This window comes from Pagrus major, chromosome 16 (assembly GCF_040436345.1).
Source record: "Pagrus major chromosome 16, Pma_NU_1.0".
NCBI lineage: Eukaryota > Metazoa > Chordata > Actinopteri > Spariformes > Sparidae > Pagrus > Pagrus major.
In genome coordinates this window covers 14,643,868-14,929,792 of record NC_133230.1, presented here as the reverse complement: position 1 = coordinate 14,929,792, position 285,925 = coordinate 14,643,868, and the positions used below count along the sequence as shown (strand labels likewise).

The 285,925-nt window shown below is 41.6% G+C and overlaps 17 protein-coding genes, 1 long non-coding RNA gene and 3 other non-coding genes across 27 annotated transcripts in view; 13 read left to right on the top strand and 8 right to left on the bottom strand.

Annotated features, from left to right (window-relative positions):
- LOC141010154 (dolichyl-diphosphooligosaccharide--protein glycosyltransferase subunit STT3B) overlaps positions 1–27,254 on the top strand; it is an 88,003-nt gene extending 60,749 nt beyond the window's left edge. The window contains exons 5-17 of one of the 3 annotated variants that reach the window (XR_012180179.1): positions 2,857–2,956; positions 4,481–4,579; positions 7,463–7,609; positions 12,159–12,207; positions 12,903–13,057; positions 15,036–15,247; positions 17,835–18,022; positions 18,773–18,944; positions 19,439–19,612; positions 20,709–20,822; positions 22,400–22,606; positions 23,220–23,294; positions 23,685–23,771. Coding sequence is in view for 2 of the 3 variants with exons in the window: in XM_073483019.1 (XP_073339120.1) it covers positions 2,857–2,956; positions 4,481–4,579; positions 7,463–7,609; positions 12,159–12,207; positions 12,903–13,057; positions 15,036–15,247; positions 17,835–18,022; positions 18,773–18,944; positions 19,439–19,612; positions 20,709–20,822; positions 22,400–22,606; positions 23,685–23,759 (1,692 nt within the window). In the remaining variant the exon portion in view is untranslated. Of the gene's footprint in view, positions 1–2,856; positions 2,957–4,480; positions 4,580–7,462; positions 7,610–12,158; positions 12,208–12,902; positions 13,058–15,035; positions 15,248–17,834; positions 18,023–18,772; positions 18,945–19,438; positions 19,613–20,708; positions 20,823–22,399; positions 22,607–23,219 lie in introns of all 3 variants that reach the window. The other 2 variants (XM_073483019.1, XM_073483020.1) reach the window with 2 other exon arrangements.
- A 1,446-nt stretch (positions 27,255–28,700) lies between these two features.
- On the bottom strand, positions 28,701–98,339 carry osbpl10a (oxysterol binding protein-like 10a). Its single transcript, XM_073483021.1, has 13 exons — positions 97,790–98,339; positions 86,825–87,000; positions 77,814–77,893; positions 75,681–75,749; positions 70,213–70,410; positions 61,577–61,817; positions 56,807–56,937; positions 38,892–39,041; positions 38,309–38,807; positions 33,414–33,600; positions 32,064–32,246; positions 31,832–31,985; positions 28,701–31,446 (listed from the first exon to the last, which is right to left on the bottom strand). The coding sequence occupies exons 1-13, from the start codon at positions 98,041–98,043 to the stop codon at positions 31,402–31,404; spliced, it is 2,367 nt and encodes a 788-aa protein (XP_073339122.1). The 5' UTR covers positions 98,044–98,339; the 3' UTR covers positions 28,701–31,401.
- A 109-nt stretch (positions 98,340–98,448) lies between these two features.
- LOC141010158 (uncharacterized) lies at positions 98,449–99,334 on the top strand. Its single transcript, XR_012180180.1, has 2 exons — positions 98,449–98,645; positions 98,731–99,334. It is a non-coding gene; the product is annotated as an uncharacterized lncRNA (long non-coding RNA).
- Positions 99,335–109,225: 9,891 nt separating this feature from the next.
- tmem42b (transmembrane protein 42b) lies at positions 109,226–111,533 on the top strand. The gene is made up of 3 exons (XM_073484442.1): positions 109,226–109,402; positions 110,507–110,653; positions 110,922–111,533. Exons 1-3 carry the CDS (start codon positions 109,226–109,228, stop codon positions 111,063–111,065), a joined length of 468 nt encoding a protein of 155 aa, XP_073340543.1. The 3' UTR covers positions 111,066–111,533.
- Positions 111,534–116,445: 4,912 nt separating this feature from the next.
- On the bottom strand, positions 116,446–128,987 carry LOC141010907 (palmitoyltransferase ZDHHC3-like). Its single transcript, XM_073484063.1, has 7 exons — positions 128,631–128,987; positions 123,640–123,971; positions 122,384–122,508; positions 121,476–121,572; positions 120,936–121,017; positions 120,578–120,708; positions 116,446–118,737 (listed from the first exon to the last, which is right to left on the bottom strand). Exons 2-7 carry the CDS (start codon positions 123,940–123,942, stop codon positions 118,579–118,581), a joined length of 897 nt encoding a protein of 298 aa, XP_073340164.1. The 5' UTR covers positions 123,943–123,971; positions 128,631–128,987; the 3' UTR covers positions 116,446–118,578.
- Positions 128,988–130,929: 1,942 nt separating this feature from the next.
- Positions 130,930–133,339, top strand: exosc7 (exosome component 7). Its single transcript, XM_073483863.1, has 8 exons — positions 130,930–131,046; positions 131,218–131,319; positions 131,503–131,597; positions 132,145–132,310; positions 132,395–132,465; positions 132,549–132,672; positions 132,761–132,916; positions 133,174–133,339. Exons 1-8 carry the CDS (start codon positions 130,990–130,992, stop codon positions 133,276–133,278), a joined length of 876 nt encoding a protein of 291 aa, XP_073339964.1. The 5' UTR covers positions 130,930–130,989; the 3' UTR covers positions 133,279–133,339.
- A 1,489-nt stretch (positions 133,340–134,828) lies between these two features.
- Positions 134,829–138,137, top strand: LOC141010902 (tetranectin-like). Its single transcript, XM_073484056.1, has 3 exons — positions 134,829–134,925; positions 135,108–135,206; positions 137,086–138,137. The coding sequence occupies exons 1-3, from the start codon at positions 134,829–134,831 to the stop codon at positions 137,475–137,477; spliced, it is 588 nt and encodes a 195-aa protein (XP_073340157.1). The 3' UTR covers positions 137,478–138,137.
- A 201-nt stretch (positions 138,138–138,338) lies between these two features.
- On the bottom strand, positions 138,339–150,110 carry cdcp1b (CUB domain containing protein 1b). The gene is made up of 13 exons (XM_073484482.1): positions 149,877–150,110; positions 147,087–147,311; positions 146,262–146,591; positions 145,942–146,157; positions 145,504–145,854; positions 144,114–144,329; positions 143,673–144,029; positions 143,203–143,562; positions 142,895–143,092; positions 142,435–142,791; positions 141,174–141,530; positions 141,000–141,081; positions 138,339–140,186 (listed from the first exon to the last, which is right to left on the bottom strand). Exons 1-13 carry the CDS (start codon positions 149,938–149,940, stop codon positions 139,685–139,687), a joined length of 3,615 nt encoding a protein of 1,204 aa, XP_073340583.1. The 5' UTR covers positions 149,941–150,110; the 3' UTR covers positions 138,339–139,684.
- A 5,238-nt stretch (positions 150,111–155,348) lies between these two features.
- On the top strand, positions 155,349–159,325 carry nrm (nurim). Its single transcript, XM_073484047.1, has 4 exons — positions 155,349–155,499; positions 156,638–156,831; positions 156,933–157,109; positions 157,618–159,325. The coding sequence occupies exons 1-4, from the start codon at positions 155,349–155,351 to the stop codon at positions 157,921–157,923; spliced, it is 828 nt and encodes a 275-aa protein (XP_073340148.1). The 3' UTR covers positions 157,924–159,325.
- On the top strand, positions 155,806–155,878 carry trnak-cuu (transfer RNA lysine (anticodon CUU)). The gene has a single exon. It is a non-coding gene; the product is annotated as a tRNA-Lys (tRNA).
- A 12,749-nt stretch (positions 159,326–172,074) lies between the features above and the next one.
- Positions 172,075–183,522, top strand: cratb (carnitine O-acetyltransferase b). Its single transcript, XM_073482740.1, has 15 exons — positions 172,075–172,453; positions 172,779–173,003; positions 174,195–174,313; positions 174,821–174,874; positions 176,169–176,334; positions 177,911–178,085; positions 178,391–178,481; positions 178,926–179,013; positions 179,099–179,199; positions 180,025–180,144; positions 180,703–180,825; positions 181,263–181,398; positions 181,515–181,577; positions 181,664–181,801; positions 182,520–183,522. The coding sequence occupies exons 1-15, from the start codon at positions 172,403–172,405 to the stop codon at positions 182,721–182,723; spliced, it is 1,854 nt and encodes a 617-aa protein (XP_073338841.1). The 5' UTR covers positions 172,075–172,402; the 3' UTR covers positions 182,724–183,522.
- A 1,422-nt stretch (positions 183,523–184,944) lies between these two features.
- ppt2b (palmitoyl-protein thioesterase 2b) lies at positions 184,945–192,177 on the top strand. Its single transcript, XM_073482742.1, has 8 exons — positions 184,945–185,399; positions 186,586–186,739; positions 187,294–187,389; positions 187,802–187,909; positions 188,121–188,204; positions 188,466–188,550; positions 188,783–188,837; positions 188,983–192,177. The coding sequence occupies exons 1-8, from the start codon at positions 185,205–185,207 to the stop codon at positions 189,124–189,126; spliced, it is 921 nt and encodes a 306-aa protein (XP_073338843.1). The 5' UTR covers positions 184,945–185,204; the 3' UTR covers positions 189,127–192,177.
- Positions 192,178–192,958: 781 nt separating this feature from the next.
- rps5 (ribosomal protein S5) lies at positions 192,959–196,045 on the top strand. The gene is made up of 6 exons (XM_073483377.1): positions 192,959–193,069; positions 193,973–194,076; positions 194,332–194,541; positions 195,073–195,201; positions 195,647–195,745; positions 195,933–196,045. Coding segments are annotated over exons 1-6 (612 nt in total). The 5' UTR covers positions 192,959–193,068; the 3' UTR covers positions 196,002–196,045.
- On the top strand, positions 194,129–194,261 carry LOC141011309 (small nucleolar RNA SNORA3/SNORA45 family). The gene has a single exon (XR_012180280.1). It is a non-coding gene; the product is annotated as a small nucleolar RNA SNORA3/SNORA45 family (small nucleolar RNA).
- LOC141011308 (small nucleolar RNA SNORA3/SNORA45 family) lies at positions 195,433–195,565 on the top strand. Its single transcript, XR_012180279.1, has one exon. It is a non-coding gene; the product is annotated as a small nucleolar RNA SNORA3/SNORA45 family (small nucleolar RNA).
- Positions 196,046–196,312: 267 nt separating the features above from the next.
- Positions 196,313–202,419, bottom strand: ddah2 (DDAH family member 2, ADMA-independent). The gene is made up of 5 exons (XM_073484085.1): positions 201,860–202,419; positions 201,001–201,189; positions 198,920–199,039; positions 198,422–198,565; positions 196,313–197,513 (listed from the first exon to the last, which is right to left on the bottom strand). The coding sequence occupies exons 1-5, from the start codon at positions 202,157–202,159 to the stop codon at positions 197,394–197,396; spliced, it is 873 nt and encodes a 290-aa protein (XP_073340186.1). The 5' UTR covers positions 202,160–202,419; the 3' UTR covers positions 196,313–197,393.
- Positions 202,420–208,346: 5,927 nt separating this feature from the next.
- Positions 208,347–211,820, top strand: LOC141010273 (prostate stem cell antigen-like). The gene is made up of 3 exons (XM_073483150.1): positions 208,347–208,398; positions 209,474–209,593; positions 211,609–211,820. The coding sequence occupies exons 1-3, from the start codon at positions 208,347–208,349 to the stop codon at positions 211,818–211,820; spliced, it is 384 nt and encodes a 127-aa protein (XP_073339251.1).
- Positions 211,821–213,492: 1,672 nt separating this feature from the next.
- clic1 (chloride intracellular channel 1) lies at positions 213,493–220,910 on the bottom strand. Its single transcript, XM_073483692.1, has 7 exons — positions 220,807–220,910; positions 220,430–220,494; positions 218,755–218,864; positions 218,356–218,481; positions 217,759–217,865; positions 217,194–217,375; positions 213,493–217,075 (listed from the first exon to the last, which is right to left on the bottom strand). Exons 2-7 carry the CDS (start codon positions 220,469–220,471, stop codon positions 216,914–216,916), a joined length of 729 nt encoding a protein of 242 aa, XP_073339793.1. The 5' UTR covers positions 220,472–220,494; positions 220,807–220,910; the 3' UTR covers positions 213,493–216,913.
- Positions 220,911–240,271: 19,361 nt separating this feature from the next.
- On the bottom strand, positions 240,272–253,846 carry lye (lymphocyte antigen-6, epidermis). The gene is made up of 3 exons (XM_073484049.1): positions 253,707–253,846; positions 243,199–243,309; positions 240,272–242,184 (listed from the first exon to the last, which is right to left on the bottom strand). The coding sequence occupies exons 1-3, from the start codon at positions 253,756–253,758 to the stop codon at positions 241,952–241,954; spliced, it is 396 nt and encodes a 131-aa protein (XP_073340150.1). The 5' UTR covers positions 253,759–253,846; the 3' UTR covers positions 240,272–241,951.
- Positions 253,847–261,280: 7,434 nt separating this feature from the next.
- On the bottom strand, positions 261,281–267,499 carry csnk2b (casein kinase 2, beta polypeptide). Of its 2 annotated transcripts, none has more exons than XM_073483922.1 (7): positions 267,379–267,499; positions 266,722–266,803; positions 265,745–265,847; positions 264,901–265,016; positions 264,564–264,639; positions 264,061–264,250; positions 261,281–263,330 (listed from the first exon to the last, which is right to left on the bottom strand). In XM_073483922.1, exons 2-7 carry the CDS (start codon positions 266,791–266,793, stop codon positions 263,240–263,242), a joined length of 648 nt encoding a protein of 215 aa, XP_073340023.1. In that variant the 5' UTR covers positions 266,794–266,803; positions 267,379–267,499; the 3' UTR covers positions 261,281–263,239. The 2 variants fall into 2 exon arrangements, with proteins under 2 accessions (XP_073340023.1, XP_073340024.1); XM_073483923.1 differs by having other exon boundaries at positions 267,439–267,485.
- A 1,677-nt stretch (positions 267,500–269,176) lies between these two features.
- Positions 269,177–285,626, bottom strand: prrc2a (proline-rich coiled-coil 2A). 4 transcript variants are annotated; one of them, XM_073482793.1, is made up of 17 exons: positions 285,520–285,626; positions 281,457–281,608; positions 280,205–280,382; positions 279,940–280,036; positions 279,496–279,580; positions 279,254–279,397; positions 278,822–279,063; positions 278,551–278,639; positions 278,220–278,371; positions 277,519–277,621; positions 277,240–277,429; positions 276,937–277,029; positions 276,157–276,703; positions 275,787–276,043; positions 275,319–275,625; positions 274,988–275,210; positions 269,177–274,844 (listed from the first exon to the last, which is right to left on the bottom strand). In XM_073482793.1, exons 2-17 carry the CDS (start codon positions 281,569–281,571, stop codon positions 271,790–271,792), a joined length of 5,877 nt encoding a protein of 1,958 aa, XP_073338894.1. In that variant the 5' UTR covers positions 281,572–281,608; positions 285,520–285,626; the 3' UTR covers positions 269,177–271,789. The 4 variants fall into 4 exon arrangements, with proteins under 4 accessions (XP_073338894.1, XP_073338897.1, XP_073338896.1 ...); XM_073482796.1 differs by having other exon boundaries at positions 279,496–279,577; XM_073482795.1 differs by lacking the exon at positions 285,520–285,626 and adding an exon at positions 285,294–285,393.
- Between the last annotated feature and the right edge of the window lie 299 nt (positions 285,627–285,925).

The window sequence follows — 285,925 nt, the reverse complement described above, 5'->3', positions numbered from 1 at the left end:
CAAACTCAGCAGGTGCAATGGGGCTCTTTCTGACAAGCTTCTTCGCAAAGGAGAACACAATTTGCATATACGCAAACCCCTTATCCCATTTAATTCCACCTCAATCTATTCTGTTGCTTTGTTTCACTTTCCAGCACGTTTTTTTCTTTCTTCTCTGTCTTGCTCTCTTTCTCTGAACACTCCTTTTTTTTGTATTCTTTCATTCTTTTGCTTTGCTCTCCTCTTTGCCTGTCTAGTGCTCTTACCGTTTCCATCTGCCCTTTGCAGTAGTCAAGTAGAGGCAATTGAAAACTTGTCAGGGATGTTTTTGTAGAGTAGTTTTTATTGCCCCCACATCCAGCGTTGTGAATACTTAGCGGACCTCAGTAACGGGTGAGGTATAATTTTAGTGGAGCTTTTTAAAGTTATTGGTGCGTCTCACAATTTTACGTCTAACATGTAAAGTATGATTGCATAGTTTTTATAGTTTCTATATAAGTCTGTTTTTTTATAGCTTTGTGCTTGTGTCTAATGGTGAAACAGCAGCAGCAGGATGTTTTTACGACCGTTCTTGAACGATTATACTCGAGGTGTGAGAGGTGATCTTTGTGCAGGGGTGTATGCATGTAAGAAGGGCTGCTTGTATGTATCTACTACTATCTTGATTGTTGACGTTTTAGACATTTTTAACTGAAAGTTACAATCATTTGATGGGTGAACGTTCTAAAATGTTAGGGTCAAGACATTTAGAAGACATAACCTAAGACCTAAATTGACAAAGTAACACCAAGTACAGCTCAGTAATCTAAAATGAAAATAATCACTAGTGGCAGCCCGAGAGTAAATTAATTCTGTTCTTTGAGGGCAGTGGTAAAATCTGAAGTTATGTTTAAATTAGAAACCTGATTCCAGTAAACCTCTTGAGTGTTGCCAGAGGTTAAACATTGATTGTGGTGGTCGACCTTTTGGGAGATTGGGGACTACAAATGGCACTGAATTCACAAGCTACAGTTACTTACAATTGCACATGAATGCACCATTGTGGCAGACCTTTAAATTGGCACTTTCCAGAGCTCTGGAAGCAAAAAAAAAAAAAAAAACACAACAAAGACTGGCATGGGGACCCATTTGGGGTTTGCTGCCTCAACTAATTTGACATATTGCTGCTGTTAAAAAAAGGCGTCTTGCACACTGCAGGGCTCCAATATTCCAAATTATTTAGTACACCAAAGTAGTGACGCTTCAGGCAAACATGCTCTTCATCAGAGCATGCACGGCACCATCTTAAAAACACGTGAGAAAAGTGATCACGTGAACAGAAAAACATAACAATGTGCATATACAAACATACAAATGATACAAATATGCAAATGATGTTGCAAATAGTCCCTAATAGTGAGATGATATACATAAGTGTTGCCTTCTAAAACAAATAAGTTTACGTTTCTATATGCATTGATCCCAACAAGGCTATCCTAAAAGGAAAACAGTGCATGAATATCTACAAGGCATCCCCACACTCGAGAAAATAGCCATGATACAGCAAAAAATATACAGTACTATATAATGAAATGTATCATCTGTGAAGACCATGTGTCTCCAAAACATCCAGAAGGTTTTTAAATGTTTATTTAGCTGACGAAGCCAAAGGAAAGAACCGTTAATCCCCCAGTTTATTTAAAAAATAAATAGATAATCAGGGCTGCACAGTTAATTGAAATATTATCAAAAGCTAATATGTCCAAGTGTAATATCCAAATCGCAGAAGCTGCAATTTTTTGATAAAGCCAAAATGCGTAACAAAACAGTATTATAATGAAGCACTGTAGTGCTGCAGAGATGTTCTGACCTACAAATCTTGTTCTCCAGATGTGAGAAAACAAGTTTGTTCGGCACAAACCCCAACAAATGTCACATCATCAGGATTTTAATTGTTTTTCTCAGTGTAAATTATTAAAACATTAGCCCCATTCAAACTGCCCTTTCAGTGCGTGAATCATGCGCCAATACTCCGCCTCGCCATCTGTGTGAAAGTTACAGATGCGGAGAGGGGGGGTGGCAGTTTCGCTGCAGCTCTGATCCACCTCCGGAGGTAGTATCAGAGCAGCAGCAGAGGCGAGACGGCGTCTGTGTGAATGGAAAATCTGTAGGCGCGGATCAGGGGTGTGACAATGGTGTTCACAGTCTGACAGCTAAACAGATCCTTCACTCATCAAATAAAAGAGAAATATCCCACACTTCAACCCACAAAGAAAAGTTACAGGACCAAACAACAGTAATGTGGTAACTGGTAGTGTCTCTGGCGACTTATATGAGGAAAAAAATACCGCAGTTATACGTGGAAACGTGTCTGTCATCCTGTATGAAACGACACACTGGAGTGGCTTTAAGACTGCACTGATTGGTTCAGCCTTCGTTGCGGCGATAATGCGGAGTCTCTGTGAAAAGGGCTTGTGATGCAAAAATAATCACTACCACTAATTGTGAATCATATCGCAATCTCAATATCTGTTAAAAAACACAAAAACAATCACAATAAGATTATTTTTACCACATCATGCAGCCCTCATTAAAATAGAGACATGTTTTTTATTGGACAGTGACAAAATGAGAAACCTATGGTGTCTCAGCTGGAGTTGGTTTCGAGCGGCTCCCATCACTGAGGCAAACCTGACATCTTTCCTGGAAAGCTAATTTGTATAATTTTAACAGGAAAGCCTTCACTCAGCAAGATTACCGCCTTCCAGGCAGTCAGACAAAATGTAGAATAATTGATCATATGAGCCAGTAGTTTTTAAATGAAGAATGTTTCAGATAAAAGGATTTCATCAGTCCTTATCGGCTGACTGACATGTTCTATGTGTGTGTGTGTTCCAGGTATCCGCATGGGGAGGATATGTGTTTATTATCAACCTGATTCCTCTGCATGTGTTTGTGCTGCTGCTGATGCAACGCTACAGCAGAAGAGTCTACATCGGTAAGCTACACACACACACACACACACAAACAGAAGCACAAGCAATTAAACCAGACAATAACTTTTAGTGTGTGACTGGATGTTAAAAACTCCCCCACAAAATGTACAGTAGCTGAAATGGAAACTGACTGCACCTCCAGTCGGCTCCCATTAGAATAGAAATGTACGCTATAAACAGACAAACCACCACTCCTTCGTATGTGTCTCCCAACATCGTTGCCCAGGAGTTTAACCCTGAAACGAGCTCAAATGCCCAGTCACGCCTGTGCTCATCTCTTGCAACCGTAAGCATTCCATCATCAGCAGTGCAGACATCCAAACCACCCACACACCACTTAACAGTAAATGCAGCCACCTGCTACCTGATCCTCTTTATTTTTTTTTTCCAAACACCAGAGGCAGAGCACTGGGGAAGAGGATAGCCTTGTTACTCCACAGAACATCCGAGTTTCATGGAGCACGTGGCAGCTCTGGCACATTATCCGTTGGCTCAGTCAGTCAGACCCTCTGCCATCCACACACCCTCTGTCAGCTTAGTCGTGAGCTCGCGTCAGGCACTTCTGTTGCGGTTGAGAAAAATGATACCATGTCAAGTATCATTTATACATGATTATATGTTCTACTCATCGTAACTGCAAAGCACAGTCTTTGAGAGCGCTGAGAATAAATGATGACCTCCTCACAGTGAGAGGGATTTGACCTACGTCTGCTCCGATTCTTCAACGATGAAATTGAAATGAAATTGTACTTGAGATGCCGTCTGATGAAGTGTAAAAATTTCAACTTGTCTTCATTGTTCTTCAAGAAATATGCAGCCAGAGCGTGATCCAGCGACCTCATGCACCTTTTGGTAGCAAAAGAGTTCGGATAAATTCAATTGTAGACATATTCTGTTTAAAATGTTCGGTCTCCTCACATTCTCTCCTCATTACATCCTTGAGCTCCTCGTTCCAGAGCCAGGTCTCTCAGTCACAACGAAGGAACGCGCAAAAAGGACAGAAAAAAGAAAGAGAAAAATCCGGGTTTAATAAAATGCCTCGCAGTCTATGTTCCCTCACAATTCATCTCCCTCTGTCTTGAGTCAATAGCAGATGTGTGAGAAAGAGATTGCTGAGGGCGGTCACAACTACTTCAAAAATGAGGCACACTCTTCAGGAAGAGTATGAAATCTTAATTAAGCTGGTGCGTCTGTGAATCGGTTCCCCCCAGCTACAAAGGTGGGAGTCGCACTGTTCTCAGCACTGTCGTCTCACTCCAGGCCTCACCGCCACACTGCGTCGAGCCAGCTCCCATTTTCTCAGTAAATGACATTAGATTAAGTATTTTGTATTTACTCCCTCTGAGGTGCGACAGTGAAAATCAATAGACTTTAAATACCTCTATTGAGGTTGATTTCCCTTAGTGAGACCCACGCTGGAGTGGTGGAACAGAATACAAGATTTTTTAGGAGTGTAATAGTTTATTTGAATTATTTGATGTCTTATCTGCTCTCTCTCTCTGTCTCCGTTTTTTCCCTCTTCACAGCTTACAGCACTTTCTTCATCGTGGGTCTGGTATTGTCAATGCAGATCCCTTTTGTCGGCTTCCAGCCAATCAGGACAAGCGAGCACATGGCTGCTGCCGGTAAGTCCCACCCTCTCTACATCGGGAGTGTCTGATCCTGCATTCCTCTACAAAGTTTCAGTATGAAATCCGATTAGAAAGCCTGTGGTAGTCGATCTTTTTGGTGTAACCTGGTTTAGCAAAAGCAAATGTGCCTAGCTGGTAGTGTTGTCACGATACTGATACTGAAATTTCAGTACCTTGAAAAATACCTATTCTATACCGATTTTGATTTTATCGGGAAAATTTGACACAACATTGAGGGAGAGAGAGATGAAATTTAAGATGTTTATTATAAGATAAACATAACAAGGCATGACGATGAGATACAAGTTTTCGTTGTAAGTATCAGAGAACAGCAGAAAGACTTTAGTAACCATTAAATATCACTATTTGTTCTTTTCTCTTTCGATTCAGCCTTTTGAAATAATCTGTGTCATCTTGCTGTTGGAGACGAGAGAGTGAGAAAGTGCAGCTGGTACTGCTGTATCGATACTTCAGAAAATGAGTACTGAATTTGTTTCAAATATTCAGTATCAATATGTATAGATATTTTTGCATTTAGTTTGTTTTTTAGCACTCGTAGGTGGCAATATTTTGGATTTAATCCCAATGCCAATAGGGAACTTGATAATGTTAATGAGGAAAAATAAGTTGGTTACCTTGCTCAGAAGTTGGAGGTGTGCAGCCTGTCGCCTGCAGCTAACTGGCTGCGCCTTCTTGTGTCATTACTGCCTGTTTTATATCAAACTGATGTAATTTTAATAGTGATACAATAACAACAGTGCTAAGTGCTAACCTCACTGACAAACATTGCATATCCTGGGCCTACTTTAATAACACAAATCAACTTGTCTTTCACCAGTGAAATGTTTTTATTGTGAAGCTGCAACAGCTGGAAATCTTTCCAACGTAATCTGTAACACTTGTGCTGCCACAAGTTTATTAACCGCTGGAAACATTTCCTCACTGTGGCAACTCTATGTTCAGAGTGGGATGATGAATTTTCCTCCTAAATGTATGACTCTGTCTTACCTTTCTCACAAAATGTCAGAGCCTCTACAACATGGCATAGCCCTCAAATTTACTCTTTCCTTTCACTCTCACCAGCCCCCCTCGCTGTGCACTACCTGCCACTAACAAAGTGGTCCACTAGCTGGTAACATAATGATAGGTTTAGCGGCTAAAAGGCCACATTTTTCCTTGATGACTTGAAGGGTGATTATTGGACTTGTATTCATCAGGAGGCAAAGAAACACAACTCCAAATGAATGCTAATGATGCTTTGTGTCGGCTCACTGTCTAAATACCCGACTGTGCAAGTAAATGCAGGTTTAATGCTACATTTACTTTTGTTGAATTACAGAGAAATTGTTTGCATTTTAACACTAAATCGAACATTCCTGTGTAAAGTTAAATCAAGTTTCTGAGCTGAATGTCTGTCTGGGTTTTGTACGAGGACACATTGATTCAGTTCGTATTTCACAGCTTCCAAGTCAACTTCTAACCTGCCCTGACCCTGACAACAAATTTGTGCTGCAAAACACAGGGGAAGGTTCAGGCTGACTGCTGTAATTCGCGTATTAAAGGGGTCACTTTACATAAGCCACTAGCTTGTTTTCAAAGCACCTTCCAGCACCGTGGATGCACACAGTTTAAGATAGGTTGGCTACGGCGGGAATTGAATCCCCTCTGACAGAGTTAGTCATGCTCTGTGTGTAGAACAACACAGGACCCTCTCAGAATACATTTGCAAAATAAAAAAATAAGTAAACAGCTTCACATGCCACCCATATGGGTTTAGCACTTTAAGTACTTTTCATTTTTGGCTCGTGGGTGGTTTATTAAAGCTTGTTCAGTTTCGCCTCTCAAGAGTGGGCCCATCTGCTGCCCGACAGCGCGGATGGGTGCGTATGTATGTGTGTGATTCTTGTGTTCATTTACATCCAGATCGGGAGAGGACTGTCGTTGGCAGCTTTATGAAGACTGAGCAGCACCTTTTTTTTAAACTCTCTCAACACTGCAGCAGGCGTACATTGAAGTGTCCCTGTTTTCCTGGGTGTCTACAACACAAACGGCATTATGAGTGGCTTTGAAGAATGCACCACCAAAAAAAATCCGCTCTGCCTCTCTCTCTGTTCTTGGCTCCCCCCTCCTTCTATCTCTCAAAGAGCGAGTGTGTTTTCATGTCGCCGAGGTAGCAGCTGCTCAGAACATCTGGTGGTAGCATTCGGGGAGCACAGTGGGAGACAGGAAGAGAGTGACAGTGCCACGGTCGGTACCCTTGAGATGTCAGCCCCTCAGGCAGGCAGGCAGGCAGGGTGGCATAGAGTGACAAGCGTGTTAGCACCACGGCGGCTCTCCAGGAGGCAGGCAGGGGCTTAACCTTGGAAATGGGTGAGACCTGCCGTGGGCCGGAGGAGTAGGGCGAACACACACAAGTTTTGTCAAAGGGATGGCAGGTGACGAAAGAGAGGGAAACCAGGCCTCTATTCAATTTTTTATGTCAAATTCACCATACAAACAAAGATACACAGCGGAGAAAACAGCACTGAGAAAGTGTCAGAGCAAAGAAATGGTGGAAAGAAGTGTGACCAAAGGGGGGCTGCAAAAAGAAAGACAAGGCGAGGGAAAGAGAAGGGCTTATTCACACAAATCTGTCTCATGCATTTGAGATATGTTGTCCCGCAGTATTTGTCTTTCACATCTGCAACCAAAGGGGGCTATCCCAAACTGCTTTGTCATGATTTGTGCCTAACTGACGATGGCACTTCTTAACCACGTGAACCTGCTTTGTACCCTGCAGGCGGCAGCATGAATCAGGGCCTCCTCAAATATTCAGCGCGAGTTTCCTTTTGTATGTTTGCTCATGCTTTGGTGTTTCTGTCTGTGGCTTTTTCTCAGGTGTGTTTGCACTTCTACAAGCCTACGCCTTCCTGCAGTACCTGAAGGACAGGCTGACCAGACAGGAGTTCCAGACACTGTTCTTCCTCGGTGTCTCACTCGCTGCCGGCATAGTCTTCCTCACCGTGATCTATCTCACATACACAGGTCTGTATTTGCGTCTGCTCACATGGTTTCATAGTAGTGATTAGTCAAGATATGACTGTTAACAAACTCTAATTGTATTTCTTTTTTGTCCTTGTAAGTAGAGCTGAAACTGTTGTGTTATTAAGAGCATAAAAATCATTTCAGTGAAATTTTTAAAGGTTAAGTTCGCCCAGGAACTATAATTCAGTCATTCGTGCCGATGGAAAGTAGGTGGATGTTTCGTAGTCCACAAAACATTTCTGGAGCTTCACAGCAAAACATCATTGCAGCATTCTCCTAAATAACTGAAGTAGATGGGGACGGCAACCAAAAAAACATAAAATGGCCCCATACAGCTCATTGGGCATAATGCAAGTCTCTAGAAGCCCTGAGATCTCAAATTAATTTTGAAAAGACGTTATTTAAAGCTGAAATCTTCACTGTAGCTGCTAAGCTACAGCACACCCCGTCTAAAGTGGTTACTTGAGGGTGTAAAATAACATCTTTCGAAATTAATTTGGGATCTCGGGTAATCTTAGCTGTGAAGCTCCAGAAATGTTTTATGGACTACAAAACTTTTCTTCGCCATGGGGGTGAGCAGATAATTAATGCATTTACATTTTTGGGTGAACTTATCGTTAAAGCAAAAATGGCTTCAGTTTTTGGGTTTCAGCTTCACAGTGTTGTCCATTTTTTTGCCATTGCAAATCACATGTTTTTGGGTTTTAGATCGTTAGTCGGGCAAAACAAACAAACTGAAGACATCACCTCCAACATTTTTCACAATTTACTGACGTTTAATGGGCTATTTGATTGAAATAAATAATCAACAGTCTCATGTTTTTGACACAAAACATAATCATTGGTCATAGCTCCCCTTTCTAAACAATTATCATCATTTGCAACCAATGTCATGGCTCTGCAAATTGGTTGACCTCTCATTAGTCACTATGCATATTATTCAACATCAACAAACAACAACATTTTAAATTGAAAATAAATTGCAGTCCTGTTTTAATGAATGCTCCACTACTGAATATCTTGCAGTTAATATGTTTACACTGACAGGCTGTTACAGATCTCATTATAGTTAACCTGGCTGTATGCATTATTCCCTTATCAAAACACACAACTACGTACATAATAATAATCAGCTTTCAGCGAGTATTTCCATGTAAGCTAACACTACTAATTAATTTTTACGAAATTAATTTGTCTTGGAAATATGGCCGCACAATCCAGAAATATATACATCTTTAAATGCAGCAAATGAATGTAAACACATTTAATTAAAACCTCCTTCATGTTGTTTTAGTTGCACTTTGAAATCAGTCAGAGCAAATATGGGAAATGATTAAGACGCTGTTATGTTGGCTTTTCATCTTTTAATAATGTGTGGATGTTTAAACCAAGCTACCGTCAACAAAAACCTACATCTAATATCCCCTAGTGTCACTGCCAACATCACTCATCAATCACAATGCAACTCATATCACTTTCTGAAAAATAGTTTGATACTACACAACTGATGATTAATGTTTTCACCCCCATCTGTTTGTGTGCCTTTTTAGAACAGTATGTTATGAATTTGGCGAAGATTTGTCCACAAATTGCCTTTTGTGCAGGGATCAGTTGATTAGTTTTTGATGGTGATCCAGATCCGGGATTCGAGCCATTTTAGATTTTGTTTTCCGTTTTCTTAGCCAAAAGTTTACAACATGTTCATACACTATCCCCCGATGATCTGACCCCCAGGCCTCCCCACTGGGTCGCTAATCAGCATTTGGTTTAAACCTGGAAGCCAAATGATAAACAAATATAAACTGCTATGGATACTGCAGCTTGTTGGAGAAGTTTGAGAAACACTGAGGATTGTGCTCCCCCCGAGTGCCTTTATGTGAACTTGTATTCGTTTTTTTTTTGGCCCGGCTGCACCCTGAAGTGCACAGCCAGCTGGTTGAACTTTGTCCTTGTTAATGTTTTTCTCCATTATTTTCTGCTCCGCCTGGGTTTTTGGGGCCTCAGCGGAGGCCTCAAGGTTTCAGACCTTTCAGTGTTGCCTCCTTGCAATTTATTGATTTGTGTCTCCTGCTGAAGTGTTCAGATTTAAGATGACATACTCACAATCTTGACCTATTCATAAGATGCAAATAGCTGCTTTTCGTATTTCAAAAGCAACAATAGATGGATAATTTGGTGCAAGCCATTTTTACACACCTTTTTATAGCAGCACACTGGCTTAGCTTCTCTTTTTCTAGTGGTTCATTACCTCGGAGTGCTCCCAAGAAAGCTAAAGTAGTTTACTATGTAAGAAGAGTGCTCCCTTATCCCCTAAGGCTGTGTATACACACATCTTCTGTAGTGAGTAATGAGCCTTAACAAAGAATGTGACTGTTTTTTTTACCTGACATCATATATCAGTTTTCTCACCTTGAGTAAGGCAGCAGATAATTTACTCGCCCTAACCAACAATCTGACATTCTGTCACTGCAGATTATGTAAACACTGCAGCCAGGCCTTTCGCCCAGTGCAGAGGGATGGTGGCACTTCACATCCACAGTAATATTACAGTCCTTAGATTGGTTGCCTGCCTGTTTTAGAACTGATTGGCTCTCATGTGAATACAGTCTGGTGAGGATTCTGCCTCCATCAGACGTCTGGTAAACGTTGTGATCCATCAGCCATCTGAATTGAGCAGTGGGAGCCGGTGACTATTTGGTAATGTGCCAGTTTTGCAGTGAAACTGCGCATGTCCTTCTCCGGCTGTCAGACTTTTTCATCTCATAAGAATCTCTTAGAGTAGCCGGGTGGGCTTCCTCAGTGTCTTGAACATGGAGCCAAGTATTGATTGGTTAAATCAGTGTCATCCTTTAAATCACCTCTAAAAAAAAATATCTCCTTCATTCCTCTTTTACTGCTTTTTTTACATCTTTTCCTTGCTGCCTTTGGTTCAGAGGTTTGTAGCATCTTATTTTAAACGTGTTCTGTTTGTACGATGGCAGGGATGATTATGTTATTATACACATTAAGGCATCAAAGGACATGGTGCAGCTATGTCACTGCAAACGTCACAACATTTAAAATATGGGGCTAAAGCTTGTGTTGTCTGTGCACATGTGAGTGTGTGAGTGGCTGCGTGAGCCCCCAGGCAACAGTTCAGAGCTGAAATGTATTCGAGATCAAAGCTTCACTAAAATAAGACATTTGCATGCGCACATGAAATACCCAGTATGGTCTAATTTGCAGCTTAAATGGTTTCAGTTACATTTGTAAACAAGTCAATTTCTGTAATTAAGAACCATCAATAGAATACATTTCAGCATTGACACATTTTCTCTGAGGTTTTTCTTGGTTTTGAGCTACAGTTGAGGCAGAAAGTTCTGCTTTTATTTTTTATTTTTTTAGATGCTGGACTTCATGTGCTATTCAAGGCCCTGAAAACCTGAAGTATTTTCTCAGTAAGCTTCCGAATACATTATAAAGGAGAAGGTTAGGGTTATCTGATTATTTTTTTTTAACATTAGTCATTTCTGTATTTCACATTTTTCTGTGCTCGATGGTTTAAAGTAGGCTCAGCTCAGTTAGTAGGAAGTGATGTTCAGCAGCAACATTGCAACTTGCAGTTGTTTATAAATGATGGCCAACCATCAGTCATATCTGATCAAACACAACTGTAAAGTCCTAATGGACCGGTTTCTCTGAGGTTTTGAGTCTTAAAGTTGGTCTGTGGAGTTTTCTCGCAAAACAAACATGTTTACATTTAGTGTTTTTCATCAAAATATGGGTCCTTGAGGCCCGAACATGTACTGAAGGCATTTCCCTCCTTATAAAACATTTGCAGAGCAGATTTATTTTATATTTAAAATGTAATTTCCTTACATCCATGTTTGCTAGTTAGCTATCTTCTTCTTCCCCACTGTTGTTATTGTTTTTGGCACATTACGGCTCCCACCTGTTCATGTTGATCTGCATAAATGTGTCTTTTCATGCACAAAAGAAACAAAACAAAGACTAAAACATGATCTCATTGGGCTCCCAGTGGGCTCCACAGGGTCCCTTTAAACTCTTAAAATATAAAGACAAAAAATTTCTGTTTATTTTCTGAACTCTACCTTGATTGCTGCTTTTTTAGTCATGAATATTTATTGTTCTAGAGAAATAAGTAACATCAAACATTAAGTATCCAGGGGCTCTGAATAAGCAGCTGCACATTACCACATTATTCAGTATTTTTCGGTTTAGTCCATTGTAATGTCCTTAGGCAATCTTTGCTACACATTTCTGAAGGCCTGTAGGTCAGATGGTGCTAACCAATTTATTTTTTATTCAAAGCTGCACAATTGGGTTGAGTTTGCCTTGTAAATAATTGCACTTTGCTGTGACAAAGAACAATCTAATGGAAGGATTTCCAAGTTGTATTAATATATTTTCCCGTGATTTACGACCTTCATCCGGCTTTAATGCAATTTAACAAACTTCTTACATGTCTACCAACAGTTCTCGTAGCAAGCAATAAAAAGAAAAGCGTTATTCTTTTTCTTTATTGATTGTGTTTTCTCTCTTTCTTCAGGATACATCGCTCCGTGGAGTGGTCGTTTCTACTCTCTCTGGGACACCGGGTAAGCTCTGCTGACCTTCACACTCTCACTGTCGATGGAACACTTGTTCAATCGAGTGCATGTGTGTGTTTTCTATGGCAGCTATAAACCCCCTCCGCACCATCCCAGAGGGGGGAAACAGCACAGCACAGCACAGACGTTGTGTTGAACCATTGTCTTGCTTCCAAATAGCACCAGGCACCCTGTGTTCTCCAAATGCACTGCAACGTGTTTGATATTTCAGCACACCCAATCAATTCTCCCCCCCCACCTGCCCCCCTCGTCTGCTGACTGAAGCAGTATGGGATAGTTTTTTCTTTCCTCTGGAGGCTGATACTAATTTCTTAATGTGCTGTGTGTTTTCTCTTTCCCAGCCGTGATCACAAAACACTTTAGAGAGAAATATTTAAAATTGTGTAGAAACTGCTGTGTAAAAGAACGTAATGAATGCAGGGAACAACCGCATCTGACAAACTAACAGCAGAAGAAGAGCATCTCTCGTCTTTAATGCTAAATGTGTTCATGTTTTAGCATAAGCATGCTGGGGAGGTAAATTATCTTTTTTTTCCCCTTCATAATTCTCGAGTTAATCAGGAGGATCTATTGTATAATTTGTCTCGACATTCCCATTGCGCTCAACCCAACATGAATTACATCCTGTCTGTCTCCCCCTCCCCCTCTATCTGTCCTCCCTCCCTCCTTCCTTCTCTCTCCAGCTATGCTAAGATCCATATCCCCATCATAGCATCGGTGTCGGAGCACCAGCCGACGACGTGGGTGTCTTTCTTCTTCGACCTCCACATCCTGGTCTGCACGTTCCCCGCAGGCCTCTGGTTCTGTATCAAGAACGTCAATGATGAACGAGTGTTTGGTAGGAATTTATTTTGTTGTTCACAGCTCTGCAGTTTCTGAAAATATGTTTTCAAACCTTAATTTCCACTGTGGCAGAGAGCTGCTGTTTCTGGAGGTGTTTAGACCTCGTCCTAATTCCCATCTGTATTTTTTCATTTAATGGTATCCTCTATCTAAATTAATATATCAACGCAAGACCCAAGTGTTTGTTTTCATCACCAATTTGGTCAACTGGACTGTCATGAAGTTTCGTACAGACAAAACATGTTTCCCAGAAGAAGAATCCTACTGACTTTTGTGATCCCCTGATTTTTCATTTCGGGCAACCATGATGTTGAAATTTTGGGTTTTCAGTGAAATATCTCAACAACTGTTGGATTGATTGCCATTAAATTTGACACACACAGTCATGTTCCCCTCAGGATGAATTGTATTAAGTTTGATGAGCCCCTGACTTTTCCTCAAGCTCCATCATCATCATTATTCTCTTTACAAGCCGAAATCTTCACTTGTAGCTGCTAAGCTAAAAGCATTAGCACACACCCCGTCTGAAGTGGCTGCACAAGCTTGACTGCATGTTGAGGGTATAAATTGCATCTTTTCAAATCAGTTTGGGATCTCGAGGCTTCTGAGACTCAGATTACACCGGATGAACTTCATGGATCCATTTTATGCTTTCAGTTGTTTAGTAGAATGCTGCGACACTGTTTTGCTGTGAAGCTCCAGAAATGTTTCATGAACTACAAAACTTCACCCGACTTTCCATCAGCGTATGGTTGAGTAGATAATGACTAAATTTTCATTTTTGGGTCAACTCATCCTTAAAGTGCAGCCTCATAGAGCTGCAAGGGTGGCTAGAGGCTCTTCTTGATTCAGTTAGGTTGGCACTAGGGCAGCCTCCAAATACCACAAAACCTGTGAGCCTTGGACTCTGTTGAAAGCAGTCTTTAAGTAAATTAATTTAAGCTGCAGATTTTATTATCAGTATTCTCAACAGCATGCTTTTTAGCTTCTGCCCGCTGTTACCGTCAGATGTAGTCGCTTTTACACTCTGTGGTTTGATTTTGTTTACTAAAATGCACCAAGGGAGACGTTGTTCACTTCCCACCTGTACACAGGCTTGTCCCTTTTGACTTTTTATCAGAGAATTAGATATTTTCTAACACAGTTTATCGTTTATTATGCCGATGAGTCAACCTGGAGAGTTTAATATTTCCAACCAAGCTTTTGAAGTGCTCCAACTGTCAGTCTTCAGATATGGTCTATGGAGAAAATTAGCTTGCCATATGACTCAATTTTGTCATTGCCTATTCGTCAGCATGAGTAGTATAGTTATTTAGTCACTAATTCTTCTGTTTCAGTCATTTATCTGCTTAATTAACAGCTTGCTATGATTAACATTATTTGTAAATGGTATATCATGAGACAAACGAACCAGCACAGTGCTGCCTCTCTCTGTCTGCAGTATTGTGATGTGCTCTGAACTTCCATCTGCCTGAAAGAAAAAAAACACTGAGGGGACTGAACTTCTTTTTAAAAAAAAAAAAAAAAGGAAGAAAAAACAACTCAAAACTTTTATGTTTTCAGAGTAAGACAGCCACAATCAAGGGCACAGAACCTTTGAGCACTAGAAGCAGTCCTTCAACAGTCTGTTTCTCCCTCAGACTTAATCAGCCTATTACAGCTATTGATTAGACATGCACCTGTTGAGCCGGGTCGGCTCTTTTCAAGGACGGAAAGCAGCCAGCGCTGTTTCCATTTAGGGTTTGAGTTGTGCCGAGCCAACATAGACTGATTATGCTGCGTTACTTTAACAACTCAATTTCTCTCCGCCATGTCTTTATCTCCGTCTCACACTCTCTGCCCCATTTCCCTGTCTCTCCTTTACATTCATGCCGTCGTTCTCCTGTCTGACCCTTCTCTGTACTTTGTTTTCCCTCTCTCCCCACACCCCCGCCTCTCACTCACCTCCTCCTCCTTTTTCTATTTCCTTCCAGTGGCCTTGTACGCCATCAGTGCGGTCTATTTTGCCGGTGTGATGGTGCGACTGATGCTGACACTGACTCCGGTGGTGTGCATGCTGTCAGCAGTGGCTTTCTCCAGTGTCTTTGAGCATTACATGGGAGATGACACGAAGAGGGAGAAGCCCCCAGCCGAAGACAGCAGCGACGAGGACGACAAGAGGAATTCTGGGAATCTTTATGACAAGGTCAACCGAGACAGAATAATTGTCAAAATTCATGTGAACATCTATAGAAATGTCATTCTTTGCACTTAAAGCTCTGCAGCAGATGTTATTAAAATGCTGACAGTCAAATGCCTGAAGTTTAATGCTGTAATACCACAGCAGACAAGAAGGGACAAAACAAGTCACTGGGAAATTTTGTAAAGTTTGTTGTTGACCTTGCATCGTCTTTTGAAGAGAAGTTTTACACTTGCCATTGCATGTGTATCAGCTTCCCTCTTGAGTTATGCATGCCAGTTTGTGTCAACTGTGATTTAACTGTGATTCAGCTGCAACTGCTTGATATTGTTGCCATAATTTTAGTTGTTGGACTGCTCCCAGTCCACCTCGTAATCACATCATTTTTATGTGGCACCCACAAATATCCCTCCTTTGGAAGGTGATTCTGAAGCAACAATTTATGGTGTGTAACAATTTTGTGAAGTTTAAAGCCAATTTTTGAACATCAGGGCATCAATTTTGAAAGTCTGCTCGTGGGGATAGTGCTTGTAACACATCCCTGCTTTAAAGCTTTGGGGTCACGCGGATGTACACTATTGCACACAATGTGACACAAATTCTGATGCACATTTTTGCTGATAGTTGTTGGTACTAACATGTTTAAAAAGTTCAAATGTGCCAATCATAGCTCAAAAGGGGCACCAGCTACTAGCCAAAGTGATAGTGAGTGAAAATCTATGAGTGGGAGGCAAATTTTTTAGCATTCTCTCGCCATTTGCCAGTGGGGAAAAAAGTTAATTTTGCACCCTGCTGTCAATAATGGCAAAGCTTTTCATAAGAGCCAGCTGCCAGTCAAACTGTCGGCTACTTTACTATATTAATTTTTGACTCTAATCAAATAGTTTTAATTGCCAAGTTGCGATCTGCTGTGTGAATGGGAGGTTGTGTCCTGCTGAGTAGATAATGGAGAGTCGTCGTCAGTGCTTGACAAATGTTAGCAAAATAATTGGTGACAAAACACATTAAGAAGGGCATTGATTGCGCAGACTGGGCACATCCTCATTAGACGAGCTGCTTCAGAAAAAAACTGGTGGCAGCGACTAGACAATTGTGCAGTAAGTATTAAGAAGTCCACTGTAAGTGCTGCATTTCCCACATATGTCACACTGACGTTTATTGGCTCAGTGAGTGAAAGTATGATTGAATTATCTTTATTTACTTTCTACAGCAGAGCCATCACTAAGGCACCTCAAACACCATCAAAACAGACAATGTTGTCAGAGTAGTCGGCCCATGTCTTATGAACTGTAATTTTTACAGTTCAAAATGTCCTCAAATGCTTTTGTACTTTTTGTCAAGGACTAGTTATGCAAACTAATGTCAGATGCCCCAAATCATATTAGCTATTTATAGACTGTGTGGGCTAAAACACACAAGCTGCCTCATTCTTCCTTACAATGATTCACAACATGTTTGGATTAAACAAACTCTTTAAAATATGCAACATCAAGATCAGGGCCACCGAATTTGGGCTTGCATGGACAAAATCCCCCCCCCCCCCCCCCCGACCTCCTACCTGGCTACTTTCTCCCCCCTGGCTGGCAACTACATATCCTTGTGAAAAGCCTTGTAATGGGGAAGTCTGCGAGCAACAATGCAGGTTTTTTAGGTCAGAAATACTTTCAGTGTTAAGTCGTGGGCGTAACAACAATGACAACTCTTCAGGGTACCTTTACACGTCTTGGCATGTACTCCTTTTTTACCAATGTCATTCCTACAATATTGTTGCAATATCGATATCAAGTTATAACCGATTTGGTCAAATATATTGTGATATTTGATTTTGTCGTCTAGTCCAAACATGTATGGAGCACTGTTGAGAAGATTTCAAAACATGAGGTATATATCGTATATCGCAATATGGCCAAAAATATCATGAAATTATTATATTTTAAGGCCAAACCGCCGAGCCGTACAAGCAATATATCCAATGTCTTCAACGTATCATGTTTAGTGTTAAAAGATTTGTTAGCGAACTGATTTTGTCTTCTAAAATAGTGATAGTGAGTCAGTTAATTAGTTGGACTTTATTTATTCACTAGGTTCATTAAGAAACAGATCTCCTTTACAAGAGGGATCTGAGGGAAAAAGTACATATATATCTTCACACGCTAATTAAAACAGTCACAAATTTTATTAAAGATATTAGGAAGTACCATTTTACAGTCCCCCGCTTTGGAATTAGTGTCTGTGACTTCAGTTTAATGTCTCTTTGTCATCATTTTTTCCACAAAATTCAAATAATTTCCTCTTGTCTACATATGTCTCGGCTCATCATTAGCCACAGTCAGCGAGTAATTGGAGGTGCTGGTAAAGAAAAATGTTCACACTGTGCAGATTTCTTCCTCCCCGGAGATTTCACAGCTCTAACAATCCTCTGCTGCTTGTATAAAATAATATTAACTCATCACACAGCATGGAAAACTTGAGGATGCTCGAAGATACTTTGCTCAATTAGTTCATTCAATAATTTATTGCACTTAATAATTCATCCCCCTGACACGCTGCAGACTTTGCCGCCTATCATAATAGAGTTTGTCTCCCCCTGCAGGCTGGCAAGGTGCGCAAGCATGTGTCGGAGCAGGAGAAGGCTGAAGAGGGTTTGGGTCCGAACATCAAGTCCATCGTCACCATGCTCATGTTGATGCTGCTGATGATGTTCGCGGTCCACTGCACCTGGGTCACCAGCAACGCCTACTCCAGTCCCAGCGTGGTGCTTGCCTCGTACAACCACGACGGGTACTGATTACACATGCATGCACGCTCTTCAGTTGTAACGCCGTAATGGATGTTAAATAACCAGGAGGAGCAGAGTCTGTAGTAGTTTGTAATGCAGACGGACGGCTTTGCTCCACCTTGCATGCAAATGTGCACATGTGTGAGTATGAAGGAACACACAGAGCAGCAGGCGGCAGGGAACAAATGTATATTTCATAAGATTTGTGGAAATATTGATATGTGCACCTTTTGAGCATTAATATGATTGCTTAACTTAGTGTTTCTAGGTCACAGAAAGCATCTGTGGACCATCTCTGAATTCACAAAAAGCTGCTACATTATTCTCTCAGAGTCTTTACAGGCATAATTATTCTCTTTAAGCATTATGGAGGAAAAATTGAAGGCCAAGACTAAATGCTAGACGCAAGTTCTCATACATATATTAATGAAACCATGGCACTTCTCAGACAATGCTTTAGCCATGCTACAGGGAGCAGCGTGGATGTCACTCTGCCGTTTTCTCTCCCACCCACACACTCATAATATGATTACCATACCTTCTGTTAATTGGTTGCCTGGCTTTATGTCTGTGCCCGCTCCTTGAGGAGAATTTAGGCCGTGAAACGTTCAAAGTGTGAGGTGTTTTTTAACCCTCGGTTTATTATGCATGGATGCTCTATTTTGATTCAAAGTCTGAGCTGAAATATTAATAGCCTCCGCAGCGATATGCCTGTCAACGCTGTTACCTGTCAACCTTTGTTTCCTCGTTAGGACGCGTAACATCCTGGATGACTTCAGGGAGGCCTACTACTGGCTGAGACAGAATACAGACGAGCATGCACGCGTCATGTCGTGGTGGGACTACGGCTACCAAATAGCCGGCATGGCCAACAGGACCACACTGGTGGATAATAACACTTGGAACAACAGTCACATAGCGCTGGTGAGCCCTTTTATCTGTTTCATCTTCATCTCTTTGCTCTCCTCCTTTTTTTTCAGAGGAACAAATAATTTCTTCTAGCAGCAACTGGATGATTAGCATCCTCTTCAGTGAATTTTTTATGTAATTGCCACATTGTATAAACCCTCTGCTTCCAACAAGCCTCACATTCTTGTTTGCTTAAACTTTTTCCATTGACTTTTCACTGTAGGGGGATTTCAGTTAATTGCTGTCAGGTTCTGTGGCTTTGATTTATTTTTTCCTATCTTCTGCCGAATGTAGGGGAATGTTTTTGTCTTGTAGTTAAGTCTGTTGAAGCCCTACAGCTTTCGTCTCTCTTGCTTTTTACCTGCTGATTGTTGACTCTTCAGCATCTGTCCACTAGAAATGCAATTACAGAGACTGCAAGACGGATCTGTTTAGTAATCCCACCGCTGTATTGAAGCATCATGTCTGTGAAACACCAATTAAAGCACCACTTGTCTTTCTGTTTCTAGGTGGGGAAAGCCATGTCGTCCAACGAGAGCGCAGCCTACCAAATCATGAGGTCGCTGGACGTGGACTACGTTCTGATTATCTTCGGAGGTGTAATCGGCTACTCGGGAGACGATATAAACAAGTTCCTGTGGATGGTGAGGATAGCGGAGGGAGAGCACCCCAAAGACATCAGGGTGAGTGAGAGACACCTTCCCTCCACTGCAGAGATTCTCCAGGAGATCATGTACCAAGCACTTACACAGCAGAGAAATCAATGTTTGCTCTTCGTTCTAACACACTGAGACTTTATATTGAAGCTCAAGGACAGACTCTGTCTATCCTGCTGTGCTGCATCCAAGACGCATTATCCACGAGTCGGAGGCACATTCTGAGCAGCAACCTCTTTTTCAATAGAGATAATGTCAAATTCACATTTTAAAGTTCCAGATGTTCCTGTTTTCTTTTTTTGTCTGAATTCTCAACATATGAATGCCACAGCTGACACTTCTCCAGCACACAACTATGAGTTAGAGCCACAAAAACATGCATTCAAGAAATCAGGCTTCACAGAGAAAGCTGCGTGCACATGCAGCAAGTCAGTAATCAGATTGCTCCCCAGCCTTATCTCGGAAGCAATACACAGCTCTCAAGGCTGCTTTGTGTTAGTTTCATTTTTACCTGTATCACTGTGCGTATAACGATTTTTCCTATCAAGACACTTCAGCTGTCACCACCTTACTTTGCCTGTGTGAAGCTTTAAGAAGCTGCTTAGAAACCCGGAGTATAGATGGCCAAGGAAACGTCTCTCCAGGAGAGATGTAGCTGAAGAGACCGTGTTCTCCAGTCTCCCCCAACTGTGATTATTAGATAGCAGTAGTGGTAGGGTGTTATTTTTGGTAGTTGTTCCACATCCATCCCTGTCGGTCTTAGTCTTGAATGAATGTAGAGGAAACACTTCCTACAATGATTACAGAATCAGTTTTCAGTTATTTGACATTAAAGGAATCAGTTTACTGGACCAAATCAAGTGCAAAAGACGATAGATACCACTCACATTTCTGTATGGCTAATATGATGTCACCAGATGGTTAGCCTAGCTTAGCATAAAGACTACAAAGCCTACAGATGTCCAAATGCAACAAAATCCGCAACAAAACAGCACCTCTAAAGATGAAGATAACTGCAAAGTTATATCTGATTAATGTAATCTGTACAAAAAACGCTATGAAATTACTTCAGCATCTGCATTACTAACGTTCTCGACTTCTTCTTCCTTCTTGTCTTCTTCAGGAGAGTGACTACTTCACTCCTCAGGGAGAGTTCAGAGTGGACAAGGCCGGTTCACCAACTCTGCTCAACTGCCTCATGTACAAGATGTCCTACTATCGATTTGGCGAAATGCAGGTGAGGAGAGAAGCTCTGTCGAAAGGCCTGATGTTCCTTTCTGGCCGAGTTAACATCCTGCATATCTTCGATCGATTTTTTTTTTCATCTGCAGGTGTGAGGGCACGGCTAGAGACAAAGATTTTTTTTCAGGGTTATGATCCCCTTCACAGGTACAAATAATGAGTCGCAGCTCTGCGCCAAGATCAGAAAATAACAAGCAGCTGCTGTAGCCAGAGAGGTAAAAAATAAAATGGAGCTACTGTATTATGCAGCTTCAGCTGAGAATAACAACCAGCTGCCATCACCAAAGGTGTAAAAGTTGTTGCCACTGTATCTTAAAAGCAGAGATGGCTGACACACAGGTGGAAGAGGATTTAAGGGGATGCCTTTGGGAGCTCCTGAGGTTCGGAAAGGGAGCGGGTGGGGGTGGGGGTGTTGGGTTGGAAAGAAAGAACGGATGAAGCAGAAGGAATGTGACGGATTGGCGTAAGCTTTGAAATGTGCCACGGCTACTTCTGGCAGGTAGCAGAGAAGAGATGAGAGGAATCCTTCTTGCTAGGTGCTTACATCCCCGCTGTAGATGCAGCCCGGACAACAGCTCAGCTCGACAGACAGCTAATGCTCCGTTGTAGCTCTGTGTTTCAGGGGGAAAGCGATGGAGAGAGTAAGGCGCAGATGGAAACGGAGGACAGGAGGGAGTGAGCCCAGCGAGAGAAGAAAGAAAGTCAGAGTAAGAGTGGGGGTGGATTAGCTTCACGGAAACAGGATGTGACAAGGTGAAACGCAGGCTTAGAGGACATCATGAAAAAGACAATGAGTAGAGTGGGGAGAATCACGCAGGATAGTTGAGGATGGAGTTTGCAGCAGTGAGATTAAAGGATAATACTGACGATGCATAATACATGCAGAATACAAAGTATGTAATAATAGAAGCAAAAATCTACTCCATTATTTCTTTTTCCTAACGTTTACACAAGTTGGACAGCGCTAATAAATACAAATCGAGAGACTAAACTATTGTGACTAAAAATAATTTAATGTCTCACACACTGTCCTCGGGAAGCAGCCTGAAGGCATAAACGAGATGCTAATGTACTGTAGAAGTGGTACCTGAAGGGAGAGTGAGAGTGGACACTGAAGAGAGGAGAGAGAAAAAGGGAGGAAAGGGAAGGTCGATGGCGACGGTAGCTTTTAGAATAGAGGTGACAAGGGCGAACCAAGTGTGAGGAGGACACAGTCAGAGCAGCGGAGAAAGAAGTTGCAAGTGGCTCATACAGAGAGTAATGTAACAGTCGCCAAAGGGCAGACGCTGCTCGGTAATTAAAAGTGCTATTAAACTTTTGTTTTTCTTTTATAATCGTGTTTGTTCTCGTCTTTATCTCTTCCGCAGTAATGTTTGAAATGGCAACACTGCAGTGGGCTGAGATGAAATAAAAAGAGGAAACTTTTTCAGACACGATGTTATAATCGTCTTACAAAGAGAACTCAAAGGCAACTTCATTTTAATCTGAAGGAAGGAATAGTTCACATTTGATGAACATTTTAAACACACAGCTAGCTAATTAGTCTAATGACGACATTTTTCCGTCACCCAGCTGGACTTCAGGACGCCTCCGGGCTTCGACCGAACACGCAACGCCGAGATCGGCAACAAGGACATCAAGTTCAAGCACCTGGAAGAGGCGTTCACCTCGGAGCACTGGCTGGTCAGGATCTACAAGGTCAAGAAGCTGGACAATCGAGAGCCGCTGGACCACAAGCTGCGCAGTGTGGTGCCCAAGCAGAAGTACACCTCCAAAAAGGTAGCACTGATGTTTTGATGCTCAGTGGTTAATTTGCCCTCCAGGTGTGGAGAGATTCATTTAGTTTTTGTTAGTAAATAACGATCCTGCCTGTGTTGACAATCTAAATGCAAATTGTGAGTACCATCGAAGAGCAGCTTAACACATTGGTGTAGTTTGGAAACAAACTTGACAAAAAGCTTCTTTTTCCCCACTGGTTGTGACTCCACCTTCACTGACGTCCACGTGGTGATTCAGAGCTGGTTGAACTGCTGCTAACTTAACTTACAGAGGCAGAACAGGAGCAATGAATGAGGGAGGATATACATTTCTCTGAAACACTCACTCTCTCTGTCTCTCTTCTGATCTTGAGGACAGAATCACCTGATTTTTATGCCTCCGCGCCAGCGAGGGTCGTCTGTCCCATTCTTATCTGTAGAGCATCTTGAAGGAATTCTTCAAATTTAGCACAAACGTCCACTTGGACTCGAGGATGAACTGATTAGATTTTGGTGGTCAAAGGTCACTGTGACCTCAAAAAACACATGTATGGACATAAATCAACAGTTTATATGATGAGTGCAACAAAGTTTTACACAAATGTCTTCATCTTTTATCATTTTTTATCCCAAAGGTCAACTTCACTGTGACATCGTAATGTTCTGCAAAATATGTTCTGGCCATTATTCAACGGCGTGGCTCAGGAACGGTAACTTGACTGGTGTGCAGAGGCATACAACCGCAAAACAGTCATTCTAGTTCAGATTTAATTTTATCTTATTAATTTAATTTCATATTGAAGACAGAATCAACTGATGTTTTTCTGGGAAAAAGACCTAAAACTTGTACATTTTCTAGCAAAGTCACTATAATTTACGAACTTAAATAAGGGTCTCTTGAATTATTATTCATGGTAATAAAGTCTCCATCATTTCTGTCATCGCAGTCGTAAAATGATACGAGTAGATTCTGTTTGATGAGTCAGAAGTTTAATCAAAGTCATATAAATAAATCACATCGCATAAATTCTCAATGAAACTCTTTTTTTTACCTTCATTGTTTGCCGTTTGATTTATTGTTTTTCTGTCCCTCCATCCAGACGGCCAAGAGGAAGCGAGGACACATCAAGAACAAGCTCGCCCTGAGAAAAGGCAAGAAATTACAAAAGAAATAATGATGATGAAACTCTTCTGGGAAAACAAACGAAATGCGAAGAAAACCTCGAACAACCAATGAAGAAGAACACAGGGGCCGTTTATCTGGCACTTGGTCTCAAGCGCTTCCCATTAGAGCGCCCCCGTGTGTTGAGGAAGTTGAAGTGTCATATCTGGCTAGCTCCAGAACTGTTGTCTGTTTTATCCTAAGGATCTTTGTCTGGCTTTTTTTCTCCTGTTTTTGTTTTTTCTGTTTTGTTTTGTTTTTTTTTACTTTGTACTTGAATGTGTGGCAAGGCATAGGGCTGCTCTACTTGGTTCGGCGTCGATTAATTTTTTTTTGTGGTACGTTAATAAACTGCTTATCAGTACGGGGGTGAGAGGAGGCAGAGGGGGAAACGAGAGAAGACTAGGAACATTTGCACCAAAGACCCATCGACCTTGCTCCATGGCACATGTGAACTCATTACTGAGAGTGAGGAAGCGCAGGGGTGAAAAGCTGAGGACTTGTTCCTGACACGTGTACAGAGGACAGTATGCGGTATGGAGGAACGTCACTGTCTTTCTAGACACAGTCCATCTGTAATATTAACCTTTTTATCATCATCATCATCTCCTTTAATGTCTGCCTGGCTCCCCCGACCTTCTTTTTCAACAAATTCTTTAGACAAAAAAAAATTGGCCTAATATGTAAATATGTTATGTAAAGAAAATGTCTAAAAGGATGATAATATATTGGATTGTTGTGGTGATTTTTAAATATGCAGTTTTTTTTGTTTTTCTCTTAATTTCTCTATGTGATTGTTTCGGGTTTTTTTGTACGGCAGCAAATCGAACAGTGAATGCAATAATTCTTGTACAGAGGGGCTTGAGATTTTGTTGAAAGAATGAATGTGAATTTTTACAATGTTCCCCCCCCCCCCAGCCCCCTCTTTTTCATAAATTGCATAGATTGTACATTTCTGCTGCTAGGGTTTTAAAGACAGAAGCAAGCAACTGTGTGTAAAAAGTAGTGATAATAAATTAGGCCTCCCTTCCTGCAGAGGGAGCTCTTCTAGTTCAGCGTGCAAAGCCTAGTGCCTCATCACTGGTCATCGTCGCCTCATGATTTTGTGACTGTCTCTGATTTGTTAGCGTTTTTGTTTTTGTATCATAGCAGCGGGTCGGGTGCTTCAAACCAGACTGAGGCATTGGAAACTGGACGTTTTCTTAAGATTGTCTGGAAATAGACTGGTGAACTGTGAAGGGGGTGTAGTTAGTACACAGGCACTGAAAGTGGAACTAGGAAAGACGAGAGCTTCCATCTTTGTCTGTGACGACGGTGGACTAACAACCATCTTTAGAGCTGTGTCCTAATTCCATACTGCATACGAGTCTTAAAAGGTATCTGCTAAGTTGTTTATTCACACTGTAGAAATTACCGCTGTTCTCAGATATGTTAGTAAACATATTAGGGCTGCAACTAAGTCTTATTAAGCAATTATTTGTTTGTCAATAAAATGTCAGAAAATCAGTTTCCCGGAGCTCAAAGTGATGTTAAATATCATGTTTTGTCCGACTCAAATCCAAAACGAAGTAGGGCTGCAACTAACAATTATTTTATCTGCTAATTATTTTCTCAATAAGTTGATTTGACTCTAAAAAGTTGGAAATTAAACGGGCTTTGTGGAGTTTCTGTGTCGTGCTTGAAGCCGGTGGTTAGTTTCTGTTAGCAGTTTCTAAACTAATGTCAGCTACTGTTGCTCTCTGTTAGCAGAGCAGAGAGTGGACACGCTTGTATAGGCAACTGAGAGAGACGGGGAAGGTCTCATTTTTCACGGCACAATCTGCTCGCATACGGCCAACAAAAAAGTTGCTACAAACTAGTTTTTAGTCTGACCAACCGTCAAAAACCAAAAATATCCAATTTACACTGATATAAAATAGAGAAAAGTTGCAAATCCTCACACCGAAGAAGCTCGACCAACAACTGACACGATTGATTAATAATCAAAAGCTGCCCATTAAAGAGGTATTCCACCAGTTTTGTTCATTAAAGTGAGTTGACTTAAAGGTGCAATATGTAAGAATTGGCATTTTGTCGAATCCATACTCAAAACAAATAAGGGGCAGCATATCACCAAAATAACCACTGACTGTAGCTGCCGTTAGCTGTGCAGCTAGTGGTCCGAGCTTGGAGCACCAGGGGATTGTTTGGTGTTGACACTGCTAGCACAGCTGTAGACTGAGACAGGTGGGGGCTAACTGGTTAGCACGCTGACTTCAGTATATGTTATTGTCATAATGTCGTATAAACATTGTTGATGATTTTAGTCAATTTTTTTACGTTTTCAACTAAAATTCCTACATATTGTACCTTTAAGAAAGACAGATTTATAAATGGGTAAGTTTTAGATAATCTGTGGTCAAATGAGGGAGAAAAAAAATCCTCCTACATTTCCCACGATGCACCTCTATAGCATTTTACATTATCCCTCCCAAAAGGTTCAAATGGCCCTTTAATTTTCTAGCGTGCAAACTAGATTTGATCGATTTTTGAGAGAACGTTTCATGGACACGGTGGACAAACAATACTCAGTCTTTACAATATTAGCATAAAGTAGTACTGCTAATGATTCATTTCTTTATTGATTAATCAGTTGATTATCGTCTATCCATAAAATATTACAAAACAGGAAAATTGTGACTAGGAATTTTCGTCCAAGCTGATATTTAATAAAAAAAGACGAAGAAAAACAACCAACCACTTAACCGGTTAATAAAAAAACAGTTTATTAATTTTCTGTCACTTGATTTATGGATGAGTCGCCCGATTGTTCCAGCTCTGGCGTACGAGGTGGTATAACGTTAGGACACAGCTTTAACGAGCTGTAACCTTTGACTCGTTACTCTGTGGGCACTGCACTGTTCTTTGTGTCTGGGGTTTCTTCAGATGTCTGAACACTAAAGGAGTTTCTGTGTGTGCACGCTTCAGCAAATTTGTTATCAAATAAGTGACACATCAAAAGACTAACACATCATACAGCTGTACTTGTTTTGTCACATCTCACAGAAAGTGACTTTTATTAGTATCACCTGCTTGTTTTTTCCTCCGTGTATTTTTATTTTAAATTGTGTCTGAAATGCTTTGTTCTTTCTCACTTTGATCTCGTGTCACCGTTTCAGGCTTCAGACCTTCGACACAACGCCACATTGTGATTCACACAACGCCTAAAACTGTGTCGCGTCCTTTTTGATTTCTCATTTGTCGAGAGAAGAGAGTTCAGACTAAGCCTTAATGTGATGTGCAGTTTGTTTTTGCCCTCTTATGTTTTCATCCTTTCTTACATTTTGTGTCACTTAGGAGCGGCGGAACAGTTCTTCCTCTACTAAGTTTTACTCATCTCTTAGTAGCTCAGTGCCGTCTGACCCCGACACCGTTTTATGTTTGATGAAATCCCTCCCTCACCTTCAAAGTTTACATTTTTACATTGTTGTTCTGTTCAGCCATCTTTAAATATACACTTTAATGAAAACCTGTGTGTATGTTGTTGTTATTGATGCATCCTCCTCCTGAAATCAAAGCATTTTAAGGAGTAATTAATGGACAGCACATTAAGTATATTCACATTTTGCAAACCGAGGTGAACAGGAAGCCAACCACTTGATGGCAGCATTAGCCTCTGGATGAAGACATTAGCTTCTGAGTCTACAACAGCATGTGTAAAGCCTGATGTAACTCTCACACTGGTGAGGATGGTTGGCGGTGGGTTAAAGAGGCATGTGACTGTACGATCACGAGCTGGAATCCTTTGGTATGTGGGTAAATAAGGGTGGGATTATGTGAAGTCAAGCTCTTATCTTGACATGAGTGAGGCACTAAAACCCAGTTTTCCCAGAGCTAAACTATGGTGCGTAGGTATACTTACGAGGCAGCATGCTAGCCCTGAGTTGAATCTGTAAAAGCTGAGGGTGTAATGTCGTGAATAACTGCATCCAAACAAGCGTAAAATAAGATATCTCTAACGAGGTTGGTGCTGCAGGGGGTCGTTATAAAGAGTTGTATGAATCAAAACTGAAGAGACAAACTCAAGTATCCTCACGTCTTTAATAGGCCATTACTGCTGAATTTAATTAATGTTTATGCCGGTTTGATTTATTGTAATAGGTTAATAATGCTCTTTCAATATGTCATAAATAATTAATTTCTATAATCTGAGCACAGTGGATAGTGTGTGACAGTTGCGTAGGAAGTCAGCCGTGGGAACTTGGGATCCATTTTTGTATCTTAACAATACAACAGGTGCTTTCCTTTGTCCCGCGGTCCACTATTACATTTCCATTTTTGACCCTGCAAGGGAAAAAGTTTGGGCACACCTGGTGTAAACTGTATTTGCTAATCAGCAGTCTAAATGAGCCATATAAACACGTGCCATGTGTGCATGTTAATGTCACGGTACCATGTTGATACTCAGTGTGACACGATTAGCCTCTTAGCCCACGTATAGTAAGCATGCCAAATCAAGCTTATTTTTTTTTATTATGCTAATGTTATGTAACCATGCAATCATTTGCATATTTTCTATGTTTGCATTAATCACCAGGTTGAGGGGAACTTGGTCATTAGATTTAAAGTGTCCTTTTGAGAGAGGAGTCTTGGGATATCGCTGGCTGTGGTTCATTATCAGCTGGTGGTGTGTGATTTAAAGGTTAGGGGACCACCAAAGTTGTTACAGTTTGTCCTCCAGGTACTGTACAGTGACTATTTGTGCTAAATTCATCTTCCATCCTCTTCAGGATTAGACAGGCTAGTCCATGTTGGAGCTGCACCACTAACGAGGGTAAATAGTGCGATTGTGCTTTGTCCTGCGATATGGAAGATAAAATGCTGCACAGGTCCTCGGGCTGTGTGGTGAGTGAGTAGTAGCAGTGTTCAGTCGAATGCAGGACATTATGAATTCAGGACATCACAAGAAGACATGTTTAATTAACAAAAAGATAGAAGGTCTTTATTATTAATGAACAATCCCTCCTTTATCCACAATCACTATCTACTTCAGTGAGTCTGAATCCTTTTGGATATAAAAACAAAACATCTTGTCAGTTTCATGTAAGGCGAGTGTCATAAAACAGTAATGAACAGTGGTTTGCTGATGGTTTGTTCTCTCTACTGTCATGGCATAAGCTACAAATAGGCATACGGTAAATTCATCTGGTTTAAAATATGGATACTATTTGAAAATTAAAGGGAAATTCCGGTATTTTTAAAACCTGGGCCTTACATTTACATGTTTAAGTGTGTAAATGATTCATACTTACCAAAAGTTTTGGAATTGGTCCCGTAGGTCGCCTCAGCCGTGTCGGCGGCAGTGTAATCCGACCATCGAAGTTATGTCCATTAAAAGTGCCTGTTTTTTTGCCACTGACATTACGGTAACATTTCCATGAAGATGGACCTTTTTGTCATTATAATGTCCTTTTTAAGTCTCTGAAAAAGTCTTCTGAAATCACGTGAGAGGTGAGTTGTTGCAACAAGAAGATGGTGAAAAATGGTTGAAGAGAGGCATCTGGGAGTTTACTCAGAGCAGCTGCCGGCAATAATTTATGTCCTCAGTCATCGCTGCAGCTCTAACAACTCACCACTCACGAGACTTCTCCTTGAGCAAGACTTGTGGTGTTTCTGGTTACAAAAGGATCTCAGTATTTAACAAAAAGGTCTGTCTGTGTAGGAAAAACAACCTCATTCTGTCAGTGGCAAAAACCAGAAAGACTTTTGGTGGACGAAACTTTGACGGTCACAGTTGCCCCGAAGGATTACACTGCAGCCGTGTTGCGGCTGCCAGCTGAGATGATCTACCGGACTGATTACAAAGCATTTGGTAAATGTGAACTATTGGCTATTTAGATACAGACAATATTCCTGTTTCTGCCCTGAAAAAGACAATATTCCACTAATATTCCCGTTTACATGCGGCCGTGCATACTCTGAATTACTGCACATAGGCGCATATTCCTAATGCATATACAGTGCTCCTAAAACAAGAACAATACCGGCACATTGATCAGAAAATGCTACATTCGGAATAAGACCTGATTATTATCCAAACTGAATATGCTGTTTACATGACCTGTATTTGGAATAATAGTGGAAAATTAGTAAACGTAGCCATTTACACACCGAAACATGTAAATATAAGGCCCAGAGTTTAAAAATACACCGAATACCCCCTTTACAGTGAAGGAACAACTGAAAGAGCAGGCAGTGCAGAGTTTTTGAACTTCCTTTCATGAAAAAAAAAATAATTTAAGGCCATAAGAAATTAAATTTCAGTGAAGAACAACATCAAACTGTTACTCGCTATTCCACTTTTTCTGTATAGGGAAGCCATGAAGTTTGAAAACTGGCCACACAGATATGTCCATGTCAGATATGGACTGTGAAGACATCAGTGCCACAGGAGTAATGATGCATTTCCTTTTTTTTTTTTTTTTAATCCAACAGGCTGATTACCCCAGTTCCCAGTGATTTGTTATTCTGGTGGATTATCCTCTTCACAGAGGCAACCTTCCAGCGACCCCCAGATGTGAAAACATGGTTGTGTGTTTCCTCCTCATCCATATTCATCACCACGGGCAACCTAAGGAGAAGTATTAACTTCAGGGGGGGGGGGGGGGGGGGGCGCGAGGCTGGGTGAGCAGCGGCAGCCTAATTACACAAGTGCCATCTTCGGGGCACAGATCCAGAAAGGATTTAGAAAAGACCCGGGAGTGTTTTTGTTTTGGAGGAAAAAAAGTGGCTAATGGCTGGAATAGCTGCATAAGAGAGGCAGTAATGGAAATGTGAAAGGTCTGTTATGTGGAGGCGTCGATACTGTAAATGGAGCGGCGTGGTGAAGTAAAACACAAAGAGCATGTGTAGCCAACAGTACAAGATGAGAAAAGTAGCATACTATTAAAATGTGCCCGAGTACATTCATAGTGCAGACGAAAACAATCAGGACTTTCTAGTAGCTCGCTGTAAAGTTCTGTATAATAATATATACTAACACATAAACTAATGTCGTACATTTGTTCCTTTTACCTCTGGATTTATATGGTCAGGTGTTCTTCTTTCCCCCCGTAAAGCTCTTAGAGACCACCCTGATTGGTAAAAGCCATAGATATAAAATATTAAATTTATTTCTATGGTAAAAGTGCTTTTATAAACAACTCTTTTACAGCTACAGTATTATGTGTTACAGGGTATCGATTCATTCTAACGCTGCTTTACAAACTAAAAGCCTGGAAACCAAATATCGACAATGTCTGAGGAAACATATTGATCGTAAAAACAAAACGACGAAAAAAAAAAAGCAAAACACCAGTGGCAAACTTCATACTGTGCGTGTGCAAAAAAGGCCTTTGCAAGGTGAAAAATAGAAATACTCTACTTTGAATAGTAATACTATTAACTGTATATAAAAATGTACTTTGTCCCCAAGAGCTGCGACCACCATCTTGGTTCTAACAGTGGAGATCCCTTTGGCACCTTGCTTGTTTCCTGTTTGTGTGTCACTCTGGGAGTCTTTAGCTCGGGTCCGTGTGTCTCTGGAGGTCACCGCTCCCTTTGCTTGACTTCCTGCCCTCGGCGCCGAGAGGCGGGAGTTCAGTTATTGTCCGTGAGAAGAGAGAGTTGTTCTGCTGTCAGGTCGACTTCCACAGGGGTTTGTTGTAGATCCAGCCTTCTCCCTGCAGGAGCGAAGGAGAGAAGTGAAAAAAGAAAAATACTTTGAAGAAAGTTACAGCTTAAAGCTTTGATCGTCAGATAAAAAGGGGCAGTTCACCCAAATTACCAAAAGTAGCACAACGAAAAACGACTTAAACACTTTATAATAACCATCATTAAAGGGTAACTGCACCCATTTACTCCATAAAACTGCCCAGTTAGCACCACAGGTAAGTGAAAAATGTTTTGTTTTGTTTTATTTCTCAGCTGTGTCCATCACTGCCTCGTTTTCCGCTCTGTAGTGAGCAGTTATCTCAAAACTGTAGATATTTTGCTTTCGAGGGCTGTTTGAGGATTAGGCTCCTGATCGTCTATCACAGTCACAACCTTCATCTCCCTCCTCTGTACCTCTTTAGTGAAGTATTTGGGCGTCCATGGTTTGTTATCAGCTGCTCTCTGCTTCTCCTCCCCTCTCTGTCGCTCCTCCAGCCGGTGTTTGTGCTCCGTGGCCTCGTCCATGTTTCCTTCCTTCAGCGACTTGGTGACATGTTGCCATAACCGCCTGCAAAACACATTAGATATTCAACACCTGGCACTATTCTACCTTTTCAGAGACTTCCAGAGCGCCGAGCTTGTTTACCTGGACTCTGTCCTCCCCTGTCTCTCCACAGGCCGCAGCTTCTTCCTGGTGATGGGCAGCTTGGCCGTGTCGATCACTTTGGTTTCCCCGCTGCTGTAGGTGAACTCCAGCGTGCCGTTCCACTCGCCCTGCGCTTTGCACACGATGGTGTTGGTGTGGTTGTGTTTGACCTCCGCCGTCACTCTGATCACCAAACACACAGATTGTTGTTGGGAACATTTATATGTCATATGTTATTTTACATTTCAGGGAAAGATACTTATCATCTTAAAGTGACTGTGTGAGGATTTTCTTTTTTTTTGTGGGGCTTTTATTAATAATCGTTACATCATAATCGTTCATCATCAATAAGTGCTTTAGTTGCTGAAACACAACCATGAGATCTAACTGTGTCGAACCTGATAATGTTGGAAAAACACATTTAATGTGAGTGAACTTTGTTGTGTGAACTTATTGTGTGTGAAACATGATTTCTAGGAGAATGAATGTCATTTTAATTGTAGTTTTAACCCCAGTGGAAACTTGCACCATCTGTACGTTGATGTCCGCCACATTTTTACATCGAGCGGCTTTTATGTCATTATTATTTTACCTCTGAAGGCGTTACGTCCCCACATTAAACCGTCTTTTAATGGCCACCAGTTTTACTGCATTTATACTGTACTGTGCCAAATTTGTGCCGTTTTATGGCAAAATCTGTTGTTTTGCTTTTTTAGGGCGCAAGTCAGGAAGAGTCCTGCTGTTCTGTCATCACACTCAAGAGGCTGATGGAGTATTTGTGAATGTGTGTTTCAATATGTGTTTATCGTTTGTGATGAAATAAAATCATTGAAAATGTTTTCTGTGTTCAATCTTTTCTGATAAAGTAGAAGAAGAAATCATGAGACACAGACTTTGCTTTAAATATACAGTATCTATATATTTTTTAATAACACTACTATGGTATAATTTGATACCATATGTAAGCAAAAGTACACAGTATGATAACATCAGGTTTCACACCTTGAAACCAGTATATCGCTGCAACCCTAAACAGGAAGTGACTTTTTTAACAGCATGTGACACATCCCTCATATGTATTGTAATTTAAGATTTTAAGATTTTTATTAAACGGCATTTTAATTTGCAAAAACTGCTGAATTTACAGACTGTATCAATGCAGCTGTTGTCAGGGAGGAACCTTCATCACAAAGTGACAAAACTGCCACATTTATTATCTCAATTATACTGTCACAACATGCAATTTAATAAATGTAGGCGAGGAAATAAAAAGTGAAACTTGTCCGTAACGTTTGCTGCCAAAGTCAGATAAAAGTGTGCAGGTGGGAAGGAGTAAAGAGAACAACTCACCTGTGCACCTTCCCTCCGTAGAAAGGCTTGGTGTGGAAGGTGACGGTGGCAGAGTAGCCGCTCTTCACACAGTTGATGGAGACTTTGCCCCCCAGCTCCACCCAGGGCACGGTGAGGATGGAGCGGGCGTAGGCACAGGGCAGCGTGAAGACGTACTCCTCGTCGTGCTCCAGGAGACAGAGGACGCCTGAGGAGGAGATGAACAATGAGAACAAACAAACGCACAGAAAAAAATGATAAAAACAGAAAAAACTCTTAAATCAGCCGAGGCGAGGCGAGCCAGCTGACCTCGCTGCACACTGCTGCTCTTTGTCTGCGTGAATCATCATATGTTGGAGTAATAAAAACTGAAACTGAACAACAGGTGCAAAAAAATTAAATATTATATATATATATATGCACATTCAATTAAATGTGTGGTGCTCTCATTTAATATCCTGTAAAGAATGAAATCGTTGCCCATTAGAGCAGCTTTACATCTTAAGTGATGTTCAAATGTCATGTGTGCATAGGCTTTAAAAAACAGTTGCATTATTTAACCTGACTGCAGGCAGCCATGATTGTTTCTATTATATATAATGCACCCACTGTGGAGAACGTGATACACACCAGCTGATATCTCCTGTAGGCAGCTTGTGTCTGCAGGGAGACCCATAAGAGAGGCTATTATAACTTTAAGCTCATGATCGACTCTCAAGCGTGTGCAGCTCATCACCGTCATCATCCTCTGCGTCATTCAGTGCATAGAGGATTTATTATGTGGTAAACAACAACACCTCTGCCTCTCACATGTCTGTGAATAGCACCACGATCACATGTTTACACGGGATCGATTGTGCAGCTGCACAAAAAAAGGGGGGGGGGGGGGGAAGCCCCAGTGTGGTGAGATCGTGACACAGAGGGTTGACATGGTGAGAGAAAAACATCAATAATGTCCTGTAGCCATTATGTGACTCTTAATAGAAAAATCTGTGCATTATCTGTCCTTTTATCCAGATCGACGCCAAAAGTCAGTGGGGTCTATTCTGGGCTGAGACGCAGCCTCCATCCAAGTTTCGTGGAAATCAGTTGAGTAGTTTTTGTGTAATGCTGGTGACAAACCAACCAACAAACGGAGGAGATGAGTAAAAATATTATCTCCTTGGCGGAGGTAATAAATGATTGATCACTCCGTAAACACCTGAAAAACCAGTGGTGGATAAAGTATTCAGTATTCTGAAAGTAGCCTTCTACCAATAAGTCCTGTATTTATAATCCTACCAGAGCAAAAAGTTCATGTTTTATAAGTAAAATGCATTTTAAGCATCAGAAGTCAAAATATATTTTATGCATGACTGTTAAATTATGTAGCTCCCTAAATTCTGACAGACGATATTTTTAGTCAAAACTTTTAGAAATAAAAACATTTTCAGGACTTCGGGAGCTCCGTGTCCAATATATTATTTCTATGTTTGACGCTCCCAACAGTATTCACCGCTTTATCACCAGACTACAGAGCAGCGTTTTCCTCAAGGCTGTGAGGCTCCTGAACTCATCCTGCACACTCAACAACACACTCGCTTTCACACGTTATTTTTTTCCTCGAAAAATGTTTTTTCACTTGGTTGGTTGATTTTTTTTCTCCTGAAAATAAAATTTCACTTGTTTTCTCGCATGAAATTGTGCTATCTCTATGAGATTTCCGACGAAAAGAAATTCTCCCAAATAAATATTTTTCACTCATTTTTTCTTGAAATTTGTTTTTCCCTCGGTTACACGTTTTTTTTTCTAATTTCAGTTTCTGAAAAAAAAACGCAGTTACACACGTTTTTGTTTTCCTGAATTTTTTCTCGAGGAAAAACAAAAACCTTCATTTTTTTTTCTGGAAAAAATTATCCTCACTGGTTTCACTTTTTTTTTTTTTTTTAAGAATTTTTTTTTCACTTGGTTTTATAATTTTTTTTCCTCCTGAAAATAAAATTTCACTTGTTTTCAAGCATGAAATTGTGCTTTATCTTCACATTTCTAATCACCCGGTTTCACACTTTTTTCTAGAGAAAAACAAATTTCACTTTTTTTTTCTTGTAAAGAATTTTCACTCGGCCTGTCAATTTTTTTTTTTTTTTAATTTCCACTTTCCACCGTTTTTTTTCTCCTGAAAATAAAATTTCTTGTTTTCACGTATGAAATTTGTGCTCTCGTGAATTTTTTTTTTTCACTTGGATTGACATGTTTTTTTTTTTTCCCTGAAAGAAATTTCATTCAGTTTCATGTTTTTTTCCTAATGACGATTTTTTTTTTCTTGGAATTTTTTTTTTTATTATTGAAAAAAATGGGTTTTTTATTGAAAAAATGTTTTTTACCTTGAAGTTTTTTTTCCTTTAAATTTTTTTTTTAAGTTTTTCCTTTAAAAAAAATGTTTTTTTCCTTTAAAATTTTTTTTTTTCTTTAAAAAATGTTTTTTTTCTTGAAAATTTTTTTTATTCGCCTAAAATATATTTTTTTTCACAGATGGAATTAATAATAAGGAACTTATAAAGATTATCCTGGCAAAACTTTTTTCCCCACAAGTTCAAGTCATAAACGCAGGAGATTACCCTAGAAAAATTTACAGTAAGCCTGTGAGAGTCAAAGGTCCATCATTCCAGCTCCAGCTGACCCGAGCAACTCATCACAATGTCATACAGTCAGAACAAAATCCAGCTGGTCATGAACCTAAAAACTGTCCGTCTGCATCATCAGCAGCTGAATGTGCTGTTCTTTATCTGGCGCTGACTCACTGCCAATCAGTCCAGTCTGAGCCATTCATAGAAAAATCAGCCAGCAATAAATCCTCGCTGGGGTTCAGGTCACCATGTTCCCTGACAGCAGCATCAGCCTCCACACGCCATGATGATGAAGTGCAGCGTCATCACCTGCCGACAGGTAGTCAGAGGTACTGAGGAGGCTGTGATGTCTGACTGAATCAGGTCATGTATCCAGATTCAGTCGATCGGGCTCAAGGACTTCCTGTGTCTCCACTCAAAGTGACTCATCTCACACAGTCTACTGTACATCGTGTTGTGGTGCTGACGGAGAGGACGGGCTCATTGATCGCCACGGGAGAGGTCTCATACTCTTTCACACAGGACGGGTGAAACAAAGAGATGTGTTCGGGGATTTATTTACACTGTGTTCCTCCTGATAACCTTAAAAACAACTCATGTTACAAAAAGTGAGCTACAGTGTCAATTCGGAGGTGTTGATCCAACTCAAAGTGGCTCATCTTTGGATCAGTATCACAGTAACTGAAAGCTTTTAGTTCAGTTTGGGCCACCGTTTTTGTAGTTCTCCACCTGGTTGTGACTTCTTTCACTGAGCCTGTACATCATATTCTGTCTGATTTCTGTTTCAATCAAACATCTATCCTGCTTTCTTTCTCTCTATAACAGGACGTTGCTGTAAAAGAGCAAGTAAGCTCGGCCGATCTACCCCGTGTAGATAAAATTTGATTACCATATTTATGAAGAAGCATATGAGAGCTTTAAGGTGCACAAAAAGGTTTTATAGTCACTTTAATTGCTTCATGTAAACTCTGATTGACCTGCAGTGTGTTCAAATTGTTGTGTAAATCAAAGAGAAAACAACAGTCCCAGAAGGAGCTGATTCAAAAGAGAATGTGTTTTTTTTCTGCTGAAAATAAAATTTCTCGTTTTCACGTATGAAATTTGTGCTCTCTTGAATTTTTTTTTCACTCGGATTGACATGTTTTTTTTTTTCCCCCGAAAGAAATTTCATTCAGTTTCATGTTTTTTTCCTAATGACGATTTTTTTTTTCTTGGAATTTTTTTTTTATTATTATTGAAAAAAATGTTTTTTTTTCTTGAAAAAAAAAAAAATTCTTGACAAAAAAATTTTCTTTTAAAAAAAATTCTTTACATTTTTTTCTTTAAAAATTTTTTTTTCTTTAAAAAATGATATTTCTTCTTGAAAAATCTTTATTTTTAAAAAAAAAAAAAAAAAAAAAGAAGGAGCTGATTCAAAAGAGAGTATCCCGGGAGGAAAGTGCCACTAAATGTTGTAAAATTAGAGATATCACGAGCGTTTGGACAGGTCACAGTCGTCTACCTTTCCTGAGTTGATTCAGTGTTTTAGAAAATTAATCATGCTGAGTAGGAAAGCAAAAGATGCAAAGTTCTCCCAGCTCCTCCTAATTTATACACCTTTAAGTATTTTTTATGAATATTGTTATATTTATATTCCATTCCATTTTACAAATGTTACATATTTCAATCTATATGATTATATATTTAAATCTTAAAACATTTCAAAACATTTCTTTGTCATTATCACTTTCACCATTTTTATTATCATTTTATTTTATTCTGTACTCGTAAACTGTCATCTTGATCTCAGTGTGACTTCCTGAATAAATAAAGTATATGTAAGTGTTTCTGTTTCATCCACCCTCTCTGGATTATAATGTCAGTACAGCTCATATATTCTATGTCAGCACCTTGTCAACACAAAGACAGTTTGAATTGCAGGAAGCTTTTATTCTCTGTAAATTAAAGTCGGTTCAGAAAAACCCATTTTCAGTCAATTAATATTCATTCATGCAGCTTTGTATTTCTACTCCACTGCACGTCAGAGCCAAATATAGTACTACAGCTATCTGACAGTCATAGTATGTAATTGAGTTTAAGTAAATTTCAGCATTAATACTTTTGTTGTTTTTCTTCAGTAAAGGTCCTGAGTACTTGTTCCACCACTGAGACGACTCTCCGCCCTGCGTATGTTTTATTTATGAACGTACTGTTATTTTTATGTTGCCCTCTTTTGTCAGCTCTCCGTCGAACAAAGAAATCTAAATCACAAGGAGAATTTCAGATGGTTCAGATGTGTTCGTTTCCTCTGTTGTGCTTCAGCTCACTCACCTTCTCCCACCATGGACACTCCTATCGACATTCCCATGAACTTGCTCTTGGTCCACACATGAGCGTTGACGCACATGCTCCTCTCCCGGCACTCGCAGTAAAACCCCGACACCGGCGGATGATGAGACACCTGCTCGGCCACGAACCGGACTCTGTAGCAGCCTCCCGGTGAGTCGTCGCCCTGCTGCGTGTTGTTGGGGCCCCTGCTCGGCTCCCTCGAGGACCCCTGGTTCGATCTGACCAACGGTTTGACTTTTTCCCGAGGCACTTCCCAGGAACAGTGGAAGGTCTCCCCCAGCACGGGGTTGTAGGGCTTCTTGGCCACGGCGCCTTTCCTCCCCTCGTGGAAGGCGGTCAGGTAGTACTCGACAAAACGGACTATGCGGTCCTCGGCGGTGGCCCCGGCTGTGATCGACAGGAACATGTCGGGGTGGGCCATGAAGTTGGCGTACATCTCCAGGAGGGATCGCTTTTCCAGAATGAAAGTCGGCAACACCACCTAGGAAAGCCAAAATGTTAAAATGTGACCCGAAAACCCCACATTTGTGACAATAAATTAGTCTGCAGTGTTTCAGCGTGTTACCCGAGTGAGGTCCATGCCCAGTTTGAGCTGGGAGAGCAGGTGGAGGATGATGCTCCGCTGGTCGTCCAGGACACCCAGGTCCTCCTCTTCGTTATCCTCCGTATCCGTCACCTCATCACTGGGGCTGATGTCTTCTAGCCCGGTGGGGTGCTACACAAACAAAAAAAGACAACAGAACATTTTCAGCTTTTGGATCTTAATGAAAAGCTTGAATGGAGCATTAGCGGAGGTAGTGCTGCAAAAACAACCCCTAAATGTGAGTCTGCTATTATAATCTAATATCACTCGGGTTAGGGTTGTGAGAATACAGCATAATGTCAATAATTCCCCTGAAAAGACCAAACCAACAACGTAGTCATTTTGACCCAAATCTCAATGTTCTCCTAAACTAATTTTGGTATCTACATCTAACCAACCAGCAACTGGACTTCACAGCAAAGGTCCGGTACACGTGTGTCGCTGTTACGCTGCAACGGTTATGTTGTTTTGGGAACCGGGAAATATTTTATTTCTTGTGCAGCCGCTCCGGGCGCTTGGAGTTGGAAATCTCTCCGCTTTTCAGCAAAAGGCGTCACTTTTTCTTTTTCCTGGCATAGTTGATAATATTCACCATATTTTTTGTCTCCTACAGATCATGCACCCAGTAAAAAATAAAAAACAAACGGATAATAAACCGGTTTCACACGTTTTTGTTTACCTGAATTTTTTTTTTTTTTTACTGTTTCAAACTTTTTTTTTTTTTGGTTCTCGAGGAAAAAAAAAACAATTTAAAAAAAAATTTAAAAATTCTGGAAAAAATGTTCCTCACTCGGTTTCACTTTCTTTTTTTCCTCAAAAAAAATTTTTTTTACTTGGTTTTATACATTTTTTTCCCTCCTGAAAATAAAATTTCACTTGTTTTCACACATAAACTTGTGCTTTCTCTTCAAATTTCTTTTCACCTGGTTTCACACATTTTTTTCTTGAAATGTTTTTTTCCCTCAGTTTCACGTTTTTTTCTTTAAATTTTTTTTTTACTTGGTTTCACACTTTTTTTCTCTGAAAAAGAAATTTACACTTGGAAACACATTTTCTTTTATTATTTTTTTTTCTTGAAAATTTGTTTTTTCACTTGGATTTAGAAATTTTTTTCTACTGAAAATTAATTCCACTTGTTTGCATGCATTTTTCATTCTTCTTTCTTCAATAAAGAAAAAGTCAACCAGCGGGGAGTTTCAAAATAAATCTGAGGGGTTGCAAGGGGACTGAAAGACAAGGTTGGCATTATTCTACATTTGTCTTAATGTCAATAATTCCCCTGAAAAGACCAAACCAACAACGTAGCCATTTTGACCCGAACCACAATGTTCTCCTAAACCTAACCAAGTAGCTTCGGTACCTACATCTAACCAAACAGCAACTAGACTTCACGGCAAAGGTCTGGTACGTGTGTCGCTGTTATGCTGAGATGGTAATGTGGCCGCTCCAGGCTCTTCGAGTTGAAAATCTCTGAAGTTTTCAGAAAGGTGTCACTTTTTCTTTTTCCTGGCATCGCTGATATTCACCATATTTTTTGTCTCCTATGGATCATGTCATGCACCCAGTAGAAAATAAAAAACAAGCGTTGATTCAACAGCAGCTGTTGTCAAGACGTTGTTGTCAAAGAGACGAGACACAGCGCTCCTGAGCTCACCACCAGCACTCTGCCTGAAAAAAAACAAACACTATGTGGACACGAGCCCAAACATAACATTGTTTACAAGGAAATTCCACAGGGCGCCTTCAACGCGAAGGAAAATAAGATAATCTGCTTATTCTGTATCTGAAATCCGAGATATTTTTACATCTTCAGCCACTTTGAAAAGATTCATAAGAAACAAATCTACGAAATAAATTTGACTCTTGACTCACAACTCCGACACACAGTATGTTCCTGTAACAATCGGTCCCAAACTACTGACATAACTGCAAAAAATACCCTACATTTTATTTGAAGTGTGTCTTTGCTCACCGATATTGAACTACACTTGTAACTTGGAGCAGGCCGAGAGAAGGAAGATGAAGCCATCCTCTTCTGTCAATACCAACAATAAGGCCACACAACTCATTCAGGCCTATAAATACACAACCTCGTTTTCAGCCCGTTCACAGTCCATTCAGCCGTGTCATCTCGCCTTTCACGCCACTTTTCAGCGTTTCGTATGGCGGTGGGAGCACTATATTTTCTTTAAGTACCCTCAGTGCATCCTGCTCGCCTCCAACACGACGCCTTCATGGCTGTGGGACAATCGGCACTGGTCAAAAAGCAGTTGTGTCCTTTCATTTGTGTTCAAGCATTCGACTGGAAAGGGATCGAGTCAAGGTTAAAGAAGAGCTGATGCCTTTGATATTTCCTGCAGTAACTTGGGGCAGGACGGAAGGAAAAAAAAACAAGGAAGAGGCTGATGTATAATGCAGAAAGTGCTCTGGAGCCTGTGGGCAACAACAACTCTCTGCACACCCCCCTCCGCCATCCTGCTCTTTATCCTCCATTTCTATCTGTAACAACATTCAATGCATGCGTGTCCTTCTTCCAGCTCGCAGACGACTCGTTTCAGTGAAAGCAAGCGAGAATACAGAAGGAATCTGAACTCCTGGCAGCATGATTGCACGCTACTGCAGAAAGGGGGAGGAACACGCTGAAGAAATAGAGATTTCTAGGACCAGAGTGGCTGCCTGTCACCTGAATATTTCATCGCATGCATGCATGCCAAAAGCCCCGCACATCCACTCACACTTTAATCCCACACCGAGCGCACACACTCTTCTCTCTGCACCAAAAAAAAAAAAAACATTTCACACAAAAGATGAACACACACGCGAGGAGCATGCTTGAACACACGAGTACAGGAGTCCCTGGAGCTGCTCGGTTCTCAGAGCAGAGTGATAAATATAGAAGTGAAAGGGAAGAGAGAGGAGGTACTGTAGGGGGAGGAGGTCTGTTATGATTCCAGCGGTTCTAACTAATTAAAGAAGCTCGTGACAGCAACAGGAAATTACTGTCTGAGCCCTCCAGTGGATAAGCTGGGTGGACTGAGAGGTTTGTCATTAGCTCAGACTTTTTAATGCAGTTTTAACTTGTCGAGAAGGAGGAAATAACGTGTGTCAATGACAAATAAGTACAAAGAAGAACAGAGAGTGTTTGGATTTGTGACTTAACAGTGTGAAGAGGAGAAGAGGGATACAAATACTGGTCAGAACAACATGAAATACTTTTATTCTGACATTTTGTCGTGTTAATATCGCTAATAAATGTCTCAAAACATCTTCAGTATCATGCAGCTTTTATCAGTCATATCACATTATTTTTACCATCCACTGTTGCTAGCAAGCTAACACGGTGTTTAATATTAAAAGAGAGCTTGTGCTATAAAAAGTTATAGTATGAACAAATGTTTTGAAAGAGAAAAATAGCTACAACATTAAAAATATTGGTGTTAAAGGGTTAGCTTACAGCTAAATTCGGTGCATACAACATTATTTTCACGATTAATTGTTCAGTCTTAATGTCAAAAAGTCGTTTTTAAAAAATGCACACAATTGTTTCTTTTGTTTAACCAATCAATATGATATATTTTAGCTTTTTTTCAGCCACCATTCTCCCTGCTGCTTGTTAGCGCAGTATGCTAGCACTATGTTTACATTAAATGAAAAGTTACAAGAATATGACGTTTTGGTTTTGGGGTCATTGTAATCATTTTAAAAAAGAACGTTGTGACATTAAAATAAAAGTGTAAACGGCTACAACTTTTTAAAATATTGGCGCTTAAGGGTTAGCTAAGAGCTAAATTAGCTAATCCTTATGTTCGGTTATGTTCACGATTCATTGTTTAGTCTAAATGTCAAAAAATTTCCCAGAGCCCACAGTGACGATGTTTAATCAATCATATCATATTTATTAGCTTTTTTTTACCATCCACTGTTCTCCCTGCTGATGCTAGCACAGGATGCTAGTTAGCATGACTGCTCGTACTATAAAAAGTATGAACATGGTTTGAAAGAAAAAAAAAGTTCAGGGATCATTGCTTTCATTTTCAAAAAGAAAGTCTTGACCTTAAAATAATAATGTAACCAACTAGCTACAACTTTAAAATATATGGCTAATAGCTAATTAAGCTAATCCTTACATTCGGTGCACACAACTAACAATTAAACGCCAATTAAACTGTACATCAAAAGACTAATGGTACAACAAAAAGTTACAAGAATATGAATGTATATTTTACAAAATAATAAATAAGAATATTTGCCTCCAAAATCTGTAAATATACATTACATCACTGCATTTATAGGTGCATTAAAGGGTAACTCCACCAATTTTATACTTTAAAGTGTGTTGAAAGGTCTTAGGAAGTACTACAGCATATGTGGGAGAGAAGGTAGTATAAAGCCCTTTGTGGCTCCAGAGAAAGCTGTTGCATTGTGGGTAATGTAGGCGCCACGTTGGATCATTTGTTTTTAAAGGGTTCGTAATGAGTCCAACAGTGTTTTAGGAGTGCAATGCTAGATCAGTGGACTGCTTTTTTAAACCTGCCGCCTACATTACCCACAATGCAACTTTATACTTCATAAAACTTTTTCATGTATGCAGCAGTGCTCACCACGACCTGTAAACACACTTTAATGTGTACATTTGGTGGAGTTTCCCTTTAATACAGAATAGAGATGATAAACAACAGCCAGGGAGATATTTAGAAACCTGGCAACCCAGAAGGAGTTTCTATTAGCTGCTGATAATTGATCTATAAAGAATGACTAAATATCAATTAACCAATATAATTAGTTACGCCTATTTATAAATGGTGCCTTTTTAATGAAACCCTCTCATATAGACATCCACGAGGAGAAGGAGAAGAAGAAGAAGAAGAAGAAGAAGAAGAAGAAAAGGTTTGGTATTCCACCTTTTTCTGTAACTTTTAAAGATGCTGTTCACGTTGAAATGTTTTTCCACAGGAATGAGCAGCTGCTGGCTATTTTCTTCTATAATTCATGAAGTCAACAACGACTCTCAGTGTGTTGGAGGAAAACGATGCTTTCCATTCCAGATAAATGATGTTTACTGCTAAAATGCCCCTCAGGCTGCAAGTTCACTATTCACCCCTGATGCAAAGACAGATAGCACACCATGCACAAACAGCTCGTAAACACTCACGCTGCATTGCTGTGTAGCTACAGGCTTCACCTGCATGAAACTGGATCTCATCTCCAAAAAGGAAGAAAGTGGGGATGACCTCAGGTGAACACGAGCAACATAAAATCCAGCGAAAAAGTCAGAAAAGTTAAAGCTCCTTCGATCGCCCCCTCGCAAGGCTTTGAAATCCAATTAAAACAGCTGTACTCTCAATGGAAAACCTGTCAAAAATATTTTCTTGAAGGGTTGTGAAGCTCTGATGGGAGACGCAGGACGAAAACAAACTCTCTTCTTCCGCAACTGAGTTTGCTGACTGAGTGAGCAGCCTTTCTTAAAGGAGTCCTGGGTCTTGTTAGAGAGTTAAGGTGGTGGTGGTGGTGGTGGAGCTGCCGTGCTGTGCGTGACTTGCAGAGAGAGTCTCTCTCCTCTCTGCCCACCACCGCTCTGGAAAAAAAAAAAAAAAAAAAAAAACAGGGAGGAGGAGGAGGAGGAGGAGGAGGGGGGAAATACAGCTCAGGGAAAGTCCCAGTGACGTTTCCCTCCGCATCCTCCCATCATCCCTGTGGCGTGTTTCCCTGCATCTCTTTCCATTTTTACATCCTCCTCCCTCCTCCCGTCCCCCTCAGACATGCCTTCATCCCTCCTTCTACACCTCCACCTTTCCCTGCTTGTATCTGGAACATGTTCAGCGTCTGAGCTCCTTTAGGAACTCACGGGCTGAACTCCTCAATCTCGTCTCCTCTCTGTCTTCTTCTTCCTCTTCTCTGAATCCGTTCCAGCCCTTCACCATCTTCCCTTTAATTGACTCCAATCTCATGTTTGATTCATTCTCCTCTCTCTCTTCCTCCGCCCTCGCGCTGTCATCTCCTTCATTGTTTCTTCCATTCAGCCCCCCCCCCCCCCCCTCGGCTCCTCGCGCAACGCCATCCGCTATTCTGTTTCATCACCATCACCATCACCATCTTTCATCCTTAACTGTCTTCCTCATCCATCCTGTTCTTGTTTGTTACTCTTTGTCTTTTTCTGTCTCTCACTGTCTCACAAGTCATGAGGGGGGAATCGTGGGCGTCTGCAGAAAGGCGAGTCTGCTCGTTCTCCCACTTCAAAGCCTCCTCTTCCTTCCCGTTTTTGAATGGGTTAAACTTTGAGGGCTCGTCCTCCTTCACTGTCCATCACCCATCATCATCATCACCGTCCCTCACACCCTCTGAGAACCTGGAGGTACAGCGTAGCGAGGAAGAGAATCAACTCTTGAACCTTTTTGCTATGAAATCATTCCCCGACAGAGGTGTCCTCTTTCTCACTCTATCTTTGAAGTGTGAGAGTAAAGTGGATTTCTCCTCCTCCTCCTCCTCCTCCTTTGGGTGCAGTCAACAGAGAAGACGTAGAACGGTAACCCACAGTATGAGTCATCACCAGCACCAGGAAGGGCAGCTTTGTTGTGCGGCTGAATTTTCTTTTAATCTCCGCCCAGCTCACACGAGATTTTAATTAGTTGCACGTGTTTCCTGCTGCGATTCCTTAACACTTCAGGTTCAGGGTCAAGTCAAGCAGGACGCTTGACTTGACCCTGAACCTGAAGTGTTAAGGGGTCAGTATGCTTCTTCAGAACTGCTTGTCAAAAGGTTGATCAGCTCCAGAAACCACCTCCTCCCCCCCAAAAAACAAAAACAGAGTCGAGCAAAGTCGAGTAAAGTTTCATAGTCCACAAAACATTTCTGCAGCTTCACAGCAAAATGTTGCCGCTCCGTTGTGGAAAATGGTGTCCCTCTGGTGCTCATCAGTTTTGGGATCTTGCTCTTTCAGAATCGTAGAAAAACTGCCTCCGATTTTTTTTATACGATTCTGCAAAAAAACATAAAATGGCTCCACACAGTGTGATCCAAGTCCAACGCAGCAAAGAGATCCAAGTCTATTGTTTTCTTTTTATCTGGCCTTTATGGCTGTTTTGTCAGCTTGAGAGACGACAGGAACTGTGATGAGAGAGACGGGATGACATGCAGCAAAGTGCCACAGGTCGGACTCGAACCCTGGGCCGCTGCAGCGAGGATACAGCCTCTGTAAATGGGACGCACACTCAACCAACTGAGCTACCGAGTCCAAGTTGCAGAACTCATCCAAGTTGATTTGAGGATGTTATTTAGGCTGTAATCTTCACTGTAGCTACTTAGCTAAAAGCGTTAGCACACACCCTGTCTGAAGGGGATGCACGAGCTCGACAGTACATCAAGAGTGTTACGTCTTTTCAAGTAACATTAATTAGAAATACATAAGTTAAATAAAAGTACTGCAAAAAGTACTAGAGCACAATAACCCAATCCTAACATGTCACGACCTGACAGGACTCGACAGGCTGGGACAGGTTCGGACAAAAATGTAGAAATGATGTCAGGGTTCCAGTTGTGTTCGGTCATGTCAATTGTCACGGTGCTTTCAGGTTCTTTTAGGGAAGATGTGGTGTGAAAATAAATGAATACAGCGTAAAAATAAGCGGTAAGTAACTTGGCATCAGTAACAGCCCTAAAAATAAAAAATAGATCGATTATTCCCGAATGAACACTTTTGATTTCTAACACGGTCGGCCAACACATCACGAAAACTGGTTCTGACCTTGTTCTGTTGCATGTTAGGGTTTTAAATTTGATCAGCGTCTGATCCGAGAAGTGTTCAGAGGGCGGATATTTAGGCATCGAGCTCTAGCAGACAAAGAAATTTAAAAGAGCTCGTGCAAGCTGCAAACGACTGCAATTTTAAATCCAGCTTGCTTAGTGAACGAGCTGGAAGTTACTTACTCTTTATAGGTAAATCATTGCAGAGAGTACCTGCACGATGTGAAACAGGATGTCTTAACAGTGGAGATCCAGCAATACAGCATATGTAGCGATGATTGAAATGTACGCAGCTTTAACGACGTCTCTGACTGCCTGAAATGTTGATTTTTTTCCTTCCCACCACTGAAGTTCGACTGCGACTGAAGGATTTATGTCGTGCCTGTTAGCCTCTGACCTCTCTCTTATCAACGAGCCATTTTCCCTGTCAGGCCTGCAGCCGACTACAAGTGTTTTGTTTCACATCGTTCTCAGCAAACCCCTCAGGCAGCCACGTCTGTGCGTGTAACGCTAACAATCACAACACATTCAGAATCACTAAGAAACACCTCCTGCCCAATTTTGACATTTATTCGCTTCACAGTCACTTCCAGACACTGTCTGTGTGCTTTATACTGATCCTTTATTTGAATAAGAATCGCCGCCTGCAGGAGGAAGATTTAATAAAGCGATGGTTTCTGTGTTTATGGAGCCGCACTTCCTCGGCTAAATGTCAGGTATGTGTTGAATGTCAGCTTCCAGAGAGATACTGAAAAGCTTCTAAGGGCTTCCAGTGTGGCATTTATCTCAAAGCTACAGGATATTTTTACCTTACTTCTGCCAGTTTATGTGAAGTGTAGCTGTTTAATTACAACAATGTGAACGCTCTGGGGATGGGGCCTCACTTCGCTTTTCAGGTAAGCTAAGCTAAGGGCAAGATTTCGTTACCGCGCTCAGTTTAATCAGACCAGTCGTCAGGATGAAAGGTTGGCAGGAAACGTTTCTGCAAACCACCGATACGGTCACATTTGTATGTGTCATAGACCTACGTACCATATTGACATTTCAACAATACATTTAAATTCACATCACATTCTCATTATTTCTTAATGAGATAACTGTCATAATCAGAGGTGGAGGAATGATGGTGGAGATATTTTAAGACTGTCTTTCTCCAGAATCACCAATGTGCAATATGTCTGCCCAGAGACATCCAGACAAAAACTACACAAGGGTGCCACATTTTTCACTCAAAATGGCAAATTCCACTTGAAGGCGATGAGTTTGCAGCTGTGTAATAAGACCTGTAGTAATTAAATGTTAATTGGCAGCTTTAGAGGTATTTAAATGGTAACAGATGTCTGAGCAGACTGCACTGCATTTACTGCTTAGTCTCAATTTAGGACATAAATGTCTAAAACTATTTTGTGCACAGGACTACAGCACAGACTCAACACTGGGCGGATGATTAACAGCAGGTTTTAAGGCTATTTGAGCATTTTTGGCTCGGGGGGTGTGTATTGCAAATCACCTCAGGGTTTTCTGTCTATACTGTAACTGCAAAATCACAACAAATCTCTGAGTTAGAGTAAAATGTTACTGAAGCAGAGGTGTAATCTACCAGACTGAAGCAAAAAGCAATATAGTGACTGCATGGAAGCTGACAGGAGAGAGCAGTGAAGTGACAAAGTCTTTTCTCAGGTATGAAAAACAGAAGAAAACTGTGATCAGAAGTGTCCCCAGTGCAACGAGCGACGCAGAACCGCCACAAATAAAGAACAGGCTGAGAAACGCGCCGCCTGACTGGTTATGAATGAGAAAGCAAATCAACACTGAGCCAGAATCAGACCCCCCAAATCTCTCCCACTTCTTCTTCTTCAAAAAAATGAGGCAAGTGGGGCTGAGACGTCGAGTTTCAGTGCCTCATGTATAAATCATAATGAGCCGTTACATCAGAAGAACGGCATCTAATGAGAGGATATAAAATACAGCTGGTGCAGACACAGCGCTTAGATACTCACTGACACACACAGATGAAAGAAACTGCACACCATTACAGTGAGTCATCCGGAGACCAGTGCGACTTAAAGGTGGAGACTTATGAGTGAAACAACACACAGATACAACATGAGACACCAAACACTAAACCAAACAATAGTCCTGTTGTTCGTTACAGTGATCTGAAGTCAAATCTTCACTGAAGATTGTAAAATATGTTCAGCATTCAAAGGTAGCTCAAAAAATATAGGAGGCCGCATTTCACCAGAGTAACCGACAACTGCTGCAGCTAACCTTGGCTGTAGCTAGCCACCGTTAGCTCATTGCTCAGTTAGCCTTGGAGCTAGTGGGGTGTAGCAGCCTGAGAGTGAAGATGGCTGGACACAGGAGTGGGTCTGAACACAGCCTCTAAGACTGATGGAGGTCCGGTTGAAGACCCAGGACACGCTGGAGTGACTATGTCACCCGGCTGACCTGGGAACGCCTTGGGATCCTCCCGGAGGAGCTGGAGGAAGTGTCCGGGGAGAGGGAAGTCTGGGTATCCCTGCTCAGGCAGCTGCCCCCGCGACCCGGCCCCGGATAAGCGGAAGATAATGGATGGATGGATGGACGGTTGAAGACTGAGGGTACAGTATGGAGGTGATTTACAGCGAGAGAGAATCGAATCAAATTTTGTTTTCAGCTGAAATTCACATGAATTGCCCCTTTAAGGCCTTTTTCAGCTTCGTCTGAGGCTCCAGAGGGAGCTGCAGGAAATCTGATAAAATTACCTCAAGTGATGTCATTTAAGTCAGTTGGAGCTGAAGATTTGTAGCGTTACAGCAAAATCTGTCTGTGATAACAACACTTTGCCTTCCTTGTATTTTGATGAGTCTGCGATGTTAGAGGATTGACCATATGCCGTACACAGACACCAGTTTATATCACAGTAGCAAGCGAAATACAGTGGAAAACCAGTTTTTCTTACAGCTGCTTTAAAACGTTTGCAGTGGCTACAAACAGCAGTTTAACTTCCCATCTGGGTCACAGTAGAAGCACCAGCAGCCGAGTGGGAAAACAGTTCAGGTCAGCCACCGACTTTTATTCCTGAACTGAGATAACGGTGATGTCCGACTCTGACAAGATCTCCAACTGTCCGTCATGACTCCTCTTGTAAATGCTATATTAACATTTTGAGTTGAACTGACATAAGAAACCGAACACAAGCCAGCACGACATTACTTCTGATCTCATGCTGTACTGTAGCTCTGTGGTTTTCTTCAGCTTCTGTTCGCAGCCGGAGTTATCATTCAGCGAAGCATCAAGTAACATCAAACCACAGCAAAATGTGAGGCTAAAGGATAAAACTGTACAGTATATAGTAGCCTATACCCGATAATCCCATACATTTACATTTTAGCACTTAAGTCTTTAATCAGAGGATAATGGAAAAAACTGCAGAACCTTTCTTTTCTCTGCTGGAGGTCTTCAGAAACGGAGAAACTTTCCGCAACAGACGTCTTCGTCTCAGCGCTTTGAGAAAGATTAAAAGCAAAACAAAACTTCCTTGCAAACTCCACCTCGCTTCTCCCCAAACACACACACAACCACACTAACCTCAGGGACTTCAGAAGATTGCAGTGTAGTTCTGTAGACGAAAAACCAAATAATTAATCAAGAAACTAACAGCCCAATTAATTGATAGTTAAAATAAACTGCAGCTCTCGTACAAACATTACAAATTAAAGTATGTTTCTGTGGCGTTTCCCGACTATTGTGGTGAAAAATAGCGAGAAGTTTTCATTTAAAAGACAAAGATGTTTCTCGTGTCTCTGATAGAAGTGCCGTAAGAGACAAAGGAGGAAGTGTTTTCTGACAGGCAGACATTGTTTCCAGTTTCCTGAAGTAAATCTAGACTTCAATAATAAAGAGAGAGTGGATAACCGAGCGGAGAATGAGTCATGGGTTGATATTTTCCACGCTGAGCTCAGACCGGAGAACACGCAGCTCATTATTGAATGTTTTCACTCAGAGATTGACAAGACCTTTATACCTGCTAATAAGCCTGAGGAAGAATACAGTCAAAACAGAGTTTGGCTGAAAGTATAGAAGCATAAAAATCTTATTAATTTAGCTCAAATAAACATTTAAGTTCGTTATTTCACTGGACGTTGCACATTGACCACAAATACTACCAACAAATACAAAGATTAGACACTGGTGTTGGTGTTGAGTATTAAAATGACTCTCGTGTTCACATGTTAAACGCCCTGTGACAGTTACTGATGTACTGAATCTTACAGAAGAAGAGCTGCACATCAGAGGACTTTGCTGCCATCTGGTGGAATAAAGAGCAAAGAATAAGTCTGAGATTTAAAGAGATTTTAGCTTAAAATGCAGCAAAGAAGAAAAGAGAAAGGAAATAAAACCATCATTTAACTATTAAATCTTCGTTTTTTTTGCTTTTGTAGCCTTTCTTTTATAGTTTGTATGGAAGAAAGTGTTCAAAAATCAACCCAATCTAAACACAAATGAGTAAAAAAGTGCAAAAATCTCATAAAATCTGTCTTTAACAGATAAATATGGACGTCAGACAGAAGGAGGAGGGAAAATTCCCTCTCCTACTTCTGACTGCAGGTCTGTCATTAACTTCCTGCTCTCCAGCAGCGGCTTATATCTGTGGTAACACAGTGGACAAGTCTGATATGTGCAGAGGAAGTGCACTGGTGCTGCTGCAAATGCATTAACCCACCTGATTTCTGCAAGAACCAGCAATTTTTCCTCCATTTTCACCCACAGTCACGCTCCGGCTTCGTGCTTCCCCCCGTGTTGGCTGCGTACTAGGACCGAATATCAAACGCCGCTGAGGTGCTAAATAATTCAAAAAGCAAACCTATATTATTCTGTGGGTAATGTATTTTCTTGCTGGCGCCCAAGACGACTCGTGACATCACAGGGAAAAATGGTAAACTGAGATCAGAAATTGAAGATTAGACCAAGAACAGACCCTGAGCACGGACCCTGAGGTGACATCTGAGCAACAATTACTGACATTTTATGTAAATCATTAATAATGCAGGTACAATCTCGTTTCCAGCATCAAATAGCAAACCTCCTGATTCAGTGACCCACAGATTTCTGCAGTTTAACTCTGTCTGTACTTTGTTTCCCGACCACCAGGTGGCAAAACAACCATCTCAGCACATCCAACTTCACCCTGTCAAACAACACACATTTGATGAATCATTACTGCTCCAGTCTCTGCTCTTCATTATCATGAAACATCACCTTCAGTGTGTCGAGGTTTAAGACAGGTAAAAATCTCTCGACCCCTCCTCAACCTTCCCGTCTCCTTCACGCCGAGACAAAACTTTCAATCACTCCGACTGGACGAGGGGTAATCAGATGGATGACGGTGCTGCTGAATCTCATTAAAAGATGAATAAACGTCAGTGTCAAGCTGGACTAATGCGCCTTGGCAATCTGCACTGCATCTCCTCCATCTCCCTGCTCTCCTTTTTCTTCTTCTTCAAACGTCGGCCAGAGCATCTTTGAAGGCTCAAATGAAATCTGGCTGGAGCTGCGGGGCAGAGGCGAGAAGCAGGCGAGAGGAAAGTGCAAAATCTTACAGACCAGTGATGGGAAAAAGTCGAAATTCAAATGTGTTACTGCAAAAGTAGATGTCCGCTTTAAAAAAAGAAAGACACCTGCACAGATTTTCTTGTGCTGAAGGTGAGGTCCGCCACTGCTCATACATCCTGCAGCCACAACAAACACTGAAACATTCAATTTGAGTGTTTCTGGCAGCTTGAAGTCAAATATTTACACTCTTGTGGGAAATATCTGCCTCTTTAGCTGCTAAATGCTCCACTACTGTATGTTCACAAGCTAGTTGCTAACCTTAGTTTAGTGTACAGGGAGTTTATCAGAGCTTTTTTGAAGAAATTAGTCTGATGTCAGCAGTTAGAGTTTACTAAAGCGGTAGAGTAATGTGCCCTAAAACCAAAACAATTAGCCGAAAGATGCTAAAATGCGACACTAATGCAAGTGGGTGAAGAATGTCTGTGAGTCTATGACCACAAGCGACAAGTTTCACATTAAACATAGTCCTTACTTCCACTGTTAATATAATATTATATATATATAGCATTTAAAATGTGTTCCTGTATGTCCCTTATGGGCCTCCGTAGAAATGTTTGTATCATCTAACCCCTGACAGTCTTCTTTATATTTTCCTCAGTGTCTGCATCCTATTTTATGACAGCCCTGACTTTACATCACTAATTATTGGAGCACAGTGTCCTAATAGCACACCGAGGTGGGCAGGAATGTCAGTGCACGCAGTTGGCTGAGGCCCCCTGAATCATAACCGCCATAATACTGTCAGAAATGTCTTTAAAGGTGCCAAATCACCATTATGAGCTGCCTTCCCTTCTCTGCTCTTAATTGTGCGCCGTGAAGTATGTTGAACAGCTTGACAATTAGCTGTAAATGGGTTGACACTGCCACGCCGTAATACCCATTTTACACTCGTATGTCAATAGAAAATGATCATTAACGTGACAGATTACATCTCTGTGCCTCCGGATTAGTCCGCTGCCGGCACAGCGAAGTCCCTCGCGGCGGTTAGGAAGGGTGCCGATTCGGTGCTCCCCATCAAGGGTAAAATGTCCCTCCCTGCGCCCCATACTTTTGTTTCGTGTGTTGGATTTAAACAAGCCTCAACGAAAAGTGTGTAACAGGCTGTTTCCTCAGACAAGTATAACATTTGACAAAAAAGCAATTATGAGAAGGTGAGAGATGAAACCTGCCCCATTAATCCTCACCTCGTTATTCACAGCCGAGTCTATTATTCTGTGAGATGTTTGAATAATAGGATGACAGAAGCAAAGATCAATGTGATACATGTGACAGAGCTGTTACAGGGAGACGACGTGTGTTTACATGGAGCTCAGATGAAAAACCTTTGCACCGCTGCAGTCGGATTTTAATTGAATATCCTGTTGCTATAGCAACCCCTACTGGCGGAGCTCCTCGGCAGTACGACTGACATTGTTACGTCGACTATTGTGTGTGATCTGTGGACCCCATGGGACGTTTGTTAGTATCTGCGAGTTATCCTTTAAAGACAGAGCATGAATAGAGGTGCTGCAGCAACAAACTGTATGAAAAACGTGTTTTTTGAACATAAAAGCGTGTAAAAACCTTCCAGTATGAACCTGATAATGAGTATAATACGGCACCTTTAAGACAAAGCCAGTCTTGCCCTCTTAGCTTCACACTTTCACCCACCCCTCCCTCCCTCTCTCTCTCTCTACCGAGACACATTTACGTCAGTGTCAGCTGACCTCCATTTCCTGTCGCTGACGCAGGGTGGCCCAGACAGTCAGACAGCCCCTCTCTGCAGCGAGGCAGGCAGGAGAATTCACCAAGCGCCTCCTGGGATCCACTCGGTTCCAGCTTTATACTGTGTGACCCACTTATTTGACAGCAGCTCTGTCAAAACTTTCACAAACTGAGTGCTTCCCTCGCTGGGCAACCAGGGCAAACATAAGAGAATGAAAAGAGAGTGAAGCACGTCGTCGCCTTCACATCATCACCGGCACGGATTTATTTCAGTCCACTGGCAAACAGAGGAAGTTTGAGTATTAAGAATGAATGAATGTTTTTTTTCATTCAGATTTTTCATACCATTTCCTATCTTGCAAGCAGCCTGTCAGTTTTAATCACTTCACTCCAGCAAGAAAATCAACTTACAGAGCTTTAAAAAGATAAAGGTAATCCATCACAGTAAATATTTAGTCAGTTTCATTCGTTTTAAGATCTGTTTTCGAGCATTTCAAAGCAAGCACTGCTTTGAAATCGTCTTTGTTGTTGTCTTCAAGGGCGTTTTGAAAAGTTTGACATCAAATACTTCACTGCACCGTTGGTCCGTATCTGTAAGCGTTCAGAAAACATGCAGAAACACGGACGAAATCATGAAGCCTCCGTCTGAATCCGCATCTAACGTGGGGCATAAATAAGCCAGAAGAGCGAAATAAAGCTGTGTAGGGAGGAGGTCAGGGATGGAGGGTCAGGGTAAACAAGCACGGGACTTTCATCCACGACACGTTGAGTTATTTTGACCTTTCTAACATAATGGAATTGCAGTAATGTACGTAACAAAGGTCTGTTCATAACTGATATTAAAGAAATAAAGTAGCTATTTGAACCTAAACCAGGATGTTTTCCTCAACCTAAACTAGTAGTTTTAGTGCCTGAACACAACCAAATAGCGACGAAATGACGAATGTCCAGTTCGCCAAGAATATTTCAGGTAAACAATGTGGTTTTAAATGGTTTAAATATATAATATGTAGCAATTCTAAATGAAAATGTCTAAAATCAATGTTTCCACCACTGTTCAAACCCAAGGTAAAGGTGAGCTTCATGTGGTCGCCTGTCACTACTTCCTGGATAGGGAAGTCGCTGACCGAGACTAGACTCAACACGATAACATTACCTCATCTGTGAACGTTTGTGCCTGAGTCGAATCACATTTTCATCAGCAGGGTTGGTTGTTAAATGGTGTTTACAGCAACAGTGAAGCGAGATTGACAGCAGGAACATTCGTGTTTATTTGTATTATTCATGCAGTGTTTATCTAACATTAGCCGAGGGTGTGTGTGTTTATTCTGTCCTCATCTAATGTTCCATGTCAGATTAACAGATAGCGAACAAAGTGGATCCGATAATGACGTGAGGCTTGAATAAAGTTCAGTTCTTTACTCAGTGCCCTTGTTTTTCCAGCTTTTTTTAAAGAGTCACTGAATCTTTTCTTTGTAAAACTGAAACCAAACAATATCAATTCGATTTGAAGTGAACCTGACCAGCCACGGCACTGAACAAGAACGAGCAATAAACTAGCTGCTCCAAAACACATTCAAATCTTTGCAGAAACAACTCAACAGGGATATATTACATATATATATATATACATCCAACATATTTTCCCAAAACTTCACCGAGGAAATGCTGAAATGCACACTAGCTCAGCCATGCAGCAACTAAAATGGAGACTGGTGTAATGGACTTTATGTAATATTGACGACTAGAAGGAGCTCAACATCATGAAATTATAAACCTGCCTGGATTTGGATGAATCATATGAACTACCAGCATAGTGTGTCCATGTGGTTTAGTTCAGGACAACTCTCGGTGAATTCATTCCTCACAGGAGATTTTGGTTGTCGCTCTTCTTTTCCCCTCTCCTCTCTGTAACGTTACGTTCATGAAGTAAACTACACTTCCCCTCCAGCTCCAGTCAGCGATCAACAATACAGAACATAAACACCCAAAAAACGGAGGTCAGCTCCGCGGATCGCTGCCGCAGTCAGGTTGATAAACAGGAGTGAAGATAAATCCACTTTTTTAATCCCAAAAGTTTAATAGTAATTTCTGAGCTCTCCTCCCGTCGGTTAACGGTTTCGGATCGGAGCAGAATCCAAAGTGACTCCAGGTGTTTATTCCTCCAGAGGGTCCGGCTCTAATCGAGACTCTCTAGCCGGCTCTAAGCAGCTAGCCCACTGCGCCGCCCGTCCCTTTTAACTGCCTTTTTTCCAACCAGCAAGTTCAAGTGTACGCTAATTCATTCACTAATGTACTTGAGAAATTTGATCAATTGCCACCTTGAAAACAGGAAATCAATCTTAAAATGTACATTGAAAAACATTAGCAGTTGGTAAAACATGCATAATATTCATCACTTTATTGGATCCAGCAAAAATATCATGATGAAATGCTCTCAGGGGCATCTGGGAGACTAATACTTAACACTCATATAAATGCAATTTTCCCATTTCAATTCCAGTCACTGACCTTTGCTGCATGTCATATTTCTCTCCATCTCCCAAAGTTTCCTGTCTAACTACGTTCTCTGTCCAATAAAGGCAAAACACAGCAACCATGGCTTACACAATGCCATCTAGCTGCATGCACCTGCAACCTGGCAAGTGCCAACAAAAACAGCCGGAAACTCTCTCTCCCAGTTAGAAATCACAGCAGACGTTAGACAATATATCAGTTTCAATATCTCCTGGATTAACTGTGCAGCCCTACATCTGAGACTCTATAAACTCAGATCGCTAACGGGCCGAGACAACAGGGGGAAGGAGAAAGAGCAAGTAGGCGATAATTGAATATATGACGTAAATGTTTCTCACCTCAGCACCATGGGACGAACTCCTTTTCCTGAGGGCCGGGGAGGGCTCGGCTGATCGTAGAGGAGTCAGACCCCCGTTCTTCAACAGTTCCCCTGAGGGCGACTTTGGTACAGTCCACACAGGAACACCATCTGAAAGATGACAAGGCAGCGTCAGAGCCGACTGCCGGCTAGTTTACCACAGTGAGGAGGAGATACTTGGGATTTACTACTATGTATTTTGTATTGCTTATTTTTAGTGTATTAATGCTCAGTTTGGGGATTTTTTGGTTAAAATTGGTTGATAAGTGGAATCAAAGAGGGACTGGGGGAGAAAACCTGTATCACACTCTACATCCTTTCATTTCTGACGTTCAATATTAAGGTTCTCATGAATAGTCCTGAAATAAGGGTGCGTGATTGACAGAGACTAGACAGGAAATTGTGTGTGAGCGTCTGTTTGAATTTAATATTTGTTCATGTGTGATATCCTGGCCTGTTTTACTCTCTCGTCTCAGGTCAGACACACAGAAATGATTAGAGTGATGATTCATTTCGACTCAGGCCCACAAACAATAACGTGTTCTGCAGAAATATTATAAATCTTAATCCTGCACCTTCGACTACTTCATGTCTAGTTGTTGCAGGCTTTTAAAAAATGGATGGACTGTCAGAGGCAATGATTCAACTTGATGGTCTGTTTCGTTTGCTGTTAGCAAAATCCCTTTAAATTACACTTCAGTCAGTATTGTAGGTGGGTTCATTAACCGTTTCTTCTTGCTTGTGCCGTTTCCTCAACTTCATGAGGAATATAACAAACTACCAAAGGCATCTTTTTCTGCATTAAAATTGCTTAAAAAAAGTTTTCATGATGGTGCATATGGGACAATATTTACACCAGTATCAATGTGTCTGTGATCAGTCTATCAATCGGTTTGCACTAATGCAACCTCGTGGGGGCGCTGGCAGAAAAGTGAGGAGATTAATAAAGTTAATCGGACGTCTGGACCAAATTTTTTGCCAATCAATCAAGTAGATGTTGAGAAAAGTCCGTGGAGGTCGGTTTCATCCTCTGGGAACCATGAACGCATGTACAAAATTCATACCAACCAATCCAATAGTGTTTGAGATGTTTTTAGTTTTGGACCAACCGACTGACAAACCAGCATCGCTCTCTGTAGCCACATGCTGCTAGCATGGCTACAATTGTTTGGAAGCTACGACTATAAATCAAAAGTTCAGTTATAAAGTACTGCATTGAGAAAAGTACCATCTAAATGTATGAAACTGATTTTAATCATCTGCCTCAGCCCTACATGAAGCAATCGTTCATTTTAAAAGTGTTGCAGCCTGAACTAAAGGTCCAGAAGTCACAACCTTATGTAATGTGGTCGGGTAAAACACAGGCTCCTCACCACCAGACACAAGATTCAGTCACCACCTCTGACAGCCCTCCAACGTTGTGCTTCACTAACTCTGTATTTAATGCAGGGCGATTGCATTTTGTGTTTCCTGTATGAACAGATCCATCAAAAAAACAAAACAAAAAAAAAGTTTCCTCACTTAAAAGCTTCTCATAAAGATCACACTAGTAGATCCCATTTCAAATCACTGTAAATGGAGCCCTTCTCATCTCCAGTCCCGACACTCAAATTGGGTTAAAAGTCTAATGCACCAAGAGGCCCGTTCTTTGATATCCATTAGTGTGAGGCAAGCTGTGCTGACAGAAGTCGACATGCTGGTGAGCCTGAGGCGAGGCGGTCTCGTCAAAATGTGGCTGAAGCAGCCCTCGGGCCGGGCCGCGGCTCTGGTCAACTGACAGTTTGACTGACAGGAACCTGAAACGTGGACCTCCTCCTACGATACTGGACTCCTACACAGTGGAGAGCAAGAGGGTGGCTCTGCCCGAAGGCGAGTCAGCTGTGATAGAGCTACGACTACAGTGAAGATTGAATTTTTTGAAAAGGTTATTTCTCGAGATGTTTGGAGGTCAAGAGGTTACCGAGAGCTTATTTCAAGATAGAGTTGTGGGGGGGAGGACATTACTGGAAGTAGTTCATGCTGGTAACTATGATTTCTCACATGTTCTTAACACAAATTAAGACGGATATTTCTTTTGATTCTTTCTCTGAGATGTCACAGTGAAGCACCAGAAGTAGAAACACTCAGTGAGCGGGGGGGATGTTCGGACCATTGGATAGAGGCATGCAGGTGAATCAAAAGGCTGTCGCAAGATCAAACAGTGGAGAGACAAACATTCATGCAGTCGATGTTTCCAATGGCTTTACCTTCCATTTCTGGGCTGTGACATTGATTCAGATTCAGAGAACTGTTCCTCTTGTCCCTTTTATTTTCTTACATTTTCTTTCTACGTCTACATGTTAAGCTGCAGGGGGACTAGTTTGCAAAGTAAATTTCCTTTATGGATTTTTGTTTCCTTAAAGGAAAAGGTTCTGCGTGATAGGGACAGAGGGTTGGGCTTCAAGCTCTTTATGGCGGTGCCGGTGGAAGGGAAGGGGGATCCAAAAAGAGCTAGAGCGAGCAGCAAAGATCCTCCGTGACATCAGCTGATAATATGCTGTCTGGTGTGTGACTGGCAGGTTTTTGGTGGGAGTTTACAAAGATCCTTCAAGTTCCTTGTCTGTGTAGTACGAGGAGCCTGGAGGGACTAACGTGCCAGCCAAACTCAGTCCAACCTCATGCTTTGCTCCTGCCAAAGAGTTACTTCCCTGTGTGGACGAAACAAAACCATTCAACCAGCCAACCGACCAGCCAGCCACTCCTTTTATCAGCTGCATCAAATCTGGATGCTGCCCATGCCGGTGAGCCACACTACCCATCACTCGGCGAAACCGAGCATCCTAACAAAAAACTCCTCACTGAGTTGTGGGGGGTACATGCCGGAAGCGGGGAGCAGCTGATCCCCCACAGGACTTATCAGCCAGGCAGCGGAAGGAAAGAGGTTTGTACTTGCGGCCCGGTGGTCCCACTCCACACCACCCCCTGTCTGATGAACAGGTACAGGGTAGGGTGACTGTTGGCGCAAAGAGAAGACCAACAAACTGTGAGGACCGGCAGATTGGCGGGGATCTGGCACCCACACAAAACCCAGACCCCAAAAGACCTTCCCAAAGATGAGGTGGACCACAACTTCTCTTAGATACTCCACCAAAAAGATGCACCTGTAGGGCTTAAAAGAGGGCGGCAGTCTTCAGTTCGGATTCACAGCAGTTACAATCGATTCGAATGAGGACGGAGAAGTTACAACAAAAACATGCATCAGAACCATCCATCCGTTTCCCCCTTCGGGTTTGAGACATGGTGGGAGAAGGTTAAGCAAGGTAGCCCTTCTCCCTAGCCTTGTCTTCGAGCACTTCCTGGAGGATCCCGAGGCGTTCCCTAGCTTTATCGGAAATACCGTCCCTTCGGTATCACCTGGGTCGGCACCAGGTTCTCCTCCCAGTTGGATGGGAGGCATCTCAATCATTCAAATCAGATTCTTGAACCACCTCAAGGAGCGGCGGTGCTACGCTGAGTTCAGTTCGAGCTCATCATCTAAAGGTGTGTTCAGACAGAAAGCGAGGGCAATTTTAGTATGAGCCGAGGCACCTCGCACCTTTCTACTGCTTATATCTGTAATTCAGTTATTAAGGTCATTACCCTGAAAGAACAAAAAAAAAAACATCCACAGAAACTTTCCAAACAACTACTGCAGCATAATCCACTTCTTTCTTGTTTTGCCGGCGAGTCGAAGTAGCACATTTTAGTGCTTTATTAGCCATTTAGCATCATAACAGGTCAAGAACAGCGACAAGTAGATTGTGCTTCAAGAGTTTGAGAAAAATCTCTACAGGCACATTTTTTGAGTTGCCAGTGGGATCAAGTGTAACTGCTGTGAATCCAAACCGACTTAATCTGCCATCTTCCGCACCTTTCAAGCCTACAGGCAGCGAGTGTTTGGTACTTTTCAGTGTATCAAAGCATTACTTTAAATCATCTCCCCCTTTTCTGGAGAGATTTTTGCTGTTGTTCCCTCTGTTCCTGGGAAAAAAAAGGATTACACGATTACATTATCTTAACATCTATCTCTGTCCTGTGTTTGGGGTCTACCTTCCACCTTTAGGAACCGATCCCTGATCCTTCTCCTTGGTGTTAAGCCAATAGAACCACCCTCAGGCTGCAAATGGTTTAAATTGAAACAACTTTATTGGATCCATAGCGACTTGGCACACAGTGTGGATTCCTTTGGCAAAGACTTAAACCCTTTGAGGAGATTTATAAATGCATAGTATATTTAGGTTTACTCATTCACACATAAACCCTGATTTATTTTTCTTTTTTTTCTCACACATGCATGTTGGAAGACAATCTGCAATGCTTTCTAGGGACTCTGTAAACAAGACTGACAATACATTCATGTTCATACACACTTCACATTCAAGCTTGTACTTCGCCACCATTTTGTGAGACTATTGGCATTTCAATGCAGTCGACGACATTGAAGAGACACAATAATGAATGAAAAACAACACAGAACGCTAACAACTACTATGGAACAAAAAATAAAACAATTGAACAAACAAATGCAACATTCAACAGCATTTACTACAAACATTGAAGTTCATGGTGGCCATCAGGCACGGACAGGAGCCGCAGTCCAGCTGCCCCAGCTGGACCTTGCCGCTGGTGCTGGGCTCTGGAGGAGGGGACTGGAAAGACAAGAGGGGTGGGGGAGATGGAGGGGTCGGGGGCTCCAGTAGCAGCACTGGAATGGGGCCCAGGGCAGACTCACCGGAGGGGGCTCTGTGAGCAGAGTGATTGTGCTCAGAGGTCTGGGACTGAGGCGGCGCCTGGCCGTGGCTCTGGGTCTGTTGGAGGATGTTCAGGCACTCTCCCAGGCAGCTGAGTGTGGCGGCCGACGTGGCTTTGAGCAGCAGCAGGTCCTGGTCCAGACAGGAGAGAGGGCCTCTGGTGGGGAGAGAGTCGATGGACTGGACCAGGTTCTTCTGTTGGCCCTCTGCTTGGGACATCACCTGCGAGAAAGACGTGATGTAAAGCTTTTAAAATAAAAAGGTCAACCGAGAACAGATTTTTTTTAATATCTGAGCCCACAATGCAACATTAAAAACATACTTACAGTCCTTTTACATTCAAATGTGCTGGATTTAAATACCTTAAATCCTCCTATTACTCTTTCCTGATGTTTGCGATTTTATCTCCATGTCTGATTTTAGTTATGCACTGTAAGGAACAAAGCTTTAGTGGGTATTTACATGTATTTGCCTTTGAAGGCTGGTGGCATGTTATATTTTTCTCATTCCCTTGTTCTTAATCCTGGGAAAAGATTATTAAAAGTTACTCCTCTCTACACCACAGGCCTGTAAATGTTCCTTTATCACAACAAACATGTGAACTGTCATCATAAATGTGTATTATCCGGCAGATGAAAATAGTCCCCAACAACTGCAACCATTTACTCCTCTTAAGAGATAAGTTTGCTAAAAAACTACTGCCCAGCTAATCACAGTATTTGGGCCTCTTTCGATAACGATGCTACAGATCTGAGGCTGCTTTTAAATATTTATGATCTCAGTAGGAAAGATTGTGCCTGGAGCTGAGAGCCACAGATGGGGCAGTAAAGTCAGGGAGCAGAAAATAACTCCAGCTTCATCCCTAAATGTCTGTTTTCTCTCCTGACTCATGAACTGCAGACCTCATTAGTGATAAAATGTGTCATCAAATCCATAGAAAACTTGAAATCACTGAGGAAGAAACTCTCATAATTGTCATTACTGGGCATTTTAAGGCTGGTTGTTGATAATAACACCTCAATCTAAATGTTGAATGTGAGGAAATCAGATTTAGAGGTTGTACTGATCGATGACGTCCATCAACGCCAACCAAGACCGTGATGCTCACATGGTAGAAACAAATGAGACACCGTATCTTCCACTGACTCATACATCTCTACTTTCTTACCAGCGCGTAGGAGGTGATACACCTCGACATTAATTCTGGAGGTGTCACCTCCGTCTCGACTATAAGCAGCGACTGATCCACACGACTATCTGCTCCGAGCCGAAACAGAAACTCTTCAAACAAGAAAACTTCTCCCCTGTGCTTCTACAACATTTCTTACTGAGACTTATTTCTGTGTGAGTCACCTATCAAGAGTCTAAATGTATCACAAAAAGAAGACGTCGCTGCTAGCCGGCGGGTAATAAACCCCTCTCGGGGCTAATGAATCTGGGTTGTTTATCAGCCTGGAAATGTTGTATTCATTAATATTGTATGGCTTCACACACTCGTCCTCTGCACGCACTTCAATAGCACATCTGGTCTCCCTGCGTCGCTGCACAGAGCTCACCGAGAGCTGTTGCGGCAGGTTATGTGTAGCATAGACATTCACGTAAAGGAGTGGGTTTTTTTTAAAGCACAGCGCTCTTCCAATTATTCAGCTATTTACTTGGGTCGGTGGTGAATTCCTCAGGCAGATGCAGCTCAAATTTTTGTCTCCTGTGCTCGTTATAAATAGATTCTCAGTGTTCAGCATGCTGATACCAGATCATTTTTCACTGCGCCCTTCAAAAAAAAAAATCACGACTTGCTGTTTCATTCAGTTTTACAGTTAAAGCCCTCAAGAAAGATGTGTCCCACTTTATAATGAACATAGAGGTCATGAACAGCTGGATATTATCATTAACTGTCTTTCTATGTTATGGATTATATCAAGATATCATGATTAACAGATGTATGCCTATTTCTCACGGTGGCTTACTAAATTGAAAACCACGTCCACACAATGGTGAGACTAAACGACTCTGTAATGACGAGCGAGCGAGCGAGATTCATTGTAGACATTTATGTGAAAACATGACGGCAGAGAAGTGAATCATGCTGCAGAAGTTTCTAGAGATGTTCTGACAGCTTTCTTCTCATGAAAACTTATAAATAAATAAATAAACAAACTTACAGTACAGCATTACCAATACTGGACTTTTGAGACAATTAAAGGATACTTGAGAGTTTTAAACAATCAAACAATGATATGATTTGCGACCAAGATGCTCGACAGTCAAAAAATAATGCCATCATTTTCTCTTAATCTGTGATTAACCAATGTTAGCTGATAGAGCTGCGCAACATGCTAAAAATTATAATATTATAAAAAATGTGAAGAATTGTTGTACAATATTGAGATTATTTTGACAGATTAATGAAAATGATCCTTTTTGCATCACGACGTGACGTTCGTTGGGGTCCGCAGCACGACAGCACTTCATTATGATGCAGTTTATCACATTTACCTTTTTATTAAAAAAATGCAGCATCTTGAGATTTGGATATGCACTCGGCCATATTACAGTTTCAACTATATTTTGAATAACTGTGCAGCTTTACCAGCTAAAATAACAGCCGGCTGAGCTGAGCCGCCGTGTCTGCTGTGAACTAGTTTTTGTGAAGTACTTTTTACAACCACCTGTTGAGGCTACAGGAAGAATGTTTTATACTAAATGAACACATTTTGGTTGGGGTGTTGCTTTACAGTACAGAAGGTCACATACTGCCAACATCACTCATCTTTACGTACAGTAGATATCCTGCAACATGAACCTGTAACAAGAATTATAACTGCGTCTGTAGCGCACTAGTAATCAGTCAGTAATTTGTTTATTTTTAAAAAGGGGCAACGGCCTCAATCCTAACCCAACTTAATACTAACCCTCACCTTGTCGTGGGAGTCTGAGATGTAACTCTATCATGAGATCATGGGAGATAAGCACAGCAAAATGATGATTTTGCATGTCTCTGTCCTGCAGATCAACCACCTACCAGGAATTGACTGTTGTTGTAGCGCAACATCACAGTAATTTGGTCATCACCATGTTCAAAAACAACACTCAGAGATAAATAACACAAGACAAAGACATTAATTTGTAATTTAAAGGGGAAAAAAGGAGAAAACCAAGCATGAGGTCAGTAAGATCCAACAGCCAACTATAAAAAGGTATTATCTCTAAGAACGTCTGACTGAATAAAGACATAAACACACACTACACACATACACACAACCTCATAAAGGGTCCTTGTTATAAAACTGTCAGCAGGTGAACGTAAATACAACCTGACCTCATGTGGGCGACAGGGGTCACCAACAAGGTCCCAGAGCCATCATTCATCATACACACACACATAAAGACACATTCAAACACTCTTCCTCCTTATATTCCAACACAAACTAGCTAATAAAAGGTTTTTGTATACACACATACAGTACATAAGCTGTTGCTCTCTGTATGTGAACACAGCTGATGTTTCTTTGTTTGGTTTATAAGCAGATTACACTGTTAGACACGAGCGTAAAGGGAACACAGAATAGCAGCAGACCTCTACAAAGCTAAGTCAGTGGGCTTACAGTAATGGCAGCTCCCCCCCGCCACACACACACGCACACACACACACCCACACACACAGCTCTCTGGAGCCAACAGACCAGCGATGCTTCCAGAAATAGCCTAACCCCGGCGATCCAGCCCTGCTGCAGCAGTCTAAGTGCCCAGCGGTGCTGCTGCACTGCGAGTCGAGGCGTTTGATGAGTTCACATCAGCCGTGACAAGCTGGCTGAGGACAGACGGTAATGTGGTCTGACTCCCAGCGTCACACGTTCAGAGGAAAGACAGATGTGCATGCATGGATGGACAGATGGATGGGAGGTGACAGCGTGACGACGGCCAGGACATTCAGCCCCAGACCTCCTCGATATACCGGTGCTTAAACGCTAACTGCTCGGAGATGTCAGAGTCCGATTTGTTATCTTGTAAAAATGTTTTGTTGCAGAGTGAAGCCTCCTTCATGAGACGTGGACGTTTCTGTAATAACCAGGTTCAAACATTTAGTTTATCGAGTGTTTTTCTAGTCTCTTAGAGATTTACAACACCACAGCATTCACCCCTTCACACACACACACACACTTACGCACTAGTGGCAGAGGTGAAGGTGCCACCTGCTCATCAGGAGTCATAACTATTAATACGCACTCTGATCGAAGAGCCACCAGGAGCAATGTGGGGTTCAGTATCTTGCCCGTGGACACGTCAACATGTAGACGTTCATGTCAACATCCAGGTTATAATGACCAGTGAGGAATCTTTTTTAAAATTAAGATGTATCTGACTTAAACTGAACAAAAATGGACTAAAATGGACTTCATTCGAGGTACTTAAACCCAAATTCAAAGGATAAGTTCACCCAAAAATGAAAATTCAGTCTTTGTCTGTTCCATGAATCAAAAGTCGAGTGAAGTCGTGTCGTCAAAACATTTCTGGAGCTTAAAAGTGTTGCAGCCTTCTGCTTAACGACTGAAGTAGACGGGGATTTGGGGTAGAAAAAGTAATCCAAGTCTCTGGAAGCCCCGAGATCCCAAATTGATTTGAAAAGCTTGTGCACCCACTTCAGTCGCTAATACTTTTAGCTCAGCAGCTACAGTTGTTCTGGATTAAAAAAGGGGAACTGTGTAGTTTAAAGAGGAAATTCAAACTCAGAATTTGAATATTTACAATATTAATTAGAAATGTTGATCTTTTCCATAACTTAATAAACAAGCTGCTCTCAGAGGAAAATAAGGTCCCAGAACACTGTTTGAAGGTAGAAAGGTGGCAGGGTCCGCCACATGTAAACAGTATGATATTGTGTTCCCCTTTAAAGGCCACTTTATGTTTTCTTTCAGTTGTTGTGTAAGACGCTGTTTTGCTGCGAAGCTCCAGAAATGTTTCGTGGACTACAAAACTTCACCGGACTTTCACCGGGTGCAGCTGCTTGTGTTATAGTCCAAAGGTGCACCACACCTGGCTTGGAGACACAGTTTGTCTGTGTTATAAACTTTTGGCGTGAAGTTTTTGAATTTAATCGGCTGCTGGGCTCACACAACGCTCCAGTCCTCCTGCCTGGTGTGTGGCGATGGTTCAGTGAGTGCTGGCGAGACGTGGATCAACAGAGCAGAGCCGAGGAGGCAGATCATGTGGAGAGTCACCGAGCTGCAAAGACCACTTTCCCTCCACGAGTGTTTGGAAAAAAGTCGTATACATCTGTAGCTGTGTGTGGGAAGCGTGTCGTGTGATGTTTACGAATATCATCAGCGCTCGTGACCAGAGAGTATACGAGACGTACAACGCGACACCCCTCGACGCTGCTGCTTCGCCGTAAATCCTCCGATAATCAGCAGGCGGCAGCTCTCTGCTCTCTGCTGCGTACAGTGGTGCGTAAATCACTGCGCAGGAAGACTCCTTTACAGTCGACTCCAGCGTCCTCCGACCTGTCAGACAAGTTTACGAGCCTGTGATGAAGGAAGGAGGGAGAACAACGAGGAGGGAGGGAAGGTGGACGGAGGCTGAGGGAGTACAGTGATGGTGAAGAGAGGGATGGAGATAGAAGCTACATGACGGCAGTGGGGCTGGAGTATAGAGAGAGCCGGACGTCACCCCTGCATCGAGTCTCTAAATCAGGGCGACACGTCTGACCTGAGGAGACACCTGGTCAAACATCAGATATATCTCAAAGATACAGAGCTTCAGCCGGAGAACCGAGCCGTCCCACGTGAACGACGAGGCATCCACATCTTTCTGTTATTAATCAGCCGGTTGGAGAAGTTGTTGTTGGAGATAAACGGGCCTTTTTCACTGTCTTGGTTGACGTTATCTTAGCTTTTTTTACTAGCGTTAGCCAAAACTCCGCCGCTGGCTGCGTCCAAAATTTCTTATCGACATGCTGTAGTGACAACAACAGCGTAAAAGATGATGTATAGATGATATATCGTATGATGTGGACAGCGCTCCTACTTTTATTACTTGTTTTTTTTGCCAAACAGTCAAAAAACAGTCTGAACGTCGACAGATCTGCAAAAAAACCAGACAAAAAGCAGCAAATCCTCACATTTGAGAAGCAGGAACGAGGGAATATTTGGCATTCTTGCTGGATAAAAGACATTTTGTGTCTCTTGATAAACTGCTTCAGCACTAATTACCCAGAAGCTTCTACTTTTCTCGTGTAGCTGTTCGACCTTGCTGCTCTTGTGAAGGTTGCGGCGATGAGTCGACGGTCTTTCACCCGTCGACTATCTGATCCTCCAACGTTCCTCTGCTCGTCATCCTGACGCCACTTTTAGCAAGAGCGTCGTTATTTCATGCAGAAATCTCTCTTTTCATTGCGTCTCGCTCGTTGGAGACCTGGCTGGCTTCAAGTTGTTAAATTCCCCGTTCAGAGGAGCCCCGCTGTGCGTCTGAGAATATCTTCTCAGCCTAAGTGATTCACTCTGTGACAGAAAGAGAGCAGCGAGCGACGGGTGTGAGTGGAGGATGATTTCTCACCTCTCAGGAGCAGAGTCTGTCTCCTCCAGTGATCCGGGGACAGTCTGAGTAAATACCGAGCAGATGGTTGTGATCGTTAGGCAAAACAAACACGCCTCTGTGCCTTGTGTTTCTCTCTGCAGACGGGAGGAAACAAGGCCCTCTGTGATGTGCGATTCATTTTCCTTTTTAGCTTCAGAGGAATCTGGTTCCTGCTTCCCGTCACCTGATTTGAGATCAGAACCTGAACTTTACTCCCTCCTTGGCGGTGGTGTTTCTTGTCTGCGGGATGCTAACGTGCGTTTGTCTCGTTCGTGATGTTGTCTGCGTCTTAGCCGACCTTTAATCAGACAAAAAGACAGTCGTTTGAATGTTTTTGGACCTGTGTGCTTGGTTGCGAGCCGTCGTAGACCCAAACAGTCACTGATTCAGACGAGGAATTACGTTTTGTTTTGTTTGTAGTAATCTCTGTATAGATCTGGTGACGTCCGTCTGATCCTCTGTGAGGACGTCAGTACGAGGGCCATTGTTTCTGAGGAGGACGTGATCAGTATTTGACAGCATTGTTGTTACATGACGGTGTAGAAAGTCCAAACAATCCCGAGAGTCTGCTGGGAGGATTACGCTTTGGTCTTCTCTCCATGCCGCATGTTATTTAAGAGATCTGACTCATCACACCGAGTCTGTGACTCTTCAGAGGATTAACAACTCTTAAAACTTCAAGAAGGAGGATTCCCCTACTTCCTCAGTAAGTTACGGCATGCGGTGCGGAGACGAAGACGCACGAGTATTTTTGTGGGGATAAAACAACATTTTCCACGACGGCCGACTTCACCTCTTCCCCTGTCATCTTCTATTTCCCTCCTCTGTCCGAACAGGTCACGAGCGTTTTACATTTAGAAAGCCTCTCGTCTCTCCTCGTCCGTGTTTCCTTCCTCCCTCCCAATCTGCTAAATCATCTTATCTACATAATTCAGCGGCCAGACGCACATTTCATCTGTAAAACCAAAAAAAAAAATGCTGCAGCTAACGCTCCTGTCAGTCACGTCTTCATCACGTCTTCATCATTTTCCCCAGCTTCAGGCCTAATCTCCTGCAATTAATCACTTCAAAAAATCAACTTGCAGACAGGCTGTTAGGAAGAAGAAGACGGGGGACGAACGCCGTCCCTCTGCAGACAGATAAGCAGCGACCGACTGTGTCGAGTGTGTGGAGATGTAACCAGAACCGACAGGTCCGGTGACTGAAGGCGCGGAGAATTAATGAGGACTTCAACTTCAAGCTGAATCAAAAAAAAAACTGATTGGAAAAACTCAAGTGGCGGGATTCGTGGTTAACTCAGGACGTGGCTGCAAATGTAAAAACTATTTAAACGTAAACGTTCAGGGGATGAGCAGGACGACACGGTCGGGAATATGAGATGTTCCACGCTCGCTGTTTATCTTCTCTCCATCGGCTCTTCTCCTCCGTCACCGGCCGTGTTAATCAGTATTGATATATACCGTAAAAATGCCAACGAAGCTGAACTTACAGGGAAAAGACCGAGCACGCTGCAGTCGAGTGTCAAGCCTGAAATATCTGCTGAACTCACTGCACCAGCGTCCCACCTGAGATCAGTGAGAAGACAGAGGCCGCGTATAATACACGCTGCAGCTGCTGACATCTGAGAGGGCAACGTTTCTCGATGGAGAAGAGATATCCAGATAAATCCAGTTTATTCCAGCTTAGCGTCGGTCTTATTTTGTCCATTGATCCGAGTTTAATTGCTTTGGGATCCGGGAAATGCAGCAACATCCAACAAGCACACAGTTATAGAGGATTTAAACAAACCTCCTCACTGTTTAGGAAGTCTAGCTGAGAAGAACATCTGATAATGACGACTAAAAAGCTAAACGCTGATGTGAAATGATGCATTTTGTTAAAATACCAATTAGTATTTAACCTAAAGAAATGCATGAAACAACAAAACACACCAAAGCTATGAAAACTGGACCAAAAGTGCAACAACATACATCCAACTCGTCTGCTTCGAGCTTCACGTCTCCGGGTGAAGCTTTCATAACGTCTCCGCGGCCGTGACACCCACCTCTTTGACCTCCAGCAGCCGTCCCGGGTACTGACTCCTGGCCCGCCGAGCCGCAGCCGGAGATTTGTGGTGGGTGATGGTGACGATGTTGCTGGGCGAGGCCGCGTGGCTCAGGTGCCTCTGAGAGCCCGGGGATGAAGATGGGGTTAGGTGAGGGAGGAGGGAGAAGCTACGGGTCCGACCAGAGGATGAGGAGCCCTGAGGGGGGGAGGAAGGAGGGGATGACACAGAAAGGGAGAGAGAGAGAGTTGTGTGTGGGAATTTAAAATGTGATGTGATAATGTGAGGGAAGGACGTGCACTCCTTTTTATTTAGGTTTCCTGCACTTCAACTGTCTTTACTTCTTCAGCATAAGCAGAATAAGACGTATGAATTCATCAAATTATGCCGGTTAAATGTCAGTTGAGGCTAATTGTTAGCAAGAACATGTTTAAACTTAGTTTCACTAGTTAATCACGCTACTATAATGTTAAATTAATGTAAATAAACTAGTAAGATAGGGCAGATAATGTAGAAAGAGCTTCAGAGAGTATGCCTTCGCTCAGGTTTGGCTTTCGGCTAATGATAATGCTAGCTGACATTAGCCATCTTTCATCTTTTCGAGGTGATAGAAACGCTAAAGATAATGCTAACGAACATTAGCCAAACCTGAAAGCCAGTAAAGCTGAGGCTATTTGGTTTTTCTGCTACCAAGGCTTGAAAGAATAGCACTGACAGCGTGTACATTTAGTGAAAACAAAGAACTAGCGTTAGCTTTTAGCTAATCAGAGGAGAAATCTGCTGTTTTTCAGTTATACATGCTCAGTTCCATGTTCTTTATATTCATTTATTTACTTGACTTTAGGCTAATGTAGGCTAAGTCTCCAGTAGCCTAACCACGCTTTGGCTAACCCAAGATGTTAGCGCTCTAATAAGACACTCAATTGTCAGTTTTGGCCGACTGTTAGTAAGAAAATAGTAATGTGGTCCAACTAGCATACGGCAGATAATGTAGTTCAGTCTTTCGAAAACCTTTTCTTATTTTCAAGTCGATAATAGTGCTAGCTAACATTAGCCAAACACGTAAGTCAGTAAAGTTGAGGCTAACACGTTTTTCCTCATTTTACTAACATTACATGAGTGACTTACTCAAAGTTATTAAAATTAGATAGCACTATAGCCTGGAAATGTTGCGTAAACAAAAAACTAGTCAGAGGTTAGCATATCTGCATTTTTTTCCAGTTAGCCAAATACACAAGGCTCAGTTTTAGTCTCCATTTATTGACTTCCTTGTGTCTCAGACGTCAAGAGGATATTACCAAACAGACACACACAAATATCTCAATCACAGCAACACAATAAAATTACAGAAACAGAGAGCAGCCTCTTTTTTTCTGTCTGCATGAGCTCATCAACCTCACAGTCGTTCATGAAACAGTGAAAAAAAGCCACAATTACTACAAATTTTAATGGATTATCATTTAATTAAGCTATTAAAATTAATTTACCTCACCTGTAGGTTTATGGATGAGTGCGTCATTGTGTTTTTGTGCTCAAAGTATTTAGGAAAACTAATTATTATTATTTTTATCAAGTGATCAATAAAGAACCACTTGTTCAGGGTTAGAGATAATAGAAAAGAGAAAAATCTAAATGATCTAAGATAAAACTATACCTACAAATGTCTAGAGGATTATTGTCTGTCCATCCTGACAGTTTTAACTGACCGACACAGACAGCAGGTGCCACCACCAGGCTTGTGAACCGAAAGAGAAGTTGGACTGGGTCTAATAAAAAGCCCATCGTCCCTTTTGTTGTTGTGTTTTTCACTTCTCTGCAGCCGAAGCTAAAGTCACATCGCGTTCTTCATTTTGATGCCTCCTCCGCTTCCCCTCTGTGACTCTTGTCTCTTCAGTTCGCCGACCTCTGCGCTCACACGGGCAGCGATGTCAGAACGGTATCTCTCACTTCTGCCTTTACTCTGCACTAGTTTACGGCGACGCGGGGAGACAAGGCACCAGAGATTTATCCACCAGAAGAGCACAGCGGTCTGGTAACTGCAGCAGTGAAAATAAAATAGATCAAACAGACAACACCGCTTACCGAGAGGGGAAACAACCGGCCTTTCTCTATGTGGTAACACCAGGAAATCAGACCTACGATGGGAATAATTGCATGATTAGGGGATAATTGCTATTGCTGTCATTATTTGGCTCCGTTTGGTCGTTTTTCAAGGTCAAAACTGCACGAAAAACACAACATTTGTACAAAAGGGAACTTTTTCCTCATGATTAGATGCATCCAAACCCTAAACAGAGGGAGTAATAGTGGGTAGGGTTCTTGTGTAATCATTTTAGCAGAACATAATCAGCTTACAGGAGAGAGAACACTGTTGTATTGTGTGCAAAAAGCTAAGCCACGAGCTGTGAGTAAGCAGAAAAAGGAACAGCATTTCAGGAGTGGGAACACAGAGGAGACACGCTGAGGTTTTGTGTGCTCGGAAAAAAAACTGGCACAAAAAGCCCCCGAGCGTTTCGACGAAGCGGAACGGAAAGAAGATGTCAGATCGAGATGATTCGAGAGGAGGAGGAGGGGGTGATGCGGGAAAGTATCGACTATCACAGGTGTGAGGAGCATCGGGGTCGTGATGCCTCGGATCTTACGTGAACAAACCCTTTTCTGATGTAGCAAAAGGGTCGATACGCGCCACACGGGGAAGAGTTTCTCATTAGTTTTCGTGCTAACCCCCTTGAAATGAATCGATATCTAGTTGTGACTGCAGGATATGAGCTGTGTGCAGTTTTCTTTCTCTTGTTGTTTTATTTAAATGATTTTTTAGAGGCCTTAAGATGTGCAGATATCTGGTATTTGACTTTCAGCTTTACGTTGGGGTCACCATCAGCCTCCACACAAACACATAGAAAAGTACAATTAAAGATATAACTCTTAAGAAATGGCCAGAATTCAAAGATAGCTCCAAAACTGCTCATTATACTCTTTGCTGTAGCGACTAGCTGCCGTTAGCAAGTAACTCGGGTAGACTTGGAGCTATGGTATGGAGGCGATTTACAGTAGGGGTGGGCATGTCAATCAAAAATGCTATTCAATAGTCATCGGGAACTATTCAACGATTATTCGATTGTTCGAAGACCTTTATTTACTGCAGCACACAGAGGCTTTTACTGACCTCGTGTGGAAAAGACCGGAGCCTGGCAATAATAACACTAATCTACCGAGGCCTGTTATAACACCTGGTGGTAAGGTGATCTTTTTTCTTGTACAATATTCCCACTTTGATAAAGTAAGAAAGCGATACAGACACCAGAGGAGACTCACACTGCAGCTGTGATACTTTTCTGCAGAATCCAAATAAAAAAATCTAATTAAATCTCACATAAAAGGCAGGATGTGCCTGGCAGACTCAGCTCAGGGGGTTAAAAAGGAAAAAGTCCTGACGCCTACTGCTTCACAGGTGCTCAGCTGTCGCTCGACCGTGGGCGGATTTGGCCTCCGTGTGAGGCAGCGTGGGTGGACGGTCCAACGGTCAGCTGCTGACCTGTCATTCTCCACAGTACAGGGAACCACGCTAATTACACACAATTAGCTATTCAGTAATAACCTTAGTTAGAGGGTTTGAAAATAGCTTTAAATACTGAAACACAGGAACTTTGAGCATGAAATTACAAACTACACAAATTACAGACACAAGCAGCAGCAGACAGGACACACACACACACACACACACACACACACACACAGTCTATCTTCAGTCAAGCACTAAGTAAACAACATTACCAAATCAAAGTCCACAGTTTGACTCTTAGTAACCTTCCTGTGTGTGTGTGTGTGTGTGTGTGTGTGTGTGTGTGTGTGTGTGTGTGTGTGTGTGTGTGTGTGTGTGTGTGGATTCAGCTTCCCTCCTTCACTAGCTCCTGACTCAGTACCCACAGCGGTTTGCACCATGCTAACAAGACTGAGGTCATGTCCTCTGTAAGGGAGAGTTTATATACATCCATTACACGCCTGAGAAATTTAGAGAAGCCTTTTAAACAACACTTTAATGCAGGGAGAGGGGTTGAAAAGAAAATATGAATCAATGCTTACATTGTATGTTTTGTGATTTTTTTTAGAGGTGTTTTTGATATTCAGCCACTCAACGTTAATTTGCTAACACTAGCTAACGTTAACGTCCCAACCACTTTAGATATTAGATATTAATTATAAGATATTAAGATAACATAATATAAGGAAAATAATTTGTAATTTGAACCCACCTTTAAAAAGATAAAACAAAAAAAGTACATCTAAACTGGCTAAACTCTAAATGAAAGCAGTGTAACTGGTAAACGGCTGGGTGGAAACAAATAAAGGATATGGAACAAAATGTAAATTAGGAAAGAACCATTTTAGGCTAAAAACTTACTGAAACTGAAAACTCTGATCACAGGACGACTAAAGTTAGACTCTGAAAGCGGCGACCGGAGTATCGACTGTAGGGATCACCTACAGAGAGCCGGAGAGATCAGAACATTGACTCGTTCCTTCATTGAACGTGGAGCTGTCTGACACTGTTAATGTGGCGGCAGATAAACTACCTCCCCATAAAGTGGATAAAATTATTCTCTCCCTCGGCTCGTCACCTTTGAAGGGATTATGTTCTTCTTAGTTCTGGCAAATTATCAACAAGGCAGGTGGTGGAAATGAAAACCACTCTGGAGTTAAAATAAAATGTGTCAAAGAAAATGAACCCATGCTTTTTTTTAAATTTGTTATAATAAATCAATCCTGCTTCACCGTTTCTGCTAAAGAGGTCCGTTATCAGAGATGTGGCCGAGCCTCCACCGCTGGCTGCCTCGGCGGCGGCGGCGGCACGGCTGCGATAACGATCTGAGAGGCAGACAGTGCAGCTCAGGGAAGGATTAGACCTCAGCAGTGGGTACAGTAATAACAGCTGCTGCCCGGCAGCCAACCAACAGGAACAAAACGCCCGCTCAGCTCCGCAGGGCAGGATGGAAAAAAAAGAGAGATAGACTGTCTTCTTCTTCTCGTCCACTTTTCCTTGCTTATCCAATTTTCTCTCATCTTTTGATTGCTTCTCTCATCACGGCTGAGCAGAGTAATTGGACTTTCCCCCCCTCGCTCCAGCTGTGCAGCCATTTGAAGAGCTGAGGAGCAACGTGTTGATAAAAGCGAGTCGGCGGTATAATGAGGCCGCAGTGTTTAGTTGTTAAAAAAGACACATGACGGAGGAGCATTCAGAGCGAAAAAGAGTTGTCCTCGTCCTTTTCTGATGTTTGGAGGTGAAACTTTGTGGAGGTGCATCTCAGGCCCTGTTGACGCGTAACAAAGCTTTTTCGGCACGTAAACAGCGTTTAAGGTTAATGAAAACGGACCTTTACACCCTGGCAAAGTTAAAACACCCGTGTGCTGTATGGACTCGGCCTCAGAAGCTCTGGGATGTGTGTGTTTGTGTTTGTGTTATAACTCACCAGCACCTCCTGGCCTCCTCCTGCTCTTTCCACACTCAAGTGTTCATCGGAGCCTTTCAACTTCCTCACCTGAAACCAAAACAGACGCACTAATGAAACACAGCCGGATTAAATTGGGGGGAAGAAGCGTGACGATGGCGCTGAACGGTCTGATGAGTGAACATGACGAGCATCAAACAACATAACATAATCTAGAAGGTTACAGATTAAAGGCGAGAAGGATGGCAAGCCAGTGACCAGAGTTCAAGACTGATCTTCAAGGAGACCTCACGTTAATATCCAGCTGTGATTGTTGCGATTGAAACAGCTAATTTAACCCCAAACGTGAACCTTTACAGAGCGAGGTTTGTGCTAAAAACATATAAACAGCATCCAAACTGCAGCCTCGTTCATTCAGAGGAAACTCCTTCACGACTTCGACGTAGTTTGACCAAAAGTTTACAGAGTAGATAATAAAGTTTGGATTATTTCTCTCCTTCATGCGCTGCTGATTTCCACACAGTCACAACCCGCAGTGTCGCTCCAGAAGGAGCTTCATAACGAGCCTCATTCTCCGCTGGTATCAGGCTGGATGTGGATGCTCCCCCGCCAAGGTACATGCAGCGCACTCAAACACACCGGCTGATCCCTTGAAGCCGACGCTTAACCCCCCCCCAAAATGCACATGCACAAATATTAATCCGTGACGCCCACATTAAAAAAAAAGATTGGTTTGTGGGGACTGTGATTTACTACACTCGACACAGTAATCTTTCAGAAACGAGCCCACAGAGATGTGGAGGAGCAACGACATTTACATAAATCGCTTCTATAAATAAAAATATTCTCGAGTTAGACGAATAAGACGGCTACACATGACATGTGGAAGTCATATTTTACATTTTGTCCCTTATATTTCTATTTTAAACGCACTCGTCCTCACTTTCTCATCTTTTAAATTGTTGCTCATTGTCATTTAGTTCCTCGTCGAACTGTTTCATCTTGTTTTAAGTGCCAATCTCAAAGACTTCAGTCGTCTCCAGAGGAGAAAATTATTCTATATTCTTTACTGAGGATTAAAAAGTAAAATCATAAGTATCTAACATTAAAAAATGCAGTTTGTTTTGTTACTTTCACTCTTTTAAAGTCAACAAAGTCTTTGAAACTCAAAACTTGAAAGTTTTCAGGCGAAAAGACCACCAGGCAAACAAAATCCTGCCCATCTTTCAGATCTCGATGTTCGCAAGTGTGCCTGTAGCAGCAAAACAAACATTATGTCATTTGTATGAAGAAGTCAGACAATAATTGGCCTTTTGTCGATCATCCTGTGAGCTTCTGTTGTCTGGTTTCATGTTGCAGACGACACACAGAGTCCACGATCAGCAGGGCACAGAGAGAAGAGTTAGTTACCTCACTGAGAAGTTGAAAGTGTGCAGCCTGTCGCCCTGCAGCTCACTGTGGCAGCTCTGTCTTCGTCCATCGCTCACACAGACTGTATAAAACTACTCTTTCCTCATCTAATAACGTATCCACTCACTTCTCTATCTAATGTATGCAGTTGTTTCATACACAGATACACAGATTTAATTGATTAGGAAGCATGACTGTAGAAACACGGCATTTATTTGACATTTGGGGTCTGCGACTGTGGACCAGCTCACTCTGCGTTAATGAGGAGGGAGTCAGAAAATGAAAGAAACCTCACACATGAAAGAAATGTTGATGCGTTTGGTGAATCGAGACCAAAAAAATCCCCCAAGTGAGGTGACTCAGCGCCGCCGCCGCTGCCTCTCTGACCATCTGTTTCAGTTTGTTTCGCCTTCGTTAAAGTTCGTTCATCTGAGTAACTGGAACATCCACAGTCTGACATTAGATACAGCAACTGTTATTTCCTGTTGCGTATTTGTCGTTTGAGGGGTCTTCAGCTGCTCTTGTGCACAAGACTGGCAACCTATCGAACTCATGAGCCTGACCTGAGTTTACTGAGACGAGAAACTGTCGCATCTATAACCGGAGACGGGAATCTCAGGGGAAATGTCGAGGCTTTTTCCGCTCACTTCTCTTCCCGCATGAACATATGCCAATAGCTTGGACTAAAGTCATGTTTACAACTCTGTTACTCTGTGTGTGTGTCTATGTGTGTGTGTGTGTTACCTTGGCACTGCTGTCGGAGTGGCGTCTGGCACACGCTTGGAGCTGACTGATCCAAAACTGCTGCTCCTTGGCGTCGGAGGCTACAAAGACACAAAGATGAGTTAATAAAATTACAAGCCTTCACTTTCCTTTTACACACAAGACACCAATAAATCCTCACAGGAGTTCACAGGCGGGTCAATACGCAGTTATAAGAAAAGCCATCTGCCCTTAAAGTGTCTTCACATCCGCTAATGTTCGACATTTAATTCTTATTATTCGACTACAGCTTCTGTTTCCACGGATGAACTCTTAAATTATTAGAGAATTAAACATCAGCTGGAGGAACAAGACACCAGTAGTGACAGGAGGATTTTTTAAAGTCTGAGTCTCTTTGTGAGAAGATTATTTAATAAATCATCGCTGTTGTAGTGTTTCAGGACTGTTCCCACAACACAAGGGATGAAGTTAGAAGAGCAAAGCGCTGAATTACCATAATTACTGAGGACACTGAGGACAATTCAGGAGTTTTAGCAACATGAGAGGAGTTAAACTGGTAATACATATATTTAAAAAGTGGGTATTTTATTGGCTGATCCGAGTTTTTGACTAAAGATTTAGTAAATTTGACTATTCCTGGGAAATGCAGGGAAGGTTTCAGAAGACAATTCAGGCCTTAAAAAGGTGCAATACGCAAGAATTAAAGCTGAAAAAGGTTAAAAAATTAACTAAAGTTATGAAAAAATGTGAAGAAATCATGTCACTAAAGCCTTTGTATTGTGTTGCAGAGATATCTACTGAAGTTAGCATACTAACCGCTAGCACCGACCCATCCTTTCTCATAATACCACCTGTCCAGACTGCTAGCTGCAGGGCTAACTGAGCTAACTGTTAGTAGCAGTTAGCAGTTGCTCTGGTAATACGGTGCCTCCTATTTGTTTGGAGTAGGGAGGAGCAAGTCTTAGACTCGTTTAAGGCTGTTTATACCTTTTACATATACACTTTTTTTTAAATATTCACCAATTAATCCTCAAGCTGAGGACAAAAACAAGCGACTAACAGCCGTTCTTGAGTGATAAATAAACGATTAGATGACTTATCCACTACATGTCGCAGCTCTGGGTTCATGACCCTTGTCTGAACAAAACAAAAACTACAGGTCCGTGTTAATACAAATATTTTTAGCGGCAACATCATAAGATCAGGTTCAACCAGTCTGAACCGACAGTGAAGGAGGCAGACACACAAACCCACACATACGTGCAGCGTTCAGGGCCGGTGGTGGGTGTTCGAGTGATGCTTTATTTTTTATTTAGCTGCAGCCGCTCCAGAGACCAGCTCTTGTAGTTTCAAGGTTTTAAAGTGGAGCTTAACAAAAAATTCAAAAGGCAGACATGAGTCAAAAAGGCACAAAGACAAACTGGCAACAACGGATTGACGCACGTTAAAAACATTAAAGGTGCTAATCTTAGCTAAGATAAGTGGTTGCTAACTGTAGCTTCGTTTTTACTGTACACACAAGACCGGTATCGTTCATTTCTTCTAACCCTCAGTGAAAAGGTGTGAGTGTTTAATATTTTATATAACACTTGATCAAAGGGTGAAGATGGCTGCGTATGACTGAGGACGATTATTTAACCACCCGCTCGTTTGATCCTGTCACCTTCTGAAAGACGTCCTCGGGGCTGGTTTCACTTTCTCCCCTCTGCTAAACTAAAACATTCAGTATTCTGGAAACAGCAGCGGTTCATTTGGCCAATTTGCGAGCAGCACAGAAAGCAGCTTGATACTCCCCGCATGCTTGTGGTTTTCCCCTTGGCACGGAGACAATACACCCCGTTATCTCAACACAAATAGCCGGTTGAAGCCCAGACTTGCTGACTAACGCAGCGAGCTGCAGCGCTCCAGCTGAAGGAGACGCTGACTCTCTGCTTGTGCTGACCCGCTCCAGGTCAGACGGGAAAAGAATATCCATCTGATCCCATTTCACTGACTAATTATTACAGAACAATGTCTTTGATAACGGCAAGTTTAGGCTGGAGGTCGATCCCAGCTGGAGCACCAACAGAAGAAAAGAGGAAGAAAAAAGGTTTAAAGATGGCTGACGATTGAAAATTAGTGCATCTGGTGATTCTGGACTTCTTTCTACTCGAGTATTTCCATCCAAATTAACAAATAACTTCCAAAACCAGGATGTAAAAGCTGTTTTCTATGTGTTTTGGCCTTTCATACACAAATAAAAGGTGTTTTGTGCCACTGGAAGCAGGAGCTTTTGGGAAACTCCTTCCAGAGTGAAGATGATCAGAAAATGTTGTTTTCAGTGCTCATGTGATTTTTGTAATCGACGACGCAGACAAACACATCTATCAGTGTCTGAAGCCTCATTGGCAAATGTGAAATGGAGTATTCGAGTTTGTACGTTGACAGTATGGATGATGTATTGTCTTTATTTATAAAGATGATACAACGATGGGAAGTTATCCAAGAAGAGTCTTTGAAGAGCAGAAACGTCTCCACGTCTCCTTCATTGTAATTAACTAAGCAACCACCCACCCAATAAATGATCTTAATTTGCCTTCAAATAAAGCTGGAAAATATCATATTAAGTGGAAGAGGTGACGGTGATGTAGTGATCACTTCCATGTTGTAGGCAGTACATGAGTATGTGGTTTTAAACAGTCTGTAAGGGGACGACCGAAGTCACACCTGATTACAAACACTGTCATATTATGTACTCGCAGTTCAAATTCCACCTTTTACCTTCATACAGTTTAATATTTAATTCTGTCAGCTGTCAATGAATGATCGCTGTCATGCTTTTCAAAAGAAAAGAAGAGAGAATCAACAACACTGAGTGTCGGGTGGAAACAGGAAATCAACTTCTGACATTTTGTCTTTTCATTATATTAAAGTAAAAAAAGAGGAAGAGCTACCAAGCCGAGAGTTTTGCAAAGTCTGTGCAGATGCAGACTTCACCATGAGGTCCATCAAGAGATCACGACAGCACTTACAAGTAAGTAAAAACAAGACAGGGACACCTTAAGCCTTTATGGACCCTCGCATGAACGAGGACTGAGGTAGGAGTGTAAGTACATCACTTATTTATAGCTCGAGACTCAAATAATGCTTCAGGTCTGCCAAAGACATCCGGCTTCATTCAGATACAAACGAGGGTGTAATTACCAATTATCACGGCAATTAAGCTTCAGAGCGGTCGGGAGTGATTTGCAGGATTTTTTTTTCCAGGCAACATACAGGCTGTCCTGTTACCTTATTGTGGAGGTTGCTGCAAGGATCCCTGAAGACACAACTCAGGGCTGAAAAACATCTTAAAAAGACACCAGAGCTGACCATCAATCAAAGATAATGTAGTAAGGGGGAGATGGAGATGTATTCATTAGTTTACAGTCAGGATCTCGCAACTCTCACCTCTAAATCACGCAACACGGTTGTAACAAAACAGCTTGTCGTACACTGTTTCCATCGCCCGGAGCAGCAGGCTGGATCGTCCAAACCTTTTGTGGAAGACGAGGGAACAAAAGACGAGTGAAGCCTGAGAGCGCTTCAAAGACGTGATTGTCTACCAGCATCTGAAACCTCCTCGCTGACAGCGGACTGAAGACAGCATCTGAAAGATTTTCTAACAAACCCGCCTGTTTTCTAGCGTGCGGAGGAGTTCACTTGTTGCACGTGCAACCGAGTGCAACGCCGTTAATGCTTTTTAAGACGAGGCTGCGTCCGTGTTCCCATCATTTCCATCACTTTGAAGTAGAGAAAGGACGATGGAGACAGCAACCTTTTTAAAAAATAACAATTGTGCGACGTCTTTACGCTCACTTAATGTCATTTTTTGCCTTTATGGTGCTAGACGGTGGTAGACGGAGACATCTTTTCCGAATAAGTTCTGATGAAGCAAACACTTAATTCACGTCTGATCAGCATTTATTCATATATAGCTTTTTCCAATACCGTGCAGCCGTATCGTACGACCTCTGTAAGCGTTGTCGTCATTTTTAGCTGACGTCCTGTCAGCAATCCCCTCCCTCCTCCCTCCTTCCTCCTCTCTCCGTCACCACGTGAATGCTCAGCGGCCATCGCCAGACGCGGCAGCAAACAGGAGGATCCTGCTCTCTGAGACAAGCCCGCCTCTTTATGGGAGTTCTCTGTCCTGATTGGATAAAGTGGGCAGGGACACCAGAACATTTATTTTCTCCTTTACTGCACGAGCAGGCCGACCAAACACTCTATAGAGAGCTATTTTAACACTCATTTCAATAGAGGATATAACTTACAGCAGCTTTAATAGAAGCCTAAAATAAATCTTCACATTTTCAGCTTTTAAAAGTAGAAATTAAAGCAGAACTCTCCCCGTCGGTGACTTCATAATGTGGATGCGTCACCAGGGAACATTAACCTTTAAAAATCTTCTGTTGAGTGTTATTTTGACACGCTGGTGGATTTCATTTCAGCGTACGGAGGATTCAATTTGCACTTGTCACTCTCACCGCCCGACCTCTGCCACAGTCACGAGAACGCCCTTAAGTGAAGAGTCGACTCTGAGAAAATGAGACGTTTCGCGGGAACTCGTGTTCAAGACGAGCTCTCCCGCTGAGAGTGTCTGCTCGCCTCTCCCGGGGGGAGATCAGAGTATTCATATAGAAACACCTGCTCGAGGCTGTCTTGGTTTTTTTGTCGTCATCGTCCACAGAAATCACTCACTCTGAAGGGGCCACTTACCCCCGGAGAGTGAGCAGCCGTCTAAATCAGATTTTTTTTTCCTCAGATGTGCACAAGCCCCGCTGTGATTAAAGATAATTACTTGTCTGCATTGAGCCGAGCAGCCTCCGTGTGTGGCTATGCTAATATGCACCTGCTCGTACGGTGACGCAAGAGATGCTCGCGCTGCTTAGCCGAGAGAGGACGTGCTGTTCTCGATTCAGGGAGCGTGCTATGATATTGATGAAAATTTCAAAGCTGATTTTGTGAGGTGACACGCTGACAGCTCTATTCACTGGATGAATGCGTGACGTTTGAGCTGGAAACCAACAGGGACTAAAAATGAGAAGCCGGTCCGTCCGCCTGGTTTACAATGAGCAGAAATAGACACCCGTCATGGCCTCTGTGTCCAATTTAAATATCAATATCCGTCCCAGAGTGACGGCTGAACAATACCCGACGACCACCGAGTCAGAAGAGAGAAAAATACCCATTTCCAGTCAATCACAGCGCCACCGCCGTGCTCTAATTACACCCGTTTTAATTACAGCATTGTGAAAGATGTTATTGGTTAAGGTAATGATAAGTCTGAGGATTAATGCTCGGGCCGGCAGTTAGATTTGATTAAATCGCTGGGAGATGTTACGAGCGAGCCACTATAAACGTACACACTCGAAGAAAATGACAGCGACCAGAAAGGTGAGACGAGCTTTCCCCCCGTTAAAATGACACAATGACCCGTAATTATAGGGAGAAAATGTGTTGTGATTTCAGGTTTTACTGGATTTTCAATTGGCTTTTATTAGCTTTAATTCACTCGTGATTCAGACTGCTGCAACTGCTGCAACAAATGTTTTGTGGACGACGAAACTTCACTTGACTTTCAATCAGAATCAGGGTGAGTAGATAATGACTGGATGTGAGAGTCGGATGAGACGACCAATACTAATCGATACTAGCTTAGCATGTGGACTGAAAGCACAACTATACGTTTGTGTTTTTGAATGGATTATACAAAAGAAACATCTAAAGGTGATAGTAGACGACACACACCAGTCGTTTTCCAGCCCTTGTGCTAATCAGAGCTAACTGGCTGTAGCTCCATCATTAGCATGCGGACATAACAACGGTGTCGATCTTCTTTCTTCTCAACAAGAAAGATTAAACTTTTAATCACGAGCATGCTTTTATGTTTGCTCTCCTTTATGTGGGCTGTTGAAGAAAACTGTGCTGCTCGCTCACTAAGAGTCACTCTGGCTAATCACATCAGCCCAAAATGTTGAGCACCAACAGCTACCAGTGGTCACCACGGGGATATAAATAGTTTTCAGCTGCAGGAACCAGAGATATTTTGTCAGATTTGCAGTGACGTATGGTCTTCTGGCAGTTGTTTTAATTATTTTGATGCACAATAAAAGATCGCGTCAGGAATCCTAATCAGCCGGTCTGAAAGCCGCGGCGAACAAAACTTGACCCTTTCATTGGCCGACTGTCTCCGTGTGACATCGTGTGATAAATAGCTTAATTTGCCATTTGTGCATTCAGACATGATTAAATTCCCACAGCTCTTCACCTTTGCTCGGCAGCACAACACGAGGCGCTACTGACTTCCCTCAGTCCAATAATGAGATCCTCCCTTTCTATCGCTCCGTGTTCCTCGGGCTACTCTGCAGCTGAGTTAGACGTCACATGTCAGACACGAGATGATCGAATGAGACAAAAGACAAAACAGAGAAACATTTTTAAGAGTTGTGATCATCTGTTAAAAAACAGCTGAATGATTTTTTTTTTGGAGGAGAATGCAGTGGAGCTGTGGGACTTTTTCCAGCCAACAAGAAGGTACATCGGTCAGCCTGTATGGTGCCTGAGAGGCTAAATCCAGGGCATAACAAGACAGATTGTGAGTGCACAGGACAACTAAAGGCCACTCTAATGGGTTTCTTGATCAACTCTGATCTTTCTCCATCTGGGAAAAGAGTAAAACGTTTTAGGATTCAGTCGATCTTCATCTGAATGATCTGATATCAATACTGCCGGTGGCCCGGCGTCAGATTATCATGGCGAAAAGAAACAGAAATGATGTATTATTTACACAATATCATCATATGTGCATTATTACATAATAATAATAATAATAGTAATATATAACACAATATCCGTATTTCATTTTAAAATGTCATCGTGACAGCCCTGATCCATTCATAAAATCCAGAGATCAATCTTTTAATAAAGCGTTTTTTGGGCCCCCCTGCTCCGTCACACCTGACCACGACAAGAAAAGGCGAAATCAAAATCTAGATCAGCTGCATGCATAGACTCAACCATCAAATCTGATGAAAACGCCTAAAAAGTTTGGTGACTTTACCCCAAAAACAGGTTTTAAAATCATCCCCTGTGGGAATTTACGCCCTTCCCTCTGCAGCAGCTACAGATCCTGTGTGTCCGGTATCTTCTTACACCGGGTTGGCGACGAGGAAATATGTTGAAAGCTCCTCCTGTGAAAACGCATCAACCTGAGAATAAAGGTGCCATTCAAAGCTTTTGGACACAGAGTTGATGCACAGTTGATATATGACTCCCGACTGAAATTTGAAGTTTCCCTTTTTTCAACCCCCAGGTTAGACTTTCAGGGATCACCATGGTAACCAGAACCAGATCTGAAGCGTGATCTTAATCACAGACTGTTTGTACTCTGCTGTTTGAGCCAATTAAAGAACAAATGCTGCCATTCGACTGCAGTAAATATATGTATGAAGTCGTTTTTTTGATGTGGAAGATGGGGGTCGAAACTAAAAACAGCTTTTGTGTGTGCTTGTTGTTGGATTTTCTCTCTGAGGGACTTTCCTGATCATTCTCGACCCGCACCGCGGCGTTGGAAATGAAAAAAAAACCTCTTCCCAACTTCTACTTCTCTGCGGAAAGATCGTTTCCTCTTAGCTCAACGCACACGGATCAGTGAGTTATTCGGGGAATATAGGCCAAGTTATTCTGATATCCTCCCCCTCGAGAGCGTAAAGGGACATTCCAGCGGCTCAAGTGGAGCAACAGTAGAAAGGAGACTCTCTCGCTTCAGTGGATGCAGGTCACTGAAGGCAAAGGCCTGCAACACAGTGACCAGCTACAGGCTCTGAGTCTGGCACTGGCTCTTAAAGGGATATTAACACTTTTAATGCTTTGGACAAAAAGTCTCCAGAGCTCAATTTCCCACACTGTGCCTTGATGCTGGAGCCGTTTTTCAAACTCCTCGGATAATAAAACGCAGAACACATCATAACAACTTCTACATTAGATACTAACAGTGTCTTGACACCTTGTTCACCAAATTAGCACGACGATGTCGATAGTGAAGCGTCGCAATGGACGACATCATCGTTTGTGGCAAACCCCCCCGTCGTCGCCGCTGTTTCTGACCGTCGCTCTCATGGCGACCTCCAGCCGTCTCACCCGGCTGAGAAAACTGTCTCCCATCACCAGAGAAAGGAGTCAGATCCACTCTCACGTCACTGCATGGCGAGCTTCATACTGGCCAACTCCCATTTTTCATTGCCCCCTCCTGGTGTCCTCCCGGGGACACAACTCTCCCTTTGTTCTCCCGATTTATGACCATTTTTCACACTTTTTCCCATTTCAGTTATCGCAACCTGTTTCTGCCGCTGTTCAGCAAGTAGACTGCTGAGCTGTCGCGCCTCATCCTCTTAAGTGAGTGAGAGACGGACAGAGAAACTGAGAGGAGAAAGAATATTTAAACACATTTCAGACGCCTCGGCGAGAAGAATTACCGGCTCTTGCCTAAAGTTTTAAAGGAGAGGGGATATGAAATCTGCCACATCCATTTTTCTGCCAATCACAGGGTCTGCACAAACGCTGACAGACACAGGGCACAGACTCTTTAGGGGCTTTTTATGAGAATTAAACGTACATTTTAAACTATCTGACATAAAAACGATGTTGCTGTTTTCATTCTTTAAATGCCAACACAATGCAGGAATCTCACCTGGGTTTTCGAAATCCTTTTTCACGTTTTAGACCTTCTACATGCACAAAATGCTAGAATGATAGACAATAGATGAAAGGAAAGGAAAACAAAACAAAAAGTATAATATGACCTCTTTAAGATTGAAATGCTGCAGCTTTAATTCTGTAAAGAGCTTTCCGTAACAAGCTGCATTCAGAAACGCAGGGTGGAAAAAGTTTCATTCATAACAGCCCAGTATGTACACAGCACTCCGACTGACTCCAGCATTAAACACACACACACCACTCAGTGTTTGTACTTGGCCATAAACGGGCAGCCTGAGGCCGGCATGAGGTCATACCTCTGAGTTTGTACAGCTCTCCATTGACAGAGTTTACAATGAACATGTGCGGAGCCTCGTCGCTCGGGGTTACCGAGGCGCCGATCAGGGGCAGCGACCCGCGGGGCTTCTGGCTCTTCCCCTGCTCGTTGACGAAGTAGTGCAGCTGTCCCAACTCCGGATCCAATACGAAGTACCTGCGAGGGGGAGGCAAACAAAGAGAGAGAGGGAGGGGTGTTATGAAAGTAATGGTCCAGAGAGAAAGACGGGAGGCTCCGTTAACGTTATCATCATTTTGTTTTATGCTCTCATTACCGCTGCTTGTTTACTGGTGAAACTTTATTTCATGTTCCTGCTGCACAAACTTCTCAGGATGTGGGAGCGGGGAAAGATTTCTCACCTCCCATGCAACGACGCCTGCAGGAGATTATTTACCACGGCTCTCTTCACGCAAGATTCGTTAGAAAATACCCCTCCGCGCACATTAAGGCCCAACATCGAGCCGGCAGCTCAATTCCAAATTACTCTAGGTGGCGATTAGCGCGGTCATCTTGAGCAGAACCCACAGCTCGAGGCGTGGAAATTACACCCCACATTTCCCTCTTTGTGATTAATGAATCACATTCAATCACTGCGTAATTGAATCTCTGCCTTGCTCATCGCTGGCAAACGCAGCCAGACATACAACCGAAGACACGGAGAGGCAGACACTTTTCATTTCCTGTGGCCAGAAAGGATTGGGTATGATATTGAAGAGAACGACCTGTCTGCTCCTCTTTGTTCTGGTTCTGCAGATCATCAGAGTGGTACTGGGTGCCGCTGGCCGACCTTTTACATATTGTGTACCGCAGCCTGAGGTAGCAGCAGTCGTCTTTGTTGTCCTCTTTTCCCGGAGATCGCCCCGTGTTTCACGATCAATGCTCTCTTTCCACCAGCGATTACAGAAGCTGCAGTATCGATCAGGACTTCGCCGGGCAGAACGCTCGCAGCACAAACACGGCTTCTGCTTCTTCCTGGTGCCACATCACGGTTGTACGTGAACGAGTGAAGAGTGGTCACCTGTCCACTCCAGTATGTCATAGGTGTTTATCTGTAAGAGGTGTCTCACAGATTTCAAAGAGCAGCGACAGTCTCACACACTACCACTGCCTCTTATTCCTTTTCATCCGTGATGCCACGTTAACAAATCATTTTATGCTTTTTTAAATTCTTAATGTTGCATTTTTATGGTGTTAATGTCTTTGGTGTGGTGTACGTGCATCAAGACTTTCAACTTATTTGCATAAACGGTTCCTACATCTTTTCCATAGTCAAATCCAAGCACTTTTCAAGCATTTTCCAAATGGTATTTTAAACTTTCTAGCGCCTTGCAGCTGAGGTAAATTACATATTTATACACAGTATATAAATACAATTAATGCAGTTACAATTTCAAGCAGTTTCAAGCACTTTATCCAAAACACCACACTAAAATGTGTTTCCAAGAATTTACAGCACCCATACATACCCTGTGTAAGAAAGAAAGGTGCTGTATCAATAAATATTATTATATTATATATTATATTACTGCATAAAGCCCAAGGTGGCGTCTTCAAGTTGCCTGTCCTTCCAAAAGTCTAAACTCAAAGATTTTATTAAGTTTATAATATTTGAGAAAAAAAAGCATCAAATCTTCGCCTGCATGTAGGTAACGTTTGGGTTTTAACCAGTGCATCCTTAATTTTCAGCCATGCCACCAGCATGACCAGGACCAAGTACCTTCTCATCAGCAGAGCTGTAAAAAGTACCTTCAAATTTATACTTGAGTAAAAGTAAAGATAGTGTGTTAATATTTTACTTTGGCTATGATGCAGCACACAATCTCTAAAGTTAATTTGCCTCCAAAATGTAGCCGAGTGGAAGCAAAAAGTAGCAGAAAATGAAATTACTCGAGTTAAATCAAGATGGTGACGATGGTAAAGATTATACCTGATTAATGTTAACTTTGTCATTGTGAGCATGTTAGCATGCAGCTCAAAGCACCACTGTGCCCGATAAAGCCGCTAGCATGGCTATAGTCTCGTTTTCAATAAATCATTTAGACTATAAAATGTCAAAGAAATTGCAAAGTTCCCAAGCACACTATTACGTCTTTAAAAATTTTGTTTTGTCCAATCAACATCGCAAAACACAAATATTTTCAGTTTAAAATCATATGAAAACAGACAAATGCAGCAAATTCTTACATCAAATTATTCAAAACTCTTAATTGTTTCATTTGCTAGCCAAATTGCTCAATCAGCTAATTGTCTGAGCACTAGAAATCTTGAACATTTGTTTTGTTTTATTGAGAAAAGAAAATGACTCCATGAATGGCCTCAGTCTTCAAACATGCAAACGATCAGAGAACAAAGAAGTGTTTCTGCATTTTCCCATGAACCCTGTCGAGTTCCCCGGGGAGGATGCAGTGAATACTGCTCTCTGAAAATTGATCCTCACTCACGGTCTCGCCCCCTTCCATCAGGGAAGCTGGTGATTTATGTCGACCACAGCCGACCGGGGAACAATCTGCCTGCGTCAGTTTCTATCCAGCCGTCTCTTTTTCTCCCTCGCACACATACTGTACTGTGTATGAAGTCTTATCGCCTGTTCAGTCAGCAGAGTGGAGGCTTTTACCGTTGACCCCTCCAGGCAAAGTCCTGCCTTCGCAGCCAAACCACAATGCAGACCTTTAACATGATGGATGGTGCTGGATAATAAAACCTTGGGCTTTACATTCAGCCTCTCGTGTCACAGCAGTGCTGATAGCGGCTGACCTGCAAAGCTCCAGACTCTCTGTGCGACCACTGAACTGCTCACCTTTGGAAGCACGAGGCTGCAACGAACTGAACGATAACAACAGAACAACACTGAGGGAACATGCACTTGTTAAACTGCTTAAAATCAATCAATGTCACTGAACAAATTCATGCCTACAACAGCTTTTCAAGACTTGAAATTCACGCGAATGCCCCGTCAAGTCAGAACAACAACTCACAAAGCCGGAGAAAATTTTGGTCCACGAGTTGCTACGTTGACGTCATGTGACGCCAAAACATGGCGGACAAAAGTTAACATTGGGTTGATGGTAGGAAACCTTTACCAAAGTCATGTATTATATAGTCATTGTATCGTTTCCTTTGCTCTTCCTTGTCACTCAAATACTGGAAACAGCTGTCAACATTTTGTTTAAATGCTCTAAGCAATAAAATGCAAAACAACTTCTTTTTGGCGTCCATGTTGCTGAACCAAAACATATATGTCACCTCTTATAGTAGCGTTAAAGATCTCTAACATTGTTTAACCTCTTAACTTTGCTCTCAAAGTGCACCAGATCGATGCAATTTAACTTTAAAATGTGCAAAATTTTCTTGCGGGGAAGCATGCCCAGCAAAACTGTTGAGGTCAACCCTCCATAGTCTCACAAAATCCAGTGGGAAACACTGAATCCCACTCAACTTCTCATGAGACCCTCCCTACTCCCCCTCTGATTGGTCGGCTTTGTTGGTTGTGTCGTCTATGCTTGACTCAAACCGTTAACTCACACAGTAGCTCTGGTAGTGTCTGGTTTCAGGGGTTTACAAGCTGTAGTTTTGCAGGTAAACACACCGACCTCTTCGGCCTCTCTCCTGGTCTTTTGCAGGTGTAATGTTTACCATATCCACCACGTCAGGTGAGTATGTAAGCATGTTAGCAGTGTGCAAATTGTCCCAAAACACAAAGATGCTGGGGCTTGATGAAAACTTAAGGAATCACCAAAGATACTAGAACCACAAACCACAAAACCACAAAAGTCAACCTAGAGGCGCGAGAGGAAAAGTGTGTGGATCACCTCTCTGTACAGTATAAAGTTTACTTTAGTGGCTTTTCTGATTTTTCCATCAGAAACTATCCCGGGCTTACAGCTCTGAAATGTATTCACTCAACCACTAACAGACATCTGTACTGTAACAACAAAGAGCTTTCAGATACTCATCCATTTTTTTTGCTGATATCATTCAAATAAATCACCACCATAACAATAATAACACCGTTAAAAGAGCTTAGTCGAGCACATTTGTCCACATCAACAGCACGACTGCCATTTCCTAATGACATTAACATTGATGCTGTGGGAAATAGCTTGTCAGCAGAATTTGCATCTCCTCCCTGCTCTATTGGCAGTTAATTCTCAAAAAGAAATGTCAGACCAGCAGGAAGGCACTAAATCAGCCTGGTTATTGGCAGGAAATGTTGCTTTATACTTGTTAAGTGATAAAATGTGTAGTGTTGTTGTGTCAAAGGGGGTTACGTAAAGCCAACATCTAATTATCACACACCATCACCACAGGATCTTAAAGCTGCATCAAATGATTTTTCACACTTTTAACTTTTCACCCTGCTGCAGAGATGTACCAGGACGACAACCACGTGTGAATGGCATTAAGTACTTCAACAGCAATTCCATGTCTAATGAGAATGGCACTCAGTAGAGCGCATACCTCTGCACAGTCCCCCTTTAATTCAGTCAAACCTAATCCAAAATCAAATAAAACACATTTATTTGTATCTGCATCAAATTGTACTCACTCATAGATACCAGCCACCAACATACACCTTACTTTTTTCACCAAGATCCATGAATTGTTCCCTGAGAAAGTAATGAAAATGTGGAAAAGACGCCCTGTCTCACAATGTTTAAGAAAGTGGGAGAAAAATCCTGAATCCGTCCCTTTTATCCAGAAAGTTAAAGGGATCTATTCTGGGCTGAGACCCATCCTCCATCCAAGTTTGGTGGTAATCCATTCAGTAGTTTTTGTGTAATCCTGCTCACAAACCAACAAACACAGTCTTACAGACTTGTGAGAGCACTGACGGTAAACCAGGAAACTCAACCTAAAGCTAAAAGCCGGTAAAAGTTGACAGGCATTTCTCAGCAGGTCTACAGTGTTAACCACAAACACTGAGAACTTCACACACTACACTTCACTCACTGTAGAAAGTAATTCGTTACACTACGAGTTACATTACTTTTGCGTTACTCCGCAACATTGCTTGTCACACAACTGCCAGTCATTATTGCCGATTAACAATATCACGTTACAGCCTCACGTGCCTAAATATCAGCATATATATATATTTATATATATTTTAAAAGGAAAATAACGTGTAAATAATAATCGTAACAATAAACTTGATTATTTTAACATGTTTTATTAATTTTAAGTCTGTCGTCATCTCATGTCGTTAGAAAAGTTAGTCTATTATATTATTAAATAGCATATGAACTGCATTTAAAGGGCCAAACACTCTCAAACAAAGGCAAGTTCCACTGATTTGGCCTGTTTATCACTAAAGACTGTCCAGGCTGAAGATATATGTAGTCTTTATTGTAGAGAAACAGTTCACGATCTCCTCATATCTTAACCCGGCCTTAAATATTCAATGACTTTAGTGTCATAGCTGAAAGAAGCTGTACATCGTCATCGAAAGCAAACAAGTACGAGTAAGTGGACCTTGAGTTGAGACAGTTATGTTGTCAAAACCTTTATTTTGTAGCTTCCAGCAAACCAGCCGACTGCAGTAAAGACAGTGTGAATACAAAATAATAATTTCCTCGCAACAGAAGACTAACCAGACGTTGTTTTAATCAACAACATCTTTAGTTTTCTTTCTCCTCTGTGCCACAGAGACACCCACCAGAGCTGCATTACCCCGACTCGCAGCTCTGATCAAAGCAGCACAGCAGCGCTCCTTTTCCAGCGAGCACATCTGCAAAGAAATGATTCATCCCTCACAATGTACTCCCCACCCCGCTGACCGCTTAGGAAGACATAAATTTAGACTCCAGACGTGTACCTTCGCACATCCAGCCTCGCATTGTACAACGAGGTATCTGAGAAAAAGGAGACGGTGAGCTCTGAATGTACTCTGTGATCTGCATGCCAATGCTGGAATACCTGCAAACTCTCATCACGCTGAGCAGATGGAAAGCGAGAGCATGAACCAACAACAGAGCAATATCTCTGGCTGAACATCACAGAAGCCTGCACCAACATTATATATCACATAACTCCTTGCATGAATCTTGTCTGACACACGAGCATCTTTCATCTGAAATAAAAAAAAAAAAAAAAAACAAGGCTCGTCAGGAGTATCGTCCAATCGCTGCACGTTCACATGTGTTTTGTGTGTTTTGAGTGTGAGTGAGTGAGTGTGTTTGTAAAAAATTCACTAAGGCAACCTGATTGTTTGGTCTGGGAGCCTCGAGGGCCTGTAATGTAGAGTATTAATCCTGAAATAGACTCTCAAGTGAGTATCTTCTAGTGCAGCACTAAGCTGATGATTACTCACACATCACAATATGTGTGTGTGTCCACTGTGTTTCTAATGTTGTGAGGACACATTTGAGTTTGAGACCGTGAGAGCGGGAACATTTTGACTTCTTCACGGGACTCTTTAAAAGGTCTAGACTCAGGGTTTGGGTTAGACATGTAGGTGTGATGGTTACAGCTGAATATATTTTACCCAGATTATCTGAAACACTTGAGCTGTAAAGAAAAACTCCCCTCAGTACTATCGAAGAATCGCCGCTGTCAAAATGTGGTTCCTAACACTCTTCACAATAAAAGCCCCCCGTTATTTAGTAATTTAAAAGCTTTTATTGTGAAGCAGCATTACAGGAAACGTGTTTTCAACAGCTGTAACTAAACTATGACTCCCGAAACAGCTGCAAGCGAGCACAACAAACAGTACAACACAGCAGATGTTTGAAAGTAGAGGCAAACCGGACAAACATCTGTATGTTTGTATCGCCTGTTGTCCCACAAAACTCTGATTTATTCACGTTTAAGAGAAAAGAAAAGAATTAAACTACACTTCAAGTCACACTGCTGTCCCCATGTTTCTGCATTCAATCAATTAAGTCAGTGTTACCAACAAAAACTACACATTAAACAACAAAAATAAGACCAAAGTTGAAATAAATTCAAATTAGCCTCAAGGTTCAGGTAAAGAGGAGAGGAACTGCTTTGCCAGTATGCCAGTGAGGGGTCCTATAACACTATAGGGTGTAGTACAGACTGTATAGACGCAAAAAATGGCCACCCAGCACATTTTCTCCAACACACACACACATGCACAGCTCCTACACAACATAACAGCCCTTCACACTGACACATGGCCACCCACACAGTGGCAGAATTAGCTCCACTCAGGTCTGTTGCCCACCACGACACCGCCTGCCAAGCACACACAATGTGTTTCTCCACATGATCAATATTAGAACGTGACTGACGACTGTAATTACTCCAATATCTCCTCCTCCTAATTGTTTCTATATATAAAATCTGTGGGCACTTAGGACCGTCCACGTTCTTCTCTTCTTTCTCTAATGGCTTTACACAAAAAACCTGATATCACATTGTGAGCCGACCTTTTTCTTAATTGGTGTTTTCAAAATTTCAGTTCAAGATTTCTTTTTTTTTTCCACATTTCTGTGCCCACCTCTTATAAAAGCCTGATATGTCTTTATTAAAATATCTCATGTGGCAGAAAAAGCACTCGTGAGCTCAGGGAATAATGGGAGACTGATCGCAGTTTATGTTTTTTCTAACTTTAAAAAGGCACAATCTATGAATAAAAGTTTATTTTACTCTTACTGTGATTAGTAACTAGTGATAGCAGAACAAAGTAGTGGCAGTGGCAGCAGGTCAGTGCTGTAACAAATCCAGGTTTGTGATCTCACAAGAAACATTTTATCTCATCTAAAAAGAGGCTTTTTTCGATTTCAGGCTACATTTCCAGGATGTTTTAGTCTCGGTCGGCTGGAGGCCGCGGCGCTCGCTCAGGGTCAGTGAGCTGAAAGGAATCTCTCCTGGAAAGCGAGACCTTCGCCTTCACTTTGAAATTGAAACGGGACAGGTACGATCGCTCCGAAGAACAAACCGATCCTCTAACACACTTCCTGCTAACAACTCAAATCAGCACAGTCCTGAACACAGCACCTCACACGTTATATACACTGTGAGATTTACTTGTGTGTTCAAGCAGAGATGACTGACAACAAATCCCACATGACCACCGTCATCAACACCACCTCTCTTTTTACCTCTGTGTCTTATCTGTGAGTCACACACCCAGGTATTCCTCTGGGTTCGTATCTAGATGCAGCTCTGTGCATCGGCGGCCTGTCAGTTTAATGGGAGAGCAAAGGAGCAGCCATTCTTCCTCTCCACCTCCGCCTCCCTAGCCCACTCTCACATGCACTGGCTCACAGCCCAGATCATACACACTACAGTCTCAGCTCCTCTGCAGCACCGCTACAGCGACAATGGGACGTTGTGACTCAGTTATTTTGGTTTAAAAAAAGCATTTCAATCCCAAATGACGCCACAGCTGCAGGACAGAAATCCTGCATAATTCGACGGAACTATGAAAGAGTTCAGCTGCAAACAGGAAATTAGCAAGAAAAAGGCTTCAAACCAAAACCAGATGTTTCACAACAACAAGTGCAGGCTTGAGTAATACGTTTAAAGTTAAAACTCGCAGTACAGCCGCAGGATTCGGCAGTGTCTGAGTTGAGTGAACCGGACAAGGTGGGGAGTGAATCCATGAATGCTGCATGAAGCACAATGATGCACCGCTGTGATCTCTACAGTTGTTGCCGAGACGTTCTTCATTATGAGGGCGGCTGCAGGATATCAGACAACCACAGGATACGAGCGCAAAAAGCAATAAAACAAATTTTAAAAAATGTTGTATCATTAATAACAGCAGCCACCTGTAACAGGCACGCAAACACAGGAATGTATTTATGGACGTTTCAGGCTAAATGTCAAACACACCAAGGTGCCAGTTCATCAGGTAGACCTACACAGTCCAATACAACAGCCCCACAGTGATTTTTATCTTCAGGAATGTTATAACCAGAGCTGTAACGATTAGTTTGATCATTGATTAATCTTTTTCAGTAGTTTTTGTGTAGTTCAGCTTCTCATCTGTGGGTGTTTGCTCCTTTTCTCAGCCTCATGGGACGCTAAACTAAATAAATTATCATCAAACTACATCAATACAATCTATTTTACTGTGCTTTCTGAGCTTCATCAATTGTTTTAATGGCTACAGACACAGTACAACAACGGGAGCTCCTCTCTCCAACAGAAAACACTGCTCCTTAAACGCCTCGTCAGTAGCCCCGCCTCCAATTCCGTGGCTTCTTGACATCACTATGTCACCGTGTCACACAGTCTTATAATTTATGCCTGTATTCAAGCTAACTGGAAGCTGCAAACACAGCAGAGCCGACCGGAGACACGGTGAGCGCTGCTGGCTCAGGCATGTGTGAGCTGACCAATCAGAGGAGACTTTTTGAGCAATGAAAATGAGCATAATGCGTCTCTTTTAAAAACTCCAGTATCGTGCCAGTAGTGTCAGCACAGGCGATCTATGAGTCTACCTCTTGCTGTAATCAAGTAGAGCTGGAACCATTAGTTGAATAATTGATTAGTCGATTGACAGAAAACTGTAATAAAAAACGAATTAATTAATCAAGAAAATAAACAGGTTTAATAATCATTTAAACAATCGTTGCAGTCATATACTGATGTGCACAATACTAAGATGTCTATCTACTGTGTTGACGCCTCTGTTGCAGTACTACAGGACTGCAACTATAAATGATTTTCATCACTGATCTGTTGATGATTATCTACATTTGTTGCCAAATAGTTTCCCGAAGCCCGAGTTGGACGTCTCCAGAGAAAATACCGACACGGAAATATATTGTATAGCTCCCTCTTGAGATATGATTATCGACACGCTGACGCTAACTTTTTTATAAAGCATGCAGGCGCTCTAAACAGACTCCCCTGACGGTTTGACTCAACAGATTCACGACTTCCTGACTTTAAACTACACAGATTGAAAAGAATTGAGTGAGGCAGAGTTGTATCCTTCCTTTAAGGCTATTTTACATTGAATTAACAGCACAAATGGACACGAACAGTCACTTTTGTGGACCTTGTTTCAGCTCAGTTCATGTCAAATTCTGTGAACCTGACACCACGATGCAGTGAATACATTTTGCAGCATCCTCTCGCACAATGTCCCGCCCACGACAATGTCTGATTGGTAACATGTCACAATAAGTACAATAGTTACAATACCTAGGTGCTGTATCGTAGGCAACTGGACTTGTTTCAGCTTCTTGAAGAAACTGAAACAAGTCCAGTTGCCTACGATACAGCACCTAGATTTACCATGACCTGGATGACTAAGAACCTTCATCAACAACAGTTTATCATAAACTATCCTGCCTCTGTTACATGTCTTTGTCACAAGAGTTTGATAACCCTGCAAAAAAATGTGTGTATATCGTCCAAATATATTGATAATTGAATTCTCTAACATGGGTATCGGTCAGGCTTTAATTCCCAGCCCTACAGAGGAGGAAGAAAACCATCAACTATTCACATATTCAAGTCAAAACCAGCTAATTTTTGTCTCCTTTTCATAAGAAATCACTTTAAAAAGGGGCACTATGTAGTTAAGGAGAAGAAATTCAAACTTAAACTGCATAAACAACCAAAATAAGGTCCCCAGAACACTGTTTGGAGCTAGAAAAGGTGGCAGGGTCCGCCAAAGGTCAGTTTGTTTATTCAGTCATGAAAATAAAGAGATTAAAACGTCTTCCCCAAAACTACATGTTGCACCTTTAATGACTGACAACTATAGTAGTTGCAGTTTCAGCTCTAAACACAACAACACCACTAAATCTAGAGTTGGATCAGAACATTTCTGTTCTCCAGCAGGCCTTAAAGCATGTGTGTGCAGCAGGGTTTGGATTTAAACCCCCTCACCTCCTCACCCTCCTCTTCCTCCTCCTCCTCCTCCTCCTCCTCCTCACAGTGACGTGGTGGTAAAAGTGCAACGTGGACGGGGCAAATAACAACACGAAGCCATGACACGAGTCCACCTCCATGTGCTTACCTGTTCTGCCAGCCCTGGATCAGGTTGGTGTATTTGCTCAGCACTCCTTCCAGCTGCCTCCTGCGCGCCTGCTGCTGCAGATTCATGCTGTTCCCCAGCACAGCTCCCCGGCTGCCCCCCGATCCGAGGGAGCCGGAGCCGGGGCTGTGCGACCCGGTCCTCCCGGGCTTCCTCGACGATGAGCCCCCGCGGTCCGACGAGGAAGAGTTGGGTTTGTTGGTCCCGAGGTGCGGACTGCAGAGCGTCTTGTCCATCCTGGCGACGGGACGAGTGCAGGAGGAGGAGGAGGAGGAGGAGGAAGAGAGGAGGGGGAGGAGGAGGAGGGGACGGGGATGGACCACAAGCAGCAGCAGCAGCAGCAGCAGGGAAGATCTCAGCAGCGCATAAGTGGTAAACAGGCTGATATGTGTCTGCTGGACTAAAGCACGGGCGCTGCATGTGGTGCCACTGCGCTGTTGCGGTGCGTCACGCGTCCCTCGGTGCGGGAGAAAGCGGACATATTCCTCTGTGGCGGTGTCGTTGCGTGCTGCTCTCTCCTCTGCAGTGCGCGTCTGTGGCACTGTGGGTCTCCTCCAGCGTTTTCCTGGTAGGGGAAGGCAGGAGCAGAGCGCAGACACGCCCCCCGCATCTCTGGACACGCCCCCCGGATATTACAACGCACACATCATCACACCAAACAGAAGAAGAAGAAGAAGAAGAAGAAGAAGAAGAAGAAGAAGAAGAAGAAGAAGAAGAAGAAGAGTAAACCCCCCCAATCCAGAAAAAATAAAAAAAACACTGCACACATCAGCAGGAAAAGCCTGAGATGACTCATGTGTGAGGCTGGGAGAGGACTATTTTTAGGATGCTTGCAAAGGTTTGGTTTCACAATCGACAGAGGTGCACGATGAATGTGTGCTGCTGATGTTGTGTAACACATTTCCTGTCTTGTGACTCATCAGGTTAATCATCTGACCCCCTGCGGAGGACTCTGACCCCTGGGTTGGGAACACGATAGACAATCCTGCAACATTACGAGGCTGTGACGTGTTATGATAATACAGAAAGATACTAAAATGAATGTAAAATATACAGTGTGTGTGTCTTCTCCCACACTGGCCCGAGTGTGTTACAGGGTACATTTAAAGGAACGGGTCGCCCAGAAATATAAAAATCAGTCTTTATCTTCTCAACCTCCTGCTGATGGAAAGTCAGGTCCACGAAACATTTCTGGAGCTTCACAGCAAAACAGCGTTGCAGCATTCGCCGAAATAACTGAGGTAGATGGGGACTTGTTCTTAAACCTAAATAAACAACCGACCAAAAAGAAAACAAATTGCTCCGTACAGCTCGACCGACGTTATAAAGAGCCGAACTTCTGTTTGCAAAGCCAATGACATTCATATCAGTTTCAGATGTACTCGTTTTGTGTACCGTTTTCTGTGCTAATTAGCTAATTTTTGCATGCTAACATGCTAAACTAAAATGTGAGCGTGCTGACTTTAGCATTCAGCGCTTTGCTTGGTTATTCCAATATATTAATGAAATAAAACACATTTGAATTTGTCAGGAATAGCTTCCTTGACCCAGATACCCAAATTATCACATATCAAAGATACGCTGGTTATTTCTAAGAGATAATGAACATTTTGATAAAATACTGTATTTATCTTAATATTATCTATTTGGCCAAATACAGAGATGAGAGATCATTGATACATTTTTGAGAGGATTTCAAAACTGAATGTAGTTTTCACATCTTTTCTAGTTTATTTGTGTATTTTTATACATTTTGAAGGGTTTTCTGACGGTTATATGTCCTTGAGATTTTTTTAAATCAAAGTGTTACATAACCTCGTCGCCGATACACCCACTTACACACGACCATGACAGCCGTGTTGTAAAGGACATGTTAGTGGAGACCAGCCTGAGGAGCGCTGCAGGCTATTAAAGAAGAGGCTGATATTGTGCTGAGCGACTGGAGGCACGGCTCGCTGAATCTCCATAGGACACTTAACGGAGCGCGGATGGATTCCTGCTGCTTGTCAGCCGAGGCAGCCACAAAGCAAAGATCAATACGAGAGAGAGGAAGAAAAAAAAATCCCCGCGACACAGAGAGTCAATGGTTTTGTTAAATGCTCGTGCTGAGAGTCAAGCTCAGGTCAGCTGCATTACGTAATGAGAATGAGAGGTCGTGAGACTCTGAGGTCTTTGTTATTACCTGTCAATTTAGCATGCACACCTTGTCAAGCTTCGGATTATCTTCACATGTTGGAGTCAAGTGCCTGAATAATAGTGCAAAAGTGGAAGGAATGGAAATTGTGTTTATCTGCTCAAATGTCAGCTGCAACCTGTTGCAAGTTCAGCTAACTAGGTTACTTCAGTTACCTACAATAGTGTTGTTTTATCCAAAAGGCAAGAGGCATGATGTTAGCTAACTATATTAGACTGTACTGTTGGGTCGAAAGGTTAGAAAAATACCTGTTCAGGATTGAAACATCCACTGTGTAGGTGTCAAGATGCTGTAAGATTGACGTTAGCATCACCTTATCTCTTGTAAAGGTGAAGCTTCCATCTGTGTTTCTTTTCTACAGAAAGCTGTCATATCATCCTCGGTCATGTTTTGAATTAATAACATTTAAATCACATCCAGACTTCGGTGTTTTATCAAGTCAAACACGCAGACTCCTGTGCTCAGCAGGGTAATATCTCTGTTTTTGTTAAAGGAGTCTGGTGGCTTTGGAGAAAAAGCATTATAACAGCTTCACTTCCACCGTCAAACAAGTGGAGTCTGAAAAAGGTCGATCTCTGTAGGGATTCCTTCCATAATGTTGTCAGACATTTCGAAATAACAATCTGAGCCTGTCAGTGGCAAAAAAAACAAGCAACTTTGACAGGCGCGTTCTCCCCGAGGATTAATTTGTAACCATTGCAGCACATTTCCCAACTGCCAGCTGAGGCGATCCGCTGGACCGTTTCCAAAAGCTTTTGTTCCGTTTACACACCCAAATATGTAAACACGGGGTCCGCATTTTGAGATACCAGAGAGAGCTGTGGTGAATTTATTGGTTCTGAAAGAGGCCGAGTAGCCGACACGTGACGGAGCTGCAAACTGAACCAAACTGATTTGAAAATATGTTAAATACACCTTTTTTTGAGCAGATATCTTCACTGTAGCTGCTGAGCTGAAAGCGTTAGCACTTCCGAAGAAGGTGCAAGAGCTCGATTATCCGTCGAGGGTATAAATAACATCATCTCATGTAAAGAAACCATTTCAAAAGTGGGATTTCGGGGCTTCTGGAGACTTGGATTAAGCCGCACATCTGTAGGGAGCCATTTTATGAGGTGAACCTTTCCTTTATTTATTTTTTTTTTCAGATGAGTGTGTCTCTGTATTGTATTGTCTTCTGCAAACTCTGCAACATCATGACATTTAAAATCATCATCTCCTTAACTTCTTCCTCTTCACCCCTCTCCTCCAACTCATCATCTTCATCACTCGCTCAGTCATCACCATCACTCTGCTGAGACAGAACAAGCTCCTGCAGGAGCCGCCTCTGTTTCCTCCCCTCGGCGCTGTAAAACAGGAGCAAACTCATCCCCCCCAGAGCTGCGAGTTGATGCGTTTCTTTTTCCCCGGCTACACACTAACATCGCAGCAATCTCCTCCATTACAGTCCTGCGTCAGCGCAGGCAGATTTATGGCAGCTGTGACTGCCCGAGCCGGGGCCTCATCATCTTCCACTACCAGCCTGCTCCTGGCACCAGAGCCATTACAGCCGGGGAGATACTTTAAAACCCAACGGCACCGAAATGTCAGCTTTTTTAGGAACTAACAACAGCAGCCTCGTTTGTGGCAGGATAGCATCACACTTCTTAGTTTATGTGTTAGCTAAAGAAAGTTTTAAACTTTAAGTGTTAAGTTATAAACTCAGATGTCACTCTATAGAGGAGCCTCATGGTAATATCGTCCTCTTCTGTGCTATTCTGCGTCAGCTTGTTCCCGATTTCTTCATTGAAGTTATATTATGTTGACACCCGCTGAATTGTTCAGTCCCAAGACGAGATGTTTTTTTATGGCTGCACCACTTCAAAAGGAAACATTGTCGGTCTCTTGTGCATCAGTTTGCAGACACTTCCCCCCAAAATCTGCACAGTACACTTTGTATTTTGTGAAAAAGTTAGGAATCTCTGCTTGATTTTGAAAATTTAAAAAAAGAGGCGAGGTTAAACAGTGTTTGGATGCTACAGCATGAGATTGTAATGTAACTGGTCCACTCGCAGGTTAGTGAGGTTTAAGAAGAGGAGGCGCTTCGGCTGCACTTGGGGCTATTTTATGGATGGATGGATGGATGGATGGATGGATGGATGGATGGATAGATAGATAGATAGATAGATAGATAGATAGATAGATAGATAGATAGATAGATAGATCCCAGTGTTATTCCTCTCTATATTCTCACTTTAAGGTTTTTCACAGAGGGGTTTGTTCATATATCATTCACAGCCTGATTTACATGACTTTTTCGTTTCCAAAAAAAACATGGTGAAAATAGATTGTTGACAGTATTTTCTGATTTGCGGAGCCTCTGTAAATCCCTTTGCCTCTGACGTGTCAACAAAATGAAACAATTCAGATAATGCATGTAAATTAGTGCATATTTGGTTGGGAAATCATCATTTACATATCTACAGTAAACAGATTTCTAGTGGTTTCACACACAAATGTTGAAACACAGTCATGAACTGTGGTCACTGGCTTGACGGCCTTCTCGCCTGTAACTCCACCATCACTCCCTACACGTTGTGATGTGACAGTCAGGTGATAAACATGTATTGTGATCGTGATATTGGACTTTTTGTAGAAATGTCAACATGTTACATAGCATATGACACGAACAAATGTGAGTGTGACATTGGTTTTTGCAGAAACGGGACCCTGTTAGTGTTTCTTTCGCAAGGATCACATCCAAATCTTGACTAATGTGGGAACCAGCCTCAAGCCGGCATCAGTGCCAAGGCTGGAGATAAGGTCAGCGATGTCACTCTGACCTTCCATAAAACTGTAATGACTGCAGTGCGGTGCGTACTAAGTCAGAACACTCTATCCTTTCCTGCCAGACTGCTCCTTTTAAATTTAACTGTTGAGTGTTATATTTTTACATTTATGGACAATAAATAAATCTGATTAAATCATTATCTAAGCGGTAATGTGTGCCATTAGGCAGTCCTACGATGCTTGTCATGCGATTAAGATGCTTAGCTGATGCATGTTTATACTCAAAGGTCCTTTTTGTAAAGTTGATTTGTGAGTCTCACTCCCAACTCGTCAGTTTTTGTTGGGAATGAGACTCAAAAATCAACTTTTCTTACAAATAGGACCCTTGAGAGATTAAGGCCTTGAGCACATGAAGTGTACAAGTGTTTTTCTTGTACACTTCATAGGGAATCTGACCAAATATTAACTGAAAGGACAATGTATACTGAAAAAATATATCTGAAGGGACATCGGGCCATATTTCACACTAAAACAACTTATTTGATAATGCCTTAGCTACCAGTAGACAGCTAACGTTAGCATTCCTCCACTTCCTAGCTAACCTTTGTTAAAGTTACAGGACATGATAGGAACGGCGTTACATTAAAGTTATCCTAAATTATCAACACACATCTTGGACACATTTATTTAAGCCTGGAAGTGAAATGCACTGGACATAATCAAATGGTTACGTTAGCTAAGAAGTGGTTGAATGCTAACGTTAGCTAATGGTTATCAAAAATTTTGTTTTTACCTTGAAATATGGCCTGATACCCCTCCAGATTTTCACTATCCATCATCATTTAAGTTCGAGAAGGTGTGAAATGATCACATTGTGTCAGATTCCCTACGTTTTTTTATGACTTGCAACATGAAACGCAGCAACATAACATTAATCCCAGCATTTGATAACGTGATAATACACCTCACTGATGTTCTTGTGGCTGAAAGAGGAAATCTCCACAGTCGGGTACATAATCTTTTTGAAAAACTGGTGTGTTATGAGATGTTCAACACATTTATTGGTGAAACGTTCAAGTGTCCACATACTCTAGGGCCGTTAAGTGTAGGAAGAAGTGGTTTCACTTAGGATATTTCACTACGTTGCAGCAGCAAAAGACTTTGCTTGATCAAAGTGTCCTGCCGTCCAGCACATTCTGCATTTAATGTCTGACAGCCTCTCAGAAAATAATTGATGATTGATTGCGAAGCTCAGCGAAGGAAAAGCCCAGGACTCAGCTTTAAAGATAAAGTAGCGTTAGGAAGTCCTTCATCAGCATACGTTCTCATCTCCTCCGATTTGCAACAACGTAATATTTCATCGCTTTAAAATGGATCCTGGCGTCTCAAAGGGCGATTACACTGAGTTCATACAGTGTGTCAGAATAAACGATCATTGCTGTGTCAGTGCACAGTTGGAGAGATTTCAATGAGGACGGCTGTATTTCATCATCGATCTCATCAGAGTTGGCTTTGTGAGCTCGTCTGTCCTTGTCCCTGAAAGATATCCGCGCACTGCCCGTCACTTTGTGTACAAATACAGACACACACACATAAATCCTCATATCCCTCCTGCTCTCCGAGAGTCCGAACCGAAACCCGACGATAATGTACAGAGAGACACCGCTGACCTTGGCTCTGTCTCTATTCTGCTGACGCTTGCATTTACAAAAGAACAGCTGGATCAGATTAGCGTTTCACCTGGTTGTCTGATTGTTCCTGGCAACCGCAGGAAGTGAGATTATCTCGAGTCTGTTTGTTTTGGGAACACTTTATCTGCTTTTTTCAAACTCTGCCGCCAACACGCCTCCATAAAATGTCTCCCTGCCTCGGCTCTTTGGCAAAGGAGCTTGTTTGACACGTGGAAGATTAATTTCCTACTCTAATAAAACTGTAACGTTTGGCCGTGTAGTTGTATTTCAGTAAACATTTTGAACGACACGAGGCGGAGATGCTCGACTTGCGTATGTTTGCACAACCGCCTGCATTATTCACAAAGACCAGCAACCACGCCAATAACTACTTAATGGACTGGAAGGCGGCTATTGACCCTGCACACTGACAAGGTCGACAGACTGTGTGTGTAGGACTGTAAACTGAGAGGGAGGGATTTATAGTTCAAGGGTGTGTGTGTGTGTGTGAATATCTGACTCTCTGCTTGCTGCCGCTCTCCATGCTGGGCTGCAAGATGAAGGCATGCATATTCATCACGGCAGCTAAATAAAAAGGTAGAGATGAATATGGAAGCAGGCTGCTACGATCAGCCACTACGCTGAAGGTCAGGACACCTCTACACCTCTGCGAGACAGAGGACAGGTGATAAAGGCCAGTGTATTAACTCAAAAGCACTTAGCATCTGAGTACGTAGACTGCTTCAGTGGCATAGAGTGTATTTACGTTATTTTGTAGCACGGTAGCAATATAAATAAAAGGAAGTCAAGTTTAACTACTCTAACTATCCAAACAAAACATAAAGATGTTTGCAGAGTGTTGTGTGGACGGTCGGGCAGATCAAGCTGCTCTGAGCCAGCTAGAGATTCTGGATCAGAGCCAGACCCGCTGGAGGAATAAACTCCTGGAGTCACTCTGGATTCTGCTCTGATCCGAAACCGACGGGAGGAGAGCTACCTTAAATTTAGTCTTGTTCACCGACTTGCCTAGAAGTAGCAGCATCGACCGAATGAAGGCATCACTGTTTAACAGCAGTTAGGTACTTACAACAGTATTTGAATGCATCACTGTTCAAAGGTAGCCGACTTAAGTCCGTACATCAATAAACGAATGCATTAACGTTCAAAGAGACATCAGTACATACAACAGTAAGTGAATGCATCGCAATTCAAAGGCACTTCAGTACATACAGCAGTAAGTGAATGCATCTCAATTCAAAGGCACTTCAGTACATACAACAGTAAGTGAACGCATCGCAAGTCAAAGGCACTTCAGAACATACAACAGTAAGTGAACGCATCACCAGTCAAAGGCACTTCAGTACATACAACAGTAAGTGAACGCATCACAATTCAAAGACACAAGACACTAAAGACACTACAATTAATGGCATTTCAGTAGGTAAGACAGCAAATGAATGCATCGCCATGTAAAGGGACTTCAGTACATACAACAGTAAGTGAACGCATCACAATTCAACCTCACAAACAAGGAGATCTACAGTATATAAAATATTTTGTCGTGTACTTACATTATCCCAAATTATTCCAACAGTGTTAAAACAAGATAAATCCATAATTTCATTCAATATAACTTTGCATTTTATTTTCCCAGTGGCGTTTCAACACAACTACCAGCAAAACCTGACTGATAATATTCAGGTGTAATTATGAAAATACATGTAAAGGCATAACAGAAAGGGAAAAGTGCGACAAAATGGAAAAATATCCATTTGGATCCACTGTTTTAATGGTTTCGTCATTCTTTTTAATCTTCACAATCTATTTCTGTCCGCAAGTATCTGACAGCTGAGTTAAAGGTCACAGTGAAAGTTGTTACACTCATTAAGCCGGCACTTTGAGGATTTTCTTCCTTATTATATCACCTTCCAGGACCGAAAGCACAAAAGGTGGACAGAGATACAGGACGGCTGTGACAGACCTTCAATAAAGGTGGCGATAAAGCTCTCTGTGGGCTCAATTATGGCTCAGATGAACAGGACCAAACGGACCCTGGATTCACGCTCTCACTTGACACTTTTTTGTGTTTGTCAGAGGAGCAGAGAGAAGAACAGCTAATGGCTCGACTTGGTTTTTAGACTTTTTCTGTTAAGCAGACAGTCAAGAAAAGATAGCGGTGTCAAAAATGAGACAGTCTGAGGACGGTCGTCTCCCTGAAGCTTGTTGCAGCGAGATGAGAGCAGAGGAAGCGGTGACAGAAACACCACCTTACTTTCTTTTCCTCTGCGCTGTCACTGCTCGCCACTTTAATATCCTTTTCCACAGACAACAGGAAAACACACACACACACACCAGCCCTGCATTGTTGTGTGCCTGTTTTATTACCCTCCTTGTTTTTTGTGCATCTAATTTCCTTTAAGGACTCAACCTTATCACCTCCTGAGTCAAAACCACTTTTACAACTTAACTTGACATTTCCAGAAGCATTCAAAGCAGCAATAATGCCACGATGGCTTCTTTACTGGCTAATTAAGATTTTTATTATCTCGCAAATGTCAAGAAGGAGAGGTAATACAGAGCTGTGGCTGCAAGTCGTCAAAGCATCAACAGGCAAAACGTGCAGTATTTCAAACTAATTGTTGCCTCAACCTGCTACATGAGCTGCAGGAATAAATGTACGCAGGCTGTAAGTCAGTGATTTACATCCACGGCAGGCGGTGGTGGTGGATGTGTTTCTCTGAAGCACATTGGAGACATCTACTGGCCAGAAAACTAGGCTTACACTTGGCCTAGTTGAGAAAATGATGAGATCACCTCCAAGATGTGATGTAATTGTCTCTGGAGGATTTGGGAACGCTGCCAGTAAATGCAGAAACAGTACGGACATATTTGATCAAGACTGAGTAAGACAAGACACACAGTGTGATGTGCGTAGCTAGTAAAAACAATGGTAGCAACAACAATGAAAATGAATTCAGCTCTTCAGTGTCATGGTCCTGATATTTTGTATTATGGGCTCACTGTCGAGACTTGCTGGGACAATTACTGAACCACCTTACAGAGTCAGATGTTATCATTAACACATGTGCTCATTTTTACCTCAGGTGATAACATGTCGATGCTGTGTTCACAATTTGAGGCCAAAAAACAGCTAATCCAGGTTTAAATTAAGCTAAAGCTAGCTGGTGAGATCACAGGGGTCAGTTAGCTCTGGCTAGCCTTAGCTAAAGCTAAATTAGCTGACATTTCCTCCCTAGTTATTCCCTGTAGGTAAATGAAAAATAAAGTTTTTTATCTGACATCATGATACCTGTTATCCCGGAGGCAGCATCATAATGATGAGTTGAGATGGAGAGTAATTCATCTAAAGTAATTTAAACTAGCTTGTGCTGTTAAAACTAGCCTAGCTTTGGCTAGCTAAGCTTGATTATAATGGAAGCTAGTAAGTCAATTAATTGCGAGTTAGCTTTCAACGGGCAGTTATTTACTGTGGAAACTTATCAAAAGTTCAGTTAGCTCCAGCTAGCCTTAGCTAAACCTCCATTAGCTGACATTTCCGGCCTTATCATTTCCTGTAGGTAAATGAAAAATGCTAATTTAGATACTCTTTGTGACTGTGATCACATACAAATGAGGCAGTAGCTATCGTGCTAAGAATTAAAGTAATTCAAGCTAGCTAGTCCTGTTTGAACTAGCCTAACTAGCCTACAGCCTAGCTTCTGCTAGCCTAGCTTGGTGGAGCGTTAGGGTAACGGGTGTAAATGGATTATCTGCCGTTTTTTGTAAAGATATGTATGGTTTAATGATTAAAAAAATAAAATAAGGCTAGAATCATCTTTTCTATGGAAGCAGGGTCTTTAAGTCCATTTCAACACTGACATCATTCTGTCGTCATCGTCGCTCCATCTCTGACCAAATGTTCAGCCGCCAAACTGTGATGAATAGACAGACTAGTCCGTCTCTGATGCCTCTTGTCTTTAATAGAAAACGCTCAGATTAATAGTCACTACAGGCCCATATATTCACGAGGACTCCACTATCTACTCCTGATCAGGAGAATAATGTGGTCTGGTTCTGGGACCACCTCTCTGACGGGCCCGTCTCTCTATAAAGGACAGGAAACGAGGATAATGTGAATATATGCGACTGCCTCCACACAGACGTACGCTCCTCCCATCCATTCCACTTATACGCCGTGGTGTTTTTAGCGTAATGAGCCTTTATAACGCGGCTCATCAGTATGCTGGAGGTAGTCTGGATCAAATGGAGTCATACTTTTACTCAAGGACATTACATTAGCATCGATCGTCCTCCAGAAGAAATAAGGAGGAGTCGTCAATTCGCTGTCGATTAATGATCAAGACTCCTCCTTTAATCAAAATATGTGATTAAATTACTAAAAAAAAATGTCTTGGAGGCAGCTTCAAAGTCATCAATCATCCAGTTAAAGGTTATGAGATGATGGGACTACACTTCCCAGAATGCCACAGGCGGCTGCTGCTGCTGGCTGCTACTTCATTTTTTTGAGTCCAACCAACCACAGCTCTGCTCCGGGCTGACCATGTGTTGTGTGACTGCCACCGGACGGCTGTCTCGAGACAGTGCAGGGGGGGAACGTGCCGCAACAGTGACACACACACACACACGCACGCACGCGCACACACACATACACAAGCATGCAGGCGGCAGCTACATCAGCAGCTCCTCCACCAGCAGCAGCAGCAGCAGCAGCAGCAGGGACGTCAAAGATGGAGTAGAGAGTTATGCGCCTCCTCCGTCATCGTCAACATGTTCCCGGGAGTTTTCTACGCGCTGCTGGCGGGTTTCCTCGGGGCCGTGGCGTCGTCGTCGGCCAAGCTGTCCCTCGGAGCCGACTACCTGAAGGGAGTGTGTGAAACCGGACTCCGGACGTGGGGAGAGCAGCGCAAATTCAGACAGGCGGACGAAACTACCGCGTGTGACCGGGTGAGGCACCGCCGCGGTTTTAAAGTTGCGTGAATTATTAACGCGGCGTGAATAATGCAGCGTTCATTTGCCCGCGAGCCGGGTGGTTTCTTCTCCTCACAGAGGGAAGTTGGGGGGGTTTCTCCCCTCAGCATCAGCACCACCTCGCGCTGGTGTGGGGGGGGGGGGGGGGGAGCCCGTATGCAGCAGCTGTGCTCTCGTGCCGTGTCCGCGTGCTGCTCAATGACATTGCAGTGTGTGTGTTTGTGTGTTATCGCGTTGTTTTGTTCAAACTTGTCTCAGCGTGTTGATGGAAACGGGGTCAGGTTTTCTCGTGTGACCTTCACGCTCGACGCACACGTCACGCGGTGATGTCACACACATCTGCAGGCGGCTGTCGGAGACGTCAAGCTGTGACCTTTCAAAATAAAAGATGAGGTGCAGGTGGATGTCACTGCTGTTAATATTCACCACCAGGTGTGAATGCGTCATGAGACGTCAGACACACACAGGGACCTGACTCCATCACCACGTAATGTCCTGGTCGAGTTGTTATGTCTGTGTTTAATGTAATCGAGTACATTTTCCCAATACAACTTTGAGGTACTTTTACTTTACTGGAGTATTTTCATTTAATGTCACTTTAAACTTCAAATACTGTGTGTTTTATGTCATTACATTGTTGTGTTGTACACAAAACTACCTTAAAGGACTTTATTTGTAGGAAAAGTTGATTTTTGAGTCAAAAACTGATGCTTTGGGATCGTAGGACAGCCGGCTGCCTTTTTTTTCTACAAACAGGACCTTTAAAATGTATAAAATAGGTGATAGTAGCAACTTAACATGAAAATGCAACATAAACATTAATGCATCTATTAAATAAATCCTATAACATGATAAATAATAATGTCACACCGGGATCCCTCTCATTCTTTCACATTAAGAGCGTTTTTGCTTCGGATAGTTCGAGTACATTTTGCATGCAGAACTTTGAACTTGTAAAGTATTTTTAATTTGTGGTATTTCTACTTTTCTTCAGTTAAAGTACTGAACAGCATACTACATCCACTACTGGATATTCGAGGCCTCAGCTCCAGGTGACGTGTTATTGTCTGTGTTTCTCAGCTCCATATCCCTCTGAGGCTGCTGTGTGGCGGCCTGCTCTTCACCTGCAATGCTGTGATGTGGACCTTCCTCGCCAAAGCACTCAGGTACTCATCTTCCTCCACCCGAACCACTGTGACCACCACCGCCTCCAACTTCATATCCTCCGTAAGTAAACAGCCTCTCTCACACACTTTTCCGCAGACTGTAGTGGAGTGTAAATTCATTTCAGAGTGACCTCACATCATTTTCGTTCTTGCATAAGCGGCTTTATTTTAGAAAATAGGCTGGACTATATTCAGAAATAACTTGTCGCAGTGATTTAGGCTTCTTCCTTGTCAAAGTTCAAGTCCTTATCCCATCGAGGCTTCCTTATTGGCTGTTGGATGTAATTTATTTTGACCAAGGAGAAACCCTGATGCTTTCCTCCCTGCAGGCTTTCCTGGGGCAGCTGATCTTTGGTGAAGCCCAGATGACGTTGTGGTGGGTCGGGATCTCCCTGACCTTCTCCGGTTTGTTAGTGCTGCAGAGGGTTTCACCGCAGGATGGACATCAGAACGCCGTCGCCAAGGACGAATAATACATCTTGTCTCCTCTAGCTCAGTGCAGTCCGGCTCCAGCTGACTGTATGTAGCGTGTCTTACTCTCCGTCTCCTCTGATTTTAACACCAAAGAATAGTGAAGTTCTGTAAGTGGATTTGGTCGATTCTGTTTTTCATTGAAGACTTTCTCTTCCTGCACTACAGTGAGCGAACTTCCAGCTAAGTAACTTTCGTCGCCATGTAGGCTGAGACATCCTGCTGGCTCAGCTGCAGCCTTCTTTAGGCTTTTTTTCTAAAATCAGAGGAGATGTTGGCCTTCAGCCAGTCTGATTGTGGCACAGCTACAGTCTGGCTAGAGGAGACAAGCTAATGGATGCCTGTGCCCAGTTTCCCAGAAGCTCTAAAAAAAAAATCATCTTTGTCCACAGGCTTACAACGAAGCAAAAATTATATTAGCTTTAGTCAACGACAGCACAACAAGGCATGAGCTAACACAACAGGAAGGAAAGGAAGGGAAGAGATTCAAAGGAATAATCTGACATTTTGGGAAATACACTAATTTGTTTTATGAGATGATTGATACCACTTTCACGTCTGTCTGGATAATATTAAGCTGATGCTTGTGGCTGGTTAGCTTAGCTTAGCATTATGAGTGGAAGAGGGGAAACAGCAAGCCGGGCTCTGTCTGAAGGGAACAACATCAGAACCTCTAAAGCTCAATGAAACAATTTTGCACTTGTTTTTTGTGCAGATTAAACAAAAAAGAGGCAGATTTTCTTACGTTTGGACGGAGTCATGCTAGCTGTTCCCCTCTGTTTCCAGTCTGTATGCTAAACTAAGCTAAGCTAACCGTCTCTTCACATTTAATGGACGTACTTGAGAGTGGTATCAATCTTTCCGTCTAACTCTCAGGGCTCTGGGTTGCGACCATAGTGGTTGCACATGCGCCCAAAAATTGTTAATCAATCATTTAAATAATTTGTTAAAAAATTAAAAAATGTTTTATTTGGTGAACCTAAACGAAGGCCAGCACTGCCACCAATGTAAAAAAGTGAGTCTGGAGCCCTGACTCTCAGTAAAAGACAGGACATTAGAGCATTTCTCAAAATATTACTATTCCTTTAAAGGGCGAGAGAGAAAATACAATAAACTTTATGTAGTACATGATTTGAGAACCTGTGCGCTAAACTGACCGACTGACCTGAAGTCAGTCGTTTGGGTCCATGAGCATCGGACAACGAGCATCATCTGCTACGCGCACGATGTCACCATTAATTAATCAGCCTGTGCGTTACGTATTTCAGCCCTCGGATCACCAAAGCTTTCTTAATTCTCATATTTCCTTAAGTTACGACGACACTCACTGTAAACATCCTACACCGACGTTGCATTCTTATGCATGCTCGAGGCGATGTTGTGAATGAAGCACTTAGCGAACGAGGTGCGCCTGTATTATCACGAGTAATAACACTAATGTAGCGCTGAAAGGCTCATCCCTGGTGAGAACTCGCTGTCCGCCCGGGTCTTTCTTTTTACTTTTCATTTGCCTTTTCCTGACAGCTTGAACCTTAACCCTTAAGATACGAGCATGACACACGTTTTACAGAGGCAGCTGGTCTTCCATTTCACGATATATAGATGTGTGCATGTTCCACATATAGCTCACACCAAAGCATCCTGGAGGGTCGGGCCACATCAGAGTGACGTCCCCTGTGAGCTGCTTCGTTTTATTAAAACTGACTGAAGTGGCCCAACTGTCTCTCCAGCAAAAGAGACATCACATGGCCTTTTCGATTGCCGTTTGAGCTTTATGTGCCCTGCGTTTGCAATCTCATATTATTCTGTTGCACATCACGAATATATCAGTCCATCACTCCCTCATCTCTCGGGATTTCATAGACACACCTGGCCCCCCCCGCGACGTCTCCGGAGCTGAGTGCAATAACATTATACTTCCTTTAAATCTCATAACACTGTGATGTGTGTAACGGCGAGGGAGCTTTGAGGATTAATAATTGAGCAGAGAAATGGCAATACGTGCTACTCGAGGGACGTTTCTGTCAACATAAATCAGCTAAGAAAGCATACTATAAGTACACAGGGACTTGCCTGGATGTGATATCAAAAGGTCGCTTGATTGAACGGTATTTTAAGATCACACTTTGCTGTTTGGATACATATCATGAGTGCATAATGGTAGCTATAATACCTGTGTGTAATGTCCCACAGCAGCAATGCACAAATATATCAGATGTCCTTCCAACTGCTGCTGTGCAGGTTTTGTATCGTGTGATTTACATGCATCCCTATTAATGTGACTGCAGTGACAATGTGATTATACAGCTCTTATATTAAAAGCCGGCTGAGTGACGTTTCATCGCAGGGCTGTACTTCGCCACGCAGGATCTTTCAGCAGGTGTAGATCACTCACGGCCACACATAACAGGCAGCGATATCGGAGGTGAATTTGTTTGTGCCTCCACGTTTTGGGATCCTGGATATGTTTGCATTAGTTAAAGGAATAGCTTAAAAATCTGGGGATGTTATGCTTATTAGCTTTTTTTCTGCAGAGAGTTAGATGAGAAGATTGACGCCACTCTCGTGTGTGTATGGTAAATATGAAGCAGGAGGCTAGGAGCTAGTTAGCTTAGGTTAGCATACAGGCTAGAAACAGGGGGACACTGCTAGCTTAGCTCTCTAAAACTCAATATTCACCTGGTAATATGTCATCATCATATGTTGAATCTGTATAAATAATGCAAAAGTGCAGAAAATACTAGATTAACGCAGGTTTTTGGAGGCCTTTTATTCAATTATTCAACAGCCGCAGAGGGAAGAGACAGATTTTGGGGGGGGGGGGAAACCGTACTAGCTGATTAATATGAAGCTGAAGCAAGTAGCCAGTTAGCTTAGCATACAGGCTAGAAACGGGGAGCCTAGCTCTCTCAAAAGCTAACAAACTCCACCTACTAGCATCTCTAAAGTTCACTAATAAGGCTAATATAAAGCTAAGATGTTAAAGTACCATTACAATTGATGGTTTTATAGAAGGTGCTTCTACGCTTTATGAAATTGTGTGTTCTAGTCATCCCACTGGGAGTAAGATAAGTAAAAATTATATCACTGATGTCTGTCTGATTAATATGTAACTAGAGCATGTAGCTGATTAGCTTAGCAAGCTTAGCTCTCCCCAAAGGTGACAAACTCCCCCTACTAGCATCGCTAAAGATTGCTAATAAGGCTAACACATATCTTGTTTGTTTAAACTGTACAAAAACTGAGGTATATAACTAACAATTTATGGTTTAACAGAAGGTTAAGTGTTAAGTTTAGTAAAATGTATTGAAAAATCGAACCACTAAATTTAAAATTCACCAGGCTAGCTGTTTCCCCCTGTTTCCAGGTGCAATGCTAAGCTAAGCTAACTGTCTGCTTTAACGCACCGACATGAGTCGTATCGAACTTCTCGTCTAACTGTCAGCAATAAAAGCAGATCAGCATATTCCCCCGAACTATTCCTTTAAACATGTATATCTTTAATCCTTGCTTTTGAACCTGAAGATGTTTTGGTGCCTGGCTTTTTCTCCAGTTAACCGCATGACATGAGGGTAAACCATCTACCTGTGAAACCCACTCTCACTGTAATATAACCAGCCAGAGCTTTGCAGTAGCCACATATCTTAGCTCTGTGACAGCGGCATGGCCCTGAGTGTGATGTATTTATATCCGTGTGCACATAAACGTTAGATGTGGTTGTACACAGAGGTTAGAAAAACCACCGAAATGTGATCAAGATGTGTGACATTGACGAGTTAATGGTACAGTAAATTTATCAGCAACTCTTGTGAATCAATAAAGTTTTGAGCGTTGATACCAGAGCTTCTCAGAGGACAACAACCTTTGTTCAGTCTCAGCAGAAGATTAGAAAAAGAGACTGATTTTGCTTTGTTGGTTACTATTCAACTTAAAGTATGTGCAGCTCGGTTGCCGCTTTAATCCGAGGCCGCGGCTGCATAAACAAATTTAAACACGTTGACCTTTTTAACGCCAATCGAGAGTGCGTGTGATTAGAGGGAGCGACTCTGTGAGCTCTGATATAAACTCTTCATAATGTGTCTTATGTGAAACAAACATTTGTAAAAGTGTAAATATATTCTGTTAATAGGAAAAACACTCAAAGAGGGTGTGTAAAATGTAAAATGTCATCTCCGCTGAGAGAAGAATCACGGAATTATGGAATAAACATCTCATCTGACAAACAAGATTCTCGTCTGCATCACTCAGATACTGTCGGATGTTCGTGACGGCTTTGCTCCACGAACAGAAAAGCTTTTATTCTACATCCAGATGAATTGAGTTGGAGGTGAATTACAGTTTGAATTACACTTGTATTCGACTGGATGTGCAGGTTTGTCTTCCTGCAGCAAACAGGGGGCTTCTCATTTCTCGTTTAGCTCGGCGGCATCTCTCTTTGCATTCACTGAAGTTAATGAGGCTGGACGTGATGTTAGCCTTGAGCTAGCCTGCATCTTCCCGCGCAGTGAGCTTTATGCTCCATTTGTCCGGTTCCCTTCCTTTAAATACGTTTTGTAAAAATAGAAGACAAACATTAATCAGTTTGAAGCCCTCTCAGATGCCTCACTGCAACAGAGACATTATTTATGTCATGTTGTACATAATGTGCTTTATAATATATATATTAATATACTTTAAAGCTCCTTTTGGTGAGATAGTTGATTTTTGAGTGTCATTCCTGACGTTTTCAGACGACGGCCAACAGACAACCACACAGGCTTCACAAATATAATAAAATAAAGGTGCAAAGGTTGTGAATCGTTGAGAAATAAAACAAAAATAAAATGGGGGGTATGGTAACTGTTTTTATATATATATTTTCATACTTTTACAGTGAATTTTTACAGTTTTATTGATTTTACACTGTAGTCTCAAATACGTAAAGTGTTCACGATGCCTTCCCCATCTGTACTTTGACAGACGCGTGTTAAAGATAGATAACAAAAGTAAACTATCATTTTAAAGACAACAGTCATGTTAACGTACTACAAGGACGTTTTGTTATGAAACAGTCCATTTAATACCTCTAAATGATCTACATGAGCAAACCATCAGCGAGAAAATTGGCTATTTCTGTGACGTTATTCTTGATTCCTGACGCCGAGTTGGATTCTGAAATTAAAAACATTTCTCATGGCGGATTCCTGAGGATGAGTTGACGACTCTCACAGTCTGTGTAGTCTGGTGGTCCGCTGTGTTGCCAGACAGCAGCAGAACATCTGGATGTAATTGAACTTTTCATGTTTGCCTTGCTACTGAGCTATATCTCGCTGTAGGCTGATTACTATGAGAGGCTCTTATCTGCCAAAAATTAAAGCAAAATAGATAAAACTTAACCGAAAGCTGTGTCACATACATAGAGTTTTATTTCATTCCCCTTAAAACAAATACCACAATCAAAAAGAAAAAAGAAACATGGTGGTCCACAGTACATATTCATACCTGACCACAAAGAACATGTTGAACAACTCAAGAAAAAAACAGAAGAAAGCTGGTGTACTGTATGTGTAAACTGGAAAGCATCTGTTGCATCCCAACATGTTGGTAATGTTTTTTTACATTTTTAAAAACTCCTAAGCCTAAGAGAAAATGTCCTTCTTGACCCATGCTCCACTCTTTAAACGGTAACTTCAGCGGCTCTCTTCGTGAAGAATTTGGCATCGTGTTTGTTCAAATGTGTCTTTCATCACCCTCATGTTTTTTTAATTACAATAAGGCTTTCGAACGCATTCGGGCGAAGGCATTTTTAGTCTTAAATGCTTTGAAGTGGCCCAGATTCTCTTCTTTTCACACTGGTGGCCACACATTTATTCTTTAAGGCTTCTTTTCCCCCCAAATTCCCACCTAATCCCATCAATTGTGAGCGAGTGAATTACACTTTGTGTATTGCTTTATTCCCTGACAGTCCATCTGAGCTGGTGACTGTGATGGAAATGTTTTTTTTTTTCATGCAAAGAGATCGGCTCGATTCACCACACAGATGTCAAATAATGAAAAATAAAAGAAGGACACTGATAAAAAACTACATGATGGAACGACCTCAACCAAACTGAAGTGCAGCTTTCATTATTGTACAAGCCGAGAAACAAGACTGTGTGTGATGTTTACATTATAATCCTTACGATTTTCCCATTTTTTTTAATACTATTTATGGTCAGCATTTTTTCAGAAGTAGTCCATCAACCTAGATAAAGTCAGGCTTTACCTCTCTATGTAGTGGTTTTCTTTGTTAGTGGTGGAGTCGGCAGGAGAGGAGATAAGAATGTGATACAGCATTACTTCTCAAAACATTGGTATCAGCCTCACTGAGGCATTTCCGGCCTGTTTTTGTGCAGTTTTCCATTGAAAATCTGTCTTCCCGTCATCTCGTTGGACCGTCTTCTTCTGGAAGAATTAACTGTTCATCTCAACGCGCCCAACTCCTAACATTCACAGTAGCCGATGGAAACGTGATGGAAAAATGGCCAATTATCGACTTCTATAATAAAACTTGAGCTCGTTTGGCTGCACCAGTGACTGTAATAAAGATGGATGACATGACAGCCTGCCCGAAGTGAAGCCAGAACACCTCAATCGCCCCCTGGTGGTTGGCTGCAGTAGCCTGCTGTCATGTCAAAATTGCACTTGCTGTTACCACGGCAACCACAGGTGATGCCAAATCAACCAAGCCTTGAAATCTTAAGGATTATAACTTCAGCTATTGCTGCTCTCCGCCCAACAACCTCTGAATGTCCCTTCACAGTGATCTGGCATCAAAGGATACAACTAACTCATTTAAAACAGGATGAACCGATGTGATGCTGCCCGACCCGACTGACACATTAAGGCAAAAATAATAGAAATGTCTTTTAAAAATAGCAGATGCCACCATTCACTAAGGCAAAAATCATCCACGAGCGTTCAGCAGAAGACTATTGCGACAACACAAGTACAGCGATGAAGAAGTGACGGGATCACAGCAAATGTTTACAGGAAGACAAAGACCCGGCGTCGGTCTTGGCACCGGGACCGTGCTGCTCCGGGCGACGACATTCTGGACTTCAGTTACAAATTCACATTGTTTAGTCTTGAAAGCAGGAAATGATCAGACGTACTGCAGGAAACATTACTCCGGAGAAGGCAGATTTCAGTCTCTTGGTGGCTTTTCGCCAAATCTCATTAAGTGCTTCTTGTCAAGTTGTCGCCGCTTATTTGTTTTCTTGTCCAGCTTTTTCTTTTTTCTTTTTTTTTACAGCTACACCTCATTTATTTCAGTCAGCACCCAGAGAGAAGTAACACAAAAAAAGAAGGTGACTTGTTAAAAAATAAACATACTTTGACGAGCTTGGAGCAGAACACCCTGACATATCAATAAAAGAAGATCCATGAATGAAAGAAAAACGTAGAAGTGGTTATGAGGAGTTCATGCTCGTTGAGGTCCGGACCAGGATTGATCAGTCAAGAGTCCAGCAAGAGCTCAGCAACGGCGTCCAGCTTTCACACAATGTACTGGTACACGTCTGCCTTGCCGTGGTCGGGTGCTGCGAAGGGGCTCAGCCAGGCCATAGAGAACGGATGTCCAAACACCACCTTCATGTTCATCCATTTTGACTTCTTGGCCCATCTTCTCTCCTCCTTCTTCAGCTGTTCGATGCCCTGCAGGGACGAGACAGACAAACCGGAGAAGATGTGAGTCTCCAGTCAAAGCTGCCACTGAACATACAGTCAAGGCGTGTGTTTAAATTTTAATGTGCCAGCAGAAAATAACCACAGCAAAGGGATTAAAAATTAAGCACGTCTTGCATTCGTTTTGTCTCTCAGAGGTCTTTCTCGGGGTGAGGTGACTCACTCCTCAGCATTTCTCAGCATTAGACTGAAATTGACTGAAATAGATGATCTTTGTAGTGAATATTATAGCACAGTGAGTCATCGTCGTGGGTGGTTTGAGCGGATACATTATGAGAAAATGCACTAATCTCAACCTACCTGGAGGCAATAAGTCAATTACCTGCTCCTACTCACATCTGTGCTCTGATTTAGCCAACGACAGACGGTATGAACACAGGATTTATTCTAGAAAGTGAACACCGATGTATAAACATGCGCCTATCTATCACTGATCCTCACTGTATTTGTTCTGACTGACTTTCTTTAGGCATTTTATGGTTTTGTTAGAGAGTTTGTTAGTGGAGAATTACAGACATTCTCTCGATTTTCATAAATGTTCAGCAATTATTACTTTGGTTGTTCCAATACCGATACCAGCATCAGAAATGCCTTCGATACAGCCTAAGATGCTGGATCGAGTATCAGCGAGAACATGAGTCTGTGCACCAGACAGCGTTGGAGTTTATTTTCTTTTTCAGAGATCCTTTATTGGCTTGTTAAAGAAGAGGGTTTACTCGTGGGGGAATAACTAAGCTGAAGAGGACTGATAGCACACCAGAGATCCTTGAATTGATTTCTTTGGGACAGAGGGTTTACTCGGGACAGATTAGAGAAACCAAACTTTGTAACAATCTTTTTTAATAACATTTTTTGTTCTTCTACATCTGAGCAGCTTCCTGTCCAACTGTTTAACAGAGTTTTTACTGCACACAAATTTATGTAAACAGCAGGCAACTTGTGTAAGTTCAACCACATGTTAGCAAACTTACATTTGTCCTGCGTATCTGTTGGGTGACAGGGGAAATACGATTCACAGGAAACAAAGCCAGCGTTCCTGTTTGTGGTTTTATCTCTTTGATATCAGCCTCACTGTTTACTGTTCATGTCGTTTAAGTAACTGCAAATGCAAAAACCCAACATTTGCTACTGCTTCACGTGAAAAATCGCAACGTTGGTTACAATTTTAAAGCCTTTGGTCATCACAACACCCCAGAATTTGTTTTCTGGAAAGCAGTTATGGTTTGAGTGTAAACAACTCGAGGCCAGAACGTCTTCCATAATACCCAATAACCTTTCTGTCATTTCTAAAATTATGATACAGAGCAGCAACTCACATAGGAAAAATATATCTAATATTATCTCAGCCTTTGGGATCCATCTTTCACAGTGAATGTAATAAGCTTGGGACAAATGGTTGTTTTGTAATTATATTATATCAAATTGCAAAAATGTTCCCTTATCATGAATATGCTTGGAAGTGATGCAAGAGCTCAGTCTGCAAATCTCTGTCCACAATCCGCATCCGTTATTAAGATAAAATATTAAAAACTTTGCAAAACGCTTTTGATGCAACAATTACTTCTGACTCACTTTGTGCTGAAAATGAATAAATACAATTTATACAAATGCAAATGAGTCTGACTGCTGTCTCAGTGAGGACACGTCCTTTGTAAGTTTGAGTGAACACTGCAGCACCCTGCAGGGAAGGTCACAGCCAGTGTAGCTCATTTTCCACAGAGCTGGTCGGATCCGATGGAGGCTGATTCTCCAGCAAAGGACAATTTAACCATCCCTCACTCGTGGTGACATGATGCCTGCTTTGACTCACCGTCTCATCGGTACAGATGGAGTGGACCTGGGTCCCGAACATGACTGCAGTGAAGATCAGAAAGAGGAGGCCCTCGAAGGAGAGGAGGATGAGGAGGATGACCGTTGATGGTGGGGAGAAGTTACTGCACTCTGGAGAGGGAGGGAGAGCAGAGAGAGAACGATCTGTCACGTATATGAACAACTATGAGGCGTAAAAACCTTCAGGTGTGTTAATACATAAATAATGATGGGAAATCCTGAGATATAAGGGCGTAACTTTTAAGAATATCTCCCCAAGCTAGTCTCTTTTGAAGGGAATAATCAGCTACACTTGCACATAAAGTTGGATGGCAGTAAAACAGTTAAGTGTTACTTACTTGTCCAGTCTTGTTCAAAGCAGAAAACAAAATGGAACGCCACCATCATTAACGCGTGGAAGGATATTAGTGCAATATACATCTGGGGGGGGAAAGAAAGAGTAAAACAAAGCACTGATTTAGTGTTTGGATAAGAATCTCAGGAACAATCACAACAACATTTGAAAAACAAATGAGGGCTCTGGACAACTGACTGTGTTTCATGCTGAATATATACAAATCAGGGCCGTGTATGTGCTAAAGTAGAGTGTGAGGTACAGAACTGTAGTTAATGTGAGAGTGAGTATGTTGATATGAATGCTGACCCATTTTACAGGCGTTGTTAATACGTGTTTATTTCCTGTTAACCTACAAATGTATTTAACTCTCTTCTGATTTTCCGCTCGAGCACTCTTCACTGTGTTTTTAAGGGTTCATTGTGTTCTGTGTTTTCTTGCACTCGCTTATTTTAAACTGGCAAATGACGTGAACAAGTAAAAGAGCTTCAAGGTAAATGATTACAACGTGTGTTTTGGGGCTCTGGTGTTTTTCGAGACTCACCGTGAAGAGGACAAAGTATTTCTGGTTGCTCTCTCCGACGCAGTTGTTCACCCAGGGACAGTGGTGGTCCATCTTTTTGATGCAGCGCTTACACACACTGCGGACACACAGATACATAATATAGATGAAGGATACTGCAGGCATCCCAAACAGAGGTAGCTACTTCCAGCATAGGTAAGTCGTTGGACAAGACTAAACTTAACATGAATAAAACGTGTAAAAGGGCTTCTGATGGATGTGAGAGACCAGAACAGACGGCTCTCTATCATGTTGTCTAGACTCTTTGTGTGTGTGAGGTTATTTATCTCGCAGAATTGCAGGTGGTTGACGACTCAAGTCAGGTCTGATGACTCCCCATCTATCACCTGACACAGCAGAAAGGCAAACTCAACCCGTCTGCTTTGTTTTCCAATGTTGTGATCTATATTTAAAAAGCTGCCATCCTGTGTGCAATACATCACTCTTACAGACGAGTGTATCATCGCAGTCCATCATTTGAAACACCCACAAGGATGACTCATAATATTCTGCAGGAAAAAAAATCTATTTCATTCAAACTGACACCCATTGTTGCCTCTGAGACAGAATGACTCACTGGCTTTACAATTCAATTACTCTGCAGTGTTTTTGTGCTTTTCACGCCTCGAGATCCCAGGGAAACCACTGAGCCGCCGCAGAGGGAACTCCTTATTATCAAGCTGCAGAGTCTGCAGGGAAAAGCTACACAGCTACTCTAAATAAAGAAAAGGAAAAAAACAGGCACAGGTGGAGGCAGGAGTCCCCAGTGAGAGACAGAGAGGCATCGGGACTGTAAGGTGCAGACTTAAGCAGATCTTTGAAGTCGCAGAGTTTGCGGGGGGATCTCTTAATATTTTCTAACATTTACACACTGACACAGAAAGCTGTACCTGCAGTGGTGAGCTCGGTCAGGCTTGATGCTGCAGCACTTGGGACACTTGTACACCACCTGTCCTGGTTTGAGCTGCAGGCTCTCGATGAATTCTTTGGTAGCGTTCCCTTTAGGCACAGCTCCCTGAGAGAGAGGGGAGAAGAAAAAAAAAGATTCATTGACAAGAAATTCAGTCATTCATTTAGCTGGAGAAGCTCATTAAAGATGGAAATTCCTGCTCACAGCGAAGAAATTGATGAAAATGTATGATTTGGCTTCATTAGTTAACACTCGTGATTTGAAGCCCACCTATTGTTTTCAATCACCAAACGCACATCAAAAGCATAATGAGACTGTCAGAGCGATGCAAAGACAGACGCAGAGTTTTTGTTTTGGGTTTGACTAGCTGCATGTGTCTTTGTATGTGTTGGGCACAACTGAGGTCACTTTAGAGGGGTACGAGTACGACATATTAATGCCGATTCTGTGGTGTTGACATTTCAAATCTGATGCCTGCAATGCGCCATAGGAGCATGAAATGACGGGCTTCAACTGAGGGGCGTCGATTGTCGCTTTCAGTGCGTGCGGGCCTCATCACTCCTTGTCTCCTCTCTGCTCCGTCCTCCTGCCTGTGACTTGGAAATTGATCTAATGGACGACCTTGAAGGTAGTCTCAATTCCTACAATGCATCTCGAGGAGAGAGGAGGCTTGCCGGAGGAGCTGCATATAGCAAATATATAATTTGTCAAACACTGTTGGCCATTACAAAACAATAGACAGATGCAGCCTGCTGGACGTCATATTTAATTGACGTCTTTTTGGAATAAAACTCTGAAGCATGGACGTCTCATTTAGTTAAAAAGCCTGTTGCCTCAACTCAAGGATGTACAAACTGAGAAATAAGGAAAGGGGAAGCTGACACTGGCTACTTTTATGAATCTTTTAGTTCAGGCTCTCTTTTAAACTCGACTGAACCGTGTTCAAAGGCTGCTTGAACAAAGACGAACGGAAGATTATTTATACGGCAACTTGGGTGTGGGTGTTTTTGTCGAGTGTGAAAGGGATATCAGACTGTGATAATCTGATTTAACATACAGATTCACATACGGGCGATGTAACTGAAATATTACAGGTATTAAAACCAGATTTTTGAGCTACAAAAATCAACAATATTCTCCAGTTTATCTTAGATGGCATGTTTAGTTGCAGTATTTTGAGGCAGCTTATCAGAAGATGTAATACAGCCTGTATGATTCAGTTTTTTCCTGACTGACCGGGTCTGTGCACATCGCCTTGAAGTGAGAGGCGAGGGCGAGGAAAGCGAGGCCGTTGAAGATCACCCCGTTGAAGAGGCTGTAGAACACGTTCTTGGCAGGCAGCAGCATGACGAACACCACCACGAACTCGGCGTAGAAGACCAGCATCCAGGTGATGACGCCGCACACGATGCCGCAGCCGTCGCGGATGAACCACATGGTGCCGGAGCCGGAGCGGGGCGGGGGAGGGGCGCAGTGCTCGGGCTTCAGGTAGCCAGCTTGCCGCTCGATGTCCCTGGTGCGGTGCCCCGGGCTCTTCATTCTACAACACCCGTGTCTCCAACCACATACTGCGAGGAGGGAGGAGAGGCAGATGGAGAGGAAGAGGGGGAGCGGAGCGATGGGAAGAGAATGAAAGAAGGGAATTAGAGAATTAGCTGAAGGATTTGGAGCGAGTACATGTTGATGAGGGAAGGTTTTGGTGTACGGCTGCAAGGAACTATCAATTATTCTCACTATCAGTTATTCTGAAGATTATTTTCTTGATTGTTTTGTCTATAAAACGTCAGAAAATAGTGAAAAATACCAACAAACAACCTAAACTGTAACAAGAAAACGCTTGATTGGAAAAATAAATTAAATGATTGGTGGATTCTCAAAATAATTGCGTGTCAGTCATCTAATCGTTTCAGCCAGATAGTCGTTTCCTGTTCTGAGTGCTTTACCTCCCACAACAATTAAGAGTCGGTGTAAAGCATCTAATAAGTGCTCTGCATCCTCAAGGAACATTAAGAGAGATACTAATACAACACGGTAAATCAGCAAATGAGCTTCAGGAACAATACTCAGGAGGAAGAATTAACAAACACTGGCTGGTCCGATCCCAACAGGCCGAAGAAATACAGCCAGACTCATCCCGCAGCAAAAGGAAGAGGCCGGTGTTGGATTTAGAAACCATTTAGTGGAAACAATGCGTCAACAAAACAGCTTATACATTCATACTGAGCTGCGCTGTGTGTGTCCAGCTGTGAGAGGTAGACTTATGAAGCAGGTCTGACAAAGATGATGTGACTTCAAAGGGGATAAAACGTCTGAAAAACCAAAAACAGGCTCTGAGGAAGACGGGAACTCCTCACCGAGTGAAATCAACCTGCTGGGTCGTTCCTGAGGATTTAATCTATCCATTAACTGAGTAGTGATAGTCTAATCTCACTTTAATGTCCGCATTAATTAGGGCTCGACCAACGATCCAGGTAGTTAAACATGCTTCCCCCAGAGACGGGAATTTAATCAGAAAGAAAATGATGTGGTGTTCCTACAGGAGGTTTGGGATGAATTTCATCTATGTCATTTCTGGATTAAACTAAAACATCTCACGGTCCATTACAGCAAGAGTCCAGATCACTCCTGCAAGACTCTTTCTACACACAGCACCAACATACCAGCATCACACTGAAAGATCAACCTGCTGAAGACATCCACCTTTCTGTGTTGGGTTTCTGTAAATTAAATACTAGTATGGTCTAGACCTGCTCTATGTGGAATGTGTCATGAGATAATGTTTAGTGCGATACATAAAAATGAACTTGATTTGTCTTGAGACGTGGCTCTTTTTGGTTTTTGCGATAGGAAAAACAAATATGGAAATAATAGCATTGATAAAACACAAATCCTGCCAAGAGTTACACAATGAGCACCACACAAAGGTCTTAAAATGAGCAGAAGTTTGTGGTATATTGCTTGAATTAGTCATCGTCAGGCAGCACTCCCAGTCTGAGAGTGAAGCCAAACAGCTCTACGATGATAGCTGTAAATTTCAACAGGGATTAGTTCTCAAAAAAACAGAATGAATCCATCAGTACGGCTGATTGCAACCTTCCAACTCCAACTCTGAAAACAGAGAGGAGGGCGATGTCTTGATTAACAATGTACTTCCTGGTTGGAACGACCTTTTCAAAATACGCTACGGCCGACTCAAACCCTGCTGCGTAGCCTCTTAACCCTCTTCACCACACTTGTCATCACACGGCAGGAGTCAGGCGCTGTGGGAGGTCATGTCGGAGGTCTGCTGTGTCTGCTGCTGCTATCACTTTCACTAGAAGGCGAGGGATTATTGTACCATCTGTCTTGGCTCCAGTGGCAGCGAGCAGTGAATGTAAAGATATTGGCACACATACTGTAGTACAATTCTGAGGTGCTTGTACTTTAGTATTTCCATTTAATATTTCTTTATACTTTATCCACTGGTGCCAGTCTATACATGAATGAATGTTTTGGGACCAGGAAACATTTTGTTGTCTTTTACTATATAAATCTTCTGTGCCTGTCAGGTCAGCTTTAAATCCAGGTTTTCATTCAATATTCCTCTTTCTAATATCTTTACAGTGCTTTCTAATGTTTTAATGTGCGTCACAATGTTTAAATGTACAATGTAAAGCACTTTAAATTGGCTATGTGTATTAAAACATGCCCTACAAAAATATATTTGATAACTGACAGTTATCATATTGTACCCATTTGCTTATCTAAGGTACTGAATTACACCAAACAAGTTTCATCACTGTCAGGACATAATATTTTGTGAAATTATAATAAAGAGTTTGTTCAACAATAAAAGCCCTCCTGTTTTCGTTCCTTTAAGGGTCCTTCCAACTGATATTAACAATAATAGATAATATATGACAAAAAAAGCAGCACACCCACACATTTAAGAAGCTGAAACCAGCAATTTTTGACATTTTTGCTTTAAAAATGATCGACTGATCGATTATTTGACCATTTGTTCCAGCTGTATCCTCAGATCAAACAAAATGTCAGCACAGGAAATCACATTAAGGCTTTTTGCTTCTCTGTTAAATGTAATTTCATATCAAGAGCTTGCAAAAAAAACAAAAAAACTTGCTAAACGGGTTTTTGTTTTATCAGTCTAAGCTAACAGTTGGTACTTCATGTGACTGTTTACCAGTATAGATCTGATTCAGCTGGTGGCAGCAGGCCAGTTCAAGAGAAGCTCGTTCCAGCGAGGGGGGCATACGGGACGCTTGACAATGTAATTGTTATGTAGACTTTAATGTTTCACTCCATTATCAAACCAACAAAGCTTCCATGACCCTGAATCTGTGGAGATAAAGACAGGACTTCCTATAATAAACCACTCAGAAGTCTTGGAGTGAGACTGACTGTAAAACCAGAGTTGATTAACCACTACAGAGCAAGTCAACGGTTTCTTTTCTTGCAGACTGAAGAATGAGTCTATAGATTTCTCTCAGTGAATGGCTGGTTTTAGCATGAAAACAACTAACTGACAGTGACTCGATTGTAACAGAAGCTATTCACGTTACTGCAGCTCCAGAACAGTGAAGTGTTGCTGTGTTATTCTTTGCCAATGTGAAATACCACAACCACGATGCCTCTGCAGTACTGTAATATTAGATGTAGTATGTGAAAGTGACAGATTTATGCAGTAGCAGTGACTCAAATATTCAATTAATGATTTAACCCAGCTGCTAGAATGCATGACAGCACTGACTGACGACATTTAATAAGCTTTAACAAGTGAATGTTGCCTAAAAAAATGTTTTATCCATTATCAAAACAGCGAAAGCCTGTGAAAGCCGCTCATTACGACCCATAGTGATGTTTGTGTGAGGCGGCGACCTCTCGTTGTCATAGTGATTATCATGGCATCTAAGGAGGAATTCAGGTGAAGTAGAAAGGGAGTAAACAGGGTGGATGGATGGGATAAACAAGCACAGGACTTTCACCCAGAAGACTACAGTTAAAACGTTACGTACGTAATGTCTGTAAGTTCGTAACTGAATTACATTACATTACTACATTAGTGGCGATCCCTCCTCAGACAGCTTAACACCCATTCACACCTGTACTCACCGAGCCTTAACGATAAGAGGCCCTAACGACTCTGAAACTAAACAGGTTCCCCTCAAAGTTTCACTTACCTGAGTCACTACATCATAACTCCTTGTGGTGTAAACCTCTGTAAACTTAATTTACACACGACATTGAAAATAATTTAGTGAGACATGGTTAATTTTAACTCCAGAACTGTTCAGCCTTTTGCAAGTTTATGGCTATTTTACATTTAAATGATGGCACACTTGGACTTCGACAAGTTGCAGTCAGCTAAGACTGACTCAACAATGCAGTGAGTAAATATATAAATGATGGACTTTGCCTTTTTGGGGGGGTTTTGTATTCCTCGGTTAGACAGATATCGTGATATATTGTTAGATTATTACCTTGCAATATATTGATTATCGCAGAATCACTGTATTATAATACTATAATTATCGTGGGCAACGTATCATGAATCATATTGTGAGTTACTCTGAGTTTCCACCCGTATGACCGTGAAGGTAAAGAGAACAAGTAGAACTGGACCGGTCTGGAAAGTTGTGAAAAAAATGACATCACTGTACTGTAATGCAGCTTTTAAAATCAGGAAAAGACAACAACTGTATGAAGACAAAACCATAATCAAAGTCTTGGGCAATATTTCAGGATATGATATATTAATGAGGTATTGTCCAGCCCTGGTTTCTGGCCCACTTGAGACATTTCAAGACCAGAATTCATTTACTTCCATCTTGATTCTTGCATTTCAAATAATTTCACCTGTAAAGTATTACTCTAATGAATGCATGGGTAGAAACACACTATTTTCCAGCTTTGACTGATTTGTGTTAGTGACCTTAAACATGTCTGAAGTGCCCCTGAGTCTGATCCTGGGAGGGTGTTTTCTGGCTAATTGACTTCTGACCTCCCTGAAGATGAGTTCAAGAAAAAGGGGAATTATAAATGACCTTATCATGCAGTTATTATGGCCTTTTTAGGGCTATAAATAAATGGACTTCCAGAAAGTAGCCGAGCAGGAAGTAACTCTGGCAGCTGCAGCAGGATATCTGGATGTAGTTGATGTTAACAGTCCGTGAACGTCACATTCAACTATTTCAAGAGTTAACACTGAAGCAGGTTTAACAAAAACATACCTCGCAGTCTCCTGGCTTGTGGACTAAAGTTTCTCGAGGTCCTGTCTCAGTTTCCAGCCTTTTCTGAAGTCAAAACACCTCCAGAATGAGAGCGTCTCCTCCGCCGCTCCCTCTGTTAGCGCAATCCCGGCTAACCTCACCGATCTGCGGGCAGCTCCTCTCCGCAGCTCCGCTCTCACCGCCGCCGCCTCGGTTTCGACGAGGAGCTAATTCACCTGCTCGTACGCTAACACACCCGGGGACCGAGCCTTTAAAACAGGCCGGGTGTCTTACTTATCGTTATAAAAGAGCTTTTTTGGAGCAGGAGGACAACACAACACAACCGAGAGCGAACCAGGAAGTCCGACACTGTCTCCTGCTCTCATTGGGCGTTGCTGCCCTGAGCCGAGGCTATCAGGCGGCTCGTCCTCCTGACGGTGCACCGCCCTCAATGAAGGATGGATCAATCATACGACTGATGTGAGGCACACACCGCCTACATTTGTGGGGGATAGCTTGTTTCATTTGTCCTTTCCAAAGTATCCGTAAGTCTGATATGTGTTTTTGGAAAACCTACAAAGTGATTTACATTGCCTCGACCACCACGGCCGGATGAAGCTGTTGGGAGGCCACCGGGCAAAAACAAATGCTGCTGGGCCCCCTCGTTTCTTACGCTCCACAGCTTTTCTATAGTCGATTGAGTGATTGATGTCTTTGTGGCAAGCTGATTTAGAAAAAAGTTAATTTCATCATAAAATTGTAATAATAGACTAAAGGTCTAGTGTGTCGTTAGGGGGATCTAGGGGTCACACCAGATACTGACTGGTTTTCTGACACCCCCCCCCCCCCCCCCCCCCCAATAAAGCAAAACTGCACATTTCAGAGTGGCCTTTTATTGTGGCCAGCCTAAGGCACACCTGTGCAATATTCATGCTGCTTAATCAGCATCTTGATATGCCACACCTGTGAGGTGGGATGGATTATCTCGGCAAAGGAGAAGTGCTCACTAACACAGATTCAGACAGATTTGTGAACAATATTTGACAGAAATGGTTCTTTTGTGTATATAGAAAAAGTTTTAGATCTTTGAGTTCAGCTCATGAAAAATGGGAGCAAAAACAAAAGTGTTTATATTTTTGTTCAGTGTAAGAATTGTTGTGTTTTGAGACTTTTATGTCGACAGAAGGGAGCGGTCCTCGTCATGAAGGTATAACTTGACCTGGGTCAGTAGCCACTCGTGTTATTTTCTCCACAGAGCACCATTATAAAAGAGTAGGGTGAAAAATCTGGGACAATCCCGAATTACAAGTCGATATCTGCAATCCCGAAATCTTGTCCTAACTTTCCCAAAAACTAGACTAACTTTTTAGTTAGTTAGTTAGTTACTTTTTATTGTAACCCTGCAGCCGGCTCTGCCCTGGCTACAGCAGTTTGTATCCTACATGATTTAGGGCTGTTGTTGTTTTTTGGGCTGCATACAAATTAATAAACCGCTACAGCAAGGGTGGCGTTACGACGTCTTAGAATTTAAAAGTATTTACAGAAATTAAACCATCCATCGCTGACATTGAGGGGTGTTATGGATAATGATTTAAACACTGTGTGGCCTCCATACAACACCGTCACGTAACCCACCTGTTACGTGCAGCCTGTAGCTCTGGGGCTTTGCCCGTAGTAAACCAGCTTTGTGTGTTCCCAAAATAAAGTTACTCATTGTCAAATAAATTAAAAATTCATTGCCACACTGTGCACCTGGTGCGTTAACAATAGATTGACAGATGTGGTTATTAACCTGTTTTCCATTTTACTTTTTTTTTTAAACTTTCCCTGAACCAGGTGTTCATTAATTATGACAAAGATTTGTTCCACTTGCTCAGAAGGTCCCAGGATGGAGCCACAACTGCCTGAAAGTCCAGACTCTGCTGAAAGCATTCAAAATATAACATCAGATAGTCTCTATTTTGACTGCAGAGGAAAATATGAGAAGTGTTAATTCTGAGCCAAATCTGATTGTAAACATCAAACCAAATATTTTCACTTTAGCAGAGGTTACATATTTAAAGACTTTGACAATACGTGAAAATATGCTGTACACGCTCATGAATTATCTTAAAATATTGTCTTAAAGTCGTTTTTTTTTCAGCATCCTGGTGAAATGTCTCCACTTTTTAAAGCTCGCAGTCTGTTTTTATCAAACTAGCTGCACCGGTTGGGCGGGGTCTTCCATCTCTATAGGAATCATATGTCTTCATAACTACCGGGACATCCGGGTGAGCAAAGCAGGCGAACCGTCGTTTTTTTTTTCCTAATCTGTCGTCGTCGTTTGATGACGTAGAAGAAAAGCGACACACACACACATGCGACTAGTGTTTTCTACATTATGGCAACAGTACAAGTTAGTGAGGCTGAAAAAGTGTACATCTTACACGGTATACGGGTGAGTTTTTAACAGCTTTACGTCAGACTTTTACCGCTGTACGTTAAGAAATCAGGATAAACGCCATGACAGTTACTCGTGCACTCTAACGGCAGAAATTAAGCTAGCTGTGTTAGCATTAGCTATATCTGAGACTGCAGTGTTTATTGACATGTTGGTTCTTGTCATCAGGATGACTTACGGGTGGACGGGAGAGGCTGTGAGGACTACAGACACATGGAAATAGAGACTGATGTGGTGTCCAACACAGACGGCTCGGCCAAAGTCACACTGGTAATGTGCAGAGGTCCTACATGTTGGCTCCATGAAAACAAGAAGATGCTCTAAAACTTTTAACTTGTGCACCCTCAGTCAACCTGACCACTCCTACTCAGTAGTTACACCAGAGCCTAGCTAATGTGTGCTGTCTTATTTATTGTATATTACTTATTATTTTCTGTTTTGTCTCTGTTTCAGGGGCACACAGTGGTTCTAGTTGGGATTAAGACTGAAATTGGAAAACCAAGGCCCATGCTGCCAGATGAAGGCTACTTGGAGTTCTTTGTTGATTGGTAGGAACGGTGCATATTTGTTTAATTTTTATAGATTTGTTCACCAAATCACACAGTTATGAAAACACTCTACTTAACCATGTCTACATAAGAGACACAGTAATCAAGCTTTAAACAAATGTAGTGTAGCCCAATTATCTGAAACATTACCTTTTTGTGATCAGTTGTATTTAAAGACAGCATAAAAACTTTAGTCAAAGTTTGACCAAAAAGTAGCTGTGCATTATGATGACATTTGACATCCAGGTACTATTTGTAAGCGTTCAGCTTTTTATGTAAATTTCAACTCAATCATTGTTTCAAAACTATATATTGTGAATTGAATCAAATGTTAAAGTGTCTCAGACAAACATGTGATCATAACCAACAAGAATGGTGTTTATGGGAGTGTTTTGATGGATGCCTTGCCACTAGGGGGTAGTGTTGTATCATCTGTGAGATGCGTCTCCAGCACATCCCAGTGATTGTGGATAGTGAGAGTCATTGCACTCAGAGATATTTTGTTACCTCACATGTTTATTCGCTTGTTTTCTCCTTCCGTCACTAGTTCGGCCAATGCGACCCCCGAGTTTGAGGGCAGAGGAGGCGAGGAGCTGGGGACGGAGCTGAGCAACACTCTGTACAAAGTGTTTAACAACAAACACAGCGTGGACCTGAAAGGCCTCTGCATCTGTGCAGGAGAACACTGCTGGGTCCTCTATGTGGATGTGCTGGTGAGTGGCAGCGTCCGATAATGTGTGTATTCTGTACCACGGTCCTCACAAAGGTAAAATCTCACACTGATTATATTTCCGCAGCTCCTGCAGTGTGATGGAAACCTGTACGATGCCATCTCAGTAGCTATAAAGGCAGCTCTCTTCAACACAAAGTGAGTGAAGTGTTTGTTTGCGTCGAGAAAATTCTTGTTCAGTGAAGTTAAAGCTTACAGTCTTCTGATTATCTCACTGACAGAATTCCCAGAGTGCACATATCAGCTGATGAAGAAGGAGGGAAGGAAATCGAGCTGTCAGACGACCCGTATGATTGTATGAGACTCAACGTAGAAAACGTTCCTTGTATAGTGACGTTGTGCAAGGTAAGCTCACTTTTTAAAGCTCATTAAAACGCAAACAGTTAAACATAAACACCTCTTGGCTCCCCTGACTCTGCATGTTTTACTGCAGGTGGGACACCGGCACGTAGTGGACGCGACTCTGCAGGAGAAGGCCTGCTCTGTGGCCAGCCTGATCATCGCTGTCACGCACAAGGGCGCCGTCACCTGCACGAGGAAGGTGGGCGGAGGCAGCCTGGATCCAGAGAGCATCTTCGAAATGACAGAGGTGAGTCCAGGCCTCCTCTTTGGCCATCTGGGCCTCTCACCTCAGATGAAACATTAGCATAATGTGGTATGATTTTGTTTTGATTTAAAAGTTGCCTCTGCGAAAAAAAGGAGCAGCCATCGAGCTAATAATCAGGGCCTCATTACTAATCGCCACATAAAAATGTCATGACAAAGACAGGAAAAAAATGATCTCCCTATTAGAGAAGGAATTCCTAAAGTAAACAGAAAGGTACTAAGGTATCTTGTTGTCTCCAGGCAGGTAAACGGGTCGGGAAGGCTCTTCATGCTCCGCTCATGAAGCTGCTGCAGCAGGAGGAGAGTTTGGGAAAGACGCAACAGAAAGTTGGCTTCCTCGGTTAAGATGTCAACAGAATGTATGTACATGTATAACAGAATTTTCTAATAAAACCTTTAATTTGTACAGCCTTCTTGTCTTTGTATAAATACACTGTTTATTGGTGTCACATCTTAAATATGTCAGAACTGATTTAGATAATCCTTTAATTATGACCTTGTTGGCACGCTCATGCACGTGTTATGTCTTTGCCCTGATGTGAAAAAGGTTACGGATGAATGTAATTGATTATCTGCCGTCATCAGTGTTAAATTTGTAGATGCCTTACCGCCCAGACGCACTCTAGCTCATGAAACAACTTGGAAAATGTGAGGCAAAAGCAAACAAATCACCTCATTAAATCTGTGTTTCTGACGAGAAAACAACCAATCTGGCAAATGCAGAAAAAAGTTCAAGAGTGTGGATAACTGCCTCAGAGAATATATGGACTTATTAGAGCAACCGGCTTACTCTAGATAAAGTAAATATACATGAACCTATGTGGTTATTAAAAGCTAATGGTCTGATTGTCCACCATATCAGAGTCTGTGGTAGAGATCCTGTACTGTTAAAGTTATTTATTATTGCTTGAGAACAATTTTATGATCACAGAAGTTACTACAGATGGATTGTGTTTCACAAAATATCCAGCTGTTCCAGAGTGAATGTTCCTTTCTCTACTGTACATTTTCAAATGTCCTGGAGCTTCTGTTCAACACTCACCAGGCATGAGTTCATTATTTTTTGGTAAAGAAGCAAAGGTGAGGTTCAATCCTTCGAGTTGCTGTCGGGACAGAACTGCACAGGAAAAGTACCGTCGCTCTGCGTCCTTTTGTGTGTGTGCCACGTGTCAGTCGTGGTTTGTGTAAAATGGAAATCTTACAGAAAGTCCAGATGTGACTGGATCATTTCCACTCAGCCCTCAGACTGTAGTGGTATGGGTGTGTGTGTGTGTGTGTGTGCAGGCTGAGAGCAGGCAGGTCCAAAACAAACTCTTATTTTTGTCTCGAGCTCTCACTGAAGATTTTCAAACAAAAGATATAGAATGAAACAGGTTATTCAAAATTTCATAAGAGATTTTTCGATTTTAGTGTCTCACAGCTGCCAGAAACACCTGGAAATATTTAGGTTTTTCCAAATGAGGACTTCCAAAACACCATTTTGCCAACTTTTAGGAAACAAAGTCTCTTTCTTTCAAGTTCAAACGTGTCTTTTGAGCCAAGAAATAAACCACAACTAACTTAATTTAGGCATTCATGCAACAGATGAATCAGTGTTTGTTTATTTCTCTTTCATAAAAGCTCATAAGTGCTTCACACCGTCTCGTCCTGCCAGTCTCCACCTGCTTTCCAGTCCTGGCTCTGGTCAGTACTGGCCCTCCACATGTGTGTGTCTGGAGCCAGACACACACAAACTCCTGAGGTCAGACTGTTATTCCTGCAAATGGCTTCAGTGTTTTTCCCTGTTTGGAAGAGATGAGAGGGAGGGTGTGAGAAAGAAGAGGAGGGAGAGAGGGGGGGGGAGAGATAAATTGCAAGCGTCCACGTTGGAGCAGCCTCATTCAACAGGTCCGACCATGGAGTTCAAAGGACTGTGTGTGCTGCTGGGAGTCCTGCTGCTGGTCAACTGCTCGTTTCAGCAGACGCCACCGAAGAGGAAACTGGTGAAAAAAGGTAGAAAACAACAATCTGTGGGAAGAAATACAAATGATGTGAATTTATGTTTCTGTTATGAGTTGTTTTACATATCTCAAATCAAGTATTCTTGTTTTTCTTCTATACTTTATGATCACGTGCTCAAATATCTGACTCACCTGATGTGATTTTCCTCGTGTCTCTGGTGTTGTTGGACTCAGATACGACTAAGGATGCTGCTGTTGAGAAGCTTCAGAAGCAGATCGACGACATCGTGCAGGAGCTCAACTTACTGAAGGAACAACAAGCCCTGCAGACAGGTGAGCTCGACTGTAGAAGAGCTTGAGCATGAATCTGATCATGTTTACATTAAAGGGATGCAAATAATTTCCCTTCAGAACGGCTAAAAGTGCCCTAACAAGGACTTAACGTGATGGAGTCAAAGAATTTACAATACTGAAGTATAATATCTACTGATGTGGGTTGTGCATTGTTATGTAATCTTGTGGCTCTGGCTTGTAGAGGGACCGTTTGTCAAAATCTACTGTTAATTTTCATAACAATAATAATAAAAACCTTTTAAGGTAACTCTATATATTAAGTCTCTTGTAATAATCATTAGTTAATAGGTAGAAGACTTTTCAAATGTTAATTATAGCATCATAGACCCATTTATTGTTAGATTATACGATATTTATAAGCAACTTGTCAAGCTTAATAAGGCTTTGATCTCACTTTAGATCAACTGATAATAAGTGCATAGTTTTCTGCCAATAAATGTTTAATTAAGTATGTATTAATCTTATAAAAGCAGCAACAATGCTTAGTAAAGGTTTAACAATTAAATAATAAGTAAGTAAACTGAACTGAAGTGTGTTTGTAATGCTATTATTAACAATTATGCAGTCTTATTAACACAGAATAATCTTATTAAGCAGCAGATTTGTACGGGCTTATTACCTTTTAAATAACGCTTAATTCAAGGACATTAAAGGAACAGTTCAAACCTAAAATGAAAATTCAGTCATCATCCACTCACCCCCACGCTGATGGAAAGTTGAGTGGAGTTTCACAGCAAAACAGCGTTGCAGTTTTCTCCTAAACAACTGAAGTAGACGGGGACTTGTTTTAAAATGTAAGAAAACAACATAATATGGCTCCATAAAGCTTGCACGGTGAACTCCAAGTCTCTGGAAGCCCAAACATCCCAAATTTGTTTGAAAAGACATTATTTACACCCTTTTTTAAGCTGAAGATAAAAGCGTTAGCGTTAACATCAAGGGTGTAAATAAAGTCTTTTCAGAAAATCTGTTTTTCCCCCCATCTCCTTCAGTTGTGTAGGAGAATGCTGCGATGCTGTTTTGCTGTGAAGCTCCAGAAATGTTTTGTGGTCTACAAAACTTCACCCGACTTTTCATCTGCATGGAGGCGAGTAGATAATGAATTTACATTTTTGGGTGAGCGGTTCCTTTTAATGTAAAGCGTTACCTATTAAACTATTAAAAACTATTACCAAGGCCAGATAAAAATGAGTGTTAAGAGGGGACTTCTACAACTGAGGTGCCCAGAAAACAAAGGCCCGGTTTATATTATGCTCTCTAGTTGATACACAGAAAGCCAGCTGGAGGGTCAACAGGAGTATTTTTTTTCCCCTGGGGCCCCAGAATAAGTTCATCCGGCCCTGGAAATCAAAATTTTACCTGCTGAAGTGTCCTTGAGCAAGATGAACTCCTTCCATGTGGCTGAACCTACTTAATAATCACCTGTGGAGGTGGGCAAGCAGCCATTAGTGTCATGTTCATAATTCAGACAAAAGCGTGTCACTTAGTAAATACACTGTAAATACACTGTTCAAGGCACCCAGTATGTATTAAAGTTGGAGTCAACAATCTGAGGTTTGTCTCTGTTACATATAAACACAGATGGGACACATGTGTCGCCTTTGAAAGTACACGCTTTACTCTGGACAACACGTGTCCGGTACACTTCTGAACTCATGTTCAGAACACTAAATTATCTCCAGGTGTTCCTGTAAATCCAAAAAAAAAAGCAGTTATTCCTCATGTTGCTCATTATGGCCGAGCCCGTTGTGCCAAAATACCACAGAAGTACTTTTATTCACTTTAGAAATATACCCAAATGAAACAGACACTGAATCCCTGTTTATCTCACCATCCGCCCCTGTTTTATTCTCTTCAGTCTGTCTGAAAGGTGAAAAGATCCACGGAAAGTGTTACTTGGCTGAACCTCTGAGGAAACGCTATCACACTGCCAGTGAGGACTGCAACAACCTGGGCGGCGTCCTCGGTACGCCCACGTCCAGCGACGAGAACGACCAGCTCAGAGACTACATCCGCCGGAGCATCGGCCCAGATGAGCAGGTCTGGCTGGGCATCAACGACATGATGACCGAGGGCGTCTGGGTGGATCAGACCGGCTCCAGCATCACATACAAAAACTGGGAACGTCCTCAGCCGGACGGCGGGCAGTCCCAGAACTGCGCGGCCCTGTCCGGGGCCGCCCGTGGGAAGTGGCTGGACGAGAACTGTCGTGAGGAGAAGCCGTCCATCTGCCAGTTCAACATTGTTTGATTAATCTCATCATAGACTGCGCATGGTTATAGCTGCTTTCACTGTGCACTCTCACTGCTGCAACACCCCCTTTTGCCTGCTATCCCTAAAGGAGTTTAAATCCAGTGGTTCTCATCTGGTTTTGGACTAAATTCTGATCTAGAAGTCAGTCAGTTGCATGTGACAGCGATGTATAACGCTGTTATTTTTGCCTAAATGGATTTGGTGATATGTCATTTGCAGCATTCCCTGTGGTTACAAGAAAAACCAAAGTTCAGTTCAGTTTAGGACAAACAAGAGATTACGGGACATTATCTCCTCCAAAGGAAATCAGTGATTTCTGATGTCTTTTATACAAAAAAATATGGATGTTCATATTTCAAAAACACCAGTATCCCTGCAACCAAAGGTGTGTGTGTCGGTGCTGGCAACTTTCACAAATAAAAAATGGGTGTAACTTCCATGACTTACAGGTTGAGAGCCACTGGTTAAAATCTCACTACTTTATTATTACGACAAGACTCTCATTGAGCCAGATGTATAATTATTGCATTAATCTTGAATTAATAACTCAATCTTGCAAATATCTTCTTCAAAGAGATTAATTCAGTTTGCTAGTGTCTAGTCTCCTATAATGTCTAACCTGATGTAACCTCACCATCAATAAACTATGGAAACTTACTTGTCTATTGTCATTTCTTGAAGGAAAAATACTATAGTACAGGTATTTGCTTTCCTGCCGAGTGTTAGATGAGAAGTTGATACAAGTCTCGTGTGGAAGAGTGGTGTCGATCTTCTCATCAAAAGCTTGGCAAGAAAGCGTAAAGTATAAATGTCGGTGAAGTGTTTCCCCAAAAAATGTCAAACAACTGCTCCACAAAGTCAAAAAGGCAGAAACGCAGACTTTATTTGAATTCAACACCTGCATCCGAAAGAAATGTGGCACAGCTACGTAAACCTGGCGTCCACGTTTGTTTTTTCCAGTATAAACCTCTCCATGGTAAACACTGGCTTCTGCTCCCACACCCTCCTCCTTCACACTGTTTTCCATGGCCAGAGTTCCTGTGGTTGAAATCGTTTTCACCATCCAGAAAGCACAAGAGGACCGTGTCAGCAGGAGAGGGGAAAAAATAAGTGTGACGGCAGACGTAAACTGTTTCCGCACCAGTTTTCAGAGAATTTGAAAAAAACAAAACAACCTAAACTGTATTTACAAGTAAAGAAAAAACAAAATAAAAAAAAACAAATCTCTAGACGAGTAAACACTACGGTAAAAACATCTTTAAAAAATAGGACCAGTGGTACTTACACATTTTTTTCTCAGTCCATCTTGCACGGACAGAGAATTCATAAAACTAAACAAATCAAACATTAAAAAGGCAAAGTTTTACATTTTTGTTGCTTTCTTGCTGAGAGTTAGAGGAGAAGATTGATCTCACTCTCATGTTTGAATGGTACAACCAGCAGCTTAGCTTAGCTTAGCTTAGCTTAGCACAAAGGCTAGAAAACAAATTTTAATTTGGAGTAAACAAATTAGATATAACTTATTAGCCTCAGCCTGGATCGGCTGAGGCTAATAAGTTATATCTAATTTGTTTACTCCAAATTAAATACGATGTATATATATATATACACATACATACAAGTTAAAAGGGGTCTATGTAAGAATTTGTATTAATTTACATGTATTAATCACTCTTTATTGGCCATTTGTGAGCAGATTGTAACGTTAAGTAAAAAATTAGACCTGAAGCTAGTATGCTAGCTCCAAGTTCTGAACCGCTAGCTGCACAGCTACCTGAGCTAACTAGCTAAGGGCAGCTACAGTTAGCAGAATTTCTTTGTGAAGGACCCAGGTCTCAGTTTCCGTGACAGTCCACAGGATGTGACCAGCGTTTATGCTATGCTAAGCCAATCAGCTGCCGTCTGTAGCCTTATTTTACTGGACAGACATGAGAGAGGAATCTGCTCACATAACTTTTGGCAAGAAAGCAAAAAAGGTTTCTCCCAAAAAGCCAAACTTTCTTGAGAGCAGAGGATCACAGCATCTTCTCCTGAAACTTTAGAAATGACTGACAAACACGACAAACACGTCGTAATCAGGAGCTCATCGAACTCGGATTTCCCTGAGTGTGATCAAAGTTCACATCAGTGCAGTCTAGAGATGCTCGGGGCTGTAAAGAGAATTCAGTAACGGCGGTCCATCATGCAGCTACAGTCCCGACCCACTACAAGGACTCCTCCAATATCGGCTGTGGTTCCATGTCGGCACCAGAGAGCCGGATCGTGTTCATATCCCCCGTGCTCTTGAACGTGTACAGCTCATTGTCCACCATCCTGCGGTCCTGGAAGCCGAGACTGTCCTGCCGGTCGATGGGAGTGCGCGGACGAGCGGGAAGGAAAGACTCAGACGGGGCCAGGAACGGCTTGTACTGGTCCATCTCGGGCTCGTAGTCCGGCTCTTTGATTACAGGCAGCTCTCCGTCAGAAGGGCCTGTGAATGTTTGGTAAGAGTCCACCTGCATCCCATTGTAACTGTCCTGCAGACTGTCGGCGTAGCTGGAGTCGGGCAGCAGGTGGCCGTACACCATCGTCTCGTCGATGGAATCGTAGACGTGGGATTCGTTGTCCGAGCGACTTTTGGTGAAGTGCATGTCGCCTGGGCGGAAGATATTCCCTTTGCCGATGTAGATGGATGCCTCTTTGTTCTTCTTGTCTTGTTTCTTTTTCCTGTTTAAAAAGATGAAGACAAACAATAAGAAAGAGTCAACAAAAGCCTCCAGTAAAAGACAAATATTACACGATAGACAAATAAATGTCACTAAACCAGTTCAACAAGTCAAAAACACGATACTTTATCCAACAAGCAGAGACGAGGGCACATATTTATCCAAGTATGGAGTCTTAAAACTGACAAAATGAATGCTGATTGAGCCTACGGCCCACTGATGAAAGCCCTTGCATTTGCTGTAATACCAAAGATGTACACTGGGTGTCGGTGGCGACTTTCCCCCGAAAATATCACCAGCGGCGCGGTCAGTGACGCGTTCACCCGGAAGTGGTCGGTCGGCCAGAGAGAGAAGGTGGTTCTCGCACGCGACGTAACAAGTTTTGTTTGTCCTCATCTCTGCTAGCATTGGGAGTGAATGGTTAACTGTTAACGGTCACGGTCGAACAAACAAAGAAAAGACCGATAACAGCGGACGATGAAATGGAGGAATGAATGGAATTAACTGTTATGGAGGCAAAGCTGACTGATGTCACACAGGCGACACTGGAAAATGACTTCAGATAACATATTATACATCATGACCAACGATATCCGCCCTCAAAAACATGTCTCAGAGGTTGTGTGCTCTCCTCCGTCTCTCTACTGAAACCGTTCATCTACTCTTGACCAGAGACCTCACAAGAATGTTGATAAATATTCTTAAGTTTGCATGTAGGAGTAAAATTGAAGGTTTTCAGTTTAAAATGTCATGTTTCTTGACTCGGTAAATGTCTGAGCCCAGATGTTAAAAGGTTTGTTTGTGGTGTACTCACTTAGTGACGACGCAAACAACAGTCAGCACTATGAGCAGAAGCACAACAGCTCCTGCTATCCCGAGAAGGATGGCCAGGAGATCTGAAGAGGCGAGAAGAAGACATGATATAATTAATGATATGGATTGTTTGTGTTGTGTACATGAAAGGTCTAAGTCAGTCCTCCTTGCTTACTGTTGTTCTTCTGCAGAACGATTTTGGCCACTGCACCAAACTGTCCCTCCTCTGGTATACAGTTGGACATGTTGAAATAGAAACTTCGCGGCACCAGCAGCTTGTCCTCCTGCTGCTCGTCCTCCCTGCGACTCATCAGCTCCTCCTCCTGATCCAGCATCTTCACCTTCATGGCCGTGTGCCTGTCTTTGCATTTGGGCTGGGTGATGTTAAGGAACTGCAAGTTCGCCTGGTACCCGCTCGGTACAGCGACGATCCAGGAGACGGTGGAGAAAGGCATCATACCCTCGGGCCAGTTGGGGGAGGCCAGCAGGGTTGGGGACGACATCTTCGGACTGATTCTGTAAATAATGGTCTCTGCAGAGGGGTAGAGATAATACTGAGTGTCAATACTGTATCCCGTCTACATGTTTAACAGGTGTCTCCAGCATTTGTGGTACAATAGTGCCCCTGTGTGGAATTAAATTAAATTAGAGAAGTAGAAGAAAGTAGAGAAGTGCAGCCTAAAACAGCATGAAAAATACAGATTATCTTATTTATGATGTATCAAAATAGTGAAAAATGCCTGTTCTAAAAGTCTTATTTATCCCAAAAACCCGAAACAATCCCAAATGATTGAATTTACTATCATAGAAGACCAAGATGACGAAGAAAATGTTCACATTCAAGGAGCTGAAACCGATGATGTTTTGGCATTTTTGCTTTAAAACGGTAATCCAACTGTAAAAAATGTTGCTGGTTAATTTTGTGCTGATGGATTAATCAATTAACTGTGTGATGCCTTCAGCTCTGGCTCTCATAACGTCAAATATCTAAATAAATAATATCATCATATCCGATCCAATTATTCCTGTTCCTTGTCCATCTCATCCACAGTGCTTCTACTACTTGGATTTCCTACATTACCCAGAATGCCACGTCAACAAAACACTCAAACACGTCTAAACTGGTTGTATTCAGTTGTTGATGAAGTGTTGAGGAAGGATTTTGAAGCAGTTCACCTTCATTTTTGTGGTTTAACTGCGAGCAGCACTCATTAACAAAACAAAAGAAGCTTTGTCTTTGCAACATTGATACGCTTCTTACGTCTTCTTAGCTGACATCAAGATCCACTCAAATGTATTAAAATCTGTAAAAAGCTGTAAAAACTCTCTAAATTTAATTACAACCATAAAGAAAGGACAGTATTTAGTTTGAAAATAATAAATAATATCACAAAAATGATCACTAGCTGCAGCCTGCAGTATTATTCATGTCTTACCTGGGATCTCCTGACTGAAGCTGACATTGAGAAAAGTCCGCATATCTTTCTTGAAGTTCCTGTTTGATGCCGTGACAGAGATGTTGGCGTGGACCTGAACCTTCTTGATGACTCCACTAGGGCAGAACTCTCCGAGAGAAGACCCGTCGTCCTCCGCCACATGCAGGGAGGACGACTTATTGCACTCCTGGCCGGGCAGGGACTGTTGGAGACTCCCTGTGAGCGACCGCAGATCTATGGTGCTGTCCTGAGGGATGGTGATGTGCCAGGTGAAGCTGTGGAGCGGCATTGGGAGGCAGGAATCCAGTTTGGGCACGGTGAGGAGGGTCGGAGAGCAGGACGCCAGATTTTGGCAGGCTGTTGTGAAAAAGCACAAAACGGGATCTCACTCTCTGCAAGATAGCTCATTTTCTATTCCCCAAAATATTAAGACTTAAATACATGTATACAAACATCTTACCAATCACTTTGCTGGCAGTCAGGCGCACGTCTTCATTCGGACAGTCGAGGAAGGAGAGGCTGGCTTTACCGCCCGCAGCCACGTTTATCTTCTCTTGGACCTTCGAGTCGATGCTCATCTCACAGTACGGATCAGAGCCCACCTTCTGGATCTGCAGTGACACTCCCTGGTGTTTGGTGAGGTCCACCGCACACAGAACTAGAAGGGAAGACAATATTTTGGTGTTTAAGAAGAAGATTTTTAACCTGTTTTGCAAACTGCAACTGTTTTCCCCAATTAAGTCAGCTCTTCATGTTTTCAGACTGTACCTGGATGACCGCTCCTCATCAGAGAGACTTTGTATTTCAGGGAGAGTCCTTCTAGCGTCCTGTTGGTCTCGCAGTTCTTCAGCACCATGCTGAAGTCGCCCTGCTGATGCTCCGGCTGAGGATCCGTCAGGGTCAGTTTGGTCGCCTTCTTGTCCTTTTTCTGATACTCCACCTCCACTTCGTTGTTGAGGCACTCTGGAGCCCTGTGGTCGCTGAAACGCATCGTGTAGTTGTGCATGCCGGGCACCTTGAAGTCCCACTGCATCTGTTGGTTATCAGGAAAGTCACCGGGATAGTCTGCTGAGATGAAGCCTGTGCTGGATACACCTCGTGGTAGGTTGACTTTCACTATGGCCACCACTGGAGAGAGACAAGGAGAGGATATTGTGGCTTGAACATGCAAAGGAAGTCATTTATAATCCTTTTCGGGAATAAAAACTGGAAGTTTAGGTATAAATTTGTTGACTTACTGCTGGTCTCAGGCCCAACATTAAGTTTGAAGTCAACAGGATCCAGCGTCCGGTCCCCAGGTACCTGTAGAGACATGCGGCCCTTGTAGCGAGCCAGGACGGTCGTCACAGTTCCGTTTTTGCAAAAGGTACCAATGTTTGCCGGCCCGGTGCGCAGATAGGTGACGAGGGAGTAAGTATGCCCATCTGGACAGGTGTCCCCATTGGGAATCTGTCGCATTCCTGGTTCTGGGAAGTCCAGCTGGAAGGCCCGAGTGGAGACAACTTTCAGATCCCAGGTGAAGGTGCGATTGAAGTCTGGGAACAGCGAGGACTCGGCCTGAACGATGTTCCCTGAACAGGACGTCTCTGTGCAGTCTGGGATTTGTAGAGAAGAGCAAATAAGTGATTTGTGTTTTTAACTTTTGTGTGTGAACATCAAATTGTTCTTGAGATTTATACCGATTTCTCTGTTGATCTCCACGTCGAAGACATCCTGAGGTTGAGGACAGGTAAACTCTACGGAGGTGTTGGTAGGATCTTTCAGGGTGAGAAATTTTGGGTTGCATATCTGTTTGGGCTCCTTGTCTCTACACACGCTGCAGTCCGGCTCGTCGCTCAGCCTTCTGATGGTGATGATGGTTTCAGGATCTGGGGTCACAGACATCATTCTGCCACCTGAAGAGAAAAGGTGGTGAGATACTGATCAGACCAAAGACTTTCTTAACAATCAGTCTGTTGGTCCACCAAACTATTGAGAAATTCACATCAGCAACAAGTGATTGACGCTAACTCGTTAAACTACATATATACAGTCTGTGTGTTAAACTCATGGATGTATTAAGGAGAAACTAATGTGGTGAACATAGTAAACATTCTGCCTCTAGCATGCTGAAGTACAGCCTCACAGAGCTACAAGCTTCATTTTGTTCTTGAAACTGCTGCAGTGATACTTCATGATATTCCTTCTGTATTGTTTTGTGCATTTTCATTATGTCATGTACATACATTTTATAAATTATGTCATTTTATTTCATCTTTAGGGTGGCTTTTTCATAATCTGTCCAGGAATGACACATGAAAGTTAACTATGCTAACTGTTCTTTTTGCTGTCACATTAAACCAAAAACAAATCTCCTGTGCACTTTTTTTGTTATGCTAGCTGTCTGTTTGTCCACCATTTTGGTCTAGAGTCGACTGAAATACAGAAAAATCTGTATTTGTTACTGAACTATTAAAATCCCCATCAGCAATCGATGCTAACACATTAAATTACATATATACAGTCTATGTGTAAAACTCATGGATGTAATGACTAACTAAGGTTGTGAATGTAGTAAACATTCTGGCTGCTAATCGTTAGCATGCAGAAGTTAGCATTCAGCTTCATGGTGAGTGCAGCCTCAATGAGCCGTTAGCAGCGGCTGTAGACTCTTCATTTTGTTCTTAAAACTGCTGTAATTATACTTCCTGAAATACACTTTCATGTTATGTACACACACTTTATAAGATATGTCATTTTATTTCATGTTTAGGGTGTGTTTTTTGAAACATTTTGCCAGGGACAACAGATGAAAGTTTCTTGCTAACTTGCTATGCTAACTCCAGCTCTTTTAAGTTTTGTTTTTTTGTTTGGTTGGTCAGTGAGCGTTGTCCCTCTGAAATAAAGCTAAAAACAAAACCAGGGAAACTCATTAAACTGACCCAACTGTGCCCAAAGAAGGCCATCTACACCATCATGAAAATTGTTTTCGCTTAATGGCGCATGTTAGTGCCGTTTTAAAGGTTGTAGCATCGGTTTATATGAATTTGTATTTGACACATTGTTCTGTAAACACACGGCTGAACTTGCCTCTTGGTGCCGCCTTGACGGTGAATAACTTCGGGTCCAGTTCTCCGTCTTTGGGCACTTCTACAGTCACAGTCGTCGTCGCTCCGAGCAGATTCAGCTGAGAAACCGTCCCGCCCTTGCAGTAGCTGTTAGTTTTGCTCTTCCCGTCTCTTTTTGTTGTACTCACTGAGTACTGGTGGCCATCTTGGCAATTTTCTGCTCCGGCCAACTCCTTTAATCCACCAGGGAAGTCCAACGTTAACACGGTCTTGTCTGGTATGCTGATGTCCCACGTCAGGGATCTTTTAAAGTCCTTGAAGAGTTCAGGATCCACTTCTCCTGCAGCGGGAGGGCACGAGCTGGTGGTGCAACCTGAGGGACAAAATGATAAATGTCTCAGTAAGCATTAAGTATTTTAATTTTACATTTTGCTGGCAACTACTGTAAAACGGCTCTTACTTATTTCCTTGTTCATCTTCATGCTGTACATGTCCTGAGGTTTAGGGCAGCTGAACTCCAGCGAGAGTTTATCAACGTTGGTCAGGGTCTTTTCTGTCGGGCTACAGTTGCGAGTGGATCCATCAACGGAGCACACTTCACATTCTGGTTCGCCACGATTACGGCTAACAACCACCGTCGTGCTGGAATCAACAGATACAACCATTGTTCGGCCCTCTGAAGGGGTAGAAAGGACAGAGTGAGACACGGAGGATTGGGTTTCACCAGCTGTTGTGAAGTTTATGCTTCGGCTTTCTTAAAAGAGTTCAATATTTTCTTACTTAGTGGTCCAGCGGAGGCCTGGAACAGCACCGATTCAACTGGAGCGTTTGGCTTAACTTGCAGAGAAAAAACAGCTTTGTCCGGCAGGTCCAAAGTCGTCACAGAACCTCCTCGACAATACTGAGTCTGATCTTTGCCGTTTGTTACAGAATACGGAAATCCGTCAGAGCACGGCTGCGTCGTCTCTAACAGTCCTTCTCCGAGGATGTTCAGACTCACAACTATCTTCTCGGGCGCCTTCAGGTCCCAGGTGAAGGTTCTGGTGAACTCGGTGAGGATGGAGGGTTGAGTGTCTCCTGTTGTCGGGCTGCAGGCGTCCTTAGTGCACTCTGGATTCAGATTAAAGACAAGAGAAGATGCACGGATTGGTTTTAAACAGTTCAGCTCTACTGAAGGTGCATGCCCCAACTGTTCATGTCCTGTAAGCTGGACTCCAAATACTTTTTTAGTTAGTTTTTTTTTTGCAGTTCACTGGCTGTAATGTTACATCACAGACAGCTCAACAACCATTCACACCTGGGCTCAGCTAGCCTTAGAAACCCACATGAAGGCCGGTTTGACCAACGACCCACAGGTGGCCCTAACGACTCTGAAACTCAGAGTTCATACGTGTCCTTAACGACTCTGTAAGGACACTCCCACACAGAGTTTAAAGCCTGCCAACTCCTCTCCAGTTAGTTAGAACTGAAGAAGCTTCTTGGATGAGAGGTGAGACGTCTTCAAGAAACCGAAACAAGTCCAGTTGCGTACGATACTTGCTAGTATTTTCAAAGTAAAACAAAACAATTGCTGTAAAAATCTTTGAACGCGGTCGGTCAACTCACCGATGGAGCGAGTAATCATCACCGTGTACGCCTGCTCGATCGGCTGGGAGCAGTTAAACAGCAGCTTGACCTCCTCCTCGGGTACCAGGGACAGAGAGGAGGTGCAGGACGTCTCCGTGTCGTTCACCCCGCTCACTGTACACACAGCACACTGATCCAGAGGCAGCTCGGTGGACACCTTCACCGTCGAGTCTTTGTCAGGTCGGATCGACGTCTGCAGGCATTCTGAGGGAAACAGATCAGAAGCAGTGAGCTGCAGATAGCCTGAAGATGTCGTCGACTGTGATCAGTAATCTAGAGATTGTAGCTTTGATTATAATAATAATAATAATATAAAATGAGAGAAAGTTCAGTTATATCTGCTCATCAGCTGCTTTTTCAGAGCATGCAAAGACACATTTTCATATTTGGACCTGAGTTTTTGGATATTGCACAAATGCTCACTCTCATAAACTGAAGTGGAACAAAAAGAAAATGCAACAGGTGAATTATTTTTAAAATCATTAAAAGTAGCTAGCAGCAGGTCTCTCTGGATGGCAGTGACTGTCTTTGTCCTCTAACGTCCAGCTCTCCTGTACAACAGTTTAAAGGTACCAACGCAACAAAGTGCACACACACAAACATCGGACAGTTTGCTGTTGGTGCTTGAGCAAACAGAGTGGTTCAAGGCACACCTATTCCCATGTAGTTTAGTGATAAACGAAGGCAAATTTATTGACTTTTCATTGTTGTGAGTCATCTGAGTGGTGAGTAAAGAGAGGAACTCGAGGTGAGACAGTTTAAAAACGCTGTTTCTGTGATATCTGACTCTTCTGTGGAAAATGCAAACTTCCCCTGCAGCCTTATCGGTTTACACACTGAGATGATGAGTCTGTTTGAGTTTCACCTGTCATTTTATACATCAGCAGCTGAAAACACAATATAAAGCAGCTTTGGTTTCACATTCGTCCCCCGACTGTGGTTCCAGTGCAGCTCGAGTTGCTTAAAACACGGCCTTTTCTGTTTGAATACAGATAATGACTTAATGCAAATATATCTTTATCTGTGTAAACGTCAGTTAAGTAAAACAGATTGCAGTACAGGAAATGCCAACTTGGGTTTGAGGTCGTTTAGAAACAGTGTCTCCATTACACAGCTTGACAATAAAGGCATTTTAATAGTTTAATAGAGAGTGCCTCAGAGTTTTCTTGTGATTTTTCTCCTCTAACAAACTTAATTGAGTCCAGGCACAGCTCCAACCCTTATATATTTTGGTACAGTTATCAATGTGTATTGTCTGGATCATATCTGAAGCTCTACAGTTCACCCAATATACAGAGGCTATGATTAAAATAAAAATTTCCAAGCACATTTGTGTAACCTTCCTCCAATACGTCTGGACAGAAAAGGCACTCCCCAAAGCAGATGCATGAATCATGTCTTTTGCAACATGCATTAAAAAGGTGCAATATGTAAGAACCAGACTTTCAGTAACAAAACTAGATCGTTTGAAGCTTTACTCTGAGAAATAAACACATTTTTCTACAATAAACGTATTTTCGAATATAAAAATGTTAGTTTAAAACATTAAGAGACTAAAATTATTAACAGAACGTGAGGAAACAGCCGTTTTTACGTGACGTAAAGGACGTCTATGTGTTGTGCGGCAGAGAAGTTAGCATGCTAACCAGCTAGCCCCTGTCTTGTTATATCACTATGTACTGTAGGTGGCGATAACCAGATAGAAAACAACACCAAGCAGTGATATTAGCTGACTCTGCATGGACTGTCCATGCAGAGTCAGCTGATATATCACCGCTAGCTGCACTGCTAACTGAGCTAACCAAGCATGTTGCATTAAAATCTGGATGCAGCTTTGGAGGCTCTGCTCAGTTATGCAATGTGGCGTAATTACACGGTTTGGCCACTATGAAAGTTGGCCTCAGAGCCTGACGCTCCTCCGAGGGGGCTTGCTACAGATAGCAGCAGTTAGCGGTTGCTCTGGTGATGTATACTGCCCCCTATTGGTTTGGAGTATAAATCCAACAGGTGGCCAATTCTTAGATTGCACCTTTTAACTCCGGTGGCAGTTTTCTCGCTGCGGTGACGTGAAAATTGAAATAAAAACACTTTAATGTTTTTTAAACGCAGGTGTGTCTGAACATTAACAGCATTTTCCACCAATTGTTGGCCGGAGGGCTTCTTGTGACAGTAAACAAAGGGTGTGTTGAGGGTGTCACAGGGTTCAGACACACAGGAGAGATAAAAGTTTCATCTCCACAAAGAAAAGAGAATAAATTCAAAGCTGCTGCTGCTGGTGACTTTCCCTCCAGGATATGAATCAAGTGAGTGGAGGAGGAAAAAACATGATGAAACACCCGCCAGATTCATAGTTCATCATCAGCAGATTGCTGGTCAATCATTGATGAAGCCGTGATGAATTCATGCCCCCAGGAAGCTCCATAAACGCCTCATAAAGCTTTTGAAAATGGAGGTCTAGAAGTCACGGCTGAGTCTATCTCCACTGTCGACACAATCCATCATGTTTAACGTGTTGACTTAAAGTCCTCGACTGTCTTTAAAGTTGCTCAGACTGAATTTGCATCGGGGTTTCGTCTGAGCACGTTTTACAACAACAGACAGCTCAGTTTGACCCAATTGGCACAGAAACTTGGAAATGACGCCACAACCGAGCACAATATCAGGGTGTTTGGGATTTTTTAGCACCACTAAAACACGAAAGTTAAATTGGGAATGTGCACATAAAGCTTCACCGAACAATAAATGAGCTAAAACATTATTTCCCCCCACCTGATGAGTCGAGGACCGTCAGGAAGAGAAGTCCCAGGAGCGCGCAGGTGACGCACAGCCGCATGTTCGCCCCAAAAAAAAGAGGATGTTTCTGTTTTTAAAAATGCCAAAGAAGGAAAAATGTAAAAGTTGTATTCGTCTCTCAAAAACACAGTTCATTCACTTTACAGCAAACAGCGACGGCGTTGACAGCCACTTCCTGCTTTGCGCGCCGGAGCGGAGGGCGTGGACCTCAGGTACGTTACGGTTACCTGCCCAAACTTGACAGGTGAAGAGGAGGAGGAGGCCCTGCTGTTAAAACCTTTCTTGCAGAGCTCATCCATGCAGTCTTATGATGAGAGTCCTTGTGTGACTTTCCCTCACTGTGTGGCACAATGGCTGCCCTATTTATAATCAGCCAAACATGCCAGGGATTGTTGGCACGGTGCTGTGTATCCCCAAAATGAGGAGGAGGAAGGGTGTGGAGACAGCTCAGAGTTGATTCAACACCCCCAAATTAAAATAAAAGAAAACCCCTGATGTTATCGACATACGCAGCAGGAATTAAAGAGGTTAAATAGCAAGTTAAAGGAGCAACATGTGCATGTTTTCCACCATGTTTGGCGTCTTTACTCCTGAACAACACTCCCATGTTTCAGAGGCTCCCTCCTCCTGCCTCCACATGTCTCATGACGAAGACATTCCTGCACAGAAACATACCTGAGGGCAGGACCACTCACACACACCTGAGTTAACATTTCTGAACACTTCAGCAGCTCATCGCCTCACTCATTTTTAACCACAACACGCCCTAAAATTGACACTCGACATCAATTTGAAGCCAAATCTCAACTATTTTTCTCGCCTGAGCCTCAAATTTAAACCAAAAACTGAACAATATTAAAAAAGGGAATATTTGTCCCTTGTGAAAACGCTTCAACCCCCAAAACTCAAGCTCACACACACCTGTACAGTTAGAAACAAGTGACGGGAGTGTGTTTTTTGTTGGTTGAACCAGTCTGACAGCTTGCAGAGTGGGCGGTGTGGTGAGTTCAGACAGCTTCACCGAGCCTCAACAAGGAGACCTCAGTGCAGGATCAGCAGCTGTCACACTTCCCCCTCCATCCCCTCCCGGGTTACTGTAGATCCACCACACACGAGCATGTGCCCTGGAGGGTTTCATGGCGTCCCTTTCTGCCACTTCTGAGCTGTCGGTGTGCTGCAAGCACACGTGGAGGCGTTAAATGTTGTGTAAGGTGTCAAAAAGGCGTTACGACAACTTGTTGTTTGTTTATGATCGACTGATGAGATTGTGAAATGCTCAGTCAGACGTCGGGAGCATCCAAGTAGATTCTTGTTATTGTCGTCATCTTGTGGGCCCGTCTCTTTCCTCCTCAACACACGTGCTGTAGCTGAAAGTACGAGACATAAATAAGAGAAAAAAGAAGATATTTAATCAAAATACAACACAGACGACCTTTTATTCTTGAGGTGAAACATGTGTTTCCAGCTGTTACTCAGACTTCTAGGTCAGGAGTTACAAAACTTAGAGCCTCAATGGTCCACATGAGGGCAGTAACACAAGATATATGAGCAGTGGCAAGTTGTCATCCAGTTTTAAGGCTCTTATTGTTCAACATTTTGCACATGCGCAGACAGATTAACAAAGATTACACCAGCTCCAGTCACTTCCAGGACAGTGCTCTTTATTTAATCAGACATTAATATGAGGAAGCTGCAGTTTAAATGTCATATTGATTGTTTTCACATGAGGTTCGTATTTATATTGTTAGCTTCACTGGATGAAATGTGTAGAAGTTTCACTGAGAAATAATAAATGTGGGGCGCTACAGCAAGACGGACACTGGACTGAACTAACTGATGAATACAGTATATGAAACAAGCTCCAGCTGTTTATGTTGTTTGTACATCGATATTAACAATGAAATAATGTAATATTGAGTAAAAACAAGACCCACCGGGATCATTTTTCTGCAGAGTGAGTAGGCTGCTCTTTACTTGTGATACTTAAGTACATTTAGCAGATAATACTTGTGTACTTTTACTTCTACACTGGTAACTTCACCTCAAACACCAAGAAAACGGATCAACTGAGCTACTCTTCAGTGTCATCACGCCCAGCCCCGGTCCCACAATGACGATAACAGTAACTAATACTTCCCTCATGTACAGTCCTAACTCGTGCTAGAAGATACCAGTTGGCCTGGTGTGTTGCCACCCACTCAGCCGGCCGCCTCGGAGGAGTCGGAGAGACCAAAAGCAGCGAATGTGTGAATGCAGCAGCCATAAACCGAGATAGCAGCTCCGCTTACAGCTGTCTGCACCGGACACAAAATTAGACCCTCAGCCGTACTGTACAGACTCCGGCAGACAGAGACAGACGTCAGGAGATGGACCCACGTTACAGTTCAGATCTTTACTTTGGTGAGGAAGGAAATCACTGATTATTTATCTTCTTAACATCATTTATTAATGGCACTCTGTAGGCTTCAGATAGATCATTATTCAGCGTGTGTGAGTGTGTTTTCAGTCTGTACAGTGTGTGCTTTCACAGTAACTTTGTGTTTGTGTCTTCAGGACGCTGTACAGGATGCAGTAAAGCGGTGTACGGTGGAGAGAGAGCCTGTCGGGCGATGGGACATTTATTCCACGACACTTGTTTCACCTGCAGCGTCTGCAGTGAGTCCTCTGGATGTTTCGGTAGTCGATTAATTGATTCATCGACCGGAAAAAAAACTATTTTGATGATAAATTCATCATTTTTCAAGCAAAAATTTCAAACATTTGCTGGTTTCAGCTCCTTAAATGTGAGGATTTGCTGCTTTTATGACAATAAATGAAGGGTCTGTGGGTTTTGGACTGTTGATTTGAGAAAAGAAGCAAACTGAAGACGTCACTTTAAGCTCTGGGAAACTGTAACGAGCATTTAAATGTTTTTTTCACATTTTATCGTATTATCGTGCACTTAATGAATATATTTGTTGGTTGCAGTCATAGAAGAAGCACTCAGATCTTTAACTTGGAAGATATTTGCTTTGCTTGTTGTTTTTTTTGTTTCACGTTCAGGTAAAAAGCTCAGTGGGAAGCCTTTTTACACAGTGTCAGGAAGGATCTACTGTGAGGAGGATTTTTTGGTAAGAATATCCTGTACGCAGAGGTAAACGCTGCACAAACATCCATATCCAGTTTTGATTTAATTGTTTTGCTGATGACTGTAGTACTCAGGAGTCCATCCATCTCCAGAGGTGTGCAGCGGCTGCGGGGGTATAATCATGGACATGGTGAGTGATCATTCATGTTGTCTCAATACCAGAATTTAAATATAGAAACTCAACCATTATTTGTAATATTTTAACATGATATCTTTACTTTTACTCAGTGTGACTTCTGGTTTCTTCACAACACTCGCCAGGTGCTGCAGGCTCGTGGGAAGTCGTACCACCCGTCCTGTTTCCGCTGCGTCGTCTGCAGACGGAGCCTGGAGGGTCGGCCCTTCTCTGTTGATACAGACAGCAGAGTTTACTGTGTCAGCGACTTCCACAGGTGAGTACGACAACAACAACAACAACAACACTGGAGACAAAACATGAAACCAAAAACCCTGCCAGACAGGCTGCACATGAGATGAGTCACACCCCAGTGCGACTGCACCGTCGAGTTTCTGTGACCTTTTTGCTTTCATGGTTTCAGGGTCCGAGCTCCTCCGTGTGCAGCCTGCAGAGCGCCGATACTGCCCACTGAGGTGAGCTGTGAGCGTTTAATAGCAGGCAGTGGTACTTTAGTTTCTGGGATGTTATCTTAATCGTCTGTCGGTTGTTTCAGGGGTCTACAGAGGCGATTCGAGTGGTATCATCTGACAGAAATTACCACGTAGAGTGCTACAGTGGGGAGGTTGAGCTGATTTGAGAAAAAGGAGGCTGACACACATCTTTCTGTTTATTCATTTGTCATGAATCTGTTGTATTTGGCACAATTACATGTTTTCATGTCTGCGATGAAGTTAAGTAGATCCAAAGTCATGTGTATTCTGGTGTGCTCTCTATTTCTTTTCTTTCTCGGGTAATCTTTTTTTGCTTTAATGCGATCAAGACCTTCTTCTGTGTTGTCTTTGTTGCAAATTTCCGATCCAACTCCATGAAAACAGATATCAGTGGAATCATAAACAGTGGAATAATGTCTGATCTGCTCATAACAAGGGCACGTTCTTTCTGCTGTGCTATTACACGTGAATTTATGATGATTTTGCTCTTTTTAAAGGCTGTTTTCTACCTAAGCATTTGTTTTTGACTATTTTATATGCACAAAGTTAGTGTAAATAAGGAAATAAAGCACCATAATGAGTTTAAGACCCCTGTTACTCTCAGGCAGGGGTGTTTTGAGGTCACAAAATTGCTTCTTTTGGCAGGTAACTACATATTTCCTTAGAAAAACAAGTGTTAGGTTTCCATTTTCAGGGATATTGTTATTAAACTTGACCTTGGACCATGTAACGTTGTATGATGTGAACCTATTGTGTTTTCCAGCTAGTATAGGCAGTTACAGGTGCATTTTTGCAGATGAAACATTGGAAAATGTGTGTGAAGATGGGCATGAGATAACTAATAGTCCACTGTGGAAATACTTTATTTGGAAATTGAAAATGAGATACTTCAGAAGTCCCTCTAAATTTGATAGTAGTAAAACAAATTTGTGCTGGAGGGATTGTAAGCAGATTGGAGATTATACACACATTTTTTTGGGACTGTCCAAAACTTAAATCATCTAGAGGGGATTCAGACTGAAATATTAATCATTTTGAACATTGAATAACCATTAAACCCAATGTTTTATATCTTTTGAGGCATCCCTGAAGGAGCAATAGAAAAAAAAACGAAGTTATATTTATTGTGTATCCTCCTGCTGGTGGCCAGAAAAATGATAAATGTATCAAACTGTTACCACCAACTACACATCAGTGGCATTATTAGAGGGTGATGAATAGTGTATGCAATGGACAAGATAACAGCGAAACTTCACGTAAAGATGGACATATTTCTAATCAGATGGGCTCCTATTAATGCTCACATTAGATTGTGACATATAAATTGAATTTATGTAACCCTGTCCAAAGAGTTATACTTATATTTTAGGTTACTAATTCTTTATTTATTGATGTTATTACTTTTGTTTATATTTGTTTTAACTCTTCACTCTTGTGGATGGTCAACATGCCAAGATTAAATTAAATAAGTGGTTAGTTTTGCTGTTTATTTTTGGACTTTAATAACAAAAGCAGATATTTAAATTTGTGTACAGGAGCTTCAATAAAGAAAATTAAATAATTGACCCCACTTTGACACTTTCATGCTCTCTCCCCCACTGGTTGCACCGCACAGCAGCGACACCGTGTGTCAGCGGGCGGTACTGCAGCAGACTCCCTCCCGGAAGAGCTTCAAAGAAGAAGCTGCTAAATGAAGATAAACGCTGATTGAAATGGCGTCAGTCACGGTACGTGGCTGCGCCCTCTGCACCGCGTCCTTGCTCAACTTTGCGTTTGTTTTCATATCCGGCGCGGACTTTATTCGGTTTTTATCATTTCGACCCATCTACCACAACATCACCGGGGACACGACCCTCTGTCGAGGTAAGCTTAACGCGGGGTTAACGCTCACTTGCGGCTGGCAGGCGACCAGGAGAAGTTAGCTAACTTTCAGTGAGGAGTTACGAGTGAAACTTAGCGAACGTGGGGTGATTTCAGGGTTTGACTCGCTGTTATTACTCCGTTATAATGGACGGTGTTTTATAACATGAATTAAACTATTGTTTATAGTGAACAAAACCCCCGAAAGTCGACTAGTTTAGATCAATTAGCTACTGTAGTGTATGAGAAGCGCATCAATCAGTGTAATGAGAAACTTGAAATACCACATAACGACCACTAGAGGTCAGCGCCCGGCTAGCTCAGTCGGTAGAGCATGAGACTCTTAATCTCAGGGTCGTGGGTTCGAGCCCCACGTTGGGCGCATAACATTTTTATTTTTAGAGATTATTTTATAAACCAGATCTGTTCAACGACCTCATTCTGGCCCTGTGATTTTGTTATCAGGCATACTAACCGTCACCAGGCCCTGGGTTGGGTATCATACTGCTGTGGCATGTTAATGCTTGAGTGCTTGCAAACAGTGCTTGTGTGTTCGTAATGCTTTCATGGATCACAGTGTGTTATCAGGCCATGACTGGTGAATGACCTCACGTCATGTGTAGATTATTTTGTTATTGCAAGTGGTTTAATTTTACTGTTTGAGTAAACTACAGCTCCATTTTAGTATATTTTTATCAGGGGTCGACCGATATGGCTTTTTCAGGGCCGATACCGGTGCAGATTTTTAGAAATCAGGGAGACTGAAAACAGATATATAACTAGTTGCTTTGCAGATTCAGATTATTCAGTGTTTACAGGCTATTATTTGTGACGTGTTACCAATCAGATATTGTCTTGGGCGGCACGTTGTGTGAAAGGATGAGCCAAAGTAGCACATTTTAAAATTTGTTTGTTTTTTTATCGGTGATCCGACAGATAAATCACTGATACCGATAATCTGAAAAATGCTGAATGTTGGCCCTGATAATCTTCCAGGTCGATAATCAGTCTAATCTTAGTTTTTATTCTCAGTCCGAACACTGGTTGTGTATCTATAATGGTTGTTCACATACAGGAAAAGACAATAAAAAAATTGAAAGTGACCTTTCTTTTCTTTTTTCTCCTCTTGTTCACACCTCAGACTCCATACCGTGGTCGGTGGCCCTGCGGGACAGCTCTGTCCTCAGGTGTCTTGTCGTGGATGTGGGGCTGCTGGCTCTCTTCACCACACAGCACAGTCTGCTTGCCTGGTCACCGGTCAAACAGGCCCTCCAGTCAGTGCTGGGAGCCCTGAACAGGACGGCGTACTGCTTCACCACGGCGCTGGCACTCCAGGTACAGAAACACACACTCGCATTTCACATTTTGGAGTTTGGGATTTCTGATACAGGTTGTTTCCTGACACCACTCTGCGTCCTCCCTCCTCCTGTGTTCAGATCTTGATGCGGTACTGGCAGCCTGTGACCGGCGCCCCCTGTCTGTGGTCAGTACGTCATGCACCCTGGAGTATCTGGTTCCCTCTGCTCTGCTTCTCCCTGCACTTCCTCTGCTGGGCGATCATCTGCAGCATCCTCATGATCTTTGATTACCCAGAACTGCTGGGCATCAAGCAGGTAACCAGGACTTCGTCAGCGAGTTATACTCCGATCATTAAAAATCTGGTTGATTTGTAGTAAAGCCAGCAGCTTAATGTTTTTAAGCGCTTGTTTAAATTATATTTAGCAGGTCTTGAGTAGATATAGAAGATGCAATATATAAAAAATAAATTTCTGAGACATTTGAAGCAGTAATTTGAATTTCATCACGACTCTTCTGCGTCTCCAGGAACAAGCTGTCAGACTTGAACTTCTAACCCCATATATTGTCCGCCAGCGAAACCTTGTTTGGCTTTAAAAGGATCAACGTTTCAGTTCATTTAACTGCTAAATCCTCATCTTTAATCTTGATTATTTTGATTTGATGCCAAAACAGCAACATGACAAATTAAGAAGGATTAAATTGAGTGTAACAAGGTGTGTAATCTGTGACAGTGATTATGAAAAACCTGTAATTTGTTTTCTAAATAGATTGACTTGTTGTTGGCGCTGCTGCCTGAACTAATTCGTCTCTCCGGTCTCTCAGGTGTATTACAGGTGTCTCGGTTTAGGGGACCCCCTGTCTCACAAGTCACCACGTGCCCAGCGCCTCCTGTCTCACCTCCGCCACCCGGTGTGCCTGGAGCTGGGTGTCGTGCTGTGGCTCCTGCCGGCCTTGTCCCTGGACAGGCTGCTGCTGGCGGGGACTCTGTCGACCTACCTGGCCCTGGCACACTCCCTGGACAAACAGGATTTAGCCTACCTCTGCGTCCAGCTTAAAAGTAAGATGCAGCTCCTGAGCGAGCCACAGCGGGGCAGCGAGCGGGACAACACCTACCACAAGGAGAAGTGAAATGAAGGTGTTCTTACCGCTGTGATGTGGAGCTGCCTGTCGTCTTCATATTAACCAGAAATACTGTAACTGGCTTCTCAATGAGCCTGATTGTCTGCTGCGCTGAACACAAGCAAAACAAACTGTATTCTTTGAAACTTGACACTGTATTTTATAAATTTACTGTTGACGGTGTATGAGATTTTAGAAAGGGAGAGTCCAACTTCTACGTTTCTGCAAACCACGAATATGTTCAATATTTATCTATTTTTAAAATGCTGTCTTATGTTTTGGTTAGGTTGAAGCACAAACACTTCCTGAGGTCTCATGAAAAACACCTGATTTGTTGCCACAAACACGGCTGGCGATGTCCAGAGGTCTCGTAAAGAAACACTTGATTTTGTTGTCATGAACTCAGTTGACTTCGATTTTTTAATTCAGAGGTCCCTTCAAAAATATCCAGTAGTTTCACACTTACAAATGTTGAAACACAGTCTCAAACTGTGGTCACTGGCTTGGCAGCCTTCTCACCTGTTTTATTACAAAAGGACAATTTATTTCACCATTTATAAACACAAAAGCCTCCTTCTACTAACAAGGATGTGTCAGTATTTTCAAAAAGTCGCTGGTATTAAAGTAAAATGTTTTGCCAAATGTTAATATTCAGAGAGAACATAATGTAATAGTTATATTTTTGAGCATATCTCTATTTTCTGATTACATTTAGGAGGAAAGATTTGTCCCAAAAAGATTTTATATATAACATTTTGCAATAAAACCCTCCAAATATAATTTTTTTTACAAGCATAGATATAAAATGTGGTAACAATTTACTTAAATCTCTCTATTTAGAAATTACAAACAGTAGTCAAACATTTAATTAATGTATTAATACACACTAAAATGTATTTTCACGCAGCTATACAGACATTTTTAGGTACTTTTATTAATGTACAGTAAACACCGGCCACCACTCACAGCTGCCACACAGGAGAAGTTAACGTTACAAGTGCTTACACACACACTGTCATGTATTACATGTTTATATAGTGCTAATGAATGCTGATACTGCTGATTTATGTCTTTGTTTATCATGTAGTTTATTTTTACAGGCTGTAACATTCCTACTGACCACTGCAGGTTCACTGTGCACACTACTGTCACTACAGTTTTCACACTGGCTAAAAAAAATTGCAGCTTTGTTTTTCACATTTTGCAGCTATAAAGAGAAACAGGTGAATGTTTATTTCCTTGGTTGCTTTGGACACATCAACTGTAATGTCAGACCAATTATCTTCTACAGGATTGAGAACAAGTTAATTTTTACATGTCATTACTTCTTGAACTTGAAAGTACTGTATTTTTTTATTCAACATGTTTTTTATGTCTGCATTGTTGCCTCACTGTAATGACAATAATAACTTCCAGGATTTTCCAGACCGTGTTGTTCTGTTCTTGTTTTCTCACGAGGTCTGTTGTTTATTTTTAAAGGCCAAGAAGTTTTGTTTTTTGGCACCATGGGCGCCTCGGCTATTATAGGAAAGTGGGACGAATCCCACCCACTTTTTGATATCATTATTTATTATTATTATTATTATTATTAAATTATTTCCGCAAAAAATATGATCATACATCAGGAGTCTGAGCCACAACGTTGTTATAAATTAGTCATTGAATCAATTTCTATACATTAGCTTTTGAATATGGGCTGAAACATTACCACAGACTACTTATTTAATATATTTTGAAATATGCACTTTACATTTTTTGTTTGCGAAGACTGTGAAGACAATTAAAGCTCCAACATGGATCAGAATAAAGTACAAAAGTAAGATATTCTCACCAGATTGAACACGTAACTGCAAACATGCAGGTAAATGCGTATTTGTTTCCACTAAGAAGACAAATTCACCATGTTAAGATTGTCAACATGTATATTTTGGCATTTTTCTGACCATGTTTCTTATTCACTTGTTGAAATAAGTCTCCTTCTCTGGCCCTTTCATTAAAAAATGCAAATAATCTGATAAAAATAGTAAAGTAGTGTTAAAAACATGCCACATGAGGGAGGTTGATGATGTCTGGTCCTCCTCAGGTAAACTCCTGCAGCTCTGCCCTCCTGACACCACAGCCCTCCTCCTCCTCCTCCTCCTCCTCCATCTCTTCTCCAATTAGCCGTGCGGGGAAGAAGGGATGAGACGAGGCAGGGAGGGTGGGGGTTGGTGCCCGGGCTGGGCAGACGGCTGTGCTCTTTAAACGCCTTTTCTTAGGTCCGACAATATGGTGTGTGCCACTAAACTCTCCTGACGGAATTTAATGTAATTATCGGATTACAGTGCTGAAGCTCCGAGGCTGGAATATTTACTACTATACCGACGACGGAGGTGTTTGCATGCTCGGATGCACAGTCGGGTCGTGGGGTGATTGGACTGGGTCGTGAAGCGTTTTTAAACCCTCCGTTTTGACAGCAGAGATTAATCTGTTTAGTTATTGGCGAGGGAGGTTTTCCGTCGAGGAGTGGAGCGCGTTACGCACAGCCAGGACGCACAAAGTGGAGATGAAAACTTCACAGTCGAGGCGGATATCGTGATATCTATGCTGGGGGTTTTGGTAAGTTTTGATTAACACATTTTGAGATAAACACTTAAGCGGAAAGTTCTTGTCTGTTGTATGTGCACAATGTGTTGATTTGATGACGTTTGTGATGTTATTCTGTGTAAAAGATTAAACTCAGTGGACAACTAGGACTGATTCTGCATTGATGTGCATCTTTTTTATGCTATTAAACATTTAAAATGCCTCTCATCTTGATGCACTTATGAGTAAAATAATGTATTATGTTCCAAAAGCTCAGTTTTGAGTGATGCACACCTCTTTTTTAATGTTGGGATGCAACTAACGATCATTTTCACAGTCCGAAACCCAAACACTCCTCATTTTCTATCACAAATAACAAAGAAAAGCAGCAACTCCTAAATTTAAGAAGGTGGAACCAGCAAATGTTTGACATCTAAACGATTAATTGATCATGAAATTAGTTGGTAATTTTCTTCCGATCGACTATGTGATTAATCGACTAATCATTGCAGCTCTTGTTGTGAGAGAAAACTGATTTCACTCCCATTTTTTTCATTCCCAGAGGCTCTAACGAAGAACAGCAACCATCTTGTCCAAATCCCGGCTCCTCTTCTGTTATGTCTGTCTCCTCTCTGCCGGAATGGAAGCAACTCTTGCTGGAGAGAAAGAGGAGAGAGGAGGAGGAGCGAGAGCGGCGAGAGAAACAGGAGGAGGAGAAGTTTGCCAGCATGCCCGCCTGGAAGCGAGGGATCATCCAGCGGAGGAAGGCGAAGCAGGACAGTCTGCCCGACAGAGAGAAGGAGAAAGACGTCTGTCTGCTGCAGGTGGATGTCAGATCTTCCTCTGATGGTCTGAGCGACACGGACAGCTTTATGACGGTCAATTTGGGAAGCGAACGGTCGCTTAGTCCAGATACGGGGCTATGGATGGATGCAGAACAAGTGAGTCAGGTGTCTCTGGAAACTATAGTTCCAGTCCATGAAAACCCTTTCATTCGCACGCAGAGTTCATGGAAGAAAGGGAGGGATGCAGAGGTAGCCAACGAGCCAGAAGTTAAAGAGAAGGAGAAAGAAAAATCTAGCCCCAGGGGTCAAGATGGAGAGGCAGGAAGGGCAAGAGATATAGAGCTGAAAATAGAGAGATTCAGAGATTTAAGTGAGGGAGGGGAAAAAGAGAGGAGCAGGGACCGAAGTCAAGGAAGCGAAAGAGAGACGAGCAGGGAGGGATGGGAGAAAGATAAAAGCCAGTGGAAAGAGTTGGTGAAAGACGCAGTCAGGGAGCGGGAATTCCTCAAAGTGAAAAAAGATGAAGAGGAAAAAGAAACAGAGCCGCCATCTGGTGCGTTTTCTCCCGTCGTCCCTTGTCTTCGGACAATCAGAGCCGACAATATCATCATCATCGAGCAGGACAGGAAGGGCAGCGACGAGAGAAGGGCTAGATGGAGGGAGACGGAGAGGGAGAGGCCCGAGGAGGACCTCCAGGGGAAGAGGGGGATGAAGATGAACCTGAGGGAGATCCTGGCCGGAGGAGGGAGCGTCACTGAGATCCGAGCCTCAGAGGTTCTGATCATAAAGCCCTCGGCAAGCCCTGAAGAGAGGCATCCAACAGGAGGAGGGAAAGGTTCGGGTAGAGAGGATGCAGAGATGAAGGGCAGCGTGGAGGGAAGGCGGGAGAGTCTGGGGAGAGAGCTCAGAACAGAAATATCCTGGCTGAGAGAAAAAGAGAAAGAGAGACCATGGGGCCAGGCAACAGTCATTAAAGAAGACAGGAAGGACAGCTTGGATGATAATGTGTTTGTTGACAGAGGAGGGAGGGTCAGCCAGCTGCTGAGTAAATTCGGAGAGCACCCCAAGCCTCCATCCCGATCCAAAAGCTCTGATAATTTCCTGCGGCCTGTGATGAGAAAATTTTCAGGAGATGAAGATGACCAACAATCTGAGGCAGACGGGAGGAACATGCTGTTCAAAGGCGTGCCGAAACGCTCGTCCAGCTTCTCTGATCGAGTCTTCTGCGCCAAGGAGAACGGTTTAGACAACGAGGGGTTTCACGAGAGGAAAATGCGTGACAGGATACATTCAGAGAAGAGCGTAGTGCCGTGGGGCGACATAGCAGGCTTTGGGAAGGAAACCACAGCGAAGATCAAACAGGGGTACGCACGACTAATAGATAAAGACAGATTTGGAAAGGTGAGAGAGAGACTTTTTAAAAACGACGGCGAACACAAGAGCGCAGTTAAGAAAGTCGAGCCTATTGACGTAAGGGCTGCGGAGAAGGCAGGCGATGCAGCTGGAGATGAGGGGTTCACAGTGGCATCTGTTAAAAACACAGAGGGAATCTCGTTTGCTAGAAGATTACCGATCAGGCAGGATGGGAAAGCGAGAGCTGAAAGAGAAGTGAGACGACTGGCAGGTGAGAATGAGCTGAGTGTAGGAAAAGATCCAGAGGTGGGGGGACAGATTGAGGCACAAGTTTGCGACAAAAAGGTGTCTGATTTTCGGAAAGAGGAGGGATTCGAAAGCACAATCCCACCTGTTGCTGCATCATCAGAGCTCGCAAGTCCAAGTTACGCTGCTTCGAGACACGAATCAGCTTTCACCGAGTGCTCCAGTCTACTCTGTCCTGTCACAGATCGGCCTCGAGACCCCCTCAGAGGGCAAGAGTGGAGTGGTACGGGGCCACAAGGACCTTACCTATCACACTCTGTTTTGTCGCAACAGACAGAGGATCTTATAAGTAAAATAGAAAAAATAGGAGACACAACTGTTTATAGCAAAGAGAAAGGAGAAAAGGATGACAAGGCTGCTTATGAAGTGACCAAACAGGAGGTGCAAACGTACAGTGACACTGGACCAGAGAACCTCGTTCATGATGTAACCCCAAGATCTCCAAAAAAGATTGCACCCCCGGGGATCTCTCCGCTCAAGATTCAAATCCCCAGATCTGTGTTTTACGTTGCCGAAGAAATGGTTGAGAAAAAAGGTCAAAGCGATGAGGGACAAGACTGGGAAGAAGGTAAAGGGGTTGAGAGGAGGGACAGCTGGAGGATCGGAAAACCCCTGAGCCGCATCGAGTCCTTGCGAGAGAAAATCAGGCAAAGAGAGCTGGAGAGGCTGAAACAAAGAGAGGCACACGATGGAGGTGGGAGTGAAGGTGCAGAGATAAATGTCACAGCTGAGGACGGGCATGACGAGGGGGGAACTGAAATAGAGAAAGAGTGGGAAGCTGCAGCTCATATGCGGAAGAGGCTGGTCGAAGCAGAGAGGGGACAGGAAGAGGCAGCGGCGCAGACATCCATGACTGCGTTTGACGTCACGCAGGAAGTCAGCGTGTTGAAAACCTGCCCTCAACTTCCCGTTTCTGTACCACACTCACAAGTTGTCAGAGGAGAGGAAGTAACAAGCGGGTACGCCACTGCTGCCTCAGAAGTTAACTCTGATAGCTCCCTGATATCTGAAGATGAAGATGACACTGTGAAACATGTTGAAGAACAGCTGAGGCGCCACAGGGAGCAACACGAGTACAGAGAAGAACAGGAGGAGGTGGAAGAGGAGCTCTCGGAGGAGGACTTAGAGGAATATACATCGCCTCTAGATCCTGTTCAATCTCCCTCCCCTTTGCCATCTCATCCCAACTCCCTCGCAGCCATGAGCCGGATCTACAACTTGGAAACTGTCGGCTCGAGATCGGGCTTGTGTGTGAGGGAGAGGACTGTAGACATCCCGTCAGTGCACCTTGTTAAAGTGAAGCCCCTGAATTCAAATGCACAGCAGGGCGACAGCAAAGCATTCTCAGGTGAGGACATTTGTGGGGTTCAGGCGATACAACGACAAATAGAGCAGTTTCAGCTGAAAGAGCAGGAGGCGCTGAAGTCTTGTACATCACCAAACACTGCTCTTAAGGACAGAGAAACAAAGCGGCAGCAAAGTCCCAGAGGATTTTTAAAGCATCAGATAAAGGACGATGCCAATACCGAGGAGAAAGATCAAGAAAAACCTAGTGTGTCTCCTCAGCGTGTTTGTTCTCCGCCATCTCAGCTCAAACAAACCAACCAAACTATCACCATCACCCCCTCGTATCTCAGGAGCCCATCCCCGGACAATACTCTGAAACCCGCACAGAGCGCCCCGACCCCGGCCTGCTCCCCAAACTCCCCATCTCCGTCCCAGTCTCCTAGTGTCTCTCCATCTCCCACGCCATCGCCCGTCCTCTTCTCCATCAGGAGTGCCTCTGGAGGGAAAGGGAAGAGGGGTGCCACCATTACAATCACTCCGAGAAAGACTGCCGTAGGAGGAACGGGAGTGACAGGAGTGTCGACACCTGCGAAGAACTCACCACAGCAGGCCCAGACGACCTCCACTGAGTCTGAGCCAGTGAAGAAGAAGTTCCCTACAGCGGACGAGATCGAGGTGATCGGCGGATATCAGAACCTGGAGAAGTCGTGTCTGATCAAGAACAGAGGGACCCCAAAAAGGGTGAGTGGAAACTGTGTTTGTTTGCCTTTTGCAGATGAATGTGCGCACACCAACAAACTTATCGGCTTCTCAACCATACATACAGTCTCCCAGCGTTTGTCATGTTTAGCCAGATTTCAAAGGGATGGTCGTCCCCACCAGAGGTGGTCCACAGGGCATCACCTCGTGTAACCTGCCTGATGGTCCCTCGTTGTCAAGCAGATTCCCCTTTCACTGCGAGAACATCCCTTTTGATTGAGAAGTGCGATCACAGAGAGCAACCTAAGCCTATTAAAGCCTTATCAAGCACGACATCTTGATTCTTAGCCATAAAAGCCCAGAGTGATCTGCTTTGCCATTTGCTCCTGCGGTCTAAATCTTTGCAGACGTTTGACTTTTACCCCATGATGATAATGATTTCACCACAAATATGTACAGACATGTAGCAAAACGTGTGGGCTGTGGAAAAAATGACACACTTTTTGAAGTTTATCACAGAAAGACAGTGAAAGCAAAGTTCTCGTTGCTTTAAAAATCAAGTCTTTATGGTCACGGCATGGTCGTGTTGGACTTTAAAAACAAACTCATTTCGGCATCAAGCCTTCGTCAGAGAGTCAAAACATGGTTTGAGAACCTCTAATAAACTCAATTCGGGTCCAGGAAGCACTCGTAGTGTTTGATTTAGAAATATTATTTTCTTCTGCAGGAAGAAACAGTTAATCTTGCAGGCTTCTGAGACTGAAACCACAATGGCAGCTCCTTCCTCCCATTTTTTTTTTGCATTCTGTCTGCCTACCTTATGTCACATGCTCCTCTGTGTGAGACCGCACTGGTGTTTACAGAAATTCAGGGCAATTGGTTTCATCTCAAACTACAAGTGAATCTCATTTTTCTGTTTCCTCATTTTAACTTTTCCTGAACCCAGTCATCATTTGAGAAACAGTGGGACATGAGCAGTTATGTAATAAAGGAGAAGACTGGATGACAAAGTTGTCAGCAGAGCAGAAATAACCTTCACCACAGCATCCCGTGAAGATGAATCTCCCTGTATTCACGTGTTGTTTTTGATTGATTTTTTCTATGTGAAAGTCGTTAAACTGCTTGTAAATTCCCCTCAGTCCACAGCTGAGTGTGTTACAGACTGCTTCCTCGTTCCCTCGCACCAACTCTGCCATTTCTGTTGAGTCAGCTCTCCCTTCCTCTCAGACAAATCTCTCTTTGTATCATCTTGGCTGTTTCCTAGCGGGGGTTTGGTTTGTTCGACTGGAGTCTTGGCAAACTGTATTTGACCACACTGACCCTCCACTGCATGGTTGAGCCTAACTGACAGCGGGGCCGCCAACTCGTAGTTTAACGTGGGTGAACTGGAAAGACGAAGAAGTGTTACAGAGAGATGTGGCAGTGCGTAAAAGAAAAATGACTGACAGTCATACTGAGAGGATTAACGATGATTATAAGCCTCAAATTTGGTCGAACAGAAACTCCCTGTCACACTGCATGTTTTTGCTCACTTCCTCTTTCAAACTTCTCTACTTCCTTCAAACAAGAGGCACACAATCGACACAAGGAAGCAATGATGTGCCCAATTTTAAATCGCTAAATGCAGCTCAGACACTTTTAGCACTGGGCCATCTGTTTCATAAAGATGGGACTGACACAAGAGGGAAAGAGAAACTAGGGTTGATGCTGTTCTCTGGATATAAACTTCTTTAAATAAACAATCGTTTATCTATAAGTAGTCGTCTTGAGCTGCGGTGAGTGACCACTTTACGGCACTGATTCTCTGACCACCTGTCGCTCTCTCGTTGATGCCCTTCAGACTGTTTGACGTCAGGCCTCCTTCCCTCCCCCATCCGAACCACGCCATCATGTCACAGAGGGGGGTGACCTGCATGCTCCTCGTCTACGACCTCCTCTATTTCCTCTCCATTTTACCCGCTTTCTTATCTTTGACTGCCTCTCTGTAAAATTCCTCCTGCACCAGCTTGATTCAGACTCAAAAACAAAAATACAGCGTTTATTCTTGATCGTAGGTCGGTCTGGCATGTGAAAACTTTGCCGCCCAACCTTTAAAAATCTCTGAACACATACAGAAAGGTCATAATTTTACACTGAACCTATAAAGAAGTACGATCGAAAACTTCCCTCTTTTATTTGCCTACTCTTTCAGTTTCTGTCTCTCCCGCTGGCTCTGCTGTCCTGCTGTGTTGGGTTAATCAGGTTCAGGGAGGGAGGATTAGCCCTCCTGTGCCTTAGCATGATTCGTCCAGCCTCTCTAATGCAGAGCTATTATCCGCGCTCCTCTGCAGACGGCCGCTGTCAGGGTGAAGCGGCGGTAGCTCGTATCGTGTGTGCAGCGTGTTTCAACTCCATCCAGATCACGTCTGCACCTCCGGGTTTATTTACTGCTGCACACGTCCAGACCTGCTGCTGTGATTATAAGACACACACCGCGCTGACCTCTTCGGCCTGTTTCTGTCGGGTCTGTTTACACCTCGCTGGCCTTTTGAGTAAACAAACTCCACTGAAATATCCGTCAGTCCAGGCAAAGATTAGCTAAACACCAGCTAGCCTGGTTCTCCTTTTCCACACCGCTTCCTCTTATGCATACGTGTTGTTTACCTGAACGATCAATAAGCCTCATTCTGTCAGTTAACATTACACTGACAGAGTACAAACATCTTACAGAGACCGACTGAGACTTTCCTCAGTGACTCAAAGCTTGTTTACATATGACCGTGTAAGCACATGTCAGAGAACCTGTCGGTACAGAAAGTAGACCGCTCTCTGCTCTTACCGGGTCGAACACTGGCATTTAAATTTGGTCATTTTTCCAATTTTCTTTGCTATTTGCATGCAATGCTTTGATTTCTAAAACAAGTCATTGTATAATGGATGCACAGAGTGTTTGAAAACAGCCATACACCCTGTAGTATCTGTACAGTAAGACAGATATTCTCCTCTTTAAACTTTTATACAAACAAAAAAAATAAAGAAAAACACAAGACGGGAATCAGCAGATCTTTTCCTGATGGAGAACTTTATGTCCAAATGGTGCATGTGAGGATGCTAATAGAGGTATTTACAGCTCTTGTGTGACTGATTACACATCAGCGTTCCCAAAACAACATGATGGTTGCAGCGTACCAGCGACAGGCGAATCGTATCTTTGTCATCCGTCTCAGTCTGGTTAGGTTAAGGCAAGAAAACTGAAACATTGTGGTTTGGGTTAAATAGCTGTGTAACTTCAGTTATGAATGTACTTAGTAAGTTAAAATAACTCCCCTTTTGGTTACTAGGAACGTACAGCGGTCTCCTGAATGAAAGTCCTGTGCTTTTTTCACCCAACGATCCACACCCAGCCCCCCTCTCTATCCCTGACTTCCTCCTTTACCTCTGTGATAATTACTATGGCCACTAGAGGTCGCCCCCCTAACAAGAAATGTGAATCAGGTGGTGATAAGTTGCTAATCCAGTCTTTACTCATGTTTACAGGGAAAGGTGTGTTTCGACGAGGACCGGCTGGAGCAGGTGTGCGAGTACCCGTCAGAGACCTCCATGTTGGCTTACACCCCGTACCCTCATGAGATGTGGAGGCATCAGGGAGAGGAGGCGCAGGAGGAGGAGGCTAAAGTGGACGGAGGAACGATCGTGTCCAAAAGCACAAGGAACGTTGGGATTGCTATGGGACGGGGGCTAAGAGTGGGTCAGTGTCACCCCCTTCTCAAAAAACATAACGTGTAGTGAGAGAGATTAAGGATTCAGATTGTTTTGCCATTTGTGATGTCTTACGGACTCTCCGTAGGAACGTTGGACTATACTGAGTCTTAAGAGGTTTATTTTCAGTGTTGCCACCACAGACGAGGGCTGGAGTGCCTGAACTTTCCTTAAATTATATATGTCTGGCAATATTTTTACTGTTTATTTGTCTTATTGTCAACAAATACCAAGAGAAGACCCAAATCAAAAATGAATTTGTCCTTTTCATGAGTATTTCCTGTGAAGCCAACCGTAGCCTGAGCTCCACTATTATCCAAAAACTGTTATAAAAACACAAATAAGTCACTTGTGCACACTAGTCCCGAGCAATGTGTGTGTGTTTACCTTGAAATATGACCGGATGTCCCCTCCAGATTTCATTATCCATCGTCTCTTCAGTTGCGGTGGAATGATAACGTACACGTAACAGCTGAGGAAAATGGCCGCCATATGAATATGGTCTATAGCTTACTTTACTTTCAGCCTTGGCTTTTGTCTTTTCATAGGATTTGTTGACAAAAAGAAAAAAAAAACTGGAATAACCATCTTTATACTTTCAGTAAACAAACTGACATTTTCAAATGGTAGCAGGTTAGCAGTGTGGGCAAAGACTAAATGATTTATGTGACGTCGTTTTTTAAATGCAGCAATGGAAAAGGTAAATTTGGTAACTTGATGTTATTAGAGAGCGAATGGAACGGTATGGTTGCATTTATGGACCTCACAAAGCCCATAAATGTCAATGTCGGTGAATGGGAAGAAGTAAAAAATTAGACGTAACGTAGTTTATGAATCCTAGATTCACCTATTTACCTTCCATTTCCGTCTCTCTGTCTTCCAGATGAGTCTTGCCCTCGGTAGAAGCCAGTCACCTCGCCAAAATTGCCCATGTGATGAGATCACCAACACTTTTGTTGAATGATATTAACGTGATTGTTATCATGTTTTGTTTGATTTGACGTGTTGAAGTGAGTGTTTGTGATCCTCGTGGTATTTTTGTTTCATGTAGCATCAGAATGAATGAGTGTTATGGAAGAAATGTACAGTACAATGTGGTTTATGCAGTTGAAAGAAAAGAAATGTGTTTTTACTATGGAAAATATAGTTTTATTTTCAGGGAAATGGAGGGAACAAATCTGAATGTATAAGTACGGTACATATTATAAAAGACCCTCAGGTCTGCACTGAATGATCACTTGTCTATGCAATATAATGATACTGATAAAATGTAATTTTTTAGTTCATATATTTGAGTTTCCTTTATGTAAATTACTTTCTAAATTGAAGTCAGCACTGCCTCAGCACAGAAGTGATGTTTATATCATCTGGTCTCATGTGCCTGCTGGATTTGCCCATACAGATGATATGAAGATCAGTTTATATAGATATTTGTATATTTATATACAGTATTTATATTTTTCTTTTCTGAAGCCTTTTGGGAAAAACCTCCTCTCTCAGTGGGTGTTGTGTTGAACGTTACCGAAACGGGTGGTGCGGATGTGTGCAGCCTTACTGTTCACAATGACAACTCTGGTAACAGTTGAGTTAATATGTATGGATATAAATAAAGGTATTATTTTATTTTTGTCATGTGGAAGTGGAGAGAGAGCTGTGTGAGTGAAAATCTCTGAGAAGAAACATAAAAAAATCAATTAACATATAAGACTTAAGCCGATATCTGACTTTTGGATTTATCACATTCATAATACAATAAATAGAATAAATACGTTACGAGTGTTTCTTGTTTTTAAATGAATATTTTAATTGGTGAAAGAAGAAAAATTCTGTGCATATTATTTTTTTTTTCTATGATGGTTTGAAGAAGCTGGCTTCAAGAGAAAAAATATAATAAATATCTCTGAAAACAGTGTCGTCTCTTCCTGTATTTGTTATCGGCAGATCAATTTGATCCCTTTGATCGACTTGATGCTTCTCATTATTTGTTTTCTATCACTTTTGTCTGGGCATGAAAGGACTAACACAGTTATTACATATAGATTAATACTGTAACTATAGTAAAATGTATTCTAAATATATATATATATTAGTTAAAGTCATGTTCCAGTTTCTGCCCTGTGTTATTTATTAAGTAAATAAAATAATTCAACTGTACCTCATTGTATCCTAGTGACAGTGAGGCCAGGGTCTGTCAAACCCCTTGACCCCATCAAACAAGGTATCACCGTGGACCAGTGGTTTCCAACAGGAGGTCAGAGCCCTTCAGTAGGTACCAAAATAAATCTGAGAGGTCTTGAGATGATTAACAGTAACTGGAAATTGGAAAATAACCCATAAAAATATTAAAATAAATAAAAGAAAATACCTAAAAAACAGTTATGTAAACTAAACGTGTACTATTGACAAGAAGCCCATTTATATAAACTGATGATACTGTCAAACAATATATTTAGGCTTTGTATAGTGAGTATTACAGTTACTTGTACACAATATTTTTACTTTTACTGTGTTTTTATGTGGTAAAATTTGATTTTTTTTTTAAAGAGACGTCCAATTTTATGATTTTTTTTTACAATGTATGACAATTTCAGTCTTTTTTGGTTTATTGACCTACATAACCTTCCTTTAGGCTTAGGTTACAGGTTTCAGGGATGAAGCATTTGAAGATACTCCAAGAAATGTCATCTCACTGAGCATAAACTATATATTATATAACTACAATAATTACATTTTTGGTTACACTTGCATTCCTTTACAGGACTATTACTTGTAACTGGGTGTTTTTACAGTGTGGTATTAGGACTTAAGATAAACGTAGCAACAAAAGTGCTTTTAAAACATAAACCACCCATCTCTTTACAATGTTTTTATTTGTATTTTATTGTATTTTTATTTTATTGTATAGTCTTGCTCCCCCTGGTGTGTTATACAAGTAACCTTGTTGCTTACCTTTTTTTTAAATAAACCTTTATGTAACATCTTCAAATAACAAACAAACAGGTGTTATCATTGTTGAACACACCTCAAAATGACTCCAAGCATTTTTTTTACAAGGAGAAAACAAAAACAAACAAAAACAAAACAACACAAACAAATAATGACAATTTTATTTATATATCACCTTTCAAAACACAGCTACAAAGTGCTTTATAAAACCAAATAAAACATAAAAGCATAAAAACTAAACACAGAAAAGCAAAACAAACAAACTGATATAATTATACAAATCAAATTAACTTAACTTAAGGTGGTAAATGAATGTAAATCTTAAGATAATGTTTTTGTTTACATTAAAGTTTACGCACTCGGCGCCATCTTGAGGTGTAACAGCGACACCCCGCGGAGAGACGCGGTACTGCAGCGCGGAGTCACGTTGCTGTGTACGGAAGCAGCTTTTACGTCAGCACGTGTGCAGACTTGTAGCGTCAGACCAGTTCAGCTCGGTACGTGAACGTTTGCATGCCCGCAGTCTGAACAACCCAAACACGGACAGCTACACCCCTGCTGTGTGTGTGTCTGTGTGTGTGTGTGTTTTTTCTCTTCTACCAACACACGCGCGGATGTTTTCAAACTTAGGATCCGTCGAGCGATGAAGACTCTCATCTTCATCCACCGAGGAGAAGAAGAAGAAGAAGGAGAAGCAGCAGGAGGAGGGCTGGACTTGTGTTGACTGTCTGACTCTTGTGGGGAAAAGTTATTAGAGTATAAAAGTGAAGCTGATGCGACGCACGGCGAGTTTATGACTCAAGGAAAAGATGATTTTGAGGAAAATTCACGCAGGGAGCTGCAGAGCATGGCTGTCAAGGGTGAGTATCTTAATGTTTTTAGACTTTACTGTCACTTTAAAGAGTCTCACTGTTGACATACTGGTGTGCACTCTCACACACGGTGTAGTTATTATAGCAGAAGCAGAGGATATCTCTCACACTTCCTATTTTGATAGGCCCTGCCCTGCTGTTATTGGCAGCAGGTCAAACTGTGACAGTGTGCTGACATGCAGAGTTACTGTACCGACACTTTGATTACATAAAAATGTTTTAATTATATATTTAATTTGTCCTCAAGGTTGTTTGCAGTGCAACACTTAAACTTAACAGGAGTCCTTGAACGTCTCACCACCCTGTCTTCCAGGTTTCCTCCAGGCAGGAGGTGTGTTTCTTCTCCTCGGTGCCCCCTCAGCCGGTGCCCCCTCTGGCCCAGACCCTGCAGGCCTACCTGAGGGCCCTGGAGCCTCTGCTGCCCCCCGAGGAGATCAGCCACACCCGCAGGATGGTGCAGGAGTTCGGGATGCCGGGAGGCCTCGGTGCAAAGCTGCAGATGGGGCTGGAGAGGAGAGCCAGGAGCACCAGGAACTGGGTCCGTGTGTGTGATGTGTCAGTGTGGGAGACGTGACAGGTGTTAGAGAGGGACGGGTGTGTGTTTGAAGCATAAACATATCAATCCAAAACAAAACTCCACCTGCTCTGAGGTCTTAAAACGACGCGAAGAAAGGCTGCACAGTCCTTAATTTGTCATTATTCACCTTTGCATTGATAGATTTATTAAAAAGGTTTGCTGTTACGGTCACAGAGACTTTTATCACGACACAAGTGACCAAAATGTTGAAGTTTATTAATAAATCTATCACTACAGAGGTGAAAAGTGTGTGTGGGAATTTATTCATTTAAAAAAAAAAACAGCTTTTAATGTAAGTAAAGGCTGATTTATGTTGAAGTTTAAAAAAAAAATAAAGTTACGAAGCCCTTCACAATAAAAGCGCTCAGTAGAAAACATCAAACAAGCAGGATATAAACAAGTCAAACAAAATAAAATGTATAAAACATGAATCAAAAAAAGAAAGAAAGCAGTGGAATATACAGGAAGTGAGTGACAATCATGGTACACATGTAGTTCATTACTTTTGTTCAAGTTCATGCGATAATTTATGAGAATATGTAGAGATAAAACTCGATGTTTTAAAAAATTCCCATCAACAGAAGCTCCTCTCTCCCACAGAAAACACTGCTCCTGAAACGCCTCGTCAGTAGCCCCGCCTTTAATTCTGTGACATTGTGACATCACAGTACGTCACAATGTCACATATTTGCATGATTTAATGCCCAACGACCTGTTTGGCAAGTAAGAATTGATTTAGCACAGCTGCTCTGTTGTTGTTAGCGGTGCTGGCTCGGGCGTCTGTGAGCTGACCAATCAGAGGAGACTAGGTCTTAAAGAGACAGGAGCTAAAGCAGAGTGTTTCAGACAGAGGCGGCTGTCTGGACAGTATGAGAAAACTGGTGTGTTTTTTGAGCATTAAAGCCTGTAAACATATTCTAGTAGTAACCCAAAATAAAGTTATGAACCTGAAAATGAGATGTTAAGAGATGTTTAAGTATTAAATAAATAAAGGGGGCTGAAAACACACACCCTTCTTTATGTAGGTGAGATTGTCTCATCAGTCTAACATCAGGTTTTCAAAGATTGTATATCATCATCACTGTTTACTGTGACTATAATGTCAACCGTGTGTGTGTGTGTGTGTGTGTGTGTGTGGTCTCTCCCCTGTAGATCGCTCCCTGGTGGGTGCAGTGGGCGTACTTGGAGAGCCGACAACCGCTGCCTGTGCACTCGAACCCGGCTATCTCTCTGCCCAGGAGAGATTATAACGGCTGGAGGAGCCAGCTACTGTGAGTAAGCAACACACACACACACACACACACACACACACACACACACACACACACACACAGACTAGCAGCACAGTAGTGGACATTTATAGCCGCTTTAATGCCATCGATGCCATTGACTTTTTAAAAGGGGTGAATAAGCTGTCAAAACTCTTTCATCACAATAAATATTTAAAAATGTGCTTTATTCTTCTATAAACTAATACCAGAAGTCCAAAAATCATAATCAATACATTGATACGTCAATAAAATTCGATCCCAATCCCAAAACAGTTCACCTGTTCAGCAGACAGTGTGCAGAACAGTCCAAGCAGCGTCGTTGTGTTTATTTCCCGTCAGTCACGTTCCCAGTGAAGACGCTCTGCCAGGATGTCGACCTTTAACATGATCTGGACTCCTAAACACCTGTTTATATTGTAAATCATATACACCTGGAAAAATACTCCAGCAGCTTCTGACCACATTTTGTGAAGACGATTAACATGTTTCTTGTTTGTCTCCACGCAGGTTTGCATCCAAACTGATCGCAGCAGTTCTCGACTTCAAGGCCAAAATCAGCACGTAAGTATAACAGAGCTGCAGCCAAATAACACTGACAGTTATTGATTATCCTACAGCAGGTATACTTTTAATGTTTTTAAAGGTTGTAATAAGTAGTATTTTAGTTTAGAAGTATTATCAGAAAAATGACACTAAAGTAACAACAGTTATCTTTAATGCTAAATGGCTCCTTTTTATAGTGTTTATAAAGAATATAGGATTATTAATTGCTAATAATCATATAATATACTATATATGTTTGTCCTGTAAAGCCTTTTCTGTCTATAATTCAGTCTTAGCCATATTTAAGAGTTCAGTAAGTGAGGTTTTAATTTAAAATCAACTTGTTATTAGAAAATCTTGGTCACAAGAAGAACAGGTTGAAATAAATAATACTGACCTCAATAAAACTCATATTTAATGGTCGGACAGTGTTTCTTCTCTGTAGAGATGAATACAGAGAGTATTAGAGCATATAAAGTAATCCCATTACAGCAAATGAAACCAGCTGCTGATAATGATCTGCTCTGATCATTAGAGGCAGTTATGAGCTATAAACTGTCGTTGACCTTTGTTCTGCAGTAATCCTCCTGCAGTAATCTGTTGTTAGTTACAGTCACTTTCTCCAGCTTCTATTTCAGTCCTGTAACCTTAAACCTCGTCTGGCATCAGTCTGTGTTCCCGCTGTATGAAGTTAATCTGTGGCTAAATTTATTCGCCCGCACCGTCTGTAGATGAATCTGCGTCAAGCCAACAGCACACGACTCAAACGCCGCTGTTGTGGGTTTGTTTTGGTAGAAAAAATGTGAGACTGGTGCGTCCTGAGGTGTCATCAACTTTTATAAGCCTGAGCAGATATAAATAAATAAATAAATAAATAACTAAATAAATAAATAAATAACATTTGTGAAGAAAAATAAATAAATAAGTTTTAAAAAAACAACAACAAAACATGGGAAACATGAATAAAAAAATGAAAAAATAAACATTGAAAAAAATAATTAAAAAATGCAACAATAACAAAATAAAAACATTCAGAAATACAAAAAAAAAAATGCAGAAATGAACAAATAACCAAACAAAAAAAACACATATATATAGAAAAATACATAAAAAGATAAAAAATAAACAAATAAAAAATGACCCAATAAAAACATTTTAAAAACATTTGTTCACAATAATAAATACAAAATGAATAAAAACATAAATAAAAAAAATATGATCAGAAAAATGAATAAATAAATCAAACATAATTTCAGAAAAATTTAAGTTAGTTAAAGTTAAATATTAACATCTGTCCTCTTGTCTCCGTCAGCGGGCAGCTGCAGGTGGATGACTTGCGGGGGAAGCCTCTGTGCATGGAGCTCTACCCGCTCCTCTTCTCCTCCTGCAGGATCCCGGGGCCCAAACACGACTACATCGCCCACTACGGCCGCTCCCGGCGCTCGCCGACGCACATCACCGTCGTCAGGAACTACCAGGTGGGACGAGCCGACGATAGATGACGCTGTCGGGTTCATATTTTGCTCCCACCTGTTGTTGACTCGGCATCATTGCAAGTTTTACAGCAGTCCGTCATGTTGGGTCTTGTGCAGTCACACCTCTTTTTTTTAACTTTGTGATCTGTTTTATTATCTGAACACTTAAACCAATTAGAAATGTGCAGTGCACAAGAAGATCTCTTGGCAGCAGGTCAGCGTGTGAGATCAGAGATTTTGGCAGAGAGAGGAATCAAAACACATCTGATCCAAATGCTTTTAACCTTTATTAACCTTCACCTGTCTTCATAACAGATCAAAAATGTGAGAAAACTGCTTCGTGGTCAATTCCTGATGCCGTTCATTGTATCATAAGTACAGATAAAGTAGTTATAAATGAATTTCTGAACAAAGTTATAATGAAACACTGGACAAATTGAACTATGTGGATTTTTATGGTGCACGTTTTTGCTGTTTTTGTAAACAAAGGTGGTTCTATGGGACCATTAAAACCGTTTATATTCCCACTGGAAATACAAATAATTAAGGCTCAACCCAAGTAAGGCTGCAACAAATGATTATTTTAATAGTTGATTAATCTCACACTGTTTTGATCGCGTCTTAATATTTCTTGTTATTTCCTCCCAACGGTCCAGAATCCGAAGATATTCACTTCAAAATGATTAAAAAACAAAACAAGAAAAGCAGTAAATACTCACATTTTGGCTTTTTTCTTTCAATTAAATGTCCAAAATACTTACGAGATTTTCAGATTGATTTCTTTGCTGATTAACTAATCAATAAATTGACTAATCATTGCAGCTCTAAACCTAAGTAGGGCTACAGGTGATGATTGTTTTATTATTATGTTTCTTTTGGATTTTTAATGCAAAAACCTTCACGACATATGATTCATACTGCAATGATAAAATCATCTTATAAAATTCAAGTTGTTGCACATAATACAGAGATTATAAAGTAAACCGTAGACTTACGTTTCAGTGTTTCTAGCAGGAAAGTCAAAGTCAAAGTCATCCAAAATGGCTGCCCCAGGGTCAGTATTTTACCTTCTCAAGCATTAAATAAGTTCATTTTGTCTGAATTACATACCAAAACCCAGAGATGTACAATTTATTATTATAGTAGAATATGAAAAACAGCAAATATTCACATTTAAGAGGTCAGAACCAGTCGTTTTGGACACTGTTGCTTAAAAACTGACTTAAAAATGTTGTGTTGCTTAGCACAATAGTTGCTGATTGATTGAGTAATTGGTTAATAGACTAGTTTGTTTCAGCTCCAAACCCAAATGTAAAGAAGAGAAGAGTCACTTGTGTCTGATGTTCAGTTTGTGTTGGCAGCAGCAGCTCTGCAGATGTTGGTTGATTGTGAAAGAGAAACACTCCAGAGGTTTTTAACGAATCAGCACAAATATGTTTACCACGAACACACCCGAAGACTTTCTGTGTCTTCGAAAGCACTGAACGCAGCATCGGGTTTAAAACGGACGCAGAAAGCTTCGCCCCGGCAGAAATCAGACGTCCTGGAACAAACACGGCCTCCTTTTTATTTCTTCTAGTTCTTCCAGCTGGAGGTTTACAACAGCGACGGCTCTCGCATGACGGAGAGTCAGATCCACAGTCAGCTGCTGAGGATCAGATCTCAGTCCTGGAAGACGGACAAAGAGCCGATGGGAATCCTGACCAGCGAGCACCGTCACACCTGGGGACAGGCCTACAACCGCCTGCTCAAAGGTACAGCGCAGCGCTACACACTTCTTGCTCTTCTCTACGTTGCCAGACTCTCTGTAAAGAATGCATAAAGGCAGTCTGACGTCTTGACCACTGTGGTGGATTGATCACCTGGATTGATTAAAGTGCGTGTAATTTAAAGTATGTAAATGTTATAATAGACGTCTTTCAGGCCAAAGACTCCTGACTTGCAACTCTGATAAATGTCTGTATGTTTTGATAAATTCGTCTAACTGATATGTTTAAATACTTTGTGTTTGTTCTTGTGTTATTTTGGACTTTTTCCTCTTTCTGTCTCTGTGACTCAGATAAACTGAACAAGGAATCAGTGCGGCTGATAGAGACGGGACTGTTCTCCTTGTGTCTGGATTCTCCAGTCATGAGGATATCAGATGAGAAGTACGCACACACACACACACACACACACAAACATCCTCTTTCTCACACTCAGGTATTTCTGTGTTTGCTAAATGTGTTGAGTAATCCTCTGAGTGTGTTCAGATATCATTGTTCTGTCTGTTGACACTCGGTGTTAAGCAACGATATACAGTTGTCACTTCCTGCATTTGAAATGTCGCTCCAGTTGTTGCAGCTTTGCATCTAAAGAATGAGAAACACTTCCCTCAGTTGGAAAATACTCTTATTACAGGTTAAAATCCTGAATTTAAAATGTAGAGAAGTATTATCAACAGTAAAAGTGCTCATTAGTCTTTTAATTTGTTCTTTAATGTAAAAGTAACTTGTAACTATGTAGTGGAGTAGAGTTATAAAGTAGCAGAAAATGGAAATACTCAAGTATTTTTCCTGTTTGTTGACTTTATTTGTTCTGTCTTTGATTGACAGGTACGCCAGCCGTAAGGCAGCACAGATTCTTCACGGAGGCGGGACGTTCTCCAACAGCGGAAACCGCTGGTTTGATAAAACGCTGCAGGTAAGCAGCAGGAGTATTTTTTGACTGTTTTTGTTTAGACTGGTGACGGAGCAGCTGACTGTCATCTCTGTGTGCGTCTGAGTAGTTTGTGGTGGGCGAGGACGGCTCGTGGGGTCTTCTGTACGAACAAGCCACAGCTGAGGGTCCGCCCATAGCAACACTGCTGGATCACATCCTGGATTACTGGTGAGATAAAGGCCCCGCTCACACCTGGTATTAACATCCATCCTGAGTGATCCCCTGATGATGTAAATTACACGTTTGGGCTCTCTTAACCTGCCAATGTCAGCAGCAGACATCTGTGAACACACTGATCTAACCACTGAACTTGTAACTGCAGTATCACCAGACTCCCTTAAAAAATCACTTAATTTTGTGAATTGTTGAGTTAGGAGACACTATGTAAACTTTGTGAAATGCTATCTACAACAAATTCTTAACTATTTGGGCCTTCTCGTTAATTCGGCATTGAATGCAACACATTAAGTTGTTTCTTTCCTTGAAAAAAGTCTGCATTTGGCACGACTCAGCTGTACCAGCCTGTCTGCTTCTGTGTCTAAAGTGCATCTTACCTGCCAACATTTAGCAGCAACTCATTTCTCTATTTACACTAAATATACGAAAGAAAACCACATTTAATCACTGATAAACATGTCAAATTTTACAAATATATTTAACAGTAACCAATATAGGTATCTTCTTTGTCGCCTGTGGAGAAACTCCCCAGACTCCCTTAAAAAATCGCTCAATTTTGTGAGTTGTAGAGTTAGGAGACACTATATAAACTTTGTAAAATGCTGCCCACAACAATCCATAACTATTTGGGCCTTCTTGTTAATTCGGCATATATTACAATACATGAAGATATTTATTTATTATTATTATATTCCGATGCCTGGGTCTGATTCTGACCTGCACTCCTTTGCTGCATGTGGACCTCTCTCTATCGTCCTGGATTTGTGTTTTACATCTTTCATACTCTTGAGTTATTGTATGTTTTCTTGACTGCAGCGAGAAACCAGACCCAAAGAGAGCTCCGCTGGTCCCTCTACCGATGCCAAAGAAGCTTTACTTCCACATAGACCGAGAAATAAAGCGGGACATCGAGCACGCCAAGCAGAACCTCGATATGTAAGCTCCTCACTTCTTCTTCGTCTTCATCCTCTCATGAGCAGGATGGAGTGGTTTACTTTGAACGTACAGTCTCTGCGGTATGATAAGAGAACAATGGCCTGGCTGCACACTGTAACCTAGATGTTTACTTTTACCTCCAAATCCAACAGAGCTGAAATGAGGAAAGCCACAGGAGAGTAAACACATTTATCTTCTCTGTGTAAATGTAACCTTGAGGAAAAGAAAGCTGTCATTAAGTCGACTGCCTTCTTACAACACGTAGAAGTCGTTATTGTGATCCCTTTATACACTGCTGTGTAATTTAAAAGTCTCTCTAAACATCCTGATCATGTAACATGTAAATTAGGACTAACGCGTTTTATTATGCCTTTTACATTTGTGCTGGCCAGATGTAACCCCTGCTCAAAGTACTGGGGGATCTGAGGGTCTGTTCTGGCAACACTTCACCTATTAAGCATTCATTAGCAGTTTATAAACATTTAATAAATGGCTTTTTAGAACATGATTTAAATGATTTAATCACAAATCTAAAATAATGTTTTATATTTCCTGCAGACTGATCAACGACCTCGACGTGAACGTGTTCAACTTCAAGAGGTTCGGCAAGGAGCTTCCCAAGCAGCACAAGCTGAGTCCACACTCCTTCATCCAGGTCGCCCTGCAGCTCGCCTACTACAGGTCAGTCTGAATCTAAACACAGTGATGTGTCCATTGTGAATACATGTCCCTAAATTAGACAAGATTGGAAAAAAATACTCTTGTAATTCAAAACTTGCCTAAGAAATGTGGTGTTTTTAGGTTTTGTAGAGTTTTTAAGTAGTCCAGTGATAGTTGTCTGTACATCTCATGGGTTCATTGCAAACTGAAACTGCTGATAGTTAATTCAGCATGACTTAAAATGGTGCCAATTTGACAAAATATAAACAAATGTTGTTTATGTGCTGTATGGGACGCACAGTTTTGTCCTAAGTTTGTCTTTGGGAGGTGCCACAATGTCAGACTTTGAAAACTCCTCATGTAGATAATTGGTTTCTGTATTCTTTGTCATTTTGATTGGAACAAACATTGTTAATAGATTCTGAAATTGTTTGTTTTTTGTCTTTTTTTTTTTTTAGAGTTCACAACGAGGTCTGTGCTGCCTGTGATATTGTCTCTCAGAGGATGTTTCGAGGAGGACGGACAGAATACATCCGCTCCCCCACAAATCAGGCACTCAAGTTCATTGTGGCCTTCGATGATCCGTCTGTATCGGTGAGAAACGTCACTGAATTGTTCCACTGTGGATTCATTTCAGCTTGTTTAGTTGTGTTCAGGTGATTTAACAACAAGGAGACACATGGTTTTATGTTTTATGTTTCATGTCACAGCGGGAAGCGAAGCTCCAACTGTTCAGAGAGGCTGTTGATGCTTATGCAGCTCTGACCGAACAGGTAAATAACAAGTGAACTCTCAACTGCTTTTGTCTTTTGTTACAAACTCATAAACACTCTACTTTTATTTTTCCTGCTCTGTTCAGGCAGTTAAAGGACACGGCATCGAACGTCACATGCTGGGTCTCAAGCTTCAGGCCATCGAGGAAGGAATGAGCATCCCCAAAATCTTTATGGATACAGCGTACGGCCTTGCAACACACTGGAAACTCCGGACAGGGCAGGTGTGTGTGTTAAAGAGAGTTGTTTTACAGAAGGTGTCGACAGTCCAACAGGAAGTGGGAATTTTGGTAGTGATGCTGTAAATATGTGAGCAGTGTTGAGCATGTGATGTTCTTTTAATACGAGGCGTTTACTGTCAACACAGTTTGGGAGTTTCCAGCCATCAAGCTGCTAATCTTCTGTTTTTTTTACTACTTTTTCTTACAGCTGACTTTCCTCCTGAACATCAGAGGCTCATGTGATTTTTATAGCCTGATTTACTTTTATAAGTCACATTTTGTGCTTTTATCCCTTTACAATGCCATCAAGTACTGCATGAAATGTGTTTTTCTTTAGCTGGTAATTCTTATTCCTCGCCCCCATGATATCTTTTGCAAAGGTGCGACTTCCACACATCATCAATGAGCCTGAACTAGTGTATTTCCTGGTAACAGGACGCTAATCTTCGATCTTAGAGTTATCGTTCATGAAGATCTAGTTTAGCGACGTTATCGTGTGTTCAGTTCCTTCAATGCTTCCTTATGCTAGGTCCACTGTGTACTGGAAGTGTCACCCATAATCGTAGAAGTAACTTCCCCCGTAACCTCCCAATGAAACTTTTGGAAACTTTTCATCCTGCTAACCATGTGCTGAAATGTTTTTGTGCCTTATTTTGTCCCACTGTTGTTTTCAGCTGTATCGCTCAGTCTACATTGTCTCATGGTATCCTCTCTCCATCAGGTGCCTGCCAACACAGACAGCGTGATGTGCTTCGGGCCGCTCGTTCCTGACGGTTACGCCGTTTGCTACAACCCCCAGGCCGACCACGTCCACTTCTCCATCACCGCCTTCAACTGCTGCGAGGAGACGCATGCAGAGACATTAGCCGTCACCCTGAAGGACACTTTGTGTCAGCTCCAGGAGCTGCTGCAGCCTACCGTGTAGAGCTGCTCCTGCCCTCACTCTTCTACTCAAGCAACACTTTGTAGAAGTCTTGATGAGGCTTGTGGATGTTTTCTTGTGCATGCCACCATACGCTTCACTGGAGCGGTTATATCTGAGACCACACTGAAGACTGAACAGTGTCTCTGAGGTGCTTTTCATGCTTTTTGTGAGGCAATAAATCACTTTCCTTTTCTAGCAAGAGCTGAGCAAGCAAGCCGCATTATAATCACTACAATGGGAGCATCTAATGCTTTAATATCTCTGGGAGAAAAATAAACCAGGTTAAAGCCAGCCTGACACTCCATTAATTATCAGCTAACAAAAAACATGTGTTTAATGACTGCACTCCTTTTACCTGAGTTGACCAGCAGCCAGCACAGAATAAATATGTTTCATCAGAGTTCGAATGTTTATGGAAACCAACAATTTTGTGGGTCAGCAAGTCTGTTTGAGATGGACCAAAATCCAGAAAGCTGAAGTTCACCCAAAAATGAGAAATTCAGTCATGATCCACTCACCCTCGTGCTGAGAGAGAGTCAGGTGAAGTGTCGTCGTTGACAGACAACTGAAACACTTCAGTTGTTTTGGAGAATGCTGCAGGACTGTTTTCGAATCGGCATGATGGCGAGTAGACAATGACTGAATTTTCATTTTTGGGTGAGCTCATCCTTTAATGTTGAGTGCATGTTTGTATGTACTGTATTTGAAATGAATGTGAAGAGGCTTTGGCCCCATTGTTTGGGCGTGTTGTCCTGCTCTCAACCTGCAGGACTGGTTAATAAAGCCTGTCACCACATGATTGTTTGTGTGTGTTGTGTGAGGGTGTTCAAACTCCTCAGACGTGTGTTTGTTTTGGGTTGACGAGCGTCACAGGTACTGAGTGGCATACCTGCTGAAATCAGTGAGCTGTTTCAGCTATGAAGTACAACATGCTCACTGTGATTTCTACAACAGCTACGAGATCCAGGAGGAGGAATCCCAGGAAAAGCAAACAGGCGCTCAGAAGGGGAACAAATGTAAATTATTCTCTATACATGGTGATGGATTGTAGTTAAAGCAGCATCATGTAAGAATCATTTTGATGGTATAGTGTCTTGAAATCAGGTGAATGGTGTCTCCATCACTTGTGTCTGTCACTGTGTAACTTCAGTGAGAGGGTAGGATCACAGCGTTACATACATGTTTTCTTCAACATACACGTTTTCAACACATAACATTGTTATGATGTGATGAGTTTTATCCTAAAAAAGACATTAATTGTGATTTGATTGATTTGGACAACTGCAGCCTTAGCTTCAGATAAATTATATATTTTTGCAGGAAATGAGGACTAGAGTATGTCCCTCCATCACCTTGATTGTTTTAAAGTTTAAATTGTCAACCTATCCTGTAATTTATCTGATAGGAATGCTTGGTTAATCATTTATTCTTATTATAAGTCTGTGTCGTAGGTTTTTGTAACCCAGCTCTGCTCAGGAAACTCAGGAAACTTAATAAAACCATTAGCGAAAGAGTGTAAACGGCTTTTACTAATGAGAGGCTGGAGTAAAGATGAGCATAAAGTATAAGATAAATTGATGGGTGGGTGGCGTGACATTATTGGCTTATTACAAGCTTATGTAAGCGCTCATAACTTTGAGTGACAGAGGAAGAAGTCATGATCAGTTTTGATATAAAAATACAAAGACGCTGATTTTTTTTGTACATTTTTTGGCATATATTGTTATAAAGGTGCACGATGTGCCGGTCAATGTAATCTGAAATTGTTAAAAGGGCATTTTTCATTTCAGCTCGACTTTAAACAAAGAATTTATAATGAACTAAACTTTAGTTAATAGTCTAAATATTTCACTATTAACAATCAAATGCTTTGTAAAGCATTCATTAAGCCATTGTTTATTGTTTAGGATGCAGCTGATGTTTATAAACCTCTACAGAAGCATAGGGAAATAACTATTAACTAAAGTTTAATTAACTGTTAATGTAACATTTATTAAAGGTGGTTATTGTAAAGTGTCAAAATAAAAAGAAACGCCCGGATGATAACATAAATTAAAGCTTTATTAGCTCATTAGTACACAGTGTACTCATCATAAACAATGACTATTGTAGAAATCAGGGCTTTTTCTGTGTCCGCGCCGCTGATTGGACGAGCCTAACCCGGAAATGACGTCAACCGCGTCTACCTCGCTTTTAATTTAAAACCGGAACAAACAGAAGAAAGCAAAGCAGAAAGGCAGCAGCTGTTATTAAACAGTAAACACACCGGGAGGCTGCTGAAACTGCAGCATTTCAGGGACACTGACGGGCGGACTTCAGCCTCTCCCTCACCGCTGCCTGGAAAAACAAAAAGGGAGCTAAAGATGTTAGCACAACATTAGCCAAACATCAAGATTTTTTTTATTTTATTTTTTTTAAAAGTTGTGTATTTTGTTTTGCACAGCTGTGAGGGGTTTTATATTTGAATTGTTCAGAGTTGTGATGAAGGGCTCTCATTCTGCTGCGTCAACCCCGAGGAGGAGGTGGAGGTGGTGCAGCGGGGCGGCCGGGCTGCTGTATCCGCTGCTCGGTGCGTGTCTCTGGGCTGCGGTGGTCGGGTACAAGCCGGTGATCATAGTGCACGGTCTGTTCGACAGCTCAGGGGATTTTAAAAACTTACAGCGGTTCATTAACGAGGTGAGTGGAGGTGGTGAAGATGGGCTGCTCCAGTGTTGTTGTGTTGATATTTTGTGTGCACATTTTTTATTACACAGGGTTTGACCTAATACAGTGTGTACTGCAGGCCTTACAGCTTGTGTAACCACATGTTATCAGCACAACACAGACCTGCACTGTGGTGAATGTACTATCAGCTTTTATCATCATGATAATGGAGTCAGACTGTCTTTTAATGCACATTTAATGAGTTTTTTCTGTAGCAATTACACAGGAAAGTGAGTGGTGAGAACAATGCAATTAAATGTGTTGTTGTAGAGTTGGTAATGTGTTATTTTGTCTTCATATAATCTGAAGTTTGCACTGAAATGATCTTCAATGTTCTTCATGGAAATTACCAAACTGTCTCGAGCCAATCTGCTCTTTTTGTTACCTTAAAGGGGCACTATGTAGTTTTGGAGAAGAAATTCAAACTCAGAATTGTAATATTTACATTATTATACAATAATAACACAAATATTTATTTCATCAAGCTGTTCTCAGAGGACAGTAAGGTCCCCAGAACACTGTTTGAAGCTAGAAAGGTGGCAGAGTCCGCCAAATATAAACAAAGTAAAAGGTCAGTTTGTTTATTTAGTTTGTTTGGTCTTTCTCTTCTGATTTCTTCCCCCAAACTACGTAGTGCACCTTTTAAATCGATGAGGATTAGATCACGTGGAGGAGGTTTTATTCAAGTGACCATTACTTGTGATGATAATGAAGAGTTTTAAATGCACAGGTTAAATCCGGCCTTTCCAGTTTTTCCTCCAAACCCCCTCACACATGATTTGTAAGAGGTCAGACTGTGTTGTGGTTGAAGGAGGTTTTCTGCGGTAAACCAAGATTTAAGTTCCTCTTTTTTCAGTCTCTGCCGCGTGTTAGAAAGCCGAAACCAGCCTGAAGACATTACTGGAATTAAAAAAAAGCAAATCGAAAGCGGAAATCCTCGCCGCTTCCTCCACGCTTCAGTTAGTCTGTGCTCCGGTCTTCTTACCAAACAGCCTAATGAATCATCAATATTTCAAGCACATCCTGATCAGTTAGTGGCTGAACATCCCTGTGGACCTGATGACACGAGATTTGTTTGCCTTGCTTTTAATGCAGAAGTTTGCCTGTTGTTTCTTGTAGCTGTTTAACACTCGAAACCATCTTCTTCTCCCTCCTTCAGTCTCATCCTGGAACAAATGTGACGGTCATCGACCTGTTCGACAGGAGTGCCAGCCTGCAGCCCATGTGGAAGCAGGTGGAAGGATTCAAGGCAGCTATTTACCCGATAATGCAAAACGCAGCAGACGGCGTCCACTTTATCTGCTACTCTCAAGGTATGTGAGAAAACCGAGACATAAATGTGGTGTTTGTTTAAGATTGTAAAACAGTCTCGGTATGTGTTTTTAGTTACAAGTCACTGTTGCTTAAAGTGACCTCAGCGCTCTGTAGATTTTAAATATTTCACGCTGACTCAGTTTGTTGTTTTTTTCGCTGGATAGATTTCTTTATGACTGGTGGGATTTCTGCTTCAGTCATGAGTGGAAACTCCCGTCCAGGGAAACTGATAAATATTCCAGTTAGTAAAAACCAGGGGAAGAAACTCACGTGCTGATGGGAACGGCTTATGTAAATAACTCATGGGGAAGTTTTAGCACAGAACATTAGTATTCCTGCAAGAAACTTTCAAATTTAAAAGTCTTTTCTTTTAATTTTACATGTTTTTAAAGATAAATCTTGATGCTATGACGAAAATCAAACTGAAAATGTATTTTAAGGAACATGAATGTGAAAAATAATGGTGTGAAGTCTTTATAGTGTGTGAAATAAATGTAATTAGAGCTGAAACTAGTTGATAAGGACTGATGATAACAGTTCTGTTTTATCCCAGGTGGGCTGGTTTGCAGAGGAATCCTCTCCACTCTGTCTGACCACAACGTCCAGTCTTTCATCTCCCTGTCTTCGCCTCAGGCCGGCCAATATGGAGGTGGGTTCAACTTCACAAGCTAATATCATGATTATGATTAAATCACCTAGAATCAATATTTTGCTGCAGCTAAAGAGCCAGATATTTCCCTCAGGAGTTGGTGGAGAACAAAACTAGAGCTAAAAGAGAGCGAATGTTGGACTTGTGTTAATCAGGTGGCCAGAAACACAACTCCAAATGAAAGATTAATTTGCTCTGTAGCTGCTGGATGTGTAAAACAACTGTTTGCTAACAAGTTCACCGTATCAACTTTCAGAAGGTGATGAAATGTCAATGTTGTGTTCCCAAATAGTTGCCGTTGCCCCCTAGTGGCCATAAAGCTCAGTTATTGCAGGTGTAACATGTTACAGTTTTTTCTGGAAGCTGTCGGGTTTGATCTTCATCCTGCTCTTTGTCTGTCACTTCCTCTCAGACACAGACTACCTGAGGTACCTCTTCCCTCAGTTTGTCAAGTCCAACCTCTACCACCTCTGCTACACGTCAATCGGTCAGAGGATTTCCATCTGCAACTACTGGAATGGTGAGACTCCGAGAATAACTTTCTCATACAGTTGTCAAACAGGAGGTGTGAGTTTGTGGAGTCGTAAAATGAGTTTGTCAAACCTGAAGATGAGATATTCAGGGTTTTCTTTAAATTACAACAGGTAGTAAAATAAAAGGTGTGTATCTCTTCATGAATGAGTGGTTTGACATGTTGTTTTCATGTCCTCCTCCTCTTCCTTCTCCTCCAGACCCTCACCACAGAGACCTGTATGTGAACAGCAGTGATTATTTGGCTCTGCTCAACAGCGAGAGATCCAATCCCAATTCAACAGGTCAGCACATTATAAATGAGTTTAACTATCGGTTACATGTTTATCTTTATGATGCAACAGAAGTAAAGTCAGAGTGTTAAATGATAGAAAAGTTATATTTTTACTATTACTGTTGTATTGTATCTATTTCAGTATAACACCACCACTAACTATGACATTTACACATTTCAACTAAAACTGAACTTTGTAAAGCCAGAATTTATGACTGTTGTAACCATAAACTGAGTGTTTATTGACTTGTGTTTTATGTCTTGATCTCAGAGTGGAAGAAGAACTTCCTGAAAATCAAAAAGTTGGTGTTGATCGGAGGACCAGACGACGGCGTCATCACTCCCTGGCAGTCGAGGTCAGTCAGTATTCTCTGTTGACTGTTATACATCTTTCAAAGCTGGAAATATGTCCCATATCACTAACTTCAGTGGCTTCTAATGTGGCGTCTGTAAAGTCTGCTTGTTCCAGCGTAAAAAAACACTTTCTACGCTCAGTTCACACGTTACATGGCTGTTTGATCAGAAGACTCTCATGTGATGCTCACACAGTATATCCTCCTCTCTCTTTCTCTCTCTCGTGGTTTCTAGTCAGTTTGGATTTTACGATGACAACGAGACCGTTGTTGAGATGCAGCACCAAGATGTGAGTGAAGATCACACAACAGACACACAAACACAACACTGTTTTAGTTTCTTACAGTGATCAAGTATTTTGGATTATTTTCACTTATAGTCACATATTAATTGTGTCATCTTACTTGTCTCTCCTCCTTTTTTTCCTGTCTCAGTTGTATTTGAGGGACGTTTTCGGCCTGAAGACGCTGGCGGCTCGTGGAGATCTGATCATCTGTTCTGTTCCCGGCGTCGAACACGTGTTTTGGCACTCGAACGAGACGGTTTTCCACGTGTGCATGGAGAAGTGGCTGGTGTAGAAAAAAAACTCTTTGCACCACACACACACACACACAGATACACACCCTGCAGTTTTATAAGCTCTGAGCTTCCACCAAGTCTGAAAGTCTGCCTCTACAACCACTGTAAAGTATCCTTGCAAACACTTGTGAGCTTACTCTTCAGGATCTAATCTCATTTTTTAGGTTAAAGTTCCTAACAAATAACTTTTTCCTTTGTGTTTCTGTAGATACATTTTGTTCTTTATATTCATTGTAGTAACTACTAGGTTACCTTAAAGGGAATACTTTGATATTTAGGTTAGATGAGAAGATTAGCCGGTTAGCTTAACTTAGCATAAAAGCAGGGGGAAACAGCTAGCTTGGCTCTGTCCAAAGGTAACAAAATCCGTCTACCAGCACCTCTAAAGTTCAGTAACTGACCAACTAAAGCTTGTTTGTCCAAATTGTGCAAAAACTGAAGTGTAACAACAACATTTTGTGGTTTTTATAGGAGGTTATATGAGTATTTCGTGTTCAGAGCAGTTACTTCCTGGAATCTTGTCGTCACTGTGAGGTTGCCAGGCAACCAGTGGAGACTCCAGGAAGCTACTGCTCCAAACTAAGAAATAAAACACCATAAAACTGCAAATTATCGTCTTTACAATCCAAGTTTTGTGTTACGTTGTGAGCTTTAGTGGCTCTGGTAGGCAACTTCCAAGCACGCTGTTTCCAGTCTTTGTGCTAAGCTAAACTAAGCTAAGCTAACTGTTTATATTCATCTTACAGACGTATCAATCCTCTTATAAGAAAGTGAATTGCATGTTCCTTTAATGATTTCTTTTAGACCATGTTGTTGTTGCTGTCGGACAAATCCAGCACATTAAAAAATAAGTACAAGACAAAAAGTGTCAGAAGCAACAAATTCAAAGGCTTCCATAAACTTGTTAACGGTTGAACTGATGTTATGTTAATATAGTCTGCAACGGTAATGCAAATTTAGACATTAAAGGAGCACTCCAACAATTTAAGAGGCTGAGAGGCTGAAATATCCTGACTTTTACTCTCAAGTTTAGCCCACAACATGCTGCAATTTCTATTAAAAACAAAAAAAACAATGTCTTTTGTTAAACCCTTTCTCCCTGGTACTTATCCGTATCTTTCAAATTCCTCAACCTTAGCTTGTAACACAGGCTTTTTAACCCCACTGACACCTGGTATTAAAATGTGATCTTAATCCGGACACGTTATCAAGATAAAGAGAAAAGCATGTTAATGCAAAGTGCAAATGCGTCGTGAACAGAATGCGATCAGATCTGCCTGACCACATCTGGAAGTAGTCTCGCTTGCATTGTGTTCGGATCTTAAGTAGGTGTAAACGCGATAGGTTATTGTTCAAATATTAGGAGAGAGTATGTGAGAAAGCTGAAAGAAACATGGCTCTAGACCCTGATTAAACGTATATGATATACAATATATCGTAAGAAATAACTGATCCGCTTTAACAAAGCATATATTTTATCCTGTTACAGAGTAGCCTACATGACAGTTCTGCTACATACCAGGTGAACCTGACAGAAGATTTTTATATGAAGAAAAGAATAATCTAATGTTTAACATATGCCGAATTTACAAGAGGGGTCAAATAATTAAGAATTTGTTGCAGACATTGTTTTGTCAAATTTATAAAGTTTTCCCTAACTCAACAACCCATAAAACTCAGATTTTTTTTTAAGGGAATCTGGGGCTGTTTTGCAGCCGCTTCACATTTCTCACGGAGGACAGAGATCAGATCTCACTGAGGATTACGAGAATGCATTAAAAATACCAGGCGTACGCACAAAGGCAAGATCAGATGTTTTTTTTTACTCGGAGAACTTCTCCAGATACAGAAGCCTTTTTATTACCAGGTGTAAATGGGGTGTTTGTTAAAAAGTATCTGTTCCAAGCTGTTTTTCACAGCCTGACCAGCTCATGACTGCTCTTCTTGTCTAAATATTGTTGGAATGCTCCTTTTTTAATTTCTCTAAAAAAATTTAGTTTATCACTTTAATATACCAATCCCACACACACACACAGTATTTATCCATGTGTTTGTCTGTGTGTGTTTAGACACACATACCTCAGAACACCATACAACGCAACAGTGCCTGAGTGACGTTCGGTCATCTTGTCTACATGTACAGAATCACTGCCCTGCTCATCTTACAGTGCAGTAATTTATATCTTTGTATTTCTCCATATTTTTAACCCTGGAGGACTCGTGTTGTTCTGTTTTGTGTTTTAGTGTGCACATCTGTTTGTGGATATCATGTTTATTGTACTTGTCATGCAGTGCTTTTGAAGCTTTATTAGATTAAGCCTTAAACCTTCCCCTCATGCCTCAGTGTTTCATGTCCCATACCGAAGTGCTATGGTACACTGCCTTTAGTGACGGTGCTAAAATGAATGGAGATGGGTGGAGACTGATGTAGAGAAGCCAGAGAGTGGCAGTGCTATATTAGTGTTTACTTTTCCACCAGACTATAGTACAGTGCGTGGCAGTCTTTACCTCCCATTACATTTAGATATCTCAGGCGTTTTAGCAACCTTCCTGTTCCTCTGTCTCTGTCGCAGAAGGGATTTCGAACTGTTTGCATTTTGTTGAATGTTTATGGTTGCATGTTGTACTTACGTGTTTCTCAAAAGAAGACAAATGGAAATATCTACTGTACGATAAAACAAGAAGTGAATTACTATTTTAATGCGTAAAGTACGCGTTGCACAACCAGAGAAAGAGAAGGGAAACGATGAAGATTGGATGATTGTAAATGTTTTAGAGTTTTAAATTTCCAGTGTTATTTTAATATTGTCGCATCCTTTGTTTTAATGTTTGCTTGTGCAAATTCATTGACCTGACTGCTTAAGATAGGGATTTTATTAAGGGATGTCCTCTGTGTCGAGTTTTCTCCCTGTGGATACGGACAGTTTTTTAAAACTTAAAACAGAAACTACTTTTTGACACTGGTCCTACAATTTCTACAGTATTTGGTCTGCCAATGGAAATGTGTCAAATGTTGTCTATTCCTCAATAAATAACAGTTTTGAGCATCATTTTTTGTCTTAATTTGTTACAACATAATCAAGGAAACACAAGACACCTCATTAAAGTAAACAAACTAGCACATTAAAGTTGATTTTTAAGCATCCTAACCGGAACTGACCACTCATTAGCAGCCGATTAATAGGTCAGGTAAGTCACTTATCACAAAAATGAATCTGAACATGGTTATAAGTGGCCAAAAAAAGTAAACGACAAAAATGCAGAAGAAACAGTACATTATAGTTTTATTTAATTCAGATTTTTTGTTTAGTTTTGTATGCTGCATATTTAAATGCTAACTACTTAATCCTCTTATGGCCCTATTTTTTATTCTTAATAAATATAGCCTACTCTATATGAGATTTAAAAGAGTCTTTATTGTTCTTATTGAGACTTATACAGTAAGTATGTTGTGTTTTTGCTCTGTTTGGATTGTTTATATTTGTTATTGATAAACATATTGTTCTGGGAAGTTTACTGTTTAAAATATACTGTTATTTGCTGTTAGTTTTTCAAAATTGTATTTTTCATCTATAAAATATCAATACACACTGTATCTCTGACTTAATTTAGGAGATAGCAAAAGTCAAAAATGTTAAATACGGCAGTTGTTATTTCGAGATAATAACTCGAGATCTCGAGAAAACAAATGAAATTAACTCGTTATCACGGGAAAACGGAGGAAATAAAATGTATGAATGCATGGCCCTTTAGGGCTTCCGTAATATAAATAAAGTTTGATTGATTGATCAGCATTTTATTTCCATCACACTTTAAAACTACATTTCCATGCATGCATTGCGCACCGGAAGTATCCGGCCAGCTCACCGGATATCTGCACGCGGCGCCTCGGAAAGGCCCTTTTCCGTCTCAGAGAAGTGTGGTACAGAACGGCAGACACAAGTGAGTGAAAAATTCACCTTTTACTTGCTTCATATGCGTTTAAACGTATACTTCTCGGATTATTAGCAGCCGCACTGACTCCCGTCACCCCAGAAAACAGATCACAACATCTCAGTTTTGCCGTAATGTCGGTTTATTTGCACTAAGTGTTGCCCTGCGAGCACAACGGCGCTGAGCGTTAGCATGTGGCTAGCGAGCTAGCACATGTGGAAGCGGCATGTTGATGAGCCGACGGGATAGATCTCATATTCACCACTCAGATTTACACAATGTTACGATTGTATACTTATAATTGTCACGATTTTCACAACAGAAAATGTCACTTGTGGTTTTAGGTGTACAAGGCGGCAGATTTTAGACGTTCACTAGCTTGTCAGTTGACAAGTTAGCTAACGATGCGTTAAGTTTAGAGACGCAGGCTTCAACTCGGGCCCTGCTGTGGAAGTGTGGCTCTGTTTAAACCCCTGATCTGACCTTACATTTAAGTATATTAATGTTACATGTGCCATGTACAGATATGTAAGTGTATATCTGTATCTTGGTGTGTGTATATATAATGTCGGGTAGATTAGTCTGAAAATGGTTAGCGCTGTGTAAAGTATGCTAGCTATCAACCTCGGTCAGTGTGTTTGACCGGATTAATGCGATTTATCACATTGTCCGATGTGGTTAAATGACAGCACGATCATGTCGAAAGTTGTAATGAATTGATTAAATATGTGGCAGTGCCAGGTGGTGATAAATAACCGATCCAGTTTGCTCCACGGGGTAGATGTGATCAGTACCAACTACACAACTGCAGTTTGCATTCTTACATTAGCATGAGATCACAAATGCAGATGAAATTTGAATTGCTTTGTTTGGCTCGAATTAACCACCTGCTTTTTTCTTCTTCATCCTCAGTGACTGAGTGGGAGACTGCCCCAGCTGTGGCCGAGACCCCAGAGATCAAGCTCTTCGGCAAGTGGAGCACGGATGATGTCCAGATCAACGACATCTCCCTGCAGGTCAGGACCGAGATCTCATCTGCTGTGTTTAATAAAGTATTCATCGATGTAAAGCGAGGCTAGAGTCACGCCTTGACACTGATCTGTTGACCTGGTGTGCTAGAGTGCTCGCAGAGGAAATGGTCTCTGTCTATTCATTGGCTGTAGTCGTTGTGACCCAGTCAACCACCAACTTAGACACACTACCTTTTCATACAAGCTGTACCCCAACAATGTATAAACCAGGATGCTTAAATCGCCTCATGTACTCCACAGGATTACATTGCCGTGAAAGAGAAGTACGCCAAGTACCTGCCACACTCTGGAGGACGTTATGCCGCCAAGCGTTTCCGTAAGGCCCAGTGCCCCATCGTGGAGCGTCTGACCAACTCCATGATGATGCACGGCCGCAACAACGGCAAGAAGCTGATGACCGTGCGCATCGTCAAGCACGCCTTCGAGATCATCCACCTGCTGACTGGAGAGGTACGCACCACTAAAGTTCACAACAATTGTCAATCTTGTTTGGTGTGAATTTAAATACTAGACTACAATCAATACTGATATCGAAAGACAGGAATTAGGCCATAAACTACAGCAAAGGTTGAACTGAACGGTTTTACTTTGTTGCCTTTTTTTAGGCCGCAAGATTTTTGTCAAAGGAGCAGATCGATTTTGATCCAGTTCAAAGCCCCACAGATCAATAGTTGTCCTGCTCTAAAGATACTTCACAGCACTCAGATAACGCTTCTTCTGATGAAACTTGAAAAGAAAAATAAGCTGTAATAATAAGTCAAAAACAGACTACAGATATTGCACGATGAATTTTTTTTTCGTTTTAATCGGTGTACATTACAGAAGTAACCGCTGTAAACTGCGCTTTACCTAAAATATTGAGCAGATTACCAGCACCTTGTGTCAGATCTCAGCAGTGCCATGAATGTCTCTTAATGTTAGTTCACCACTTCTTGTTTGTTGATTGAAATCTTACTATTTCTTTGTAAATTTTGTTCCCAGAATCCCCTCCAGGTCTTGGTGAACGCCATCATCAACAGCGGACCCCGTGAGGACTCCACCCGTATCGGTCGTGCCGGTACCGTCAGGAGGCAGGCTGTGGATGTGTCGCCCCTCCGTAGAGTCAACCAGGTGACCACACATTCATTTACATTAAAATTTGTCGTTTTCCTTTCTTTGATCTAATACAGACAGTATTTTATTCTTCCAGTGGGAAATTACTGTGTAGGAGTTAGACTGTTACTTGAATAAGTCATTGTCTGTAAGGTTTTTTCACAATTACATATTCCTTTAATCCACCTCTTTGACTAAAACCTGCTATATTCTCATTCGCTGTGATGATTGTTTGTATTTGCTGTATTAAGCGAGGCTAGAGTCACGCCTGGATACAACCCGTTGTCCCGGTGTGCTAGAGTGCTCGCAGAGGAAAAAATCTTTGCTTATTCATTGGCTGTAGCCTGTTGTGGCCCAGTCAATCACCAACTCAGATACATTACACACAGTCCAGTGTTTATACCACTTAAGTGAATGTGTCAGCCCGTCTCACCCTCTCCTGTCCGTCTCTCCTGTCTTGTAGGCCATCTGGCTGCTGTGCACAGGAGCAAGAGAAGCTGCTTTCAGGAACATCAAGACCATCGCTGAGTGCCTGGCTGATGAGCTGATCAATGCAGCTAAGGTAAGTTTATCCACTGACCGTATGTAATGTAAAATAAGCAGCACTGTTAGAATTCCTATTACTGAACCCTCCTGATGCTTTTATGTGCTGACCTTTCAGAGTGAGGAAGTCTATTATGTGGTCCTTGTTTGTATTTTGTTCTGAAATGTATGGTGACGTGTTTAAAACTGAATTCTTGTCCCTACAGGGTTCATCTAACTCCTACGCCATCAAGAAGAAAGACGAGTTGGAGAGAGTTGCCAAGTCCAACCGTTAAACATGTTTGCTTTCTAACAAAACAAATAAATTTGAAGAAATTCCTGTCGATGTCACAAGTGCTTTCTTTAACATACTTTTAACATACGTTGCTCTTAGGGAGGGCAATGAGGAGAGACTTCAGAAATAAGGTCCGGTGGATCACACAGATTTAGGCAGGTAACAAACTCGTTAATGGGCCAGAGTCGGTCATGAGAATGTTTCAGGTGAAGATGCACTCGGCATTGAAACATTAGTCCTGATAAATTACACACAATCAAGACAACTACTGTCTTAGGTTGTTTTATTGGCATCACTACACGTCTACAAATTCATACATAAATCTAAAACAATTATTTTAAAAAAACAACAAAAACTCACCATTTCTATTCTTAGCAGCTACATGTCATTGTGAGTGTTGGTAAAACTAAAACTTGAGGAGAATTAAAATGGGTACCAAACTTTATGTATTATGCACATAAGAGCTTCACACTGTGGTGCATCTGCAGACATGCATTTAGGTACCACATGACAAGTCTTACACTGATTTCAGTCTCGTTAAAGGCCTTTGGAAGGTATCACATTTTTATCTGGGTTATTCTGATACCAGTATGGAAAATGTCTGTTGCCTAAAATGCTGGAATTTGTATCGCAGATTACAAAAGTCCATGCATCTATCTGATACAACAATTTATGAAGGACCCTGCTACTTCCCAGCGTTGTCCTGTATGCAACTAAGTAGCTAATATCTCTAAAAAGCAAGTGGTTCGTGTAACTTCAACAGGATTAATAGTACACAGCTGTTAAAAAATAACATTTTCGTATCGGCCCATAAACAAAGTTCAGGATTCATATTTGGTATCTGGAGGGACAAAATGCTGATGGAACATCTAGTCTCAAATGAACAACTCCTAAATATTTTAAAATATGTTCCTCTTGCCTGATGTCAGCAGTAATGTTAGGTATAAAGGGCAAGAGTCAATAATGGGTTTAAATTAAACATTGCATATTGGTTGATTCATTCATTTGTGATTAAAAAGTCCCAAAAACCTGGTGAAACCCTGGTACCAACGTCGTCTGTCAGATTATGTAAATGATTTGTCATCTCTGTGATGTAGAAACTGGAAACTGAAGCTTTGGCTGAATTAAGTGGTTTCATGAATAGTTACATTAAAGCTGAGTGCTGCACTTTTGGTTCAGCAGGGGGCACAGCAGTGCCATGAACCAGCTACAGAGTCACTTTACAGATGTTACAGTCAGATCATATTCTCACACAGATGCTGTGTGTCAGTGTTTTTCCCCTTTAAATAAATAGACGAGAATGTTAATCTGTGGAAATCTGTGATGTGGCCCAGTTGGACTCCTCACTTTACCCCCACTTTGCTGTGTTTCCTACTGATGGTAAGAATTGTTTTCAGAAATATGTGTGTTTTCTGTTGATGAGGAGGCAGAGCGAGGACAGGGACGCTCCCAGTTTGGAGGCCTCGCTGCAGGCTGTAGGCAGGAGGGTGTAGTCCTGCAGCTTCTGGAAGGCCTGCAGAGAGGACGGAGAAAACAGACACACTCATTATCACACTGTCCTGGATTCACTCAAAGGAAGAAGTTACTGGCCAATAAAAGAAAGAACATGAGGAAAACCTGCTTCACTGGCTGGAATTCACAGCCGCAGAATGACTTTAATAACTCACATGTGTCAGTTTTGTGAAATGACTTTAAGGCTTTACAGACTGCTCATGTAGACTAAATATCCTGGACTTTCTTTAACATTAAAATGTATAATAAATAGAGTTAATCAACTAGAGAAGTGGTGGAAAGTAACTACATTCATTTACTCAAGTACTGTAAGTACATATTTGAGGTACTTTACATGGACGGCTGATGGCTGGGTTAGGGTTAGGGTTTTTTTTACTAACAGCTGAGACAAAGGGTTTGATGAGTTGACTAGTTTATAGTAGTAGTCAACGTTTCAGTTGCATAAGAACCTTATGAGACTCTAATGATTGGTCCAGGTATTTGTCAAATCCTCAGATTTTGTGAAGAAAACCTCCAAGGTGTCCATAATCAGGAATTAATGGACTCCGCGGAGCCTCCACGTACTTCATTAATTCTTGAAAATGGACACCTTCTCAGGCATTATCCCTCACTTATGTCATCCGAATGATCTTGGATTGGACCTCAAATCTTGCCTGTGTTACAAAATGGTGGAAAGCAGGCTGAAAGGCATGCTACCTGTCAGGGGGGTTTAATAAAAAGTTTGGAACTGTATGATCCAGTGTTTCTGGAGTCCAACCTCTAAGTCAGGACCTGTCTCCTGTGATTCACTCAACTTTGGGCTAGAGCTCAATATTACATTTTCATAATCCTTTAATTGAATAAAGATGAGGCTCGTTTTTAATAACTGAAAGAGAAGAAAAAAAACCCTAACTCCTCAGCTTTACTCACAGAGGCGCTGTCAGGACATTCCTCTGCAGGTCGGTGGAGCAGGAAGTCCCGGCTGGAAGGACCTTTGATGTAGACGCAGTTCGCTGCTGATTCCTCTGGAACAGTGAGCACCTCATAGTGGTGATCAGTCAGCTGTTCCATCATCTGGAAAACAAAGACACACTTAATGTCACTGTGCACCATCCTGCACTGCTACATACACACATACACATTACATCAGTCCACTCCCAACATTACATAGACTCAGAGGCAACATCAGTCCCGTTATTAATATGACCTCAGCAGTCGGGAAATCTGATGTGAGCAGTTCATGTTAGGACAAAGAGAGGGGAAACACTGACACATGCACACAGAGTGTACAAATGTGTGTATGGATGACAGATAATAAGATCATATTGACTGGGGACCGTCAATACATGATTTTATAATACTTTGAGGAGAAAACTGTAAAATTTGATTTAATGTAGTGTAATTTATATTTATCAACGTTGACTGTACCCGGAGGGTCTTCTTGGCCCCGTCACTGCTGCTGAAGATGATCGTGTCCGGGCCTCCCATGGAGCAGACGTTCTTCAGTCGGGCTCCACCACAGACGGGGACGGTGGACACAGCAAAGTCCTGAACAGATGGAGGTTGAAAGGTTTAATTAACACACTGTCCCTTCAAACGAGACACATCCCCTTATCTAGATTTGTGTCTGTCACCTGAGGGGCCTTTTTTTTTTCTTCTTTTTTTTAACAGCAGACATACTCCCAGTAGGAGAAGCTCAAGTGTTAATAATACCCTTAACAACAACTCTGTTTTAGTTTAAGTGTCGAACTTTTACCACCAACAGCTCGACACAAAGCAGCCTGCTGAGTGATTTCAGACTTCCTTGTGAAGGATCAGAGGCAGTCATGCAGTTGCCACCTCTTAGTCTGAACAGTCTTTTATTTGGGCTTAATGAAGCTGCGGTAATTCATGACTTGACCTTTATTACGTAGCTTTGAAAAAGACAAGCCCTAGACTAGAAACTTCTCTATCTCTGGTATGACAGACGTTTCTCTCTGACCAAAGCTGGTGAGTGATTTTCCCCTTAAAGTTCAGTTCAGTTTACAGATCACGCAAAAATGAAAATTCAGTCATTACTCACCCTCGTGCTGATGGAAAGTTTCCTAGTCAGCAAAACATTTCTGGAGCGTCACAGCAAAGCAGCATTGAAGCCTTCTCCTAAATAACTAAAGTAGATGGGGACTTGTTGAGTGTCAAAACATAACACTAAAATAAATAAAAACAAGTCCTCATCTACTTCAGTTCTAACACTGGTTTGCTGTGAGGCTTCAGAAATGTTTTGAGGACTACGAAATGTCCCCTGACTTTACATCGACATGGGGCTGAGTAGACAAAATTTTCATTTCTGGGTGAACTTATCCTTTAACTATATAACAGGAGACCGAATAACGTTTTCCTTTATGATGACTGTCCGTAAAACCTACAGTTTAACTAATTTAACGAGCAGCCAGACCAATATGAAACTATTTTACAGATACCGGCGTTTCCATCTCGTCACGAATACGTTTAATGTAAAAACAGAACAAATGTAAACAGTGGGGAAGATTTTTTTAATTACTATTTTATCCTATCCATGGCTTTATTAAACGCAGCTGAGGAGTGACAGGAAACGGGGTTAGAGACGCTCCTCTCGGCAACATGCACATCTGTATCAGATTTCAAAGCTATCCATCCTTTGTTGTTGAGATATTTCACTCTGAACAAAAGTCCTGGACTAGCTGACCAACAATGCCATCCACGGCTAAAAATACAAAGATCTAAAACAAACTGAAGTTGCACTTTAAAGGCATCTCTCTCTTAGCTGCAAAATATAAAAGGAACGTAAGCAACATGGCCACTTTGTGCTATTTTTACGATGACGATACTTGGCTATAAATATGTAATAGGCACTTGGGACATATTGTATTGAAAAAAACGCATTTGAAATGCTGGTGTAAACATTCAGAGGATGTCTGAGCTGGTCTTCCTCTTTCACCCCGTTCTGACCACACGAACCCTCCCACCCACACTAATACATACCAGACACAAACACACACACACACACACACACAAAGCAACAACGCACACATTCAGCACAAGTGGATGCAAAGTGTGTGTGTTAAGAAAAGCAGAAGTGCGTAAAAAATGCACTTAAGAGAAGTGAGGGAATCAATACTAATGGGTGGGTCGTGTCGGGCCAGAGGGGGCCTGCTGTGTGGTCTCCATTATTTGGCCAAAGCAGAGACCTCATTTATCAATGTTTACTGACTATAATTCCCCAGAATGCAATACAGCAAGTGGCCACCTGCTCACTTTGGCAGCTGGGTTTGTTTTCTGACAAGCACTTTGGCTCTCAGACTATCTTTGTTGCACTGGGTTACAATTCAAGCTGGTCATTTTATGGTTTATTGGTAAGCTTTTGTCTGTTTTTTAAAGAGCCAGAAGTTCATACCATCACCCATAAAGCAATATATTAAACTTCCAGTGATTGGAGATCAAGACACGAGATAAGATAAGAGATATCTATATCTGCTCTTCACGCCTTTTACCCTGAAGGTGTCTGCCAGCACCTCCGCCCCCCTGCGGTTGGTGTGGGATGAGATGCCGACAAAGAACTCCCTCCCTGTGAAGAGGACATCGCTGCCCTCCAGCGTGGCCCCTGCGGAGTCGCCCTCCTCAGCCCCCATCTCCACCACGGTCAGGTTGAGCTCTGACATCACCCTCCTCACTGCCTCCGCCTGGAGAGATGACGAGTGAGGAAGTAGAGAAAGAAACACATTCATGCTTATTTCAAATCAGCCATACATGTGGTTAACGTATGCATGTTTCTCTGGATGAACATGGCATGTACCTTTACTTACTTATATTACTACCTGAACAACATTTTAGATTTAATTAGTTATATTCCCAAAAAAAATTCCGTTCATAGTGTATAGTATTATTATTACAGTAACAAAGTTATATATCTTTATATCCAAATATAACTATATCTCTATGTAGTGTGTTTATATATCTAACACATCTATCTATCTATGTCTGGTCGTTGATATGGTGAGGTTCACTGAGAATATTATTCAAAAGTCCTACTCTCAAAACACATTTTCTTTCTGAGTTTGGTCGTCTTTTGTATTAAAAAGTTTGATTTCTGCAGTCTACTCTGAGTTCCCCAAAAGGCGACTAAACACCAACATGTAACGACAAGGATCTGTGAAAAAAAACTAAAAGGCAACTAAATGCCATTTTAGATAAGTGAAGTATCTGCTGCAAGCTGATTTAATACCATACTGATATGAGCTGAAACACATGGCTGCTACTAACTGCCCTTTATCTCACAAAGCAAGATTAAGTGCAGAGGATTAGGCTGCAGAAACGACTAAACTAAAGCCATTGTCTTCTCCCCTGTGTTACCTCACTGCGTCTTTGCTGTTTGAAGGGCCTGGTGATGAGCGCCGTGTCTCCCTGGATGACTGCCACATCCTCTATTCTCCAGCTCTCCGGCAGCTCGGGGTCCGGGGGGATCTCGATCAGCTGCAGGCCCACCTTCTGCCTCAGGGCTCCCGTCAGGCAACCGAACTGACGCTGAGCTTTGGCCAGGTCCACTGAGACCTCCCCGTTCTCACGACCGTCTCCCACCACTTTCCCAAAGGTCTCTGGGATGCCACGCACCACGGCGTGGGTGAATTTGCCATACGGGCACATGTTTGCCATGATTACGGTAAAGACTGTACGTCTATAAAAAGTGGTAGCAAGTATTGGTGTTCTGCCAAGATGACAATAGGTTTGCTCTGCTGGAAGACAAGCAAGAGGTAATTAAAAGATGTGTATGTTGAACTCTAGAGGAAGCTAATGGGATGGATCAAGAGGTCCAGGAGGAAAGTGGAGAGCATCATCATCCCTGTCTGTCCGTCTCTGCTTTCATTCCAGTACTCCACCGGCTACTCCTCCATCTGCAGACGCCAAGATGTAGAAGATCCTAAGACAGAAGGAGATGGACATATTAACAAGCGTTCTGGTTCTGAGGTCCACTCTGGGTTTGAGAGGTAAGTGTCTCCCACATTATTCTGAAGACCAAGAAGTGTATTTATGTGAATTTTTGAGAAAACAATCCATCACCACATGAAACATTTTCAAGGCCAGCTGAAATAACACACAGAGATAGCACCGTGGAAAGTAGACAAAAGGAGGCATTGTTCAAGGTTAGATTATAAAGAAACATTATTCAAAAGCCCGGCAATATGCTAGCGAGGCCTTTCCATGTTTGGGGCAGTGGGTTAGATTGGGGACAATTGCCCTTTTATCATCGTCCCCGTAACTCACAGCAGTCGCCCACTGTGAGGCTGCAGAAAGGGACTTCCACACAGGATGTCTCCTGAAATCTGCTTCATAACTTATGCAACAAGTGCTGGGCTTTGATATCTATTTTTATTTCTAAGGCAGGACATATTTTAGCATTTTTCAGAATACTTACCTGCAAGTTAAGGCTCAAAAACAGTATGAAAGAGTATTTCTTCTGTCTGCGGTTCCCACTCATGAGACAACAACATTTCTCCTGATATGATTTTCAATATTCAGTAGATCCTATTTTGTTTTCCAGGCATCCAGCTACATAATGAATGAGACAGGACCATGTTAAATGTCCAGCTGCAGGAGTGCACCGCCCAACTGTTCACTGCTCCTTCCCCAAATACTTCTGGTGATGGTCCACATCTTCTGACGGGGGGGAAACTACCACCAACACCCACAGAAGTTGAACAAACGACAAATTAACACGTAGACTAATGTCTGCTTACCTTTTTTTTTTTCAAAGTGTCGCAGCTTCCCCGCTCGTCCGCGTTTCCCTGTGTTTGATTTAGTGTCTCGAACCGACCCAGTTCCCGTTATCCACTCGCTCCCTTTTTCCCCCCTCTTGTCTTTCTCCGCTCGTCAAGATGGCGACTGTGAATATATGCACACCTCCGGTTGCGCTTCAGAATAAGACGGCTACTAAAAACCTGTACGTTTATCTTTGCTGTTTCACAGGATTGATCAACTACAACACGTCATACTTTATTCAATTAAACAGCTAATGTGTTTAAACTCGAACACAGGTGTGGTCGAGCGAAAACAACGCGGCTATAACAACGTTGTTAAAACGAAGGGATCGTTATGCTCTTATTTTTTAGAGCCTAAATCTCTACGCTTCCGGTCTTCTTCATGTATTAATGGCGGGTTTGACGACGCTCTCCCGCCCCCCCATCCCCCACCCGTCCCGTCCGGACTCGATCCACGTTGGTTTGATTTACTCAGGGTTTGTTATTGGCTTTCAATAATGACGCATGTAGCTACACCTTACAGTGATCAATAACCAAGGTCTACAAAAACACTAGTCTTTTGTTTTTTGCTTTTAAAAATATTTCATGTTTAAGTTTATAGTAGAATATTAAAAAAACTGTGTAGTTTCCAGGGAAGAATTCAAACTTAAACTGTAATATTCACAATATTAATGAGGTAATAGTACAACTCAGAAATATTCATCTTTTCTATAACTGAATAAACAAGCTGTTCTCAGAGGAAAATAAGGTCCTCAGGACACTGTTTGAAGCTAGAAAGGTGGCAGGGTCCGCCACATATAAACAAAGTAAAACTATGAATTTATGTTGCCCCTTTAAGACGAAGGCAGTTTGTTAATTTAATTCAGTTTAAATCAGTCAATGAAAATCACTCTCTTCTATTAAAACGTTGTCCCCAAAACTACATAGTGCCCCTTTAATCAACTTTTTAGACATTAAGATACCATCTTCCTCTTTAAAAGGTGCAATACGTCCGAATTTTGGTTTAAAACGTTCAAAAATTAACTAACATTATCAACAGAATGTAAAGAAACAACAGTTTTGACCTAATGTCAGAGACGTCTATGTATTGTGTCGCAAGAGATACTGAAGTTAGCATGCTAATCGGCTAGCCCCAGGCCTAAAAACCTCTTTCTCCATGCACCTTTAAGCTAATCACAAACAGTAGCCTAATTTGGCCACATTGTCCAGAATTAGACTTAAATTAGCGACATTAATCCATCTGTACCATTATTTTTTAGGGACATTGAAGCTTATGAAATCCACCTGATATCAACATTAGCTTGTGATCTTAGCACGAACATTGGAGCAGGTTTCCGCGCTAAACATTAGCTAAGGCTAACACTAGCTTTTTGTCAGATATGTCAGGCAACACAGGTGCTAATTTCGGGGTCTCTAAGTTATTAATAGTGTTTATAACTTAATGACTTAGATAAACTCTAACTTTCAGGTTATTTAGAGTAATAAAGAGCAGTTTCATTTAGTTGTAGCTAGCTCAAGCTGCCTACGTTGTTGGAAAATGATAGCATAAGGTAACCAATTGGGCCCCACTGATGAAATCCCTACTTGTGTCACATATAAGCCTCCCCTGACACCCTTTGCTTATACTGAGACACTGATTTAATGATGGATTAGAGTATTTCTGTGAGGTTTAGGTCCACTAGGATTAAGGCCTCCTATTAAATATCCTCCTTTTAATCCAGATGAATTGTTTATGAAAGGTCAGATACTGTATCAACAGCCCTGCCAAGATGCTAGTATCTGCCCTTTAAACAAAAACCTGGACTGTCTGCTGTGAATCAAAAGGTCGATATTCTTCTCACCTCTCCCACAGCGCTCTAAATAAATGGCTACATTAACCTTATCAGCTTCCCGGTTGATTTATTTCAGCAGTTCTCAGCTCATTGACTTCACTCGTCTCTCCCTTTCTAAGTCATCATAGATTAAGGCCTATGATGCTGTGCTACTGAGCCATGGCTGTTTTTGTCTGTGTGACAGGACAAAAAATAATCTGGCTTTCCTGAAATGTGGGTCAAATGATGTTTGACACTGTTGAGATCGTTGGATAAACAGGATGCCTCGTCAGGTGCTACAGAAAAAGCTCTGCATCTCTGTCTTGCGAACTGCGTTTATAATTAATTGATAATCAGCCTTGTTTTGCTGACATTTGGCAACTGACATTAAGAGGTTTGCACAGCAGCGATGTAAACATGCATAAACACATCCTAGGTAACAGATGGCTGTGATTGTGTGTATATAAACATGTGTGCCTACTTTTACACTCAAAGCAGCACAATATTCCCTTCTGCTGACAAGACCGAGCTACTGCAGCCAAGGTTGTTCAACGGCAACAGAGAGTTAAAGACGCAGATGCAGATCAGATCAGTGACGAAGAAGAAAGACAGACCAGATATGAGTGTTTTTCCTGCGCGCAGAGGCGGAAAATGAGACAGAAAATGTGAGGTTGATGTAATAGAAGAGGGGAAAATGTGGAGGGATGGAGGAGGGGAGGTAAAGGGCACAGACAGGATTAAAGAACACCATCTGTCCACTGAGATCCTCCAGCCAGCACACAAAACATCCCCGTCAAACATGGCATCAGCGGGGTCACCACACCGGCACTGTCTGAGTTCAGATGGTCTCCTCCACTTGTTAGCTTATGCAAAGCTGAAATATAGAGTGTGTATATGACATATATGTGGACCTATAGCCTACAAACAGGCAGTATTTCTTAGCTTATGCAAAGCTGAAACATAGAGATAAAATACTGTTTTCTAAGTGTAGTAAACTGATTTAAGGTTTTATTTTGTTTGTAGGATATTTGCAAATTTCTCGAGGAAGTGAATGAATCAGGGTCAAAAGAGAATAAAAAAAGACAGATGTGCAAATCAAAAAGTGTTTAATATCCACACAACTTAAATGTACTCACTCAAAATGGACAGAAGAGAAGCTGGTGCTGCCACTTTCTCTATTTCACACCAAACTCCATTCAAAAATCTACGACTTTTCAACAAACACACATTTCAAAGACTGTAACAAATCATAAATGTTTAATGACTGTCATGATTTTTTATTCATCTCATTTCGGCACACAACACATCACCCACATCATCTCGATTTAACAAAACAACTAACCCAGAATATCACTGGTACCCATCTGCAGAGCATCAGTGATATATGTGAAGTGAGATGTCTGCTCAGAGTCCAAAGGATACTAAAGACACCAACCCCAGCTACAGTCCGTTCACCCTGCTGCCATCCGACTAGAGATACAGAAGTATCTGCTGCCGTACCATCAGACTACAGAGCAGCTTCTTTTCTCAGGATGTGAGACTCCTCAATTAACTTTCCGCACATGTAGCATAAAGGGACTTAAACTCAGTTTTGTTTTACAACCCTGGCGTTGTAAAATCACAATGAACCCTGAACGTTTGAACAAGAGAAATTAAAGAAATCGCTTGTAAAACGCTGTCTGATACCTCACAGGAGCTTTTAAGACAGTTTTTAAGGCTTATGGCTGCGTAATTAATCAACTGGTAAACAGCTTATTCAGTCTGAGCTCGTTTGGCACACACCATCACAAGACTGCTGTCAGCAGACCGTCCTGCGTGCTGCCCTCACGTCTCCTATTACGCCCTAAAGGATAATTCAGTTAAACTGGCCTCGCTCTCCAACTCACTGACTATCTGTCTCTGACATGCTGACTTTCTCTCTCCATCTGAGATGCTGACTCTTTTCTCCACTGTGCTGACACTGTTTCTGACTTCTGCACCTTTTCTAGCTGCTGTCTCACACATATACACAGGACTTAATGCATTATGGCCTATTTTGACTCAAATAATATCGTTTAACACCACTGAGAGCAAAATAGCCAGAATTGTAGAAATACAGACGTCATTAAAGTGTTGTCCTTATTTAGCACCTTTAAACCCAGATGCACTGTATCTGTTTTTCTGCACAAACTCAGCTTGACATCTGATTTGTCAATTTAACAAAGCATAAAGCTGCCAGAAACCCAGAGTATAAGAAAAATTGCACAGCTCCTTTAAATCTTTTACATGTTTTTCAGTATTATGAAACAATTCAGTAAAAAAAAAAACTTTAATATTACTACACACAAATACATAAAATGTAAGAAATAACACATGTAAAGTGGTTTTATATCAACTTGTTTTGGTCCTTTTGTCATTAATGCCTGTAAATAACTAAACAAATATTAATTTTTAATCGTCTACAGACATAAATGAGACCTAAAATCTGTACTTTCAAGTGACTTTCTCAACTTATCTCTGCATGATACATAAATTATGTTATGTTGCTGTAAATAAAACATTCTCAGTATATTGATTTGTTTCATTTTCAGCCTTATGTGTCTAATGAAAGTAAACTTTTCATGTTAATAAACCCCATAATTCACATAAATGTTACATAACTTTGGTGTCCTCAGTTGGAGCTACAGCCCTGACTGGGAACTAGAAATGATCCTTTTGCTTGACCTTCTTAACGATGAGATCAGAGGTCATCTTATTAGCTCAATTTAACATAAACGCTTAATATTATTTCTATTTTGTCAAAAATGTGCCATCGCTCGTCGCCTTCTAATTAATTAATCACTGAGTAAAAGATGCTGCTGTTGTGAAGTGACAACTTCATGTAACTTGAGTCACAACAAAAATTTCATTCATCGGCCGTCTTGAACCACGTCAGCTGATCATAATTACCTCTGCAAATCAAATCAGACATTTTAGGGAGGAGATGCTCAATGGCAGAGTAACGTGGGTCAAATCAGGCCTGCGACAAAAGTTAGAAGACGAGAAAAAGGGAACACAAAGAGGTGACCTCGGGGGTGCTGACGATACAAACTACATTTGGGGGGATCTGACTTTATCAGCTTCATATACAAATAAAGTAAAACGGAAGAAAAAGTGAGCAGTGAGGGTGTGGACATCAAAGAGAAACTCAATTTAGGACTAAGTTGAGGGGCGTATCGGATCAGCTGTGACGTCTTGAGACGGGATTCTTTTGGACGTGTTTGAACAATTTGAACACTTCTTACTGGGAGCATCATGTCTCGTTCACAACTTCTTATTGTACTCGTGTGTTGTCTACCTTTGGCAGGTATGTAGTTGAAGTTTTCAGTTCATTTAATGAGTGAAGTTATTAACAGAGGACATTTATGAGTTAAAATTATTGTAAAAATGTGTTTTTCAGTGACATTCTGCTAAAACTTTACCCTCTACTTTGGGTAGAACAATGTTCAAATGTGCTGAGATTTACAAAAACTCAACCTTGTGCACAAAGATGAAGAAAAAAGTTGTTTTTAGATTTTGAAAATCATTTTTTTGACTTTGTAAGTTTTGAGTTTTTACAGCTTGTTTAGCGTTAAATGCAGAATTTCTCCCAATCGCATCATTAGAGCTTGATAAATTGATTAATATTAGCTTATCAACAACAAACTGTGAATTAGCATATACAGAACCATTATAGTGTCCATTATAGAGTTTATCCTCAGAGATTATTTTTTATTTTATTTTGAACTGAAATGACCTGTGATTAGTATTTGTGTTTAATTTCCTGCCCAATAAGAGTTTAAAGGAGACATATTATGCTCATTTTCAGGTTCATAATTTTATTTTAGATTAGGCTTACATGATTTAGTTCTCCAAAAAAAAACCCACATCAGTTTTCTCAGATGCTCTGCTCTGATTGGTCAGCTCACACACGCCTGAGCCAGCACCGATCACCGTGATCACTGGGCTTTTTACCTTTCAAGACATTTTACATGCACAAGAGCCAATAGGAAAGGAAAAAAACTGCTCTCTTTTAAAGATTCCTATCAAAAACTGTTGTTTCTGTGCAAAAAATGAATATCAGTCAATATTTCATTATCATTGTATGTAATGTATTATATCATCAGTATATTATATTGTATGTATTATATCATATTATGTCCGTATAGGTCTGAAAAATGCAGATTCCACCTCTGCTGTCTTTACCAGGAAGCAAAACCATACACACCAGTAGCTTGACAGAAAACACTCCCAATGATCTGGACATGCTCAAAAACAATAAAGTCTGAAGAGGGGCGTGTCTGGCTCTTCTTCATTACCTAGTCCTCTGCTCTAAACACCAAAACAAACACATCTCAACATACGGTTTCTTAAAATGTTTCTTTCCCTCTGTTTCCCTTCAGCCTGTTTGCAGTGTTTCACCTGTGTGTTCCCCGCCATCTCTTCTCTGGACTGCTTAAAGTTCCCTCAGGAGTGTCCGGCTGGACAGCGCTGCCTGTCGAGCACTGCGACTGGCAGTCGGGGTGAGATCCAGATCTGTGTGTGTGTGTGTGTGTGTGAGAGAGAGAGAGAAAGTTTATTTCTGTGTCTTTAGATTAGATTATTTTCTGAGAATCTGCTGCAAGATGGCCACAAATTGGCAGACAAAGCCTCATTGTACACAACACTGTCTGGGAACAGATCTGAGGAAAAGATGCAGTGCAATTCAGTTTGTATATATGTGGAAGGATGTATTTGTTTTTGCCCACTGACTTTAAAGAGAAAAACTCACTCTCACTCAAAGAGCTTAAATGTAGCTTAAAGGTCTGATCCTTCCTCGATTCCACAAGTGTGAAAAAACAAAACAAGACCACAGAATGACTCAGTAGATCAGAGCTCAGCAACATTTCTCATCAGTCCGGTTTTCAGCTCACTAATGCCGGTGATGGCATCAAATTATCTCTAAAAATAACTCAGTGGGTGAGGCGAAACGTTCACTGTGTCTCATCAGACGCTAAAGCTCCATTTTTACATGCACCTCAACCTGTGAATGCCTAGAAATCATTAAATCTCCCTCTCTACATGTCGGGTGTGTAATTTGATAAATGAATGAGATATAAAGCAGCCATCATCATCAGTATACCAGACGATATGTCGAATATGATTTCCGATTTAATAACTCAAGAGTTTTGGGTGAAAGTAATTAAAAAGCAGGACTCATTGTTACTAAACTTCTCCAAATGGAACAAAATTCGGGGGTTTTGCACGGAAGCAAAGAAAGGCCATAACAATTTAAATAACACCAAATTTATAGCACTTTGCAAACCACTTATATGATTTAATGTTGACTGAATTACACCTTTTTGTACATTTTATAAGGTCATTTAAAGTATTCAGCATATTTATGTTTACTTAAATTTCCGATATTCAAATAAATGTAATCCATTGCTTAATTTCATCATTATATTCTGATCTAAAAACTCAAATCATTTAAAACTTTGTTCGAGGTGCTCTTGGGATATGGATACATCGCTAGAAAACTCCCAAGGAAAACTATTAAAACGTCTTTATTGTCACAGTAATAGGTTCCTATCGGTCACAATAGCAATAGATTCCTATTGGTGGGTCACCACTATAAAAGAGACTGTTGTTCCCTTTTGAAGGCTGATGCCGAAACACGTCAGAGTCTGTTTCAAGGCCGTGACGGTAAAGGCATTTTAATAGTTTACTTGTGATTTTCTTGACTTGGACTGTTTGTATTCAGACACCAACATTCAAGATGTAAAATTAAACCTTGAGCATCAGAGCAACTGAGGACAATCGCCCAAGCCTGAATGAAATCGGTCAGCTCAGATGGGTGACCCGAAAACTTTTTTTAAAGAAAGTTTTCTATATCTTGTGCTCTGAAAATGTGAGAATTCAAAACAGAAATTCAGCTGGAAGTCAAAGACTATGAATACTGTGAATTCAGTAGTGTTTGTATTCAACAGTTAATTAATCAGTATTTACCTATATATATATATATATATATATATATATATATATATATATATATATATATATATATATATATATATATATATATATAAGACACTATAAGAATATAACACATTAACAATTTCAAAAATCTTCAGTGTCAGATCACCAGTGTTTTTTGGCAGGTTGACATAAAATGTGACCTCTGGTAAAAAAAATTCAGGGCCACTAAAACTTACTTTCTTTCATCAGGCATTTATTTACTTGAAAACATCATTTCTCAGAAGCTAAATCAACACTTTTAGGGCTAACCAACTGTAAAGAAAAAACACACTACAAACAAATTAAAAGACACTTGCTAGCTGAGCAACATTAGGGCTCCAAACAACCCATAATGCAACACTCCTCATTCAAAAAACAAAAAGTCTGTAGTATCTAGTCCTCACATATTATAAAATAAAACCCCATATATTCAAGGTTATTCTGCAGGTTTTCAGTCCCTTTTAAAATCATATTATTACGGCCTCTCTCACCCTCCACAGATTTATTTGACCAAAATGAACTCCTTTCCTTTCTCTCACAGGTCCACTACAAGTGACGATGTACGAGAAGAGCTGTGCCATCCCCGCCCAGTGTGGCGTGAGTGGACAGAAATACGCCTCAGGCCTCTACTTCAACTACACCAACGTCTGCTGTGATACAGACCTGTGTAACGGGGCCGGGGCCGTTGCTGCCCTCAGCTGGGGACGAGTCGCCATCTGCCTGCTGCCGGCGATCACTCTCCTGCTGGCCTGAGGGTCAGAGGTTGATGATGGAGGTGTGCAGGTCTAGATGATCTCACGCTGAACACCAGATATCAAAGATGTGACAGGCACATGTAAGATAACAGGGTTTGTTAAAACAAGTCCTGGTTTTAATGAAGAACTATCAGGGATGATGAGTGACACACTGATGTTATCTGATATTTTTTCACCCATAGTTTCCACTTATCTTATTAAAATGCCAAGAGAACCCAATAACAATAATACTCATTATTTTTAATTTAATTAAAGAAGCATATATTTAACAAGTAGTTACAAAAATGCCAATACCAAAATTGACCAAATAAAGTCAGAAAAAATATGGTAAATGGTAAATTTGTAGTTAAACTTTAGTTAATAGTTGTCCAACTGTAACAGACAATAAAACGCTTAATAAACCATTTACTAAGCAACTGTAAAGGTTTATAGAGTTTAACAATGTGCATATTTACAACTTTATATGGGCAAAATACTGTTTATAGATTAACTAACCATGATTCTAAACATCAGTTGCAACTTCACAATCATCAATTGCTTGTTGTTAACAGTGAATTAACTTAACCAAAGTTTAATTAACTATAGATTTACCACTTATTTATGATGTTTATTGTAAAGTGTTACCCAAATTAGTAGATGTTCAACACTTGTCAGCTCATGTTGTCTTTAAAGTTCAAAAGTTCATTTCTGACCTTGGTAAAAGAAGATAGTTTGCAGATGAATTTCATGTGTTATGATAGAAAGCTCTGCCTCAGGAGCAGCTACCAAATGGACCCTGTAGGGGGACTGTTTTGTCAAATGCTGCTTTCCAAGATCAAGAATTAATTTTAACACCAACATCGACGAGAGCTCACTAAAAAATTCTCGGAAAAAGTCGCAGTTTGAGCAACGACATCCGGGTGTCAAATGGATGAAAGCTCCAGAAGAGGTACTAAACTGCTTTGAAACCTTAAATAAATACTGTTTTTCTTTTGGTCATGTATCTATGCCTCTCCAAACAAGATTAACGATGACCTGATAATGATGCTTATAAAACTTAATAAACTACACTGAAGAGCTGCATTCTCAGTATTGTGCTTCTTATTTGTGCTCTACTTTATGTTCATTTGCTGTGTTTGTACGAGTATTTTTGGATTGACCGCATTTGCACCTTTTTGTACACCATCTCCACGATGTTACCCTCGATGATATGGACGACTGAAACTGCCAAAATCAAAAATAAATGAATACTTAAAAATAAACAAAGGCATTCATTAATTTCTAAAATGTGAAATAAATTAGTTTTTGTGTTTTATTTGCTTCTGTATTTATTTACCTTTGTATTGATTCACTTATTTTATCTGTTAATTTATATATATATATATATATATATATATATATATATATATATATATATATATATATTTATATTTATATTTATTTATGTATTATCTTACAAGATAGAAAAGAGAAAACAAAAAAGAAATTAATACATAAATTAATACACAAACAAATAAACTGGAAATGGAAGAATAAATAAAAAGGTAAATAAATGGGAAAATATATAAATATGGGGATTTATACAAAAGGTAAATAAATACAGAAGACATTTAAAGCAGAAATATCAATTACACATTTAATTATAAATTACAGTAACAGTTAAAGAGCAAATAAAAACAATGCATCACTGGTTAATTTATTACCAAGATATTTTTTATTTGGATATTAATACATGTGTCTTTGTAAGAGCTTTTAAGTATAAAATACATTTGAGCTGTGCCGTTAGTTTGATTGTCCTCATAGTTGATTTAAATCTACCGCTCTATCGTCCACATCACTGTTTTGATCCTGCAGACTTTTAAGTGCAACTGCTTACTACGAAATGGGAAAACGGCATAAAAAAAGACATAAAAAAGTCTAAAATATTGGTAGGGAAATGCAAAGGACAGAGGAAAAGCACAACAGGGGAGTCATAACAAAGAAAATGAATGTAAGACAGTGAAGTGAAAAACAATCTAGTCAAAGTTACATTTTAATGATTATATCAAGTTAAATGGTCCCTGAAATTGTATCAATTCCTACAGTAAGAAGTGAGAATCACTTCACACTCGGAGAGAAGAAATACTAAAAATACATCAAATTATTCAGACGAAATCCCTTTAAACGTTAGTCCATTTTAGAAAATAGATGAACAATTCAGTCAAGTAAAATAAACAGTATCATCTCATTGATCAACACTCGTATTAGCAACCTATCGGTTCGTCAAGGAAGGCGTTACAACCCTGATTCCAAAAGAATTGGTACGCTGTGGAAAAACATAATGTAATGATTTTCAAATCCTCAAGAAGAAAATTAATGTTCAGACGGCTTAAAACTTTGTCTTTGTTTCCCTGCCTGTAACTTGCAAAGCGATGCGAACCACAGCGTCCCAGAGTTTTTGGAAAGGTGGTTGTAACCTGCATGATTAAAATCCATCTGTGCTCACACTGCATGTCTACTATAATCAAAGTCTGTATACAAGATTGTCTTTTCAATGGGTTTAAATTGCACTTCGGTTTCCTTTCTTTTTTCTCTCGCCCTGATCTGAGAAACATGACACATGACAAGGCTATCTTGGCCTCTATAAATATCATTTGCATAGTGCCGTGAAGTTAAAATCACGACACTATAAAATCCACTACACAAGCTGGTACAGTCGAACAAGGCGTGTCATTATCGCTTCCAGATCTTCAATTTCAAGTCGCTTTAACATTAGTTTCTGGCAAACTTCCAAGAGTGGATTAATCCTTCTGGCAAATATACATGGTTTATGTTTAATTTAAGAATAAGTCTAGTGATATTCGAAATGTTTCTGATTGTCAAAAAATCCCATTCAAAGTCCAAAACCAACAAAAAAAGGTTCCTGTTTTTTCTCCCGACTTATGTTAACACCTTTATCCATTTATAAATGCCAACGTCAGGATGTTACAATGTTCTCATGCTGATGTTCAGCAGGTATATCGTTCACCATGTTTGCATGCCAACATTATTTAGCACCAAACACAAAGTACATCTGAGGCTGATGGGAATGTCGTTAATTTTGTAGGTATTTATTTGGTCATAAACCAAAGTGTAGGAACGATTAAATGTTTGACCCATTGATTGTTTACAAAGATCGGCAACAGGACAGCTCCCGAAAAGTGAAGCCTAAACATCTCCACCACCCTCCTTCCCCAATTTAAAGGGAATCCATCCAGTATTCAGGTGGACTGGGTGAATGACATTAAACTCAAATCAAAAAATGTCAACCTCATCATTTTAAATGACTTTTAAATACACCGTCCTTCTCCTGTAAATTGTCTCCTGTTTGAGTGACATCAGTTAAAAACTGAAACTAAAGATTTATGTCTTTAGTAGGACCGAATGGGTGTAATAAAAAACCTTAGTACCCTGTTATTGGTTTTGGACTTTGACGAAGGAAATAGAATATCACCAGCCTTATCCTTTAATTACTAACAGCCTACCGTCTAAATCTGTGACTGCTGTTTTAATTTTAAACACTGTTTATATTTAACTTCCTGCTGTGACAGAAGAGGCCTTGCGCCCCGAGCTACTGAAGGAGGGAGGATGATGTGCTTTCATTGTAGCACTTTAGCGATTAACAACAGCTTTTTGTTACAATCAAACAACCTGATCTCCCTCTTTTGATACGACACTGAAAAGGATCCTTCATACATCACAGGCAGAACAAAATAAATTGTTGGTAACAGGCCCTGACAGCGGGTCACAAACAAGCTTGGTAATCTTGAATAATCCTTCACGCCTGCTGTGGGAGCACAGAAAGGGGAAGCCCGAGTCTATTGAAACGGTTTCCTGTCTCTGTAACCGTTTGCAGCTCTGACTCCCTAAAACGAGTACAGGGAAAAGCACCCCCTTCCTTTAAAGAAACATTTAAAATAGAAGTGGCTTCTTAAAGGCCTTGTTCCCTCTATAACAAAACAAAATATTCAACGTGAAGCATCTGTGATTAAAAGACAAACCACAAAAGACACTTTGGCAGGTGAGCCGCCGCTGCTATGCAAATGAAACCCATTTCCTTAATACCAAGACTGAAAATGAGAGAGTCAGCTTGCATGAGGCTTGCAAGCTACAAGTGAAAAATTGATCTGGTAGGCAGCTCTGTGTTCCCCCCAAAAAAGCAAGAATATACTGTAACAAACGTCATCAAGAGGGGAACATTTTGACTTTACAGTGTGTATCTACTGATGGCGAAACTGTACACAAGCAAGGCTGTAGTTTTTGTGAAAATGTTCGTGTAAAGGCTTATTTATGCTCAACATCAGGATGGAGCCTTCTGTAGGTGCTCTGCATTTATTGCATCCACATTTCTGCACGTTTTCTGAAAGTTTACGGATACGGACCAACAGAGCAGTACCTCCAGTAGTCGTGGGGTACAACTTTTAAAAACTTTGATGCGACAAACAGTCACCACAGAACAGCTGGGAGGAGATTGGACGGAAATTAAATGTAAGTTGGACGGCGGAGGATAAGCGGAGGACCGAGCAAGACCGATTTGCCTCCGAGTGGCGTCCTTTAGTGGTTGAATTGCTTAACATCCATGAAAACGTGAAGGACACCTGGAAGTATGTGGGCAGTGATGGTTATATCAGTTGAAATGGACGTTTTTAAGGGAGCATAAATGAGCCTTAAGTGTGTGTGTGAGCCTGCAAGCAACATGATCAACTGGTAACCAAAAGTTGAGATAACTTGGATGATATGTGGGCGTTAAACAAGTTTGTCAAGAGGATAAATTAAGCCACAGTTAAAAAATGTTGTGCATATCTGCTCTTCTTATTTTTCGTACTGATGTAATCTCATTCTTGTGGTGGACAGAAAGCACTTTTTTCAGGTGGAAAACTACATGAATAAACTCCTCTAAAGCAAACCTAATAGTATTATTTGATGCTAGAAAATCCGACTCCTAGTAAAAAAGGTGAAATCAACTTTTAAAGCTGCAGAAAATGACCTTAGATTTGCCTCTTGAGAAACAGATCAAACATGTTGCTTGCAGGTCAGTGTGTGTATGTTGTTCTTGTGCTTTTATATTCATGACTCATGCATCCTGTTGTCCTCCTACTTGAGAGCTTTAGCAACAGAAGAGTAGGCAATGTGGATCTCTTCGTCCACCGGGCAGGTAGAGGCAAACTCATCCCTTGCGTACGCAGCGTTCAGGTACCTCCAGAGGTTTGTCAGAGACTGAGGGATGCTGAAGTTTCGGTATTTTAAACACACCACCTGGACAGAGAAAAAGAAAAAAACAAAAAAAACAAGACAAATTTCAGACCAAAAACAACCTCCTAATCTTTTCCTCCCAGGCCCCCCACGCTGCACAGCTTGACACAAGAAAGATTACCTTCACGATGTGGAGCTTAGGCAGCAAGTTGCAGTCAGCCAGAGTAAGCTCTTGGCCGTCCAGGAAGGGGCGGGACGAGGAAGTGACCTCATCGGCGCTATTCTCGTCGATCTCATCAGGAAGTGGGGAACCAAGGTAGTCATCCAGCTTCTTCAGAGCCTTCAGCAGACCTTTCTCTAAATCTGAGCACATGTGCACACACAGAAAGAGTCAAATATCGAGTGTAATCAAAGCTCAAAGGACAGTTTCTCCAAATCAGATAATGAATTTCATTTCTCTTTAGTTTTAAATGGCTGAAATAAATGATTGAGTGAATTTTGTTTAAGAGAATGAATGAGTAGATTAAGTGAACACACAGTTTTCAGAGCAGGAGGTGACCTGCAGCTCAGACCCTAATGTTATTAACACAGACGCTCCCTGCTGGTTTTCAGTCCATCACAGGAACACAGGAAGCTCTGCTACATAAAATCCCACCAAAATAAAACAAGCTCTATTAAAAGGAAGGAGTTTGATTCTGTAATAAAGACATTGATACTTCTGTTTTGAACATATTGGATCCACTTACTTTCATTGGTCTGCGGGTTTGAGTTCTTGACGTAAGCCGAGAATTTGGAGAAAACATCCATGCCTGCTGTGTTGGACTCTGGGTTGCGAGCAGCCAGACGGGGATACCTAAACAATCATAAAGATCGATGATGATTAACATACAATCATCACATCAGAAACAAAAATTCACATGCCTGAAATGTGCATGAAATTAGACGAGGAAGATTCTTACAGGGTGACACAAAAGCTACAAAAACATTCAAAACAGGAGGCTCGCAAACCAATGAGGACTGTAACGAAGATTATTTTGATTATAGATAAATCTGCAATTGCACGATATGGATTTATAATGATAAATGATTATTTAGCGACCCAATATATAGTGCATCTCAAGTGAAAAATGGCTAAAAATGTAAATATAAATGTTCTACAGCCCAAAAAGTACATCTTCAAATCCTTGTTTTGTTTGACTGTCCACAAATATTCTGTTTACTATAAATTAAGACAATGAAAAGCAGCATTTCCTCACAACTAAGAATCTGAAGCGAGGAAATGTTTGGTTTTTTGGCTTGAAAAATGACTTAAATGAACTGCTGATCAATTTTCTAAAAATTACTTGGGAGGGCAGAGATTATCCTCCAGGAACTCCTCGATCTTGTTGGTGTCGGTTTTCACCTCGCTGCCGTACAGCAGGAAGGGAGGCTGAGCACCTGGAGCCAGGTCCTTCAAGATGTCCGGCTTTCTAAAGGTGGATGTAAATGAAGCAAGTCCAGCAAAAGATATAAGCATAGCAGTAAGAGTGAGATGGAAGAAAAGGGGGAAAAGGAAGGAAAATGAGAAAAAAAAACATATGAAACTGCAGGAAATTACTCATGTTTCCAACTAAGACTTATACCAAAGTGGCTTTAAATCTTTTAACACTCAATGTCTGATTGAAATGTTTTTTAACAGCCCGGTACATTTGGGATCATTTTAACAGTAGGCGGACATTCCTCTCAGCACACAGTGTTTTCACCTCTTCATATCCACGGTGGTGACATCGAAAGTGACTCCTTTCAGCCACAGCACCATGAACAGACGCTGGGAGAAGGGACAGTTGCCGATGTTCTGACCATCGCTCCCCGCCTGGGAAACACAAACAGACAAAATTTGACCAATAGGTAAATTTACGATTTGTTTCAGCTCTCTACCATATCAAAATAAAATATCTTGAAGTCTACTACAAAAATCAACATTTGAATACATCATATTGGCATTTTTTAACATTGTTTGACATTCGAGGGATCACTGCAAAAAATGTGTATTTATATATATATTTTCTGTGTGTGTAAGAATATCGGCCAACGTACTGATGACAGAATTTTCTTATTCCCTGATCGGTATCGACATTAAGTATCGGTCAGGCTCTAATCTGGAACTACTTTACTAATTGATTAATCACCTAATCTTTTATTTGTTTTATAACATTGCAGATTATCTTTCATTTTAGATGATGGATTGGACAAAACACTGGGCTCCGGAAAATGTTGATGGGCATTTTTCAACATTTCCTGACATTTCATTTAATGGACCGAACAATTAATGCAATTAATCTTGCAGAAAAATCATCCACAGCTGCAGCCCTAGAGGTCACATAATTCATTCCTGCATTAAAAGGGGCACTATGTAGTTTTGGAGAGGAAATTCAAACTCAGAATTTTAATATATATACAATATTAATGAGGTAAATGAATAAACAAGCTGTTATCAGTAAAATAAGGTCCCCAGAACACTGTTTGAAGCTAGAAAAAGTGGCAGGGTCCGCCACATATATATATAAAGTAAAACGGTATGAAATTGTGATGTCCTTTAAGGTCAGTTTAGGAGTCAGTCAATGATTTTTCTCTTCTGATTAAAATTTCCTCCCCAAAACTACACAGTGCACCACAGTAGAGCTGGTAGGCTGCACAGGAAATGATCATACAGCTTTACAATGTTCCCTGCATGGCTGCAGGAAGCCACATTTCATTCAGTCAGTATAGTATATATTTACTCTGTGGCCTGAGCAGCATACAGTATAAACTTGAGGGCAGTCACAGCTAATCAGGAAACCACATGTTGAAAGTACACTTAAATATCCTGTTAATTAAGAGTATCGAGTGTCTTCTCTAAAAACCTGCTTTTTAGAGAAGTTACAACAGCATCTTTCACCCCTGTGGGAGGAAAAAAACAGAAAGTGGAGGGTGGTGCACATGTTTCACATGTTCAAACAGAGGAATCATTATGGAAACTTGTGTAAGACCGTGAAGGGAGGAAGAAAAAAGCCATATTGGTCATATTACAGCATGTTTTTGGCTCAAAGAAAAATGGGATTAGCCTGCCTGGCCAACATACTAAATATAGATTAAAGTCGCCTGCACACTCTCTTAACGTGCATTTAATTAGATTAGCCTTACTGGCATTTATAAGCCCGTGTGAGTCAGCAGAGGTGGTCCAAATGACATGGACACTGTACAATATTAACACCCCATAATGTAGTTTTAAAAACGTGCAAGGTGACATTAAGAAGGTGGTTTGAGATACGTTATCAGCTCGTGGTGACAGAAGACTGAGAGAGCAGATGAACCGATAAGATAAGAAGCTTTAAACACGCACTGTGAAGCAAATAAACGCCACTTAGTGTCACATAATGTCGTCATCGCATCGCTCACCTTCACAAAGAGCTCAACTTTGGGCTGGTTCGCGTCGCTCATCTTCAAAGGCTGATGCACGAGACCTGTTTTAGAAAAAACCGGAAACGGACACAAGTAAGTTGGAAAAAAGTGATGCGAAACACGGTGAAGTAACGTGAAATGTTGAGGGTTTTTTTTTTTATCTAAACGAGAAACGACACAAGTTCAAAACTCGGCCAAGCCAAGCCCATCTTTTCCGCTCCAAACCCCGCGGAGGAGAAAAAAAACAAAAAAATGACAGACGACACTTTGTTAGCAGCAAACACAAAAGCAGCGCAAAAGCACAACCTCTGCTTCTTCTTAGAAAAGCTCAAAATATTCACTTTTAGCTGTTTTTTAGGGTGTGCAGAACCGACCTCAAAGTGCCGAGAGTTGTCGCTGACGCCTGTAGGATGCCTGCTGCTGGTAGTTTCCCCTCCCAGTGCTGCCGTCTGTCAGTCGGCTGCAGCGGCGCACTCATCACCACCGAGGCAGCGCCTCCATTTCCTGGTGCCGCGTGACGGGCCGAGCGCCCAGCGAATGAAGATGCGTTCAAGACCCGGGGAGAAAAAAAAGGCGCGGCGCAGCTTCTTTGGAGGAAAGAGGAGGCTGGGGGGATGGAGGATGATACTTAAAGGATGACTTCAACAGTTTTACACATTAAAGCGCGTTGGGGAGTGCGGTCCTGCTCATGTGGGAAAAAAAGTGTTTAGTATCTCCAGAGGAAGCTGCATGTAATCTGATAGCTTCGTAGAGTGATGGGGCGATGACGTATTTTTGTAGGCTAACCCTGAAGTTAGCATCGCCCTGGTTACCCCCCCCCCCCCCCCCCCACAAAAAGCAAGCCACTTGTTAGCAACAGCCATTTTTTTAAGATACAAAGCTCTTTTAAATTCAATTAAATGATGTATTTTATGTTGTATGACACAGCATGTAAATATCTTAAGCCTGTGTTAACCACAGACCTTATTTCAGGCATTTAACCGAAAACCCATTCAAAAAAACCATTGACTTTGAGACAAGGGAACCGGATGTGCTAAAATGCTAACTGAATTATTGGTTTTAGGTCTCATTCTTACTCAAAAAAACTTTGTTTGGTAGTGAATGGAGAGAGATCATCATATGTGTAGTTCATGACACAATTCAAACAATTAAATTCAATCAAGACTCATTACTGTCATTACTGTGGGTGTCTACTAGAAAATGTTTACATGCCTCTGTGTGAACGCTCCCCAGTCTGTTCTGATTGGTCAGCTCTCACAGGCCTGAGCAGGCACCGTCCACCATGCTTCTGCATCAGTTCTGCAGTTATTTTTACAATCGTGGTCGTGTATAGGGTGTTGCTGAGGGCGGTGACTCTATAGTTATGAAATCACAACCTCACGAAAGTCGGTTTAAAGGTTGAATACAAGCTGCGTGCATTTCTCTGTGGATGGAGTGTCCTGAGAATTTCACAGGTTTTAGAAAACACTTTCTGCAATATGTTTAACTCTCAACAAGGTCTCCTAGACTATTTTGTTAGCATGAGTGAAATAACACATCAACAGTGGATCTTTATTTTATTTTATTTTATTAATTTTATTATTTTTATTTAGTCAGAGCTCATTTATCTTTTTTAAATTGAAGAATTACGCTTTAATGAAAGTAGGTTAACCAGAAAACCTGGAGAAAACCCGTTGAAGCACAGGGAAAACAGGCTAACGCCACACAGAAAGGTCCTGCCAAGGTCCAGCTAACTTTACAGAGTAGCTCTTATGCTGTAAAGTTAGCTCCTGTCCTGGGAAGTTAGCTCCTATCTTGTGGAGTTAGCTCCTATCCTGGGAAGTAAAGTAATAATTTACATTGTAGGAACATGAAAAGTTTCAAGTTAAAAAGTGCCAATTTTTTATTGTTAGAATGTGAAAAGTTTCATAAGATCTGTGGTTTTCACAGGCTTAAAGATTCAAATTCTTACTTTCTATACTTTACAGTTTGTACTGCAGTCTAGGAAAGAGCCAGTAGAGGGAGCTATGGGCTTTATTGTGCTTGTTGGTCACAAGACATGGAAAACTGTACTGAGTCTGGTCCAAAAATCTGGAAAGTCCATAAAATGTTATGAGGAGAGTACTGCTGGGTTGCAACTCCAATGAGCATGTAACGCTTACAGTCAAAATCTTGATTCAGATACAGTGTGTTTCCTGTCGTGGAGGCCCAAACTGGGATTCAGGGACCTCCAGGAGTCCTTGAGTGACTTCCAGGGGACAGTTTGAGGATACTTTAATCTAGTTAACCCACAAGAGACAAGACTGCAAGTTCTAATGAGAGGTTTTATTTATCTTATATGATCAGCCATCACTACAAGCCAGTCAGTGAGGGACTTGAAAACTCTGATATAATGTATTATCAGGTTGTGTTACTGAGCACTAGAGGGCGTCCTCGGTTGTGGAACGGCTTGCAGGTGGGGTGTTGACCCAGGATTATAGATCATCAGATTTGTCTGTGGAGAAAACAATGGTGGACTGTAGCTCGTGTCGCAACAGGTTAGAGCAGACACCTCTCTTACAAAACAAGCTCCGGGGCTCATTAAGTGCAGACAAACCTGTTGTGTGTCTGTGAACAACAATAGCCAAGAAAAAAAAAGGTCACTCATACATGAACTCACTATCTGCCTCATGTGTATCCGGTTATCCCATGTTGTACTGCCTGTTAAACTATTGGCTGAAGTTTTCTGTCAGTATCAAAAACATAAAAATGAAAGCAACATGTTATCAGTACTACTGCGATTTACTGAGGTCCACAGCTCCAGAATACTGTATATGTGCCATGGCAGCCATTTCTTCTTCTTTGTGGAGCAGTATTAATGCAGCCAATTACCTTTTAACCGTAAGTCGATACTTCGTTAATTCAATAATCTGGAATAAGGTTGATATGGAGCTGTAATTTGATTTTCTGAGGAAAGTTATCTATTCATTTTTCTTAGGGACATCTTCATTTTGCCACTCAGGTAGTGAATAATCTAAGTAAGCCTCTTGAGGCAAATTGTGATTTGTGATATTAGGCTATATATAAATGAAACTGACTTTAATAGGTTCCATGTTTGTTTACACACTGCTTGACCTGATGTCCTTCAATTAAACATGACACTCTGGTAATGCATTGTTTGTTTTGTGACTGATTTGTGCTCGGCAGCAGCGTTTCTGGAAGTTTCTATTATTCAGGGAAGCATGTTTTGATAAAGGAAAACATTTAATAGGCTACAAAAGCACAGAACTTTCTGTCAGCGGGGATATTTGATGTGAAACTATGAGAAGTTAACCACTGATCCACAGCACCTCCACTCCAAAAAAATCTCTAAAATATTGTGTGTCATGTCATATAATATTTTTGCAAGGGTTTTTAAACTCATCACAACTCATTAACTAGAATAACTCACACAGCTACATCGCTATTTCGCTATAGGTTACATAGTTCTTAGGAAATTATTAGGAAATTAGGTCTCTAAAAGCTTTTTTAGATGCCTAACCATACTGCTAGGAATTTAATTCTGGTGTTGAAATACTGATTTATTAATTTTTTTGGCAAAAAGTAGTCAAATTTAAATAAAATTAGACTAATAATAGTAGAATATAGCTAAAAATGTAACTGCAAAATGTGAAATCCCTCAAGGTCACATAAAGTAAACAACATAAAATGATCATATGATCTCAATGTGTATAATAATAATGACACAAGGCAGAAAAGTATTAATGAATTGTTTTAATCATTGTGATTTGAATGCTTTGTGGATTTTATGAAAATGATCTCTTGATTACATACAGATTTAAAAGTAGTATATCAATTTAGGGTAACGACCAAGACGGAGTCAGATTGTGTAAAACTACATCTCCCACAAGCCCCACAGAGAGGACAGGATGGCAGCAAAGATGGCCACCGTCAGAGGGAGCTGGACTGAAGTGGCTCCATTACACAGGTTGGTTGTACAACACTGGAAGCTGCTGGTGTAGCCGGCACCCAGGAGGCTGCCAGACAACGTTCTCCCACACAGGTCCGTGTCCAGGCAGCCGCGGATGTGCAGGCTGATTGCCCCGGTGGCGTTGAACTCTAGAGAGGATCGAAAACACAGATGGATGTCAGCAAATGTAAAAATTTAAGGAAGGCTAATCCTCTCCATTGTTTAGCAGCTAACTAAATCACAAATCGACATTCACAAACAAGCTGAACTAAAAAAAATTATACAATCCAAGAATTACGCTTTCATGACAATCTAACAGCCGCCTGTGGATGTTTGCTCAGTCACAGATTGGACAAAATGGCGGCCGTAACATTGTCAGTTAGCTGTGGAGCTCAACTGACAATGTTACAGCCGCCATTTTGTTTTCCAATCTGTGGGGCACGTGGGAGATGTAGTTTTACGTAATCTGACTCCGTTTTGGTCGTTCTTGGATGGTATAATTTTTAGTTCAGCTGGTTTGTGATTTGTTAATTTAGTTAGCTGCTAAACAAGCTAGCTATATGTAAGCTATCTGAGGCTAATGTGTTGCTACATAGGCTAGGCTAATCAGGGACTGGTGTGTGATGTCATCAACAGCAAATAGACTGTCACCCGCAAAGGTAAGCTAATATGTGTTTTATTTACCTAGATAGTGGGAGATTAATTAGCCTATGAATGATTAGCCGATGCTTTGTTAGCATTCAGCGTAACATTAGCTTACGTGATTATTCAGTTTTGTCTTTTGTGCCTGATGAATACATTTTACAGTGACATATTTAACAGCTAGCCTAGTATGCTGTCAAAAATGGCGGCTCAATCTTTGTTGTGTCTTCAGAGTGATGCAGTCGGTTTCCTTACGTGCTTCTCCAGTGAAGCAGCTCTCGGTCCCATTATTACATGTGACGTCGCTCCCAAAGAAACACGACCCAAATATACCAATGACGCACTGGCGACAGGTCAGGCTTTGTGCTGTTTAATGGAAAGACAGAAGAAAAACATTAGAGTCAGATTTGGACAGAGCCAGGCTAGCTCTTTCCCCCTGTTTCCAGTGTTTGTGCTAAGCTAAGCTAAGCTAAGTTAACCTTCTCTTGGCTGTAGCTTCATATTTAACGGACAGGTATGGGAGTGATATTGATCTTCTCAACCATCTCAACAAGGAAACAAGTAGGCATATTTCAAATGGTTTAATTGTTAGGTCATCCTTCAGTTGACTACCTGGAAACTGTCATTTGTGTACTCTTGATGTGTATTTCATGTCATATAAGACAAAGATTTCTGGCTCTTTTGGACTTTCTTTTGTCCGATTCTTCCAGATAGACCTGAAGGACCCAGATGTGTTTTAATAGGGCACGTTTCAGCATTTTAGATATGATCCCACCATTTAAAGACAAGATGCTGTGATGTGTTTTACTTTGTTTTTGTTTATAAAATGTTCTGGTAGTACCAAATGTTATTTAAATGCAGTTTTAAGTAAATGATTTGCATTTTCTGAAGAAAATTTATAAACAAATAACAAAGTAAAACGAAAACAAAGTAAAACACATCACAGCATCTTTAAATGGTGGGATCATATATCTAAAATGCTGAAACGTGCCCTATTAAAACACATCTGGGTCTTTCAGGTCTATTTGGAAGAATCGGACAAAAGAAAGTCCAAAAGAGTCAGAAATCTTTGTCTTATGTGACATGAAATACACATCAAAGAGTACACAAATTACAGTTTCCAGGTAGTCTACTGAAGGATGACCTAACAATTAAACAGAACCATTTGAAATATGCCTACTTGTTTCCTTGTTGAGTTGGTTGAGAAGATCAATATCACTCCCATATCTGTCTGTTAATACGAAGCTACAGCCAAGAGAAGGTTAACTCCTGTACAGTAGAGGCAGTAAATAGAAAATACAGTCTGTGTGTGTGTGCCAGTAATATTTGTACAGTATGTATGTAGAGTAAATACAGTACCGAGGTATGTGCAGTGTGTACAGCAGACATGTGACTCGAGTCATTTGGTCTGAGTCGCAAGTAAATCCCAGAGTATTTAGCTCCAAGTCCAAGTCAGGTCTTAAGTCATTTTCTGTCATGTCAGCAGTGACTTGAGTCAACTCGTGTGCGAGTCACAATGACTCGAGTCGTCTCTAATGTACAGTATGTATGTACAGTATGCATTTTATGTCCATTGCTTCCATTTACCTACACTGCAAAAAAGCACAATATCTTAAAAAGTACTCAAGTTATAAAAAAATCTGAATGTAAGCATTGTTGATACTTGAAAAGTCTCTTACGCTGAAGCAGGAAGCGACTGGAACATGTATGGAAGAAAACGAAAGAGTACCGAGCAAAGATAACAACTCACTAACGAATGCCATCGTCTGTATCTGATCTACTGTTATTCCCAGAAACGAAATGTTAGTTTTCCGAAGGCTTCCTCTGTTGTTTTCTTTTCAGTCTCTTCTTTACACACTTTCTTTCATTTCTAGAGAGTTCATGCATCTCTATATTTTAGGCAAATAGATAATACGCTGATTCTTCTTTTTGGGTTTTTCTTTTGTTTTTGTCTACAGACTTCCTTCTTAATATCATTTCTGAAAATCTGGTTTGCTTTGAGGTTCATTTGAACGGTAAATCCTGTTTAGACCTGCGGCAATTAGTGTTCGGCCAGACACTTAATAATGAACAGCATTAATGTAACCACTCATCGTTATTGGTTTGGCTAAAAAAACACTTAGTCCTGAACATTTATTTCTGTCCATCATAATAAACCTGTTGTACTAGTTTAAATTAAAAATGAAAGAAAGAAAATAACAGTCGTTTATTTTGCCCAACATTAGTCTTATACAGTGTTAGACTGTGCTTAACAAATAAATAAAACTAAAACAAACTTTTCACCTCGGAAATTAAATGTTATTCTCATCTTACCCGCTGCAATGAAGGCACTCAGGACGATCACTGCTTTGCAAAGGTTGTTCATCCTTCTCGGGGTTACGAGGTGAAGAGACTCCTTTTTTTAAAAATAAACTTCAGAGGTACAACTAAGCGTCTCACTCGAGTGGGATAAGAAAAAGGCAATGACAATCGTCAGGTGAGAGCGACTGAATGGAGAACAACTTGCAAGAATGAGGTTTATCAGGTTTTGTGTTCCAGTACAACGAGGAGGAAGTCATTACTCCTACCTACCCCTCAGCTCAAAACATCAAGAAGAACTCATTAAGTCTGAGCACAAACAAGTTTTATTATGTTTTCACCTCATCTTTCTACATTCAGTAAAGGTTTTCATGTGATTATAATATGTCATTACATGTTAATGCTTTTATACTGTGAATATATTTTTATAAAACCCCCAAAAGCTACAAGAATGGGAGTATCTTTCTTTCTTTCTTTTACAGGCCTCTAGTGCTCCAAATGGCCATTACAGCAGCACCCAGCGCAGCAGTGAGAGGAAGCTGGATGGATGCGGCTCCGTTACAGCGGTCTGCAGTGCTGCAGCAGGTCCTGGTGATGGTGTATCCAGCAGTCAGGAGGGCTCCGGATTCAGTTTGGTTGCAGAGCGAAGAGTCCAGACATCCTCGAGTCTCCTGGTTCAGTATGCTCAGTTGAGTGTTGTTGAAGGCTGAATAGGGGGACATGAAGATCAGCAGCCTTTGTTAGATTCAAACATAGAAAATAAAAAGTACACGTTGACACCATCCATCCATCCATCCATCCATCCATCCATTTATCTCTGGGTGGGGCCACCACTGGTATTTTAGTCCAGAGGCTCCAATGACACACTGATTTTGCTTCCTTTTAAGGAAGGTTTGCAAACCACAACTGTTGGCAACACTAGGCTAATGATTTTATCTGTAACAATGTGTTGAATTTTATACGCTTATATGTTGGCTATGTGTACTATGTCTAACCCCAGTTGGCCCGAACTGGATCTCTGCATGGTTGTGTGTGTGCCATTAGAGGGTTTATACTATTTGCTTGTGCAAAGACAGGGATTGTGCTGAGTTGTGGCCTTTCACAACACAGGCAAGTCATAGCAACAGCAACAAAGGCTGAAGGTACAGAGTGTTAAAGTGCTGCAGACTGACTCACAGACATCAAACATAAACTCTGGCTTTACTGAGTCTGGTTACTTCAAGGTTAAGTAGCACTATTTTACATTTTTCACCTTTGACTTTGTTCTCTAGGACATAAATTAGGCCTATTTGTGGGAATGTAGCCTATGCTACTGCTGCTTAGCATTTTTAAGCACCTACAAATCAAAAGTATGTGATATAGTGATACCCTTTTATTAACAGTATACTAAAATATGGTTCACTTTCTGATAGTTAGACGAGAAGATTGATACCAGAAATATGAAGCTAGAGCCAACTAGGAGACAGTTAGCATATTAGCATAGCATAGCTAAGCCTAAAGACTGGAAAACAGCTAGCTTGGCTCTTTCCACATTAAATTAATCCGCTAGCTCTTAAAAGCTCAATTATACATACGGTATGTATTTGTTTAATCTGTACATAACCAAAAATGTTGTTAACTAGAAGTTTCATGCTAGGCTAACCAGGCCTATAACAGTTTCTTAGCTAACAACAACAAGGCGCAGTAGGCTAACTTCCTGGAGTCTCCCGTTTATCTATTACTTGTTGTTTTTACACGTCTGTTTGTGTTCAGCTAAATAAGCTACAACTAGTTAGAGAGTGATATTTTAGACAGAGCTGGGCTAGCTCTTTATGCTAAGTTAAGCTAACTGGCAGCTTGCTAGCTTAGCTATATTTAGCGCATAAGCATGAGGGTGGTGTCAATCTTCTCCTCTAACTCTCAGCAGGGAAGCAAAAAAGGTTTTACTTGAAATACTTCGACCTTTCCCTTTAAAATAAAGACATTAGATTAGCCTAGCCTTCATGTTTGGTCTCTTACCGTTCGATTTGCTTGTGTTGCCTATTTAACATAGCCTGTTTATTTAACAATCCTGCTGAACTGGCAACTATTGCTTCTGTAATGAAGTTAAAACAACAATTCTTTTGAAAGGCCTCTTTGTTGGCACATGTAAGTGTTGCAAGAAGCTAATCTATTGACCTCCAAAACAATACTGCATTCATGAGTCACGTAGTCAGAAAATCAGCTGACTGGTTCAAAAATGTTTTAAGTGCCTGTCTGAGCCGTCCACCTGCACCCAAACCCAGCCCAAAAGAGTTAAATAAATCAGTTTCAAGTGCTCAGGTGTGTTTTATGCCCGGCCACACCTCGGTCTCTGCTGTCAAGGCAGGTTTTTTTTATCTTGGGCATCACATAGTTTGAGAAAATTGCTCCGGACACACCAGGGCCATTCTAATTACAGACATTAACACACATCCAACACTCTAGGTTTTTTAATGGACTGAAGAGGACAGCAGATGATTACAAAAATGATACTCACCCACTTTTCCCCAGTAGCAGTTGGGCTCAGAGTCGCTGCAGGTCTCAGTCGATTTGTAACGACATCTACCTGCAAACCACACTTTGCAGGTGTTACAGGTCAAGGACTCACCTGTGATCCAGAGGAAAGGAGAGATTTAGGAGAGCAAAATAGAAGAGAGAAACAAGGGAAGGGACTACTTTCTTTAAACAGCATTAGTAAATCGGGAATAAGGCTCTGCAAGTAACCCATACAAGATGCTTATTAACAATAACACTATATAAGTGTTAATGATAACATAATACTCACATTTATTGTTAGAAGACATTTATAAGAACTTATAGGAAACGTGTTAACAGTGTATAGCTTGCTAAAAAGGTTAATAAAAGCCTTATGAGTTTAACTAACTTACCTATTATCATTGTCAAACCTTTACTAAGCGTTAAAGTGTGATTAATAATAATAATAATAATAACTTTATTTATATAGCACTTTTCAAAAACAAGTTACAAAGTGCTTTACAATAAAACAGATAAAATAATTAGTTAAAATCCAAACAGAGATATAATATTTAAAACAATTTAAATAGTTACAGCAATTACCATCAATTAAGAAAAGGCCATAGTATAAAAGTGAGTTTTAAGAAGAGATTTAAAAGAGGATACTGAGTTTGCCTGCCTGAGATCTCCAGGCAGGGAGTTCCATAGCCGAGGGGCCCGAACAGCAAAGGCCCGGTCACCTTTAGTGACAAGTCGAGATTTTGGAACCATTAGGAGGGCCCTGCTGGAGGATCTCAGGCGGCGATCAGGCTCATAAGGAGTCAGCAGATCATAAATATAGGCAGGACCTTGACCATTCAAGGCTTTAAAAACAAGCAGTAAAATCTTAAAATCAATTCTAAAACTCACAGGTAACCAGTGAAGGGCAGCAAGGATTGGTGTAATGTGGTCACATCTCTTAGTACGTGTTAAAAACCTAGCAGCAGCATTTTGTAGCAGCTGCAGTCGTTGGATGTTTCGCCTGCTGATACCAGAATAAAGTGCGTTGCAGTAGTCCAGTCTGGAGGAGATAAAAGCATGGATAACCTTTTCTAAGTCTGCAGAGGACAAGAATGACCTGATCTTCGTTAGCTGTCTCAGTTGGGCAAAGCAGGACTGCACCACTTTAGTCACCTGAGTGTCAAAAGATAACTCTGAGTCAAAGATGACACCGAGATTGTACACCTTTGTTATAACGTCATCTAATTTCTTCCTTATGGTGTCATAATAGTTATTTTCTACACTGTTATAAGTACTAAATCTCTTCTTTTCATGTCTTCAGATTGATTTAGTGTATGAAAATATCTGAATCTAAACTCTTGGTGCAGTTAAAACCCCAAATCACCTTTGTGTCCTCGGTGTTAGCTACAGTATCGTCTTAGGAAGCTTTGTGACCTTTGGTTGGAAGCTGATTTAACCTTACAGAATATTAAAAAAGCCCAAAAAGTCTTCCTCATGTGACATGTATCAACACATTTTAACTGCGTCATTAAACATCTGAAAAGACAAGATTCAAAGTTGTCACTGGTGATCACGTTGAAGTAAAAGCATTGGATATAATGTTCCTCAAGAGTGCCTCCTGTTCGATGCTCTTACCTGTAACAAACATTGCCATCAATGCTGCAAAGACCCAGATCAACTTCTTCATCTTGCTCTTTTACAAATGTAAAATGATCAGCACAAATAAGAAGATCTCAAAGTTGAAAAGGCTCAACAGCGAGTGTCTGTAGTGGGTTTCCAGTGAGCTTCATCAGTTCTGGCGATCTGCTTTTATATCAAAGATGTGCCATTAGAGGCTCGGATCGGTCACTGAGGACAGAATAATGTGGACGGGGTTTTTCATTTGTCAACTGCTGGTTTATTCTCACAAAAACAAACTAAACAGAGGTTTGTTTGAAGAGTGAAGTGGTTCTATTAAAAAGCCAAACAATAAGTGAAAAGAGACGATTGATCAGAGTCTCATTACTGTGTTTGTCCACACACGTGTTTGAACCTTTGTGAACTCCTGGCTTATTGTAAAGAAACATCATAAAAGCTTCGGATTTCAACAGAGACCAAAGCTTCAGTCAATAATAGACGATTATGCAACAGATACTGGGATTGTTTGTTGTCAAAGAGGAGACACTCCCTTTATTTGAGGGTATAAAAATAATATAATCATAGAAATTATTACAAAACTAACAAGCAGAAAGTATAAAAAATGTTTAAAAGTCCTGAAAACACCTGCTATTAATTATGTTTTTTTAGAAGAATAGTTCAATGTTTTCAGAAACGTATTTGAGTTATAAAGAGTTAGATAAGAAAATTGATACCACTCACATTTTTGTACGGGAGGCTAAATTTGAAGCTACAGGCAGCAGCTGATTAGCTTCGCTTAACATAAGCCTGAAAACAAGGGGGAAACAGCTAGCTTGGCTCTGTCCATAAGTCATCTACCAGCACCTCTAAAGATTACTAATGAACATGTATCTCATTTGAAAAAAACAAATTTACAGTTTTTTGTTTTCATTTTTTATGCTAAGCTAAGCTAACTGGCTGCTGGCTGTAGCATCACACAGAACGGACAGCCTTATCAATATCATCTCACACTGGGCAAGTAAGTGAATAAGGCGAAAAGCATTTACCAAATGTCAGATCAAGTTTTCTTGTGATCGTTAGTCGGTTTTTACAAAACAACAAAGGTAGCTAGCTGGCTAGCTCTGGAGGTGAGAGTCAGGTGCCGTGTCAGATTATATTTACTATAATGTTGACTGATTGGAGCTGGAGGGGAAACGTACAGTAACAACGTGACGGAGAGAGAAAAAGAAGAGAGAGAACCAGAGTCTCTGGTGAGTGCTGAATTCAGTGAGAGTTGACCTGAGTTTAAACACACAGACACTCACACACAACCTGGGGGTGTGTCGTTGCTTGCTAATGTTAGCTTCCGGCTAATGTACAGTTAAGTGGTCTGGCTGTTTGGGGTGAGTAAACAATGATTTTGTGGTCAATATAACAAAGATCTAGTCGTTTTTAGACATTTTAATGCAGAATTCTTACATATTTTACCTTTAAATAAACTGTAGCTGTTTCCCCTTGTTTCCAGTCTTTATGCTAAGCTAAAAGCTACTGGCAGTAGCTTCATTTTTACCATACAAACATTAGAGCAGTATGAATCTTCTCATCTTACTCTCAGCAAGACAGCGACAAATTAAAATTCCTCAAAATGCTGAAATGCTTATTTTGGTTATCATCTATCATATCCCATCATATGAATCAGAAAGTAGAGTTCCAATAAACACACACAACTAAAATGGAAATAATTTATTTTAGCAATAATCAGTTTTAGGATTGAATGAATATAAAATGATTCACAACAAAATCTAGCCTGTATATCTTGTGCATGTCTCATTTTTAGCTTACGAGGTGTTTAAATGTATGCGAATTGTGAATTATAATGCGTTACATGGGGACGTTGACATATTGCAAGTGCTATTTTAAGTATATTCAAGAAATCAAAGGACAAAAGTGATGACATTTTAAATGAAAATGTGCAGCATCCCATTTTCTTCCTCCTCTTCTGCCTCTTTAAAGGACCCATTGGCTCCAGAGAGCAACCAGCACAGCTCCCAGAGCTGCAGTCAGAGGCAGCTGGACGGAGGCGGCTGCGTTACACAGGTCGGTGGTGCAGCAGTGCCTGATGATGGTGTAGTTAATGGACAGGATGGGCACATTCGTCACATTTATGCAGGCAGTTGCTTCTATGCAGCCTTTTGCATGGACTGGCAACTGGTCACCAGTAAACGCTGGAAGCAGGAAAGACGAGACATGGTATCTTTAGTGTGATTATTTTTTCATAAACTGAGAGCACAGAGGTCATGAGCTCAATTTTGTGTCTGGGAATTTAGGTATGTTAATGACCTGAAGAAGGTTTACACAGAAGTTTTGACAGCTGATTCTGATCTCTTTAAATTTGATTGTTCTGATACATATAATCTAAATTCTAGCTAAACGTAATATACTTGTGCAAATAAAGCATCTGTCATTCAGTTATTCATATGTGAAATATAATATGTGATGGTAGATAACCACATGGCCACAGAAACATAATCTGGATGTCCGGCATTCCTGGAAACCTGAATCTATTTTCACTTCCTGTATCCATTTCAAATTGAAAAGCCCTCTAGCATTTCTTTAGGGCTTTATTGTTAAACATTTCCTGGTAGGTGTTGTGAAAAACTCATTAGCTGTGGTTACATAGACAATATTTCTTCCATGCAACTGAAATCAATCTGATTAGAGAGTCCAAAAAACAGGATTGTTAACTTTAACACTCACACATTTGCTGTTATGACTTTTAGCCTTGAAATAAGTAACCCTCAAACTTTTCCAGTTCAGTCATCTTTTCAAAGACCTGTTTGAGCAACGCGTTGTTTCAAACCTACTTAATCATAAAAGATGTTCAACAATGCTTAAAGGTGTAGTTTGTAGAATATTGCCAGAAATCAACGGCAGCTCCAAAACCACAGGGGGCAGCATAACTCCAGAGCTAGTTTTCAAGTTAGCATGCTAACTTGAATTTATTAACATTAATAAGAATTCAAAATATACATTATTATACATAATATGACAGCCACCAGAAGTTTATCCATCCTTGTTTTTTCCCGGCCATTATTTGAGACCCGGCTTCTATTTTGACATTTTTTATTTGAGAAGATACAGTCTTTGCATCAATCAGTTTATTTCTCATCTATCAACCATTTAATCAATTATTTCCTTCAACAGGAACAACATTAACTCATTTATTCAGTCAGTCATTCCTTTAAATGTTATCACTGCTATTAAAGTATGTTTTTCCTCTCGATATGTACATGTGGATAAACGTGTGGCGAGTGAATTTATTCATTATGTAAGTTAATTTTACATGTTTTTCACATGTGATATAACATGTTAGATTGTTGTGATGTTGATTGTGAAGTATCTTTAAATTTGATTGTTTTGCTGTCTACATTTTTTGTTTTATTACGTTTGGAGTACGAGAGCATCTGACGGTATACGGTGCACATTGGGAATTTAAAAGTTTGAATTGAAAACCAAATTATTTAAAATCTCTGAGATTTAGCAGCTTTTTGACAAGGTAAGCCAGAATTCAAAATTCATTAATTCAGAATGAAAAGAAATCAATTTTCAATTTCCAATTTCCCTGTTTTTTATGTCTCTGTGGTCATGAAGTATTTCAGAGGTGGATGAATTATTATTAAATCATTGGGCATCCATTGTTCATCTTACTGGCAACGCCGCTGTAGCACATGTTCTGAGTTGTGGAGCAGTTTACAGGAGTTGCGCCGAGGCAGGAGCCGAGGATGCTGACATCACAGGTGTTACATCTGAGGGACTCCACTGTGAGAGGAGACGACAACAAAACGAAAATTGTAAAGAAGAAATGTTTTTGGATCTCGGAGTATAAATCCTTTATCACACAACAAAGGAAACAAAGTTGAGTCAATAGGCACAAATATCTGACTGCATTAAGTTCCACCTTTGTCAAACAATCACCTGCTGTAATCACAAAGTACACATTCACTTTTTTTTCATAACCTGTCAAGGTGAACACTCGCTAAAGATCATTATCTTCAATCCAGGATATGACTTTGATGCAAGCAACAGAAACAGCACACATACATATTCTTGAGCTACATAAAGAAAGTTGTGGTTTATATTTGCTCAAATTTTGAGCTGTTTTCAGGTTTCTTCCTCCAACCAATCATCATCATTATCATCATGATTATCAATTAAAACATTATATTTAGCAGCAACTTGTTTTCAAGATAAACATAGAAACAGTGTTTTTGGTCAAAAAATGCAAATAAAATACGATGAGCTGATGTGATTTTCTCTCGATGTTTCTCGAGTATAGGTGCGTATAGGCCTTTCCTTCTGCTTGCTTCAAATAACATCGCAAATTAAAAATGTAATTAAACTAAATTACAGCACAGTCCTGCTCTGACAACACGTATCATGGCAGCATATCCCATTTCTACACAGTGTATGGAGACTACATGGGTCCAATAAGATTAAGAGTTTGTGAATTTAAGACTTGCAGTTGTCGAAAAAAAAAGTTTTTCATGAATTTCTCGTGAGTTTCAGAAGCGTGAGAACCTTTCAAATAATTCCTGAACGTGATTTAACAAGCTTAAAATCTTACTGACCTTGATTTAAGCAAAACACAGAAAGGTGATGATCTCCATCTAAAGAAATACAGTAAAAAAAACACTCCTACCTGTAACAAACAGCATCAGTAATGCTCCACAGCTCCACAGAAATGTGTTCATCGTGATGTTCTTGGATGTTCCTACAGGTGAAATATACCAGCGAGAAGTCTCGGTTTGTTAAGATCTGACTGTTTCAAAAGCTCTGGATTGAGGTTTGAGGGAACAATGACTCATGGTCAACATCTTATATACTCTAGGGAGTAATCAGTCATCCACATCAACAGGAGTGATAAGAAAGTTTGTCAGGGGCGGGGCATTCCTGCAAAATGAACTGAAGCTTTTACAGTACAGACCTTAGAAAAGCCGTTTCCAGCCCTCGCTGGGCCTATTTAACACTTTAATCAGGCCTATATGAAATGAAACTGTTACACTTTTAAACAACTGAATCATCCACATATAGGTTGGTTTGGTCAAGTAGTGCCGGGCTGAACTGACAGATCTGGACATTTAATCGCTTAGTGTACTTTGAGCTAACTTTGCCTTCTTCAAATGTTTATTCATTACTTTTAGCTAACTACTTAAACTGTTTATGATTACTTTTAGCTAACTATGTATTCATTACTTTTAGCCCAGAGCAATGGATACATTACAACCACTGAAATAATAAGCTGAAAGTTTTTGCTACATCTGACAGCCGACTGGAGGGCGGTGGCACGTTTTGCGCAGCTTCTGGTAAAGGAGGAAACACTCATTTTAAGATAAGACAGCTCACATTGTTAATGTGTCTTTAATGAATTGTAAATATTTGTCAGAAGCTGTGATCAATGCTTTAGTGATCAGTTTGGCGTGGGTTTGGCGTTTCACTGCCAATGGTGACATGGTGACAGCTGATACCCATTGTTGGTTCGCTGGGAGGTTTTGCCTGTTTACACTGTAACCAAATGCTGTTTGTTATGTGAACGTTACTTTTGGGGGGTCGGAGGGACGTCTGTGCTTTTCACCTGCACTGCTGGTTGTTATTTTGGGACACTTAATACTCATTTTTACCTAAATTGTAGAGCTAACTTTATGTCTTGGTTAGCGTAGCACTACTAACAGGCTAGGGCAGGCGTGTGGTAAAAAGTTTTTAATACCAAACGATCTATTATTTTAACAGTTTTTATTTACAGCTACTTTTCACTGGTCAGTAAAGACCCTCAAAGGATAAGCAAGTATTAAAGGATGGATGTTGTTGAAGCAAGAGCAAGTGGCAGAGGGAATAAGTGTAAAAGATTTTCTTTATTTTCACAACAAAGTTTTGTCCTGTAAGACACAAAGTAGTTAAAAGGATAAATAAAATACAATAAAAAAAAAAAAAAGGCAAGACAACGGTCTGGAAGATTTACAAACTCAATGTTTCCCTGAAACATCCCATTGTTCAACTCCCACGATGGTCACCTTAGTTGTTATATAGCTTGAAGTTATTCCTTGACATGACAAGACCTTATGGTTATGGAAAATAAAGAGTGTTACAGCACATGAGCATATAAATAATCATACTTATAAACTCATAATGTCCAAATGGTCTATTTTGGATGTTGCTGTTGGTCCTGTAAACGTCGGCCGCTGCTGTTTTGTTGATTTAGGAAGAGACATGTTACAGCATGCTTCCCCACACGGAGGCCAGGACGGCTGCACCGATGGCGGCGGTAAAGGTCATCTTGGTGGACGGGGCGCCGCTTAGCGCAACAGTGTTGCACGTGTTTGTTTCGCAGCAGGTGACCACGGACTTGTATTCGACACCAATGATGGTGTTGTTGGTGGTAACGTTGCAGGAAGTGCTCTCAATGCAGCCCAGCGTGTTGAAGCCCACGGCGGAGGAGATTGATGGGAAGGCTGAGGAGAAATGGTCGTGTTAGAAAGAGGAAGGACAATAACACATTTTTAAGGTACTGGTACTTCATTTAACTACATTTACTTGTGCTGCTGATGTGTTAACATGCTTTAAAAATACACTTTCTCTCACTTTCAGACTTATTTGGGAGTGTTTTTAACTGAATCATGCCTGTGCTGTGATGTAATGTTTAAATGGGAAGGGTGTGAGCTTTTAGGCAATCAGGAGGAGACCTACTTGTTTTTCCACTGAAGCACTGGCTGGTGTTGGTTGCACAGGTTACCTCAGTATTGCTGAGGCAGAAACCTAACACGCCAAACTGGCATTGGTTGCAGGTCAGGGACTCCACTGAAACACACAAATACACATGCACATGAATACAAATATCAATATTTCATATTGTGTGTACTGAATTTCCACAGTAGTCATCAGATATTTGAAGGAAATGAGCTTAACACACGTTAAACACCGACTTTTCTTGCTTTAATTGATTTCAGTGGTTCATATTTTTGATATCAACATGAACACACCTCGAAAACTGTGTAATGTACTTTACTTTTACAGCAGCAAGTGTTTTGTACTACCACCACACCCAGTGTTGTTTGTGACTAAACATCGCTGGACCGCGCCCAGGTTTCAATACATCAATCAATCTCTAACTGACACATCGGGAGATGCCAAGATGATCTGAATCTTTACTGGTGAGGAAAATATTAGGTGTGAAAGGATGGTATTCAGTGGGGACTTAAAGTAGCTTTTTAGTGTAATTTTGTTTAAAAATGGTCGGTTCAACCTAAATCAAATCAAACAAAGACAACAATGTCACAATTTCCTCTGGTTGCTGAAGCATATTGAGATATTTGCTTCCAAGATTTTTTGTTTTCAGCCCAATTCGATGGAAGTTAAAGGGAATTTCAAGTTTCAAAATAGTTTTTTTTTCAATAATAAAGTTGAACCGACAACTGATTTAAAAAGTCGCTTCAGAAAACCTGAAATTTGTAACTTCATCGTGTGATGAAGATGAAGATTTTGCGATAAGAATGCAGTTTTTTGCAGACAAAATTACTTGACAGTTGAATTTACCTGTGATATTTGCATTCTTGTCTTATTTATATAATTTCAATATATATACACATATATCAAAGCTTTAAACAAAACAGAGAAGACAAGAGTTTCCTCCTATTTTTGTCAAAAAGTCTTAAAATATCTTAACCACTGCCAGAAGGTTTGCCAGATGTTTTTGTCAAAACTTACCCAGCATGATAGATGCAACAACTGCAATGACTCCAAATAGGATCTTTCCCATCTTGATGTGTCGGTTCGGTTCTTGTTTCGGCTTTAAGACAAAAAAATCCTCTCAGGTGATCAGATGCTGAGTGAAGTACGAACTGATGAGCTTGTGTGGTGAGGCCGGGGATTTATACAGTGTGACAGGTGGATGGGAGGGGAAAAAGGGGGGTTTTCAAGCCTTTTGTCTTCATCAGCATTCCTTCAGGTGATCAGCCAGTAAAGACGAGGGATGTCAACGATGATGTGTTGAGAAAGAGCTCAGTGAATACCACGAGAGGTGCAGCCCGTCTTTCAGGTTCTAGTCTCAGTCTCAATCTCCATTGTTTTGATTGAAACCCTCAGAAAAAAAAGGTAAAAATGCAAAAAGTGGCTTCAAGAAATATTCAGTTTACTGTCAGATGTGACGCAGAAAAGCATCAAATCTTCCTGAAAGATGATTGAATGATTATTTTCTCAACATTAACCAACCAACCAGTTGACAAAGGGATGGTTGTGGCGTTATAACAAGCCAACGAGGCTGCCAAACAGCCGACTGTTCGAGTCTCACCACTGGATATTATTAAGTTCTAGTCGTTTTTGTGGCTTCAAAACTGACAATTTTTACAGAAAAAGTCGGTCCATCTCCATCCGTGATCATGGCAATTCAAATATTTAAGTTTCTACCATTTATTCTGACGATAAGGGTCGAGTCTACGGTATTTCATCCCTCTACTGATGAGAAAATCTGGAGAAAACCACTAAGTAACATAAGGACGTTGGTTCATATTTTAAAAACACAATTTTCTCACGACCATCTCCAGACTTTTACCTCACTAAAGCCTCCAGATCACATCTGACTTAGGAAATACTATTTGAAAAACCTCCTTCATGATGATTTTCTCAGGTTTCAACTCTAAATCTTTAATTTGCACAAAGACAAAATATGTCAGTTCTGCTGCCAAAACCGAGCTTCGGGACAGCACCTTCATGCCAGCAGTAGCCCAGTGGTTTCCCTGCCGTGGGGCACCAAAACCTGGAGAACTGGTCGGTCCTGCAGGATGACAACGAGCCGAGTGACATCAAGACCGGAAGGAGGAAACTAAATCCAAATATCCACCACACAGAAGTCATTTTCCCCAGTTTGGATGTTTATTGCATTCTTTAAATTGTCTACATTGTCAATTTTTACACGAACATTCATGTCTACACGTTTTTCTTTTTCGGAAACTAATGCCAAAAGAGTCAGTTTCAGGAATGTAACTCATCTTTAATGATTCTTGTCGAACAGATCGATCCTGACAGATTTCAAATTGCTGCAATCTCAATATAAATCAATCAATTTCATTACCTTCTCCCTACATATTACATTCAACTAGCAAAGATAAACCAAAGCTTGTACCCCCACATTTAAGGGAGTAACGTGCAGTGTGGATTTGTCACAAATATCAAAAATAAAACAGGTTAAACGCAGAACTGTAGAAGCTATTTGTGTCAAAAAGAAACATGTTTCCAGACAGTACCAGACATAAACCAAGAGACAATTTACAGCATGTTAGCTACATGTTAATAAAGTGAACACAAAGCAAACCAATAAATGAAATGTTCATAGAAGCTTTGAAATCTCTATATATTTATATCTGAAATGACAATACAGTGGGTCAAATGCAATAAATTAAAGGGCTAGTTCAGCATTATGAGAAATATGCACATTCCCCTTCTTCATGTAGGTGTGGATAACATGAAGCCCGATAAGGTTAGCTTAGCATAAAAACTGGAAACAGATGGAAGCAGCTAGCCTAGCTCTTTCCAATGGTAAACAATAAGCTTACAACACCTTTAAAGCTCTGTGTGATAAACACAACTTACAGGCAAACCTTTTGCCTTCAGACAGAGCCGGGCTAATTGTTTCCCTCTGTTTCCAGTCTTTATGCTAAGCTAAGCTAAGCGTCAGACAGATAAAAAGGGTGGTACCAACCTCCTCATCCAACTCTTGGCTCAAAAGGTGGATGAGCATATCTCACAATATGTCGGACTATTCCTTTAAGTGATTTACTGGAGCTATACAATGAAATGCCTGGCGTGTAATTCAGCTGGTGACACCGACAGCCCTGTAATTTAACTTACTGCTCAATCAAGTGGTGAAAGTTAATCGCAGGGCAGTTTAAATATATGATATGGACTTTAAATCATCTCTGATGTCAGTGTTACATGCTTGTTTTACATTTTAAAGGAGACATATTATGCTTTTTTTTCTTATTTTTCTTTCCTTCACTGTTTTATACATTCTTGTGCATGTAAAACATCTTTAAAGTAAAAAAAAAAAAGGCCCAAGTCCGCATCAACAGAAGCTCCTCTCTCCTACAGAAAACACTGCTCCTGAAATGCCTCGTCAGTAGCCCCGCCTTTAATTCTGTGACTTTGTGACATCACGCTACGTCACCACATCACACATTTATATAGTTTTTGCCTGGCGGCTTGTTTGGCACATACGAATTGATTTAGCACAGCCGCTCCTGTTGTTGTTAGCGGTGCTGGTTCAGACATGTGTGAGCTGACCAATCAGAGCAGACTAGGTCTTAAAGAGACAGGCAGCTAAAACAAAACATTTCAGACGGAGGGCACAATATGTCTCCTTTAAATTGCCCAATAACAACTAAAATTATACATAGAAAAGAGGGAATTTAATTTTAACCGACATAAACACGTGCGAAATTTAAAAAAGTGCAATACACCTTGAGGATAGTACACACAAGGCCTGTATGTGTGTTTTATAAGTGTGTATTCACTCTATGTCATCTGGTTTGCTGTCAAACCAGGATGTTGGCCACAAACAGAGCACTGACGGTGGCCAGAGCCAGGCTGAGCCCGGAGGTCCCGGGCAGACCGGGCGCGGCGTTGCACAGGTCGGTGTCGCAGCACGTCTTGGTCAGACTGTAGAGGGTGGTAGAATTGGCACTGGTGCCGGGGATGTTCACATCTTTGGTCTTGTTGCACTCGGCCACTGCTAGACAGCCCTTCCTCTTGATATCCACCACGCCAGCTGTGGAGAGACAACAAACACACGATCACTGTTAGTGTCTATTGTTCTTTGTGTTGGGCTTAAATGGTTGGTTGGCTTGCAGAGTGAGTGGTATGCACTCATACACTGCATGTTGCTAAAGGGTGAAGACCTTCTTACTCAAGTTTTGGGGATTCCCGGGTTTTTAAACTCTCCAGGTGATGATATAACAGATGCTATGTTAGCGTCTATGCTAACCACTTGAGGAGCCGCTATTGTTGTTTTTGGACAAACAACAAACCTTTAAATCCATTTTGGAAATAGGCAGTCAAGATATTATGAATCAGCTGTCAGACTTAGACTGGAAGCATTATTTAACGCCAACATCTTAAAGGAGAGCCTGTGGATACTTGAGTATATCTACTGTGAGTGAAGACAGACATCAGCGATCATAATCTCCATTTCAAAACACTTCAGTAACTATCTCAGAATGGTAAGAGGCACTTCTGTGATCTGTCACGCCTGATATAAACATAAAGCCCCACATGTGTTTGTGTCTATATCTGCAACTATTATAACTGTATTATAACGTTAAGAAAACTATTACAACTGCTTATTTAAAGCTAACTATTTTAAACATTACTTCAACATCAACTATTTAAAGAGCTAACTATTACAACAGCTTTTAGCTAACTACAACAGTTTTTAGCCAGCTACTTAAACTATGTTTCACATTATTCTTAGCCAACTATTTCAACAGCTAATTTACGTTGACTTTTTAAACTGTTCATCCAATTCTTTTAGCTAACCATCTTAACCTCTGTTCACTTTCTAACTAGCGTATTAAATGACGGAGGATGTTTTTTTTATTTTTCTGGTTGCTTTCTTGCAAAGCTTTCTGTTGATCGACCAGTTTAATTATTTTGATAATGATGCTTTCACAAGCATGAGGTTGTGCTTTAGAGCTGCACTTTGAGAGCTGGCTGAGTGTCATCTGAGTGTCTATGAAAACCTTTTCTGAGAATGTCGTCCAGTGAGATTTTTTAGTCACCTTACCTGCTTTCCCTTCACCACTGTAGCAGTGTTCTCCACTTTCACAGGTGATTGTGCTGGTAATGCACAGATCTCCAACACCAATGGTGCATTTGTAGCACTGCAGAGCTTGACCTGTTATCGAGAGAGATTGATGGGAAGGGAGCGGGGAAACAAGACGAATAGTCGGGTTAGCAACAGGCTATAATTAGGAAGTTAAAACAGAAATGTCTGCATTCAAGTAAACATCTTTTCATGTTCGTCTGAAATTAAAGCTTTTGCTGAGAACAGAGACTGTTTCAGTGTTTACCATCCACTTAGATGGTGCAGTTTGGCATTTAGACAGGATCTCTATACTATAATTGTGGGCAAGACAAGTGGGTGACCTTTGACCTGTGATACAGAGGAGGTTAATGGTCAACGTCATACCAGCTCTTGGTATCACCTGGAGGTCATCTCCTCTGATTCAAGCAAAACCTTCAGACAAATTCTGGATTTTCAGCTGCATAAAACAAACCTGAGCCATTTTACGAGTTACATTTAACAGCTGCTACATGTTACCACAGTCTTTAACCCTGCTTAAACCCTGTAACATTTAATTATTAGTTTGCATCTGGGTAAACTGGGTTTACAGTCATGCTATGTTGACATAAGCTTGCCTTTGGCCAACTGGAACGAGCTCACGTGCACAGTGCACGACATGCAACATGAACAAATTCAAACATCAGGAAATAAAAAGGGACGCAGGAATTAAATTTCAATAAATAAAAATCACACAGCTACCGAATAAGCAATAAAAAATGGCAACAATTAACTCACAACCACAGCTTTAAAAAAATGGGGAACTTCATTGATTTTAAACTTAATTTTATATTAGTGTGACGCAACATACAGGTGATGAGAACAGGTGATCTAAGACAGGCAGGTATGCACACGCACATCAATCAAAGTTTGGAATTTAATTTATGTTGATGGGAATTAATTTCTCTGATCTTCCTGAAACTTTCAGGCCACCGTCCAACATTTGTTTTGTGTTTTTCCTTTGTGCTCTGGATTGTGGGAATTAAGTGTCCACCAAAAACAATCTGACCACACTGCAAGTCTCAAATTCTGGTTAAAATTACCAGTCTGGATGTGCCAAGAGGGGCCGGACTTTGGTCGTTCCCCATGTCTGAAATTCAAAGCTTTTAAATGCGTCAGAACAATGAACTTTTTTATGTTTTTTCCTCCACTTTGTGTATTTAAACTTACGTAGGTTGTCGGTTTGATTTCATAAAATCCCCCTGCTTAAACAGCCTCGGTTAAAACTTTTGTAATGAAATAATAAGATGTTTGTGCTTCGAGACAGACATAATTAATTGTGCCGAATAGGCTTTTACCAGAAAAGGAGGATTTTTAGTGTTTTCGAGCTGTATTGGGAACATGAAGTCAGGATATCTCGGCCTCTGCTGCTTTGATTTTCTTTCTTTTTTAAAATCCTTCCCTAACACGTCCCAAAATGTTAGAGATATAACACTAAAATCACGTTTTAACACGGTCGGCGTGCCAGCTGTGTCTTTATACAGACAAAAAGGTCCAACAGCTAAAAGGATTGTAGCTCAAAACCTCCAACAAAAGTCAGTCAAGGTGATACAAAATACTTATATCGTAGAATAATGTGTCTCAGGAACACCTGAGGAGCTAATGGGCACCTGTAAACCTCATTTGTTACTCTATGATTAGATGGGAGGGGAGATACTGAAGAACTGGAGGGAACTCTGGTGAAACTGTTGTTGTTGGAACCAGTCGCTCCAGTTTACAGAATGAGGCCGAGACTGGAGCTGTGACGGAAAGTACACACGGTAATCCTAAAAACTACAATAAAAAGTGTCTGTAATGTTCCCTGTTCTTCTTTATTGTTTGCTCAAGATTCACTCGGTGATTTAAAACCATTAAAAAGAGTTAGAGTAAGTTTATTAGTCCCTCCTCTTAAATAAAATTCATATATGTCGCCTCAATTTTGTGAATTTGCACCAGTGCCACCTGAAGCGGAAAAGTAAAAATCACTGTAAGATCGAAACTGTAACGTCGTAATTACTAAACTCTCAGCACAACTGTTAAAAAAAATAAAATTAATACAATATTCAGCTCCTGCAGCGTACGATGAGGCCTTTCGCAATGACTCTAAAGACTCAGCAGGGAAAATCCCTCCCATCTCAGATTTGCACGCCATGATGAGGGTTGGTATGTGGACATGGATTCATATAATTGGTAAAATAGCCTTAAAATATTCAGGATTCCTTATTATTAATTGTTTCTCATAATCCGAGCACGACAGGCAGAGACACTTTGCAAAGGAAGTCATTCACTTCAGGTTAATTAGGATCCTTGTACCATTTTGTGTCGTAACAACACAGAACAACATGTTGCTTTTAGCCCGAGCTCACCATCAAATTTTAGGTTTTGGCTCTCCAAAGAAAAAAGGTTAACAAAACTTTAAAGCGCACAAGTGGCGAGTACAACATGATAGTGCAAACGGTGGTACGGACAGAAGAGGAAACGGCTTCGTATCTTATCTGACTCTTTGCTAACATTACCGTTAACTGCTGGTCATACCAGACTAAGTGAGGGTGTAGCTTTAAAATGCCTGAGTGTAAAGGAACCGAGTGATAGTCCTCAAACAGACAGGCCGACAAACACTGACTGATAAGAGCCTGAGAAAGACAAAGACGAGGTCGGACTGAGTGATTATAGTTTCTCTTTAAGAGACGAGTAGACACGATCAGATCTGTCTGTCGAGAGACGATGTGCTGCTATTTTGTAGAGACAGAATTACAACACTGTTTATATATAAATGCGTACATACATATACATATGTTATGAGATAAAATATATATATGTGATGTATAATATCTGTTTTTGTTTCGTCATCTATTTTAATCTGTTGACTAAAATTGTTAAATACAATATTTTTCATTAATTTCCTTCCTTAGTTTCATCATAATTGTAATTTTGCGTTGGAAACACATGAAAAATGACGTTTTGTTGGTTTGCGACAGGGATTACACAAAAACTACTCAACAGATTTCCATGAAACTTGTATGCAGGATCGGTCTCGGCCCAGAATAGACCTCAAGAAGTTTTGGTGCGGATCCGGGAATTTTTTCCTCAATTTCCTTAACATTGAGAGACAGGCCATTTTTTTTGTTGACATTTTCATTTATTTCTCAAGGAATATTGCATGGACCATGATGTAAGCATCAGGCATATTAAGGTTGCTGGTATTTGATGCAGTTTCAAATTAAAATCTGGAGATATAAACATATATCTTTATCTTTAAGAAGAACAACGTGCCATTTCTTCTTCTTTCAGAAATAATGAATAATATCACGTTAGCATAGTCTCACATTGAAGCTTAAGTTTTCATTCACACAGGCTAACGTGTGAAGCAGTTACTCAAGTAGAGGTGACGGCTAATTCAATATTTGACAAAGCAAAAGTATTATTTTTCTAAAGATTTATTGCTGTATTGTTCACATGTTTGCTGAGCTGACTCATGAATTGATCAACATTTTTTCCAGCTGAGTAACTCCTCTACTTGTGTGTAATACCGTCCACACATCACATCACACTCAAGAGTCACATGCAGTGATATTTTCAGCTCGACCTATGTCACGTCTGCGGTACGAACACGAGTTAATGGAGGAGAATTGAGAAACACCACAAGTTACTAAACTCCAGCACAAAAATTAAAACAAACAAATGTGTCAAGAGATTCATAAACATGTGACAAAATAGAAGTCATATGATCCTGTGGATCAGCGCCATTTCAATCACAATCTTGCGGGATAATCCTGACACACCTACACCTTTGTGTGCTCCACACCCCTGTCACGCCGGTTTCGGTTACACCTGAGTTCAAGTAGAGCTCACAATTTAGAGACTTTTTGCCGACCGTCATGTCGTCTCATTGCTCCTAATAACAGATATTCTCAAACATTCAGTTAAAAAAATACAAGATGAAACAGATGATGAAAGAAAAATGTCTTTATCTGACTAAAAACCTCCAGAAATGTGTCAAAAAAAATGCACCGATATCAGATATCTGACTCACTTTCTCTGCAATAATGTTCTGTGACTCATGTCTTAAAGGATAAGTTCACCCCAAAATTAAAATTCAGTCATTATCCACTCAGTCTTCATCTACTTCAGTTGATTAGGACAATTATGCAAAGCTGTTTTTACTGTGAAGCTACAGAAATGTTTTGTGGACTAAAAATCATCAGAATGAGTCGAGTAGATAATAACTGGATTTTTCACTTATAACCAGCAATACAAGTTAAATCACCGAGTACCAAAGTGTCACATGACCTCGGTGCCGCCACACCTGGCACCTGACTTCATCGCTCTGCAATGCTGACTGACATGTTGCTCACGTCACCGTTTTCCCTGGCTGCTGTCTGGGAGGAGACATCTGAAATCAAGTCTGACCTGATCCTCGAAACACTACTGGGTCATTAATGCAAAAACAAATCTGCATTTCTGCAAAAAAAATCACTGTGGAGGTGAGGGGAGTTCAACGCGGTTGCACGGGGACAGTTAAGCTAATCGTGTTCAGTTACAGCCAGACTTTGTTTGCAACAGATTCTAGACACAACAGGACTTTTCTTTAAAAGATCCGGTTCTGGATAAAAGAGGCAGATAAGATTGGCACGTTACATGTAGCGCTACATGTCTGCAGGGTTCATTTGTTGGTAAAAAGTACAGGTGTGACATTTTTTCTCTCTCATGCACGTCAAAAACCTTCGTCCTGGTACGTGTTGTTCAAGTGCAGGTAGTTCAAATCAATTCTGTCTTGACTGGAAACTTACCACACCATCGTCAACACCCTCCACACAGATGAAAACATACTTGATAAAGACTGAATGCTAAATCCACAAAATGACATGGCTTCCTTCCTTTTATATATCTTTTAAAGTTATTTTAAAATATAAAAATCATTAATTGGCAAGAGCTTTAATGAGTAAACTATTCGATTATTTAGACTCTTAATGGTTTTCACTAAGAAATATCTGGTGGGCCAAAATTTGGGGGGCATCCCTGATTTACTCCAGTTGTTTACAAGTTGTTTAGCGTGAATTAAATAAACTTCTCTCCATAAGAGGTGAAAAACAAACAAACAAACACACACTGTTACACTCTTGCATAACATAGAGGACACGCCTGAGAAAAGCAGCCACGGCCTTTCAGTGAGGACGACTCGCCGGAAGTCCTGAAAAATGTCCGACACCAACTGTCACAGTAACCAGCAAATTGATATTATATCTAACAAGTTATATCTATATATATTTATATACATTATGTATCTACAGCAGAGTTTCCAGTACGTACAGTATGAGGCTATCAAATCAGGTAGATTAAGACCTGCCCAGGTGGATAAAATGTGAGTTAAAGTCATATATTTTGTATATAAAATCTCAATCTGCAAAGTAATAAGTGACTTTATTAATCAAAGTAATGTAGTGGAGTAAAATGTACAGTATATGTCGGACATGTAGATAAAATAGAAACAGTAGAAGTAGCTCACAGTTGTACTAAAGCATTTGAGTTTTCTCCTCCAAGGGAAGAGACGCAGAAACAACATACTTTAAAGTTGGAAAAAAAAAGAAGGTATTTATAAAGATGTATATCCTTTTTTCTAGGCTGATTGTTTTATTTAAAAAAGAGCAAGGCAATACATAATACTTGAAAATTATACTTTACTTTCTGAGGGGTGAATGTGAGGGAGAAAATGTAGCATTTACAATCAAAATCTGTACTTTTTGTTCTTTTTATCATGTATATCTGAGCTAAGTCATGAAGATTTTCAGGCTTAAATGTGAAGAAACAACAGAAATTGTTTCAAATTAAGTTTAAAAAGTTTAAAATTAAGGCGTGGTGCGATTAATAACTTCAATAAATGAGTCTAGTTAAGTTACACGAGCACCGTTTCTTCAGTAAAGTGACTTTTGAAGATGATAGTTGAGTACTTGGTGGGTTTCTCTGCCTAAAACTGAATAAAAGAAAAGGTAATCAACTGTATGCTGCGAGTGTTTGAGCTCTGAGGTGTGGCACATTACTCATCACCCTCGATGTGCAGACTCAGCCTTATTCTGCCCTCTACTGCTCAGTCGCCTCAACTACAAACCCTGGAGCATCAGCCGTTCAGTTTCTAATACAAGAGAGTGAATACAGATGCATCAGAGCTCTGATGTGGCTGATAGTGTGGTATCAGTACCAAAGCCTCCCCCCTGAGGGCACCCTTGTTTCATAAAGGACTTCAAAATAGTTTCTTTCTTCTTCAAACAAGTGATGTTTCTAGTGACAACATTTCGTCATAACCACCGACATGAATCTATCCAACTGTGACCAACAGCAACACGCCCGGGTATCAGTCCATGTTTTGAAAGCTTTGTATTATTCTCATGTTTCTGTGTGCAACAAAAACAGTCACCAACAAGCTGAAATTACACTCACAATGTGACTCATGCGCCTAAAACACCAAACCAAACTGAGAGTTGAGAGGTGCCGCCGTTGCGTGAGACGAATACGCAAACATGTTTGTATAAAGTATAATGAGGGTCGGCTGCGTTGTGCAAATATTCTTGGTTTGCATTTGGATGTAAAGTTGATTTAAAGCTCACGGAGACGACGTCCTTGAAGGATGGGAGCAGCCAGACTGATGGGAACAGTAGCCAGAGGAAATGTTTGACAGATTAAGAAAATATAACTTAAAACGTGTTTGGTAGAGATGAGATGAAGGATAATGACATTAGAGATCTTATATTTGGGTGTCCAGCCTGCATAAGAAGTTAATTCTGGTGTCAGTTTTGGATTTTACTGGGTTTACATAGTTTATACTATCTTTGTGAGGGAAAGATGGCTAATAGATTAATCAGATAGGCCTCGCCTAATTACGACAGCTCAGATTGAGTTTGTTGGATTTATTTTTAGCTTTTAACTGTTTGTCCATTAGGCTACTTTTAGGCAACTAATTAAGTTATTTATTCCATTCAGCTAACCATTTCATGTGTTTTTCCACTACTTTCAGCTGTTTGTCCAGTACTTATAGCTCACTAGCCCCATTTCAATTGTTCATCTTTTTAGTAAGCTAACTTTTACAACTGTTTATCCATATGGCTACTTTTAAGCAACCTTTTCAAGTGTTTATTCATGTCTTTTAGCTAACCATTCAGCTAACTATTTCAAGTGTTTTTCCCTTACTTTCAGCTTACCGTTTGTCCATCACCTTTAGCTAAGTATTCCAACTGTTCGTCCATTACTTTTAGCTAACTGGCCCCATTTCAATTGTTCATCTTTTCAGCTAGCTAACTTTTTCAATTGTCTTTTCATACTGTCAGCTAACGCCCATTACCTTTAGCTAACTATCGCAACTGTTCCTCTATTACTTTTAGCTAACTAGCCCCGTTTACTTTGAGCTAATTATTGGCTACTTTTAGGCAGCTATTTCAACTGTTTATTCATTACTGTTAGCTAAACATTTAGCTAACTGTTTCAGCTGTTTTTCCATTACTTACAGCTGACTGCTTGTCAATTACCTTTAGCTAACTAGCCTTATTTCAACTGTTCATCTTTACAGCTAGCTAACTTTCAAACATTTGTCCATTAGGCTACTTTTAGCCACCTGTTTCAACAGTTTTTCCATACTTTCAGCCAACGTTTATTACCTTAAGCTAACCATCATCCAATGATGTTTGGATATGTCAAACAAACAGGCGATATTATCACATGGGCTAATCTGAAAAAGTCAAATGAGCTCAGTGAGTCAACAAACAACAATACAGGAAACAACCAGGAAAAAATAGCATCATGATGTGTTAGTAACCAAATCAACTGTTCATCTTTTCAGCTAGCTAACTTTCAAACATTTGTCCATTAGGCTACTTTTAGCCAGCTGTTTCAGCAGTTTTTCCATACTTTCAGCCAATGTTTATTACCATAAGCTAACCGTCTCAACTGTTCGTCCATTACTTTTGGCTAACCAGCCCCATTTACTTTTTGCTAATTATTGGCTACTTTTAAGCAGCTATATCAACAGTTTATTCATTACTGTTAGCTAAACATTTAGCGAATAGTTTCAAGTGTTGTACTGTTACTTTCAGCTAACTTTTCCATTAACTTTGGCTAACTATTTCAACTGTTTGTCTATGACTTTTAAGCTAACTAGCCCTATTTACTTTTAGCCAACTATTCAATCTGTTAACTCATTACTTTTAGCTGGTTTGTCCATTAGAAAGAACATCTTTTAATAGAGCTGGACAAGGCAATGGGTAAAAAGTATCTCAGAAGGTCTTCTTCAGTTAACAGCCTCTCTGCACTTTCTCCTCCCAACTTAAGGAATTTACTGACATCTGGATTACAGAGGAAAAAAATATGTTTGTCTATTTTTCTAGCAGCTGGGTGCTCAGGGAAACCTCTCAGTAGCCTGTAACATGTTGACTTCAAAAGCCAACCAGACCACCATCTAAAATCTACTTCTCGCCAGAGTCCACACACCCACAAACATCCCTCATGGTCGCTTGTACAGGGAGATTCGAAACCTCACTATGTAATTATCTGCATTTGTGAATCACACTAGTGTCACAAACAACTATTTAAGTTAACGGATTCGAAGGCTTAAAGGTCAGAGTTATCACTGGATTGTATGTAAAAGCAGCTAGGATGGGATCATAGTCGCCACTAGAAAGGGTGTGGTTTGAAACAGGAGACGAAAAAAAAAACACAGCTGAGGGGATCCTGACTACAATAGCCCTCAAAACACAATAATAGCACAACAAATGGCCTCGGCAGTGCCCCCAGGCACAGACCCTCTGTAGAAGTGGAATTTGAAACTTGGGCAAAGCCTCAATTCTTACAAGGTGAGGAATTTCTCATGCAATAGCCGGCAGGTTGGGACATGATTCAGCCTTTTAATAACGTCTGGAACATCTTTGTACCACAAACAGGCTGCCTCACCCCATCCTGTAATAACAGCATTAGAGTAAATCCTGGGATGTGCAAAGGAGGGTAAACTCTGCTTCATCTGTGGGAATCAGTAACTCATTCTGTGTTGCGTTGTATCTGTTGCTTAAACCTCGTCTATACAATGTCAGGAAACTGGTGATTATTGATTAACAGAGTCACAGTCGCCCTCTTTAAAATTTCAGCCCACATAACAGTCCCCAAATATTTAGTTTGTTGTGAGTTATGATGCAGAAAACCAGTGAATCCTCATTACTACTTTCAGCTGTGTCAACTTTGTGTCCGTTTTTGTTAGCTAATTATGTCAAAACTTGTCCATAAGTCTAGTTTTAGCAGACTATTTCAACTGTTTATTCATAACTGTTAGCTAACCATTTAGCTAACTGTTTCAAGTGTTTTTCCATTACTTTCAGCTAACTGTTCATCTGTTAACAGTTCGGCTGTAGCTCAGGAGCATTACTTTTAGCTAACTACTTCGACTATTAGCCTACTTTTAGCTAACCAGCCCTATTTCAACTGTTTGTTCTTTACTTTTAGCTAACCGTTTCAACTAGGCAACTACTCATTATTTTAACACTTTTACCTAACTTTTTCAACTGTTAGCTAACCATTTAGCTGAGTGTTTTCTATTACTTTCAGCTAGCTGTTCGTCTATTTCCTCTGGCTAACTATTTCAACTTTTTGTAGCTAACTAGCCCTATTTTTGAAATAGGTCCATCATCTGCTATATCATTACTTTAAGCTAGCTATTTCAACAGTTTTTTTGTTTGTGACGATGATATTTGAATATGACAAACAAACAGGCGATATTATCACATGGGCTAATCTGAAAAAGTCAAATGAGCTCAGTGAGTCAACAATAACCACAAAACAGGGAAAGATAGCATCATGACGTGTCAGTAACCAAACCACAAGTCAAATTATCATATTTATCAAAAGGGTGGCCACATTTTTTATGGGGGGCCCCGCTGGCCCTAAAAGGATGTGAACACACCACTGGTGTGAGACATGAACACACCCAGTCAAACAGCCCCGAGCTTCATCACTGAGCCAGCAAACATTAAAAACATGGAGCACACCTCCCATAACCTAAATAACGTTTTTAACTCCAACAAAACGTGTTTGACAGGAAAATAACGTCGAGTTGAGCCTTTTTTGAATTAAGTCATGTAAAACACACAAAAAAAGCTCCATGCAGATGCCAAATCTGAAAAAAAATCAACAGACTTATCTAATGATGTAAAAGCTAAATAAATAATAAGAAAAAGTCATTCTGAACACAGGATTTCTGCGCACACTGCGGAAACGAACCTCAACAAAAGAGTCACACCAAACTCCATGTAAAAAACCGTGGATTTAGTGGTGGAACAGCTTTTAAACCTTCTCTCTAACAAATATGAGCAAAAGTTATAAACAGGCTGTTTTTAGGCGTTTAACCACGAGTTAACGGCGCGAAAATAATAACAAAAAAACGTGCATTTGAAAAAAAAAAAAAAAAAAAAAAAAAGTGTAAATATTAAATTTTTTCTTACCGATTGCAAAGCAGATTCCGACTGCAAAAATCTGGAGGATGGTTCTGTTCATCTTGAAAGAGGAATAAGCTCAACTGGACTCTGAGGAGACGCGTCGTGCCTGGGAGGGTCGAACCGTTATAACTGGCATCAAACAACCAGCCGTTTGTTTCCGCCATCGCTGCATTTATAATCTTCCACCTCCCATCAGAACGTCACCGTCATCCAATCAGAGGGCGTCTCCTGGGACAACCACCCAGTCCCCCAGTCCCCCCCCCCCCCCCTCAACCTCTCCCACCTGTTTGACTCACAGGTGAAATATGGTGCTTATAAGTGATTTTATGGGGGAAAAAAGTGTTTTGTTGGTGTTATAATGACTGAAATGTGTTTTTAAGACATTTCAGTAAATGCTGGAAAGTAACTAAGTAATATTTATTGAAGTAATGACGTCTGTTTAAGCGCATCCTGAGGCTGTTTGTGCTTCTACTTACCGGCTGCTTCTACCTGCGTGCAAATATTTGAGTTTTTAACTCCACTTCATCTATTTTGCAGCTAGCACGTCATTGCTTTTTAAGATATGATGATAATACCTCTGTACTTTTACTTAAGGGGTAGGTTGAACAATAAAGTGCACACCTGAATTAGCCTGGGATATGGGTGTATGTGCATGGATATACGATAAAAGTCAAATAAAATGTGTCGCATTACTTTTGGGGACTAAAAATATTCGCAAAACACCAGATAAAAATGTAGATATGTCACAGAATAAACAATCAAGTGAAACACTTAAGATATCTCAGCATTCCTAACTCATTTTGACGAGTGTAAATGGTCAACAATTCCCGGATAATCTGGAGGATTAAATGGTCCTATTCACTATTGATTAATTTAAAATGACAATGTTTTCAAAGGTGTTTTCTTAGAGTTTGATTTGATTAAAAAAAACAAAAAATAACACCACTCCAAGGAATAAAATGTCAAAATCAGAGCATTTATTATTATTTAATAAGGTCACAAAATGTAAATAGAGAAGAGAAAAAGAGAAAGAAAAAGAAAAAGCTAAATAAAATGAAATCATAGAATCTTAAACCAAAATCAGTGTGAACTACACCAAGAACTAAATATCTTCAGTATGAGACGACCGGAAATGGGATTACAAGTAACTAACTTAAAAATCAAGATAATCAAAATCTAAACATAGATTAGAAATGTCTCTTGTTTTTTAGAAATTGACCGCCACAGTGACGTAACTGACCAAATTAAGAGAACTACTGTTTGTCCTCCTGGTGCACCTGTAGCTCAAATGTGGAGCGACCACATGCAGCAGTATCCCAGTCTATCACGGCCTGAAGCTTCAACAGGTTAAGCTTCCTGCAGAGCTGCTGCACAGACATCATGAGACACCCTGAAGGTCACATACATTATAGACTTATATTTCTCTTGCTGTACTCTTCACTCAGGGTTATTCCAGTTACCGAACGTTTTACACACAGCATGAAGCAGTTCAGTGTCACTTCCTGTGTCCACTATGTGGCGCTAGAGAAGAGTCACTATCAACGTTATAGACCGGTGTAGTAATGAGTCCTAAAACCTGGAAATCGGTTAGCATTTTCACACTCCCTCGTCTCACAGTCAGTTTTTTTTAATTGTTAAATGTCTGAGATAGGGTCTGTGGTTTAAGAGATTGACACGTTTTGTTCTACGACATAAAATACCTCATTAAATGTCCCACAATTAAATTATAAAGCGCTTACGTGTCTTAAAAGCGGCGGCTGCTAACAGGTGGCTAAATGAGACTGCAGAAGTTGTCGTCACCGAACATGGAGACCAGTCCGTCTTTACAGGACGACTTTAGTTACAAACTATTCTACCTCTAACTTTACAACTTGTGCATTTACATTTATTTTTGGCGATAATCCAAAATCCAATAAAAAAAATCCGATAGGTTTCTTCACAAGGGAACCAGGGTGATGTTAACTTCCAGGTTAGCCTACAAAAATACGTCATTGCTGCACCGCTCTATGTTCCACTATATGAATAACTAATCCATCTCTTTAATATTAAACATAACTACCAGAGTGAGTGACTGAAGCAGACACATACACGCAGTCTACTGTTATGCAATCGCTAGAAATTCATGGTAATATTTTACTCCACCTGACAAACAAGTATGCGTGAGTTCCCTGGAAGTCAGAGTGAGACGTGGTTTCAGCTCTCAGATATCATTCAAATCATCTGCAGGTTTTCCTTCAGGCAGTAACTCAGCGTGTGACACACAATCACAACATAACAGGGAGCAGCACCTGAACACGATGCAGCCGATGTATCTGTGTGAATGTTAATAATGTAGTGTTTTTGATGCATTGATCACAAACATTAAAGCCAAAGGGTTTGAATGAGGAGTTTTACCCTCACTGTAATGTTTTAGGTGTTCTTGTTAAGATACATTTCTCTTGTTGGTTTGAATGATTTTGATGTGTTGGTACAAGTAGGCTTTTTCCATTGTTTAGTGACAATGGACGATATATGGAGGCCCATTTCTGCCGGTTAAAAACAAGACAAGAAAACTAAGCTTGATGAAAAAAATGTTCCCCTGGTAAATCATAATAATGAGATTAAAATGTAGAAATTATGAGATTAAAAAAAAGTCAAAATCATGAGGAAAAAAGTCTAAATGTTTAGATAAAAAGTCAAAATAATGAGAAAAAAAGTCAAAATCATGAGAAAAAAGTCTTAATTATGAGAAAAAGCCTTAATTATGAGAAAAAAGTCTAAATTATGAGATAAAAAGTCAAAATTATGAGAAAAAAGTCAAAATCATGAGTTCCGTTAGTACTGTTAGTAAACCGCTAATGTTAGCATTCAACTGCATCCTAGCTAACGTTACCGTTTGATTACATACAATGTGTTTTTACTTCCAGGCTTAAATAAAGGTGTCCAAGATGTGCACAGATATTTTAGAAATTAACTTTTAACCATTTTACTTTTGTGTGTAACACGATCGAACAGTAACGTGAGCTAACAAATGGTTGAACGCTAACGTTAGCTGACAGGTTGACAAATATGTGGTTTTGCCTTGAAATATGGCCCGATTTCCCTCCAGATTTTCTCTAAACACCGTCTTTTCAGATGCCGATCGATCAGGCAGCAGTGAAATGTCTCAAAATGATTTATGTGTACCAAGTATTTAGCCTTTTATAGATTTTTTCACCAATATAAATACTGCCTGTCTTCTGGGTAACAGTGCGTTTGAATAGCTTGAAGTGTAAAACAAGTGTGACTGTTTTCTGCTCGTCCGAGTTGAAACAGATGCACTCGTGTGAGATTAAAAAAACAAAGTGAGGATTCTGTGGGTCCTTCCTCTCTTTCTGGGACCTGATAAATGAGACGCGGTGAGGAAACGGCTCCTTCTCGACTTCATTTCGAGACGAGACTTGCAATGACTGATTCACATTTGCAAGCCTGGTCTCGCCCAGAGTTTGTCCCAGAGCATTTTTCTGTTTGTCTCAGAGTGTTTGCAAACATCTCTGCAGCAAGGCGACAAAAGCATTTAGTAAATCACTGACAGGTCGAGTCATGAAAATGTAATTACTGAGTTTTGTTTGTCCGCATCAGTCACAAAATGACTGGGTGGTGGGCGCGTTTGTTGTGGCAATGTCATCTCTGCATGCGACTCTAAAAAAAAAAAAGAGGCATGGTTTGGTTTCCCGCTGGAGGGGGAACAGTTATGAAATGGTATCTTCAGCGTCATCGTTTGGAAATACTTTGCTGAGAGGGAGGCTGTTTGGGCCCCTGAAATGCCTCTATTGTCTTGCCCACAGATCCTCTTGAGTTTCTCAACCATTGTCACTGGGAGAGATGGGAGTGTGGGAGAAACCAGCCAAACTAATCCTTGTTCCATCAGTCAGCGCAATCACAGAGGAAAGTCCAGAGAGTTTGAAGATAGATGAGGAGGAACAAAAGCAGATACGTTGAAATATTAACACACAGTGGCTTTAGACATATGTCTTGCTCCATATGTCACCTGTACACCAGTATCAGGCCCAACAATGGCACAAGAGCCGTTTTTGAAGGTATTTTTAACGTAACTTCCTGGGAAATCAATAGAAATGTTGATGACTCATCCTGCACCCAGGGGCGTGCCTTCATCTTTAATTTATATGACGCTGCATAATGTATAAAAAGAAGAACGACCTCGCTGATTACTGTACAAAAAAACACAACTTTATTCAGTTGTTTGGGTGAAACTGGGTCAAATGTTTTATGGAGAAAATGTTTTCTGTGTTTTCTCCCTGCTGCCCTCCGGCTGCTCTGCCTACAGCAACTCCAGACACATAGCTTTAATTGTTGCTAAAGGCCAGCTAACAAACCAACTGATAACCAGCAGCTTCTCAGTGATAGTGTTAGCTCGGTAAACAATCCTTGCTGATTCAGCCAGGAGCCAATATTAGTTAGCATGCTAATATAAGCACTAAGCTGAGGCTGATGGGAATGCAGCCCAGTCACCAGGATGAAATGTAGGCAGTCAGCTTTTCTGCAAACCAGTGATACGTGCCATATTTCTACAAAACGCGTCATATCACGTTTACATTACATGTTTATAACCTGACTCTCAGGAGGTGGAGGGGATGGTGGTGGAGTTACAGGCAAGAAGGCTGCCAAGCCAGTGACCACAGTTCAGGACTGCGTTTCAACATTTTAAGTGTGAAACCAGCGGATGTTTTAGACGAGGAAGTCAGGTTTTTGTGCCTAAAGGTGCTATTTGTGAGAAAAGTTGATTTTTGAGTCTCATTCCCAACTCGTCAAATAATGACGCCATCCCAAAGCGGGAATGGCATTAGTGTATGTACCAAAGTTAATGACAACATTCAAGAAAACATGGAAAAGTTGGGACAACATTTGTCGTTTGCGATTGGACAGAAGTCCCTGGTGACCCGTCAATGTCATTTCTTTGTTGTTTTTACAGTCCCGAGTTTTTCAAGCACGCCTTTAGGGCTCAATGACATTTAACTGCTGTCAGGGGCACCTGTTCTGTCCAATCACAAACAAAAAGTCAGACCCACCTTTTCCGTGAGCATTGTTTATAACGAAATGTTGTGTTCTGTGAAATATGAATGTATTTTGACCCTCGGGGCCACCGTACGGTTCTGAGGGAAAATAGAAGGAAATCCTGGAGATAAAACCAAAACTTGCTTCTTGGAGCGAGGTTGTTTTCCAACAAGAGGTTGAGGCCAAGCAAAACCAAAGCAGGAGTCAGGAAAAAAAAAAAAGCTATGTGAGTCAGTCGACCCAATCGAGTATTTGTAACAGAGAGGAATGCGGAAAATCGTACAAATCTGTTCATGCAGACTCTTAACTGCTGCTAAATGTGCATCTTTGGACATTCAAAGGTCTTTTTGCTGATCAGCGTCGTAAAAAAGCCACTTTGCTTCGATGTTTTTCTTGACGGGGAAGTTATCCAAACAATCTGCCATCTATTAGCTTCAACTTGTCTCGTCAAGTCAGAGTTTTATTGGATCAGCATTTTGTAACAGTCTTTGCCAAAATCGGCACAGACTGACGCCTCACATGTGGAGAGTGGCGCTTCTTGAAAAAGGCATATTTTCTATCAATTAGACATATTTTTTCGTGTGGTCTCGAGTCTCTGCGGCTTTTAAAGTTGGATCCACTGTGGAGAGGGATCCTGAAGGGAGATCTCTGGGAGGAAAATGGTGCAATATGGCTGCTGGGTGTGGCAAAAAGCAAGATTTCTTATGATTATTACGCTGCAGAGACACCTTTTCGTTCTTCAGCAGACCATTTTGAGGAAGATCTTCTGCTCTCTTTTACAAAGTCTGGACGTTAGCAGACGCGACTATAAATATAAAACAGGGGATTCCTCCTCTCAAAGTTAAAAGGGCTTGGTGAAATAAAGGGGGAGGAGGTGGAGGGGAAAGAAGGGCAGGTCCCGAGCTGTGGTTTGAGGTTATCCTGAGTCATGAAGGAACGTCCTCCTCTTCTCCCTCTGGAAAAACTGACAGGGTTCGGCCACATGAAGACAGCTCAGCCCTGCCTGTCGTTTCTCCAAAGACAGCTGCCGTGCAGAGAGGAAAAACAGTTTTCATGAGTCACATGTAAAGAAGCCATACCATACTGTTCCCTACCGTTCATCTCAAGTTTGTTTCTGTCACCCACACTGGATAAATCTGCAGCATAAGTTTCAAATTAAATTATATTTTTGCTTATTAGATTTCCTGAGTGTGTCAAAGGGCTGAAAACCTTATTTAGAGATAATTGCAGAAGCCTGACTGAGATCTTGTGATCTTCTCAATGCAGTTCAGATGGTGTTTCTTTGTTTTTCTCTGTGTGTGTGTGTTTTTTTGTCAATGTTTCCCCACCAGTGCTGTTACTCAGAGTCATGTGAAATGCCACTGGAACCACACCCAGAAGCCAGACAACCATCATCCCCCTCTGTCGCCACACAAAAGCTCAAACACACACAAACACACACGCAGGTACAGATATGTGCAACGCGCCATTTCATATTTTCATATTTAAGTTTTTTAAATGCAGCAGCTTCAAGTAGTGCCACACATATGTTAAAGTGTGGAAAAATAAAGTTTTATTTAAAGTCGTAAGCTCTCTGCTGACACCATGTGGTTGGAGGGCAGAACTGCATACAAATGGTACAAAAGTCTTAAAATATTTGATATTACATGTACTTAAATATTAAAGGTAATGTTCTGGTGATAAATGTAACCAAAGTATTAAAAATATAAGTAAAAGTAAATCACACATATGTTCATTTATATACATGTATGTATAATCTGCGTATTAAGGGCTGGCTGAGACGATATTCAGCATTTTGTAGATTACTTGAATCAGTATTTTTCTTTTTTTAATCTGATTGTTAAAATTTATTTAAGAAAGTAACTAGTTTGTGATGCAGAATGTAAGCTGCAAAGTAATAAGTAACTAAAGTTATCAACTAAATGTTAACGTATGAGCAGTGTTGTATAAAGTACACAAATGTAATACTGTAAAAAGTAAAGATATTATGTTAAAATATTATTTTAGTAATTAGTAGAAGTGAAAGTCACCCATACGAATAGTACTTGAGTAAAAGTATTAAAGTATCTGATCATACATGTACTCAAGTATCAACGGTAATGTCCTGGCAATAAATATTCTGTACTTAAGTATTAAGAGTACATGTTAAAAGTAAATTATACTTTACTGTATATACAGTATAGCTTATTTCTGATTACCAGAACCAGTGTTTTTCTTTTTTATTGTGCTTCTTTGGCTCTAATGCAGCCTCTCATCTACAAGTAACTGGTAACTACAGCTATCAAATAAATGTAGCGAGTAAAAAGTACAATATTTGCCTCCAAAATGAGAGGCAGACGTAAAACAGTAGCAAAAAATGAGAAATACTCAAGTGAATTACAAGAACATCAAAAGTCGACGTACACTGGAGGCTTCAAATGAACGTGAAAACAGCCTTCAAGTGTTGAACTCTGCACACACGTCGTTCAACACAGTGAAGCTCACACTCAGCTGTAGGGACGAGAAGAAAAACACATCTTTGGGACAAAAGGAAAGGACAAAAAGAGTATGAAAAGAAAATAGAAGTTTATTGAGAATTCTGAATCCTGCTCACCCTTCCACAGTAGCAGAAAGACAACAAGAACACAGACAAACATTAGTTAAAATCTGGACACATAAATACCGCTTCTCTTGTCTCATGAAACCCCAAAAAACAACCTGTTCCAGTCACACGAAAGCAAAGTGGAGAGTGAAGGGAGGGCAGACGAGTATCTGCTCCACTGTTTCTAACAAAAAGAAAAATAAAGAGCGGCTGGTGGTCTGACTGTCCCTAAACCTGAACATAAATAATGAGACTGTGCTGTGGAGAGACACCAGTGGGATCAGTGCAGTGGTGGAGTGAGCTGAAGGATTCAGATTGTCTAAAGTCCTCTTTCTCTGAGTCTCCTCCTTGATCTTCACAGGCATAGTCTGACATTTTGGAAAAGTATGGAGAGTGAGATGAGAAGACTGACGCCAGCAACCGGTTAGCTTAGCTTAGCAAAAAGACTGCTGGCCTGGCTCAGTCCAACCGTAATAAAATCTCTAAAGCTCACCGACTTTCTGCTTCCACATGTCCGACCTTCATGCTAAGCTAACCAGTTGCTCAACACCGTTTCATATCGATCTCATTCACTCTCCGCCAGAAAGCTAATTTCTCAAAAAGTCAAGCTACTTCTTTGAAGGAACAGTCCACGGCCAAAACCACAAATTTATATTTTTCTCTCCCCTGTCGTGCTTTTTAATCCCTCTTATTGTTTCGGCATGAGTTGCCGAGTTTTAAGGAGATGTCGACTTTAAAGATGTCTGCCTTCTCTTTAATAAAACAGAACTAGATGGCACTCAGCTGGTGGTGCTCAAAGTGCAAAAAACAAAATAAAAACACATTCGACGAACTCAACAGCAAAATCTCATTCCAGAAATCATGACCCGGTTACCCAAGATAATCCACAGACCTCATCGTCAGCAGTTTCAGAATCACTGTGCAGAAGGACGTCTACATCTACGCTTTGAGCACCGCGAGCCAGGAGAAGGCAGACATCTCTTTAAAAAAAAACACCAAAAAAAATCTAATGGATTAACAAAACTAGAGTTAAGAGGAATAATATATATGTTTGATTTTGGGTGAACTGTCCCTTTAAGGGAGATGACGCTACGAGGGAAGGGCGGTGACGATGCTGCGGCACACATCTCGCAAAAAAATGTAGCACAGGTTATATTTTCACCAATACAGACAGTTGTTTGACACGCGCACAGACAGCTGGAGGCTCATTACAATTGTCTGAACGATTCGGGAAAACAAAAACTCGTGTTAGTTTGATCTACGTTACCTCCTCTAACAGCGGAAAAGACGTAAAGTTAACTGAAGTTGTGAGTGCCTCTGGAAAAACAAAAAACAAACTGGGTGTTCCCTCTGAATCTTAAGGCAAATTCAACAGACAAACCTGTAAGCAAATGTAAGAAAGAAAAAAAACAAGTGACAAAGAAAAAAAAACAACCGTCCAAACTGTCTCTGCGGATGCCAGCCTGAGTGTACATGCACTGGGGGAGGAAGGGGAGGCTTCCAATGACGGAGGGGTTTTCACCGCCACCCTTTACCAAACTGTGCCGAATACAGAATACAAACAAAGCCAGGGGAAACGTTCCCTGTCGTGTCAGTTTGGTAAGGGACGTGCATGGAAATCCCGTGTGTGGATGCATTTGTTTATTGTGTGTGTGTGTGTGTCTGTGTGTGTGTGTGTGTGTATGATCATGGCTGTGCGTTTTTATGTCTCGCTCACACTCAGAAATCTTTACACTTTTTCTTTACCCCTAATCTAAACCAAAATAATACAGTCTTCAGGGTGGGGAGGGGGCATCTGAAGAGCTTTGTTAAATGCAGGTGACCCCTCCCCTTCTGATGATAATTCTTCCTGTCTTCTCTCTATACGAGTCTTCCTCCTCCTCCTCCTCCTCTTCTTCTTCCTCTTCCTCTGTCCTGGGACGCTCTAGCGAATGGCCTTGACGGGGCTCTTGAAGCTGGAGGCTGCTTGCAGCTGCAGCTGGTAGGCCATGGGGTGGATCTTGAACCCGTACAGCCTGGAGGAAGAAGACATTTGACAAACACGTGTGAGCGTTCACTGTTCACTGTTCACTGTTTATGTTGGTCAACCACACGATGGAAAGTCCTGAGTGAATCGAAGGCTACACAAACAACACAACACAAACATGTGCACTCAAACGGACGAGGCTGTTTTCATTTGATCAGTGTTGTATTTGCTTTTGGGGAGAGAGAAGTGATGTGTGACTGTTTGTAATCACGACACCCTGAATGTCACATCATGAGACCTTTTCTGTCAACAAACGCTTCTCATTTTCCAGATCGGCTGTGTTTTCTCCTTGTGTGAGCGAGCTACTTACCATCCCGTTGTTATTTCAGTCGTGGAGGACGTTAAAGTGTTGTAACTCTGGATGGCAATGCCGTCTTCTGTTGCTGGTGGTCTCTACCGGTTTCATCCGATTATACTGCCCTGCTCTCGTCTACTTAAATGATCATCTGGTTTCCTACTGTCTACTGCTGCCTGCCTGAATCCATCTGAATGCAGCATTATACACAGTGTTGTGCAAGTATAAAGTGCTCAGTTACATCAGAATATTATAAAAAATTCATGTGAAGCATCCACATTATAACACTTGATTATGTGATTGTGGTATCCAACATTCTGACTGCAGTTAACACACTATTATATTATTCCCTTCTGCATCCTGACGACAGCTTCTGGTGTTAATCTACAGGAGAACGCCTTTGGGTCTGACCTGTCGTACTCACCTTGGGACAAACTGGTTGGCGGGCCTCTTTGGCCTGTACTCAGGGTGAACCATGAAGAGCATGTGGGGGAAGCCCGTGCCAAAATAGGCTCCATCTGTGTGGTGGTGCCTGGAGGACTTGGGTGTGTAGACATCCATACATTTAGGACAGTACAGCTTCACCATGGCCTCTCCAGGGATGTCTGACAGACCTGTGGAGGAGGGAAGATACCAGCTTAGATATGAACAGAATAAAATCTACTGTACACATGATGCTGACTCGCTCTGGATCACTGCAAATACCATGTAAACACTTGCGGTTTCCTTCCTGGTATTTTCACACTTATTTTCACACACAAAATGATCTCGAGAGAACTGAGAAGTTTATCAAAGGCAGGTTTGTTGGAAACAAAATAGGAACAGTATTCAAAACCGCATGGCATTAATCCTGACAGCAATGGCGAGGACATGTTTCAGAACGTCAGATAAACATTTTAATAATTTTGAATTTCTCCTTTTACTCACCGATAGGAAGCATAGGCTGATTCTCACAATAGACACGGGGGCAGTAGCCAAAATCTCCCTGTTGATACTTCTCCAACTGCAAGTTGTAAACCAGGACATAAAGAGTCGATAAAAATCATCACAGGTGGCAAATACTTCTCATTTTACGACTCCGTTACAGGAAGCTTAGAAAGGCTGCAAACTACCCCTTTTACAGAATATACAGAGTCAGCAGTCATGTCTAAACTGACATGGTGCATATAATTTTCCATCCCATCAAGAAAAAAAGCAATGGAGAAACATTTTCCCTAATGCAGACGGGGGTAGTGGATTTTTTGCTGACGCAGCTGGCGCCTACCATCTGTGCGATTCCTCGGTTAGTGAGGATGTAGCGTGCGTGGATGAGGCCGTACAGCATCTCAGCTGCCTGCTCGATCAGGTCACTCTGGTTGGGATTGTCCTCCAGCTCCTCATCTGCACACAGAAGGAAACAGAGAGCAGCGTTGGTGTCCACGTTTTCTTTTGACAGTTTACAGAGATGCAAAACTGTGCTGGGAAAGCTTCGACAGGGACAGGGAATACCGAAAATACAACAGAGGACTGATCTTGTTAGATGTATTTTTAAGAACAAGAATGAGGACAAGTGATAGTTTCCTAAACAAACAACAGTAGATGTGAGAGGGAATGAAGAGCAGCAGCTGATATAACTCACATGGTTTCAAAGATGCTGTTAAAATGTACAAGGGTGAGTTAGAGGGGGGGGGGGAATCTGAACTGCTGGGTATCCAGGAGGTGAAATCATCTGAAAAACAGCACCACAGCAGCTCTAAAACAAACTAATGCCGAGATCAATCGTTCACTTTAATCTTTGTTTATTAGACGTCATGTGCAATGGTACTCCACATGACAGATTAAAAGAGCAGCACGTTACAGTCAGGATCACTGATGAACGTCTCTTTCACTCTTACTTTTTGATTTGTTGCACATGTTGGCTGGTAAACGAAGATGCAGATAACGATTTAGTCTCACCATTCAGTTTTTAAAGCTGTGTAAAGTTTTTTTCAGCTCATTTCTGTCACCCCTCTCTCCTCTTGACAATTACCACAAACGCATTTTGGACATTTCAGACATTTTAGTCAACAAAAATGTTGCACTACATTCTGAAGTGCTGAAGTGTGTGTGCATGAAAATAGTACACAGACCTGGTTCAAGGTCCAGGATCATGTCTAGGGCCTGGCGGTAGTGGGGAACCTGCTCATTGAGCCCCGTCAGGTTGAACTTGTCCTGGATGTAGTCCTCATCCACCTTTGGTTGGAGAAATCACATGAGAAGCTGATTATTCTGTAAAAACTTGGAGTGACGTATAACTCTAAAGGACAGCATAGAGTTAGATGCATAAACATACTTGTTTATCACTGTGATCATCGCTCTTGTACATACTGGCTTCTAAATGTGATACCGATGAAGAACATGGGGTTCAAAATCCACTGTCACAAACTCAAGTAATCTCTTCAGGGCCAGTGTGAAGAGGAGCGATGATTACAGCGCTCCTTCAATGTACACATGGGCTTGAGAGTAAAGTTTAAAGCTAAATTTGAAATGTGGTTTATTTACGTAGTTAGAGCATAATCTAGTTAAGCCTTGATGGAGGATCATGTTACTGAAAGTATTCAAACTCACAAGATAGCAGTTAATCTTCTTAGCAACTCAATGGCTCAGCATAACGTCAAGCAAGTGTAAAGTGATTCAAAGGAACATGATTTATTCAGACAGAAAGTCAATACAGGGGATATAAACTCATGAATACAGCCGCATGACTCCCTGCACAAACTTTGATTTCAAGTTTGTATTAACTTTTGTTTTTTTGCTACTTTACACATTCATGAAGCCATTTTGTTCCCAGCTCATAGGTCACTAAGAAGATTTCCTACCACCAGGTAAGTTGGTTCACGTGCAGGAGCTGACACATAACATACAGCTGTAGATCAGGGTCGGATCGGGCTCTGTGTAGTTAAAGTAACAGTCATGGAGACCGCAAGATGTCAAGAAGAAGTGTAATGTGCTCTTCTCGACTCATTACCGTGGAGTTACACATGTTTAAAGTTCAGTCTCCAGCTTAAATTTGAACTCATCTTTTATATATCACTGCATGGATGACAAATATTAGAGAATAACTCACCTCACAGAAAAACTCATTCCCCCTCAGTCCACAGAACCAGGAGATCCATGACACTTCTTCTGAACTGCTCATCTCTGAAGACCTACAAAACATAGAAAATACTCAAGTTATGATACATTCATACATTCATCAACTACATTGACACTTTATAACACAATACTAACCAATTTCTGGTGTCAAATTCATACCTTTAAATATATCCTTTCTCGGTATTTTCTCAATGATAGTTGTGCAAGTTTGTGAAATTAAAGGACTGGCATGAGAAGAGCAACTGTATAAGACAGTAGTTATTGCCCAAACCTGATCATGGCTAACTAGCTAGCTAACTAGCGTTATCGTCTCAACACCGCTAGTTCCACAAATTTACATAGTACATTAATACTGCTGTTGAATCCGTCCAAAACGTATTTTATTAGTGTTTAGCCCAAACTTAAATGTATGGTTCAGTCATCCGCGACCACAAATGATTAATGTAGCCGACGTTAGCTCGCTAAGCTAAATCTTGCTAACGCTAGCGGCTAGGGACCCAAAATGAAATTCAATATGGCGCATCGTTGCCAACAGGCCTCACAACAAAGATAAGGTCTTTACGGAGCCGCCCCTGCCTCCGCGGCCACATGCCTCAAAACAGTAACGTGGGCTGTTCCGCTAACTTACCCGGCTTTCAACTTTTATACTCCCGAAAAATCCGTCAGATCAAAAATTTAGCAAGCTCACCGGTGTAAATAAGATGGACACCACCTCCCAGTTCACCCTCTAGGTTACGTTCTTCCTCTTCCTCCGGTGCAGGCAGACTACAGTGCCCATGATGCTTTGCTGCCCCCTACTGTTCGCTGTGAGTATTACACATGATTTAAAAGGTGCAACTGGCCACCATGTGCAGTCCCATTCTTTGTAATAAGGCCTCTAATGTCAGAATCTATCATTATTATATTTTGATTTATGTATTAAAGGTGCAGTATGTAGGGATTAGTGGCATCTAGCAGTGACCAACTGAATACCCCTCGTCCTACCCTCCCTACAGTGGCTGCTAAGTACAATATATCTCTGTAGACATAGAAGGCTCAGTCTAAGGTCACAAAAACAAAACAATTCTTAGTTTCAGCTGATTATACACTAATAAAAAACATAATCATGAATATTATATTCAGTAGAGTGGTTTGTAGTCCTAGAACCTGGAAATCAGTTCGCATTTTGTTTTTTTTCATGGATTTTCAGTTAAATATGTGAAATAAGGTCTGTCGTTACCACGAAGCGTAAATTAAATCTCTAGAAGTAAAAAGCTTTTCACTAGAGGTTTAATTTACGCTTAGAAAATCACAAAAGTGGTGTTCATGTGTGAAGATTATCTTGCTGAACAAAACATATCATAATCTTGTGTTTGTCACAGAGATTATTTTCAGCGATAATCCAAAATCCAAATCAAAAATCTCAAAGGCTTTTTGTCGAGGGAAATGGAGTGACGTAACTTCCGTGTTAGCCTCCAAAAATACGTCACCGCTACACCACTCCATTTCTGCCAATATAACACTGTAAATCCTACACAGTACACCTTTAAATGTGAATTAAACATGTTCTATTAGTCTATGTATGACATAAACTACTGGATAAACTGGATTATTTACTAAATAAATAATGATATTTAGCCTTGATTACAAAAAAAAGTATTCACAGGGTAAGTCATAATTATTAGATAAAAAAAGTACAAGATAAATGAGGATGTTTTTTAATATAATTTTGATTTATCTCATGATTTTGGTTTTTAATCTCATAATTAGTCCTTTTTTATCTGAATTATGACTTTTTATCTAATAATTTTGACTTTATATCTCATGACTTTATCTCTTACCTATGACTTACCATGGGAACATTTTTTTCTTTTAACTGCTGGAAACGGGCTTCAATAATACGAATTATACTGAGTTGACCAATTATCCACCTGGACAATTATCAGATCTCATATTCACCATTTTCTGATTCTCTTTAATCCGACTGCAAATAAATAAATACATTTTAAAATGTGCTACTTTGGCTCTGATGCAGCAAGTAAACCCGAAGTAACTCTTCACTAAAGTAATCAAATAAATGTAGTGGAGTTTAAGTATAAAGTAGCAGAAAATAGAAATACTCACGTACAAGTGCCTCAAAATAACACTTGTAGAGTAAGAAAATGTACTTTGTTACATTCCATCACTACATATTTCTGATGTGTGGTGTCCTTACATAATAACTAATAATTATGTCTACAGAATTGTAATTACCTGAAAAATGGAGGACAGATTGTCCTCTCAGGTGTGCCTCACCTACAGAGTTACACCATCATTAGTCAGTTACACCTCCGCGTTCCTGTCGTGTCACGTCAGATCACGTGCAGTGACAAAGGTCTTTTATCTCGCTCCAGTTATTGAAAATCTTCCACTTGGTCCAGCCGAGAAGAATGACAGAAGACGTGTGATGACATTTTCCATTAAATCAAAAGTAGTTTATTTAACTTTGCCTTCTCTGTATAACTTTATTATAATAAGACACTTCTCTGCTTGTACATTGCTCCCTTGAACTAAAAATGGCAACATTTGTTTGTGGGAATGTAAGTTGGGGTAGACAAAAACTTAGATACATACCAATATACATACATGTGTGTATATTACGGTTCCATTAATAAAACCATAAATGCTAAAAACAGTTTGAACCACTCCAGGTACCTTGGTAATGCTGGAAAACATAGTACAATCTTCGAGTAATTTTTTTTATCTGGAATACACTACTTTTTGTTTTCTTTTTAACATGGGTACATAAAATAATGCGCACATCAACATTAAGAGTTAAGGAGGGATGAAGGACTCTTTGAGCCAGTGTTAAGTGTACAGCTATCAATGTATAAACCAGTAACAGGCAAGGCGAGCTGCACCCACGGGTGTGTTCATGCTTAGAAGTCAGTGAGAAATAAAATAAAAGTCCAACTTCACTTGCCTGCAGAAGAATGTATGCTTAAATTACACAAAAAAAAAAAACTGGTGAAGTTCTCCACTGCATGTTCTTCATATACACACAGCTGAATGTATATATGCGGATGTATTTAAGAAAAACAGTAGAATTGTCTTAATAATATTGGTTAAATCAAGTGTGGGCAAACAAGGCAGAAAGTGCTTGCCATTCATGTTAACCCTCTGGTCCCCACCCCTTCCCCAGTTATTACACAGACACCAGAAAACACACACATGCCACACACACGCACATACACACACATACACAAATCATCAAAATGCCCTACTCACAACATCCCAGAGACGATCTTCAGACTGTCAGTAAACAAACAAACCCCAACTTACAGCAGTGACAGAATTGATGCAGATGTAGAAATCGATTTAATTCACACTGGATGTTGTCTCAAGCCGTGTGCCATTTGTCTTTTTATGTTATGATACAAAGTGTAATCCTACATCAATCCAACATTTCCTCAACGCTCCAGGTCGGCATTATTCGTTGCGAGTGAAATCTTGGAAACCGTGTGAACTGTAAGAAGGTGTGACACCCTTTCAGCATTGTCCTGAATTCGATTAGCGCGGGCTACTGGTTAGCCACCGTGTACTGAAAAACAGCCATCCCGTGAACACACACACTCAAAAATACTTCCTCGGACAAGGAGCTCTTGGTAGTAGTCCTTCTTGGTGTGAGGAGGAGGAGGGGGGTGTAATAGTACAATACTCAGCTGAGCTCTGTACTCTGGGCCCAGACAGAGTACCTGTCCTGTTGCATCACATGTAACTTGCCCAAAAACAAAACAAAGAAAAAAAAAACAGCAACCATGGATTTTTGTTTAACTACAAGGAGTGCTTACTAGAACAATTACCTTTGAAGCATACATTTTTTTTCCTTTATTCCATCATGACCTACATTTCTATCCCATAAAAATGGAAGTCACTGAGGAAATATTGGTTGTTAAAATAAAGCCATCAAGCTATCGATACAGTCTTCAGAGGGTAAACAAAACTCATGAATGAGAGCGTAAAACTATTGGGATAATTTTGATTTTGTGTGCAGAACTTCTGCAGGTAAAGGGGATATACTATGATAAAGGACCAACCAAAAGCTAATGAAATGCCAAAGCAGGTCAACAACTTGTGGGGAAAAATGAAAAATAAAAATCACACCGTCTATCTGAACAAGCAGCAGAAACATTGATATTAAAGACAAATCAATGTGAGTGTAGGTGAGCAGTAGTACTTCAATGGGTCTTATCACAGTAACCAGACACGTACTTCGCAGGAGACCAAAAAGTCAGCGGAAGGAGGAAGTGGGTAATTTAGTAAAAAGGTATTTTAATGACCTGCTTTGTAGAGGAAAACACACATTTCCCAGAGGCTGAAACTTAACTGACACAAAGCCAAAAAAAAAAGACAAAGAAACAAAACATCTTATGTTACATTGTTCTCGTTAAAAGATGAAGCTGCACTCGTTCCCTTTGTGAGGGAAGTAATGCAGAACTGCACTACTGAATACCACCCAAGGCCAAAGTGTGGTAGAAATATACACAGGTACATAAATATAAAAATTAGCCCGATCTGAACATTTTCGCCAAATTTAATCCCACGTTTTCATTTTTGCACTCACACGACTGCATGTGTTCCATGTGTTTGTAAAGATGTCATATTTGTGCTTGTATATGTGAGTGTGTGTGGAGCTCTGTGTGAATGTCTTCTGTCAAAACCACGTGCACCTCCATCGCAGAACCACATGCTTGTCAAATCCAACTGGGGGTGAGATTCTCCAGGGGAGGTAAAAAGGAGGGGGGGGAGGGGCACAACTGAATGGAGAGCAAGATGGAACAGACGGAGAAATTTACAATAACGGACGGTAGATAGATTGATGCAAAGGGAAAGAGGTGACCGTGGTGGTGGTGTTGGTGGTGGGTGGGGGGCTTAAGTGAATGTGAATACCATTTCCATTTACTGTACAATACACTAATATGTTTAGGGCTGCCAACAGATAAGCCATGAAATCAAAACGGGATTAAGATGTATGAGGGTGGTTTGAATGAGGGTGGGGTTTCATCTGAAATGTTTTGAAATCACTTCCTATTTTTCGGGGAGGGCCAGTTGCCACGCTTCTCCCCCCGGTTGCCGCCTCCGCCACCGGGCCCACCTCCACCTCCACCAGGCGGGCCTCGTGGGCCTCTTCCTCCCCCTCCACCTCCGGCTCCTCCAGCGTTCACCCTGCGGTTCTGTCGCTCCATGCCAGGACGCTGGCTCGAGAAGCTTCTTTTATTAGCCGAGGGCTCTTTTCCCGTCATCTCACGCTCGACCGCACCTCCGCCTCCGCCGCCCCCTCCTCCCCTTCCCAGGTGGTGGGGATGGTGAGAAGAATATGACTTCCCTCCTCCTCCTCCCTCCCTGTCTCTGAACTCTGTGAAGTCGCTGCTCTCAGAGGCGGTCTCCCACTCCTCGTTGGCTTGGTCTGAGTTCTGGTTGGTGAAGTCAGGGGACTTTGCTCCATGGCTGTGGTGGTGCTGGGGGTGTGTCGGCCCAGAGTTGCCCTGGTTGTAGTGGTGATGGTGGTGGCTGTTTGCATTGCCAAGATGCCCGCCACCACTGTTATTGTTGGTTGTCACTGTGGTGTTGTGGTTAGCATTCTGGGCATTGCCAGTCACAGGAGCAGAGACAGGGGCTCCATTACTGTCCTGAACTGAATTCAGGGAAGGAGAGGAGGGCCTTCCTCCCCCGATGACCCCCACTCCTCCGTTGATACGTGCAGCATTCTCTCGCTCCTTCAGCCTCCGGAAGCGGGGCGGCTTGTCCTGCTGATGCTGGGAACGCCCATGACGGCGACGTCTAGGCGGTCGCTCAAAACCACTAGGAGGGAACCCACGGTTAGCAGGAAGAGGGGCCGCATTTGGCCCTCCAGAGTTTGATGTAGGGTTGGTTGAAGCTTGCTGGGTCACAACTGCTCCATTTTCAGTGGAACCATGTGTGGCAGGGGCTGCAGCGGGCGCAGACGGCTGAGGGGGATTTGACCCCTGACTTTGAGCTTGACTTGCATCAGCCATCTTGTCTTTCTTCTCTCCTCCATTTCCTCCCCTGCCCAAGTCTTTGGGCCCAGAGGTTTGTGGCGGGCCTTGTTGCTTTCGGCCTGAGGCGGATGACTTGGAGGAACCACCGTGAGAGGCAGAGCTGGGTCCAACCCGATGTCCTCCAGGTGGTCCTCCAACATTGCCACTACCTCTGTAGATGTTTCCTCCTCCACTTCCTCCACCTCTGCCCCTCCTAGAGGGCACACCCCTGGGGGTGAAGACCCGGGCCTGGGACCCTCTGGGTGGTGCAGATGATATGGAACCAGTGCCAGTGGTGTTGGCGTGATCAGAGCCATTCTTGGTGTTGGGTTTCTGGTTGTCATCCTTGTCGGAGTGACCAAGGTCACTTGCACCACTCTCACTGCCAGTCTCTGAACCCCTCTCCCTCCTCCTTTTGGGGATCTCCTCATACTCTGAACCCTCACTGCGGGTTTCACTGCGGTTCCTGGCCCTGGCTGGGTTATGTTGGGAGCGATCCTGACCATGCCTGCCACTGCCTCCTTCACCCTTGGACTCATGGTGGTGGCCACCAGCAACAGATGAGCGGTAGTCTCTGCCGCTCCTGCCACCCATTCTGCCCCGACTGCCACCAGTGGGCCCGGCAGTGGCTGTGGCCGTGTAGGTACCACGGTAACCACGGCCACGGCCAAAGAACTCTCCCCCTCGTCCACGACTGGCTCTACCACCTTTGGCAGGGACTCCATGGTGGCGGGAGCCGCTGCCTCCTCTCTCAAAGGAGCGGTCCCTGTCCCTCCTGGAGGAGGACCCTGAAAATCCTGAAGAAGTGGTGTCTACATCTTTGGGCCCTCTCCCTGACCCTCCTCCACCTCCTCCTGAGGATCGTTCTTTTCCTCCATTCCTTGGTTTGGCTGACTGCGCTGACTCATCTTTATTTGGAGCTGATGTGTTCTGGGAGTTGGAGGAGGCTTCCTGCTTCATGGAGGTGGGTTGGCCACCCTCTTGCTCTTTATCTTTCCCAAAGCCTACACTTGTTTTTTCTCCATCAGCTTCCCCTCCATCTCTCTTCATCTCCTTCAGCACTGGCTTCTTAATGGGGCCAGCTCTCTTGTTGGCATTGCTGCCTCCAGTCTGGTTGGAGGGTTTGTGGTCTGATGCAGTGTTGGAGGAATCCTCCCCTCCACGGGGGTTGTTCCCACCTCCTGCATTGTTCCTCCGACCATGTGAGGACCCTCCCCCTGTGTTGCTGCTGCCAGGCCGTGGGCCCCACTGGGTCTCTGTCTTGTGCTCCCGTCCCCCTCTTTGGTTTGATTTTGGATGGGGATGCTGCTGAGGCTGAGTGTGACTGCCATGTTGAGAAGGAGGAGGGCTTGCAGTCACGGAAGAATGCGGAGCATATGCTGGGCCTGTTTTCTCCTGTTTCACATGGCTGCTACTGCCGGCACTGCCACTGTTGCCTCTTTCAACAAGATTGTGCCCGATACCAGCTTCACTCTCTCTCTGGGATGGGTGGTGATGCTGGGCAACTTTGACATTACCGTCCTCCCTTGCAGAGGAGGAGGAGGAGGAAGAGCAGGAAGATGAGAGGGAAGGTTGGTGGATTGTAGAAGAAGAGTCTGTCTTCTTAGCAGAGGCCTCAACAACTCTGTCACGGCTGTTCTCTGGCTTATGCGGGTGGAGAGGGAAGTGAGGCTGCTGAGGATGGTGGCCATGATGGTGGTGAAGATGAGAGTTGCTCTCGACTGGGATATCGGCTCGACCATTGCGATCATAGTGAGGGTGTGGGGCTCCCCATATCTGGCCCTGCTGAGATCCTCTGGGATGCCCTTCATCCTGGTGGGTGAAGCCATGTGGCTGGTTTCCCCTCTCGCCTGCCCTCTGCTGCTGTTGGTGGGGAAGCATCCTGGCACCCTGGTCAGGGAAATTACTGTAGTTGCCCCGCCCGCTCATGTAGTGATGAGGGTGGTGGCTGCCTCCCTGGGCCCCAACTTGAGTGCCAACTGGAGGTGGAGTCTGATTGGATGTCCCAGAGTTGGAGCTTGGTTGCTGAATGGGTCCCAATCCACCCTCTCGCATGCGGTGTGGAGGAGTGTCACTCCTAAAGAAGAAAAATACAAAATTCAAATAACTAAATTTAAGTGCAGTTTCACCTGTACTACAGTCAGACTAAGTAGTTGTAGCATACATACATACATACATACACTTTCAAACTTATTCTCAGACCAACTTGTGTATCCATACCTGGGTCCTTTGCCTCCATCATCATCCTCCAAAGCCTGTTTCTGCCTGTGGGGGGAAGCCAACCCACGGCCCTCCCCTCCACCCGGAAAGACCTCCGGCCCCCAGGCCAGCTTAGGATCCATAGGGGGGGTCCCACGGTGAGGGTGCCCTGGATGCTGTTGCTGCCTGTCAAAGGGGTCTGAACCAGATCCTCCAGAATCAGATCGCTCACGCCCAATAAGCCCTGTGAAAGAGAAGAATTTTTACAAGAAGTTCTGTAATATAGCATTACTGTATCATTAGATGATTGATGAAAGTGATTGATCTCACAGATAATGTCACATCCACTCACCTGATGGATGCATGCCAGTTGAATAGTAGTCCATTGGAGGCGGACGGCCCTGCATCATGCGAGGGTCCATGTAGGGCATCATCATCCAGCGAGGGTCAAAATTCATTGGCAGGGGTGGGGGTCGAACCATATTGCTGGGCTGATACAGGGGTCCACCTTGCTTGGGTCCAGGCCCAGATTGGGGTGTTGAACCTGGTGAAGGACCCTGTGGAGGCTGGGGCTGGGGCGACAGCTGGCTTTGTGATGCCTGGCTGTGCTGCTGCTGTTGTTGCTGCTGCCACTGCTGCTGCTGCTTCAAGAGCTGCTCCTGAAGAGAAATCAATGTGAAATGGAAAACACAGGATTTTAAGAGCAGAAATATGAGGTAACTGTAAAGGCATACTAACACTACAACAGCTCTCTTTGGAATATTTTCTTCTGTAACAACCTTCCAAGAAATGGAGACGAAAAACAAGTTCAAATCCTAACCTGCTGCTGCCTCTGAAATCGAGGTGGAAGAGACTTCTGGTACTTTGAGTAACCCTGGCCTGGAGGACCACCAGCTTGACGACCTGCTACCCCTCCAATATTCTCAATCTTCACAGGTTCGACTCCTCTTTCACCTCCACTTCCTGCACGAATGTGAGGACTGCCCACGGTCTCTTCCTTGATTTCTCCTGGTAAAGGTACATCCAGCGTGGGCTGCTGTGGCTGTGACACAGCTGGCTGGGGACACGGCTGGACATCTGAACCAAGGAAATAGGATTAAATCACGAGCCATAATCAAGAGGTGGAAGCATTATTTGAACTGCCAAATTAAACAGTCTCATCACTGATCATGTGTACGTGAGAAACTCACCTGCACTGGAGTCATAGCTGCTGTTGCTGTTGGCTCGCTGTCGGTCACTCACTCCAGGACTTGTCCCTGGCTGCACAGCCAGCACTGGAGGCTCTTCAGGGTCCACACAGGGGGATGGGGGCTGGCTGATGTTGGGGGAGGAGGCTGCAATAGATGGACTAGGGCTGCCTGCTGTGGCAGCTGTAGAGTTTCCATCAAGGCTGGGAGTTTTACTGCTGCTACCACCAACTCCTATGTTGCTGCCCTGCTGCTGTTGCTGCTTCTCATCCAGCCTCTTAAGCTTCTCTGCGCAGGCTGCGCGTCTCTCCTCCTCCATCCTACGTTCCTCCTCCTCACGCCGGCGACGGGCTCGCTCAACTGCAGCGGAGATCTCAGTGGAGGACTGCTTCCTGCGCTGACGCCAAGTCTCATCCTCATCATCCCCCTGGGCTCCATGAGCCAGCAGGCCTGGCTGGGGAGGAGGAGTAGGGCCTCCTGCTGCTGGCTGATGCTGGGTGGGACCAGGTTTCCCTGGGCCTACAGGGGAGCTCTGGTTGTGGGGCCGGTCCTTTAAAGTTAGAAAATAAATGACGCTCTGTTATGCAGTTTTCAACTCTCTAGATGAAATCCCTGCAATTGTGTTGAGAAAAATGTTTTTTGTATGATACGAACGAATGTAATAAAACTCAAGAGGTTAAAGGTAAACTTAAAACTGAAGATGACTCATCGATTTGACCTGTGGGTGGTGGATGAGATAATGATAGAAATGATTTGTCTATGAGGCCCCGTCAGGATGTCTACCTGTCGGTAAAAGGAGTAAGGCCCTTGTCCGAGGAGCGGCCCAGGTGGGGGGGAGGGCTGCTCCCGGGGACCACCCAATCCAGGCCTGCGCCCCTGTATACAGGCAGACACAGTTAGCCATGCTACACCACAATAATCTACACTGACAGAAACACATACACACGCTAACACACCTCTACCCACAAATAAGTCGGTGCTCAGCAGTATGCACAATATGTCCTGGGATGTAAATTTAGACTCTTTTCACAGCTCGAGTACGGCCTGTCAATGCAACACCCTGTTGCTGCTGTTTAGCATCTCTACCTGGTAGTTGGCCGGTGCTCCCTGTCCCCCCCAGCCACTGCCTCCCTCCTCGGCCCATCCTGGCTTGCTGGAGGGGGGCTGGGGGCCATTGTCAGCATTAGACGGAGGTGTGTGGCGGTTGTCTCCGCCGCTGTCCGAGGCTCGAGTGCGAGAGGTTGCAGGGGGAGCATCCTGGGACCTCTGCTGCTCACTGAGGGCGAGAAAAATAGCATTTTCATTTTCATTCCAAAAACTATATGGTCATAATTTGTAGTTTTGACACATTGAATGTACACATACCGTGAGTCACTGTTGCTCTCGGTTCTCTCCTCTTCCCCCTCTTCTTCTCCTTCATCATCACTGAACTTCAACTTGGCGGAGTAATCGATCTCCTCGTGAGCCCCTGTTAAAGCAAAAACCAAGAAAAACATCAAAACCATGTTTGTACCTAACACTTTTATTCATACTATGCTATACATTATTCATCATCCTTCACTTTGATAAACCTGATCCTCCAACACCACCCCCCTCCTCCTCCTCCTCCTCCTCCTCTGAGCTGACTGTTGTGACTGAAAGACCTCTGCTTGTATCAGCAGAAAATGTGATATGCAGAAACATCTGCAACGTAAGAAAGCGTCAAGTTCTCCCACTACCGCAATGTCATCACATCCTTAATCATTTAGCATCACATGCAGTAAATCAACATGCAATACAGATTAGATAATAAACGTGTCTGGAGACTCAAATATACAACAAACACAAAAATGTAGATGACCAAGTATTTAAAAAAGACAAAAAGAGTGGAGATTTTGCCGCTTTCTATATTCTTCTACATGACTAGATTTTTTTGCATGTGCTATGATTATGCTATGAGTCATTTTCTTGATGTGAAATGAAACACTCATTATCTAATCAGTAGCCACTGTATCTAAACATCTGGATCACAACAAGTTCTCCATTGACAACCCTCTTTACATATTAGCAGTATTTTTTGCATTTACCTGCCCAGCCCTCGTCACCATCATGGTCCAACTCATCCAGCTCCTTCAGGTCATCCTGCTTTAGGATAGAGGGTCGCTTCACCACCTCTCCACCTGTGTCACGTGGGCCGCCCTGAGGCCTGTTGTCAGGACCACCCTGCCCACGAGAGAACCTGAAAGAGGAGAGGAGGTTCTCGGTAAGCAAAATGTTTAATATTGGAAAATTGTGATTCAATTTGAAATTTAGTTGCATTGTGAGCATCAAGAGTTTATTAACTACTGAAAAAGAGACCAGGTCAAAGAATTGTCATGAAGTAACAAGCTCTGGAACTCATTTTGGCAAGGACCATACCTTGGAGCGGGTCCTTCCCCAGGTGCTGGGTACCTGTAGGGCCCCTGGGGGCCATATGGGGCCGGGAATGGCAGGTAGGGAGGATACATCTTTAAAAAAAACAAAAAGAACTTTTCAATTTAAACGCTCAGGTTCATATAAAAACTTCTTTATAGTAAGTAGAGCTGTCGTAAGAGAAGATGCAGGAGGCTTGTTTAAAAATGCTATGAAAAGAAAGTGCAGCGGGCCCTGAACAGAGAACAAACAATAAAAAGCCAAGAGGAAAACTCACGAAGGGAGGCATGATCCCTCGGTACTGAGGAAACCCAGGCCCCACGGGGGGCTGGGGCAGGGGCAAGGCGGGGCTGCCTGCGGGAGGGTTCCTAGGTGGCCCGTGGGACTGAGCGTTTAGAGGGGGGACCCCAGCTGCCCCATCCATCACCAGAGCCCCGCCAGTGCCACCCTCCACTGCCCCCTCCCCAGACAGGGTGGGCGCCAGGGCTCGGCCCCCACCGTCCCGCCAACTTGTAACGTCTGAGGAAAGTGGACACGAGAGAGGACAGAGCAATCAGTATGGTTTATGAGCTTTAATGGAATAAGATCATAGATACAAGCCATTACTCTAGAAAGAATACTAATCATTTTAACAAAGTTTTCTCACCACAACTGACTTATTTAAGTAACTTGCTGATCAATTATTTGAAATTAAGTGGGCATCACTCACTCTGGGGGCGGAGGCTTGGTCCGGGCCCATACCACTGATCTGCAGTGCCCTGTTCTTTGCCAGCTTTGTCCTGGTCGCCAGCCGCCTGCAGGGTGGGAAATTCCTCGCGAGAGAATGGCGACGGTTGGTTTGATCCCTTTCCACCTGCGGAATGGGAGGGCAAGGGGAAAATGTTATCACATCTGTAATGAAAAGCTCCCTCCAGAGAACAGTACGAGAGATACACTAAAACAAGGACTTACCATCCCCTTGTGTTCCATGTGTAACACTGGCCTGTGCCCAGGACCTTGCCCCTACGGCCTGGGTTGAAGCTGGGGCCTGAGCCTGCTAGAGACACATACCACATGATAAGTCAGTGTCTCTCAAACTTTTTACATTCTGTACCACCTCAAAAGTAAGTAATCAAGAATGGCATATTTGCGTGCAACAGGCATGAATGTGAGTATGTTACAGACTGAAACAAATATTACAGGAAAGATAAGATAATTTTAAAATACATTTCAGTTCAAGTATCTTTATTTGCAATATCTTGATAATAATATATAGATTAACTTCTGAGATTCCTCCGTGTGCCACAATAGAGATGCGTACCACAGCTTGAGAATGGAGGTGGTAAGTCGACTGTGACTGTGGACATAATTAACCAAGAATTTGACTTTGCATTCATGTTTCTATGACGTCAGTACCTCTGAAGCTGGCGGGGTTCTCGGGCGGGTCGGTGCAGGTGTCGGTGAAGCCACAGGCTGCTGCGATTCCGGCTGCGGTGCTGACAATGCATCGGTACTGAGAGAAAGAAAAAAAGTCAAAAACGGGGAAGATATTAGACAAGATTAGACAGCTTCAGCACAAGGAAAACTGCAAAGTGATTTCTTCCTACCCACGTGTAGCGACTTAAACAAGTAAAAGTTGGAACAAGTGTGATCCATTGGTCGATAAATGGAGGACATTTACCTCTTTGGGTCTGCTTGTTCCTGCTTGCTTGCCCATCCTGTGCCGTCTTTGGGAACGAGCGAGACGTTGGGATCGTTGCCTTTGTTTTCCGCCTTCAGACTGGGCAGGTTGGCAGGGGGTGGCATACGCCGTGCGGAGGCAACTTTACCAAGAGACTGTAGGCCATGGCGGGGGGGAACTGATATGGGGAAGAGAAAAGAGGTCATTAGCACAGATGGACCACTGAAACCTGACACCAATTAAATCTACTGGGTGCGAGGGGGAGCCTGATGACAGGGATTCGCTTGCTGGAAGCGCAATTAGGATGCTGAACAAATGCCACAGCTAGAGGTTCGGTAGTTTCAGTCTGATGATTCTGATGAATATGAAATAGAAAAAAAGCTTCTCTGCGTTATTATAAACCCTTCAGTGAACCCACTTCAACTACAGTTTATGGAAGAGTATTATGATATAGATGCTCACAGAGGCATGGAAGAGCCTTCTGATTGTGGAAAGTGAAGCTATGCTGAATATCAATCCCTCATTTGTTTCCTCGAGGCTCAGAGAAACCACAGCAGTGCATGGCTTTGCTGTGTAGGAGGGGGAAGTCTGTAGTTTGGAAACGGGGACAGCTGCTTAGATCTAGTGGGGAGCTTCTGAATAAAACATAGACTGGGGACTCAGCACAGAAGTCAAACAGCGTCCACAAGTAAGCCTCTGTCTTGGGTCAGGCTCAGTGGCTCCGAGGCTCAGCTGACACGCCGAGGCTCGAGATTTATTCAACCTCCAGGCCATGTATAGTTTCTCGCCATATGGCTACAGTTGTGGTGCAACCTTAAAGAAAATATTATATTTCTTTCAGAGACAGGTGCAAAGGCCCATAAATAAGGGTAGTAAATATCCCTGATAGCTGAATAATATTAACAGTATCAGCAAAACCAGGTTGGCGCGCGGTTGAGAGGTGCAGCATATCATCCACTTCCCGTATTGGAAATCGGCACCACAGCAATTAGGGAGGCAGTGGGCTAATGCATCATAGTTGCAGTACTCTGTGTCAGGAGACAACACAGCACAGCAAGGCACTTTTAATCAAAACACCAACGGGCAAATCCAACTGTGACGTAGCAAATCTGTTTATTTAGGCTGGATCTGATCAGTTACAAAACAACTCTTACATCTTTAGCTGAAAAACAAACTGGCAGAATTTAAAAACAAATACCCTGGGTAGAAAGACAAGACAGAGTGTATGTGGTGACAGCATCATGATACTCACCAACAGGCTTTTGTGTTTCAAGGCTCTTTCCTTTGTATGTATCAAACAGGTTGAGAGACGCATACTTGGTTTTGCCTTCCTTCCCCTTTGCAGTTTGCCCAGAGCGCTCTGACATTGCGCTGTCCGCTCATTGAGTATGGTGAGCCCTGAGACTGGGGGAGAGCGAGGGAGGAAAAGAGAGAGTTAGACAGAGATTTGACACCAGGTTTGCTCAGAAAGTGAGAGTAAAAGTGTTGCCTGCGTTGAAGCGTTCATTCAAAACAACTAGCAAAACAGAAACCATCGCACGCAACAACACATCCTGGACATTTGTGCTGTGGCCCGACAGATTCAAATAAGGGATTTGAATCTGTGTGGTATAATTAGGCACTCAGAGTAACTTGCAGTTATGTTTTCCATAGAAACAACAGTAGCACAACACAGGCAGCTCTGTGGACCATTATATATTGCAGGACAATCAATCATGACACATTATGGTGTTTGTGTGTGAGGGAAACATTCTCGTAAAAGGGAAAATAATTTGAAAAAAGAGCTGCTTGGCAGATTTTCTGCTACTACTCAGGTGTGAAAGCCTCTCCTTTGACAGGCACAACAACCCTGCATAGTAGGAATAAATTATGATGCAGACAACAACAATTTCTAAGGCTTGTCCTACAAAAAAGTATTCCTCAAAATCCAACACCGAAGCCGAAGTATCCTGGTACATTTAAGTCACTTTTTGATCATGTACTTTTGTTGTATTTATGCATTTTTGGCCAGCCAGTCCACGCATATTAAAATAGTTGTTGTAGTCGTGTAGCATGCCACTGGGTTTGAACTGTTTGGTTAATTGGCCAATGTTTACAAAATATCAGCAGTCTGTGGTTAAATAAGGAATTGTCTGTGTTGCAGGTATTTTTGAAGCCAGCTGTGTTGTCGTCCCTTTGAGAGTCACCACAGAGATGAAAGTGTCTGCTCCACAATAACGACAGAGCGTGTTAAACTGAAACAAATAAAAACATTTTTGTATTTGGGGATGACCTATTTGTACTCCCACACACAGCCGCTATGTATTTGTCCCCACCCATGTTGTTTGCACTGTTTACCTGCTGCTGTACTGTCCTGGCAGCATAACTCTTACTGACACATGAGGAAAAAACTTGGTGTGTGAGTGTGTGAGGGTTACTGTGCACCTACATTTGTGCAGCATTCCTCTGAATACATTCTGGTTTTGCACCTGCTTTTTAGGAGCCACACAGGTGACTCAGCCCTGGAAGGACTCAGAAATCGTTGGTAAAAGGTATCTTATCTTGACACACCTAGTTCAGTGCATGGCTAAACATCTCATCAGAGTTAACACCGTACAAAAGAAAGAAAAGCTAAGCTAAACGGCGGTTTCTATGGCAACGCATTATAAATGATATTCTTCTATGCCTTGCCTTGAGACAGGGTTGGCTCCATGGCAACTGCCAGGCCTTTAGCTTGAACTCATTTTACTGCACATCAATAAAACACACTGTGCCGACATCTGTCCAATTCAGAGTGATTTGGCTGCAACCAGCAGGTTAAACTGCCGCCCCCACACCGCAACAAACTCCCATCAGGAACAATTACTAGGGAGCAGATGACTCTCCTTCATTATTATAGTACACATAGCGTTCATCGTTCCTTTCATTTGCTTTGAATGAAGTGGTGAAATGATGTGAGCCAATCCAAAACGGTCCATGACCAGAAGAACAATTTCAGAGCTAAACAAAGACTTCAATATATCCGCTGGTTGATATTATCAGCAGATATGATGTCCGATATGCTTCCAGCTATATCAGTTTGAAGGTATACTGTGGTATAAAAATTAATGGTTATCATACTGTATACATTTGTTTTTCTAAAAGGTATTTAATTGTACAGTATTAGCGTTATCAAATATATATAATTTATGTTTATATCAAGTTTCATATCTGTCAGGAGAGAATATTTTGTCAAAGTATAATAAAGCCTTTATTCAACCTAAGCTAACATTTCCACTGTCTTTCTTTTAAGTGTCCTTGTAACTATCAATAACTGTGTAATACCGCTGTGATACCAGGACACCATGATATTGTCTCAAATCGCAGATTATAATGCAAAAAAAAAAAAAAAAAAAAGGATGTTTAGGGTAATTTGTAATTATTAAATTTCCAAGCTTCCTGCTACACTTCCCTGATGTCATTTTAGACAATAAAATGTATTGTTAAACTGTAAAATATCCAAATCACATTTGAGAGATCATTGCAAAAAATGTGTATATATCGGCTGATACATTGATGTCAGACTGTTTTATTCCCAAATGCTCTATATAACACTGACCAGTGTATTATTCAATAACCAGAAGGTGATGTTGTAATCTTAACTCATGACTGCTCCATCCATCTGACCAGACCTGAATAACAAGTCTACCTGAGTGCAACAAGGTTCATATCAGCAATGTGATAACCAACAGTGCCGTGCCTATGTTCGGCCAACCAACACATTCATACAGGGATGATATAAAGCCCCCCAAAACAGTCCAATGTAAAGCACACTGATAATCCTTACGACACAACGCACGATGCCTGCAACACACACAGTAAAACAAACACATGAAACAAGCAGATCCGCAGAGCAGACAGCAGCACTGCACCGTGCCTCAGCAGCCAGATGAGATTAGAAAATTAGGTCGTGGGATGGCTGGTCAACTACATGTTGTATGGGGATTAACGGGGGCCAGCAGCAGCTACACTGCCGAGCTACAACTGCAGCAACGTACACCACAAAGGGGCCTTGTAAAGCTAAAGCTACCCGTGAGCTCTGACCACGGAGCTGCTGCACCTTTATCTTTGGGCAAAAATCAGATGGAGGCTGCGACAACAGCAAACACAACCAGCATTATATACACACACCACAAACTGCAGAAGCTACCGACGCTTAAAATACCTTTATTGTAGTGCTAACTAACGTTAGCCTCGGCTAACACGGGGCCTCAGCGTTCGCGTTGGGAGGGGGACTGCGTTGATGTTTCATAATGCTTTTTCGAAACCTTGCGGTAACATTAGCTTATTGCTCTCCATCCCTGCGAGGTGCAACGTTTTGAATCACACCCCGACATCGCGACTGGGCGTTTTTCGCCAATAGATGTTTGCTTATCTGGCGTCTAAAGACGGCAACAGGACAGCGCAGGAAAAAAAAAAAGATTTTATTAGGAGAACAAAACAAAATGGCGGTGGAGACAGGCCCGGTGCATATTAACGTTCACAGACCGGCTGTGTGGTTGAGCGCTAACGAAGCCAGCCGGCCGTCACACTGCTCGCACGTAAAGACGCAGGCAATGTAGGCAAATTATCGGTAATTATTATTAAAAAAATATCAACCGAAACAAATATCCGGTTTTAGCTAACGTCGGTGTGTCATAAAGTGAGACTTCATTGGCTAAAGCTAACCTGTGCTAACGTTTGTGCACTCAACATTAGCTCCCATCATCACCAACCGACCGTTACCGAATATTCCAACAACGGGCTAACTTAGCAGCCATTGTGTGCAAATTTAATATGTACGGTTGTTCACAAAACGTAATAATTTCAAATGACAAAACGCTGGCTACCCCACTTTACCCCAAAAGCTAAGGCTAACGAGCTGGACAACCAGCACCTAACATTAGCTAGCTAGCAACAACAACCAAGCCACAGTGCCTTTTCTCATAAAAAATAACACTGCCCCTCCACAAAAACATCCCCTCGGGTGAGCTAATTCAATGTCCAGTCACACTAACAAGAGTTTCTGCTCGTTACAACGCCGACTAATCGTTGTTTGCATAAAAACATGCCACATTTTCCGGCCACTGACCTGGTCTTGTCCCGACTTGTCTCGAGGTTGTATCGCAGAATGAGGTTAGCTATGCTATCGCGTAGCTTTCTAGCAAAGTGACCCAGGCAGAGCGAGGCAAGCTAGTAGCTAAAGCAACGCATAGTCAAACACACACACACGCGTTTTGCAGTAGCTTAGATCGCACTAACTTAGGAACGAGCGGCACCGTAGCGTTACAGACCGGGAAAGGAATTATTCGGCTTACTTGCACTCCTTTGCTTTTTTTCCAGAAACAAATGAAAAAGGGGGAAAATAAAACTGTAACACTGGACTCGATCCGTCAGCTAAAGAGCCGTCAGCGGCTACTGGGTGATTGTGTGAGATGGAAGCCGTTTGGGACCTGGACGGTGTGAAAAAATGCGACTGTTCATTTAAAAATACAAGATTATCAGGAGTACATTTGCAAACACACGTTAATTGGATGTGCATATTGAGTCTGAGGTGAAACAAGTGCAGACTGTTCTCACTTCATATCTAATTAATCCACTTGTGTCATAATTAGGGGATTACTGCTGTGAGCAGATGAAGATGCTCTGCAGACATCAGCTTTATATTTTAGGCGAGCAAAGAAAATCTGACTGTAAAGGCTTGCAGAGCAAAACAAACAGCAC

Coding starts and splice junctions, on each gene's coding strand:
- osbpl10a (XM_073483021.1), bottom strand. CDS start 98,043: ATGGACAAGACGCTCTGCAGTCCGCACCTCGGGACCAACAAACCCAAC. Junction 87,001..97,789: donor ATCCAGGGCTGGCAGAACAG/GTAAGCACATGG, acceptor TCCCCCTCGCAG/GTACTTCGTATTGGATCCGG. Junction 77,894..86,824: donor AGAGCTGTACAAACTCAGAG/GTATGACCTCAT, acceptor GTGTCTTTGTAG/CCTCCGACGCCAAGGAGCAG.
- tmem42b (XM_073484442.1), top strand. CDS start 109,226: ATGTTCCCGGGAGTTTTCTACGCGCTGCTGGCGGGTTTCCTCGGGGCC. Junction 109,403..110,506: donor AAACTACCGCGTGTGACCGG/GTGAGGCACCGC, acceptor TGTGTTTCTCAG/CTCCATATCCCTCTGAGGCT. Junction 110,654..110,921: donor CCTCCAACTTCATATCCTCC/GTAAGTAAACAG, acceptor TCCTCCCTGCAG/GCTTTCCTGGGGCAGCTGAT.
- LOC141010907 (XM_073484063.1), bottom strand. CDS start 123,942: ATGAAGAGCCCGGGGCACCGCACCAGGGACATCGAGCGGCAAGCTGGC. Junction 120,709..120,935: donor CTTTGAACAAGACTGGACAA/GTAAGTAACACT, acceptor CTCCCTCTCCAG/AGTGCAGTAACTTCTCCCCA. Junction 118,738..120,577: donor CCATCTGTACCGATGAGACG/GTGAGTCAAAGC, acceptor TCGTCCCTGCAG/GGCATCGAACAGCTGAAGAA.
- exosc7 (XM_073483863.1), top strand. CDS start 130,990: ATGGCAACAGTACAAGTTAGTGAGGCTGAAAAAGTGTACATCTTACAC. Junction 131,598..132,144: donor TTGGAGTTCTTTGTTGATTG/GTAGGAACGGTG, acceptor TTCCGTCACTAG/TTCGGCCAATGCGACCCCCG. Junction 132,311..132,394: donor TCCTCTATGTGGATGTGCTG/GTGAGTGGCAGC, acceptor ATATTTCCGCAG/CTCCTGCAGTGTGATGGAAA.
- LOC141010902 (XM_073484056.1), top strand. CDS start 134,829: ATGGAGTTCAAAGGACTGTGTGTGCTGCTGGGAGTCCTGCTGCTGGTC. Junction 134,926..135,107: donor GAGGAAACTGGTGAAAAAAG/GTAGAAAACAAC, acceptor TGTTGGACTCAG/ATACGACTAAGGATGCTGCT. Junction 135,207..137,085: donor ACAACAAGCCCTGCAGACAG/GTGAGCTCGACT, acceptor TATTCTCTTCAG/TCTGTCTGAAAGGTGAAAAG.
- cdcp1b (XM_073484482.1), bottom strand. CDS start 149,940: ATGCGGCTGTGCGTCACCTGCGCGCTCCTGGGACTTCTCTTCCTGACG. Junction 143,093..143,202: donor GATGAGGAGCGGTCATCCAG/GTACAGTCTGAA, acceptor CTTCCCTTCTAG/TTCTGTGTGCGGTGGACCTC. Junction 142,792..142,894: donor GACTGCCAGCAAAGTGATTG/GTAAGATGTTTG, acceptor TTTTCACAACAG/CCTGCCAAAATCTGGCGTCC.
- nrm (XM_073484047.1), top strand. CDS start 155,349: ATGGCGTCAGTCACGGTACGTGGCTGCGCCCTCTGCACCGCGTCCTTG. Junction 156,832..156,932: donor CCACGGCGCTGGCACTCCAG/GTACAGAAACAC, acceptor TCCTGTGTTCAG/ATCTTGATGCGGTACTGGCA. Junction 157,110..157,617: donor AACTGCTGGGCATCAAGCAG/GTAACCAGGACT, acceptor CCGGTCTCTCAG/GTGTATTACAGGTGTCTCGG.
- cratb (XM_073482740.1), top strand. CDS start 172,403: ATGATTTTGAGGAAAATTCACGCAGGGAGCTGCAGAGCATGGCTGTCA. Junction 181,399..181,514: donor TCGATGATCCGTCTGTATCG/GTGAGAAACGTC, acceptor TTCATGTCACAG/CGGGAAGCGAAGCTCCAACT. Junction 181,802..182,519: donor GGAAACTCCGGACAGGGCAG/GTGTGTGTGTTA, acceptor TCTCTCCATCAG/GTGCCTGCCAACACAGACAG.
- ppt2b (XM_073482742.1), top strand. CDS start 185,205: ATGAAGGGCTCTCATTCTGCTGCGTCAACCCCGAGGAGGAGGTGGAGG. Junction 187,390..187,801: donor TCAGGCCGGCCAATATGGAG/GTGGGTTCAACT, acceptor ACTTCCTCTCAG/ACACAGACTACCTGAGGTAC. Junction 187,910..188,120: donor CATCTGCAACTACTGGAATG/GTGAGACTCCGA, acceptor CTTCTCCTCCAG/ACCCTCACCACAGAGACCTG.
- rps5 (XM_073483377.1), top strand. Junction 194,542..195,072: donor TCCACCTGCTGACTGGAGAG/GTACGCACCACT, acceptor TTTTGTTCCCAG/AATCCCCTCCAGGTCTTGGT. Junction 195,746..195,932: donor AGCTGATCAATGCAGCTAAG/GTAAGTTTATCC, acceptor TTGTCCCTACAG/GGTTCATCTAACTCCTACGC.
- ddah2 (XM_073484085.1), bottom strand. CDS start 202,159: ATGGCAAACATGTGCCCGTATGGCAAATTCACCCACGCCGTGGTGCGT. Junction 201,190..201,859: donor AACAGCAAAGACGCAGTGAG/GTAACACAGGGG, acceptor TCATCTCTCCAG/GCGGAGGCAGTGAGGAGGGT. Junction 198,566..198,919: donor GGGCCAAGAAGACCCTCCGG/GTACAGTCAACG, acceptor TTTGTTTTCCAG/ATGATGGAACAGCTGACTGA.
- LOC141010273 (XM_073483150.1), top strand. CDS start 208,347: ATGTCTCGTTCACAACTTCTTATTGTACTCGTGTGTTGTCTACCTTTG. Junction 208,399..209,473: donor GTGTTGTCTACCTTTGGCAG/GTATGTAGTTGA, acceptor GTTTCCCTTCAG/CCTGTTTGCAGTGTTTCACC. Junction 209,594..211,608: donor CACTGCGACTGGCAGTCGGG/GTGAGATCCAGA, acceptor TTTCTCTCACAG/GTCCACTACAAGTGACGATG.
- clic1 (XM_073483692.1), bottom strand. CDS start 220,471: ATGAGCGACGCGAACCAGCCCAAAGTTGAGCTCTTTGTGAAG. Junction 218,865..220,429: donor AAGTTGAGCTCTTTGTGAAG/GTGAGCGATGCG, acceptor TGTGTTTCCCAG/GCGGGGAGCGATGGTCAGAA. Junction 217,866..218,355: donor GATAATCTCTGCCCTCCCAA/GTAATTTTTAGA, acceptor ATGATTGTTTAG/GTATCCCCGTCTGGCTGCTC.
- lye (XM_073484049.1), bottom strand. CDS start 253,758: ATGAACAGAACCATCCTCCAGATTTTTGCAGTCGGAATCTGCTTTGCA. Junction 243,310..253,706: donor CGGAATCTGCTTTGCAATCG/GTAAGAAAAAAT, acceptor TCTCGATAACAG/GTCAAGCTCTGCAGTGCTAC. Junction 242,185..243,198: donor CAGTGGTGAAGGGAAAGCAG/GTAAGGTGACTA, acceptor GTCTCTCCACAG/CTGGCGTGGTGGATATCAAG.
- csnk2b (XM_073483922.1), bottom strand. CDS start 266,793: ATGAGCAGTTCAGAAGAAGTGTCATGGATCTCCTGGTTCTGTGGACTG. Junction 265,017..265,744: donor GATCCTGGACCTTGAACCAG/GTCTGTGTACTA, acceptor TTCTGTGTGCAG/ATGAGGAGCTGGAGGACAAT. Junction 264,640..264,900: donor ACCGAGGAATCGCACAGATG/GTAGGCGCCAGC, acceptor TACAACTTGCAG/TTGGAGAAGTATCAACAGGG.
- prrc2a (XM_073482793.1), bottom strand. CDS start 281,571: ATGTCAGAGCGCTCTGGGCAAACTGCAAAGGGGAAGGAAGGCAAAACC. Junction 279,064..279,253: donor ACCAAGCCTCCGCCCCCAGA/GTGAGTGATGCC, acceptor CACTTTCCTCAG/ACGTTACAAGTTGGCGGGAC. Junction 277,430..277,518: donor GAGAGCAACAGTGACTCACG/GTATGTGTACAT, acceptor TCTCGCCCTCAG/TGAGCAGCAGAGGTCCCAGG.